General features: G+C 53.4%; 9 protein-coding genes and 1 pseudogene across 21 annotated transcripts; 7 read left to right on the forward strand and 3 right to left on the reverse strand.

The window, feature by feature from the left end:
* The first annotated feature begins 268 nt into the window (after positions 1 to 268).
* KCNN1 (potassium calcium-activated channel subfamily N member 1) lies at positions 269 to 48,316 on the forward strand. The gene is made up of 11 exons (XM_030936825.1): positions 269 to 377; positions 3,522 to 3,642; positions 22,316 to 22,798; positions 23,688 to 23,783; positions 29,549 to 29,967; positions 33,480 to 33,621; positions 36,794 to 36,904; positions 38,104 to 38,231; positions 41,592 to 41,600; positions 42,024 to 42,093; positions 47,342 to 48,316. Exons 3-11 carry the CDS (start codon positions 22,397 to 22,399, stop codon positions 47,594 to 47,596), a joined length of 1,632 nt encoding a protein of 543 aa, XP_030792685.1. The 5' UTR covers positions 269 to 377; positions 3,522 to 3,642; positions 22,316 to 22,396; the 3' UTR covers positions 47,597 to 48,316.
* Positions 48,317 to 50,221: 1,905 nt separating this feature from the next.
* On the forward strand, positions 50,222 to 62,408 carry ARRDC2 (arrestin domain containing 2). Of its 3 annotated transcripts, none has more exons than XM_030936264.1 (8): positions 50,222 to 50,724; positions 56,440 to 56,506; positions 56,700 to 56,847; positions 57,314 to 57,416; positions 57,505 to 57,761; positions 57,895 to 58,057; positions 58,271 to 58,428; positions 61,221 to 62,408. In XM_030936264.1, the coding sequence occupies exons 1-8, from the start codon at positions 50,466 to 50,468 to the stop codon at positions 61,272 to 61,274; spliced, it is 1,209 nt and encodes a 402-aa protein (XP_030792124.1). In that variant the 5' UTR covers positions 50,222 to 50,465; the 3' UTR covers positions 61,275 to 62,408. The 3 variants fall into 3 exon arrangements, with proteins under 3 accessions (XP_030792124.1, XP_010384931.1, XP_010384930.1); XM_010386629.2 differs by lacking the exon at positions 50,222 to 50,724 and adding an exon at positions 54,319 to 56,312 and having other exon boundaries at positions 61,197 to 61,328; XM_010386628.2 differs by lacking the exon at positions 50,222 to 50,724 and adding an exon at positions 54,323 to 56,312.
* A 32,780-nt stretch (positions 62,409 to 95,188) lies between these two features.
* Positions 95,189 to 95,740, forward strand: LOC104680669 (annotated as a pseudogene).
* Positions 95,741 to 106,085: 10,345 nt separating this feature from the next.
* Positions 106,086 to 138,674, reverse strand: IL12RB1 (interleukin 12 receptor subunit beta 1). 4 transcript variants are annotated; one of them, XM_030935545.1, is made up of 18 exons: positions 133,610 to 133,628; positions 133,316 to 133,471; positions 131,219 to 131,278; positions 129,607 to 129,721; positions 128,425 to 128,594; positions 124,783 to 124,922; positions 123,531 to 123,561; positions 122,985 to 123,104; positions 121,111 to 121,193; positions 119,723 to 119,960; positions 117,842 to 118,009; positions 116,678 to 116,815; positions 114,420 to 114,575; positions 111,298 to 111,432; positions 109,304 to 109,400; positions 108,220 to 108,295; positions 107,076 to 107,160; positions 106,086 to 106,688 (listed from the first exon to the last, which is right to left on the reverse strand). In XM_030935545.1, the coding sequence occupies exons 2-18, from the start codon at positions 133,464 to 133,466 to the stop codon at positions 106,657 to 106,659; spliced, it is 1,995 nt and encodes a 664-aa protein (XP_030791405.1). In that variant the 5' UTR covers positions 133,467 to 133,471; positions 133,610 to 133,628; the 3' UTR covers positions 106,086 to 106,656. The 4 variants fall into 4 exon arrangements, with proteins under 4 accessions (XP_030791405.1, XP_010384932.2, XP_030791404.1 ...); XM_010386630.2 differs by having other exon boundaries at positions 106,982 to 107,160; positions 133,610 to 133,627; XM_030935544.1 differs by having other exon boundaries at positions 106,969 to 107,160; positions 133,610 to 133,627.
* Positions 138,675 to 157,371: 18,697 nt separating this feature from the next.
* MAST3 (microtubule associated serine/threonine kinase 3) lies at positions 157,372 to 199,882 on the forward strand. The gene is given in 28 exon segments (XM_030935541.1): positions 157,372 to 157,970; positions 158,257 to 158,346; positions 169,351 to 169,439; positions 169,516 to 169,588; positions 170,345 to 170,423; positions 170,900 to 171,057; positions 171,240 to 171,315; positions 171,599 to 171,808; positions 171,925 to 172,026; positions 172,302 to 172,434; positions 176,165 to 176,223; positions 176,630 to 176,715; positions 178,307 to 178,443; positions 178,446 to 178,514; positions 179,769 to 179,907; positions 183,979 to 184,111; positions 184,205 to 184,370; positions 185,108 to 185,209; positions 186,635 to 186,757; positions 188,402 to 188,511; positions 192,056 to 192,189; positions 193,626 to 193,870; positions 194,328 to 194,555; positions 194,851 to 195,077; positions 195,592 to 195,714; positions 196,725 to 196,861; positions 197,271 to 197,452; positions 199,347 to 199,882. Coding segments are annotated over 28 exon segments (4,530 nt in total). The 5' UTR covers positions 157,372 to 157,386.
* Positions 199,883 to 203,587: 3,705 nt separating this feature from the next.
* Positions 203,588 to 225,119, forward strand: PIK3R2 (phosphoinositide-3-kinase regulatory subunit 2). 3 transcript variants are annotated; one of them, XR_004058748.1, is made up of 18 exons: positions 203,588 to 203,764; positions 205,929 to 206,673; positions 211,559 to 211,651; positions 212,008 to 212,058; positions 212,150 to 212,281; positions 212,375 to 212,588; positions 213,063 to 213,148; positions 213,299 to 213,407; positions 213,505 to 213,603; positions 214,067 to 214,247; positions 214,363 to 214,488; positions 217,866 to 218,008; positions 219,297 to 219,473; positions 220,654 to 220,725; positions 220,912 to 221,082; positions 221,273 to 222,705; positions 223,347 to 223,458; positions 225,001 to 225,119. XR_004058748.1 is itself a non-coding variant. In XM_030935757.1 (16 exons), exons 2-16 carry the CDS (start codon positions 206,352 to 206,354, stop codon positions 221,478 to 221,480), a joined length of 2,184 nt encoding a protein of 727 aa, XP_030791617.1. In that variant the 5' UTR covers positions 203,588 to 203,764; positions 205,929 to 206,351; the 3' UTR covers positions 221,481 to 222,744. The 3 variants fall into 3 exon arrangements, 1 of the variants encoding a protein (XP_030791617.1); XR_004058749.1 differs by lacking the exon at positions 223,347 to 223,458 and having other exon boundaries at positions 225,001 to 225,099; XM_030935757.1 differs by lacking the exons at positions 223,347 to 223,458; positions 225,001 to 225,119 and having other exon boundaries at positions 221,273 to 222,744.
* An 898-nt stretch (positions 225,120 to 226,017) lies between these two features.
* IFI30 (IFI30 lysosomal thiol reductase) lies at positions 226,018 to 231,242 on the forward strand. Its single transcript, XM_010386631.2, has 7 exons — positions 226,018 to 226,215; positions 227,860 to 228,042; positions 228,131 to 228,205; positions 228,413 to 228,505; positions 230,257 to 230,409; positions 230,830 to 230,883; positions 230,968 to 231,242. The coding sequence occupies exons 1-7, from the start codon at positions 226,084 to 226,086 to the stop codon at positions 231,028 to 231,030; spliced, it is 753 nt and encodes a 250-aa protein (XP_010384933.1). The 5' UTR covers positions 226,018 to 226,083; the 3' UTR covers positions 231,031 to 231,242.
* An 11,173-nt stretch (positions 231,243 to 242,415) lies between these two features.
* On the forward strand, positions 242,416 to 245,792 carry MPV17L2 (MPV17 mitochondrial inner membrane protein like 2). Its single transcript, XM_010386632.2, has 5 exons — positions 242,416 to 242,806; positions 243,185 to 243,355; positions 244,104 to 244,180; positions 244,285 to 244,413; positions 245,044 to 245,792. Exons 1-5 carry the CDS (start codon positions 242,620 to 242,622, stop codon positions 245,098 to 245,100), a joined length of 621 nt encoding a protein of 206 aa, XP_010384934.1. The 5' UTR covers positions 242,416 to 242,619; the 3' UTR covers positions 245,101 to 245,792.
* A 54-nt stretch (positions 245,793 to 245,846) lies between these two features.
* On the reverse strand, positions 245,847 to 253,305 carry RAB3A (RAB3A, member RAS oncogene family). The gene is made up of 5 exons (XM_010386633.1): positions 253,126 to 253,305; positions 251,767 to 251,994; positions 249,286 to 249,404; positions 247,726 to 247,850; positions 245,847 to 246,695 (listed from the first exon to the last, which is right to left on the reverse strand). Exons 2-5 carry the CDS (start codon positions 251,992 to 251,994, stop codon positions 246,505 to 246,507), a joined length of 663 nt encoding a protein of 220 aa, XP_010384935.1. The 5' UTR covers positions 253,126 to 253,305; the 3' UTR covers positions 245,847 to 246,504.
* Positions 253,306 to 259,593: 6,288 nt separating this feature from the next.
* PDE4C (phosphodiesterase 4C) lies at positions 259,594 to 274,663 on the reverse strand. Of its 6 annotated transcripts, none has more exons than XM_030936420.1 (16): positions 274,464 to 274,605; positions 273,714 to 274,222; positions 270,614 to 270,805; positions 269,445 to 269,481; positions 269,289 to 269,362; positions 269,012 to 269,064; positions 268,540 to 268,652; positions 268,363 to 268,456; positions 267,374 to 267,537; positions 267,096 to 267,194; positions 266,495 to 266,659; positions 266,311 to 266,410; positions 264,864 to 265,018; positions 261,795 to 261,917; positions 260,795 to 260,977; positions 259,594 to 260,311 (listed from the first exon to the last, which is right to left on the reverse strand). In XM_030936420.1, exons 3-16 carry the CDS (start codon positions 270,727 to 270,729, stop codon positions 259,964 to 259,966), a joined length of 1,824 nt encoding a protein of 607 aa, XP_030792280.1. In that variant the 5' UTR covers positions 270,730 to 270,805; positions 273,714 to 274,222; positions 274,464 to 274,605; the 3' UTR covers positions 259,594 to 259,963. The 6 variants fall into 6 exon arrangements, with proteins under 6 accessions (XP_030792280.1, XP_030792283.1, XP_030792279.1 ...); XM_030936423.1 differs by having other exon boundaries at positions 269,012 to 269,060; positions 273,714 to 274,278; positions 274,464 to 274,603; XM_030936419.1 differs by having other exon boundaries at positions 273,714 to 274,278; positions 274,464 to 274,603.
* Between the last annotated feature and the right edge of the window lie 3,163 nt (positions 274,664 to 277,826).

Consider the following 277,826-nt stretch of genomic DNA (forward strand, 5'->3'; position numbering starts at 1 on the left):
TCCCGGCCTCCAGACCCCGCCTGGGAAGCTCGTTACCTTTCCAGAGAGGCTCCCCGCCGGGGGGCTGGGGAGGGGGGAGGGCTATTTTTAGAATGAATGGAAGAAAAGAGAGGAAAAAAAACAAAAAACAAAAACCAGAATGGAGGTTTGTAGAAGCCTCCCTGCTTCCAAGAGGAACCCCCCTCCCCGTCCCCCACCCCAGACCAAGGCTGAAGGTGGGTGGGGGTTCAGAGACGGGGCGGGGCAGGGGGCTTCGAGGAGGAACACTGTGGTCTGAGCTGGAGCCACGCTTTCTGTTGGAGGGGCACAGCTGAAGGAGAACAGCAAGACATTATCCGGCGGCCCCACGGACTCGGAGAGCTGGAGGGACCCCGGAGGTGGGCACTTGTCCATTCGCTGGAGGGAAACTGAGGCTCAGAAAGGGGCTTGGCAGGGCCGAGGTCATGGGAGGTGCTTGCCCCTGGACTTCTCCCTCCCATCCCCTACCGAGCCAGACCCGGGGAGCCACATTGTTCTAAGGTGGCAGAGTGACCTTCACAACTCTGCCACCCAAGCCCTGGCCAGTCAGGCTCCAGGGGTCCCTAATCGCGCAGGTTGGGTGGAGGGTGTCACCAGCCCAACAATGAAATAGAGAAGTTTTCTGTGGTTTGGTTCTGGCCACCCAGGCTCCCCCTTCCTATCTGGGATCTTCCAGCCCAGTCAACGTTGCCAGCTGCCCGAAGCCTCTGGGTCCCCCGATCCTCCCCAGTCGCGTGGTGGGGAGGCTTTAATTGTCTGCCTTCCTCTCTCCCTGACTCTCTTCTTTCCTGGGTCTGGGAGAGCGGCCCCCCAGAGTGAGGGGAGCAGCCTCTGTTCCGTGCTGTTGGGACACTGGGCCCCGGCCAGGGGCTTCCGCTCTCTGGGCCTCAGTTTCCCCATCTGTAAGATGAGCACCTTGGGCCAGAGGCGGCAGAGGGTCCTCCCATCTCTTTGACCGTTTTCTAAGATTTGCTGTCACGCCCCTGGGTGGAGGGGGGAGAGTGGGCTTTGGCGAGAGACCTGGAGGGGGATTCCATCCCGGCTCTAGAGGAGACGCCTTGCGGGGGGAGGACCCAGGCTGCCTCCCTCGGCCTGCGGGGTCCGCACCCCCTCCCCGGGCGGCGGGGCGGGGCCCAGGTCGGCGGGGAGGGGGTCGGCTCTGCGGCGGCGCGCGCACACCCTCCCGGCTCACACGCCCTTGCCCGGCCGTGCACTTGTCTTCGCGCTCGGGCAGGGCGCAGGGACTCCGGCTGCGGCGGCCGACTCCGGCCGGTGAGTGGCAGTGGGGGGCACGGCGGGGAGCGTTCGGTCCCGGCGGCGGTCCCCTTCTCTTTGGTGGGCGGATCGGTCAAAGCTTGCCCGACTCTGGGAATTCAAAGGGGAGCTGCGGGAGGAGGGGGGCATCCCTTCTTCAACCCCCGCCCTCCAACACCGATCCCGGGAGTCAGCTCCTGACCCCACCCCCATGCCCTGTGAGGAGGGTGTTCCTGCTTCCAGGTCTGGGGATGCGCAGACATCCCCTTTCCTCCGCGAGGTGAAGGTGGGGACATGGGGACCCTCCACGCCTGCACCTCCTCAGTGGTAGGGGGAAAGGAGCGCTGGTTCGCGTTGCCCCCTCCTCCCTCTCTGTCCCCTCATGTTTCTCCCTTTCTCCTTGCGTGGTGGCGGGGATTCCCTGTGCTGGCCCGGCTGCACAGTGGCAGGGAACCCCCCAACCTGCCAGCCTACTGTGCGCTGGGCTCCGGGCTCCTGTTCTTTTCCCTAAGCTCTCTCCCTTCCCCCCTCCCCTCTCCCGGACAGGAGGAGGGGCTGAGGCCCAGAGAGGGTTACCACTAGCCCAAGGTCACCCAGCTGGGCTGGGGCAGAGCGAGTTTCTGGTCAGATCCACAAATCCCAGGACCCAGGTGGTGAGGTCAGCTCTGAGATCCTCTGCCCCCGCTGCCGTTTAACCCTGAGCGTGGGGTGCCAGGGCCTCAGAACTGGGGGGATTCCTTACTTTCTCCAAGTTTCTCCTCCGGCTAGAGACCCAGACAGGACTGAGCCAAGAAGCTCCGGCCTCGCTCTCTTCCGGGGCTCCCAGATCTCACCTCCTCTTGTCCCCGCTGTTCCCCCGCTCCCAGCCTCCTCAGGCTGCCCAAGATCTCATCAAAGGAAATCCCTGGGGGGAGGGGGCTTCTAGATGGGGAAGCCAAAGCTTCTGGAGCCATAGAGGAGAGAATTTTTACTCCGACGCAGCAACCCGCTGAGTGACCTTGGACAAGGCCCTGCCCTCCCAAGGCTAGGGTCAGCATCAAGGTCCCCCTGGCTGGAACAGGTGGTCCCTGAGCCATCCAAGGTGACTATTGCCCCGACCCAAGGTCCTGGTGAGAGAAAGGGCAGCTGAGTGTTCCCCTTCAGTCCTGTTCTGGGGTCTGGCATTGCCCCTGCCCACCATGGGATGTCCCTTTCTGCCCCCTTCTCCAGGATCGGACTTGGGTAACATGTGCTTCTATAAGCCCTCTGCAGACAGCACTATATAGATGAAGGGAGTACCCCAAGGGAGCTACAGGCCCCCAGGGCAGCTTCAGAGCTGGGAAGTAAGAGATCAGCTGGTCTGCCAAGCAAGGTGGTTCACAAGTGTAATCCCAACACTTTGGAAGGGCAAGACAGGCTCAGGAGTTTGAGACCAGCCTGGGCAACGTACTGAAATCCTGTCTCTACAAAAAATAAAAAAATTAGGCAGGTGTAGTGGTGCACACTTGTAGTCTCAGCTACTTGGGGGCCAAAGGTGGGAGGATCGCTTGAGCCCAGGAAGTGAAGGCTGCAGTGAGCTATGTTCATGCGGCTGCACTCCAGCCTGGGTGAGAAAATGTTACCTCCCTGAATGTTACCCACCTAGATCTCCCTGTGGCGAAGGAACTAGGGGCAATGTGGGGGGTGAGCAGGAACGGCATTGGAAAAGACAGATAAAGCATTCAGTGTCTAGTGTCCGGAACCCAGTGAAAGGAGGAGTGGCCTTAGGAAAGGGACATGGAAGAGGTGGGGCTTGCCCAGGGCCCCTTTGGAGCAATAAAGCCACTGTTCTTAAGCTTCCTGAAAGCTCAGGAGATGACCTAGCTCAGCAACACCAAGCCAGGATCACAGATCTCGCAGATCTGCTCTAAAGACCATTGTATGTAATAGGCTGAGGCAGGTGGATTGCCTCTGACCAGGAGTTCGAGTCCAGCCTGGCCAACACAGCAAAGCTCCATCTCTACTAAAAATACAAAAATTAGCCGGGCATGGTGGCAGGCACCTGTAATCCCAGATACTCGGGAGGCTGAGGCAGGAGAATTGTTTGAGCCCTGGAGGCGGTGGTTGCAGTGAGCTGAGATCACATCACTATACTCCAGCCTGGGTGACAGAGCAAGACTCTGTCTCAAAAAAATAAAAAATAAAAAAGACCATTGTAGTCCGGGAGCTGTCTGCACCCTACTCTTTTAGATCCCCGCCTCTACCCTGCACCCCCTGTCTGATCATTACAGATCTCAAAGGGACAGGAAAGGCAGCAGCAGCCACCCTCTCTCCCAGTCAAGTGGTCACCAGCAGGACTGAAGGGGACAGCCCCTTTGCAGTGGCTCAGCGAGGAGACTCCTGCACCCTAGGGTGAGTGAGTCCCAGACTTGGGTCACCTTTGGGGGTGGGGGTGGCTCAAGGGTTGGATAGAAAAATTGGTAACGGGGCAGGCTAGGTGGCTCACGCCTGTAATACCAGCACTTTGGGAGGCCAAGGCAGGTGGATCACTTGAGGTCATCCTGGCCAACATGGCGATACCCCATCTCTACTAAAAATACAAAATTTGCCCAGGCATGGTGGTGGGCACCTGTAATCCTAGCTACTTGGGAGGCTGAGGCAGGAGGACCACTTGAATCGGGAGGCAGAGGTTGCAGTGAGCCAAGATCGCGCCACTGCACTCCAGCCTTGGCGACACAGTAAGGCTCTGTTTCAAAATAAATAAATAAATAAATAAATAATAAATAAATAAATAAATAAATGGGTGACCTGAGGAAAACGTGCCAGCTTTTGAAATAATAACAAGCTGGGTGCAGTGGCGTGCACCTGTGGTCGTAGCTACTCGGAAGACTAAGGTGGGAGTATCAAGAGTCCAGGAGCTTGAGGCTGCAGTCAGCGATGATCATGCTTGTGAATGTCCACTGCACTCCAGCCTAGGCAACAGAGCGAGACTCCCATCTCTTTAATTTAAAAAAAAAAAAAAAAAAATAGGCCGGGCACGGTGGCTTACACTTGTAATCCCAGCAGTTTGGGAGGCCGAGGCGGGCAGATCACCTGAGGTCAGGAGTTCAAGACCAGCCTGGCCAACAGGGTGAAACCCCATCTCTACTAAAAATACAAAATTAGCCAGGCATAGTGCTGCATGCCTGTAACCCCAGCTACTTGGGAGGCTAAGGCAGGAGAATCGCTTGAACCCAGGAGGCGGAGGTTGCAAGCCAAGACTGTAGCTTGGGCAACAAGAGCGGGAAACTCCATCTCAAAAAAAAAGCAAGAAAAATAATACTAATATAGTAATTGTTATTATATCATGTATATCATGATGATGATAATAGCAAGGACTATGCTTTCTAGACCCTCCAGGGAGTTACTGTCCACTTTCTCTGATCGCTGGAGTTAGGGAACCTATTTAGAGAGACCAGATGACCTAGAAGTGGGGTGTTGAGCCAGGTTGGAAGAGCTCTGTCCCACCACTCCTGCCCCCACACACAGCCTCTACCCCCCAGCTCTCGTGGTCTCACTGGAGACAGTCCCCAGGGTAGGCCAGCTCTGTGGAAGGCAGCTCCTGTGCTCCTTTCTCCAGTGAACTTTTTTTTTTTTCAGTTTAGTTTAGTTTTGTTTTGTTTGTTTTGAGACGGAGTCTGACTGTGTCACCCAGGCTGAGTGCAGTGGCATGATCTTGGCTCATTGCAACCTCCGCCCCCAACCCCCCGGGTTCAAGCAATTATCCTGCCTCAGCCTCCCAAGTAGCTGGGATTACAGCCATGTGCCACCACGCCCAGCTAATTTTTGTATTTCCACTAGAGACGGGGTTTCACCATGTTGGCCATGTTGGCCTCGAACTCCTGTCCTCAGGTAATCCACCTGTCTCAGCCTCCCAAACTGCTGGGTTTATAGACGTGAGCCAACGAGCCAGGACTCCTTGGTGAACAATTGACTGACATCCAGGGTCAGCACTAAGCTGCCCATGGGGTTGTGGAGAAAGCAGAGGTGGTGGTCATTTAGTCAATCAACAAAGGCCAGCCCAGGTCAGCCCTTGTGGAATTTCATGGGGCATCAATTAAGCAAGTGTTATGTGCTGGATACAGGTGCTCACGCCTGTGATCCCAGAACTTTGGGAGGCCAAAACAGGAGGATAACTTGAGCTCAGGGGCTTGAGACTAGCCTGGGCAATGTAACAAGACCCCATCTCTACAATTTTTTTTTTTTTTAATTAACCAGATGGGGTGGTGTATACCTGTGGTCCCAGCTACTCTGGATGCTGAGATGGGGGGATCACTTGAGCCCAAGAGGTCGAGGATACAGTGGGCTATGATTGCACCACTGTACTGTAGTCTGGGTGACAGTGAGACTCTGTCTCAGAAAGAAAGCGAGAGAGAAAGGGGATCGGGTGTGGTGGCTCACACCTGTAATCCCAGCACTTTGGGAGGCCGAGGTGGGCGGATCACGAGGTCTGGAGATAGAGACCATCCTGCATGGTGAAACCTCATCTCTACTAAATACAAAAAATTAGCTGGGGTGGTGTCGGGAGTGCCTGTAATCCTAGCTACTTAGGAGGCTGAGGCAGGCAGGAGAATCCCTTGAACCAGGAAGTCGGAGGTTGCAGTGAGCCGAAATTGCGGCACTGCACTCTAGCCTGGTGACAGAGGGAGACTCCGATACTCTGTCTCAAAAAAAAAAGAAGAAAAAAACAGAGAAAGGGAGGGAGGGAGAGAAAAAAGAAAGGAGAAGCGAGGGGAGGGGAGGGGGAAGGGGAAAAGGAAAGGGGAAAGGGAAAGGTAGAAAAGAGAGGGAGGGTGGGAGGGAGACAGAAAAAAAAAGGAAGGAAGGAAGGAAGAAAGGAAGGAAGGAAGGAAAAAGAAGAAAGAGGAAGGGAGCGAGCGAAGGAAGGAAGAAAAGTGTTTTGTATTAGGAAGAAAATAGAATATGAGGATGTATTAGTGACCAGAGGAGCAGGGAAGCCTCTTGTAAAAGTCAGAGAGGCTTCTCTAGGGCAGTGAGCATGAGCTGAGACCTTAAGGAAGAGGAGGAACTGGCCCTCTGAGAGCTGGGGAACAGCATACCCAGCAGGAGGAACCACATGTGCGAAGGTCCTGAGGTGGGAATGAGCTTGGCATGTTTGAGGAACAGTGAGGCTGCTGTGGCTGGAACCAAGTGAGTGGGAGAGAGGAGCAAGATGAAGGCAAGGAGGTCGTCAGGCAGGAGCCAAGCTACAAGGAACTCAGGGGCTGTGGTGAGGGTGTGGACTTCAGAGCAATGGGGAACCGTGGCAGGTGTGGGAGCAGGGGAGAGGCATGGTCTCAGTTAGGATTTTCAGAAACCCTGTGGCTGCTATGGAGAGCAGGGCAGGAGTGGAGGTGGCAGGAGCCCAGAGTGGAGGCCCGGGAGATGTCTGGTGGTTTCAGCCGGGCTGGTACTAGGGTAGGGCCTCGGATGGAAAGAAGTGGGCACATTCTGGGACTGGGTTGGGGATGGAGGATGAAATGTGGCCAGGTTTCCATCTCATGCCAAGGAGCCACTGGGAGGGAAGGGAGCACTCATTGTGCCTGGGGAAACCTGGGAAGGCATCCTGGAGGAGGTGCTCATTGGGCTAAGTCTGGAAGATCAAGTAGGAGTTTGCCAGCAGCTAAGGCTGGGATCATGTGGGATCTAATTGCTCAGATGCCAGGGGATTGCTGAGCACCCGGAATCTGGGGTGACATGATCAGATTTGTAACCAAGAAAGATCCCTGTAATCCCAGCACTTTGGGAGGCCAAGGAAGGAGGATCACTTGAGGACAGGAGTTCAAGAATAGCCTCAGCAACATGGCAACACCCCATCTCTACAAAAGGAAAAAAATAGCCAGGCATGGTGGCACACGCATGTAGCCCCAGCTACTCGGGAGGGAGGATCACTTGAGGACAGGAGATCGAGGCTGCCAGTGAGCTATGACTGCACCACTGCACTTAAACCTGTTGCGAGACAAAGGGAGACCCTGTCTCGCTCATTTTTTTTTTTTTTTTTTTTTTTTTTTTTTGATGCAGGGTCTTGCTCTGTCACCCAGGCTAGAGTTCAGTGATGCGATCTCAGCTCACTGCAACCTCCACCTCCCAGGCTCAAGTGATTCTCATGCCTTAGCCTCCTGGGTAGCTTGGGACTGTAGATAGGTGCCTGCCACCATGCCCGGCTAATTTTTATTTTATTTATTTATTTTTTTAATTTTATGTATGTATGTATGTATGTATTTAGTTTCGAGACGGAGTCTTGCTCTGTCACCCAGGCTGGAGTATAGTGATGTGATCTCAGCTCACTGCAATCTCCACCTCCCGGGTTCAACCGATTCTCCTGCCTCAGCCTCCTGAGTAGCTGGGATTACACGTGTGTGCCACCATACCCAGCTAATTTTGTGTATTTTTAGTACAGACAGGGTTTCACTATGTTGGCCAGGCTGGTCTTGTTTCTTTTTCTTTTTCTTTTTCTTTTTTTTGAGACAGAGTCTCGCTCTGTCGCCCAGGCTGAAGTGTAGTGGTACAATCTCGGCTCACTGCAACCTCTGCCTCCCGGGTTCAAGTGATTCTCTGTCTCAGGCTCCTGAGTAGCTGGGATTACAGGCGCCCACCACCACGCCTGGCTATTTTGTATTTTTAGTAGAGACAGGGTTTCACCATGTTGGCCCGACTGGTCTTGAACTCCTGACCTCGTGATCCGCCTGCCTTGGCCTTCCAAAATACTGGGATTACAGGCGTGAGCCACCACACCCAGTTATATTTTTAAAATTTATTCTTTATTTTAGTAGAGACGGGGTTTCATCATGTTGCTCAGGCTGGTCTTGAACCCTTGAGCTCAGGCAATCAGCCCAACTTGGCTTCTCAAAGTGCTAGGATTACAGGCGTGAGCCATGGGACTCTGTCTCTTAAAAATAAAAAAAGATTCCCTCCGGGTGGGGGGCTCTGGGAGAGGTTAGACCTGAGTGAGAGAGTTCAAGAGGTGCTTTTGAAATAGTCCAGGTCAGCTGGACGCGGTGGCTCACGCCTATGATCCCAGCACTTTGGGATGCCGAGGCAGGCAGATCATGAGGTCAGGAGTTCGAGACCAGCCTGGCCAACATGGTGAAACCCCGTCTCTACTAAAAATATAACAATTAGCCGAGCATGGTGGTGGGCACCTGTAATCCCAGCTACTCAGGAGGCTAAGGCAGAAGAATCACTTGAACCCGGGAGGCGGAGCTTGCAGTAAGCTGAGAACTGTGCCACTGTACTCCAGCCTGGGCAACAGAGTGAGACTCCATCTCAAAAAAACAAAACAAAAGAAAAAGTAATAGTCCAGGTCATGGTCAGGCCCGTAGCAGCTGTAAGCATCCATGGAGTGCTAGGACATTTGATGGAAATTACCTTCTGAACCTCATGCCACTGGCCTCCAAAGAGGCCCTATCATTGCCTGCAGAGGAAATGGAGGCTCAGAGTTACCAGTCCCTTGTCCACAATCACTGCCTTCATTCCTGTGGCTACCGCCACAAATGACCATGAGCTGGATGACTTACAACCACAGAAAGTTGGCCGGGCGGTATGGCTCACACCTGTAATCCTAACACTTTGGGAGGCCGAGGTGGACAAATCACCTGAGGTCGGGAGTTCGAGACCAGCCTGGCCAACATGGTGAAACCCCGTCTTTACTAAAAATACAAAAATTAGCTGGGCGTGGTGGCGGGTGCCTGTAATCCCAGCTACTTGGGAGGCAGAGGTTGCAGAGAGCCAAGATCTCCCCACTGCACTCCAGCCTGGGTGACAGGAGCAAAACTCTGTCTCAAAAAAACACAAAAAACAAGCAAACAAACAAAAAAAAAAACACACAGAAAGTTGTGCTCTCACAGTTCCAGAGGCCAGATGTCCAAAATCAAGGTGTCAGTGGTGTCGCCTTCCCTCTGAAGGCTCTCAGGAAGATCCTTTCCTGCCTCTTCCAGCCTCTGGTGGCTCCTGGTGTTCTTTGGCTGTGTCACCCCCATCTCTGCCTCTATTTTCACATGACCTTCTCCCCGTTTGTCCATCTGTATCCTCACATAGCCTTCTTATAAAAAAACAAAAACAAAAACAAAAACAGTTGTTAGATCAGAGCCGGCCCTAATCTACCATGAGCCCCTCTTCATCGGGTGGGCCAAGGCGGGTAAGTAGATCACTTGAGGCCAGGAGTTCGAGACCAACCTGGTCAACATGGTGAAACCCCGTCTCTATTAAAAATATAAAATTTAGCCGGCTCTGTTGGTGCGTGTCTGTAATCTCAGCTACTCAGGAGGCTGAGGCAGGAGAATTGCGTGAACTCAGGAGGCGGAGGTTGCAGTGAGCTGAGATCGTACCACTGCACTCCAGCCTGGTCGACAGAGTGAGACTCTTGACTCAAAAAAAGAAAAAACCCAGAAACCAGTTATTAGATCAGAGCCAGACCTAACCCACTATGACACCCCTCTTCATTTAAGTACATCTTCAAAAACCTTATTTCCAGGCCAGGCACAGTGGCTCACGCCTATAATCCCAGCACTTTGGAAGGCCAAGGTGGGAGCCTCACTTGAGCCCAGGAATTCGAGAGCAGCCTGGGCAACATAATGAGACCTCGTCTCTACATTTAATAACAAAAAGAAAAGAAAAAGAAGCAGGAGAATGTCTTGAGCCCAAGAGACAGGCTGCAATGAGCATGATCGCACCACTGCACTCTGGGATGGGTGAGAGAGCGAGACCCAGCTTCAAAAACAAAAGAAAAGAAAACAAAACCCTATTTTCTTTCTTTTTTTTTTTTTGAGACGGAGTCTCGCTCTGTTGCCCATGTTGGAGTGCAATGGCACAATCTTGGCTCACTGTAACCTCTGCCCCCTGGGTTCAAGCAATTCACCTACCTCAGCACACCCTAGTAGCTGAGATTACAGGTACGTGCTACCATGCTCAGCTAATTTTTTTATTTTTCGTAGAAACAGGATTTTGCCATATCGGCTAGGCTGGTCCTGGTCTCAAATTCCTGACCTCAGGTGATCCACCTGCCTCAGCCTCCCAAAGTGCTGGGATTACAGGCATGCGCCATCGCGCCTGGCTGAAAACCCCTTATTTTCAAATAAGGTCTGAGGTTCTGGGGAGGACTCAAATTTTGGGGGGACACCATTCAAACCAGTCTGCCTGTGTAGCAAGACACTGGGCTTTGGAGTCAAACCTTTGCTCCTCTAGGGGGCTGCCACAGTCGGGAGAGAGGGGTGCCCTGGAGCAAATTCATGGGATTGGTTGAACCCACTGGATGAGCGTGGTAGAGGAAGGAGGCTAGAGCCTTCTAGCCTGAGAGTGAGTGAGGGAGGGGGCGCTCATGTCTGAATGGACAGGACAGGACAGTCCCAGGGTGGGGCCCCCGATGGGCATGACAGGGCCTCCCTGACAGCCTTGGATGCTTTTAGGGACTCTGCTACCCTGCCTGCCTGTCACCCCTGGACTCCCACCTCCTCCTCTAGGGCTGAGAACACAGCAGGCAGCCCATGGGGAGGACCTGGAAGGATCAGGCCCAGTCCCTCCCCTCCCATCCTGGGCCCCTTTTTCCTCCATGTTCGTCTGCAGGGCCCTTGTGTGTTTATCATATCAAAGCCGATCTTGTCTTCTGGCCTGAAACTGGGAGTTTGGGGGACTTTATGTGTCTTTATCACCACAGTGTCCCTGCCTTAGAGTACAACTCTTGCATACAGGAGGTGCTCCGTAGATGCTGATGGAAGGAATCCCAGGTCCCTGAATCCCGAGAGCTTAGGAACAAACCCTCTGCGACACCTGCCCCAGCTCCCACCCTGGTCTTCCCACTTCCCTTCCTGCCCCTGCAGTTCCCAGGAGCCTGAGGGAGCCAACACTCCAGATCTGGTTTTGTTTTGGTTTGGTTTTTATTGAGATGGTGTCGCCCAGGCTGGAGTTCAGTGGCATGATCTCGGCTCACTGCCACCTCCGCCTCCTGGGTTCAAGGGATCTCCTGCCTCAGCCTTCCGAATAGCTGGGATTACAGGCACCTGCCACCATGCCCGGCTAATTTTTTTGTGTTTTTAGTAGAGATGGGGTTTCACCATGTTAGTCAAGATGATCTCGATCTCCTGACCTCGTGATCCGCCCTCCTCGGCTTCCCAAAGTGCTGAGATTACAGGCATGAGCCACCGCGCCCGGCCTTTTTTTTTTTTTTTTTTTTTGAGCCAGAGTCTCTCTCTGTTGCCCAGGCTGGAGTGCAGTGGTGCCATCTCGGCTCACTGCAAGCTCTGCCTCCCGGGTTCATGCCATTCTCCTGCCTCAGCCTGCCGAGTAGCTGTGATTACAGGCGCCCGCCACCACGCCTGGCTAATTTTGTTGTGTTTTTAGTAGAGATGGGGTTTCACCATGTTAGCCAAGATGATCTCTATCTCCTGATCTCGTGATCCGCCCTCCTCGGCTTCCCAAAGTGCTGAGATTATAGGAGTGAGCCACTGCGCCCGGCCGCCTTTTTTTTTTGAGGCAAAGTCTCACTCTGTCACCCAGGCTGGAGTGCAGTGGCATGATCTTGGCTCACTGCAACCTCTACCTCCCAAGTTCAAGCGATTCTCCTGCCTCAGCCTCCCAAATAGCTGGGATTACAGGCGCCCATCACCATGTCCGGCTAATTTTTTGTATTTTTGGTAGAGACAGGGTTTTGCCATGTTGGCCAGGTTGGTCTCGAACTCCTGACTTCAGGAAATAGAGTCAGGATCTATTTGTCCTCACGAAGTGCTGAGATCATAGGCATGAGCCTATAATCTTTGTCCTCTTTGTCCTCCCAAAGTGCTGAGATTATAGGCATGAGCCAGCACACCCAACTCAAATGATTTCTATTCTAAGACGCCTCCCGACCACCCTAACTCAAGTCTCCCCGTCCTCATTCTTAGTTCTTTCAACTTTATTGAATCTAAAATTTTTGTAGAGATGGGGTCTCGCTATGTACCTAGGCTGAACAGTACTTTTGTGTATTTAAAATTCTCAGTTTTATTTCTCTTTTTAGAGAGGGTTGTCCCCCTCCTCTAGAAAGCCAGCTTCAAATGGGGCACAGTTTGTATCTCTCTAGGGCGCTGCATTCCCCAGCACCAGGCTCAGAGAAGGGGCTACGTGGATATGTGAATGAATGAATCAATTAGTGAATGAATGAATGAATCAGTGAATAAATAAATGGCTGAATGAGTGAATATCTTACTCACCCTTGCAATCCTTACACTCACTGGAGCCCAGGTTCCAGCCTCCATCCAGGCAGCCAGGGCTGGGTCCAAGATTTCAGTAGATGCACATGTGGAGGGGTGCTGGGGATGGAGGTGTAAGGAGATGCTTGTGTGCCCGGCCACTCCCTGCTCAGGCCACTACCTTTATGTCCCTCAGCTTCTGTAAACGTCTTCCAGTTCTCCTGCACCCAGACCCTCAGCCACTGCCCAGAGATGAGTTGCCCAGCCCTCAGGCCCCCCCACCCAGGTCCCCTGTGGAGGGGCTTGCTGTCCAGCCGCCTCCTCCATGCCTGACGTTTGCAGAGGACACAGCCTGTGCGCAAGGCAGTTTCCCAGGGCATGAGTCCCGGGGGCGTCTTGGCTGGCTGACAGGCTTACTTGCAGGCTTCTTGGGTCTCTTCCAGCCAACCATGGGCTGGTGAGAGGCTCTGCCTGGAACGGAGACCCAGACGGCCCCCACCAGAAGCCCCACCTCCATCCAACCTTGACTCCCATTCACGCTGCCCGCTGCCGACCTTGTCTCCGAGGGGTGGGATTCCAGCAGGTGGCAGGACTGACTCAGGTGGGAGGCAAGGCCGTTGATCACCAGATTAACTGTCCAAGTTCCACTTGATGGGGGCAGTCCCCAATCCCTCAGGGCAGGTAGATGCACAGGAGAACAAGCAGAGGTCTTTTCAGAGGGAGAAGGTGGGTACAGGGGCTTTAAGGCATGGGCAGGGATGCAGGGGATCGGAGGCAGTGGTGTGCTGTGGCTGATGCTTTTGTGAATTTCACGACAGTTACATGTTAGATTTGAATTCAAAAAGCATCAGGCTGATCGCGGTGGCTCACGCCTGTAATCCCAGCATTTTGGGAGGCCGAGGCGGGTGGATCGCTTGAGGCTAGGAGTTCGAGACCAGCCTGGCCAACAAGGTAAAACCCCGTCTCTACTAAAATTACAAAAATTAGCCAGGTGTGCTGGTGCACGCCTGTAATCCCAGTTTCGTAGGAAGGCTGAGGCATGAGAATTGCTTGAACCCTGGAGGTGGAGGTTTGGAGGCTGCGATGAGTGAAGATTGCACCACTGCATTCCAGCCTGGGTGACAGAGTGAGACTCTGTCTCAAAAAAAAGAGAAAAAGAATAAAAAAGCATCTGATGCTACAGCCTGTGCAAGCAGACCAGGGTCAGCCTGTGGGCATGGTATGCTTCTCATGGCTCAGGGACCTGTGTAGGGGCTGGGTTGAGCTGTCAGGGGCCAGGAGCATTGAATGTGGTACAAGGATGTGCCCGATCCTGAGGGAGCTGTGGGTGGCTCCAATGTTGTGCTGTAGAAAGGGCTCCCGGTGGTCCAGGCAGGGGAACAGCAAGTGCAAAGGCCTGGAGATGGGAACCGTGGCGAGGGGAGACTGAGGAGGCTTGACTAGAGGCTGGAGTGCTGGTGAGTCAGCAGAGAGATGCAAGAGGGGTGGCTGGTTCTCAGGCGTGGCTGAAAACCCACCCCTTCGGGGTCCCCATGACCCCTTTCTTGCTCTGCAGTGACTCTCAAAGCTGCTTGTGTCTGGTCAGGTCACTTGTAACAGCACCCTGTTACTGATCCTATCCGGCCCTGCCTGGTACCTCTGTGGATATGACTGGGACCACCCAGGCCTCTATTTCCTGATTGTCATAGCCCTGGGCATTGCCACCACGGCCAGGCCTTGTGCAGAGCAGTCTGGACAGGCTGGGATGAGGAACAGGCTCTCCAGGAGGGAACAAAGGTCTTGTCTGCAACTTTGAGCCATCACCTGGCCCCTCTGTGACTCACCGCCACCCCCAACCCATGCAGCTATCCCTCATTCATGCATTCCTTCCTTCCTTCATTCATTCGGTCCAACTGTTTTCTGAGCTCCGCAGAGGAAACACAGAAGACCAGCCTCCCTCAGGAATAAACACTCAGATGTTCCTGACCTGGGCCAAAGCTCTGGGCTGGGAAGAAAACAGATGGAGGGTGTGGGAGAGAGATAGGGGGGTGGGATCTGCTGGCTCCAGGAAACCCCCAGGCTGGTGGGGGACAGAACTGAACACAGTTACCTCAAGCCTGGTGGGAACAGGGTGAGGCAGAGGCAGTAAGGCTGTCTGGAAGAGGAGGAAGGAAGAGCTCCCTACCCACTGATCCCCAAGGCTCCCTGGAGCCGCCATTAACTTTAATGAATGAGTCGGCCAAGTTCAGCCTGGGTGCTGGGGGAAGGAGCACTGTTTTGGGGACCCCCAGCCCTGGTGATCCCAAACTCCCTGGGGCTCCGGCTTCCTGTCATCCTGGGCATGGGTGTTGGGGGTTAGGACTGGGTGGCCTGATCCAGACGGGCATCTCTCCTTCCAGAGAAGGTGGCCTCTGACCGAGTGCCCCAGCATGTACCCAGTCCCACCCCTGGAAGCCCCTGCACAGGGCTCCCAGGCACCGCCCGCACTTGCAATCACCCTAATCCCTCCAAGGCTCCCCTGTGCAGACCTAGACCCCGGAGGAGGTCGTTTGAGGGGCAGGCATTGAGTCGCTTTGCAAAGTTGTCTTCCAGCTGATGCTAACGGGGAGGACGGTCCCAGGCGTGCAAAGGTTGACAGAGCGCCTGAAGTTTGGGACCTAATTTTGGGGAGGGGGTATAGTTAGGAGGTCCGGAGGGCTGTTGGGGGCGGCGGTTGGAGATTCACCAAGGTCCTCTCCGTCGCACGGGGCAAGAGGGGGAGTTCGAGGTCCAGTCGCACGCTGGGGGGTTGCAGGGGGCGCCGGGGAATGTGGGATCTTTAAATATGGGCGGGGCTTGCGGGGTCGTCGAAGGCGGTACCAACCTGGGCTCGGCCAATCGGCGGCGGCTCCCGCGTCGCACCGCCCCCTTCTCTCCCGGCCCGGGCGGGCGCTCGCCCCCCGCCGGGCCCGTGGACTGGGCGGCGGGGGATGCGCCTGCTGCCGCCGCCCCTGGCCCCGCCGCCCCCGGGCCCCGCGCCCGCTCGCTGCTGCCCGCCCCGTCCGCGACCCCGGCTCCGGTCCCCGACCGGGGGTCCGCGGCCGCGCGGGACCCTCTCCCCTCCAGCCTTGTCCGCCCGCCCCGGCCGAGCCCAGCAGGTACTGGGTGGGATGGATGAGGGTGTGGGAGGATCCGGGGTCTGCAGCTCAGTGCGCCCAAGGAGGGAGGCACGTCCCGGAGGGGGACGCGGTTTGGGGCAGGGGCCAAGAGGGAGGGTCTCCGTGCGGTCCGGAGCCTAGGGAACAAGGAAAGGTGGGGGGAATGAATGCATATACATTGCCTGAGTGAGTGAGGATCCACGCACCCTCATCCTGGGAGGGGGAGGTTGCAGGGTTCACTTTGGGGGAGGGCAGAGCTGTGAGTCTCCAAACTCCATAGATAGGGTTGGAGGTCGGGGAGCTCTCAGGGATGGATAGTGACCCACAATGACTTAGGAATGGGAAGGAGGTGACCCACCACTGGCCCCTGGATCCAGGGGTTGGGGCACTCAGGGAGGGGTCAGAGAGCCGGGTCTTCCAGCTCTCCCCGGACAGAAGTCCCGGACCCAGCTCGGGGCACTGCCCCTGCTTTTCTGGAGGGCTGGCCAGCAGATGGGAGTTCCCGAGGCTGGGGTCTGAGCGGGGAGGCTGATGGAGATGCATCAGAATGGAGGGCCCCCGAGGGAGGCAGCCTCCGGGAGGGCAGGCTAATTGCACCCTGCTGGCTGCTGGCAGGCTCCTGGCGGGTGGTGATGGGGGGATCGGGCCGGCAGCCAGCGCCTTGCTGCACTGGCTCCTGGGCGGCCCATGGGACAGGAGGGCAGGCAGTGCCTGTCTGCCCTGCAGAGCTAGGGCCCTAGGAGTATTGGGGGAGGGGAGGGGTGGTGGTGATGAGGAGAAGGGGGATCCTCGGAGACCTTCCTCAACCTCAGCAGGGACACCCGGACTCTGGCAGCGCCCGCTGGGGACCCACAACAGGCCCACATGTCCCAGAAGTTTCTGTTGTGTACTGATCTGGTTGTGGTACCCGGAAACCCCTGGGTGTGCATCTGGGGGCCAGGGGCGGTCTGCCTTGGGGATTGAGGGGCAGGGGGCACCTTCTGTTGGTCCAGTTCTGAAGAACAGAAATCAATGGCACCGAGCTCTTACAGCCTGCAAAGCATTTGCCATGCAAGATCTCACTCTGTTCTGGATACCAACCCTCGTCGCGGGGGTGGGGGGTGGGGCACCATGGGGAACCTTTACAAAGCAGGTGGCCGAGGAGTGGGCAGTAACTTGCTCCCTGGCAGGGGTGCCTGAGGGCCCCTCCTCAGTGGCTGCCTCAACAAACCTGTCATTTGTAGAAATACTCACTGGAGGGCTCTGGAGGCTTGGCTGGGATTCTGTCTCTTCCCATGTCCTGTTGGGTGGGGAATCTAAGGAGCCATTAGCCCTGCTCCCTGCTACCCTCATCCTCTCCTGAAGAGCTCTCTTGGGTCCCCCCAGGCCCACCAGATTCCCCCGGAAGTGTGTGTCTCCAGGAGAGGGTGTGGAGGGGGGAATCTCTGCTCATCCCCCCTACCCCAGACTTCAGGGAAGGGAGATCTCATGACCAGACAGAGTAGTAAAAGTAAGGCAATACTTTCCAGTCCAAATACACCCTGTAGGGTGTTTTTTTTGTTGTTTGTTAGAGATGGGATATTCCTAGTTTTTCAGGCTGGTCTTGAGCTCCTGGGCTCAATCGATCTCCTGCCTCGGCCTCCCAAGTAGATGGAACTATAGGTGCATACCTGGCTAATAGGGTGGTATTCCTCACTTGGCAAACCCAGGACTGTTACCCAGAAGAATATACCCTTTCATGGACATCCAAACCTTGGCTGAGGGTTCCCAGGGGCTCCTGGGTCTCTGGGAATCCCTGAGGGTCCCAGGGACTCCAGTGTTAGGCCCAGATTGCAGTGGGGGAGGGGATGTGTACCCAAGAATGGGGAAGGCCCAGGCACTCATCAGTTCTGTGCTCCAAGCTCGTGGCTTCTCAAGGGCAGGACCACGCTGGTTCCCCTCCCAGAAAGCAGACCCTGCCACCTGCCACACCTGGATGGCACTAATTTAGTCCCTGCCTTTTCTGGCTGGATGACCTTGGGCAAAAGGTGCTAGGCTTCTCTGAGCTCTGTCTCCCGTCTGTAAAATGGGAACGGGAATGCCACCTTGCTCACCAGTGGTGATAGGGATTAAATGTGATCATCCTGATCTCAGGCTCAAAACACAGTAAGAGCCCTGTCCACGGTAACGTGCTAGATGCTGGGAAAGCCCTCCACCCCTCCACCCCTCCACCCTCTTGGAAGCCACCTGCCATTTCTCTCCTCCTCCCCACCCCCTCCCTGCCCAGGGCACCTTAGGACGCGGCTGCCAGGCAAGGAGGAACATGGCAGACACACGACTGAATTTGGCCCATGCATCGGGTGGCTGAGTCACATCCCCAAATTGCATCTTCATTGGTGCGTTTCAGAAGGTCGTTTGCAGAGGCCCTCAGAGGCCCATACCCCCTCTGGGTTCTGTCTGCCGGCCACCCGCTTCTCTTCCCTGTGCCCCCCGTCCCCAGCCGGGGAAGTTTTGCACCCTCAGGGGGATGGTGGAAGGGGTGCCTGGGTTTTCCTGGGCTCCCTGGATGAGGGCACGATCTGGGGTCCCTGTGTGCACCCTAGTGCAAGCTCCCAGCCCCACCTGGCAGCCAGCGGACATTCAGGCGGTAGGCAGGGGTTTGAGCCTCGGAACAGAAGCACCACCTAAGTATATGTGAGGTTAGGGAAAGATCAGGGCCAAGGTCAGCCTCGCAAACTGTCAAATGCTGGGCCCACAGGAGGCCAGGCCTTATAGGCTGTAAAATGCTGGGCCGGCAGGAGTTCAGGCCTGATAAACTATGAAGTACCAGGCCACATGAGGCTAGGCCTGATAAACTGGGAAGTGCTGGGCCTGCAGGAGGTCAGGCCTTATAAGCTGTGAAGTGCCTGGTTATAGGAAACCACAGCCTGATTGATGTGATGGGTGAGGGTGGGAAGGGGCGGGACAAGTTCTGAGACTCATGAGGTCACCTGACCATCAAAGGAATAACTTTTTTTTTTTTTTGGAGACAGGGTCTCACTCTGTCACCCAGGCTGGAATGCAGTGGCATGATCTCGGCTCACTGCAACCTCCACTTCCCGGGTTCAAGTGATTCTTGTGCCCCAGCCTCCCAAGTAGCTGGGATTATAGGCGTCCACCACCACGCCCAGCTAATTTTTGTATTTTTAGTAGAGACAGGGCTTCACTATGTTGGCCAGGCTGGTCTCGAACTCCTGACCTCAGTTGATCCACCTGCCTTGGCCTCCCAAAGTGTTGGGATTACAGGCGTGAGCCACTGTGCCCAGCAGTTTTTGCCATGTTGGCCAAGCTGGTCTTGAACTCCTGACCTCAAGTGATCCACCCGCCTCAGCCTCCCAAAGTGGTGAGATTACAGGCATGAACCACCATACCTGGCCACGAAGGAATGATTCTTGCACTCCTGTGTGCTGACACCAGTATCTGGAGACACATGGTGAGGGACAGACACAGTGTAGGGGGTGTGGGACAAAGGCACATGTGGTCCTGCAATGTGTGCGGTGACCAAAGTCACCCAGCAGTGTAGCTCCTTTTATTTTTTTTTCTTTGAGACAGAGTCTCACTCTGTCGCCCAGGCTCCAGGTTGGAGTGCAGTGGCATGATCTCAGCTCACTGCAGCCCCCACCTTCTAGGTTCAGGCGATTCTCCTGCCTTCCCCCCTGAGTAGCTGGGATTACAGGTGCCCGCCACCACATCTGGCTAATTTTTGTAGTTTGAGTAGAGACAGGGTTTCTCTATGTTGGCCAGGCTGATCTCAAAACTCCTGACCTCCAGTGATCTGTCCACCTCGGCCTCCCAAAGTGCTGGGATTATAGGTGTAAGCCACCGCGCCCGGCCATTGTGGCTCATCTTGCTGTGTCCTTGCTGTGTCTCTTAGTCTGTCACCCCCAGTGGGGGTGGGAAGTGTCCTGCCTGTGCACACAGCTGCCCCCCCAACCTCCTCCCAGGCCTGGCACACAGGGACCCCCCCCAGCACACGCTGTTGTGATCATTTCAAAGGGGATAACACTTGGCCTTCCACCCACCCCTGCCCAGCTTGTTGGGAAAATCTCACAAAGGAGTCGGGTCCAGAATCTTCCTTGCAGGAGAAAGTGTGTCTTCAGGCAGGTTATTTTATTTTACTTTCATTTTTATTTTATTTTATTTTATTTTTTGAGATAGTGTTTTGCTCTTGTCGCCTAGGCTGGAGTGCAGTGGCATGATCTCGGCTCACTGCAACCTCCACCTCCCGGGTTCAAGTGATTCTCCTGTCTCAGCCTCCTGAGTAGCTGGAATTACAGGCATGGGCTACCACACCTGGCTAATTTTTTGTCTTTTTGGTAGAGACGGGGTTTCACCATGTTGGTCAGGCTGGTCTCTAACCCCTGACCTCAGGTGATCTGCCCAGCGTGCTGTGATTCCAGGCGTGAGCCACCGTGCCCGGCCCAGGCAGGTTTTTTCTCTTTTTTTTTTCTCTTTTTTCTTTTCTTTTTTTCTTTTTCTTTTTTTTTTTTTTTTTTTTTTGTGACAAGAGTCTTGCACTGTCGCCCATGCTGGAGTGCAGTGGTGTAATCGCTACTCACTGCAAGCTCCGCCTCCTGGGTTCAAGTTATTCTCCTGCCTCAGCCTCATGAGTAGCTGGGACCACAGGTGCCTGCCACCACACCCGGCTAATTTTGTTTTTGTATTTTCAGTAGAGACGGAGTTTCACCGTGTTAGCCAGGATGGTCTCGATCTCCTGACCGCGTGATCCGCTCGCCTCGGCCTCCCAAAGTGCTGGGATTGCAGGCGTGAGCCACTGCGCTCGGCCCCCAGGCAGGTTCTTTCACAACATCGTGCCACAGTTTCCCCATCTGTAAAACTGGCCAAATCCCAGGACCCACTTCTTGGCAGTATTAGGATATAGGAGAACATTTACATAAAGAATGGAGCCTGGGACCAGGCGCAGTGGTCCATGCCTGTAATCTCAACACTTAAGGGAGGCCAAGGAGGGAGGATCACTGGAGCCCAGGAGTTCAAGACCAGCCTGGGCAATGTAGCAAGACCTGATCTCTACTAGAAATAAAAATAAATCATCTACAGCCATACTACCCTGAACACGCCTGATCTCATCTGATGTCGGAAAAATAAATCATTAGCTGGGTGGGGGGGATGGTGCATACCTGTAGTCCTGGCTACTTGGGAGGCTGAGGTGGGAGGATCCCTTGAGCCCAGGAGTCCGAGGCTGCAGTGAGTTAGGATCGCCTCACTGCACTCCAGCCTGGGCTACAGAGCAGGTAGGGAGTGCATTTGAGGGTCTGAGATACTGGGCTGGGCAGGGCAGGGGAGAATCTGGCAAGTTGGATCCAGAGACTCAGACAGCCTTATCAGTACCTTGGTGAGCATGACTGTGTCACCATCAATTGAGGTCCCTGCTCTCACACATGATGCCACAGGGCATTGCTCTGTCATCACACAGGATGCTCTTCAAATAGCCTGGCAGGGAAACTGAGGCTGGCCTGAGGTCATAGAACCCAGCCAAGCATGTCTTACATTTTACAAAGCCCTGCAGAATCGATTCCAGATCTTGGAGTTAAATCCTGCATTGCCACACTGGTCCTGGAATCTGTTTAGAGATTATGGATCCCCACCTGCCCAGGCAGGAGGGAGCCTCAGAATCGCTGTAGCCACAGCCGGGGTCCCTAATGTCCCATAGGCCACAATGCAGGAGCCTACAAATGCAGCAGGCACAGTGAGGTGAGGTTAACCCATCCAGGAGTCTGAAGGTTGGAAGAGGATAAGTGCAGATGAAAACCACCTTCTAAGCATACCATTGGCCACCCTATCCTCCCAGGCAAGCCCGTTGGTAGATTTCATCTTCCAGCATTCAGCAAGTATTTCCTGAGTGTCATCTGTTTGCTAGGCATTGTTCTAGGTACTTGGATACACATAAAGTCAGCAGGCAGGGGTCTGGTAGATAGTGGGGGGTGTTCCAGGCAGAGGGCACAGCCTGTGCAAAGGCTCAGACAAGGATGAACTTGTTGGAATCTGGTGATCGGGAGACCATTGTGGCTGGAGGGATTGGGTCTGGGAAGAGTAAGAAGGATAAGATAGGTGGGAACCAGATACAGAGGGCCCCTTGGCCATAGTGAAGAGTTTGGTGTTTTATTTTATTTGTTTTTGTTTTTGTTTTAGAGATAAGGTCTTAACTCCCAGGCTCAAGCAGTCCTCCAGTCTCAGTCTCTAAGTAGCTGTGATTACAAGTGTGCACCACCAGGCCCAGCTCTGGAGTTTCTTTGTTCTGTTTCTTTTTTTTTTGAGACATAGTCTCACTCTGCCACCCAGGCTAGAGTGGCATGGCATGATCTTGGCTCACTACAGCCTCTGCTTCCTGGATTCAAGCCATTCTTCTGCCTCAGCCTCCCAAGTAGCTGGGACTACAGGCGTGTACCATTACGCCTGGCTAATTTTTGTACTTTCAGTAGAGACTGGGTCTCACCATGTTGGCCAGGCTGGTTTCAAACTCCTGACCTCAAGCGATCCTTCTGCCTTGACCTCCTAAGTAGCTGCAATTACCAGAACTGCACCACCGTGCCCGGCTCTCTGGAGTTTATTTTTTCAATGAGACAGCACTGGGGAGCCATGGGAGGGCTTTGAGCAGGGGAGGGATTCAGGCTGACTCAGATGTTTCTGGGATGGTAAACCCACGTGCCAGCACTCTGGGCCACTCCCGAACTTCGAACGTTCTGGGATGGGTCCTTGCCTTTCTGGTCAGTAAGCTGGACCCTGCTGTGACCACGTCCCTCTGTCCCCTTGCAGGACAGTGCAGGAGCCCAGCCGCTGAGCCATGCCGGGCCCCGGGCGGCCTGCAGCGAGCCCAACCCCTGCACCCAGGTAGTCATGAACAGCCACAGCTACAATGGCAGCGTGGGGCGGCCGCTGGGCAGCGGGCCAGGCGCCCTGGGACGCGACCCTCCGGACCCCGAGGTCGGCCGCCCCCCGCAGCCCCCGCACAGCCCGGGCCTCCAGGTGGTAGTGGCCAAGAGTGAGCCAGCCCGGCCCTCACCTGGCAGCCCCCGGGGACAGCCCCAGGACCAGGACGATGACGAGGATGATGAGGAAGATGAGGCCGGCGGGCAGAGGGGCTCAGGGAAACCCTCAAATGTGGGCCACCGCCTGGGCCACCGGCGGGCGCTCTTCGAGAAGCGGAAGCGCCTCAGCGACTATGCCCTCATTTTTGGCATGTTTGGCATCGTCGTCATGGTGACGGAGACCGAGCTGTCCTGGGGGGTGTACACCAAGGTAGGTGCGGTCCTCCCCCAGGCGCTCCAGGGAGGTTCCACCGGGCCTGCCTGGCTTTCTTGACATGGGGTTGGGGGTGGCAGGGCCCCCCAGGAGGTAGGGAGTGTTAGGGGGCTCCTGGAGGTGAGGGCTCCCTGGCCTTCTGCATACCCACCTCCGGGAAGGTAGCAGGGAGGCTGCACGTGGGGAGGGAAGGTTCCAGCCCATTCCCTGGCCAGGTGGCTTAAGGCGGAGGGGGGCTTCCCCCCAGGACAGGGGGTCCCCAGAGTGGGCCTGCTCTGGAGAGCAACAGAACAACTTCCTCCCCTTACAAGAGTGAGTGCGTCCAGGTTACAAGCCTGGCTGTGGGCTCCCTCATGCCACCTGGAGAGAGATCAGGGCTGTGTCAACCTATAAACTGTGAAGTGCCGAGGCTGGATGAGGCCAGGCCTTGTGAACTGTGACATGCTGTGCCCGTGTGAAGCCAGGCCTTACAAACTGTGATGTGCTGTCCCCATGTGAGGGCAGGCCTTATACACTGTGAAGTGCGGTGACCATGTGAGGCCAGGCCTTGTGAACTGTGAAGTGCTCTGCCCATGGGAGGCCAGGCCTCATAAACTGTGAAGCGCTGGATACATTTTGCTGTCAGCCCGGTCCCTAGGAATAAGGACAGGAGAGCACCACTTCCTGAACAGAGCACCTGCTGCACGCCCAGCCCTGATAAGCTGTTTCACACACAGTGGCCCCAGGACTGGGGAACTAGCAGACATTCGGGGTACAGTGGGAGAAGCCACTGGGAAGAGCCCCATTTGGCTGACTCCCATGCCCAGGAGCCAGGGTAGGGGGATGGGAGGGCCGCCGGCCCGCGGCCTCCAGCATCCATCCGGTTGTGTCCTCTCTCTTTACCCAGGAGTCTCTGTACTCATTCGCACTCAAATGCCTCATCAGCCTCTCCACGGCGATCCTGCTAGGTCTCGTTGTCCTCTACCATGCCAGGGAGATCCAGGTCAGTGCTGAACGCTGCCAGGAAGCAGCTTCTCTCTTCAAACCCCCGACACCAGCCCACCTTTAATTTTCATTGATTATTTACAAAAAAGAAGAGGTAGTGAGAAAGTGAGGGGCCGAGGTGGGACTCTGGGAACACATGGCGCGATCTTGGCTCACTGCAACTTCTGCCTCCTGGGTTCAAGTGATTCTCCTGTCTCAGCCTCTCGAGTAGCTGGAATTACAGGCGTATGGCACCACATCTTGCTAATTTTTGTATTTCTAGTAGAGATGGGGTTTCACCATGTTGGCCAGGCTGGTCTCGAACTCCTGATCTCAAGTGATCCACCTGCCTCAGCCTCCCAAAGTGCTGGGATTGCAGGTGTGAGCCACTGCTCCTGACCTATTTGTTTAGTTTTTGAGACATGGTTTCACTTGTTGCCCAGACTGGAGTGCAGTGATGCGGTCATAGCTTTGACCTCCTGTGTTCAAGAGATTTTCCTGCCATAGCCTCCCGAGTAGCTAGGACTATAGCTGCACACCACCACACCTGGCTAATTTTTCTGTTGTCTTGTCGGTGTCTGGCCATATTGCCCAGACTGGCCTCAAACTTGTGGGCTCAAGTGATCGGCCCACCTTACCCTCCCAAAGTGCTAGGACTTTAGAGGCATGAGCCACCATGCCCAGCCGCACATGCATGTTGATAACAGCACTGTTCAAAATAGCCAAAAATCACACCTGTGATCCCAGCACTTTGGGAGGCCGAGGTGGGTGGATCACTTGAGGTCAGCAGTTCAAGACCAGCCTGGTCAACATGGTGAAACTCCGTCTCTACAAAAATACAAAAATTAGACAGGCATGATAGTGGGTGCATGTAATCCCAGCTACTTGGGAGGCTGAGGTGGGAGAATCACTTGAACCTGGGAGGTGGCAGTTGCAGTGAGCTGAGATCGAGCCATTGCACTCCAGCCTGGGCAACAGAGCAAGACTCTGTCTCAAAAAAAAAAAAAACAACAAAATAACCAAAAAGCAGAAACAACGTCCAAGTGACCATCCAGGCATGAATGGATAAATAAAATGTAGTGCATCTATACAATGGACAATTATTCAACCTTTTTTTTTTGAGACGGAGTCTCACTCTGTTGCCCAGGCTGGAGTGCAGTGGCGCGATCTTGGCTCACTGCAACCTCTGCCGCCTGAGTTCAAGTGATTGTCCCACCTCAGTCTCCTGAGTGGCTGGGATTACAGGTGCCTGCCACCATGCCTGGCTAATTTTTGTATTTTTAGTGGAGATGGGGTTTCACCATATTGGCCAGGCTGGTCTCGAACTCCTGACCTCAGGTGATCCGCCCACCTTGGCCTCCTGAAGTTACAAGCATGAGCCACCATTTGTAGCCTAGTCAACCTTAACGAAAGAATGAACCACCACAATAACAGAAATGTATTGTCTGAAAGTTCTGGAGTGTGGAAGTCTGAGATCAAGGTGTTAGCAGTGTTGGTTCCTTCTGAGAGCCATGAGACAGAATCCATTCCAGGCCTCTCTCCTAGCTTTTGGTTGCTGCTGGCAATTTGGGGGGTTCTCGGCTTAGGAGATGTGTCACTCCAATCTCTGCCTTGAGGATCACATGATGTTCTCCCTTTGAGAGTATCTGTGTCCAAATTTCCCCTTTTTTAGATAAGAACACCAGTCAGTATTGGATTAGGGCCCACTGTAATTAGATGATTCCACTTTTTTTTTTTTTTCCTTTGAGACAGAGTTTTGCTCTGTCACCCACACTGGAATGCAGTGGCTTGATCACGGATCACTGCAGCCTCGGCATCCCGGGCTTACACAGTCCTCCCACCTCAGTCCCCAAGTAGCTGGGATTACAAACACTTGCCACCATGCCCAGCTAAGTTTTAATTTTTTTGCTTTTTTTTTTTTTTTTTTTTGTAAAAAGGGGGTCTTCCCATGTTGGCCAGACTGGTCTTGAACTCCTGGGATCAAGCAATCCTCCCGCCTCAGCCTCCCAAAAGTGCTGGGATTTCAGGCGTGAGCCACTATGCCTGGCCTGATTCCAGCTTAACTTCATTTTAACTAGTCGACCTCGTTACAATGACCTCATTTAACGAGATGACTTCTATAAAGACCTTATCTCCATATAAGAGCACATTCCAAGGTACTAGAGGTCAGGATGCCAACATGTCTTTTTTAGCAGAACACGAATCAGCCCGTAACAATTTCTGATACTGAACATGGATGAACCTTAGAAATACGACGCTCAGTGGAAGAACTCAGGCATAAAAGGCCACAAATCTTATGCTTTCATTTATGTGAAATTTTCAGAAGATGCAAATCCGCAAAGACAGAAGGGAGATTAGTGGTTGCGAGGGAGTGGGAAAGGGAGCGACCGCTAATGGGGACAGGGCTCCCTTTTGGGGTGATGGAAGTGTTCTGAAATTAAATAGAAGTGGTGCTCTCACAACACTGAATGTACTAAATGCCACTGAATTGTGCACTTTAAATGGGAGCATTGTAGGGTTTGTGAATTTCATATATGTATACTTGTGGGTTTTTTGTTTTGTTTTGTTTTTTGAGGTGGCATCTTGCTCTGTCACCCAGGCTGGAGTGCAGTGGTGCAATCTCAGCTCAACACAACCTCTGCCTCCTGGATTCAAGTGATTCTCCTGCCTCAGCCTCCCGAGTAGCTGGGATTACAGGCACCTGTCACCACACCTGGCCAATTTTTGTATTTTTCATAGAGAAGGGGTTTCACTATGTTGGCCAGGCTGGTCTTGAACTCCTGACCTCATGATCCACCCGCCTTGGCCTTCCAAAGTGCTGGGATTACAGGTGTGAGCCACCGCCCAGCCTTTAAAAAAAAAAAAAAAACACACAGGATCTCGTTCTGTTGCCCAGACTGGAGTACAGTGGTGCAGTCAGAGCTCACTGCAGCTTCCACCTCCTGGGATCAAGCAGTCCTTCTGCCTCAGCCTTCCAAGTAGCTGGGACCACAGGCACAGACCACTATGCCCAGCTAAATGTAAAACCTTATATATATATATATATAGAGAGAGAGAGAGAGAGATAAAATCATATATCTATAAAGACAGGGTTTTCCTGTGTTGCCCAGGCTGGTCTCAAACTCCTGGGCTAGGGTGATCCTCCTGCCTCAGCCTCCCAAAGTGTTGGGATTATAGGTGTGAGCCACGGACCTGATTTTTTGGTTTTTGTTTTTGTTTTTAACTGTTAATTCAGGCTGGATACATTGGTTCATGCCTGTAATCCCAATACTTTGGAAGGCCTAGGCAGGAGGATCACTCGAGCCCAGGAGTTCGAGATCAGCCTGGGCAACATGGGGAAACACCGTCTCTGCACAAACATTTTTTAAACAATTGGCCAGGCATGGTGGTACACATCTGTAGTTCCAGCTACTTGAGAGGTTGAGGTGGGACAGGATCACCTGAGCCCAGAGAGGTCAAGGCTGCAGTAAGCCATGATCATGCCACTGCACACCAGCATGGGGGACAGAATGAGACTCCCTCTCAAAAACAAAAACAAACAAACAAAAACCAGAGGCAGTATGGACAGCAACATAGCAAGACCCCCTTCTCTTGAAAAAAAAAAAAAGGAACGAGTTAGAAGCTGCAGTAACCTGTGATCCTGCCAGAGCAGGACCACCGTGTCTCAAACAAAAGGGCCGGGGGCGGGGGAGGGGGCGTGGCCATATTCCTGATGATACCTTTTGCCTCCAGCTCCAATATGATTGGTCCCGGCTCCGTAACTGACAGATGTTATACACCTTGGCGCTCGCTCCGCTCACCTCTCCTAGGACTGGCCCTGGACATGGCCAGGGTACCCCATGGAGGGCCCGGGGGAGCAGTGGCGCTGCAGGGTGTCCTTTATGTCAACGCTTTGCGGATGTGCAAGCGGAGGAGGCCCCTAGAACGCGCGGCCGCCACATTTTAAGGAAGTGACTTTTTTTCTTTTTCTTATTTTAGAATGACTTTATTGCTTCTTATTTTTAAAATGACACGTGAAAAAGGAAAAAAATGATACTTAGGAGTTTTACACACGTTCAGAAGGAAGAGAAAAGTACAGTGAAGGGCTGGGTGCGCATACCTGGAATCTCAACACTTTGGGAGGCTGAGGTGGGAGGACTGCTGGAGCCCAGGAGTTCAAAACCAGCCTGGGCAACAGAGCGAGTCCCCATCTCTGCATACATTTTCTTTTTCTTTTCTTTTCTTTCTTTTCTCTGTTGCCCAGGCTGGTGTGCAGTGGCGCAATCTTGGCTCACTGCAACCTCTGCCTCCCAGGTTCAAATGATTCTTGTGCTTCAGCCTCCCAAGGCTGAGATTACAGGCATGCGCCACCACACCTGGCTAACTTTTTTGTATTTTTAGTAGAGATGAGGTTTTGCCACGTTGCCTAGGCTGGTCTCAAACTCCTGGTCTCAAGCAGTCCTCCTGCCTCGGCCTCCCAAAGCACTGGGATTACAGGCAGGAGCCATCATGCCCATCCTGTTTCCACTTTTGGAGGTTGTGAATAGTGCTGTTGTGAATGTGTCTGTCCAAGGGTTTGCTTAAACACTTGTTTTCATTTCTCTTGAGCCTGTCTAGGAGCGGGATTGCTGGGTCATTAGGAACTCTATGTTAAACTTTTTGGGGGAACACTCATCTGATATTTCGTTCGAATTGTGGCCAGTGCTGAGAACTACAGAGTTTTGCATATGAGGTCACACTTCTGACTTCTCTTGGAAAAATTTGAAGCTGGTGCGGTTGCTCACACCTGTGATCCCAGCACTCTGGGAGGCTGAGGCAGGAGGACACTTGAGGCCAGGAGTTTTAGACCAGCCTGGGCAAAATAGAGAGACCCCATCTCTGCAGGAAATTTTAAAAATTAGCCAGGCGTGGTGTTGCATGCCTGTAATCCCAGTTCCTCAGGAGGAGGCTGAGGTGGGAGGATCACTTGAGCCCAGGAGGTCAAGACTGCAGTGAGCTGTGATTGCGCCACCGCACTTCAGTCTAGGCACAGAGCAAGACCTTGTCTCCAAAAAAAGGAAAAAGAAAAGAAAAATCCTCGCCAGGCACAGTGGCTCACACCTGTAATCCCAGCACTTTAGGAGGCCAAGGTGGGTGGATCACTTGAGGTCAGGAGCTCAAGACCAGCCTGGCCAACATGCTGAAACCCCGTATCTATTAAAAATACAAAAATTAGCCAGGCATGATGGCAGGCGCCTGTAATCCCAGCTATTCGGGAGGCTGAGGCAGGTGAATTGCTTGAACCCGGGAGGCAGAGGTTGCCAAAATCATCTTCATGGCACCTGAGCCAAGTGAACCAAGATTGCGCCACTGCACTCCAGCCTGTGCAACAGAGCGAGACTGACTCAAGAAAAAGAAAAAGAAAGAAAAGAGGCCGGGCATGGTGGCTCACACCTGTAATCCCAGCACTTTGGGAGGGCAAGGCGGGCGGATCACGAGGTCAGGCGATAACGGTGAAACTCCGTCTCTACTAAAAATACAAAAAAATTAGCTGGGCATGGTGGCGGGCGCCTGTAGTCCCAGCTACTTGGGAGGCCGAGGCAGGAGAATGGCGTGAACCCGGGAGGCGGAGCTTGCAATGAGCAGAGATCGCGCCATTGCACTCTAGCCTGGGCGACGAGAGCAAAACTCCATCTCAAAAAAACAAAAGAAAGGAAAATCCGAGCCTGTGGGGTTTCAGGCCAGGCTGACGTCACTCTCTGGGGTTGGGTGGGGAGTGCGGCGCGTGTCTGACACCCATGGCTGGCTCCCTCCTGCCCTCCACAGCTGTTCATGGTGGACAACGGGGCTGATGACTGGCGCATCGCCATGACCTGCGAGCGCGTGTTCCTCATCTCACTGGAGCTGGCGGTGTGCGCCATTCACCCGGTGCCCGGCCACTACCGCTTCACGTGGACGGCGCGGCTGGCCTTCACCTACGCGCCCTCAGTGGCCGAGGCCGACGTGGACGTGCTGCTGTCCATCCCCATGTTCCTGCGCCTCTACCTGCTGGGCCGGGTGATGCTACTGCACAGCAAAATCTTCACGGACGCCTCGAGCCGCAGCATCGGGGCCCTCAACAAGATCACCTTCAACACGCGCTTTGTCATGAAGACGCTCATGACCATCTGCCCCGGCACGGTGCTGCTGGTCTTCAGCATCTCCTCCTGGATCATCGCAGCCTGGACAGTGCGCGTTTGCGAGAGGTGCGACCCCGCCCCCGGAGCCCCCCCATGCCCCCAGCCCCCGTCTCCCTGGACCTCCGTGCCCATTCATGATTTCACTGACCCTGGGCTCCTCCCGACCCTGGCCATTGCTTCCGTCTCCCCGACTGCAAGACACCCATGGTGCCTCCTGTCTCCCAGTTTGTGGCTTCAGTAATCATCCTCTCCGGGGTGCTAGTCCTGTGTCCCCAGCTGCCCTCAACCAGGGAGGGACCCCAGCTCCCTCTCCCTCATCCTCCCCGCCGGGGTCTCCCAGGCCGCCTTCTCCCAGCCCCTCGGGTCCCTGGGAGGCTGACTTCTGATCTCCGGCCCCAGGGGCGCAGGCAGCAGGCACAGGGATGCCTCCCCTTCCCCTCTGTCTCCCACCTCCCACGTTTAACCAGCTTTCATTTTCCCCTCTGCCCGCTCCACCGGACTTTAGGGAAAACATGTGAGTCCCACCCTTGGCTGAGCTGTGTGCGTAGAGCAGCCGCTGCCACCGCTGCTGCCATCCCCGACCCGCCAGGAATTTAAGATTAGCTGCCGCAAGGGGAGGGAGGCAGGGAGAACGGGCCAGCAGGGTGGGTCGGGGTCAGTCCCCCCATCTCGGGGGCAGGCCGCTCCACTGGGCTTCCTCCCCGAGCCTCAGGGCCCTTGTGTCCGAATGGAGGGGGTTAAGGAAGGGCTTGGCTCTGGTGTTGTGTTTGGGCAGCTGACCGCTGCAAGCTCCGATGTTTCCTCCCAAGACTTAAATGGATCTGGGGTGGTCTGGGCGTGGTGATGGTGCCTGTGATCCCAGCTACTCGGGAGGCTAAAGCAGGAGAATCGCGTGAACCTGGGATGGGGAGGTTGCAGTAAGCTGAGATTGCGCCACTGAACTCCAGTCGAAAAAAAAAAAAAAAGACAAGTAAATGGGTCTGGGGTGAAGGAAAACCGGCCGCGCCTTCGGGACCTCCAAACAGGAGGGAGTCTGTTGTGAATACCCCTAGGAGGTGGTAGGCCATCAACCCGATTTACAGAGAGGGAAACTGAGACTCTGGCAGGCAAAGGGACTTGCCCCGGAGCCTGAGTCTGGCGGTCTCAGAGGCAGGAGGGGCTCCGCCAGGCCTGGGGTGTGAGGGTGCCTTATCTGGGAGAGGGTCTCCCTGCCATGCGCCTAGCTGGTGGGGGCCCCGGAGGGGTCCCTGATTGGACCCCTGCTTGCCTCAGCACCCCATCCTCATCCCTTCACCCAGCCCCCACCCCCCTTGCCCCCACGGGCCCTGCCTGGGCCTGAGGCCTGGCTCTCAGGGATGAAGGGCCCAGTTTCTCCGGCTGTCAAGGCTTCCAGGGGTCTCCTTGGGCCCTTGATGTTCCCACATGCAGTTTCTACACACCCCTGATGGGTGGGGTCATAACTAGAGTCAGGGGTATGGGGTGCCCCTCATCAGGTATCCCTGAGGTCCAAGCTGGGTCCTTGCAGGACTCTGGGGGGGTGGGGCACGGGGCAGGGCCGGCAGGCAGCCAATCCTAAATTCTGAGCCTGGCGACCATGCTTGAAGCCCCCTTGCCTGCCTCGCTCTGACCCACCACCGCCTCCCGCATGTCCCTCAGCCCTGCTCCTGGGCGGTCCCACGGCACCCCCACCTTATTGCTCTGTCTGGATCTGGGGCTCACCCACCCACCTACTAGAGGGCCCCCCCGCCCCTCCTGCCCTCTGGGGGTCAGGCAGCTTGGGGCTCAGATGTTTTGGTGTAAGATGGAGGTCAGTGAGCTGGGTGCAGTGGCTCACGCCTGTAATCCCAGCACTTTGGGAGGCTGAGGCAGGTGGATCATGAGGTCAGGAGATTGAGACCATCCTGGCTAACATGGTGAAACCCTGTCTCTACTAAAAATACAAAAAAGAAAATATATATATGGCCGGGCGCGGTGGCTCAAGCCTGTAATCCCAGCACTTTGGGAGGCCGAGACTGGCGGATCACGAGGTCAGGAGATCGAGACCATCCTGGCTAACCCGGTGAAACCCCGTCTCTACTAAAAAAATAAAAAAAATTAGCCGGGCGAGGTGGCGGGCGCCTGTAGTCCCAGCTACTTGGGAGGCTGAGGCAGGAGAATGGCGTAAACCCGGGAGGCGGAGCTTGCAGTGAGCTGAGATCCGGCCACTGCACTCCAGCCTGGGCGACAGAGCGAGACTCCGTCTCAAAAAAAAAAAAAAAAAAAAATTAGCTGGGCGTGGCGGCAGGTGCCTGTAGTCTCAGCTACTTGGGAGGCTGAGGCAGGAGAATCACTTGAACCCAGGAGGTGGAGGTTGCAGTGAGCCAAGATCGTGCGGCTACACTCCAGCCTGGGCGACAGAGAGAGACACTGTTTCAAAAAAAAAAAAGAAAAGAAAAGATGGAGTCAGTCCCTGGGCCTTCACCCAGCAAGCATCCTAGAAGCCCAGACTGGAGGTACCTGGAGTAGCATTCAACCTCCGCAGGAGTGAAGACCCCAAAATGCCAATCTTTGAGGAGCCTCCATCTCCTTCCCTCTGGAGCCTCTGACTCCAGCCCTATCCTTGGGCTCTGTCACCCCGTGTGTCTGGCACAGGCCTCCCCTGAAGATCCTGCTCTGTCCAGGGCACTTCCTCGGTGCTACCCCAGTTGACCTCTGACCTTGAATCCCCCAGAGGCTGCCTTGGGGCTCAGATGATCTAAACCCTGCAAAGGAGTGGGTTAGCTGGAAGCCAGGTCAGAGGGGGCCCAGCCCCCAGAAAAAGGCCAAGGGGATTCGAGGACTCAGAGCTGAGCGGGGACAGATCCTAGAGCCACCCCCAGACCCAGAGAGCCAAGCCCTCGGCGCCCTGGCATGGCTACAGGCAGAACCTCTTTGCAGCCTCTTTGGCCGAAGTCCCAAGCCTGGCTGTGACCAGGACTAAGTTCTGTCAGTTTTAAGGCCTCGGGGCCTGTCTCCCTGGGTCCCAAAATATAGCCCCAGGCCTCTCCCCAGCGCCAAAGCCGATGCCCCTCTCCTCCCAACCCCCAGGTGCAACATGGGCCTGGAGTTGGGGGACTCATGCTGTCCTCCAGTCTATGTCCTTCATATATGGGCATCCCTTCTTGCTCCAGCCCCAGGTCGTGATCCTCCAGCCTCCCACCTCCTCCAGTCCTCCTACCTCCTTGGGGCCTCGCTGGCTGGGGAAGTTCTTCCTGGTGTCTGGCCCGAATCCTTGCCTCCACCTCCTGCCGCTTCTGGTGCTATGGTCACCCGTCCCCCTGTCTGTGTGTGTCTGTCGTTGGGAGGGGGATGGTATGTTCATACAACCTCACCTGGGCCCCTCTCTGCCCCATCCAGGGAAGCAGCTTGGGGGGCAGGTGAAGGGAATGTGGAAGGGCTGTAGGGGAGATGGTGCTCCTGTCCTGTACCCACAGGACACGGCCCCAACGCAGCCAGGTGGACTCAGGGCCCTGCAGCCCTGGCACTGCCCCAGGCAGTGTGATGGAGGCAGAGGGGATGGTGTAGACTGAGCCCTCCCTCTTCCCACTCTGGCTCCCCAGGTACCATGACAAGCAGGAAGTGACCAGCAACTTCCTGGGGGCCATGTGGCTGATTTCCATCACCTTCCTCTCCATCGGCTACGGCGACATGGTGCCCCACACCTACTGCGGGAAGGGCGTGTGCCTGCTCACTGGCATCATGGTAAGGGCGAGGCTCCATGTGCATGATCCTGGGAGGTCTAGCCAGCCGTCCATTCCACCAGCCCTTGCATACCCCTCGCTGACAGGGTGCTCACCCCATCACGAGCTGTGCCTGATCAGCATCCCTCCGTCTGTCAGTCCACCCCTCCTCTGCTCTGCTCTTTTCCTCTGACATCACGTGGAAGCCACACCCACAGGCTTCCTGGGACATCTCCCTGTGGTCCTTCCAGGCCTAGATATGCAGCTCCCACCATGCCTGCCCAGTAAGAAGCTGTGGTCCACTCTGACCAGAGAGTCATTGTCACCCCTTTATTCTCTACAGCCTGATTTATTCACAGCCTTTGGATCCAGGGCAAGGGGCTTGATGCTGAGGTGCCTTAGTTTCCTTGGCTGTGATCAATGCTACTTCCTCTGCTTTGCAAGGGCTAAGTCAGTTATTTATGTGAGAATCCCAGAACTGTGAATGCCGTGGACACGCTCTAAATACCTGCTGGGGGCCGGGCGCGGTGGCTCACGCCTGTAATCCCAGCACTTTGGGAGGCCAAGGTGGGCAGATCACCTGAGGTTGGGAGTTTGAGACCAGCCTGTGACCAACATGGAGAAACCCCATCTCTACAAAAAATACAAAAGTAGCCAGGCATGGTGGCAGGCGCCTGTAATCCCAGCTACTAGGGAGGCTGAAGCATGAGAATTGCTTGAACCCAGGAGGCAGAGGTTGCAGTGAGCCGAGATCACGCCATTGCACTCCAGCCTGGACAACCACAGCAAAACTTCATTTCTAAAAAAAAAAAAAAAAGAAACTTGCTGGGCTGTGTCCTCTGCAGCCCAAACCCCCTTCCTTGGGTGATTTTCATGGTGTTCTCTGAGTCCCCATAGTGCAAAGTTTGTCTTTCGTGACTCAGTGGGCGCAGGCAGCACCCCGTCTCCCCGAAGTATTCTCCAGTCTGCCATGGGTGCCTGTAAACATCCTTTCATGATCACTGCTTTCTCTTTTCCCTGATTCAATCATTGGGGTCCCTGTCCATCCCCTCTTTCCGGAACCTTCTTTCTCTCCAGATATGTTTTATGCCCATGCCAACAAATGCTTTTCCATGTTTTACTTTATTCAGTTTTATTTTTATGTTATTATAAAGATGGGGTCTCACTATGTTGCCCAGGCTGGTCATGAACTCCTGGGCTCAAGTGATCCTCCTGCTTGGGCCTCTCAAACTGCTGGAGTTACAGGCCTGAGCAATTGCACCTGGCCTATGTCCGACTTTTTTTTTTTTTTTTTTTTTTTTTTTTATTGAGATGGAGTCTCACTCTGTTGCCCAGGCTGCAGTGCAATGGCGTGATCTCGGCTTACTGCAACCTCTACCTCCTGAGTTCAAGCCATTCTCCTCTCTCAGCTTCCTGAGTAGCTGGAATTACAGGTGCCTGCCACCAGGCTCGGCTAATTTTTGTGTTTTTAGTAGAGATAGGGTTTCATCATGCTGGCCAGTCTGGTCTCGAACTCCTAACCTCAGGTAATCCACCTGCCTCGGCCTCCTAAAGTGCTGGGATTACAGGCGTGATGCCACCACGCTGTCCCCCCCCCCTTTTTTTTTTTTTTGAGACGGAGTCTTCGCTCTGTCGCCCAGGCTGGAGTGCAGTGGCCGGATCTCAGCTCACTGCAAGCTCCGCCTCCCGGGATTACGCCATTCTCCCACCTCAGCCTCCCGAGTAGCTGGGACTACAGGCGCCCTACCACCTCAGCCCGGCTAGTTTTTGTATTTTTTAGTAGAGACGAGGTTTCACCATGTTCGCCAGGATGGTCTCGATCTCCTGGCCTCGTGATCCACCCGTCTCGGCCTCCCAAAGTGCTGGGATTACAGGCTTGAGCCACCGCGCCCGGCCCCCTTTTTTTTTTTTTGAGATGGAGTCTCGCTCTGTCGCCCAGGCTGGAGTGCAGTGGCGTGATCTCAGCCTGGCTGAGGTTGCCTGGCTCACTGCAACCTTCCCCTCCCAGGTTCAAGCAGTTCTCCTGCCTCAGCCTCCCGAATAGCTGGGATGACAGGCACCCGCCACCAGGCCTGGATAATTTTTGTATTTTTAGTAGAGACGGGGTTTCACTATGTTGACCAGGCTGGTCTCGAACTCTTGACCTCAGGTGATATGCCCACCTCAGCCTCCCAAAGTGCTGGGATTACAGGTGCAAGCCACTGCAGCTGGTCCATGTCTGGCTTTTTACTGGCAGCCCAGCATGGGCCCCTCCCTGCAGCGTCTGTGCGGTACATCATGCTGTTGCAGAGCCTGTGTCCGTTCCTTCTCCTTGCTGTCTAGTATTCTAGGTGGAGGTTTCCAGCAGGTCGCTCTGTCCGAGTTGACAGGGCTTTTCCTGAGAACAGGCTTCTAGGTGCTCTCAAAACCTTTGTCCTGGCCTGGAAACTGAGACAGGGTTTTCTCCGGGAACCTGTGCTTGTGCTCTCTAGGCCAACCCTGCTCAGGCTTAGGGTGTTGGCATCTAAACTTGCCTGGAGCTGGGCATACTAATGGCTCATGCCTGTAATCCCAGCACTTTGGGAGGCTGAGGCAGGTGGATCATTTGAGGCCAGGTGTCCGAGACCAGAGTGGGTGACATAGTGAGACCCCATATCTCTACAAAAAAAAAAAAAAAAGGCGGGGGGAGGGGGCAGGCCCAGTGGCTTACACCTGTAATCCCAGCACTTTGGGAGGCCAAGGTGGGTGGATCACCTGTCTGGAGTTCGAGACCAGCCTGACCAACATGGTGAAAACCCCTCTCTAGTAAACACACACACACACACAATTAGCAGGACGTGGTGGTGCGCGCTTCTAGTTCCAGCTACTCAGGAGGCTGAGGCAGGAGAATCGCTTGAACCTGGGAGGTGGAGGTTGCAGTGAGCCAAGATTGTCCCACTGCACTCCAGCCTGGGCGACAGAGCGAGACTCCATCTCATAAAAAAAAAAAAAAAAAAAAGAACTGTCCTACCTCCTGGAGTTGCTGGGGGTCGAATGAGCTAATGTGTGGGACATGGTGGGAAACAAGTAGACCTGGAGTCAGTGAGCTCTGCAGATGGAATCCACGCACACTGCTGACTCAGGGAATGGGGAGGCTGCAATCTGGGCAGGCTCATGGAGGAGGAAGTGATCTCAAGACGGGACGCTGATGTGCCCCCCCTCTGCCCCGCACACAGGGAGCTGGCTGTACTGCGCTCGTGGTGGCTGTGGTAGCCCGGAAGCTGGAGCTCACCAAGGCTGAGAAGCACGTGCACAACTTCATGATGGACACTCAGCTCACCAAGCGGGTGAGGACCGCGGTTCCCATGGAGGCCGCCTCCTGGCCTTGTCAGCCAGCGTAGAACTTCCCTGCTTTCCTTCTGTATGTGCCGGGCACGAGCATGTGCCCATGGGTTACCATGCAGCCCCGTGTCAAGACTGTGCTGGATTTGGGAGGCCGAGACGGGCGGATCACGAGGTCAGGAGATCGAGACCATCCTGGCTAACACGGTGAAACCCCGTCTCTACTAAAAATACAAAAACTAGCCGGGCGCGGTGGCAGGCGCCTGTAGTCCCAGCTACTCAGGAGGCTGAGGCGGGAGAATGGCGTGAACCCAGGAGGCGGAGCTTGCAGTAAGTGGAGATCGCACTACTGCACTCCAGCCTGGGCGACAGAGCGAGACTCCGTCTCAAAAAAAAAAAAAAAAAAAAAAAAAATGACTGTGCTTGACTCTGCCACCACACACCCATCTGTGAATAGTGCACAGAGAGACGTCATGGCATCTACCCTTGTGCCCAGTCACATCCACCCATGGGCATTCAGCAAGAGACTTGGGCCAGACTGCAATATGCAATTTGAGAGTTGCCTGACCCTAGCAGGTTGACTGCTCTGTACCTCAGCTTCCCCATATATAAAATGAGAGAAATAAAAACACATGCCGATACACTGAGTTAACATCTGCATCATGGCTGGGCGCGGTGGCTCACGCCTATAATCCCAGCACTTTAGGAGGCCAAGGCAGGCGGATCACTTGAGGTCAAGAGTTCGAAACCAGCCTGGCCAACATGATGAAATCCCATCTCTAGTAAAAATACAAAAATTAGCTGGGCATGATGGCAGGCGCCTGTAATCCCAGCTACTAGGGAGAGTGAGGCGGGAGAATCACTTGAACCCGGGAGGTGCAGTGAGGCAAGATCGCGCCACGGCATTCCAGCCTGGGCCACAGAGCGAGACTCTGTCTCAAACAACAACAACAACAAAAACACCATAAAAAACATTTGCATGTTTGCAGAGAAGGGGCCTGGCCCATCGTGAGTGATGTGTGTTAGGTATACACACATTGCACAGACGTTGCTGTGCAAGCATGGCCCTGCCTTATAGCCCAGGGACGCTGAGAAGCATTTCCAGAAGTTTCTAGAGGTTTCTGGAAGATTCTAGACATTTCTGGAGCCTTTTGGAATTTCGTGCCAACCCTGAGGCATGAAATTGTTCTTTTTCTGGCCCCAGGTAAAAAACGCCGCTGCTAACGTTCTCAGGGAGACGTGGCTCATCTATAAACACACCAGGCTGGTGAAGAAGCCAGACCAAGCCCGGGTTCGGAAACACCAGCGTAAGTTCCTCCAAGCCATCCATCAGTAAGTCCAGCACCTTTCCAGCTCACGTTTCTGTGTCCACATGGCGCGGAGGCAGCCCTCGCAGCTCAGTGTGGCCTCTTCACAGCTCCCTGCCAGGGATGGGTGGTCAGTTGGTTGGGGCCTGTGTCTTCTGAGCTGGGTGGATGGGAGGATCTTCAGAGGGAAGCAGATTATGGGTTCTGATAAGTCATGGACACTACTCAGTAAGTGACAGGACATATATTTTATTCTCTGGAATAACCAGGATAATTCTTACCCTTTAGACTTTGAAGAGATTTCCTCTTTTTGCTTTGTCTGCCAGGAAGCTCATAATTAAATCCGTGGTCTGATCCATGGGATCATGTGGAGTAACTAGAAATGAATTGGGCCAGGTGTGGTGACTCATGCCTGTAATCCCAGCACTTTGGGAGGCTGGAAGATCGCTTGAGTCCAGGAGTTCAGCACCATCCTTGGCAATACAGGGATACCCCATCTCTACAAAAACTAATAACTTAGCTGGGTGTGCTTGTGTGGCTCTGTGGTCCCAGCTACTCAGGAGGCTGAGGTCGGAGGATCACTTGAGTCTGCAGGGTCAAGGCTGCAGTGAGCCATGATTGTGCCACTGCACTCAGCCGGGTTACAGAGTGAGATCTTGTCTCAAAAAAAAAAAAAAAAAAAAAAAAAAAAAAAAAAAAAAAAAAAAGAAAAAAGAGAGAAAGAAAGAAAAGAAAGGAAGAAAGAAATTAAGAAATTGCTTGATTTCCTGTGTTGCTTCTTTGCCGTGAGAATTTTTTAATAAAATAACTCTAAATCCTTGGCTGCTCATCGAAGTCACCAGGGGGCTTTTTAAAAATCCCAAGAGCCACATCCAACATCAATTACTTAGTAGAGTCTGGGTTGCAGCCTGGAATTACACTTAAATTCCTCAAATGGCTGCTTGGTTGGGCATGGTGGCTCACGCTTATAATCCCTGCACTTTGGGATGCCAAGGAGGGAAGACTGATTAAGGCCAAGATTTGGAAACCAGCCTGGGCGACATAGTGAGACCCCACTCTATGTAAAAATTAAAAAATAAACCTGGGCGTGGTGACTTACACCTTGTAATCCCAGCACTTTGGGAGGCTGAGCCAGGAGGATCGCTTGAGGCCAGGAGTTTGCAACCAGCCTGGGCAACAAAGTGAGACCCCGTCTCTACAAAAATAAAAAAATTAGCCCAGTGTGGTGGCACGTGTCTGTGGTCCCAGCTACCCAGGAGGCTGAGGTGGGAGGGTAACTTGAGCCCAGAAGGTCAAGGTTGCAGTGAGCTGTGATTGCGCCATTGCACTCCAGCCTGGGCCACAGAGCAAGACCTTGCCTTAAAAAAATATATATAGGCCGGGCGCGGTGGCTCAAGCCTGAAATCCCAGCACTTCGGGAGGCCGAGACGGGCAGATCACGAGGTCAGGAGATCAAGACCATCCTGGCTAACATGGTGAAACCCCGTCTCTACTGAAAAATACAAAAAACTAGCCAGGCGAGGTGGCGGGCGCTTGTAGTCCCAGCTACTCGGGAGGCTGAGGCAGGAGAATGGCGTAAACCCGGGAGGCGGAGCTTGCAGTGAGTTGAGATCCAGCCACTGCACTCCAGGCTGGGCGACAGAGCGAGACTCCGTCTCAAAAAAAAAAAAAAAAAAAAAAAAAAAAAAAATATATATATATATATATATGGATGGCTGGGCGCAGTGGCTTACACCTGTAATCCCAGCACTTTGGGAGGCCAAGGCAGGTGGATCACCTGATGTCAGGAGTTCGAGAGCAGCCTGGCCAACATGGTAAAAGCTTGTCTCTACTAAAAATATAAAAATTAGCCCGGCATGGTGGCACACACCTGTAGTCCCAGCTACAAGTGTGTAGCTGGGAGGCAGGAGAATCGCTTGAACCCGGGAGACGGAGGTTGCAGTGAGCTGAGATTGCACCACTGCACTCCAGCCTGGGCGACAGAGTCTCAAAAACTAAAAAATAAAATATATTACAATAAGTAAATAAATAAAATTTCCTCAGGTGAGTCCAATATGCAGCCAGTCAGTAAACTTTTTCTGTAAAGAGCCAGATGGTACATCTTTCAGGTTTTATGAGCCAGACAGTGTCTGTCCCACTCTTCAACTCTCTGCTGTTGCGGCAGGGAAGCAGTGAGGATAACCTGGTGTGGCCATGTTCCAAAGAAACCTGATTTTCCGAGACAAGCGGCCGGCTAGATTTGACCCACAGGCCATAATATGCTGACGACGATGCTGTCCACTAGAATATCATGTGAACAACATATATAATTTTAAATTTGCTAACAGCCACATTAGAAAAAAGTACAAAAGGCCAGGCACGATGGCTCACGCCTGTAATCCCAGCACTTTGGGTAGCTGAGATGGGCGGATCATTTGAGGTCAGGAGTTGAAGACCTACCTGACCAACATGGTGAAACCACATCTCTACTAAAAATACAAAAAAATTAGCCGGGCCTGGTGGCACATGCCTGTAGTCCCAGCTACTCGGGAGGCTGAGGCAGGAGAATCACATGAACCCGGGAAGCTGAGGTTGCAGTGAGCCAAGATCACGCTGAGACAGTCCCCTGGACTGGCTTAGGTACAGAAGGGATGGCCGGCGGGCATGGTGGCTCACGCCTATAATCCTTTGGGAGGCTGAGACGGGCGGATCAGCTGAGGTCAGGAGTTCGAGACCAGCCTGACCAACATGGTGAAACCCCATTTCTACAAAAAATGCAAAAATTAACCGGGTGTGCTGGTGAGCGCCTGTAATCCCAGCTACTCAGGAGGCTGAGCAAGGAGAATCGCTTGAACCGGGGAAGTGGAGGTTGCAGTGAGCTGAGATCGAGCTGAGATCACGCTGAGATCGCACCACTGCACTCCTGCCTAGGCGACAGAGTGAGACTCTGTCTCAAAAAAAACAAAGGGATGACCAAAAGGGGCAAGGGCATACACTAACCAACTCCCCATGTGGCCAGCTGTCCAGAGACCAGGGTCACCAGTGCCAACACCAACACCAAGTAGCAAGTGTGGGTTCAAATCCTGCCGGGGTGCGGATGGGCAGTGGCTTTACCCCTCTGAGCCTCAGTTTCCCCCCGGCAGATGGCGTGGGCATAGTTTTCTGAATGAAACACCACCTCTGGGACAGGAGAGAGGACAGGCGTGTCCCTGAGGGGCTGGCACAGAACCTTCAGAGGCTGGGCACTTCCCCAGAGCAAGGGCAGCCCCTTGGCCATCTGGGAACCCTGCGCGGGGCCCTGGGGTGGCACCCCTGGGAGTTGGGTAGGGTTGGGTACATGCCGCACAACTGTGCTGAGGTTAAAATTGCCTTGTGATTTTTCTCCTGCTCTGCCCGGTCCTGCCAGGGCTCAGAAGTAAGTCTTCTCCCAGGGGCTTGGTGGGGCTGGAAAATCGGGGGTGCATGGTGGTCACAGACAGGGGCACACCCGGGGCATGCCAACCCTAGCCTCAGAGGCAGGCAGGGTTCACATCTGCTCCATGGATTGGTGCAGGCTTCACCTTGGTCTGGGATCCAATGTCCTGAGGTCCTGAGTTGGGCTGGAGACAGGACCAGCCAATGGGTGGTGTGGGCGGTGGCCAGGCTGACTCCTGGCCCTGCCGCACCCGCTGTGTGCTGGGAGGGAATAGACCACAGGGAATCGGCCTCCCAGCTCCCACCTCATCCTCTGATGCATGTCCCATAGGTGACCCCAGGTGGATGCATGAAAGTCCCTGTCCCCACTGCAGCATCCATGAGAACCGCCTAACCCCCTCTCCCCAACCCCGTGTCCCCACAGGCTCCGGAGTGTGAAGATCGAGCAAGGGAAGCTGAACGACCAGGCTAACACGCTTACCGACCTGGCCAAGGTGAGTGAGTTGGGGCAGGGTGGGCCGGACAGGGCAGCTGGGGCCCTGGAGCAGACGGGATGGTGCTCAGCTCCTGCCGGAGGAGGGCACAAGGACCCACAGTGGCCTGAGTGCAGTGGCAGGCAGATCTCTTGAGCTCAGGAGTTTGAGACCAGCCTGGACAACATGGTGAAACCCCGTCTCTACAAAAAAATACAAAAATTAGCCAGGCGTGGTGGCAGGCGCCTTTAATCCCAGCTACTTGGGGGCTGAGGCGGGAGAATTGCTTGAACTTGGGAGGTTGAGGCTGCAGTAAGCCAAGATGGCACCGCTGCACTCCAGCCTGGGTGACAGGGTGACACCCTGTCTCAAAAAAATGATAATAATTTTTAAAATAATAAATTTAGAAAGTATATAGTTAGGGGGCTAAGTGGGTGAAGAGGTATTTCTAGATTTAGGCATACTACCTCAATTCAAGCTCTGAAATTGAAGAGAAAAAAATTCCTTTGCTGTGGGTATAAATTCAAATGATAGCCTTGGGAGAAAGCTTATTTGTATAGCAATTAAACATCTGTCAGGAAATTTAAATTGATTGCAAGAGAAATTGGGGCCAGGTGCCATGGATCCTGCCTGTAATCCCTGTACTTTGGGAGGCTGAAGCAGGCAGATCACTTGAGCCCAGGAGGTTGAGACCAGCCTGGGCAACACAGAGAGACCCCGTCTGTACAAAAAGAATAAAAAAATAAACTAGGCATGGTGGTGAGTGCCTGTAGTCCCAGCTATTAGGGAGGCTGAGGTGGGAGAATCACTTAAGCCCAGGAGGTCAAGGCTGCTGTGAGCTATGATCACTCTGCTACACTCTAGCTTGGGTAACAGAGCGAGACCCTGTCTCAAAAAAAAAAAAAAAAAAAAAAAGCAAGAAAGAAATCAGTTTGTGTTATACATGGATCTGTGTGTTGATTCTAATATCAAATCATTTCCCACTTTTTTTTTAGCTTTATTTATTTTTTGAGACAGAGTCTTGCTCTGTCACCCAGGCTGGAGTGCAGTGGTATGATCTTGGCTCACTGCAACTTCCGCCTCCTGGGTTCAAGCAATTCTCGTGCCTCAGCCTCCAGAGTAGTTGGGACTACAGGCATGCACCAGCACGCCTGGCTAATTTTTGTACTTTTAGTAGAGACGGGGTTTCACCATGTTGGCCAGACTGGTCTCGAACTCCTGACCTTAAGTGGTCCGTCCACCTCGGCCTCCCAAAGTGTTGGGATTACAGGTGTGGGCCACCGTGCCCAGTCCATTTCCTGCTTTTTGAATTCTTCCACTGGAAGATGTGTTATTGGACTAGTTGCAATTAATCAAGTGCTTGAGATCTTTGCAACACTGATTTGAATTCCCTCCTGACCAATGACATAGTTTCAGAAAATAGCTTTTGCTTAGTGGCTACATCCCCTGATCTACCAGTCAGCCTGAGGCTAATTTCATGTTATCTTTAGAAAATGTTAAGTCCCATTTCTATTTTATTTCTTGTCCCCAGTGCATTTTGGACTCACTTCCCCCATCACTAGGAAGAGAATGCAATCTAGCTTAATATTAACCTACAATAAATTTAATTTGGAAGGGAATTTTTTTTTTTTTGAGACAGAGTCTTGCTCTGTGGTACAGGCTGGAGTGCAGTGGTGAAATCATGGCTCACTGCAGCCTCAACTTCCTCAGGCTCAAGCAATCCTCCCACCTCATCTTCCCAAGTATCTGGGACTACAGGCGCACATCACCAGGTCCTGCTAATTTTTGTATTTTTTGTAGAGATGGGGTTTCACCATGTTGCCCAGGCTGGTCTCAAACTCCCGAGCTCAAGTGATCCTTCCGCCTTGGCCTCCCAAAGTGCTGGGATTACAGGCGTGAGCCACCGTGCTCAGAAAATAATCTTACAGAGAGAAAAACATATTCTAGACCCCTGAAGATATACAGTTAACTCTCGAACAACATCGGGGTTATGGGGTGCTGACCCCTTAAAAGTCAAATATTCCCATATAACCTTTTTTTCTTTTTTCTTTCTTTTTTTTTTTTTTTCGAGACGGAGTCTCGCTCTGTCGCCCAGGCTGGAGTGCAGTGGCCAGATCTCAGCTCACTGCAAGCTCCACCTTCCGGGTTTACGCCATTCTCCTGTCTCAGCCTCCCGAGTAGCTAGGACTACAGGCTCCGCCACCTCGCCCGGCTAGTTTTTTGTACTTTTTTTAGTAGGGACGGGGTTTCACCGTGTTAGCCAAGATGGTCTCAATCTCCTGACCTCGTGATCCGCCCGTCTCGGCCTCCCAAAGTGCTGGGATTACAGGCTTGAGCCACCGCGCCCAGCCCTTTTTTTCTTTTTGAGACAGAGTCTCACTCTATTGCGCAGGCTGGAGTGCAGAGGTGCGATCTCAGCTCACTGCAGCCTCTGCCTCCTGGGTTCAAGGTATTCTTCTGCCTCAGCCTCCTGAGTAGATAAGATTACAGGTGCATGCCACCACACCTAGCTAATTTTTTTTTTTTTTTTTTTTTTTTTTTTGAGACAGAGTCTCACTCTGTCGCCCAGGCTGGAGTGCAGTGATGCAATCTTCGCTCACTGCAAGCTCTGCCTCCCGGGCTCAAGTCATTCTCCTGCCTCAGCCTCCCGAATAGCTGGGACTACAGGCACCTGCCACCATGCCCGGCTAATTTTTTGTATTTTTGGTAGAGACAGGGTTTCACTGTGTTAGCCAGGATGGTCTCGATCTCCTGACCTCATGATCCACCCACCTTAGCCTCCCAAAGTGCTGGGATTACAGGCGTGAGCCACCGCGCCCGGACTAAGTTTTGTATTTTTAGTAGAGATGGGTTTTCACCATGTTGGCCAGGCTGGTCTCGAACTCCTGACCTCAAGCAATCCACCTGCCTTGGCCTTCCAAAGTGCTGGGATTACAGGCATAAGCTACTGTGTCCAGCCTCATATAACCTTTGACGCTCTCTCATCCCAAATTGAACTACTGATAGCCTACCATTGACCGAAAGCCTTATTGATAAACAGTTGATTCACATGTATTTTGAATATATATTATATACTGTATTTTTACAATAAGGTATGGTAGAGAAAGGAAAATATTAAGAAAATCAGGCCAGGTGCAGTGGCTCATGCCTGTAATCCTAGCACTTTGGGAGGTTAAGGAGGGAAGATCACTTGAGCTCAAGAATTCAAGACCAGCCTGGGCAACATGGCAAAACTCCATCTCTACAAAAAAAAAAAAAAAAAAAAAAAAAAAAAAATACAAAAAGTAGCAGGAGGCTGAGGCAGGAGGATGGCTTGAGCTCGGGGGTCAAGGCTGCAGTGAGCTGTGATTGTACCACCGCACTCCAGCCTGGGAGATAGAGCAAGACTCTGTATCTAAAAAATAAAATTTTATGGCTGGGTGTGGTGGCTCATCCCTATAATCCCAGCACTTTGGGAGGCTGAGGTGGGCGGATCACCTGAGGTCAGGAGTTCGAGGCCAGCCTGGCCAACATGGTGAAACTCTGTCTCCACTAAAAATACAAAAATTAGCCGGGCATGGTAGCGGGCACCTGTAATCTCAGCTACTCAGGAGGCTGAGGCAGGAGAATCGCTTGAACCCAGGAAGCGGAGGTTGCAGTGAGCCAAGATCATGCCTCTGCACTCCAGCCTAGACGACAAGAACGAGACTCCGTCTCAAAAATAAAAATAAAAATAAAAATTTTAAACCTCAGAAAAGGCTAAAAAGAACCACACGAAGGCTGGACACTGCTCTGGCCTCCAGGTGTCACTCTCTGGCCCTGGGGACTGTGGTGCCTGAGAGAGGCCAAGGTGAGGTCAGTGGTGCTAGGAGGGGCGTCCCCCATGAGATGTTTGCACTCGGAGCAGGGTCTGCCTTGCAGTGATGGAGGGAAAAGGGTAGGGGGCACAGTGGGGGAAGCTGGGAGGAAGAGGCTGGGGGTGAGAGGACAGAGGAGCTGGGGTGGGCACCTCTCTGTCCTGTCTTCCTTCCACCACTACCTCCATCCTCCCATGGAGGCCGCCGCCGCCAGGTGGCAAACCGGTGTCCTCACCCAGCTGCGCTCAGAGCCGTGGAGTGATGTTCTAGTGCCACCTGGTGGCCAGAGTAGCATCTGCACCCAGGGCTGTCCCTGCCTGGCTGGCCTCCCCTGCCCGCAGTGGGACAGCGCCAGAACCAGGCAGTGGAGGTGATGGGGACGCCCCACTGGCTGCTGTAACAGTAATTGTGGCTGTTGTGTTCCCAGTCTGTGATTGTGTCAGATTCTCAGGGCAGTCACCTTACTCATCAGACCCCTGTCCCCTCCCCAGCCTAATGGGAGGGTTGGCAGTTCACGACCCAACGGGGCTCCCCCTCCTCTTCCTCCTAGGCAGCCATGTCCCCAAGCTCCTGCTGTTCCCCAGCCTGGAGAAACATCAGCCCAAAACATCCCCCAGGTCTGTGGGTACCACTTGAGCACCGCCTCTGGCTGTGTGTGCCCTGTGGCCACTGGACCCCCCCAGGGCAGCTCTGGCTATGTGCCCCACACCCCAAGACCTCATTAGGCCTTTCCCAGGCCTGCCAGCCCTGAGCTTGGCTTTCTTTTCTTTTCTTTTCTTTTCTTTTTTGTTTTTTTTTTGTTTGTTTGTTTTGTTTTTGAGACAGAGTTTCTTGTCACTCAGGCTCACTGCAGCCTCCACCTCCTGGGTTAAAGCGATTCTCCTCCCTCAGCCTCCCGAGTAGCTGGGAGTACAGGCGCCCACCACCACAGCCTGGCTAAATTTTGTATTTTTAGTAGAGACAGGGTTTCACCATGTTGACCAAACTGGTCTCAAACTCCTGACCTCAGGCGATTCGCCCGCTTCGGCCTCCCAAAGTGCTGGGATTACAGGCGTGAGCCATCACGCCCAGCTGAGCTTGGCATTTAAGACCTGTCTTTTAGGTTGGGTGCCTCCCGCGAAGAGGAGGTTGTAGTGAGCCAAGATTGGGCCACTGCACTCCAGCGTGGGTGACAGAGGGAGACTCTGTCTCAAAGGAAAAAAAAAAAGGAAAAGACCAGTCTCTCCCCTCATCCACTCTCTAATCCTTCCCTGGGCCCAGCAAGGGACCTCTGGGGCTGGGGGTGTCCTCCCAGCCACCCCTCACGTGGGCCCCATTAGCAGCTGCCACCCACCTGGAGCATGTGAGCTGTCCCTCTGTGTCATTGTCGTGGTATCGTCCTTCTCTCTCTCACTCAGCGGCACCTCTCTCCTGCCCCTCTCTGTCTCCGGCAGACCCAGAGCGTTATGTATGACCTTGTATCGGAGTTGCACGCTCAGCACGAGGAGCTGGAGGCCCGCCTGGCCACCCTGGAAAGCCGCCTGGATGCGCTGGGTACCTCTCTGCAGGCCCTGCCCGGCCTCATCGCCCAAGCCATACGCCCGCCCCCACCGCCCCTGCCTCCCCGGCCCGGCCCCGGCCCCCAAGACCAGGCAGCCCGGAGCTCCCCCTGCCGGTGGACGCCCGTGGCCCCCTCGGACTGCGGGTGACGGCCCTGCCCGCCACCAGACCCCTAAATCTTGGCCATCGTGTGGCCGCCACCTCCGGGAAGCCTTGTACAGTGGCGCCTCTTGGAGTTCAAGAAGCCGACGCTGAGTCAGGCTGAGTGGACTGAGGCCTGCCCCGCCCAGACTGCCCGGGCAGAGGGCAGGGCTGGACCATGGGTGAGGGCAGGGGAGCCCGGAGCTTCCTCTGGTCACCTGGTCCCCTGACTCTCCCCAGGCCCCCAGCGGGCATGGAGCAGCCCCGGGAGGGGTCCGTGCTGGTTTTGAATAAAGCAGGACCCGCCTAGTGGCTGCCTGTGTGCGTGGCTGGGAGGCACTGGTGATGTCCCAGGAGGTAGAACCCCAGCCCCGGGTACCAAGATAAATATGGGAATCAAAAAACCTGTTCCCATCATCGGCCTAGTCTAGAACCCTAGCCTCGAAGCCCCCTCTCCCTCTGGGCTGAAGCTCAGTGAAGGACAACTCTCTAGGGACACCTGTGCCAGCGCCACCTGGCGCTGATAATGCGATCCCTCAGAGGGCGTGGCCCAGCCCTGGCCAGAAGCATCTCTCCCCTTCAACCAACCGCGCTGATGGACACCCACTGTGTGCCAGGCCCCAGCAGAGGCCATGGGGGAGGTGACCTGGGTGAGGAAGGTCTTTTGGGTTTTTGTGAGATTTGTATTGAGTACCTGCTGCCTACAGAGAATGTGATGATGTCAATTACCACACTGATTCCTCATCAGAGCTTGATCACGGTGGAATGAGGGGAAACTGAGGCCCAGAGAGGTGAATCTACCTGCCTGGGACCACACAGCGAGGAGGGATGGTGCCAGATTCGAACTGGAAATCCCCTAGGCCAAAGTAAAGAACCGGACTGGCTGGGTGAGGTGGCTCACACCTGTAATACCAGCACTTTGGGAGGATAAGGTGGGCGGATCACCTAAAGTCAGTTCAAGACCAGCCTGGGCAACATGGTGAAACCCTGTCTCTACTAAAAATACAAAAATTAGCTGGGTGTGGTGGTGCACACCTGTAATCCCAGCTACTCGGGAGGCTGAGGCAGGAGAATCGCTTGAACCCTGGAGGTGGAGGTTGCAGTGAGAAAAAAAAAAAAAGAACCTGGACTTGGTGGAAGGGACTCCATGGAGGAGCCATGGGGACAGCAGGAGGAGGGGGTATTTGGTGACATCCAGGGGTCAGAGAGACCCTTCAGGGGAGGGTTCTAGACACAAGTAGAATCAGAAAGGTCCCTGGAGGATGTGGGCTTGGGTGCTGGGAGCAGCAGGCACTTACTTGGCAGATGCTGAGCCCTGGGTGGGAGAGGGAGGCCTGGCTCCTGGGGAGACCATGCTGTGCCCAGCCGAGGAGCCCCAGGTCCTGGCAGCCTCTGATAAGGCCATCCATTGCCTGGCTCAACGAGATAACTAGGCCGTTGCTGGTGCATGAATGACCAGCTTGGGCCCAAGCACAAGAAGGGTATGAGGAGTGCTGGTCAGACCAGGGTTCGAGTCCTGACTCTGCCACTGCTGGGTGACTGTGGGCAGTGGCTGCCCCTCTGGGGCCTCCGTTGTTTCATCTGTAAAATGAGGGTGACAGTCTATTTAACCAGAACTCCCTAAAAAGGGCCAGGCAACTGGTAGGTGCTCAATAAATGCTCCTTCCCGCCTGAGGGATCACATCGGAGTCTTTGGCAGGACTCATCCTTTGTACCCTGTTGTCTGGCTGGGGAACCTAAGGCCTGAGAAGGAAGAGGGCTGTCTTTCAGGGTGAGAACCCAGGGTTCAGTTAAGGAACAGCCGTGGGTGTACCTTCCGAGCCCAGTGGTAGCTCCCAGGTCTGATGGCAGAGGCACAGTCAACCCATAGTAGTTTAAACAAAATAAAAATAAAAACACCAAAGCCATAAAGTTGTAAACAGGCCAGGCGTGGTAGCTTACGCCTGTAATGCCAGTACTTTGGGAGGCTGAGGTGGGAGGATCAGTTGAGGTTAGGAGTTGGAGACCAGCTGGCCAACATGGTGAAACCCCGTCTTTACTAAAAACACAAAAATTAGCTGGGTGTGGTGGTGCACGCCTGTCGTCCCAGGTACTCGGGAGGCTGAGGCAGGAGATTGCTTGAACCAGGGAGGTGGAGATTGCAGTGAGCCAGGATCACGCTACTGCGCCCCAGCCTGGGCGACAGAGCAAGACTCTGTCTCAAAAAAAAAAAAAGAAAAGTAAACAAGGTAAGAAAGAAAGAGAGAGAAAGAAAGAAAAAAAGAAAGAGAGAAAGAAGGAAAGAAAGAAAAGTAAACAAGGCCAGAGGTGGCAAGGGGACTCTGAGGAAATGGCATTTGGGCGTGGGCGGGATGGGTGGGAGAACGGATCTGGCAGCGAAACAGCGCAGTGCGGAGGCGAAGAGGGCTACTCGAGGTGGATTTTGTTTGGGGGACGGCCATGAAGTGACAGTGACGGGGAGACTGAGGCGGTGCCGAGTTCGGGGCGGGGGCGAATTAGACCTTAGGGCTGAGCTCTGCGGCCGCCTCGGTGCCTCCCCAGCCACCTCCGCCCCTGCCTGCCTCTGATTCAACAGCACCCACCCTACAAAAACAGGGCCCGCCCAACTCCGAGGATGGCAAAGTTAATAGCGCGGGCACGCGGGCGGCCCGTCCCCGGCGGCCCGCGAGCGTCACAGGGGCGGATGCAGAGGACCAGGAAGTTCGCCGACTACGCGCCCGCCCTGGGGCACCGGCGCCGGCCCAGGTTTGCCGGGGGGGGCCCGGAGGAAGCTCGGGGGACGCGACGGGGGAGCGCGCAGACCCCGGGGATCTGCAGGCGCGCCCCAGCCGTGCGCCTCCTCGCCGCGTGTCCAGGCCGTGTCCCCCGCCGCGCGCCATGCGCCCTGGGGGCGTGCGCAGCTTCGCGCTGGAGCTGGCGCGGGGCCCGGGCGGCGCCTACCGCGGCGGGGAGCGGCTGTGCGGCCGGGTGCTGCTGGAGGCGGCGGCGCCGCTGCGGGTGCGAGCGCTCGAGGTGAAGGCGCGCGGCGGGGCGGCCACCCACTGGCTGGAGGGTCGCAGCGTGGGTGTCAACGCCTTATCCAGCGACTACGCGGCCGCCGAGACCTACCTGCGGCGTCGGCAGCTGCTGCTCCGAGGTGAGACACTCGTCGCGCCGCCCCCACAGCAACCGGGACCCCCTCGGCCGGGACCCTCTTCGGGGCCGGAAGCCTCTCAACTTAGAACCTCTGCGGTCGGGTGATTCTTTTCAAGGAGCAGGAACCCCCTTCCCGGGGTCCTGACCCTCCCACAGGTCAGGAGTTCAAGACTAGCCTGGGCGACATGGCGACACCCCATGTCTCCAAAAACTACAAAAATTAGCCAGGCTTAGTGGCGCGCGCCTGGAGTTCCAGCTACAGGCTGAAGTGGGAAGATCGCTTGAGCCTGGGAGGTAGAGGTTGTAATGGGCTGAGATCGCACCACTGCACTCCAGCCTGGACACCCACCCGCCCTGGTCAGGACCCCCACTAACCGGGAACGTCTACCCAGGGTCTGGGCGTTCACTTCTGTGGAGTCAGATGCCCTCAACTTAGAGGCTGTGCGGTGGGGAGACCCCTTTCAAAGCAGGGGGACTCTCCTATTAGAGTTCAGGGAACCCCTGGGAAGTGGAGTGGGAGATCTCCCTGGTGGACCCCAGGGTCCCCGTTGATCCCAGGCCTGGAGTCCCTGATTCTCAAAGACCCCCAACTCGTGTTACCCAGGGCCCCACCTCAGTTTACCCCACAGGGTCTGCAGCGCTGAGTTCTTCCCTGGGGTAGGGTTGGGGGTCTAGTGCTATTTCCCGGTGAGGAGGTGGACATGTATCCCAGAGGGGAAGAGATGAAGTGGGGTCACATTCTCCTGGGAGTCTGGGTCTTGGGCAGGTCTCTACTCTTCCCCGAACCTCAGTCTTTCTCGCACCGCAAGCGTCCCCAGCATACACAGCTGGTCACCAGTGAGCCAGGGGCCACAGAAGGAGGCAGTCCATACCCTCACACCCTACTGTGTGGCTATGGGAGGGCATCATCCTCTCTGAGCTGCCCTGGCTATTCCTCCGGGCCAAGCCAGACCTCACTATATCCGTCTGTAAAATGGGCCAGGAGGGAGGCAGACCAGATTCCCGACAGCCCCACTTTTTCCCAGCGCTGTGGGCAATAGAAGCTTTGGGCATGCAAGAGCCACAGGTGCGGGGGACCCTTCCCTCCCCAGCAGTGGAAACATAGGAGCAAGTGCGGTGGGGCGGGGCAGGAAGGAGCCTAGGAGGCACTTCCCTTCCCTGGCAACTCGGAGAACTATCTGGGGCCGCTTTCATCTGAAGGCTGCCCCGGACACTAAACGGCGACTTCCTTAAAACACTGGAGAGGCAGCCTGGTGCGGTGGCTCATGCCTGTAATCCCAGCACTTTGGGAGGCCGAGACGGGCGGATCACGAGGTCAGGAGATCGAGACCATCCTGGCTAACACGGTGAAACCCTGTCTCTACTAAAAATACAAAAAAATGAGCCGGGCGTGATGGCGGCGCCTGTAGTCCCAGCTACTCGGTAGGCTGAGGCGGGAGAATGGCGTGAACCCGGGAGGCGGAGCTTGCAGTGAGCTGAGATCCGGCCACTGCACTCCAGCCTGGGCGACAGAGCAAGACTCCGTCTCAAAAAAAATAAAAATAAAAATACAAAAATTAGCCGGGCGTGTTGGTGGGATCCAGTAATCCCAGCTACTAAGACAGAAGAATTGTCTGAACCTGGCAGGTGGGCAGAGGTTGCAGTGAGCTGAGTTGGCACCACTATACTCCAGCCTCTGTGACAGAGCAAAACTCTGTCTCAAAAACAAAAAAACAAAAAACACTGGAGATGCGAGCCTGGTGGGCCTGCGTGCCTGTGGTTCCAGCTACTACAGAGGCTGAAGCAGAATGATCGCTTGAGCCCAGAAGTTCGAGGCCAGCCTGGGCAACATAGCGAGACCTCCCACCCCCTGCCCCATTTTTCTTTCTGTTTGTTTTTGTTTTTGAGACAGGGTCTTACTCTGTTGCTCAGGCTGTAGTGCAGTACCGCGATCTCGGCTCACTGCAACCTCTGCCTCCTGGGTTCAAGTGATTCTACCACCTCAGCCTCCTGAGTAGCTGTGACTACAGGTACCTGCCACCACACCCGGCTAACTTTTATTTGTTTGTTGGTTTGTTTGTGTTTTTTTTGAGACAGAGTCTCACTGTCACCCAGGCTGGAGTGCATTGGTGCCGGCGCAGTCTCGGCTCACTGCAACCTCTGCCTCCTGGGTTCCAGTGATTCTCCTGCCTCAGCCTCCTCCTGAGTAGCTGGGATTATAGGTGCCCGCCAACATGCTGGCTAATTTTTGTATTTTTGGTAGAGACGGGTTTCACCATGTTGGCCAGGCTGGTCACGAACTCCTGACCTCAGGTGATCCACACGCCTTGGCCTTCCAAAGTGCTTAGCTTACAGGCATGAGCCACCGTGCCGGCCCCCATCTCTTAAAATACATAAAAATTGGCCAGGCGCAGTACCTCTAATTAGTACCTCTAATCCCAGTACTTTGGCAGGCCAAGGCGGGAGGATCACCTGAGGTCAGGAGTTCAAGACCAGCCTGGCCAACATGGTGAAGCCCCCTCTCTACTAAAAATACAAAAATTAGCCGGGCTATTTTTTTTTTTTAGGCAGAATTTCGCTCTTGTTGCCCAGGCTGGAGTACAATGGCATGATCTCAGCTCACTGCAACCTCTGCCTCCCAGGTTCAAGTGATTTCCTGCCTCAGCCTCCCAAGTAGCTGGGATTACAGGCATGCGCCACCACACCCAGCTAATTTTGTTTTTTTTTTTTGTTTTTTTTTTTTGTTTTTGAGACGGAGTCTCCCTCTGTCGCCCAGGCTGGAGTGCAGTGGCGCGATCTCCGCTCACTGCAAGCTCCGCCGCCTCCCGGGTTCACGCCATTCTCCTGCCTCAGCGTCCCGAGTAGCTGGGACTACAGGCACCCGCCACCACGCACGGCTAATTTTTTTTTTTTTTGTATTTTCAGTGGAGACCGAGTTTCACCGTGTTCGCCAGGATGGTCTCGATCTCCTGACCTCGTGATCCGCTCGCCTCGGCCTCCCAAAGTGCTAGGATTACAGGTGTGAGCCACCGCGCCCGGCCAATTTTGTATTTTTAGTAGAGACAGGGTGTCTCCATGTTGGTCAGGCTGAATTTGAACTCCCGACCTCAGGTGATCTTCCTGCCTTGGCCTCTCAAAGTGCTGGGATTACAGGCATGAGCCACCTCGCCTGGCCAATTTAAATTTAAAAATTTAAATAAAAATTTAATTTAAAAATTAGCCCAGCTACTCAGGGGGCTAAGGCAGGAGAATCTATGGAACCCAGGAGGTGGAGGTTGCAGTGAGCCGAGATGGTGCCATGCACTACAGCCTGGGTGTCAGAGTGAAACCCTGTAAAAAAAAAAAAAAATTAAATTAAAATTTTGGCTGGGTGCAGTGGCTCATACCTGTAATCCCAGCACTTTGGGAGGCTGTGGTGGGCAGATGGCTTGAGCTCAAGAGTTCAAGACCAGTCTGGGCAACATGGTGAAACCCCATCTCTTCAAAAAATACAAAAATTAGCCGGGTGTGGTGGTGCACACCTGTAATCCCAGCTACTCTGGAGGCTGAGGTGGAAGGGAGGCAGAGGTTGCAGTGAACTGAGATTGTGCCACTGCACTCCAGAGATTGGGCGACAGAGTGAGATCCTGTCTCAAAAAATAAATAAATAAGTAAGTAAATAAATAAATAAATAAATAAATAAATTGTTAAACATTTAAGGAAAAAACAGTGACACTGGAGGCCAGTGGAGCTGCTGTGTGACCCTGGGCAGGGCTCTGCCCCTCTCTGGGCCTCTGGGGTCCATCTGTGAAATGAATTGAGGGAGGCGCTGGCTCAGTAGTCCCTTCAGGGTTACGTCATCCCGCTTCTCCTCCCGGACTTAACGGCCTACTGTCTACCCTCTAGTATCCACTGAAACCTGGCCTAAGGTCCCGGACCTTCCTTTCAACTCCAAAGACCCATCCTCCCAGGCAGCCTTCCAGGCTGATCACTGTGCCTCCAAGCCCTTCGTTCCTGTTCTGACCCCCGTGACGGACTGCGGGTGACCGTGTTTGTTTATGACCGCCCCCTCCACACCCACACACCTCACTGAGGTGGTGGAAGTCTCGTGGTCTCCTGAACCAGGCTCAGAGGCGGTCAGGGCAGGGGATGGGTTCAGCAGCAGCGCATTCCGCTGCCACGAGAGGGCGCCCGCGTCCCGCAGACGACGCAGAGGCAACTCCCGCTGGAGAAACTCCAAGCGACTTTTGTTTGGGGAAACTAAAGCCCAGAGAGGTGTCACGTGGTCCCGAAACCACACCGCAGCCGTGGACCTGGGGGTGCCCGAGCGTCCCCTGCATTCAGCTCTGTGGAGGGAAGGGGGCTGAGGATGACTGGAGCAGGCACAAGGGCTGCGGGGAAGGTAGAGTTTGCCAGAGGGTGAAAATTGGGAAAGGAACATCAGGTCGTAGGTACCGCTCCTGGGCGAATGCGCCAAGGCGCGACCGAGTGACGATAAGACGGTATGTCAGGAGCAGGTTGATGACCCGGGAGCGAGGCTCTTGGAGAAGTCCGGCTGGGGCTGCACGATGATCCATGCACAACTTTCTGAGGTCAGGACTGATTTTTATTTTCTCTCGGCTCTACAGAGGTGGAAACTGAGGCTCCAAGAGGTTGTCATTTGCCCAGAGCCACCAGCTGAACGGGACTTGAATCAGGGAAGGGGTGCAGCAGGCACCACTGTGGAGGGCGGTCCCACTCACCTCCTCCATTTCTCCCTTTGCATAGCGGGGGAAACTAGCCTGGAACAGTCATAGGCTCTCAGGCCCTCAACTGGGGCGAGAGCCCCCCGCCCCAAGTTGGGCTGGACATGCCTCGAGTCACGTCTACGAGTGGCGGCTGGTGAGCGATTAAGCCGAGAGGCTGAAAGCTCTGCTAGGTGACCTCAGGCCTGGGCCCTGCCTCTGGACCTCGTTTTCCCCTCTTTGCTCCCGGGGTCCGCGAGAGACCAGCTTTGGCGGTCTCAGGGCTTCAGTTTCTCCCCAGGGTCCGCGAGGGAGTGGGGCAGCTTTGGGCAGCCGGCGGTGAGCAGGGTCGTTTGTTATTTTGCTCCACGCTTGGGCAGAGCCACGCCCCTTGTCGCGCTATTGGTGGAGTCCCTTCAGGGGGCGGGGGAGAGACGGTGACCCCGCCCCCCCGCCCTGCCGTATAAAAGCGGCGCCGACGCACGGCGCGGGGATTTTCTGCTTGGGCTAGTGAGCGCGCCTGCGCGTTGAGGGCGATTTTGCGTTCTGAGGCTGCAGCGTCGGCACCTTGAGCTGCCGGTTCACGGGTTCGAGGCCAGGTTCCGCGTGTCGTGGGTTCGCACCCCGGACGCGATGCTATTCGACAAGGTGAAAGCGTTCTCGGTGCAGTTGGATGGTGCGACCGCGGGCGCCGAGCCCGTGTTCAGCGGCGGCCAGGCCGTGGCCGGCCGGGTGCTGCTGGAGCTGGCAAGCACTGTGCGCGTGGGTGCCCTGAGGCTGCGCGCGCGGGGCCGCGCCCATGTGCACTGGACCGAGTCGCGCAGCGCGGGCTCGAGCACGGCTTACACGCAGAGCTACAGTGAGCGCATGGAGGTCGTAAGCCACCGTGCCACGCTCCTGACGCCAGGTATGGATGGGTGACCCCTGCTCGGCGCACCGGTTGTGTGCCAGCCACCACCTGGATGGCGGTACCTTTGTCAGCCCTGGGACCCCAACGCAAGCGCTCAGTCACCTCCTTTTGCTCCTACCTGCAGATACTGGGGAGACCACGACGCTGCCTCCTGGGCGCCATGAGTTCCTGTTCAGCTTCCAGCTGCCCCCGTAAGTCCTCTGAGGTGCAGGGTTGCCCTAAGCCTGCAGCCCCTTCCAGATTTGTACCTCCAGTACTGGACATCAGGGCACCTCTGAGCCCCAAAACCCTCCCCCTCGGAGGCCCCTAGGGTGTCTGTGTCTCCTTCTCCCTGCCTGTGTGTCTCTGTATCTTGCCCCCTGAAGTCCCATCCCTCCACCCCAGGACCCTGGTGACATCCTTCGAGGGCAAACATGGTAGTGTCCGCTACTGTATCAAGGCAACCCTGCACCGGCCCTGGGTCCCAGCACGCCGGGCAAGGAAGGTGTTCACTGTCATTGAGCCTGTGGATATCAACACACCAGCCCTGCTGGTGAGTGGCCACCCTTGGGGGGGTAGGATGGGAGTATTATAGGAAGGGGCCTGGCTGCTGGGTGACACCAACCGATAAGATGGAGGTCACAGGTGGGCCCTGGCAGGGAGGGAGGCAGGTGTGGGAATGCGTGTGGAATCCACTGCTATCTGCACCCATTTGCCGTGTGACTCTGGGCAAGTGTCTTGCCCTCTCTGAGCCTCAGGTGCCTCTTCTGTGAAACAGACCAGAGCTAGGGCTTACTAACAGCGAATTACACACCAAACACTTGGCTTGTACATTTCATTTCTGGCTTTATAAGATGGGTTGTGTCCCTGGCTCTATTTAACAGATAGTTCCTGGATTGTTAAAAAGAAACCAAGCCCTGCCCAAAGTCCTCCCTCAGCTGGGGGTGGTTTGGAAGCTCCACAGTGACTGTGGTTTGCACAAAGTGACTCATCCACATCACTTTCCTCTACACCGACAGGCACCTCAAGCGGGGGCTCGGGAAAAGGTTGCCCGATCCTGGTACTGTAACCGTGGCCTCGTCTCCCTTTCGGCCAAGATCGACCGGAAGGGCTACACCCCAGGTAGCAGGCGGATGGGACTGGGTCGGGATGGGAGCTGGTGTCGGGGCTGCAGGAGGGGAAACTGAGGCCCCACTGCTTCTTGCTGCAGGAGAGGTCATCCCTGTCTTTGCCGAGATCGACAACAGCTCCACACGTCATGTGCTGCCTCGGGCAGCCGTGGTGCAGACACAGACGTTCATGGCCCGAGGCGCCCGAAAGCAGAAACGGGCGGTGGTGGCCAGCCTCGCAGGAGAGCCAGTGGGCCCCGGGCAGCGGGCGCTGTGGCAGGGCCGGGCACTGCGGATCCCCCCAGTAGGTCCTTCCATCCTGCACTGCCGTGTTCTGCATGTGGACTACGCACTCAAGGTAGGGCACCCTGCTGGCCCTGGGGGACAGCGGCCACATTCACCCTGTATTCCCTCAGACTCCCCAGGCATAGGAGGGAGGTGGGAGTCGGGGAGGTTGCCTGGGCACCCTCCCTCATGGTTCCTTCCTCCAGGTCTGTGTGGATATCCCGGGAACATCCAAGCTGCTGCTGGAGCTGCCACTGGTGATTGGCACCATTCCCTTGCACCCTTTTGGCAGCCGCTCTTCCAGCGTGGGCAGCCACGCCAGCTTCCTGCTGGACTGGAGGCTGGGGGCCTTGCCGGAGCGGCCTGAGGGTAAGCTCCCACCATGCTTGCATGCAGAGGGTGGGTGGATACACGGAGAGGTGGACGCCGGGTCAACTCTCTCACCACGAGTCCCCCGGAATCCCAACCAAAGGACACACAGCCTGGCAGCCCCCGAGCTGGCACAAGCCAGCTCCTGGCCCCTGGTCCCTTGGAGGAGGGCTCTCTCTTGCCAGACTCACCCGCCCTGTCTCTCACTTCCAGCTCCTCCTGAGTACTCAGAGGTGGTAGCCGACACTGAGGTGGCAGCCTTGGGGCAGAGCCCCTTCCCACTCCCGCAGGACCCCGAAATGAGCCTTGAAGGCCCGTTCTTCGCCTACATCCAAGAGTTCCGCTACCGCCCACCACCCCTGTACTCCGAGGTGAGCTCAGGGGTCTGAGAACCACCCACGCCTCTCTGGGCCCTGGGAGCCTCGATGGGGTGGCAGACATAGTAGATGGGTTTGTTTTTTGTTTTTTAGACAGGCTCTTGCTCTGTCACCCAGGCTGGAGTGCAGTGGCATAATCATAGCTCACTGCACCCTCAACCTCCTGGGCTCAAGCAATCCTCTCGCCTCAGCCTCTTGAGTAGCTGGGACTACAGGCGCATGCTGCCACATCCTGCATTTGTGTTTTGTTTTATTTTGCTTTGGTTTTTGAGATGGAGTTTCACTCTTGTCACCCAGGCTGAAGTGCAATGGTGCGATCTTGGCTCACTTCAACCTCTGCATCCCTGGTACAAGCGATTCTCCTGCCTCAGCCTCCTGGGATGACAGGTGTTAGCCACCAGCCCAGCTAATTTTTGTATTTTTAGTAGAGACAGGGTTTCACCATATTGGTCAGGTTGGTCTCGAACTCCTGACCTCAGGTTATTGCCTGCCTTAGCATCCCAAAGTGCTGGGATTATATGCGTGAGCCACCACACCCAGTCAATTTTTGCATTTTTTGTAGAAATGGGGTCTCACATGTTGCCCAGGCTGGTCTTGAACTCCTGGGCTCAAGTGAACTCCTGAACGCCTCCCACCTTGGCCTCCCCAAAGTGCTGGGATTACAGGCATCAGCCACTGCACCCAGTTGGCAGTGGATTTTAATTGTTGACAGAATTTCTTTTTTTTTTTTTTTTTTTTTTTTTTTGAGACGGAGTCTCGCTCTGTTGCCCAGGCTGGAGCGCAGTGGCCGGATCTCAGCTCACTGCAAGCTCCGCCTCCCGAGTTTACGCCATTCTCCTGCCTCAGCCTCCCGAGTAGCCGGGACCACAGGCGCCGGCCACCTCGCCCGGCTAGTTTTTTTTTTTTTTTGTATTTTTTAGTAGAGACAGGGTTTCACCGTGTTAGCCAGGATGTTCTCGATCTCCTGACCTTGTGATCTGCCCGTCTCGGCCTCCCAAAGTGCTGGGATTACAGGCTTGAGCAACCGCGCCTGGCCCAGAATTTCTATACATACAGTCGGCCCTCTGCGTTAGCTGGTTTGGAATCTACAGATTCAACCAAACATGGGTCAGAGACATTTGAAAAATAAATACATACATGGATAATACAGATTAAAAATATGATAGGCTGGGTGCAGGAGCTCACGCCTATAATGCCAGCACTTTGAGAAGCCAAGATGGGAGGACTGCTTGAGGCCAGGAGTATAAGACCAACCTGGGTACCATAGCAATACCCCCATGTTTACTGCAAATAATACAAAATTACCCAGGCGTGGTGGAGCCCCTCTATGGTCGGGAGGCTGAGGCAGGAGGATCACTTGAGCCCAGGAGTTTGAGGCTACAGTGAGCAATGATTGTGCTACTACACACTCCAGTCTGGGAGACAAAACAAGACCTCATCTCAATACTACTACTAATAGTAATAATGCAGCATAACAGTGATTAAACAGCATTTATATTGTGTGTGTGTGTGTGTGTGTATATATAAATATATATATTTTTTTGAGATGGAGTCTTGCTGTGTCACCCAGGCTGGAGTGCAGTGGCACAATCTTGGCTCACTGCAACCTCCACCTCCCAGATTCAAGCAATTTTCCCTGTCTCAGCCTCCCGAGTAGCTGGGATTACAGGCGTCCACCACCATGTCCGGCTAATTTTTGTATTTTTCAGTAGAGACAGGGTTTTGCCATGTTGGTCAGGCTGGTCTCGAACTCCTGACCTCAGGTGATCTCCCTGCCTTGGCCTCCCAGAATGCTGGGATTACAGGTGTGAGCCACCACACCCGGCCATAAAGTATTATAGGTAATCTACAAGAGATTTGAAGTACACAGGAGGGCTGGACACAGTGGTTTATGCCTGTAATCCCATCACTTTGGGAGGCTGAGGTGAGCAGATCACTTGAGGTTAGGAGTTTGAGACCAGCCTGGCCAAGCATGGCAAAACCAGGTCTCTACCAAAAACACAAAAATTAGCCGGGCGTGGTGGTGTCCACCTGTGATCCCAGCTACTCAGGAGGCTGAGGTGGGAGAATTGCTTGAACCCAAGAGGTAGAGGTTGCAGTGAGCCGAGATCGTGTCACTGCATTCCAGCCTGGGTGACAGAGCGAGACTCTGTCTTGAAAAATAAAATGAGACTGGGCGCGGTGGCTCACACCTGTAATCCCAGCACTTTGGGAGGCCGAGACGGGTGGATCACGAGGTCAGGAGATTGAGACCATCCTGGCGAACATGGTGAAACCCCGTTTCTACTGAAAATACAAAAAAATTAGCCGGGCGTGGTGGCGGGCACCTGTAATCCCAGCTTCTAGGGAGGCTGAGGCAGGAGAATGGTGTTAACCCAGGAGGCGGCGGAGCTTTCAGTGAGTGGCGATTGCGCCACTGCACTCTAGCCTGGGCGACAGAGTGAGACTCCATCTCAAAAAAAAAAAAAAAAAAAAAGAAAAATAAAGTACACAGGAGGATGGGCTTAGACTATCTGCAAATATTATGCCATTTTATATCAGGGATCTGAGTATCTGTGGATTTTGGTATCCACGGGGTTCCTGGAACCAATCCCCTGTGAATACCAAGGGACAGTATACGCTCCACTCCAGAACCCTCCTTGCACCCCAGTCTGCCCTAGACACCACCTCCGGATGGCCTCTTCCCTGGTCAAGGGTGGGAGTTGGGAGATGGCTGGATGGGGAGGGGTATTTCTGAATTTCTGTTTCCGGTGTCCTCTCAGGCTTAATGGTAACATTTCTCTCAGGAGGATCCAAACCCACCCTCTGGGGCCATGAGGCCGCGCTGCATGACTTGCTGAACATCACAGGGACCCCGTGAGGAACAAGGTTGCACACCGGCTTTCAGCCATCGTGACTGTGGGGAGCGGCTGGACCAAGGGCTGACCTCCCCGACTGCATTTAAGCTGGGAAACCAAGTCTCAGAGTGAGGCGGGGCCTTTCAGATATCACATGGGACAGAGGAAGAGCCCAGCTGGAGTCTGACTTATCTGGACCGCCACTGTCCTTGTGAGGCATGGAATGTCCAGTGCAGTATCCCAGAGACTGTTTAATAACCTGTCTTCCCAGCCTGTCGGCAGTGCTGGAGTCCACCAGGAGCCTTCAATCTGGGAGAAACAGAGCCAGACATAGACAGTTCCAGCATCACGAAACCAGAAGAGACCTGCAGCTGTGAGAATCCAGACAGGAAGCAGAGATGGCATCCTTGCAGAAAGGGCATTTTAGCTGAGGCTTTGGAGTACAAACAGGAGCTCAGCAGGCAGACGAATGAGGAAGAAAAGTCAGAGAAGGTCAGAGCTGAGTGACGCTTGGAATCCACCCCGTTTATTGTAGAACTGGGGGTTCAGAGGGCAGGTGCCTCAAAGTTGAGGCCACACAGTGAGGTCCGGTGGGTGAAAGGACCCAGGAACGAGGCGTTCAGGAAAGCAGGTTGTCAGAGCTATGTGAAGTCTGTGGGTGGCAGGGGCAGCCGCTCCAGCCTTTGAAGACTTTGAAAGCCAGAGGTTCCTGGCTCAGGCTTGGACTTCCTGGGAGCTCCTCCAAGTACCCAGGGGCATCAGAGCTGCCTGGGTGTGCCATGGCCCAGGGAGCCCAGGTTCAGGGTAGGACAGGCAAGACCGGATACCTAAAGTGCAAAGTGAAAGCACTGGGCTCCGCGTTAAATGATGAAGAATTCAAGACAGTGACAACATTACGTCAAACCTGGGGACAGAGGTCAGCCTAAGGTGACAGCCGGGGACTACTGTGCTTCCGGAGGCTCCTTGTGTCCTGGAGGAGAAGAGCACTAGAGGGGGCAGCTGGACAAGCTCCCAACTGCAGAGTGCCAGCGCTGGCTGGGGCAGGGCCCCTGCCTGGGACTCAGCATTTCTGATATGCCTTAAGAAATCATTATTTTGTACAGTTATTTTTTAAAAGTAAATGTGTGAAGAAAGAAACCAGGCTTCTTGGTTTATTTTCCGCCTCCATCCGGCTGCTGAGGGAACTGGGACTGCCATTCCTGGTCACTATCTTGGAGACTAAATTCCTGGCCACGGAAAGCGGAGGGGCCCATGATTCAGAAGGGGAAACTGAGGCCAAGGACTGGCCTCAGTTCTGGGGGTTGGCCCAAGGACACATGAGGAGGCTGAGCTTGGGTGGGAGCCGAGCCCTGGGCCCCTTACCTGCACTCCCTGTGGGAGTCTCAGAGGCTGGCGGGGGCTGAACAGTGGAAGCCAAGCAGAAAACTCCTCTGTCCTCAGAGAGTGGCGGGCTGGGGCTGGGAGGAGCCGCTTGAGTACAGGAACATCCTGTTACCTGAGTCTAGGTTTGGTTTTTGTAGGTTTTTTTTTTTTGGTGGTTGTTTTTTGTTTTTAGAGGGAGTCTTGCTGTGTCGCCCAGGCTGGAGTGCAGTGGTGTGATCTCAGCTCACTGCAACCTCTGCCTCCTAGGTTCAAGCGATTCTCCTGCCTCAGCCTCCCAAGTAACTGGGATTACAGGTGCCTGCCACCATACCTGGCTAATTTTTGAATTTTTAGTAGAGACGGGGTTTCTTTTTTTCTTTTCTTTTTTTTTTAAGACAGAGTTTCTTTCTGTCACCAGGCTGGAGTGCAATGGCTTGGTCTCGGCTCACTGCAACCTCCACCTCCCAGGTTCAAACTATTCTCCTGTTTCAGCCTCGAAAGTAGCTGGAATTACAGGCATGTGCCACCACACCTGGCTAATTTTTCTATTTTTTTAATAGAGACAGGGTTTCACCATGTTGGCTAGGCTGGTTTCAAACTCCTGACCTCAGGTGATCTGCCTCCCTCAGCCTCTGAAAGTGCTGGGATTACAGGCATGAGCCACCATGCCTAACCCTGGATTTGTTTTTATTGAGGTAAAATTAACATACTATAAAATTCACCATTTGAAAGTGTTCAATTTAGTACACTTTACAATGTAGCATTTAGTATATTCATAACGTTTCTTTTGTTTTGTTTTGAGACAGTCTCACTCTGTTGCCCAGGTTGGACTGCAATGACCCCATCACAGCAGCCTTAAACTCCTGGGCTCAAGAGATCCGCTTCTTTCCTTCCAACCTCAGCCCCCCAAGCAGTTGGGACCACAAGTGTGTACCAGCACACCCAGCTAATTATTTTTTTGTAGAGACATGATCTCCCTTTGTTTCCCAGGTGGGTCTCGAACTCCTGGGCTCAAGCAGTCCTCCTGCCTCAGCCTCCCAAAGTGCTGGGATTACAGGTATAAGCCACCACAACTGACCTGGCTATTTACAATGTTATGCAACCATCACCACCATCTATTTCCAGAACATTTCTATCCCTGCCAAAGGAAACCCCGTCCCCACTAGTGATTAATCCCCATTCCCCCTCCCCCACCTCTGGCAACCACTAATCCACTTTCTGTCTCTATGGATTTGCCTGTTTTGAACATTTCACATTGACGGAATCATGCAGCCTTTTGTGTCTGGCTTTTATCACTCAGCGTGTTTTCGGGGTTCATCCACATTGTACCATGTATCATTCCTTTTTCTGGTTGAGTAATATTCCATTGTCTGCATAGACCACATTGTGTTTAGCCATTCATCTGCAGATGGACATCTGGGCTGTTTCCATGGCTTCGCTATAGTGAATCTTGCTGCTAAGAACACGCGTGTTCAAGGATTTCTTTGAAAACCCACGGAGCTGTTAGGTGGCCCTAGTGGCATGCGGCTGTTATTCTTCTGGAGTTACAGGTGGGGATAGTGAGCTCAAGAGAAAGAGACTAGCCTGGCCGACATGGTGAAATCCTGTCTCTTCTAAAAAGAATACAAAAATTAGCCAGCTGTGGTGGCAGGCACTTGTAATCTCAGCTACTCGGGAGGCTGAGGCAGAAGAATCACTTGGACCTAGGAGGTAGAGGCTGCAGTGAGCCGAGATCATGACACTGCACTCCAGCCTGGGTGACAGAGTGAGACCCTTTCTCAAAAGAAAAAAAAAAAAAAAGGAAAGGAAGAAGGAAAGGAAAGGAAAGGGAAAGGAAGGGAAAAGAAAAGAAAGTGGGGGAGGGAGGCAGAGAGAAAGAGGGAGGAAAGAGGAAGGGAGGGAGGGAGGAAGGGAGGAAGGAAGGAAGGAAGGAAGGTTGGTTGGAAGGAAAGAAGGAAAGAAAGAAGGAAGGCGCCGGGCGCGGTGGCTCAAGCCTGTAATCCCAGCACTTTGGGAGGCCGAGACGGGCAGATCACGAGGTCAGGAGATCCAGACCATCCTGGCTAACACTGTGAAACCCCGTCTCTACCAAAAAATACAAAAAACTAGCCGGGCGAGGTGGCGGGCGCCTGTAGTCCAAGCTACTCGGGAGGCTGAGGCAGAAGAATGGCGTAAACCCGGGAGGCAGAGCTTGCAGTGAGCTGACATCCGGACACTGCACTCCAGCCTGGGCGACAGAGCGAGACTCCGTCTCAAAAAAAAAAAAAAAAAGAAGGAAGGAAGGAAAAGAGATGCCCTCCCCAGGGTCCCACAGTCAGGACTGAGACAGCCAGCACTCAAAACTGCCCCTTGGGCCAGGCACAGTGGCTCACACATGTAAATCCCAGTACTTTGGGAGGCCAAAGCAGGAGAATCGCTTGAGCTCATGAGTTTGAGACCAGCTTGGGCAACATAGCAAGGTCCTGACTCTACAAAAAATATTAAAAATTAACCAGGTGTGGCGGTGTGGACCTCTAATTCTAGCCACTCAGGAGGTTGAGGTTGGGAGTATCACTCGAGCCTGGGAAGTAAAGCCTGCAGCAAGCTATGATAGCACCACTGTACTCTAGCCTGGGTGACAGAGCAAGATCCTGTCTCAAAAAATATATATAAACACTGCCCCTTAGACTCCAGTGTCCTAGCCCCCCTCAGGCCACATGATACTATGCCCCTCAAGCTCCTGCTGAAGCTCCACCTGTCCCACCTAAGCCCTCATGCCCCTCCAAGTTTGGGCAAGGCCTTATTGAAACCCTGGTCTGGGCCGGGTGCGGTGGCTCACGCCTGTAATCCCAGCACTTTGGGAGGCTGAGGCTGGCGGATCATGAGGTCAGGAGATTGAGACCATCCTGGCTAACATGATGAAACCCCGTCTCTACTAAAAATACAAAAAATTAGCCGGGCATGGTGGCGGGCACCTGTAGTCCCAGCTACTGAGGAGGCCGAGGCAGGAGAATGGCGCGAACCTGGGAGGCGGAGCTTGCAGTGAGCTGAGATCATGCCACTGTACTCCAGCCTGGGCAACAGAGCGAGACTCCGTCTCAAAAAAAAAAAAAAATCCTAGTCTGATACCCCAGGATGTCCCAGTCAGCCTGCCCAAGGCAGCAGAAATTAACTGGCAGGCTGGAGTGGCCATTGTCAGGGCCAGGAGCCAGGGATGAGGACTGGGGGACCCAGGGACTGGACACAAGGAGATCTGCGTTAGGACTTGGCTCTGTGTGTGATTCCAGGCAGGTCACCTTGTGTCTGAGCCTGTTTTGTCATCTGAGACTCTGGGAGACAGCCCACCCCTCACACCCTGCCACAGTCCTCAATCACTTCCTTCCTCTGGCCTGAGGGTGAGCCCTCCTTTCCTGCTACCCCTGGTCCTAAGGTCCACCGAGACCTCCTTTGACCTGGCATCAAGCTTGGAGCATGCCATAGTGGGAGGTCCCGGGGGCCAGGCAGAGGGGAAGCGTTCCCACAACACAGTCACTAGAAGCCGAACTGACACTCTCAGTAGGAAATGAGTTCTTTGTCACGCGGGGGTGTGCAAGACATAAGATATCAGTTTCCAGATCCATGTTCCCAAACAGAGGAGAGTCTACGGTATTTATTCCAGCAAGGGATGTGGGTACAGTGCGACCAAAAGATTCCGCCCAGCGGGGGTGGGAGGACAAGACGCCCGGTGTCCTCAGGACTCCTGAGTCTGCAGCTATGGGGAACTTGATCCCAACAGAAGCAGAACTTTCCGGTTCACATGATCGACAACCAGGATAAAGCTGGCCCAGGTAGTCCCAATTCAGGAAACTTCCTGAACTTCCCGGGGAGGGGCCCAGGGAGCCCAAAGGCAGGTGGTCAATTTCTATCCAACATGAAATAAGGCTGGGCCCGGTGGCTCATGCCTGTAATCCCAGCACTTTGAAAGGCTGAGGTGGGAGGATCACGTGAGGCCAGGAGTTTGAGACCAACCTGGTCAACAGAGTGAGACCCCATCTCCACACACACACAAAAAAAGTAAACATTAGCCGGGCCTGATGGCATGTGGTCCCAGTTACTCAGGAGACTGAGGCAGGAAGATCCCTTGGCCCAGGAGGTCTAGCCTGCAGTGAGCTGTGATCAAACCACTGTACTCCAGCCTGAGTGACGTGGCAAGAATTTTTCTTAAATAATAATAATAATAATAACAACAACAACAAACCCCGCACCTCTATAGGCCCGTAAGACCCCTTGCCCACCTTTCCCTCCAGCTCCCCATCTCTCCCTGTCTGCTACTCAAACACTCCAAGCTGATTTTTATTTTTATTTTTATTTTTATTTTTTAGACAGAGCCTCGCTCTGTTGCCCAGACTGGAGTGCAGTGGCTCAATCTCGGCTCACTGCAACCTCCGCCTCCCAGGTTCAAGTGATTCTGCTGCCTCAGCCTCCCAAGTAGCTGCGACTACAGGTGCGCGCCACCACGCTCAGCTAATTTTTGTATTTTTAGTAGAGACTGGGTTTCACCATACTGGTCAAGCCGGTCTTGAACACCTGACCTCAAATGATCCACCTGCCTCGGCCTCCCAAAGTGCTGGGATTACAGGTGTGAGCCACCACGCCTGGCCCTCCAAGATGATTTTTACCTTGGGGACTTCTCATGTACTAGTTCCCCTGTGACAAGGCTCTTCCCCCATTGGTGGTTTCTCTTTACCCCTGGCCTCACCTTTTCAGAGCCACTCCAACCTCCTGGCCAAAGTTGCCACCCACTCCATCACCCCTTCTCCTATCTCTCTGTTCTGTAGTCTTCCTAGCCCTCATCACGCTCTGAAATTACTACCTTGATGTTCATTTGTTTGTCTGACGCTTTGTGGGCAGGGCCAGGTCCAGGCTCTGACCCCAGCCCCAGCGTTATACAGCAGGCATGAGGGTGGTTGACTAAGTGACGGGGGGACTGCTGCTCTGCCTACTCTGATGTGAAGACTCCTCCTATTTATTTATTTATTTATTTTTGTTTCGTTTTGTTTGAGATGGAGTCTCACTCCCTTGCCCAATCTGGAGTGGAGAGCCTCAATCTTGGCTCACTGCAAACTCTGCCAGCCGAGTTCAAGCAATTCTCATGCCTTGGCCTCCTGAGTAGCTGGGATTACAGGTATTGCGCCACCGCACCCAGCTAATTTTTCTATTTTTAGTAGAGTCAGGGTTTCACCATGTTGCCCAGGCTGGTCTTGAACTCCCGACCTCAGGTGATCTGCCCACCTTGGCCTTCCAAAGTGCTGGGATTACAGGCGTGAGCCACCATGCCCAGCTCGGGTGAAGATTCTGATGGGGGTGGAGGTGTCACCCCTTGCACTTGCTCCCAAGACCCCCTAGAGTCAGACGTGTCCCCCATGCAGAGAGTCAAATGCCAGGTCTCTATCTCTCAATGTCTCTGTCTGTCTCATTCTGACTCTGACCATCTTTTCTTTCCCATCTCTGTCTCTCTCTCAATGTCTCTCTTGCTTACTGTCTGTCTCTCAGTCTTGTTGCCTCTGTACTTCTGTCTCTATCTCCCTGTCTCTGTCTCCCTCTGTCTCTGACTCTGTCACTATCTCTCTTGGCCACCATCTCTATCTCTCTGGGTCCCTGACTCTCTCACCATCTCTGCCACCTGCCCTGGCCCAGCCAGTTGGGGGACAAGGGGTGACAAGCAGTCAGGGCGCCTGCCGCTTGTTTTCCCGCCCATGCTGGCAAGGAGCCCAGCCCTGCCGGGCCACTGTTCAGGAATCCACCAGCCTCCCCGCTCCAGCCACCAGGCGCGGCCACCGCCAGCCCTCCACCCAGCACATTCTGTCCCAAGCAAAGAGCGCCAGGGGTGGGGTGGGGGTAGGGGTGGGAGGGGGACGCATTCCTGCTGAGCTCTAGTTACAGGACAGCTTGTCCTGGTGGCCCCACCAGTACAGCCTCCTGATGGCTCCCCGTCCTGCTCTGGGGTTAGACCTTCCTGAATGAGGCCAAACCCCCTCTTCCAGTTCGTGCCCACCTCAGGGCCTTTGCACCAGCCGTGCCTTCCACCTGGCACTCTGTCTCCCTAGATCTCCCCAACACCTCCTCCGCCTGCACATCTGAGACCTCACATCACCTTCTCAGTAAGTCCCCTCTGTCCCTAGGCCAGGGCACCCTGAATTCCCCTCCTGCTGCCCCAGTGCATTTAACTTCCTGGTCCCCCCCACCTCCCCGGGGTTACATATTCACTCGTTTGTTGATGTGGTGTCTATTACACCAGGGCCCCACTGTGTCCAAGCACCCCGAACACACAGTAGGCAGCTCAGTGAAGGTTTTTACAATTGACATCTTTTCCTCCCAAAGCTCAGCCCGCCCAGGTTCACCCATGTGGCTCCCCAGTTCCTGACCTACCCCACCCCTGCCTCGCCCTGCCTCCACCACCCCTGCACCCCAATGCACCAGGATTTTCCAAGCCCCCCTGCCTTGGCCCAGGGAGTTCTCTCAGATGTACCTTTCTGAAAGAGGGGCTGGGTGCATTGAGGGGCAGGGGCAGCTGGAGTTCAGACGCACCTTTTGAGCGAGGGGCTGGGCCTCTCTGTCACTGGGCTCCAGGCACAGGGCAGTCATGATGTACACACACACGTGCAAACACACACGCACACTAAGCCTCTCAGCAACACAGACAAACCAGCCAGTGAACTCCGGCACAAGCAGCCGGGCATGTGGTGTTCATGGGGTCCTCACATGTGAGGTCCCCCAACTCTTAGGGTGATGTGGTTATGGCCTGGATCCTACAGGTGGGGCCCAGACGTGGGCTTTGAAACCACGCCAGGTATGCACAAACCTATCCAAACACACACGTATCTGCCCTCGCTTCCCCCACCCGGGAGTCATCCCCCACACCTTGTTTTTGATGTTCAGGAAAGTCCCCAGAAAGCATCGGGCCCGGGCAAAGGGCCAGGAGGAAATGGTGACTCAGCCGGTGGCCATCAGTGCCTGCCACGCTGGGCTGGGTGGCCTGATCTGGACTGGGCGGCCCTATCTGAGAGGATCCACAGAAAACAACAATAAGAGATGAGAACGTGGGTGCGGGGTAAAAAGGACTTGGCCCAAGAACGATCAGAGAGGGAATGGACCACCCTGTGCTCCAACACTTCAACCCTTCTGGGCCTGATTGACAAGTGGGGAAACTGAGACACAGGGAACACGTGACTTGGCCAAGGCCCCCCCCGCCAAGATGGTACAGGCAAGGGGATCCCTAAGTCCTTAGCACAGGGGTCTGGGGGAGTGTCTACCTGCCCTACTTTTTTTTTTTTTTTTTTTTTTTTTTTGAGACGGAGTCTTGCTCTGTCGCCCAGGCTGGAGTGCAGTGGCGGGATCTCAGCTCACTGCAAGCTCCGCCTCCCGGGTTCACGCCATTCTCCTGCCTCAGCCTCCCGAGTAGCTGGGACCACAGGCGCCCGCCACCTCGCCCGGCTAATTTTTTGTATTTTTAGTAGAGACGGGGTTTCACCGTGTTAGCCAGGATGGTCTTGATCTCCTGACCTCGTGATCCGCCCGTCTCGGCCTCCCAAAGTGCTGGGATTACAGGCTTGAGCCACCGCGCCCGGCCCTTTTTTTTTTTTGAGACAGGGTCTCACTCTATCCGTCAGGCTGGAATGCAGTGGCACGATCTCAGCTCACTGCAATCTCCACCTCCTGGGTTCAAGTGATTCTCCTGCCTCAGCCTCCAAGTAGCTGTGATTACAGGCACCTGCCCTCACGCCCACTAATTTTTGTATTTTTAGTAGAGACGAGGTTTCACCATGTTGGCCAGGCTGGTCTCAAACTCCTGACCTCAGGTGATCTGCCCACTTCGGCCTGCCAAAGTGCTCGGATTACAGGGATGAGCCATGGTGCCCGGCTCCCTGCCCTACTTTCTGAGGCTCAGAAAGACCCAGATCTACTTCCTGGTTTCCTGTGTGGTCATGTGACCAGGCCTGGCCAATTAGAGCCTTTTGTTATCACAGACACAGGGATTGGTTCAGGGATGGGCACGTGATCCTGGCTGGGCCAATCATGTTACGAGTTTGGAGACTCCCTGGAAGAAGGCCTAGAAGTAAGGAAAATCATCTTGGACGCATAATGAGGACAGTGGCTCAGAGAGTCGTAAGGACACTGGTGAAGAGCAGAGCAGGACTCACACAACCCCAGATCCCCGTGGAGTCAGGGTGGAGCCAGAGGGAAGGCTGAAGGCTGGAGGGTCCTCAGAGGCCTTGCAGAAAGAGAGGCCACTGGAGTTGGGGCTTTGATGGATGAAGAGGAACTAGGGAAAGGCATCCAGGCAGAAGGAACCACCTGTACAACCACAGCAGGCAGGTGGGAGCTAGGCGTGTCCTCAGCCACCCCAGTGGCCCCATGGGGCTGGAGCATAGAGAAGCATCTGCAAATGTGTTTACTTATTTAATATTTGAGATGGAGTTTTGCTCTGTTGCCCAGGCTGGAGTGCAGTGGCACGATCTTGGCTCACTGTAACCTCTGCCTCCTGGGTTCAAGCGATTCTCCTGTCTCAGCCTCCTGAGCAGCTGGGATTACAGGCGCACACCACCATGCGCAGCTAATTTTTTTGTATTTTTAGTAGAGACGGGGTTTCACCATGTTAGCCAAGCTGGTCTTGAACTCCTGACCTCAGGTGATCCACCCGCCTTGGCCTCCCAAAGTGCTGGGATTATAGGTGTGAGCCACTGTGCCCGGCTATTTATTTTTTGAGATGGAGTCTTGCTCTATTGCCCAGGCTAGAGTGCAGTGGTACGATCTTGGCTCACTACAAGCTCCGCCTCCCAGGTTCAAGCAATTCTGCTTCAGCCTCCCGAGTAGCTGGGATTACAGGCGCCCGCCGTCACGCCCAGCTAATTTTTGTATTTTAAAAGAGACGGGGTTTCACCATGTTGGCCAGGCTGGTCTTGAACTTCTGACCTCAAGTGAGCTGCCTGCCTCAGCCTCCCAAAGTGATGGGATTACAGGCGTGAGCCACCTGCCCGGCTTAGATGTGTTTATTTGTCTCTGTGCTCAATTCTCCCACCTACAAGCCCCCTAAGGGCAGGACCGGGTCTGTGTTGTTGGTGGCCAGCAGTTGTCCATTAATATTTGTGATACAGGTGAACCAGGCCACGTGAATCCTTGAACCGGGGCTGAGAGCCAGCGCTTTCTTTGAGGGACACAAACAGGCAGGATGGGCAGGGGGTGGTGAATAGGGAGGATTGGGTACATGAGGCAGAAGAGCCTGGGGCTTTATGACCCCTGAAGCCTGTGACCCAGGAGGGACCAGGCCCAGGCCACAGTCCAGGCAGGAAAGGGCGTGTCCGCATCTGTGAACCACCGGCCCCGCCCCCGTCCCTGGCCATGGTGCTTAGGAGGGATGCAGGGTGGAGCTCCCGGTCTGGGCTCTGGGACCACCTCTTCCTCCTTGTGTGACTGTGACCGTGGGCAAAGGACCGCGCCCCTCTGAGCTTCAGTTTCGTCATCTGGAGCTTGACTTCGCTGTATGTCAGGGTCAGGACTGGACACAGAGTGGGTGCAGCGTCTCGTGGGGCAGCATAGGGGTGCTGAGGCAGCGGGTGAGGGGTAGGCTTGTCTGGAACATGCCGTTAGCAGTTCCCAGCCTCTTTGAAAACAGGAAACCGGCTCTCGTGGGAGCCCCCTGCCGCGCTTCCTGAGTCTCTGCGCGCGTGCTGGGGCGGTGTGGGCAGGCACGTGTGTGTTTGCGTGTTTGCAGGCGGCCTGGAATATAGCTGGACCCGCCTGCGTGTGCGTGTGTGTGTGCGTGTGTGTGTGTGTGTTTGCGCGCGCGTGTGTGTGTGCGTGTGTGTGTGTGTGTGTGTTGGGCCACCCGTGGCGTTGCCCAGAGGCATGTGCACAGACACCCTTTACCTGTGCTAGAACATGGATCTGTGGATCTCAGCCAATGTGGGAAGCAGACAGTGGCTTGATTGGGGCACTTTTGAGTCTGGGTCTAAGTGTTAAGCCTGTGTGTCGGTCAGCAGCAGCGACTGGTGTGTGCTGGGACTGATTTGGGCCCTTAGGCCTCTGAAACCCCGGATCAGCCCTGATTCAGCTGCTGATGTTGGCTTTATTTATTTATTTATTTAGAGACAGGGTCTTGCTCTGTTGTCCAGGCTGGAGTGCAGTGGTGCCCTGATAGCTCACTGTGGTCTCGACCTCCAAGGCTCAAGCTATCCTTCCATCTCATCCTCCTGAATAGCTGGGTCTACCACCACACCCAGCTAATTTTTGTATTTTTTTTAGACACGGAATCTTTTTTTTTTTTTTTTTTTGAGACGGAGTCTCGCTCTGTGGCCCAGGCTGGAGTGCAGTGGCCGGATCTCAGCTCACTGCAAGCTCCACCTCCCGGGTTCACGCCATTCTCCTGCCTCAGCCTCCCAAGTAGCTGGGACTACAGGTGCCCGCCACCTCGCCCGGCTAGTTTTTTGTATTTTTTAGTAGAGACGGGGTTTCACTGTGTTAGCCAGGATGGTCTGGATCTCCTGACCTCGTGATCCGCCCGTCTCGGCCTCCCAAAGTGCTGGGATTACAGGCTTGAGCCACCGCGCCCGGCCAGACACGGAATCTTACTCTGTTGCCCAGGCTGGTCTCAAACTCCTGAACTCAAGCAGTCCTCCTGTCTCAGGCTCCAAAAGCGCTAAGATCACAGACGTAAGCAGCGGCCACTTTTTTTTTTTTTTTTTTTTTTTTTGAGACAGTCTCATTCTGTTGCCCAGACTGGAGTGCAGTGGTGCAATCATATCTCACTGCAGCCGCGACCTCCCAGGCTCAAGTGGTCCTCCTGCTTCAGCCTCCCAACCATATGGGACCACAGACACAAGCTACCATGCCCGGCTAACTTTTTTTTTTTTTTTTTTTTTTGAGATGGAGTCTCATTCTGTCACCCAGGCTGGAGTGCAGTGGCAAGATCTTGGCTCCCTGCAACCTCTGCCTCCCAGGTTCAAGTGATTCTCCTGCCTCAGCCTCCAGAGTAGCTGGGATTACAGGCATGCACCACCACATCTGGCCAATTTTTTATATTTTTGGTAGAGACAGGATTTCACCATGTTGGCCAGGCTGGCCTCAAACTCTGGAACTCAAGTGATCATCCTGCCTCAGTTTCCCAAAGTGCTGGGATTACATGCATAAGCCACCATGCCTGTAATTTTATTTTGTTATTATTTTTATTTTTGTAGAAACATAGGTTTCCCTGTGTTTCCAGGGCTGATCTCAAAATGTGATCCTCCTGCCTCAGCTTCCCAAAGTGCTGGGATTACAGGAATGAGCCACCACGACCGGTCTACAACAGGTTCATTGTCACCTCAGGGCCCTATTTTTTTTTTTTTTTTTTTGAGACAGAGTTTTGCTCTTGTTGCCCAGGCTGGAGTGCAATGGCGTGATCTCGGCCCACTGCAACCTCTGCCTCCAGGGTTCAAGTGATTCTCCTGCCTCAGCCTCCCAAGTAGCTGGGATTACAGGCGTGCGCCACCACGCGCAGCGAATTTTGTGTTTTTAGTAGAGATGGTCGTTCTCCATGTTGGTCAGGCTGGTCTCGATCTCCCGACCTCAGGTGATCTGCCCGCCTTGGCCTCCCAAAGTGCTGGGATTACAGGCATGAGCCACTGCGCCCGGCACCTCAGGGCCTTTCTATGTGTTGTTCTTTCTGCCCATATAGCTTCCCCTCGCTCATTACAAAGCTTGCACTTTCTCTTCCTGAAGATGTCAGTTTAATAATTCCCTCCTTTGAGACCTTTCCACCAGCACTACTACTACTTCTCCTTCTTCTTCTCCTTCTCCTTCCTCCTTCCTCTTCCTCTTCCTCCTCCTCCTCTTCCTCTTCCTCTTCCTCTTCCTCCTCCTCTTCCTCTTCCTCCTCCTCTTCCTCCTCCTCCTCCTCTTCTTCTTCTTCTCCTTCCTCCTTCCTCTTCCTCTTCCTCCTCTTCTTCTCCTTCTTCCTTCCTCCTTCCTCCTTCCTCCTTTCTTCTTCTTCTTCTTCTTCTTCTTCTTTCTTTTTTCTTCTTCTTTCTTCTTTCTTTTTTAAATTTTTTGACAGAGTCTTGCAGGCTGGAGTGCAGTGGCATGATCTTGGCTCACTGCAGTGTCTGCCTCCCAGGTTCAAGCAATTCTTCTGCCTCAGTCCCCCAAGTAGCTGGGACTACAGGCATGTGCCACCACACCCAGCTAATTTTTGTGTTTTTAGTAGAGACGGGGTTTCAACGTGTTGGCCAGGCTAGTCTCGAACTCCTGACCTCCAGTGATCCACCCACCTTGGCCTCCCAAAGTACTAGGATGACAGGCGTGAACCACCATGCTCAGCCCCTTTCACCTCTTTCACAAAAGCTGCCCTATTCTGTCTCTCAGTTCCTTTTAATTCCTTGCCTTGCCCTTCTCAGGGTTTGTAATTACAATGTATTGACAGAATCACAGCCTGTCTTCCACCTCCCCTCTGTACTGGGAGCTCCAAGTGGGTGGGTCATAGCTTGCGGTAGGTGCTCAATAAATTTCCTGGCTGGGTGTGGTGGCTGACGCCTGTATAAAGCGCTTTGGGAGGCTGAGATGGGAGGATCCCTTGAGGCCAGGACTTTGAGACCAGCCTGAGCAACATGGTAAAGCCCCATCTCTACTTAAAAAAAAAAAAAAAAAAAAATTAGCCAGGCATGGTGGCACATACCTGTATCCTAGCTACAGGGGAGACTGAGGTGGAAGGAATGCTTGAGCCCAGGATGTTGAGGCTGCAGTGAGCCGTGATTACACCACTGCACCCCAGCAGAATGGGACCCTATCTCTAAAATAAAGAAATAATATAAAAATAAATGCACTGTGATAAATGAGAGTGCGGAGCCTGCACAAGATGCAGAGAACCAGGAATGGGGAGGTGGAAGACAAGGGCCCTCCCTCAGTAACTGCTCAATTAGTATATGATGGATTAATGAAGCTTGAAGTGAGACCCTGAGCCACTAGTCCTGGCTTCCTAAAGAGGAGTCTTCTGGCCTCATCCCTAGCCTCCTGGCCCCAGGTCACACTGTGTGAGCAGCCCCTGGAGCCTGCTTGGCAGGGGAGGAACAGAAGTCCCTGCTCAGTTATTTGCACACTGGCTTCTCCCACGAAGTCCTAACATCACAACTCCAAGGGCCCTTTCCTTCCAGACCCCAGGCCTGGAAAAGTCTTTATTTTGGCCACCTCAGCCCATTGCATAGAAGTGATATCCAAGGTCAGAAGCAATCCCGTCCCTCTGTCTAGGTTGAGCATGTCCCTCCTCTGCTCACATACCCTCCATGGCTCCCTATTACCCTCAGGGGAAAGTCCAGCTCCTCAGCTCAGCAGTCACAGTCCAGCCTGTGTGTGGCAAGATGTTTTTTCCTTTGTCTAATTCTCAGTCACTCTTTGGGTCTCATCTTGGTTATGTTTCCCAGTGTTGACCATTGACACAGTCCCAGGACACATTAACTACTGTCCGAAACCAAATGTTTGTTGCATTAATTATGTGAGAACATCAGGCTGAATATGTCTTTTATTGCTGTTGGTAAGAGACAGTGCCTGGCTCTTTCACCCAGGCCGGAGTACAGTGGTGCGATCGGGGTTCACTGCAGCCTCAACCTCCGGGCTCAAGCGATCCTCCCACCTCAGCCCCCCAAGTAGCTGGGACTACACACACTACCACACTCAGCTAATTTATTTATTTTTTGTAGAGATGGGGTCTCACTCTGTCGCCCAAGTTGTTGTAGTGCAGTGGTACAATCATGGCTTACTGCAGCCTTGACCTCTGGGCTCATGCGATCCTCCCACCTCAGCCTCCCAAGTAGCTGGGACTACAGGCACACAGCACCACGCCTGGCTAAGGTTTTTTTTGTTTTTTTTTTTTAATTTTTTATAGAGACAAGTCTCATCATGTTGACCAGCCTGGTCTCGAACTCCTGGACTCAAACAATTCCTCCCACTCTGCTTCCCACCGTGCTGGATTATAGGCGTGAGCCGCCACACCCATTAGGATATGACTTTGTTTGTTTGTTTTGTTTTTTGAGATGGAGTTTCACTCTTGTTGCCCAGGCTGGCGTGCAATGGCGCAATCTCAGCTCACTGCAACCTCCACCTCCCGGGTTCAAGCGATTCTCCTGCTTCAGCCTCCCGAGTAGCTGGGATTACAGGCATGTGCCACCATGCCCGTCTAATTTTGTGTTTTTAGTAGAGACAGGGTTTCTCCATATTGGTCAGGCTGGTCTCGAACTCCCAACCTCAGGTGATCCACCCACCTCGGCCTCCCAAAGTGCTGGGATTACAGGTGTGAGCCACCGTGCCTGGCCTAGGATGTGACTTTCACAAAGTAAAAAGACTCACGGTTTGCATTGCATGTGAACACTGAAGACGATTGACTATTAACAGGGTATTAAATTCAATATAAAGAACAGTGACTGCCCAAGAGCTTAGATCAGGAATTGGCAAACATTTTCTATAAAAGGCCAGATAGGAAATATTTGAAGCTTTGCCGGCTACACAGTCTCTTTTGCAATTACTCTACTCTGCTGCTCTTTGAAAGCATTCATATACAGTACACAAGTAAGTGAGCATGGCCGTATCCCAGGAAAACTTTGTTCATGGACACTGAAGTGTGAATTTCATGTAATTTTCACATGTCATGACATAGTCTTCCTCCGGTAGTTTTTCAGTCATTTTAAAACGTAGGCCAGGCACGGTGGTTCTCGCCTGTAATCCCAGTGCTTGGAGAAGCTGAAGTGGGAGGACCGTTTGAGACCAGGAGTTCAAGACTAGCCTGGGCAACAAAGGGAGACCCCTATCCTTACAAAAAGTTTTAAAAATTAGCTGGGATGCCTGTAGTCTCAGCTATTCAGTAGACCGAGGTGGGAGGATCACTTAAGCCTGGGAATTCGAAGCTGCAGTGAGCTATGATCCCACCACTGCACTCTAGCTTGGGTGACTGAGAGAGATCTTGTCTCTAAAAAAAAGGAGGGAGCCAGGGCCAGCCATGGAGACCAGCCTGGCCAACATGGTGAAACCCTGTCTCCATTAAAAGTACAAAAAAAAAAAAAAAGAAAAACTAGCCAGGCGTGGTGGCAGGCACCTGTAATCCCAGCTACTCCGGAAGCTGAGGCAGGAAAGTCACTTGAACCCAGGAGGTGGAGGTTGCAATGAGCCGAGATCAAGACACTGCACTCCAGCCTAGGAGACAAAAGTGAAACCCATTTCAAAAAAAAAAAGGAACTGGGAATGGTAGCTCACACCTGTAATCCCAACAGCACTTTGGGAGGCTGGGGCAGGCAGATCACTTGAGGTCAGGAGTTCTAGACCAGCCTGGCCAACATGGTGAGAAACCCCATCTCTACTAAAAATACAGTAATTATCTGGGTGTGGTCCCAGCTACTCGGGAGGCTGAGGTGGGAGATTCGCTTGAACCTGGGAGGCAGAGGTTGCAGTGAGCCGAGATTACGCTGTTGCGCTCCAGCCTGGGTGACAGAGTGAGACTCTGTCTCAAAAAAAAAAAGGAAAAAAAAGTGAATACTGTTTTGGGTTCATGGTTAAAGCTGAAGTTTGCCAACCCCTGATTGATCATAACTGTCATGATTTGTGTTTACAGAGTATCAGAACTTTGTTTAAAGTCACCAGCTGATAAAATATGAGGACAGGTTTATGGCTAATAGCATTTGATCATTGACAGGTAGAAAGTATCAGGATTAGTCTTTTTTTTTACAAAGTATCAGAACACAGCAAGCGCTGATGGCTAATCAGGTGTCAGGACCTGGGTTTAAGTCCAACCCTGCCTGGGGGCCTTGGCACCGCACCGCTAACCACCAACTACTGTCCGCTCTCAGGACACTGTTTACTAAGTATCGAGTGACAGGCTGATGGCAAAGTATCGGGTCACGGAGAAGTCATGCTGCGAGTTGGGCACTGTGACAGTATCTCCAGATGCCAGCTGTTTACAGTGACAGAAGACTGGCTGTTTACAGGGGATGAGTCAGTCCCACTTCCAGATACCCAAATCCAGATGGCAGATGGGACTGGAACCTCTCCAGGTGTTTACAGGGTACTGAGGTCCTGGCAAACTGGACTTCTCTCCTGCAGCCACCTCTAGCCAGGGTGGGGAATGAGGCAACCCTGAAGGCTCTGGGACCCATGATCCTGGTTAGAGTCTCCTGCTTATCCCTGGCTGTGCTGCCTCAGGCACATTACTTAACCTCTTTGGGCCTCTGCTACCTCATCTATAAAATGGGCATGATGAGGAAGCTAGGTTGCCAGATAAAATATAGGCTACTTGGCTAAATGTGACGTTCAGATCAATATTGAATTTGGTTTTAGTATAAGTATATCCCATGTAACATTCAGGATATACTTACACTAAAAAAAAAATTATGGGTTGTTGCTATGGTTTGCATGGTCCCCCAAAGTTCGTATATTTGAAACTTAATCCTCAAAGCAATAGCGTTGAGAGGTGGGGCCTTTAAGAGGTGGTTCAATCTCTGGAGTGGGTTCGTCATTGTGGGAATGGATTTGTTAAAAAGTGAGATTGGAGGCCGGGCGCAGTGGCTCACACCTATAATCGTAGCACTTTGAGAGGCTGAGGCAGGCGGATCACTTGAGGTCAGGAGTTTGAGACCAGCTTGGCCAACATGGTGAAACCCCGACTCCACTAAAAATACAAAAATTAGCTGGGTGCAGTGGCAGATTCCTGTAATCCCAGCTACTTGGGAAGCTGAGGCAGGAGAATTGCTTGAACCTAGGAGGCAGAAGTTGCAGTGAGCCAAGATCGTGCCATTACACTCCAGCCTGGGGGATAGAGTGAGACTCTGTCTCAAAAAAAAAAGAAAGAAAAGAAAAAGTGAGATAGGAGGCGGGGCACGGTGGCTTATGCCTGTAATCCCAGCACTTTGGGAGGCCAAAGCAAGCAGATCACCTGAGGTCAGAAGTTCAAGACCAGCCTGGCCAACATGGTGAAACCCCACCTCTACTAAAAAAACAAAAATTGGCCGGGCGCGGTGGCTCGCACCTGTAATCCCAGCACTTTGGGAGGCCGAGGCGGGCAGATCACGAGGTCAGGAGATCGAGACCATCCTGGCTAACACAGTGAAACCCCGTCTCTACTATAAATGCAAAAACTTAGCCGGGTGTGGCGATGGGCGCCTGTAGTCCCAGCTACTTGGGAGGCTGAGGCAGGAGAATGGCGTGAACCCAGGAGGTGGAGCTTGCAGTGAGCCGAGATCGCGCCACTGCACTCCAGCCTGGGCGACTGAGCGAGACTCCGTCTCTAAAAAAAAAAAAAAAAAAAAAAAAATTACCGTGGCATGGTGGCACATGCCTTTAATCTTAGTTACTCAGGAAGCTGAGACAGGAAAATTGTCTGAGCCAGGGTGGTGGAGGTTGCAGTGAGCCGAGATCGTGCTACTGCACTCCAGCCTGGGTGACAGGACGAGACTCAGTCTCAAAAAAAAAAGTGAGATTGAGATGGACACAGTGGCTCACACCAGTAACCCCAGTGCAAGACAGGAGGCTCGCTTGAGCCCAGGGGTTTGAGAACAGCCTGGGCAACATAGAGTCCGTCTCTACAAAAAATTTAAAAATTAGCTTAGTTTGGTGGTATGCACCTGTAGTCCCAGCTACTCAGGAGGCTGAGGCAGGAGGATCACTTGAGCCCAGGAGTTCAAGTCTGCAGTGAGCTATGATTGCACCACTGCACCCCAGCCTGAGAGACAGAGCAAGAGCCTGTCTCTGTTTTGGAGACAAATACATATCTCTAAAATATATGTATAATATATGAAAATATATATCATATATATAGATACATACATATATATTATATATATATATATATATATGTATAGTGAGACCCCATCTCTACAAAAAAGAACAAAATTAGCTGGGTGTGGTGGTGTGGGCCTATGGTCCCAGCTACTCAAGAGGCTGAGGCAGGAGGATTGCTTGAGCCTGGGAGGAAATCAAAGCTGCAGTGAGCTGAGATTGCACCACTGCACTCCAGCCTGGGCAAGAGGATAATAACCTGTCTTTAAAATTTTTTAATGTAAAAATAAAAATGTAAAAGAAAAGGCTGGCCAAGTGCTGTGGCTCATGCCTGTAATCCCAGCGCTTTGGGAGACTGAGGCAGACAGATCACGAGGTCAGGAGATCGAGACCATCCTGGTTAACACGGTGAAACCCTGTCTCTACTAAAAATACAAAAAATTAGCCAGGCGTGGTGGCACACACCTGTAATCCCAGCTACTCAGGAGGCTGAGGCAGGAGAACCCAGGAGGCAGAGGTTGCAGTGAGCCAAGATCATACCACTGCACTCCAGCCTGAGCAACAGAGCGAGACTCCATCTGAAAAAAAAGGAAAGAAAAGAAAAGGCTGTTTGGGGCTTCCCTTGCTCTCTGACGTGTTTCTCTTACCACGTGATGCCTGCACCACGTCATAACACAGCAAGGAGGCCCTCGCTGGATATGGCCCAATCTTGGACTTCCCAGTCTCCAGAACCACAAGCCAAATAAACTTCAATTGTTTATAGATTACCCAGCCTGTGGTATTCTGTTATTGCAAAGCAGAAAGCTGACTAAGACAGTTGTTTCTCTGAAATTCAAAGTTAACGGGGTGCCTGGATGTGTATTTGCTAAGCCTGGTCCCCCTGTGATGAAGCCTCCCTCATCACAAATAAAAAACTTAGAAATTTAAAATTTAGCCAGGCATGGTGGTGCACGCCTATAGCCCCAAACTCGGGAGGCTGAGGCAGGAGAATCCCTTGAGCACAGGAGGTCAAGGCTGCATTGAGCCATGATCGCACCACTGTGCGACAAGACCTTGTCTCCGTCATTTTTTTTTTTTTTTTTTTTTAGACAGAGTCTTGTTCTGTTGCCCAGGCTGGAGCGCAGTGGTGCCATCTTGGCTCATTGCCACCTCTGCTTCCTGGGTTCAAATGATTCTCCTGCTTCAGCCTCCCGAGTGACTGGGATTATAGGCATGTGCCACCATACCTGGCTAATTTTTGTATTTTTAGTACAGATGGGGTTTTACCATGTTGGGCAGGCTGGTCTTGAACTTCTGACCTCAAGTGATCCGCCTGCCTCAGCCTCCCAAAGTGCTGGAATTACAGGTGTGTGAGCCACCACAACCAGCCAAGACCTTTTCTCTAAATATATATATAACCTAGACAAGACCTACCAAAGGGAGATGCTCATTACCAGGACCGTGTCCCCATTTATTCAAATGAATGAATTGTGGGATCAATCCAAGAGGGCTTCCTGGTGGAGGTGATTCCTTATTGAGTCCTGAAGGCAGAGGTTTTGTAGCTACAAGCAGGAGACAGAGCATCCCAGGCAGAGGGCACAGCAAGTGCTAAGGCCCTGGGTGGGAGGCATTGTGACGATTTCAGGAGCTGTCTTCATGCCACCTCCACCTGTCTTCACAATTTGCCAGCTCACAGTTGATGAGGCTGAAGGTAAGTTTGGGATGGCCTGGATCACTTGGCAAGTCAGGCGGATGTGGCATCATCACTGCCCACTCTGGGGGAAAGGACGCAAGGTCCCACTGCATTCACAGCCCAGGAAGAGGCAGGATGATCAGTGAGGCTGCAGAACCAGACACTACCTCTGCCCTGGAATTTCCTGAGCTGCTGGCCAGGTATATCCTCCTCTTCCACACTGCAGAGCAAGAGGAACGAGACTTGGCCTCGGGCTGCTGGGCGGGGCGGGGAAGCAGAAAACAGAGCTTCGGGTCACCTGGCTGAGCCCACTCAGGACCAAGAACCAGGACTGGGATGACAGTCGTAGCAACAAAAGCCCCACCAGGCTGGTTCTGTAAACATCCCCATTTTATAGACAGGGAAACGGAGGTCCAGAGGGACAAGACTGCTTGCTGAGGACTCCTGGTGACCCATGAACACCTCTTCCCTTTTATCTTTTCTTCTTCTTCTTCTTCTTCCTTCTTCTTTCTCCTTCTCCTCCTTTTTCCTCTTCTTCTTCTTCTTCTTCTTCTTCTTCTTATTATTATTATTATTATTATTATTATTTGAGACAGAGTCTCTCTCTATCGCCCAGGCTGGAGTGCAGTGGCGTGATCTTCGCTTGCTACAACCTTCACCTCCTGGATTCAAATGATTCTCCTGCCTCAGCCTCCTAAGTAGCTTGGATTACAGGCACACACCACCATGCCTGGCTAATTTTTGTGTTTTTAGTAGAGACAGGGTTTCACCATGTTGGCCAGGCTGGTCTTGAACTCCTGGCCTCAAGTGATCAGCCCACCTCAGCCTCCCAAAGTGCTGGGGTTACAGGCGTGAGCCACTGCGTCTGGTCTTCACCTTTCTCTTTTATTCTTACTTTGTTTTTGTTTTTTTCTTTTTAAGACCAGATCTTGCTGTGTCTCCCAGGCTGGAGTGCAGTGGTACAATCGCGGCTCACTGCAACCTAGACTTCCCAAGTGCAAGTGAAGGCTAAAACCATTTTTTTTTTTTTTTTTTTTTTTTTTTGAGACGGAGTCTTGCTCTGTCTCCCAGGCTGGAGTGCAGTGGCTGGATCTCAGCTCACTGCAAGCTCCGCCTCCCGGGTTTACGCCATTCTCCTGCCTCAGCCTCCTGAGTAGCTGGGACTACAGGCGCCCGCCACCTCGCCCAGCTAGTTTTTTGTATTTTTTAGTAGAGACGGGGTTTCACTATGTTAGCCAGGATGGTCTCGATCTCCCGACCTTGTGATCCACCCGTCTCGGCCTCCCAAAGTGCTGGGATTACAGGCTTGAGCCACCGCGCCCGGCCACTTTTTTTTTTTTTAAACAGATGGGATCTTGCCATGTTGCCCAGGCTGGTCTCAAATTCCTGGGCTCAAGTGATCCTCCTGCCTCGGCTTCTCAAATTGTTGAGATTACACGCGTGAGCCACTGTGCCTGGCCTTATTCTTGCTTTTGAGGTGAGAAGATGGAGGTCCAGCATCCAGGGCCAGATTTGAGCCCACTGGGTCATTTGTCTCTAGCCTCAGTAGCACTGGCCATGAAATGGGACTTTAGCCAACTGCAGGTGGCCAAGAGCCAACCTTGCATCTCAGGCTGCTGGGTCCCTCTGAGCTCAGCCCCGAGGGCTTCTTGCAGGAAGGCCCTTCACTTTTATTTATCCCCACACCCCCATTGTGTATGTAACTGTCTGAAACTCACTGTTATCCCCATAAGGAAAAATGTGCTTGGCTGGGCACCATGGCTCATGCCTGTAATCCCAGCACTTTGAGAGGCCGAGGTGGGAGGATCACTTGAGGTCAGGAATTCGAGACCAGCCTGGGCAACATGGTGAAATCCCGTCTCTACTGAAAATACCAAAATCAACTGTACATGGTGGCATGTGCCTGTAGTCCCAGCGTCTCGGGAGGCTAAGGCAGGAGAATTGCTTGAACCTGGGAGGCAGGGGTTGCAGTGAGCCGAGATCACATGACTGCACTCCAGCCTGGGTGACAGAGTGAGACCCTGTTTCAAAAAAACAAAACTCATTCAACTGTACTTTATTGGATATATTATACCTTAATACACTTGACTCAAGATTTATGTATTTAATATTTTATTTTGAGAATGTGAGGAAAAAAAGTAACATAAGAGTAAAATCCAGGCTGGGAGTAGTGGTTCACACCTCTAAACCCAGCACTTTGGGAGGCCGAGGCAGGTGGATCACCTAAGGTCAGAAGTTTGAGACCAGCCTGGGCAACATAGGGAGACCCCTCGTCTCTACAAAAGAAATTTTTTTTAATTAACCAGTCGTGGTGGTGGACACTCAAATGTTACAGAATGGTTCTTATGACTAGGCCTTTAGTCACAGCTACTTGGGAGGCTGAGGTGGAAGGATCACTTGAGCCCAGAAAGCTGAGCCTGCAGTGAGCCGTGATGGTGCCACTGCACTCCAGCCTGGGCAACGGACTGAGACTGTCTCAAGAAAAACAAAGAAAGCCGGGCGCGGTGGCTCACGCCCATAATCCCAGCACTTTGGGAGGCTGAGGCAGGTGGATCACCTAAAGTCAGGAGTTTGAGACCAGCCTGGCCGTCATGGTGAAACTCCGTCCCTACTAAAAATACAAAAATTAGCTGGGCATGGTGGTGGGCACCTGTCCTACCAGCTACTTGGGAGGCTGAGGCAGGAGGATCCCTTGAACCCAGGAGGTGGAGGTTGCAGTGAGCCAAGATCGCTCCGTTGCACTCCAGCCTGGGTGACAGAGCGAAACTCTGTCTCAAAAAAAAAAAAAAAAAAAGAAAGAAAGAAAGAAAGAAAAGAAAAAGAAAAAAAATTCAAATGCTTTATACAAAGTCGTCTGTTTTGGAAAACTCATGTTACTAGTTCCAGCTCTGGAAGGATGAAGAGTGGTCTCTTGCTACATACTCTAGCTATCCAGATGTGTCTGTTCATGTTCTTTTTCTTGCTTCAAAACAAAACACATCTGTGTTTTAAGTTATAAGTATTAACTTGCTAGATTCAAAGCATTCATGAAACATATGTGACCACACCATTAATACAGAAATACAGAAAAAAAGGAGAAAACAGTCCATTTATTTATTTATTATCAAGACAGGGTCTCAGTCTGTCACCCAGACTGGAGGGCAGTGGCACAATCATGGCTCACTGCAGCCTCCCAATTGTACAGATGAGGAAACTGAGGCACGCATCTGTATGTCTCAGACTGATGGGCAGCACGGCTCACACCTGTAATCCCAGCACTTTGGGAGGCTGAGGCAGGAGGATCGCTTGAGGATCTAGCCATAAAGCAGTCAGTTTAGAAGCGGAGATAGTATGGCGGTTACAGCCATACTGAGTCAGGCACCATGGCTCCGGTTCCATGCATAACAGCCCTAGAACTATCAATCTGGATAAAATGATTCTTTTTATTTATTTTTTGATAGAGATGGGATCTTGCTATGTTGCCCAGGCTGGTCTTGAACTCATGGGCTCATGCAATCCTCCTGCCTCAGCCTCCCAAAGTGCTGGGATTACAGGTGTGAGCCATGCTGCCCATCAGTCTGAGACACACACATGTGTGCCTCAGTTTCCTCATCTGTACAATTTTGTAGCGACGAGGTTTCACCATGTTGCCCAGGCTGGTCTCGAACTCCTGGGCTCAAGTGATCCTCCCACTCAAATGCAAGGTTCATCACCCCCTTGCGCATGGGGTCATTGTGAGGACAGGGTGGGTTGGGCCTGGTGCAGTGGGCATTGTCAGAGCATGAGAAATACGTCCCAGGTTGGATTTAGTGTCTTTTGTCTTCTCAGCTGCATTCACTTGTTTACGCTGGTGTGAGCCAACCTAAAGTCTCGCTCTGACACATTGTCATCATCCAAATGGCCAACTGCTAATTATCAAGCACTTCCCTGCCACCGCAGCGAGGCAGTAGCAGCAATGTCCCAGGATCTGCCAGTTCCTGGTCACATCTCATTGCACAGCTGCCCCTAAGCAGTCCTGGGGCTGCTTAGATTCTAGAAAAATCTTGGGAGCGAGGAGCCCAGGGTGGCATCCTGTGGTCTTGATCCCAATGCTATGCTCTCCCAGGGTCACTTGGAAGCTGGACTCAGTGTCCCAGTCGGGGAGCTGGTGGCTCAGGCAAAGCGACGCAGAGGAGCCCCGTTGGGGACTCAGCAATGTGGCCCTAAGGGAGCTGGGTGCAGTGCAGTGGCCCACACCTGTAATCTCAGCACTTTGGGAGGCCGAGTGGGAGGATCACTTGAGCTTAGGAGTTTGAGACCAGCCTGGGCAACATGGCAAAACCTCATCGCTACAAAAATACAAAATAGAGTCGGGCGCTGTGGCTCACCCCTGTAATTCCAGCACTTTGGGAGGCTGAGGCGGGTGGATCACCTGAGGTCAGGAGTTCGAGACCAGCCTGGCCAACATAGTGAAACCCCATCTCTACTAAAAATACAAAATATTAGCTGGGCTTGGTGGTGGGTGCCTGTACTTTCAGCTACTCCAGAGGCTGAGGCAGGAGAATCGCTTGAGCCCAGGAGGCGGAGGTTGCAGTGAGCTGAGATAGCACCACTGCACTCCAGTCTGGGTGACAAAGGGAGACTCCGTCTCAAAAAAAAAATTAGCCGGGCGTGGTGGCATGCACCTGTAATCCCAACTACTCAGGAGGCTGAGGCAGGAGAATAGCTTGAACCTAGGAGGTGGAGGCCATGATTGCGCCACTGCACTCCAGCCTGGGAGACAGAGTGAGACCTTGTCTCAAGAAAAAAAAAAAAAGCAGAAATACCAGGTGTGAGAAAATCGAGAAAATCTAGTGGAATCAGGAATATAGTGGAGAAGAAATCATCTGGTGCTGTGGAAGCTCAGGACAGAGCGCTACATCAAGAAAGAGGAGATTGTGCCGCTGCACTCCAGGCTGGGTGACAGAGTAAGACTCCATCTAAGAAAAAATAAATAAATAAATAAAGGCCAGGCGCAGTGGCTCACACCTGTAATCCCAGCACTCTGAGAGGCTGAGGCAGGCAGATCACGAGGTCAGGAGATCGAGACCACCCTGGCTAACACGGTGAAACCCGTCTCTACTAAACATATAAAAAATTAGCTGGGCGTGGTGGCGGGTACCTATAGTCCCAGCTACTCAGGAGGCTGAGGCAGGAGAATGTCATGAACCCAGGAGGCGGAGCTTGCAGTGAGCCGAGACTGTGCCACTGCACTCCAGCCTGGGCAACAGAGCGAGACTCCGTCTCAAAAAGAAAAAAAAAAGAAAGAAAGAAAAGAGGAATAAAGGAATCAAAAAGTGTTTTCAACCCTGTAGGGAAACAGACACAAACTGTATTAAGAGAGATTAATGATGCAAGATGGATGTCCAGGACCCATCTGCTGGGGGCCACAGTGGCTTAACTCCACTGGCTGTGGGGACTCGGAGGTCATGGCAAGCACAGCAGTGAAATTCCTGCATCAGGAGGGGGCCCAGGCCATGCATGAGGAGTTACTTCATGAGTACCAGCATGGCCCAACTTACAGAACTGGCTGGGCTCAGCTGTTCAACATCATTGCCAAGGCATATCCTCCCATATCCATGTCCAGGGCCCCTGCTGCTGTCCCAATCATCCGTGGCCCAGGGAATAATGGAGAAGGGAGCCTGCTCTGTGCTTGACATCCCAAACATTTTGGTCACCAGCCAATCATCTTTGACCCCAAAAGACCCAACAAGCCACTCTACACTATGCTGGTGACCCACCATCAGGAAAGGGTCATTCTTTTTCCTGGTGAAGTGCCCCTAGAGCCCACACTGATCAATGAGCTGTATGGGCTGGGGGTGGATGCCATCTTTGGCTTCAGCTTCAAGGGCAATGTTTGAAAGCCATTCTGTAACATTCTGAGTGTCCCGAATGGACTCACTGTGCCACTGCCAACGCTGACATTCCCTTGGAATGGAACATGGAGAAGGAAAACTCCAGAGATCTGCTTCTCTCCATGATAGCACCCAAAAAGTCTGAAACCTAGTTTACAGATTGCTACCACTACTTGAGGGATTGTTGACTGCCACCTGCTTTGGAAAAGAAGTACCAGCTAAAACCTGCCATTGTACCCTAACACTGAGTATGTCTCATCATCTACAGTGAGGGAAGGTGGATGGACATTCTTCCCAATAAAGACTTAGTGTCTCTGTCTCCCAGAAAACACATACACATGCACACACACACACACACACACACACACACACACACACACAAAACGCAGAGAGAGACTACTAAGGCTAAAGAGACGGTGGGCATACCATGTTCATGGACAGGAAGGCTGAGGCTCATACAGATGCAGATTAACTCATTTAATAGTCCCAACCCACCAGAAGGAACCAATCTTGCAGATACCTTGATTTCAGACTTCTAGCTTCCAAAGATGTGAGAGAATAAACACATTAAATTAATTTCCCCCTCTGTTGTTTCAACACAATCCCAATTAAAGTCATGTCACAGCTTTCCCTGTAACTCAATATGATAATTGAAACATTTAACTGGAGCAGCACAGGGTTGCAAATACTTGGGGCATTACTGCAGAAGAACAGGGCGGTCCTACCTGACATACCAGATATTGGAACCCATGGCAAAGCCTGTAATTAAGTCAGCAAAACACTGACACAGAAAGAAACACATTGACCAATGGATTAGAATTAAATGCCCAGAGACAGCCCTACGCAGGTCAGGAATTTTCCTTCAAGAAGGAGAGAGTCTGTCCCAGCAGTGGGGAGGGGAGGCTATCCCATGAAAGGATCTGGGGAATGGGAGACCATGTTGAAAACAATATTGGTTCTCTACTTCACACCATATGCAAAACAAAAATCCACATGGGTTAAGGAGTTACACACAAAAATATAACAAAATTAACCTTTTTATTTTATTTTTTTAGACAGGGTCTTGCTTTGTCACCCAGATTGGAGTACAGTGGCATGATCATAGCTCACTGCAGCCTCAAACTTACAGGTGCACATTACCATGCCTGACTATTCTTTTTAAATTTTTTTGTAGAGACAGGATCTTGCTATGTTGCACAGGCTAGTCTTGAACTCCTGGTCTCAAGTGATTCTCCTGCCTCAGCCTCCCAAAGTGCTGAGATTACAGGCATGAGCCACTGTGCCTGACCCAAAAGAAAACTTTAATGTCTTGGTAGAAAATAGAGGTGAACTTGAGGGCAAGCCTTGGTGCCTCATGCCTGTAATCCCAACATTTTGAGAGGCCAAGAGGGGAGGATCATTTGAGCCTAAGAGTTTGAGACCAGACTGGGCAACATAGGGAAACCCCATCTCTACAAATTAAAACATTAGCTAGGCATGGAAGTGTGTGCCTGTAATCTCAACTACTCAGGAGGCTGAGGCAGGAGAATTGCTTGAGCACAGGAGTTTGAGGCCGCAGTGAGCTGTGATCATGCCACTGCACTCCAGCCTGGGCCATAGAGTGAGACCCTGTCTCCAAAAAAAAGAAAAAGAAAAAGAAAGGCCAGGTGCCAGGGGCAGTGGCTTATGCCTGTAATCCCAGCACTTTGGCTGAGGCAGGCAGATCTCTTGAGGTCAGTAGTTCGAGACCAGCATGGCCAACATGGTGAAACCCCGTCTCTACTAAAAATACAAACATTAGCTGGGTGTGGTGGCGGGCACCTGTAATCCCAGTTACTCGGGAGGCTGAAGCAGGAGAATCTCTTGAATCTGGGAGGTGGAGGTTGCAGTGAGCCGAGATCATACCACTGCACTCCAGCCAGGCCACAGAGGGAGTTTTCACCTCAAAACAAAACAAAAAGACTAGTCACAAATTAGGGGAAGATATTTGCAATACACTCAACAGATGGAGGAATACTATCAAACCTACATAAAGAATTCCTATAATGACAGCTAGGCACAGTGACTCACCCCTGTAATCCCAGCACTTTGGGAGGCTAAGGTGGGTGAATCACCTGAGGTCAGCAGTTCAGGATCAGCCTGGCCAACATGGTGAAACTCCATCTCTACCAAAAATACAAAAATTAGCCAGGCAAGATGGCAGGCACCTGTAATCCCAGCTACTCAGGTGGCTGAGGCAGGAGAATCACTTGAACCCAGGAGGCGGAGATTGCAGTGAACTGAAATTATACCACTGCACTCCAGCCTGGATGACAGAGCAAGACTTGGTCTCAAAACAAAACAAAAAGATAAGTGACAAATTAGGGGAAGATATTTGCAATATACTCAACAGATGGAGGAATACTATCAAACATATATAAAGAATTCCTATAATGAACACCACAAAGAACACAGAGTAAGATTTCATGAAGGAGGAAATCTTCTTCATGTGGCAAGTGGCACATGAGATGGCAAGGAGATGATCATCTATTGGGGATCAGGAAGATGCAAATTAAAACACCAGGTAGATGCCATTTGATTGTCAAAAGCTACAAAATCCACCAATACCAAGTGTTTCCCAAGATATATTCATGAGAAACTCACAAATGGCTAGGGGAGGGTGAATAGTGCTGACACTTGGGAAAAACCTCTGGAGTTTCCAAGTGTCTCTGAGTCTACAACCCACATGCTCCAGAAATCCCCAAAGAGAAATACACACCTTCCTGCTCCTGGCCAGAGTGCAGGAGGTAGGCACTACCCTCTCAGACCTGGAGGACCTGCAGGAGGACAGGGGAGTTTTTACTTGGGGTTGGAGAGGGGACTGTGTAAGTTTTCTGGGGCTAATGTAACAAATTTGCACAACCTGGGCAGCTCCAGACAACAGAAATTTATTCTCTCCCAATTTTGGAGAGAAGTCTGAAATTAAGATAATTGCCAAGGTTGATTCTTCCCAGTGGTTTGAGGTGTTTAAATGAGCTAATATCTGGTACACACTAAACACTTAGTATATGCTTGCTGGGAGAAAAATAAAATGCAGGAATACAGCAAAGCATAAAATAAGCATCGGTTGTTGACTGGATGCGTGATTAAGACTAAGTGAAGGGCAGGGCACTGTGGCTGATGCCTATAATTCCAGTACTTTGGGGAGGCCGAGGAGGGTGGTTTGGCTGAGGTCAGGGGTTCGAGACCAGCCTGGCCAACATGGCAAAATCCTGTCACTACCAAAAATACAAAAATTAGCTGGGCATAGTGGTGCATGCCTGTAATCCCAGCTACTCAGGAGGCTGAGGCAGGAGAGTCACTTGAACCTGGGAGGCGGAGGTTGCAGTGAGCCGAGATTGTGCCACTGCACTCCAGCCTGGGCGATGGAGTGAGACTCTGTCTCAAAAAAAAAAAAAAAAAAAAAAGTGGTGGCCAGGCGCAGTGGCTGATGCCTGTAATCTTGGCACTTTGGGAGGCTGAGGCAGGCGGATCACTTGAGGCCAGGAATTTGATACCAGCCTGGGCAACATGGTGAAACCCTGTCTCTACTAAAAATGCAAAAAATAGCCAAGCATGGTGGTGTGTGCCTATAGCCCTAGCTACTTTGGAGGCTGAGACTGCAGTGAGCTTGAACCTGGGAGGCGGAGGTTGCAGTGAGCTGAGATCATGCCACTGTTCTCCAGCCTGGGCGACAGAGTGAGAATCTCTCTCAAAAAAAAAAAAGACAAGACTAAGTGGAGATGAGGGTTCAGTGCACCCCCCATCCCCTGGCCCTGCTGCCCACGAGCCAGACCCTGAGCTGACAGATTGCCCATTTCCTCTTATGGATTGATACGAGTCTCTTACCTCTGGGTTTGCTCAGCCCAGCAGCAGGCAGTCAGAGCCAGAAGCTGTTTGCAAACCGAAACCGGTCTGTGGCTTGGGCCACCTACTTGTGAAACCAGCTGTCGCTGTTTCCTCCCTGTGAGAAAGTCCCCCAGTAAAACTGCGCGGGGGAAGAGAGGGAGGGTGGAGGAGGGCAGAGTAGCTTCCCGGGAGACCTCGGGGCGTGGCAACGCTGCTCTGGGCTTTGGTTTGCCCATCTGCAACCGGGCACCATGCGGAAAGGGGATTGCAGGCTCCTGGCTGGGGAATTTGGATCTGGGGATGCTGGACAAGTGACTTCACCTCTCTGAGCCTCAGTTTCCTTATCTGTGAACTAGTGAGAAACACATGGCCACCAGAGCTGCTGCAAAGGGGCATGTCCCTCTCTTCATTCAGGCCTGGGCCCCAAATGTCGTCTATTCCAGGAAGCCCTCCAGGACTGCCTGATCAGGCAACGCGCTCCCCCTGCTGCATCTGGTCATGTATTCTACTTTATTCATCGCACTTTTCAACACCTGATTCCACATTATAGATGCATTGCTTCAGGTGCATAATGTCCTCTGGGTCCCACTTTTGTCCCCAGACCATGAGTCCTACAAGGGCGAGATTGCTCTCAATTTTCCCCAGCTGTGTCCCCAGACCATAGCCCAGGGCCTACAGCACAGCAGGCATCTGGTATTATCAGCGTATGATTATCTGTGAGCACACTCATTAAGCCCCAGCTGTGTAGAGGAGCCAGAGACACCACCATGAATGAGATACAAATTCTTTTTGTTGTTGTTGTTTTTAGATGGAGTCCCATTCTGTTGCCCAGGCTGGAGTGCAGTGGCACAATCTCGGCTCACTGCAACCTCCACCTCCCAGGCTGAAGTGATTCTCCTGCCTCAGCCTCCCAAGTAGCTGGGATTGGTAGCTGGGGCTACAGGCTCCCACCACCACGCAGTTAACTTTTGTACTTTCGGGAGAGATGAGGTTTCACCATGTTGGCCAGGCTGGTCTCGAGCTCCTGTGATTCGCCCACCTCAGCCTCCCAAAGTGCTGGGATTATAGGCATGAGCCACCGCGCCTGGCCAAGATACAAATTCTTAATGGCAGAGGAGGGAGAGAGAGTGTGATTGACGATGATATTTGAACCGAGACCCAAAGGAGGTGGGGGAGACATATGGGCGTCTCTGGGAAGATGGTCCCCTGGAAAGCACAGCCTTTGGACAGGCCCCGAGGCAGGACCCTGTCTGACTCACCGGAGGAGCTTAGAGGAGGCTGAAGTGGCCTAAGTCGATTAAGCAGGGTAGGGAGGGAAGAGGCAATGGTGCAGTGAGACCAAGCAGGGCTTTGAGGTCTGGGGGAGAACTTTGGCTTTTACTCTGAGGAAGGTAGGAGCCACGGAGGTTTCTAGAAGGACTAGTTGGACTCAGGATACCAGGGTGGGGTATCTCTGGGGGATAAAGGGAGAAGCGAGGAGACCACAGAGGGGTGCCTGTGCTGGTCCTAAGACACAAGGAGAGTCTGGACCAGGGAGAAGGACCTTCATGAGAAGGAATCGGATGTGGGAGCAATTTTGATGGTGGATGAGTGGAAGAAGAAGATTCAGGGGCGCCAGCGTGAGCCCATCTCAGAAGGGAGGAAACTGAGACTCTGGGGACAGAGGGATCTCAGTAAAGGAAAAACTGGAAGAAACCGCTGGGACGCTCAGAGGTGGCCAGGGTCCAGGAGGGAGCCCCCGCACCTCCCTGAGTCACAGGGGTTGCCAGCTTCCTCCTGATGCAACCTGACCTTCCATCTCTCTGTTTGTTTGTTTTTCCTTTTTTTTTTTTTTTTTTTTTTGAGACAGAATCTCACTCTGTCACCCAGGCTGAGGCGCAGTGGCACGATCCCGGCTCACTGCAACCTCCACCTCCCATGTTCAAGCAATTCTACTGCCTCAGCCTCCAGAGTAGCTGGGATTACAGACGCACACCAGCACGCCCGGTTAATTTTTGTATTTTTAGTTTCATGTTGGCCACTCTGATCTTGAACTCCTGACCTCAAGTGATCTGCCTGTCTTGGCCTCCCAAAGTGCTGGGATTACAGGCGTGAGCCACCGCACCCGGCCTGTCTTTGATTTTATCGCTATAATTCCCATCCCTGTCAGAGGGAAGAGGCTCTACCACCCACGGACGCCAATAGGCCTGACTCAGCTTCCCACAGATCCATTTACTAACCCCCAAACCCCAAGACATGGGTACCAACCCTGTTTTACAGATGGGGAAACTGAGGCTCATATAGGGGAAGTGGTTTTCCAGGTTGACTAGCGGCAGAGGCAGGATTAGAACCCCGAGCCTTGACTCTAGACCCTGCTCTTGAGATGGCACTCTGCTGGGGGTCATCAAACATTCCACCCCGAGATGCATTATTCAGTTCCCAGCTTCCGAGAACTTGGACTTGGGTGGGAGCCCCCTGCAACATGCTAAAAATCCAGGTTTAGGCATTTTTTTAATTAAAAAAAAAAAAAAAACTTATTTATCGTCCAGGCGCGGTGGCTCATGCCTGTAATCCCAGCACTTTGGGAGGCCGAGGTGGGCAGATCATTTGAGGTCAGGAGTTCAAGACCAGTCTAGACAACATGGCAAAACCTCGTCTCTACTAAAAATGCAAAAATTAGCCAGGTGTGGTGGCACATGCCTGTAATCTCAGCTACTACAGAGGCTGAGGCAGGAGAAATAACTTGAACCCAGGAGGCAGAGGTTACAGTGAGCCGAGATCTTGCCACTGCACTCCTGCCTGGGCAACAGAGCAAGACTTCATCACAAACAAACGAACAAACAAAACTTATTTATTTATTTTCTAGAAACAGGGTCTCACTATACCACCCAGACTGGAGTGCATTGGCATGATCATAGCTCATTGCAGTCTCAAGCTCCTGGACTCAAGCGATCCTCCCACCTCAGCCTCCCCAAGTAGCTGGGACTACAGGCATCTGCCACCATGCCCAGCTGTATTTTTTTCAATTTTTTGTAAAGAAAGGATCTCACTATGTTGCCCAGGCTAGTCTTGAACTCCTGGGCTCAAGCAATCCTACTGCCTTGGCCTCCGAAAGTTCTGGGATTACAGCCTTGAGCCACCAACCTTGGCCAGATTTAGATTTGTATGGCCTTACGTTTCTGAGTTTGTAAGATTATATACGATTCGTTTGTTCATTCGTGTTCATTCATTCCTGGCCACCTCCGGGTGCCTGCCTTATTTGGGGCGGTGCTCGAGGCCCCAGCTTGGGAAGGTCCAGGCTGGATAGAGATATTCTGGTTCCCAAAGGGTCAAGGCTAGGCTGGAGGGAGGTACCCAGGGCTGGGGGTCCCCAGCGATCCAGGTGGTGGGGGGCTTCCTGAAGAAGGGAACCTCATGCCAAGGGCCCGGACCCCTTCCTCTTAACGCCCCCCACCCCCATGATGAAAGCCAGAGAGGATGAGGGCAATGTGGGGCTTCCAGACCCCAAATCTGAGCCTGGTGCCTGGCGTGGAACCCCAGAGCCTGCCACCGTGTCTCTAGTGATCCCTGAAAAGTTCCAGCATATTTTGCGAGTACTCAACACCAACATCAATGGATGGCAGAAAATAGCCTTTGCTATCACTGCCATTGAGGGTATGGATGGAAGATACGCTCATGTGGTGTTGACCAAAGCAGACATTGACCTCACCAAGAGGGCGGCAGACTCACGGAGGATGACGTGGAATGGGTGATCACCACTATGCAGAATCCACAGCAGTACAAGATCCCAGACTGGCTCTTGAACAGACAGAAGGATGTAAAGGATGGAAAATATAGCCAGGTCCTAGCCAATGGTCTGGACAAAGCTCCGTGAAGACCTGGAGCAACTGAAGAAAATTCGGGCCCATAGAGGGCTGTGCCACTTTTGGGGCCTTCGTGTCTGAGGCCAGCACGCCAAGACCACTGGCTGCCGTGGCCACACCCATACCGTGGGTGTGTCTAAGAAGAAATAAGTCTGTAGGCCTTGTCAGTTAATAGTTTATGGCCGGGCGTGGTGGCTCACACCTGTAATCCCAGCACTTTCAAAGGCCGAGGTGGGCGGATCATGAGGTCAGGAGATTGAGACCATCCTGCTCACACGGTGAAACCCTGTCTCTACTAAAAATACAAATAATTAGCCAGGCGTGGTGGCACACGCCTGTAGACCCAGCTGCTCTGGAGGCTGAGGCAGGAGAATCTCTTGAACCCAGAAGGCAGACATTGCTGAGATCATGCCACTACACTCCAGCCTGGGCGACAGAGCAAGACTCCGTCTCAAAAAAACAAGTAGTTTATATACCAGAAAAAGAAAAGAAAAGAAAAAAAACCTGAGCCCAAAGCCTCGCCCTAAACATCACCTCCGGTGCCCATTCCTGGCTTGCACCAGGCAGCAGCCAACACCACGGGGACGTGGCCTGGGCTTCCCACCAGACTGCCTGCTGGAAAACCAGCTCTGGGAGGTGGGGGTGTCACTGTCCAGTATGTCGGGGTGGAACCTTCTGGGCTGACCATTTATAGGACAGGCCCCTAGAACGGGAGGCCCAGGATAGCCGCAGAGTCACAGAGCCCAGCAGCTGGACCAGGGTGACTGTGAAGCCACTGGGGCTGGGACACCTGCACGAGACTCTTCAGGAACAAGGCCCTATTTCCCCACCTAAAAATGGAAGTGGGGCCGGGCACAATGGCTCACGCCTGTAATCCCAGCACTTTGGGAGGCTGAGGCGGGTGGATCACTTGAGGTCAGGAGTTCGAGACCAGTCTTACCAACATGGTGAAACCCCATGTCTACAAAAATACAAAAATTAGCCAGGCATGATGGTGGGGGGCCTGTAATCCCAGTTACTTGGGAAGCTGAGGGAGGAGAATCACTTGAACTGGGAAACAGAGGTTGCAGTGAGCAAGGTTGCACCACTGCCCTCCAGCCTGGGCCACAGAGTGAGACTCTGTCTCCAAAAATAAAAAAAAGAGACAAAGAAACAGAGAAACAAGGAGAGACAGAGGCAGTGAGAGACAGAGACACAGAGAGATAGACAGGGAGAGACAGAGACAGGTGAAACAGAGACAGAGAGAGATGAGAGAGAGACACACAGAGAGACAGAGACACAGAGAAAAAGGCAAAGAGAGAAAGGGAGACACAGAAAAACAGGGAAAGAGAGACAGGGAGACAGAGATAGAGAGACAGAGACAAAAGTGAGACAGAGAGATGAGACAGAGACAGAGAGAGAGACAGGGAGAGAGACAGGGAGAGAGACAGGGAGAGAGATGAGAAATGAGATAGACAAAGATAGAAAGATGACACAAATATTTTGGGAAGCTGAGCGGGGAGGATTGCTGGGGGCCAGGAATTAGAGATCAGCCTGGGCAACATAATGAGACCCTTACCTCTACAAAAAGAAAAAGAAAAAAAAAAGATGGCATAGAAAGAGACAAGGAGAGAGACAGAGAGACAAGAGACAAAGAGAGAGAGAGAGGCACAGGGAGAGAGACAGAAAGAAGCAAAAGAAGCCAGGTGCGGTAGCTCACTCCTGTAATCCCAGCACTTTGGGAGGCTGAGGAGGGTGGATCACCTGAGGCCAGGAGTTCAAGATTAGCCTGACCAACGTGGTAAAACACCATCTCTACTAAAAATACAAAAATTAGCATAGTGGAGTGGCACACGCCTGTAATCTCAGCTACTTGGGAGGCTGAGGCAGGAGAATCACTTGAACCTGGGAGGTGGAGGTTGCAGTAAGCCGAGATTGCGCCATGGCACTCCAGCCTGGGCAATAGAGTGAGACTCTGTCTCAAAAAAAAAAAAAAAAAAAAAAAGGCAAGACAGAGAAATAGAGACAGACAGAGAAAGACAGGAAGATAAGACATGAGAGATAAGGAGAGACAGGGAGGGAGGAAGGAAATAGGAAGCTAGGGGGTGGGGCTGGGGCACAGTGTCTCATGCTTGTAATCCCAGCACTTTGGGAGGCAGAGATGGGAGGACTGCTTGAGGCCAGGAATTTGAGACCAGCCTGAGCAGCAGAGTGAGTGCTCTTTCTACAAAAAATTCAAAAATTAGCTGAGCTTGGTGGCACACACCTGCAGTCTCAGCTACTTGGGAGGCTGAGGTGGGAGGATTCCTTGAGCCCAGGAGGCTGCAGTGAACTATGATCATGCCACTGCACTCCAGCCTGGGTGACAGACAGAGACAGTGTCTCAAAATAAAACAAAATGAAAATTAGGGCCGGGCGCGGTGGCTCAAGCCTGTAATCCCAGCACTTTGGGAGGCAGAGACGGGCGGATCACGAAGTCAGGAGATCGAGACCATCCTGGCTAACACGGTGAAACCCCGTCTCTACTAAAAAAATACAAAAAGCTAGCCGGGCAAGGTGGCGGGCGCCTGTAGTCCCAGCTACTGGGGAGGCTGAGGCAGGAGAATGGCGTAAACCCAGGAGGGAGCTTGCAGTGAGCTGAGATCCGGCCACTGCACTCCAGCCCGGGCGACAGAGCCAGACTCCGTCTCAAAAAAACAAAAAAAAAAAAGAAAAGAAAATTAGCCAGGCATGGTGGTGTGCACCTGTAATCACAGCAACTTGGGATGCTGAGGCGGGAGAATCGCTTGAACCCGGGAGGCAGAGGTTGCAGTGAGCCGAGATTGCACCATTGCACTTCAGCCCGGGAAAGGAGAGCAAAACTCCATCTCAAAATAATAATAAAATAAAATAAAGATCACTGCTGTTCAGTTGGTTAAGAAAAAAAAAAAAAAAAAAGAGGTTAGGGGTACAGGACCAGCCACTGGGAGAAGAGGGCCCTCCTCCCCAGCCAGAGGAGCCCCTGGCTGGAGCTCCCGATCCCAGCACATAAGGTTTAATAGTATTGAAGGTGATGATATTTGGAGGGTTGGGCACCTCCTTCACCTAGCTCCGTCTCACCTCTCATAGGCCCCCCGGGGGGTTAACTACCCCCATTGCACCGATGGGGAAACTGAGGCTCGGAGAAGCCCTGGCTGCACAACTAGTTGGAGGCAGAGCCAGGACTCGGCTGGATCCTTGAGACATTTGTCGACTGTGTGATCCCTGGCCCCTTCAGTCTCCAACCCGGAGGAGAAACCCGCCCCTCTTCCCCTCCCCCACCCCCAGCCCGCCTGGCGGGTGTTTTTTTTCCCCTCCTGCTGGGTATTTTGGTTTCGGCAGGAACCGCACGGGGGAGCAGGCGGTTCCTGCTGGCAGGGTCAGCCCAGAGCGGGGACCGGAGCCAGGAGCAGCTCCAGGCCAGGGAAGATGGGGAGGACTCGGGGAGGGAGCCCGGCCGTGGCCCCGACCACTGGGACCGGGCAGGTCGCGTCCCCATCTCAATCTTCCGGTGCCTCAGTTTCCCCACCTGGAAAGCGGGGCCCTGCGTGATCGTGGCACGGCCCGTGGGGACGCGTAGCGCATAGTGCCGGGCGGGGTGTCTCCGTCTCCGCCAAGGTTCCGTCCGCTCAGTTATTAAACATTGATGGAGGCCTCCGATTCGGGGACGGAGCCACAGGCCACTGCCCCAAACCGGGGCGGGAGGTGGGGAGGGGAGGAGGGGGGAAGGACAGGCCAGAGGTGGGGGCTAGGGGCGGGGAGGATGGGAGAGGTGCCCGCAAGAGGGGTTTATCAAGATCAGGAGGATTCTTAAGTAACGCACCCAAAGCACAAGCCAGCAAAGGAAAATAGATCAACCCGACTCCATGCAATCTAAGACTTTTCTTCTGCAAAGGCTACTATTAAGAGAGGCCGGGCACAGTGGCTCACACCTGTAATCCCAGCACTTTGGGAGGTTGAGGCAGGAGGATCGCTTGAGCCCAGGAGTTCAGGATCAGCCTGGACAACATAGTGAAATGAGACCTTGTCTATACAAAAAATATCAAAAAATTAGCTAAGTGTGGTGGTGTGTGCTTGTATAGTCCCAGCTAATGGGGAGGCTGAGGTGGGAGGATGGCTTGAACCCAGGAATTTGAAGCTGCAGTGAGCTATGATTGCGTCGCTGCACTCCATCCTGGGCAACAGAGGGAGACTCTATCTAAAAATAAAAAAAGAAAAAAGATAAGATAAAAAAGAAAGAAAGACAGAAAAAAAAGAAAAAATGACAACCCACAGACTAGGAGAAAATATGCAAATTATGTATCTGATAAGGGTCAAAAAGATAAATAATCCAGCCAGACATGGTGGCTCATGCCTGTAATCCCAGCACTTTGGAAGGCTGAAGCGGGCAGATCACTCAAGGTCAGAAGTTCAAGACCAGCCTGGCCAACATGGTGAAACCTCGTTTCTACTAAAAATAAGAAAATTAGCCAGGCATGGTGGCTAACACCTGTAATCCCAGCTACCCAGGAGGCTGAGGCAGGAGAATCTTTTGAATCTGGGAGGCGGAGATTGTGGTGAGCCAAGATAGCGCCACTGCACTCCAGCCTTGGCAACAGAGCAAGACATCATCAAAAAAGGAGGAGGAGGAGGAAAAGGAGAAGGAGGAGAAGGAGAACGATAAGAAGAAAAAGGTGGCCAGGCACAGTGGCTCATACCTGTAATCCCAACACTTTGGGAGGCTGAGGTGGGCGGGTTACTTGAGCTCAGGAGTTCCAGAACAGCCTGGCCAACATGGTGAAACTCCATCTCTACTAAACATACAAAAATTAGCCAGGCTTGGTGGCAAGAGCTTGTAATCCCAGCTACTTGGGAAGCTGAGGCACGAGGATGATCGCTTGAACCCAGGAGGCAGAGGTTGCAGTGATCCGAGATCACGCCACTGCACTGCAGCCTGAGTGACAGAGCGAGATCCTGTCTCAAAAAGAAAAAATAAAAAGGAAAATAAAAGTGTTGATGAGGATGTGGAGAAATTTGAACCCTCATGCCTTGCTGGAGGGAATGTGAAATGGTACAGCTGACGTGTGGAAGTTTGGCAGATCCTCCAGAAGTTAAACACAGAATTACCACATGACCCTGTGATTCCACTCCTAGATATAGACGGAGAAAACTGAAAACAGGTGTTTATGCCAAAATTTGTACACAAACGCTCAGAGCTCCACTATCCACAATAGCCAGAAAATGGAAACCACCCAAATGTCCATTGATGGCTGAGTGGATAAATAAATAGTGACACATCCACACAATGGAATGCTATTCAGCCATCAAAAAGAATGAAACCCTGACACACACTATAACGAGGATGGGTTTCAAAAACATCTGAGTTTCTTTCACAAAAGAACAGACAAAAAGGCCACATATTGTATGATTTCATTGATATGAAATGCCCAGAACAGGCAAATCCATAGAGACGGGAAGCAGATTAGTGGCTGCCAGGGGCTAGGGGAGGGGAATGGGGAATGGTTACTATGGAACGAGGTTTTCTTTCTGGGGAGATGAAAATGTTCTAGAATTAGGTATGAGTGATGGTTGCACAACCTGTGATTGTACAAAAACCACTGAATTATACCGTTTTTGTTTTGTTTTGTTTTGTTTTGTTTGAGACAGGGTCTCACTCTGTCACCCAGGCTGGAGTGCAGTGGTACAATTATGGTTCACCACAGCCTCAACTTCTTGGGCTCAAGTGATCCTCCCGCCTCGGCTTCTCAAAATGCTGAGGATTGCAAGTGTGTAAACTGTACACTTTAAGAGGGTGAATTGTATGGTGTGTGAATGTATCTTAAAAAAGGAGGAATGGCTGGGCGCGGTGACTCACGACTGCAATCCCAGCACTTTGGGAGGCCGAGGTGGGCAGATCGCCTGAGGTCAGGAGTTTGAGACCAGCCTGGCCAACATGGTGAAACTCTGTCCCTAGCAAAAATACAAAAATTAGCCATACATGCGTGGTGGTGGGTGCCTCTGGTCCCAGCTACTCAGGAGGCTGAGGCAGAAGAATTGCTTGAACCCAGGAGGCGGGGTTGCAGTGAGCCGAGATTGCGCCACTGCACTCCAGCCTCCTGGGCGACAGAGTGAGATTTCGTCTAACAAAAAAAAAAAAAAAAAAAAAAAAGGAATAAGGCTGGGCTCAGTGGCTCGTGCCTGTAATCTCAGCACTTTGGGAGGCTGAGACAGGAGGATCACTTGAGCCCAGGAGTTCAAGACCAGTCTGGACAACATAGCAAGACTATCTCTACTTTAAATTTTTTTTTTTTTTTTTAAAGAAAGAAATGAGTTAAAAAGAGAGAGAGAAAGAAATGGGCAGAGGGCAGAGTTGGAAGAAGGGGCTTCCTGGGCAGAAGGCTTGGCATCTGGGGCACAGATAATAAAGTATCAGGGGCCAGGCCAGGAGCTACCCTGAGTCCAGGGGTCATCTCCTGCAGCCCATGGTCCCCAGAAACCTCTGACACCTCAGTCCCATCCTGGCTCAAGGGCAGAGGCAGAGACAACATCTGTTTCTGACCAAACCCAGAGGCTACTGGAGAGACAGAGAAGGAAGGTACCTGGGGAGGTAAACTGAGGCAGCCTATCTCCCTGATGGAGACAGGCTTCCCACCTATAGGTGGGAGCCATGGAGAAGGGAAAAGATGGATCAGGAAAGACAGAGACAGAGGAGGGGAGGTGGGAAGAGGGGCAGGGGCTCTGGAGAGACTGCCTGACCACATCCATTTTATGGACCAGAAAACTGAGGCTCACAAGATGAATCACTCACTTCCAGCTGAACTGCAGCCAGAATAAACTCTGAACATCTCACCAGTCAGGCCCTGACTCTCCAGCTCCAGGACCCCACAACCTAAGAATAAAACCCTAGCCCACGCGTGCAGTGGCTCATGCCTGTGATCCCAGCACATTGAGAGGCCAAGACAGGAGGATCACTTGAGCCTAGGAGTAAGAGACCAGCCTGGGAAATATGGTGAAACTCTGTCTCTACAAATAATCAAATAAACTAAGCTGAGCGTGGTGGCACATGCCTGTGGTTCTAGCTACACAGGAGGCTAAGGAAGGAGAAACAGTTGATCCTGAGAGGTCAAGGCAGCAGTGCGCTGTGGTCACGCCACTGCACTCCAGCCTGGGTGAGAGAACGAGACCCTATCTCAAAAGAAAAAAAACAACTCTGGCCCATATGTCCCCAGCCTCACGTGGGCTACAACCTCTTCCCCCATCCCTCACCATTCCCCACTAGCCACCTCAGGGCCTTTGCATTCCCTCTTCTGGTCCCTCTTTACCACCTTAGTCCAGCATTGCCTCCTCCAGGAAGCCTTCCCTCACTCCCTACTCCTCACATCCCCACTCGTCGCCCTTACGGTTTCTCATGACTCTCTGTGTGATAATTAGATTAGTGTCTGCCTTCCCACCCAGCTAAGACTCCCTCATGATCAAGAAGATCCTGACTTGTGCAAGATGGGGCCTGTTATACAGTAGGCACTGAATGCTGACTTTTTTTTTTTTTTTTGAGACAGGGTCTCACCTTGTCACCCAGGCTGGAGTCCAGTGGCATGATCTCAGCTCACTGCAACCTTGACCTCCCCAGGCTCAGATGATTCTCCCTCAGCCTCCCTCAGCCTCCCAAGTAGCTGAGACTATGGGCGTGTGCCACCAAACCTGGTTAATTTTTGTATTTTCAGTAGAGATGGGGTTTCACCAGGTTGGCCAGGCTGGCCTTGAACTCCTGAGCTTAAGCGATCAGCCCTCCTTGGCTTCCCAAAGTGCTGGGATTACAGGTGTAAGCCACCGCGCCCGACCCTGATTTCTTGAATGAATGAATGAAACTGAGCTGTGAAATGGGGGCTAACATCATCCTGACCCCTGGAGCTGCTGGGAGAAGCTGAGGCATGGCTGCTCTGAGGAGCCCTGGAGTAATAGTTGTATAGCAGCCCTTGCTCAATATTTACCAGGCCAGGGCCCTGCTAAGCAAACTTGCTGAACCCATTGAGAAAAGGACTCCAAACCCCTTCCTATTTTATAGATGGGCAAGCAGAGGCCCAGAAAGAACCTCCTGTTGGTCATTTTCTAGGGGCAGAAGGAGGACTCAAAGTGGCTTCATCAAAACAGGGATGAGGTGACTGAGGCCGGGTGTAGTGACTCATGCCTGTAATCCCAGCACTTTGGGAGGCCAAGGCAGGTGGATCATTTAAGCTCAGCAGTTCGAGACCAGCCTGGGCAACATGGCAAAACCCCATCTCCACAAAAAATACAAAAAACTTAGCTGGGCATGGTAGCTTGAGCCTGAGGTTGAGGCTGGATGATCACTCGATCCCAGGAGGTGGAGGCTGCAGTGAGCCAAGATGGCGCTCCTGCACTCCAGCCTGGGCAACAAGTGAGACCCTGTCTCAAAAAATAAATAATAAATAAAAAATAAAAATAAAATATTTATTTATTTATTTGTTTATTTTTGAGACCGAGTCTCGCTCTGTTACCCAGGCTGGAGTGCAGTGGCACAATCTTGGCCACTGCAACCACCACCTTCCAGGTTCAAGCGATTCTCCCGCTTCAGCCTCCCAAGTAGCTGGGATTATAGGTGCTTGCCACCATGCCCGGCTAATTTTTGTATTTTTAGTAGAGATGGGGTTTCGCCATGTTGGCCAGGCTGGTCTCAAACTCCTGCCTCAGGTGATCCACCTGCCTCGGCCTCCCAAAGTGCTGGGATTACAGGCATGAGCCACTGCACCCAGTCTAAAATATTTATTTATTTATTTATATTTATATATATTTTTGACATGGAGTCTCGCTCTGTCACCTAGGCTGGAGTGCAGTGGCGCCATCTCGGCTCACTGCAAGCTCCGCCTCCCGGGTTCACGCCATTCTCCTGCCTCAGTCTCCCAAGTAGCTGGGACTACAGGCGCCCACCACCACGCCCAGCTAATGTTTGCATTTTTAGTAGAGACGGGGTTTCACCATGTTAGCCAGGATGGGCTCAATCTGGTGACCTCGTGATCCGCCTGCTTCGGCCTCCCAAAGTGCTGGGATTACAGGCATGAGCCACTGTGCCCGGTAAATATTTTTTAAAAAAGAGGAACCAGATGGAAAATATTGCATTTCAGGTAAGGCTGGATCCAGGAACCAATGCTTCATCTCGGTGCTACTGTCCTCCCTGCAGTCTCCTCTCTCAGGCAGGCGTCCCCACGGTGGGAAGGAAAGAGGCTCCAAGCTCCAGGCTTCCCTCTGTCCAGCTCAGCCTCCCACTAGCGGAAGCAGGGTGCACATTTTCCCCATGCACTCTGGCAAAAGTCCCAGCTGCTGCACAATAAACATTGCCTGTCTCCTGCTTCTCGCATCCAAGAGACTGTGCATAGGGGTGGGTTTGCGGCCAACTCCAGGGGCCTCCAGGGCTCACACCTGCAATCCCAGCACTTTGGGAGGCCAAGGCGGGTGGATCTTGAGGTCTGCAGTTCGAGACGAGCCTAGCCAACATGGTGAAACCCCATTTCTACTAAAAACACAAAAAAATTTTAGCTGGTCATGGTGGCGGGCACCTGTAATCCCAGCTACTTGGAAGGCTGCGGCAGGAGAATCACTTGAACCCGGGAGGCGGAGGTTGCAGTGAACCAAGATCGTGCCATTGCACTCCAGCTTGGGCAACAAGAGCGAAACTCCATCTCAAAAAGAAAAAAAAAAAAAAGGAAGATAAACGCTCAAGGGAGGGCAAGCCTGGTGGAGGGAACGGTTTGAGCAGAAGCTGGGATGTGGCAGATCCGGAGCTGGGCGGGAGGCATCTGCAAAGCTCTGAGCACCCACTGTGGGGCTGGGACACGGGAGCCCAGGCCTCTGTTTCCCCATCTGGATGCATCCATGGGGAAACCGGGGTCCCCCCACCAAAGGGTCAGGGCCTGGGACTCTTGCCTCCTGGCCCTACTGGCTGCAAGAGGTCTCTCCCAGAGAGGTCTCACCCTTTTTTTGCCACAAAATTCAGTAGTTCTGGGTTTTAATTCCCCTCCTCTGAAACCGGAAAAGTCTGTTAGCAAACACGGTAGGAGGAGGCAGGGCGGCTCCGGCCGGGGAAACGCGCGCCGCTGTTGCCACCTGGTGGCCATGGGGGGAATCTGAGACTACCCGCTAATCGCCGGGACTGGGGTGGGATTTCAGGAGCCCCCCAACACCTCGGCTCAGACCGCAGTGGAGATCAGGGGGAGGCGGCTGCAGAGTGTGGGCAGAAAGAGGGAGGATTCAGGGTGTGTAAGGGGGGCAAGGATCCTGCTGTGAGTTGCTGGGCGTGAAGAGGAAGGAGCGTAGGGGCAAACCACGGTTCCTGTTACGGGAGTACCCGGCTGCTCCACTCCCCCTAGGCCGTCCCTTCCCCTGCTCAGTCCCAGCTTAGCAGGGTTCCCAGCTGTCATCCGGCTCTGTCTCCCCCAGATTAGGTGCTCCTGGAGGAGACCCAGAGGAAGAGATTAATAAATATATGTGGAATGAATGAATGAATGAATGAACTCAAAGTCTCGTGTTTTGAGATTTTGAGGACATTCAAGCTTCAAACGGGAAAAAATACCCAATAGGAGGCTCATTTACCATGATTTTGAACAGCTGTGTAAGGTCATTATCATCACCCCCATTTTATAGGGGGGTGGGGATGGGATGGGAGGACTATCATTTTTTCCACACTGTTTACAGTCCCCTTCCCCCATAGGCCTGGATCCTCCCAGCTACAAGACCCCACAATGCTGCAGGGAGCCCTTGAGTCCAGACTCCCCATCCAGTGCTCCTGGGGGTGGATGGCCAGCCCAGGGTCCGGGGATCCATCTGAGCCCCCTTTGCCCCCATTCCCAGTCTATTCTACTCCAGAACAGGTCAATGGCAGGGTCTGCTCCTGCTCCACGGATGCCAGGCCCAGCAGGGTGCAGCAGCTTCCATTTCATGGCGGCATCTAGGGTTCCCCCACAGGATGCGTGGCAACAGGTGCCGGGCAGAGAGGAGGCAGGTGCACTGGAGCCTGGAGGAGCTCTGGGTTATTTGGGTCCAAATTTGACTCCTGTGTGTGCTGCGTATCCTCAGGCGAGTCATCCCCCTCTCTGAGCCTCAGTGATCATATCTGTAAAATACAACAGTTATGGTTCCTTTCAGGGCGCGGTTGTGGAAATTTGGCAGGGAATCATGTGAGTGGATGGAATGGGCTGGGTATGCCATAAGTGCTTAATAACCAGCCGTTGTGATTGAGATAGTCGCTCTTCCTGTGTGTGTAAGACAAAGTGGATGTTCCCATTTCTCCCTCAAGCCTACAGGCCCTGATCTCCAGGAGCGATGGACATCTAGCCCCCCACCCCCGGGGCAGGGTTGCACCCCTGACCGTCTGGCCCATTGGGCCCCAGGACCTTGGCCTTGCACCTGTCTCCATCCTACAAGGACAGCTGTGTATCGAGGGCCAGCTCAGGGGCACCCTCAGGTAGCTGTGTCTTCTCAAGAGGCTCAGTCCTCTTGCCTTTGTCCCAGGACATCTCCACCACCAGAGCCTCCTGCAGGGATGCCTCTTCCTGGAAGTCCACTGGGTTGATCCACTGCCAAGTCTGCAGAGGGAGGGTAGGGCCACAGCTGTGAGCAGAGTTCTACTTCCTGTCCACAGCAGGATGGAACGGACCAGGTCTCTGCTGGCTAAATTCTCTAAAATCCTGAGACCTGGATGGGCACACTGGCTCACACCTGTCATCCCCGCACTTTGGGAGGTTGAGGCGGGTGGATCACTTGAGGTAAGCAGTTTGAGACCAGCCTGGCAAACATGGCCAAACCCCATCGCTACTAAAAATACAAAAATTAGCTGAGCTTGGTTGTGCACACCTGTAATCCCAGCTACTTGGGAGGCTGAGGCAGGAGAATCATTTGAACCCAGGAAGCAGAGGTGGCAGTGAGCCGAGATGGCGCCACTGCACTCCAGGCTGGGTGACATTGCAAGACTCCACAGAAAAAGAAATATATATATATAGATAGAGAGACCAATTTGAGGATGAACTCTGCCTCACTGACCCCCATTCAGCCCCTCTTAGGAAGAGCACTTCCCTCTCTCTTTGGGAAATTTCCCTCCCCTCTTTTCACAGATGGTGTGGCTGACAGTGCAGTGGCCCCACCTCAGCTCTAGCACTGGTCATGTGACCCTGGCCAGCCTACCCATCAGACCCTTCCCTAACCCTCTGGTTCCAGCCATAGGCTCAGGGAAGAGCCTGTGAACAAACCTGGACCAATCAGTGATGGCCCTGAGACTTTTGCCCCAGTTAATGGGGAGAATGGACACCTTGCTTCCAATCAGAGAAGGCTCGGCATGCCTGGTGGAGAACCCTGAATGGGCAGCTCCGAGATAGACCCCAGTCGCTGGATTCAGCCATATCTAGAAGCCCACTCCCTTAGGATTTTTCCATCAGGTGCCCTTTATAATAAAGCCACTTTGAGTTCTGTTTCTAGTGCCAGGAAATGGACCTCTGCTTGCCTGTCTTTAAAATGGGAAGGGGTTTGGAGCCCTGGTTTTGGAGTCCTTACCTTGACGGATTGGGGGAGAATAAAATGAGCTAATGCGTGACCCTTGTCCAGCGTGTGCACCCAATAAAAAGACTTAGGATTAGAAAAGGAGTCCTTACCTCCTTCCCTGCAGGGAACTGAATGGCGGAGCTGGCACAAGGTGTGGGCAGCGGCGGGCACAGGTGCCGTGTGGCCCTGAAGAAGAAAGGGGGATGGTGAGAGGAGCTGAACTTTTTTTTTTTTTTTTTTTTTTTGGAGATGGAGTCTCGCTCTGTTGCCCAGGCTAGAGTGCAGTGGCGCGATCTCAGCTCACTGCAACCTCTGCCTCCTAGGTTCAACTTATTCTCCTGCCTCAGCCTCCCGAGTAGCTGAGATTACAAATGCGTGCCACCACACCCGGCTAATTTTTGTATCTTTAGTAGAGACAGGTTTCGCCATGTTGGCCAGACTGGTGTCCAATCTGTGGCCTAAATCGATCTGCCAGCCTCAGCCCCACAAAGTGCTGGGATTACAGGCATGAGCCACTGCGCTCGGCTTGAAAGGAGCTTTCAATCAGACATGCCCACCAGTGTCACCGCCCCTTTCCATGGGAATGACCCAAGGACCCAAAACTTACTACCCTTCCCTAGAAATTTCTGCATAGGATCACTTGAGGTCAGGAGTTCAAGACCAGCCTGGCCAACATGGTGAAACCCTGTATCTACTAAAAATACAAAAGAAATAGCTGGGTGTGACAGCACGCACCTGTAGTCCCAGCTACTTGGAAGGCTGAGGCATGAGAAATGGCTTGAACCCGGGAAGAGGAGGTTGTAGTGAACCAAGATCGTGCCACTGCACTCTAGCCTGGGTGACAGAGTAAGACTCCACCTCAAAAAAGGAAGCAACAAAAGAAAAGAAAAAAGAAAAAGAAATTTTGCATAAACTGCCCTCTTAATCTGTATGCAATTAAAAGTAAGTATAAATCTGACTGCAAAACCGCTCTCAGTGGCTACTCTCCGCCTACAGGAAAGCCCTGCTCTGCAGAGGCAGTCACGGAGCTATAATTGCTTCTTCAGTAAAGCTGTTTTTTTCTACCTCTGGCTTGCCCTTGAATTCTTTCCTAGGCAGAGCCAAGAACCCAATCAGTGGGCTAAGCTCCACTTTGGGGCTCCCCTGCCTGGCATCATTACCATCACTATGGTAACAGTAAGAGGTGTCAGTTACCTGTTCAGGCCAAGGTAGCCAAGGACGCCCACGAGAAGGATGCTCAGGAAGCTCCCCAGGGAGGCGAAGAAGATGAACCAATCAGAAACCTGCACTTCTGGGGTGGGAGAGCGTGGGTTGGCAGAGGGCTACCTCCTGCCTCTTCCTCAGGGAAGGAGCTGGGAGGGCCCGGTTTCTTCATGAACTTGCTGCTGACCCTGGTGCGCATGCCACAGGCTTCTCACTGGGAGACCACAGAACCCACCTGCCCAGTAGCTGTCAAGGAATAAAGGCCTGGCATGCAGGAAGTGTTCAAGACTCTGTAATTCCAGGCCGGGCACAGTGGCTCATGCCTGTTACCCCAGCACTTTGGGAGGCCAAGGCGGGCAGATCACCTGAGGTCAGGAGTTCAAGACCAGCCTGACCAATATGGTGAAACCCATCTCTACTAAAAATACAAAAATTAGCTGGGCGTGGTGGCAGGCGCCTGTAATCCCAGCTACTTGGGAGGCTGAGACAGAAGAATCGCTTGAACCCGGGAGGCAGAGGTTTCAGTGAGCCGAGATCACATCATTGCACTCCAGCCTGGGCAACAAGAGAGAAAATCTGTCTCAAAAAAAAAAAAAAAAAAAAAAAAAAAAAAAAAAAAACTCTGTAATTCCAAGAGCCTACACATAGGGCACTGTGGCTGCCCCTGGACCCAGGCCTGCCTGCCCCATACCAACCCTGACTCTTTTGTTCTCTGGCTTCCAGTTGGTTCTCTTGGAACTGAAAGGACACCGTGGCAGGTACAGGGATCATTTGATCTCTGAATCTCTTATAACCATGCACCCCAGACAACAGAGCCTGTGTTGTTCTCTTCCTTCTCCTCCTTCTCCTCCTCCCTCTTCTTCTCTTCCTCTTCCTCTTCTTCTTCTTTCTCCTTCTTCTTCTTCTTCCTTTTTTTTTTTTTTTTTTTGAGACAGGGTCTTGCTCCATTGCCCAGGCCAAAGTGCAGTGGTGCGGTCACGGCTCACTGCAACCTTGAACTCCTGGGCTCAAGCCATCCTCCCACCTCAGCCTCCTGAGTAGCTGAGACTACAGGTGTGTACCACCACACCCCACTATTTTTAAAATATTTTTTTGTAGAGATGAGGTCTCACCATGTTGCCCAGGCTGGTCTTGAACTCCTGGGCTCAAGCAGTCCTCCAGCCTCAGCCTACCAAAGTGCTGGGATTACAGGCGTGAGCCACCGCACTGGGCTTCACCTGCGTCCTCCTTATTTTATTTTTATTTTTTGAGACGGAGTCTCACTCTGTCTCCCAAGCTGGAGTGCAGTGGCCAGATCTCAGCTCACTGCAAGCTCCGCCTCCCGGGTTCACGCCATTCTCCTGCCTCAGCCTCCCGAGTAGCTGGGACTACAGGCGCCCGCCACCTCGCCCGGCTAGTTTTTTGTATTTTTTAGTAGAGACGGGGTTTCACTATGTTAGCCAGGATGGTCTCAATCTCCTGACCTTGTGATCCGCCCGCCTCGGCCTCCCAAAGTGCTGGGATTACAGGCTTGAGCCACCGCGCCCGGCCTACCTCCTTATTTTTGCATTGATTTATGTCTCGCTCAATGAACAGATTCTTGCACCTCCCTCATCCCCAAGAGCCCCCAGATACTTTGACACATCTACCCCCAATCCACGGTGTCAGACCAGGGAGGAGGGACAGTTGTAGACAAGGGCATGGCCAGAAGGAGGCAGAGAAGGCTTGCTGGAGGAGGGAACTTTTGAGCTGAGTTTTGAAGGATGAATAGGAGTTGGACCATGGGGAAACAAACATTCCAGGCAGGAGGGAGGGAAGGGCCTGTACGGGCAAGGCTCCTGGAGTGTGAGAGAAAGCTACAAGAGAAGGCAGTGGGAGCAGGTTGAGCTGCTACTTTCTTCTGAGGGCGGTAGGGAGCCATGGAGGGAATGAGGGTGAGGGAAGGGCTGCTAAGATCATTATGGGAAGTGCAGTGCAAATAACTGGGTCCCACCCCCTCCACTCACTGATGCTGAAGCGCTGGGGCTGGCTCCAGGCACCCCTCAGCCACGCCGTGTCTGCTCGCACCTGCACTGTGTAGGCTACACCAGCCCGCAGGCCACTGAGGGTTACTTGGGTCTCTCTGGGCTGCACGGGATGCTCTGCAGTGGGAGAGGCAATCCTGAATCCTGGGACCCTTTTACTCCTCAGAGGCCAGGCTGGGCTACCACAGCCTGTGGGTGGGGTGGGGATTCATAGGCATTTTGCTAAAATCTCTTCTCTTAATGCACCCATTCAACTCAATATTTTTTTTTTTTTTTTTTTGAGATGGAGTCTCACTCTGCTGCCCAGGCTGGAGTGCAATGGTGTGATCTCGGCTCACTGCAACCTCCACCTCCCAGGTTCAAGCAATTCTTATGCCTCAGCCTCCTGAGTAGCTGGGATGACAGGTGTCCACCACCACACCCAGCTAATTTTTTGTTTTTTTTTGTTTTTTTTTTTTGAGACGGAGTCTCGCTCTGTCACCCAGGCTGGAGTGCAGTGGCCGGATCTCAGCTCACTGCAAGCTCCGCCTCCTGGGTTTATGCCATTCTCCTGCCTCAGCCTCCCGAGTAGCTGGGACTACAGGCGCCCGTCACCTCGCCCAGCTAGTTTTTTGTATTTTTTAGTAGAGACGGGGTTTCACCGTGTTAGCCAGGATGGTCTCGATCTCCCGACCTCATGATCCGCCCGTCTCGGCCTCCCAAAGTGCTGGGATTACAGGCTTGAGCCACCGCGCCCGGCAATTTTTTGTATTTTTAATACACATGAGGTTTCACCATGTTGGCCAGTCTGGTCTTGAACTCCTGGCCTCAAGTGATCCGCCCACTTCGGCCTCCCAAAGTGCTGGGATTACAGGCGTGAGCCACCGCGCCGATGACTTGTTGGATCCTTGGGCAGATGGATCTGAGGTTGGAGGCAGTATTGGACTCTGGAGGCAGGGCTTGGACACAGGACCAAATTGAGGACTAGGTAAAACAGGTCCTGGGCTTTCCATAAGACATACCCATCAGTGTGCCATGTCAGTTTACCATTACCATGGCAACACCCAGAAATTACCACCCTGTCCATGGCAATGATCCCACAACCCGGTAGTTACCACCCTCATCCTAGATATTTCTGCATAAACTGACCTTTCATTTGCATATAATTAAAAGCGGGTATAAATATGAGAGGTAACTACCCTGCCTGTGGGGTGTTCCCGCTCTGCAAGGAGCAGGACTTCTGCTGCTGCTGTACATGGCCACTTCAGTAAAAGTTTCTAACACTACCGACGTGCGCTTGAACTCTTTCCTGGGGAAAGCCAAGAACCCTCCCAGCTAAACCCCATTTTGTGGGCTTTCCTGTCCCTCATCAGATCCCCCCTCCAGGCCTCGGTTTCCTCATCTGTGGCATGGAGACAAGTCATCCCTGCTTGATGAGAGTCCAGCTGCTGTTACATGTGAAGGGCAGCCTCCCATGGATGAACCCAACACACCATAAGCACTTGGCTGGTGCCCACCCAGCTTTCTCCAGGGTCTGCAAGGGGTGATCAAGACCCTCAAGTTCAGCTGGGTGCAGTGGCTCACAACTAATCTCAGCACTTTGGGAGGCCAAGGTGGGAGGATAGTTTGAGGTCAGAAGTTTGAAACCAGCCTGGGCAAGGCCGGACATGGTGGCTCACACCTGTAATCCCAGTACTTTGGGAGGCCAAGGCGGGTGGTTCACCTGAGGTCAAGAGCTCGAGATCAGCCTGGTCAACACGGTGAAACCCCATCTCTGCTAAAAATACAAAAATTAGCCAGGCATGGTGGCAGGTGCCTGTAATCCCAGCTACTTGGGAGGCTGAGGCAGGAGAATTGCCTGAACCCAGGAGGCGGAGGTTGCAGTGAGCTGAGATTGCGCCACTGCACTCCAGCCTGGGTGACGGAGCCAGACTCCCTCTCGAAAAGAAAAAAAGAGAAAAAAACCCCAGCCTGGGCAATATAGCAAGACCTTGTTTCTACAAAAAATAAAATATTAACTGTGCACGGTGGTGTGTACCTCTGTTTCCAGCTACTAGGGAGGCTGAGGTGGGAGGATCGCTTGAGCCCAGGAGGTTGAGGCTGCAGTGAGCTATGATAGCACCACTGCACTCCAGCCTGGGCACAGAGTGAGTCCCTGGCTGTAAAATTAAAAAAAAAAAAAAAAAAAGGCCAGACGCAGTGGCTCACGCCTGTAATCCCAGCACTTTGGGAGGCCGAGACTGGTGGATCACGAGGTCAGGAGATCGAGACCATCCTGGCTAACATGGTGAAACCCTGTCTCTGGGAGGCTGAGGCAGGAGAATGGCGTGAACCCGGGAGGCGGAGCTTGCAGTGAGCTGAGATCCGGCCACTGCACTCCAGCCTGGGGGCAGAGCGAGACTCTGTCTCAAAAAAAAAAAAAAAAAGAAACCCTGTCTCTACTAAAAAATACAAAAAATTAGCCGGGCGCAGTGGCGGGCACCTGTAGTCCCAGTTACTCGGGAGCCTGAGGCAGGAGAATAGTGTAAACCTGGGAGGCGGAACTTGCAGTGAGCTGAGATCCAGCCACTGCACTCCAGCCTGGGCAACAGAGCGAGACTCTGTCTCAAAAAAATAAAAATTAAATTAAATTAAATTTAAAAAAAAAAAAACCCTGAAGTCTAATTCTCTTGTTTTTGTTTTTTGTTTGTTTTTGTTTTTGGTTTTTTGAGACAGAGTTCTCACTCTGTCACCCAGGCTGGAGTGCAGCAGTGCAATCTTGGCTCACTGCAATCTCCGCCTCCTGGGTTCAAGCGATTCTCCTGCCTCAGCCTCCCAAGTAGCTGGGATTACAGGCATGCGCCACCACACCCAGCTAATTTTATATTTTCAGGAGAGAGGGGGTTTCTCCAAGTTGGTCAGGCTGGTCTCCAACTCCTGACCTCAGCTGATCGACCCGCCTTGGCCTCCCAAAGTGCTGGGATTACAAGCACGAGCTACCGTGCCCGGCCAATTCTCTTGTTTTAAAGGTCTGATAACCAAGGCTCAGAGAGGGACAGCAAGGTGCCCAGGGTCACACAGCAAAGGAGATCTCAGGCGAGGATCCTCCCTTCTTACCTGAGCCACGTCTGCACTGCCTCACGTACCTGACACCTGGTTGCTGTCTTCATCTTGGCAGCGGACAACATACTCCTTTAGGACGCCGGGACAGGTGCTCAGCAGGGATGGTGCCCAATCCACAGACACTGAGTCCAAGCTATGATTCTTCACTGAGACATGGTGCGGTGTCCCAGCTGCTGAGGCTGCAACCAGTACCATTGTCATAGTAAACGCCAAGAGTGCTGGTCGAGGCCTGGCACAATGACTCGCTCCTATAATCCCAGTACTTTGGGAGGCCGAGGTGGGTGAGTCATTTGAGGCCAGGAGTTCGAGACCAGCCTGGCCAATACGGCAAAACCCCTTCTCTACTAAAAATACTAAAATTAGCCAGGCATGGTGGTGGGCACCTGTAATCCCAGCTATTTAGGAGACTGAGTCAGGAGAATCACTTGAGCCCAGGAGGTAGAGGTTGCAGTGAGCCTAGATGGTACCACTGCATTCCAGTCTGGGCGACAGAGCAAGACCCTGTCTTAAAAAAAAAAAAAAAAAAAAAAAAAAAAAAAAAAAAAAGCCCACCACGGCGACTCATGCCTGTAATCCCAGGACTTTGGGAGGCCAAGGAGGGCAGCTCATTTAAGGTTAGGAGTTCGAGACCAGCCTGAGCAACATGGTGAAAGCCTGTTTCTACTAAAACTACAAAAATTAGCCGGGCGTGGTGGTGGGCGCCTGTAATCCCAGCTATTCGGGAGGCTGATTCAGGAGAATTGCTTGAACCCAGGAGGCAGAGGTTTCAGTGAGCCAAGATCGTACCACTGCATTCCAGCCTGGGCCAGAGAGTGAGACTCTGTCTCAAAAAAAAAAAAAAGAAAAAAAAAAGGAGTGCTGGTTGAGCACTTCCTGAATGCTCAGCTTCTCACTGTCCAGAGACGGGGGTAGCATTGGCCACAGAGTCAGGTGGGCTGGGTTTTAATTCTGGTTCTGCCACTCAGTCACTGTCATTTTCCTTCCCTGGGCCTCAGTTTTCTTATCCATAAAATGGACAATGCTGTCCGGGCGCAGTGGCTCACACCTGTAATCCCAGCACTTTGGGAGGCCAAGGCAGGTGGATCACGAGATTAGGAGTTTGAGACCAGCCTGGCCAACATGCTGAAACCCTGTCTCTACTAAAGATACAAAAAATTAGCTGGGCATGGTAGCACACATCTGTAATCCCAACTACTCAGGAGGCTGAGGCAGGAGAATCGCTTGAACACGGGAGGCGGAGGTTGTAGTGAGCCAAGATTATGCCACCATTGCACTCCAGCCTGGGCAACATAGCAAGATGCTGTCTCAAAAAAAAAAAAAAAAAAAAAGGACAACGCTGTTAAGCCAGACAGAATGGCTCACACCTGTGATCTCAGCACTTTGGGAGGCTGAGGCTGGTGGATCTCTTGAACCCAGGAGTTCAAGACCAGAAGACCAGCCTGGGCAACATAGCGAGACCCTGTCTCTACAGAAAGAAAAAAATTTGCCATCCATGGTGGCATACGCCTGTAGTCCCAACTACGCAGGAGGCTGAGGTGGGAAGATCACTTGATCCCAGGAGTTTGAGGCTGCAGTGAGCTATGATTGTGCCACTGCATTCCAGCCTAGGAAATAGAGCAAGACTCTGTCTCCAAAAAAAGAAAAATATGAACAATGCCACTCAGAATGTCTTTGCTGTCCACTGAGCTGACCTCCATATGTCTGGCCTGACATGCTGCAGGTGCCTCTAAATGCTCGTTTTCTTCTCCTGACACTGAAAGTTCCTGCTGAATCCTCCATAGAGATAAACCTGCAGGTGGCTGAGTGCAGCGGCTCACACCTGTAATCCCAGCACTTCAGGAGACCAAGGTGGGAGGATTGCTTTAGTCCAGGAGTTTGAGACCAACTTGGGCAACACAGTGAGACCCTGTATCTATTTTATTTTATTTATTTATTTTGAGACAGGTTCTTGCTCTGTCGCCTAGGCTGGAGTACAGTGGCATGATTTCGGCTCACTGCAACCTCTGCCTCGTGGGTTCAAGCAACTCTCCTGCCTCAGCCTCCCGAGAAGCTGGGCTTACAGGCATCCACCACCACACCTGGCTAATTTTTGTATGTTTAGTAGAGATAGTGTTTCACCATGTTGGCCAGGCTGGTTTCAAACTCCTGACCTCAGGTGATCCACCCACCTTGGCCTCCCAAAGTGCTGGGATTACATGTGTGAGTCACCATGCCCAGCCTCTATTTTTTAAAATTATTTAAAAAGAAAAAATAACGTAAACCTGCAGGTTTGGGTACTTACCATTGCCCCCAAAGTGGTAGGTGGACAGGACCGTAGACCACAAGGTGAGCTTCTTTGGGTGCGCAGAGGCAAAGATGGTAATGTGATAACACTTTTCCTGCCCCATTGCCCCAGACTCTCGACTCCAGCTGTAGGTTGCTGGAAGGATAAGCAAAGGCCAGGCCATTCAGTAGATTGTGTTCCCACCTCTGCAGCTTTGCACTGGCTGTGCCATCTGCCGGGAACCCCCAGAAAACTCCTACTCATGCTTCAAAGCCCTTGCACCAATATCCCCTCCTCCAGGATCTCCTCTCTATGCAATGCACCCAACCCCATCCCCATCCTCCTCTAACCCAGCCCTTACTCCGTGGAACCAGGGCTTCTTTTTCTTTCTTTTTTTTTTTTGAGGCAGAGTTTTGCTCTGTTACCCAGGCTTGAGTACAATAGCGCGATCTTGACCCACTGCAATCTCCACCTCCCGGGTTCAAGGTATTCTCCTGCCTCAGCCTCCTGAGCAGCTGGGATTACAGATGTGCACCATCACGACTGCCTAATTTTTATATTTTTAGTAGAGACAGGGTTTCTCCATGTTGGCCAGGCTGGTCTTGAACTCCTGCCCTCAGGTGATCCACCTGCCTCAGCCTCCCAAAGTGCTGGGATTATAGGCGTGAGCCACCGCACCAGGCCAATGGGGTCAGGGGTTCCGTGTCCAGTTCTGTCTCCTCAGGCTGTGAATTCCTCAAGGAACAGGCTGAGGTTGGGGCTTTCTGGGGCTCTGGCAAGGCCCAGAGCAGGAAGCAGGAGAATGAGAGTCTACCTGAGCCTCGCAGTCCCCCCCTTTCCCTAAAGACTCCTCATTAATTTGCCACCAGCATCTCACGAACTGCCACCTTCTCTGGCGCAGTTGAATATTTAACAAACATCTTAGGATGTGAGATTCATTACCTACAGGTGTGTGATCTGCCTGGAACTGAGCTCAGGATGCCAGCAGGAGGTTCCAGACCCATATGGGTGAGAGGCTCCGAACCTCACCCTGTCCCTACCTCTGTATGACCTCGAGTAAGCAGCAACACCTCTCTGGGCCTTAGACACCCGCTATGTGCCTTCCCTGCAGGTTTGAACCCACCAGGAGCTAAAAGGGAGGGCACAGAGGAGGAGCAGAGGCAGGCCGTTCCAGGCCATTACCCATTCCAGCCGGATCTGGGTCTTGAGGCGCCGTCAGGTTGCAGGTGGCAAGGCTTCCGTCCTGGCCCACGGGCTGCCATTCAATGCAGTACGTCGTGCTCTGAGACCGGGCTGGCCAATACACAGTGGTTCCGTTGGTTCCGATGCTGATATTCAGAGCCACTGTTTCTGGAAGGAGAGGGGAGAGACCCATCAGACAGTTGCCGTCCCTCTCCCCAGCCCCCTTCTCTGGCTCCTGCAGCCTCTCTCCCACCCTTTCGTCTATACCTCTGACCCTACAGCCCAGGGGTGTCTGTGTTTGGCTGTTTCCCTGCACTGGAGGCTGCCTAGGGAGCCAGGCACAAAGTGGGTAGCAGATGGCATTTGTTTTTTTTTTTTTTTGTTTTTTTTCTTTGGAGACAGAGTCTTGCTCTGTCACCCAGGCTGGAGTGCAGTGGCATGATCTTGGCTCCCTGCAACCTCCTCCTCCCGGGTTCAAACGACTCTCCTGCCTCAGCCTCCCGAGTAGCTGGGACTACAGGCACGTGCCACCATGCCCGGCTAATTTTTTTTTTTTTTTTTTTGGTGGAGGCGAGGTTTCACCGTGTGCCCAGGCTGGTCTCAAACTCCTGACCTCCAGTGATCCACCTGCCTTGGCCTCCCAAAGTTCTGGGATACAGGCGTGATCCGCCGCATCCAGTCAGCAGATGGTGTTTGAATGAGCTGAGTCCTCCTCCAGCCTAACTGCTGTCTCCTTACCAGGATATTCACCATGAGGGCTTCCTGTACTGCCATTACACCCACCTCCAGCCTTGTAGGCGTCTCCGGCTGCGGCAGATACCTGGCCGCCCACTGCTTGCCTCGCCTGGGCGGAGAGTGAGATGCAAGACCAGGCCTCCCCGGCCTGACTGGCCCCACTGGTGATCTCATGCCAAACTCAGAAGCACGAGCACACACCCACTCAGTCCCTGGGCAAATCTCTCCCACTCCCTCCCGCCAGGGTGTCTGCACGAATGTCAGAGATGGATACTGCTTGCAATTCTGGGGATAGCAACAGCCATTTATTGAGTACCGACTGCATGTGCCAAGCCAATGCTGAGAATTTTACAGGCACCATTTCACTATGATACGGGATCAGGCTGGGTGTGGCGGCTCACACCTGTAATCCTAGCACTTTGGGAGGTGGAGATGGGTTGGATCACTTGAGCCCAAGAGTTCGAGACCAGCCTGGGCAACATAGGAAGACTCGTCTCTACAAAAAATAAAAATTAAAAATTAACCAGGTGTGGTGGTGCACGTCTATAGTCCCAGCTACTCCGGAGGCTGAGGCAGAAGGATCACTTGAGTCTGGGAGTTCAAGGCTGCAGTGAGCCATGATTGCACTCCAGTCTGCCAACAGACTGAGAACCTAGCTCAAAAATAATAATAGTAGGTCGGTCACGGTAGCTCACACCTGTAATCTCAGCACTTTGAGAGGCTGAGGCAGGTGGAACACCTGAGGGCAGGTGTTTGAGACCAGCCTGGGCAACATGGTGAAACTCCATCTCTACTTTTTAATACAAAAATTAGGCTGGCATGGTGGCTCACGCCTGTAGTCCCAATGCTTTGGGAGGCCAAGGCAGGTGGATCACCTGAGGTCAGGAGTTCGAGACCAGCCTGGCCAACGTGGTGAAACCCCATCTCTACTAAAAATGATCCACCTGCCTTGGCCTCCCAAAGCATGGGGATTACAGGCATGAGCCACTGCACTTGGCTGATTACTGAATTTTTGATATACCCCTAAATTAGGCACTGCTTTAAAATTTTCTGCTTCACTCCTCTCACCCTGGTCTAGCTGAGGCTCAGAGTAGGTGCTCAGCTCTGAGGGGCCCTCATACCGCCCTCCCCACCCAGAGGAGGCACCTGTGTGGGTGTCAGCAGGAATGTGCCACGTCTGGTTTGGGCCAGGACCGAATCGGTTCGAGGAGATGACAGCCACGTTGTAGGCAGCACCCGAGAGATAGGGCATTTTCTCCAGGGGCAAGGTCCTGGTGGCCTTGGCCTTACACGGGCAGGACAGCATGTGGAGCTGCAGTTGGTAGGTGACCTCCGCTCCATGCGCTGGCCCTTGACAGCCTTCTGGAAGCTCCAGCTGGGTTGGCTGTCAGGAGTATGAAAGACAGCTCGTGGGGACCTGATCACATTCATCATCCCATAGGGAGACAGCAGAACACAGCCTATGAGGACAGACTTGGCCAAAGGCCACAGTCGATAACATGCATCAAAAATTAAAAAAATAATAAACCTCAATGCTGGCAAAGTGGACAGCCATTCACCGCCAGCACACATCTAGTTTGGGGGAAGTGGGAAATTGACAAAACCCACTGACATTCAGGAAAAAAAATGTTTCCATCTTTAACCCAGTTACCTCAAGCAGAACATTTTTCCTTAGGAAAGGAATTTGAGTTAGAGGAACATAGGAAGTAAAGGATTTTTGCTACAGCTTTATAGTAACAGCCCATTAGGGACCTGGCTAAGACGACTATGGTAAAGTCAATGAGTGGAATATTTGCCAGTTTTGTCTCAACAGAAATAGTCCCTCTGTGCCTCAGTTTCCCTCTCTGTAAAATGGGGCTAATCAGACTGCACTTAATGGGTTGTTTTGGGACTTTTTTTTTTTTTTTTGAGACAGAGTCTCACTCTGTCGCCCAGGCTGGAGTGCAGTGGCGCAATCTCAGCTCACTGCAAGCTCCACCGCCTCCCGGGTTCACGCCATTCTCCTGCCTCAGCCTCCCGAAAAGCTGGGACTACGGGCGCCCGCCACCCCGCCCGGCTAATTTTTTTTTTTTTTTGTATTTTTAGTAGAGACGGGGTTTCACTGTGTAAGCCAGGATGGTCTCGATCTCCTGACCTCGTGATCCACCTGCCTCGGCCTCCCAAAATGCTGAGATTACAGGCATGAGCCACCACACCGGCCTGTTCTGGGACTTAAAGCAATAACCTGCTACCCAGGCAAATGCAGTCATCATTGTCTCCTTCCTGGCCTTCTGGCTTCTGTGCAACTCCCACACACTCTGTTTCTCACACAGGAGCCAGGGAAAGCCTGTGAACATCTGAGTCCAGTCATGTCCCTCCCCTGCTCACACACACTCCATGGCTCCCTATGACCTTTGGAGTTAAACCCACAATCTGCCCACTTACTGCCACCTCTACTCTCCTCCCTCCATCTCCCACTTGCTCATCGGCCTCCAGCCTTTTGCCTCCTGTTCCCCATCCCAGGCCACCCCACAGCCCTGTGACAGCCCCGTTACCTGCTCTTTCAGGGTCAGCCGCCTCCTCCCATCCCGGCCCAGCTGCTCCACTGAGAATCTCACCTGAGGCTGTGGGGGGTTTTCTGCAATCAGAACCAAACCAACCAGATGAATTGGGAGGAAAGACTGATGGATGTTTTCTTTGTAAATGATGGATTCTCCACATTCACAAAGTGAAAATCCCTTGCTGCCCCAAATTGCAGAAAAGAGAAAAAACTGAGGAAGAAAAATTAACACCGCTTGCATCCCCAGGGATAACTGCCACCTGTAATTTCATGTTGTCTAAGGTTTGTTGTTTGTTTGTTTGTTTTTTGTTTGTTTTCTACCGCCCAGGCTGGGGTGCAATGGTGCGATCCTGGCTCACTGCAACCTCTGCCTCCCGGTTTCAAGCGATTCTCCTGCTTCAGCCTTCCGAGTAACTGGGACTACAGGCGTGCACCATCACGCCTGGCTAATTTTTTATTTTTAGTAGAGATGGGGTTTCACCATGTTGGTCAGGCTGTTCTCGAACTCCTGACCTTGTGATCTGCTTGCCTCAGCCTCCCAAACTGCTGGAATTATAAGCATGAGCCACCTCGCCTGGCCTCTAAGTTTCTCTTTGAATGCAAATGTATTTCTCTGCAGGGTTTTGTTGTTGTTGCTGTTGTTTTATAGACTAGAGACAGGGTCTCGTTTTGATTCCCAGGCTTGTCTCAAACTCCTGGCCTCAAACAACCCTCAGGCCTCAACTTCCCAAAGTGCTAGGATTACAGGCATAAACCACAGCACTAGGTCTTTCTGCATGATTTGAAACCCTCTCACTCATTTCCCTGTTACCCAGGGTCAGGGCAGCAGCCATTTAGTACACCCTGCCACCTGTAGGTGACATTGTCCTTGAGACACTGTGAGGTTCAGCCTGATGATTCTCACTTGATAAAGCTCTGTAGTGGGCGGAGTGCAGTGGCTCATGCCTGGAATTCCAGCACTTTGTGAGACCAAGGCGGGACGATCACTTGAGGCCAGGAGTTCGAGACCAGCCGGGCCAACATGGTTAAACCCCATCTCTACTAAAAATAAAAAAAATTAGCTGGGTGAGGGTGTGGTCACCTGTAGTCCTACCTGGGAGGCTAAGGCAGGAGAATCACTTGAACCTGGGAGGCAGACGTTGCAGTGAACCAAGATTGCACCACTGCACTCCAGCCTGGGTGACAGAGCAAGACACTGTCTTAAAACAAAACAAAAAACCCTAAAGTGAGTGTAGCAAGACCAGATGCCACATTGTCAGGGTTTGAGCACCCATTTCTCCCTCTGCCTTATTTCTAACACTTACCACCTTGTTTCTAATACTTGCTGCCTTATTTCTTTTTCCATCTTATTTTATTATTATTATTATTATTATTATTATTATTATTATTATTTTACTTTTTGAGATAGTCTGGCCCTGTCGCCCAGGCTGGAGTACAGTGGCGTGATCTCCGATCAATGCAACTCCCACCTCCAGGGTTCAAGTGATTCTCCTGCCTCAGCCTCCCAAGTAGCTGGGATTACAGGCTCCCACCACCATCCCCAGCTAACTTTTGTATTTTTAGTAGAGAAGGGGTTTCACCGTGTTAGTCAGGCTGGTCTCGAACTCCTTACCTCAAGTGATCCGCCTGCCTCAGCCTCCCAAAGTGCTGGGATGACAGGCATCAGCCACCACGCCCGGCCCCATTTTATTTTATTTTTTAGAGATGGGGTCTCACTACGTTGCCCAGGCTGGTCTCAAATCACTGGCCTCAAGTGATCCTCCCGCCTCAGCCTTCTGAGCAGCTCGAACTACAGGGGTGCACCACCACCTCCAGCTGCTGCCTTATTTCTAACGCTTGCCCCTGTTCCTGTGCCCGGAGTGATCTTACCAGGGGGAACACACACAGGGCTGCTCCACTTGCTCCAGGAACTCCCCTGGCTCCCCAGCCGCCGTCGTCGGAGCTGGAATTCCTGGGCCACATTCATCTCCAGGGGACAGAGGCAGGACTCTGGGGAGAAGCAGGTCAAACATCAGGCTGTAAGAATTGGCCAGGACTTGGCACCAGTCACTTAGCCATCATGCACTTATCGAGCTCCAACTGTGTACAGAGCCATGTGCTGGGTCCTGGGGGCTCAGCAGAAGCAGGCCAGGCCCTGTCCTCTTAGGGCCTCCAGGATCACCCACATCCATCCCTGTCCTCAGTTCAAGTCCCGGCCATGGCCATCCCTTGGGTCATGACCTTGGCCAAAGGCTTCTTACCCCCTCCAAGTCTTGATTTGTTTCCCCACCTGGAATATGGAAATAATCCAATACTGAACTATGGGGCAGGGTAAGAGGCATACAAAAAATTCAGCATTGGACCTGGCATACAGTAGGCGCTCAATTAATGCCAACTTGCTGCAGCTGTTGTTGTCATTACTATAATTATTCTCACCAGTATCATCATCCTGAGGTCCGCAGTCACCCTAGAATAAGAACGTATTCATATATTGTTTTGCGTTTTAATGCTGAAAAATATTTGCTGTTTTACAATTATGTATTTATTTACTTATTTATCTGAGACACGGTCTCACTCTGTCATCTAGACTGGAGTGCAGTGGCATAATTATGGCTCACTGAAGCCTCCATCTCCCAGGGCTCAGTGATCCTCCTGCCTCAGCCTCCTGAGTAGTTGGGACTACAGGCACGCACCATCACACCTGGCTAATTTTTGCATTTTTGGTAGAGACAGGGTTTCACCATGTTGCCCAGGCTGGTCTCAAACTCCTGGCCTCAAGCAATCCCACCCCAACTCGGCCTCCCAAAGTGCTGGGATTACAGGTGTGAGCCACCGCACCTGGCTAAATTTTTTTAAATTAAAGACTATACCTTTAATTATTTATATAATCAAAGAAATAATCAGGGATTATTTCTATGGTTAATTACTAGAGAACCTTCTCTAGGTTCAAACCTTTTTTAGAAACATAAAGCAGTAAAAAATTATTATAACTAAATTTTAAAAATTAATAATTATTTTTACTAAACACAATGTGGGATCCTGTATTGAATCTGGGAACAGAAAAAAGACATTCCTGGAAAAATTGGTGACATTCAAATAATGCCTGGAGTTTATGTAAGACATTAACATTTAGAGGAGTTTGGGTAAGGGGTATTTGGGCGTTCTCTGCACTAGTTTATATAGTAACATTTCTGAAAATCGAAGATTATTCCAAAAGAAAAAAATTATTTTAAAACATTTTAGTGGGAGCCAGGCACGGTGGCTCGTGCCTGTAATCCCAGCACTTTGGAAGGCCAAGGTGGGCAGATGACCTGAGGTCAGGAGTTTGAAACCAGCCTGGCCCACATGGCGAAATCCTGTCTCTACTAAATATACAAAAATTAGCTGCGCGTGGTGGCAGGTGCTTGCCTGTAATCCCAGCTACTCGGGAGGCTGACGCAGGACAATCGTTTGAACCTGGGAGGTGGAGGTTGCAGTGAGCTGAGACCGTGCCACTGCACTCCAGCCTTAGCGACAGAGCAAGGCTCCATCTCAAAAAAAAAGAAAAAAGAAAAAGAAGAAACCACCTGAGGGGCTAGAGTGGGGTTGGTTGGGAGCAGGGACAGACGCAGTGATGGTGAGACTGATTTGGGGGTGAAGGTGCCCTGGAGAGGCCCGTGTCCACCCTGGACTTGGGAAATAAACTCACCAACTTCCATGAGCTGCTGGGCGTCCGGTGCCGGAACTGCACCTCAGCACCAACCTGGTTATCCGGAGTCTCCCACTCCATACGCAGCTGCCCAGCCAACTTGGACACCTTGATGTCTCCCAGAGGAGGCTCATATTTAACTGGAAGCAGAGGCAGGGATTGGCGAGGGGCAGCCCACACGTATGTCAGTTAATGGGCCCTGAAAATCCACCCGGTCCAGGGTAAGCAACTGAATCCCTAAATATGAATTAGCGGACACCTTTCAGGTCCCAGCTAAGCCTGGTATACTATGATTCAAAGAGTCAAGATTTATACACAAGCCACATATGGTGGTTCACCCTGTAATTTCAGCATTTTGGGAGGCTAAGGCAGGAAGATCACTTGAGTCCAGGAGTTCGAGACCAACCTGGGCAACATAGTGAGACCCCCCATCTCTACATAAAAATTAGCCAGACATGGTAGTTCATGACTGTGGTTCCAGCTACTTAGGAGAGTGAGATGGGAGGATCACTTGATCCTAGGAGGTTGAGGCTGAAGTGAGCCCTGATCGCACCACTGCACTCCAGTCTAGGAGACAGAGGGAGACTTTGTCTCTAAAAAATCAACAAATATGGCCAGGCGCAGTGGCTCATGGCTGTAATCCCAGCACTTTGGGAGGCCAAGGCGGGTGGATCATCTGAGGTCAGGAGTTTAAGACCAACCTGGCCAACATGGTGAAACACCGTCTCTACTAAAAATACAAAAATTAGCCAGGCATGGTGGTGGACGCCCATAATCCCAGCTACTTGAGAGAATGAGGCAAGAGAATCGCTTGAACTCGGGAGGCAGAGGTTGTAGTTAGACGAGATCACATCACTGCCCTCCAGCCTGGGTGACAGAGCCAGACTCCGTCTCAAAAAAAAAAAAAAATTACTTAAATTACAAAAAAATTAAATTAAATTAAATTAAATTAAATTAAAATTTAAAAATAAATAAGTAATTTTTTTTTTTTTTTGAGACGGAGTCTGGCTCTGTCACCCAGGCTGGAGTGCAGTGACCGGATCTTGGCTCACTGCAAGCTCCACCTCCCGGGTTTACGCCATTCTCCTGCCTCAGCCTCCCGAGTAGCTGGGACTACAGGCGCCCGCCTCGTCGCCCGGCTAGTTTTTTGTATTTTTTAGTAGAGACAGGGTTTCACCGTATTAGCCAGGATAGTCTTGATCTCCTGACCTCGTGATCCGCCCGTCTCGGCCTCCCAAAGTGCTGGGATTACAGGCTTGAGCCACCGTGCCCGGCCAAATAAGTAATTTTTAATAAAGATTGATACACAGGATCCTGCTAGTGAAGATATCTTTAAAATATTAACACCCGGCCGGGTGTTATCCTTGGCAGAGGATAATCAATTCTGACAAGCAATTCACAAAAGTGCCTGTCTTTTGAGGGTGATCCGCCTGCCTCGGCCTCCCAAAGTGATGGGATTACAGGCTTGAGCCACTGTGCCCAGCCAATTCTTTTTTTTTTTTTTTTTTTTTAGAACTCTCAGGGAAATTGTACTTAGTTTTTAGATCCGTTTCAAGGAACCTGACCTAAAGAGAGACATAAATTAGCATAAATTAGTCTTGCTGCACTGCGGCCATACCCTGCCTGATTCTTTTTTTTTTTTTTTTTTTTTGAGACATAGTCTCGCTCTGTCGGATGGCCGGATCTCAGCTCACTGCAAGCTCCGCCTCCCAGGTTTACACCATTCTCCTGCCTCAGCCTCCCGAGTAGCTGGGACTACAGGCGCCCGCCACCTCGCCCGGCTAGTTTTTTGTATTTTTTTTAGTAGAGACGGGGTTTCACCATGTTAGCCAGGATGGTCTCGATCTCCTGACCTCGTGATCCGCCCACCTCGGCCTCCCAAAGTGCTGGGATTACAGGCTTGAGCCACCGCGCCCGGCCCTGATTCTTTATTATATCATTGTATAAATTTAAGAGGTATGATGGTTTGATGTACATATCCATAGTGAAATGATTACTACAGTAAGCAATGTAACATATCCATGACCAGGCACAGGGGCCCACATCTATACTCCAAACACTTCAGGAGGCTAAGGCAGGAGGATCATTTGAGCCCAGGAGTTCAAAACCACCCTGGCCAGCATAGCAAGACCCCATCTCTTAAATATATATATATACATATCCATCACCGTCTATAATTACTTTTTTGGTGTATGATAAGAACACCTATTTTTTTTTTTTTTTTTTTTTTTTTTTTTTGAGACAGAGTCTCGCTCTGTCACCCAGGCTGGAGTGCAGTGGTGTGATCTTGGTTCACTGTAACCTCCATCCCCCAAGTTCAAGCGATTCTCCTGCCTCAGCCTCCCAAGTAGCTGGAATTACAGGTGCTTGCCACCACACCCTGGCTAATTTTTGTATTTTTAGTAGAGACGGGGTTTCACCATGTTGGTCAGGCTGGTCTTGAACTCCTGACTTCAGGTGATCCTCCCAACTTGGCCTCCTGAAGTGCTAGGATTACAGGCATGAACCACCGCACCCAGCCCTAAAATCTGTTATTTTAGCAAATTTTCAGTATACAATATGCTATTTTTAATTATAGTTCTGTACTGTACATTGGAACTCTAGACTTATTTATGCTGTGTAACAGCCAATTTTATTCCTTTGACCTACATCTCCCCCATTTCCTCCTTCTCCCCATCCCCGGTAACCACGGTTCTACTTTTGGTGTCTAGATACTCGCCTTTTTTTTTTTTTTTTAAAGATTATACATGTAAGTGAGATCATGCAATATTTTTGTTTCTGTGCCTGGCTAACTTCACGCAGCATAATGTCCTCCATCTCTGTCCATGTTGTGGCAAATGACATGATTTCCTTCACTCTTTTCTTTTCTTTTCTTTTTTCTTTGAGACAGCGTCTTGCTCTGTCACCCAGGCTGGAGTGCAGTGGTGTGATCTCGGCTCACTGCAACCTCTGCCTCCCAGGTTCAAGCCATTCTCCTGCCTCAGCCTCCTGGGTAGCTGGGATTGCAGGCACGCGCCACCACACCAGGCAAATGTTTTGCCTTTTGTGTGTGTGTTGCTGTTGTTTTTTACATGGAGTCCCACTGTGTCACCAGGCTGGCGTCCAGTGGCTCAATATCAGCTCACTGCAACCTCTGCCTCCTGGATTCAAATGATTCTCCTGCCTCAGCCTCCGCAGTAGCTGGGACTACAGGCGTGCGTGGCCTGCGCCTGACTAATTTTTGTATTGTTAGTAGAGGTGGAGTTTAACCATGTTGGCCAGGATGGTATCGATCTCTTGACCTCGTGATCCGCCCACCTCAGCCTCCCAAAGTGCTGGGATTACAGGTGAGAGCCACCGCGCCCGGACAAATACATGATTTAGAATCGTGAGAACAGGTATTAAGAACCCAAGTAGGTCCTGGCAGCATTATGGACAGCAGAGAGAAACCAGAAGCAGCCTAAGTGCCCAGGAATAGGGGATTAGTAAGAGGACCATGAAAGACTGCTTTGTCACAATAGTGTTTGTGTGACACTACATGAAGTGACAATGGCTAGTAGTATCAAGTCCCTTGCCAGGGGCCAGGAATCCCCCTCCAGCTCCAGCCTTGCAGCCTGATGGCCTCTGGGTATAAAAGGGACAGCGGGGAGAATAAGGTGCTACCTGACTTGTAGAGCTGCAGGGTCACCTCAGGAGACTTCTCTGTCTGGTTCCTGGCCCAGGATTCCACCCAGAGTGTGACAGTGTGCAGCACAGACACCCCGGCCTGGTCGGAGAACTGCAGCCTGGTGGCTGAGCCTGCGGCGAAGTAGCAACAGCGCCCGGAGCTAAGGCTGCAGCAGGAAGGAGGGTGTCAGTGCCGAGTCTGGGGTCCTGGTGGACCCCACAGCCGACTTTGTGCATCAAATCCCAGCATCATTTTATTGGTGTTTGTTTGTTTGTTTGTTTGGAGATGGAGTCTCGTTCTGTCGCCCAGGCTGGAGTGCAGGAGTTCAAGACCAGCTTGGCCAACATGGTGAGACCCTGTCTCTACTAAAAAATACAAAAATACAGGCCGGGCGCGGTGGCTCAAGCCTGTAATCCCAGCACGTTGGGAGGCCGAGACGGGTGGATCACGAGGTCAGGAGATCGAGACCATCCTGGCTAACACGGTGAAACCCCGTCTCTACTAAAAAAAATACAAAAAACTAGCCGGGCGAGGTGGCGGGCGCCTGTAGTCCCAGCTACTCGGGAGGCTGAGGCAGGAGAATGGCGTGAACCCGGGAGGCGGAGCTTGCAGTGAGCTGAGATCCGGCCACTGCACTCCAGCCCGGGAGACAGAGCGAGACTCCATCTCAAAAAAAAAAAAAAAAAAATACAAAAATACAAAAATTAGCAGGCGCGGTGGCGTGTGCCTATAGTCCCAGCTACTCAGGAGGCTGAGGCAGGAGAATCACTGTAACTCGGGAGGCAGAGTTTGCCATGAGCTGAGATCATGCCACTGCACTCCAGCCTGGGCAACAGAGCAAGACTCCGTCTCAAAAAAAGAAAAAAGAAACAAGTAAGTAGATGGATGGATGGATGGATGGAAGGATGGATGGATGGATGGATGGATAAGTGAAAGGGTGAAGAAAAAAGAAGGACTAGAGAGACCCTCATGGCCACCCACCCTGGGATGCCTACCCTCGCTGACCACCCCCTCCCCCCCACAATCCTCCAACCTTTTCTTCTTAGATGAGAAACAGAAGCCCAGGAAGGAGTGTTGACCCAGCCAAGATCACACATCCGAGAGTAGGGGCACCAGAGGGGGTTGGAGCAAGAGTGGGATGGTGGGTGAGGGTTTAGGAACGGTAGAGGGGTCCTCACCAGCACCGCAGGAAGTGGCTGACCCCAGCTGTGGGACCCTCATACTGCCAGGAACACTCGTAACCAGCACTGGATATCCGATAGCAGCTCAGGTCCCTAGGGCCCGAGGCTGAGCCTGGAAGAGATCCTGTAGGCTTGGGAACAGACCAGAGTCTGGAGGGGTCTTTGTGCCCAGGACAAATCTTTGTCATGCTTACATCTTTCAGTGTCACCTCAGCCTAAACCCTCCCTGCGTCCTTCCTACCTCATCTCCCGCCATCTCTCGCCTCAACCTATTCGGAATCCTCAGCCTTCTAACTCATCCTCAAAGAGGCCAGATGTCCTGCCACCTCCCTCTCTATTCCTCACCCTCCTTCTGGTGTTGTTTTTTTTTTGGGGGGGTGCCCTGGGCCCCAGCTTCCCTCCTCTGGTTCTTCAAAACACATCATCACATGCAGTATAGACATTTGTTTGCCTGTTGTCTATCTCTTCCACTAGGCTGTGGTCTTGGAAAGTCAGTTGAGCTCACAGCCCCCTATGTCTAGATCCATGTGCGCACATAGAAGGTGCTCAGTAAATCGTTATCAAACAAGAGAATGGACGGTGTGTCTGCTCAGTGTCAGACCCTTTGCAGGGTGCATTATGAGCATAAATGTTCCAACAACATGGCCGGGCACGATGGCTTATGTCTGGAATCCCAGCACTTTAGGAGGCTGGGGCGGGTGGATCACCTGAGGTCAGGAGATCGAGACCAGCCTGGGCAACATGGTGAAACCTCGTCTCTACTAAAAATACAAAAATTAGCCGGTTGTGGTGGCGGGCACCTGTATTCCCAGCTACTTGGGAGGCTGAGGCCGGAGAATGGCTTGAACCTGGGAGGTGGAGGTTGCAGTGAGCTGAAATCAGGCCACTGCACTCCAACCTGGGTAGCAAAACAAGACTCTGTCTCAAAAATAAATAAATAGGCCAGGCGAGGTGGCTCATGCCTGTGAGCACTCAGCACTTTGGGAGGCCGAGGCGGGTGGATCATGAGGTCAGGAGATCGAGACCATCCTGGCTAACACGGTGAAACCCCATCTCTACTAAAAACAATACAAAAAAATTAGCCGGGTGTGGTGGCGGGCGTCTGTAGTCCCAGCTACTCAGGAGGCTAAGGCAGGAGAATGGTGTGAACCCCGGAGGCAGAGCTTGCAGTGGATCCAGATCATGCCACTGCACTCCAGCCTGGGCGACAGAGCGAGACTCCGTCTCAAAAAGAAAAAACAACAAACAAATAAATAAATAAATAAACAAATAAATAAAATAAAATGTTCCAATAATTTATTGGGTGGGGGGCGGCTTCAAAATGCTTAAAAGGTACTTTCTCCCATGTACCGACCAATCTGAACGGACATAGACACCAGCCCTGAGACCATGCTAGGGAAGTGATGAGGTTCAGAGAGGCGGCTGGCTGTTCCAGGGCACCTTGAACCTGTTGAGAATGGGCCAGCAGGTGGTGGGGTGGGGTCTCCCAAGACCACAGACGGGGCTGGGTCTTCGGCTGGGTGGCAGAGGCCATAGGAGGGGCTGCTGTAGATGGGGTCAGGTAGAGCCCTACATAATTCTCAGCCAACAATGAGGAACTGCTCCGAACCTGAGTCTGCATCCGGATATGGTGGGTCCTGAAAACAGCACTCACTGGTTCTGCAGGCAGCTGCAAAGGCAATGAAGACATAATGACATCCCTGGCCTTGCACTGTGTGGGGAGAAGGGCTCAGCCTTGGGGTCTACACCCAAGTGATCATCAGCCCTCACATCCACCCACCTTCCCATGTATGCACCCACCTACCACCTCTCATCCATCCATCTGCCTATGTATTCATCCACCCATCTACCCATCCATCCATGTATTTATTCATCTGTCCGCCATCTACCCATCCATCCACCCATGAATTCATGCATTCATCTATCCATCCATCCATCCATCCACCCACCTACCTACCCATCCATCCATCCATGTACTCATCTATCCATTCACCCATCTACCCATCCATCTATCCAATCATCCATGTATTCATTCATCCATCTACCCATCTACCCATCCATCCATCCATCCACCCCACCATCCACCCATCCACCCATCTATCCATGTATTCATCCTTCCATGTATTCATCCATCCATCCACTCATCTACCCATCCATCTATCGATCAATCCATGTATTCATTCATCCATCTACCTATCTACCCATCCATCCATCCACCCCACCATCCATCCATCCATCCATCCACATATTAATCCATTCATTCATCCACCCCACCATCCACCCACCCATCCAGCCATCCATCCATCCATCCATCCATGTATTAATCCATCCATCCACCCCACCATCCACTCATTTATCCATCCGTTCATCCATCCCTCCATGTATTCACCCATCCATTCATCCATCCACCCCACCATCCATCCACCCCACCATCCACCCATTCACCCATCCATCTGTGTATTCATCCATGCATCCATGCATTCATCCAGTATCCATTCACCCAACCATCCATCTATCCATCTACTCACCAATCTATCCATCCATACATCCATATATTCATTCATCCATACACCCACCCATCCATCCATTCATCCATGTATTAATCCATCCATACACCCCACCATCCACCCATTTATCCATCCATTCATCCATCCCTCCATGTATTTATTAATTCATCCATCCATCATTTACCTACCCACCCATCCACCTGTCTATCCATTCATCCACCGCCCTTTAGTCCTCAGAGGTTGAGATGCATATTTGGGAGACACTCTCAGGAGGTCCCCCCAGCAGGAAAGAACAGTAAGACCAACAGTCTGGAGGGCAGAGAGAAGTGGGGGTGTGCCTGGGGTGGCACCAGTGTCTGAAGCCAGCATGGGGAGAGACAGTAGAGGGTGCATGGCAAGGAGAGGCCTGCCAGGGCTGGCCCAGGCAAGCACACTTGGCCCACTAGCAGTCGGGGCAATAATTAATAACATTTCCCCAGGAGGCAGCGACCTCCTTCAGCCACTGGGACCCTGTCTCTGTAAAAAGTACGCGCCAAAAAAATTAACCTGGCACGGTAGTGTGCGCCTGCAATTCCAGCTGCTCAAGGAGCTAAGGCAGGAGGATCACTTGAGCCCAGGTGGTCAAGGATACAGCGAGCTATGATCAGGTCACTGCACTCCAGCCTGGGCAACAGAGTGAAACCCTATCTCAATAAATAAATAAAAAGGGTATAGGGAAGGATGTGCATAGGTTATATGCAAATACTTCACCATTTTATATCAGGAACTTAAGCATCCTTGGATTTTGGTATCTGCAGAGGGTCCTGGAACCATTGCCCCATAAATACGGAGACAATTGTATACATTATATTATATATGTCTATCTATTGTAAACTACGTACATAAGATACTATACTATGTATACCTATTAGATACATACTTGCTTTTCATTCATTCCTTCCTTAGGTTTTTTTCTCACTGAACTCGGGGAAGTGGTGGAAAAGATTTAGTGCATTTCACAGAAGAGAAAAATCAAGACCGGAGGAAAGATGTCTAAATTCGATCCCAGAAGCCATGACTGCCCATCTCCCATTTGACAGCAGGAAAGACTGAGGCACAGAGAGATGAAACCAACCCACACAGCAGGCCCACAGCTCTCCACACATACACGTGCCTCCCCCCAGCAAGACGAGCCGCCATGCCAGGGTCAGGGGACTCACCACCCTGCCTGGACCGCAGGAAGAGGAGGAGGAGGGGGACCACCCACGTCACCAGCGGCCCCATTGGATCCACGCAGAGCCCCACAGCCCCAGGGGAGCCTCTCCACCACCTGCGAGGTTCAGCCACCCTGTCCCTCGCTCCGGAACACATTGAAGCTGAACAAGGGAAAAAAAACCAAAAAAAAAAAAAAAAAAAGTGAGTGTCACAGCCCATCCCTAGGGCAAGTCAAAGCGAAAGAGAAACCCAGGAAGTCAGCTCCGTGGTGGTGGTGATGGTGGTGGCCACAGACTCACCTTCGGAGCAAGTCAGGGTTCTAGGGGCTCTGCCCTGCTGGCCCCAGACCTGAACTGAACACCCAGATGCCAGCCCCATGGGCCACCTGTGGTTCCATGAACTTGATCAGGTCCCTGGCCCTCTCTAGCCGATTTTTTTTTTTTTTTTTTTTTTGAGATGGAGCCCCGCTCTGTCACCCAGGCTGGAGTGTGGTAGCATGATCTCCACTCACTGCAACTTCCACTTCCCGGGTTCAAGCGATTCTCCTGCCTCAGCCTCCCAAGTAGCTGAAATTACAGGCAACTGGCACAACACCCAGCTAATTTTTGTATTTTTGGTAGAGACGGGGTTTCACCATGCTGGCCAGGCTGGTCTCTAACTCCTGGCCCCAAGTGATCCACCTGCCTCAGCCTCCCAAAGTGCTGGGATGACAGGCGTGAGCTACCTTGCCCAGCTGCCAAATTCTTTTTTTCCTTCTTTTGGGACAGGGTCTTGATCTGTGACCCAGGCTGGAATGCAGTGGTCCAGTCACGGCTCACTGCAACATCAACCTCCCCAGGCTCAGGCCATCCTCCTACCTCAGCCTCCCCAGGAGCTGGGACTTACAGGCATGTACCACCATGCCCAGCTGATTTTTGCATTTTTTGTTTTTTAGAGAGGGGGTTTTTGCCATGTTGCCCAGGCTGGTCTCAAACTCCTGGGTTCAAATGATCCATCCGTCTTGGCCTCCCAAAGCGCTGGGATCACAGGCATGAGCCACCACACCGAGTGGCTCGCCAACTTCTGAGTCTGAGACTCAAGAGCTGAAGGAGGGCAGTGTTCTTGGATGGCCTGAGTTCATCCTTCCAACAAATTGTTACAAAGAGCTTGCAGCATGCTGGCTGCTGGCCCCCCAAAATGCCCACCTCCCCATATGCCAAGCTCCAGTCTTGTGTACCTGGGCTCACCCCTCTAATCCCAGCACTTCGAGAGGTCGAGGTGGGAGTATCACTTGAACCTAGGAGTTTGGGACTAGCTGGAGCAACATGGCAAGACCCCATCTCTATAAAAAATAAAAAGTTAGGCCGGGCGCGGTGGCTCAAGCCTGTAATCCCAGCACTTTGGGAGGCCGAGGCGGGCGGATCACGAGGTCAGGAGATCGAGACCATCCTGGCTAACACGGTGAAACCCCGTCTCTACTAAAAAAAATACAAAAAACTAGCCGGGCGAGGTGGCGGGCGCCTGTAGTCCCAGCTACTCGGGAGGCTGAGGCAGGAGAATGGCGTAAACCCGGGAGGCGGAGTTTGCAGTGAGCTGAGATCTGGCCACTGCACTCCAGCCTGGGTGACAGAGCGAGACTCCTTCTCAAAAAAAAAAAAAAAAAAAAAAAAAAAAATACAATAATTAGCTAGGTGTGGTGGCGGGCACCTGTAATCCCAGCTACTCGGAAAGCTGAGGCAGGAGAATCGCTTGAACACAGGAGGTGGAGGTTGCAGTGAGCTGAGATTGCACCACTGCATTCCAGCCTGGGCAACAGAGTGAGACTCTGTCTCAAAAAAAAAAATATATATATATATATATAGATATAGATATAGATATAGATATATATAGATATAATTAAAACTTAGCCGGGCATGGTGGCACGCATCTGTATTCTCAGCTACTCGGGAGGCTGAGGTGGGAGAATGGCTTGAACCCAGGAGGTTGAGGCTTCAGTGAATCATGATCACGCCATTGCAGTACAGCCTGGGTAACAGAGAAAGATCCTGCCTCTAAAAAAAAAAAAAAAAAATTAAGAGATTGCAACTTAGTTTTTCCCCCATGTTCCATTTCTTTTTTTTGTTTTCTTTGAGACGAAGTCTAGCTCTGTCCCCCAGGCTGGAGTGTAGTGGCACGATCTCGGCTCACTGCAAGCTCCGCCTCCCCAGTTCATGCCGTTCTCTTGCCTCAGCCTCCCAAGTAGCTGGGGCTACAGGCGCCTGCCACCGCGCCCGACTAATTTTTTTTTTTTTGTATTTTTAGTAGAGACCGGGTTTCACCTTGTTAGCCAGGATGGTCTCAATCTCCTGACCTCGTGATCTGCCCGCCTCAGCCTCCCAAAGTGCTGGGATGACAGGCGTGAGCCACCGCCCATGTTCCATTTCTTAGCCTCTGAGTATTTCATTTCCTGCCCCTCCCTCCCCACTGTCGGCAAAGCCTCTAAATGTCAGTGGAGAAGCTCTGATCCAAGCTACCGCGTGGATGAACCCTCAAAAACATTATGCTGGGCCGAGTGCGGTGGTTCGCGTCTGTAATCCCAACACTTTGAGAGGCCGGGATGGATGGATCACCTGAGGTCAGGAGTTCGAGACCAGCCTGGCCAACAAGGCGAAATCCTGTCTCTACGAAAAATACAGAAATTAGCTGGGCATGGTGGCATGTGCCTGTAATCCCAACTACTTGGGAGGCTGAGGCAGAGAGAAAAACTTGAACCTGGGAGGCAGAGGTTGCAGTGACCCGAGATCACGCCACTGCACTCCAGCCTGGGTGACAGAGTGAGACTCCATATCAAAAAAAACAAAAAAACAAAAAAAAGCCACACACAAAAAAAACCCATCATGCTGGGTGGACGAAGATGGACGGGAAAGGCACACATTGTACTGATTCCACTTATATAAAACATCCAAAATAGGCAAATGTACAGAGGCAGACAGTAGCTGAGCGGTTGTCAGGGGCTGGGGGGAGGCGGGAGTGAGAAGTGACTGGTGATGTATGCGGGGTTTCCTTTTGGGGTGATGCAAATGTTCTGGAACCAGATAGAGGTGGTGGTTGCACAACACTGTGAATGTGCTAAATGTCACTGAATCGTTTGCTTTAAAATGATGAATTTCCGGCCCGGGCGAGGTGGCTCACTCCTGCAATCCCAGCACTTTGGGAGGCCAAGCCAGGTGGATCATTTGAGGTCAGGAGTTCAAGACCAGCCTGGACAACATAGTGAAACTCAGTCTCTACTAAAAATACAAAAATTAGCCGGGCGTGATGGCAGGCGCCTGTAATCCCAGCTACTCGGGAGGCTGAGGCAGGAGAATTGCTTGAACCCAGGGGGCAGAGGTTGCAGTGAGCCAAGATCATGCCACTGCACTCCAGCCTGGGTGAGAGAGTGAGACTCTTTCTCAAAAACAAAAAAAGATCAATTTTAGGTTATGTGAGACGCATCTACAGAAAAAAGAAATATTATTAGAGTCCAGGGGCACTGAGGAGGGAGACGGGGAGGGTCTCTTCTGGGGGGTGAGCATCTGTGGAAACTGAGGCCCAAGCGGCCAGGGTCGCGCCATACAATTCAGCCTCCTGGGAGGAGGTCCCTCCTTCAAGAAGCCTGGCCCCTAGGGGCAGCTGAGCTGGCCAGGGTCAGGCGCCCAGCAGGCTATGAGGTCAGCGAGTTGGGGACAAAGACTCAGTGTCCTGGGCCTGGCACACTGGGGACGGGGACCCTATGACCCCATACAGAACAGCCTTCTCTGGCCCCGGGGCCCAGGCCAGGGTCTGCTGGGGGATGGATATGTGAGGCCTGGGGGAGGGGCAGAGACAGAGAAAGGACAGAGATAGAGAGATACATAAAGATGGAGGAAGCCAGGCAGGGTGGATTATGCCTATAATCCAGCACTTTGGGAGGCCAAGGCAGGAGGATCGCTGTAGGCTAGGAGTTCAAGAGCAGCCTGGGCAACATAATGAGACCTCATCTCTATAAAAAATAATTGGCTGGGCGTGGTGGCAGGCACCTGTAGTCCCAGCTACTTGGAAGACTGAGGCTTAAGCCAGGGAGGTCGAGAGTATAGTGAGCTCTAATTGCGCCACTGCACTCCAGCCTGGGCCACAGAGCCCAGGCTGGGCTCAAAAAATAAAAACAATTTTTGTTATTTTTTGTCTCAAAAAATAACAAGAAAGGTGGAGGAAACAGGTAGAGATCAGAGGAAAGTCATGGCCCCCTTCTGACCATCCTGAGACCCTCCCGACTCCACCAGTTCCCAGAGAGTCCCTCACTTGCCCCATTTCACAGATTGGGAAACTGAGTCCAGGGACACTCAGACCACCTGAAACCCCAGCTGGAGATGAAGAGATGGATTCAAACCAACCCTCGTGGAGTACACTTTTGCCCCTTCCAGAGTGGAGACCGTGCCTCAGGGCTACCCCCACCCCCGCAGAGCTTGGCCCTCCCAGGCCTCATCTTTTCCACCTGCAAAATGGGCTGTTGTGAGTATGCAGGAGGGCTTGGCTCACAGTGAGCGCTGTCCACCCGCTGGCCAGTGTGATTAGTCATTGTTGTTCCCCAGTGGCCTCTGCCTGGCGGCTGCTGGAAAAACATCAAGGGAGGGAGATACAGGGCCGGGGAGGTGAAAAGCTGGACACAGACGCCCCAGCCCCTTGGGATCAGGGACAGATGAAGGCCAGGTGCCCTGAAATAGAGCAGGGAGGGCTGCCTGGAGGAGGGACACTTGAGCTAGTATTTACAGAATTACAGGGCATCTCTAGTAGAGGCCACAGCAGAGCCAAAAGTCCAGAGGAGGTGCTTTGGGGACCACCAAGATGGACACAGTGGATCTGGGGTTCTGTGGGGTGATGGGCTGGGGCCTCGAGTGCCAAGCTAAAGGGCCTGCCTTTCTCCGAGGGCAGTAGGGAGCCATGGCAGGTGTGTGAGCTGGAGGGGTACCCCACACAAAGGTGAAGTGGTATTTCTCCCCTTATTGAAGTCACAACCTGACACTCCCTCTGAAGTTCGCCACATCCCACCTTCCCCTTGCCACATCTTGGCATGCCCACCTTCCCTTCCTCTCTAGGCCTGCCAGGAGGCCCTGTGGGACCCTTATGGCCCCACCCAGCTGCCCCAGAAGTTCATCTGAGATAAGCTCCCAGGGCTGCCCCACTTTCAGATGCCCCACAGACTCGGGGGAGGGTGAAACAGGAAGGATCGAGTCATGGGGGCCCCGGAAAACATGATGGGAGGAACCACAGCACTTCCCCACCTCCTCAGCTTCCGCCTTCTTCTCAGGGAGAGAGACCTTCAGCCCGAGGAGTAGGGCCAAGCGTCCCTCCATGTGGCCGAGATACCCTAATGCCGCTGAGGATCATCTAAAGAGGGTGTTGAAGGATACATAGGAGTTAGCCAGCAGAAAATACATTTGTTCATTTAAAAAACTTGTAGGCATCACTCATCAAGAACAATTTTCATCATTCAATCAGAACTTTCTAATGCCTCTGGGGGATCATTTGAAGATGTTTAATTATTATTTTTCTTTGAGACAGGGTCTTACTCTCTTACCCAGGCTGGAGTGCAGTGACACAATCATAGCTCACTGCAGCCTCAACCTCCCAAGTTCAAGCTATCCTGCCACCTCAGCCTCCGATATAGCGGAGACACAGGCCTATGCCACCATGCCCTGCTTTGATATCTTTTTCTTTTTTTTTTTTACTTTTGAGACAGAGTTTTGCTCTGTCACCCAGGCTAGAGTGCAGTGGTGCGATTTCAGCTCAAAGTAACCTCTGCCTCCTGGGTTTAAGTAATTCTCCTGCCTCAGCCTCCTAGTAGCTGGAATTATAGACGTGTACCACCATGCCCAGCTAATTTTTGTATTTGTAGTAGACACGGGGTTTCACCGTATTGGCCAGGCTGGTCTCAAATTCCTGACCTTAAGTGATCTGCCGGCTTAGGCCTCCCGAAGGGCTGGGATTACCGGTGTAAGCCACCACCCCCAACCATCCAGTTATTATTTAAAAAAATTTTTTTTTTTTGAGACGGAGTCTCACTGTGTCGCCGAGGCTGGAGTGCAGTGGCTGGATCTCAACTCACTGCAAGCTCCGCCTCCCGGGTTCATGCCATTCTCCTGCCTCAGCCTCCCGAGTAGCTGGGACTACAGGTGCCTGCCACCTTGCCCGACTAGTTTTTTGTATTTTTTAGTAGAGACGGTGTTTCACTGTGTTAGCCAGGATGGTCTCAATCTCCTGACCTTGTGATCCACCTGTCTCGGCCTCCCAAAGTGCTGGGATTACAGGCTTGAGCCACCACTCCCGGCCAAAATTTTTTAAAATATTTTTTAAGTTTTTGGTAGAAATGTGGTCTCACGGCCAGGCGCGGTGGCTCAAGCCTGTAATCCCAGCACTTTGGGAGGCTGAGATGGGCAGATCTCCTGAAGTCAGGAGATCGAGACCATCCTGGTAACACGGTGAAACCCCATCTCTACTAAAAAACACAAAAAACTATCCGGGCGAGGTGGCGGGCGCCTGTAGTCCCAGCTACTCGGGAGGCTGAGGCAGGAGAATGGCATCAACCCGGGTGGCGGAGTTTGCCGTTAGCTGAGATCCGGCCACTGCACTCCAGCCTGGGCGACAGAGCGAGACTCCGTCTCAAAAAAAATAAAAATAAAAAAAAAATAATGATAATAATAAAATAAAAATACAAAATTAGCCAGGCATGGTGGCATGCACCTGTAATCTCAGCTACTCAGGAGGTGGAGGCAGGAGAATCACTTGAACCCAGTAGGCAGAGGTTGCAGTGAGCTGAGATTGTGCCACTGAACTCCAGCCTGGGAGACAAGAGCAAAACTCTGTCTAAAAAAAAAAAGAAAGAAAGAAAAAAGAAAAAAAAAAATGTGGTCTCACTATGTTGCCTAGGCTGGTCTCAAACTCCTCGTCTCAAGTGATCCTCCCACCTCAGCCTCCCAAAGTGCCACGGCTCCTGAACAGATTAGGGGATGTTTTAATGAAGACACAGGAGGTTACCAAGAAAAAAATTCAACCACCACACTTCCAGATATACCTTACAGAGACATGTGAGGAGAGTTTTGATGGGTGCATAGAAACTCACAAGAATTGCCGCGCGCGGTGGCTCAAGCCTGTAATCCCAGCACTTTGGGAGGCCTGAAACGGGCGGATCACGAGGTCAGGAGATCGAGACCATCCTGGCTAACACGGTGAAACCCCGTCTCTACTAAAAACTACAAAAAACTAGCCGGGCGAGGTGGCGGCGCCTGTAGTCCCAGCTACCGGGGAGGCTGAGGCAGGAGAATGGCGTGAACCCGGGAGGCGGAGCTTGCAGTGAGCTGAGATCTGGCCACAGCACTCCAGCCTGGGTGACAGAGCGAGACTCCGTCTCAAAAAAAAAAAAAAAGAAAGAAACTCACAAGAATAAAATGTATTTGCTCATTCAATACAAGGTCCTCTGATGCTTCTCAAAGAGAATTTGAAGTGGGTTTTGAAGAATATATAGATGTTAGGCTGGGTACAGTGACTCAACCCTGTAATCCCAACATTTTGAGAGGCTGAGGTGGACCGATCGCCTGAGGTCAGGAGTTTGAGACCAGCCTGGCAATCGTGGTGAAACCCTGTCTCTACTGAAAATACAAAAATTAGCCGGGTGTGGTGGCAGGCACCTGTAATCCCAGCTACTTGGGAGGCTGAGGCAGGAGAATTGCTTGAATCCGGGAGGCGGAGGTTGCAGTGAGCCGAGATCGCACCACTGCACTCTAACCTGGGCAACAGAGCGAGACTCTGTCTCAAAATATGTGTGTGTGTGTGTGTGTGTGTGTGTGTATTGACCATAGAAAAACTGCATTCATTGATTCAGTCAGTCCAGTCAGTCAGTCACTAAGTAAGTGGTCCTTCTTGCCTATTAAGGGGTTGTTCGGGAGACAGTTCTGTGTAGGAGTTCTCCAGAAGGAGCAGCGGATTTGAGACCTCTCTGGTGGCTCTGTCCAGCAGGTTCCCACATGCCCAATCCAACCCTGGTTCAGGGAACCTCTCTTTCCCCAGGATTCCATTCAAAGCCCCAGAGAGGGCTCTGATAGGCTGAGCTTGGGTCACATGTCCACCTTGAACCTATCACAGTGGCTGAGGTGGACAAACGACTCTGGGTTACGTGTCCACCCCAGGCTGGACTAAGGGAGAACTTTGAGGCAGAGCTGACCAGAGTCAGAACATTGGCCATTGTAGGACATGAGTTTCCCATCACTTGAGGTGTGCAAGCTACAGCCTGAAGTTCACTTAGTGTAGGATTGTCAGATAAAACACAGGACTTCCCCACGCCCATTGGTTTCTGCCTTCTCAGGGACCTTCAGCTTGAGGAATGGGGAGCTTCCCTCTATGTGGCCAAGAGACCCTGATGCCCCTGAGGGGTCATCTAAAGAGGGTGTTGAAGGATGCATAGGAGTTTTCCAGGAGAAAATCTATTCATTCATTTAACAAACTCGCTTATAGTCATTATTCATTAAATAACATTTAAGTTAAATTCCCAGTTAAATTGGAATTTCAGACAACCAACATATTGGTTTGTGTTTTGTTTTGTTTTGTTTTGTTTTGTTTGAGACAGAGTCTCGCTCTGTCACCCAGGCTGGAGTACAGTGGCACTATCTCAGCTCACTGCAACCTCTGCCTCCCAGGTTCAAGTGATTCTCCTGCCTCAGCCTCCCGAGTAGCTGGGATTACAGGTGTGCCCCATTACTCCCAGTTAATTTTTGTAGTTTTAGTAGAGACACGGTTTCACCATGTTGCCCAGGCTGGTCTCAAACTCCTGACCTCAGATGATCCACCCACCTCAGCCTCCCAGAGTGCTGGGATTACAGACATGAGCCACCAAACCCAGCCAACACATTGTTTTTTAATATGGACTATGTCCCAAGTACTGAAGGGGGCATTCTGATACTGAAAAACATTCATTGTTTATGGAAATTTAAATTTAACTGGGTGTTTGCTTTGGAAAACAGCCTGGTTGTCTTTTACAAATTTAAAACATAGAGTTGCTGGGAGTGGTGGCTCATGCCTGTAATCCCAGCACTTCGGGAAGCCAAGGCAGGAGGATTGCTTGAGCCCAGGAGTTTGAGACATGGCGAAACCCTGTCTCTACAAAAATTTAGCTGGGCATGGTGGCGTGTGCCTCTAGTCTCAGCTACTCCACACTCCAGCCTAGGCGAAAGAGCAAGACCCTGTAATCCTAGCACTTTGGGAGGCCAACGTAGGTGGATCACTTGAAGGTCAGGAGTTCGAGACAAGCCTGGCCAACACGGTGAAACCCCGTCTCTACTAAAAATGCAAAAATTAGCTGTGAGTGGTGGCGGGTGTCTGTAATCCCAGTTACTCAGGAGGGTGAGGCAGGAGAATCAATTGAACCTGGGAGGCAGAGTTTGCAGTGAGCCAAGATCACGCCACTGCACTCCAGCCTGGGCATCAGAGCAACACTTCATATCAAAAAAAAAAAAAAAAAAAAAAAAAAATCTATGCAAAACATTGTATGCCAAAGTTCATAGCAGCTCTATTCAGAATAAGTACCAAAAAGTGAAAAAATCCAAGTGACCACCAACAAATGAGTGAATCAGCGAAATGTACGTGTACGTATACACAATGGAATATTATTTGGCCATGAAATGGAATAAAGTACTGATAATTGCCACAACGTGGGCACATCTTGAAAGCATGATGCTGAGAGAAGCCAGACACATAAGGCCACATGTTATATGTTTTCATTTTTCTGAACTATCCAGAACAGGAAAATTCATAGAACAGGAAGCAGATTGGTGGTTGCCAGGGACTGAGGGAGGGGGAATGAGGACTGGCTGCTAATAGGTACAGGGTTTCTTTCGGGGATGATACAAATGTCCTGGAATTAGATCGTGGTGATGGTTACACAACTCCGTGAATATGCTTAAAACACTGAATTGCACACTTTAAAAGCATGGATTTTATGGTATGTGAATTTTATGTCAATTTTTAAAACTATATGAGAAAAACAAGTTTTCCCTGGCATCCTGTATTTTTTTTTTTTTTTTTTTTTTTTTTTTTTTTTTTTGAGACGGAGTCCCGCTCTGTTGCCCGGGCTGGGGTGCAGTGGCCGGATCTCAGCTCACTGCAAGCTCCGCCTCCTGGGTTTACGCCATTCTCCTGCCTCAGCCTCCCGAGTAGCTGGGACTACAGGCGCCCGCCACCTTGCCCGGCTAGTTTTTTGTATTTTTTTTAGTAGAGACGGGGTTTCACCGTGTTAGCCAGGATGGTCTCGATCTCCTGACCTCGTGATCCGCCCATCTCGGCCTCCCAAAGTGCTGGGATTACAGGCTTGAGCCACCGCGCCCGGCCAACATCCTGTATTTTTATTTGCTCAATCTGGCCATCATAACTTGATGCAACTCTACAGTACCTCATGGACAATCGGGCCCAGTGATCCTTCCTAGGGTCTCTTCGAGCCTGAAAACATACTCCAGTGTCCAAACTGAACAATGGGGCAGCTGAAGACAACTGTGGCTGCAGAGAAAGTGCGAGTCGCAGGGAAATAAAAAATGCAGGTGCTAAACCAGGCACAGTGGCTGATGCCTGTAGTCCCAGCGCTTTGGGAGGCTGACGCAGGAGCATCACTTGAGGCCAGGAGTTCGAGACCAGCATGGGAAATATGGCAGTACTCCGTCTCTACAAAACACACACACACACACACACACACACACAAAACCAGGCATGGTGGCATGTGCCTGTGGTCCCACCTACTCTGGGAGCTGGGATATGGGGGCTGAGGCGGGAAGATCGCTTGAACCCTGGGAGGTAGAGGCTGCAGTGAGATAAGATTGTACCACAGGACTCCAGCCTGGGTGACAGAGCAAGACCCTGTCTCAAAAAAAAAAAATTTTTTTTAATGTGGGTGCTATTTTGGGACTTTGGGCTTTTCTCAGCCTCAGTTTCCCTTTCTGCAAAATGGAGTAGAGCAATTATCTTCAAATATCTGTGAGAGGTGGTGCTTATGAGACATTTAGGGTGGAAGGGCAATCATCCTCAAAAGGAAACTGACAACTGCAGCAGCTACCTGTTTTTGTAAGTAAAGTTTTATTGGCACCAGGGCCAGGATTAAAGGGAGGCAAACGAGGCTGAGTGGTGCAAGGACAAGGGTCTGATCATGTCTTAAGAGTTTTAGTGTTTGTTTTGGCCAGGCAAAACACTAAAACTCTTTGGCCTGTAATCCCAGCACTTTGGGAGGCTAAGGTGGGTGGATCACCTGAAGTCAGGAGTTCGAGACCAGCTTAACCAACATGGTGAGACTCCATCTCTACTAAAAATTAAAATAATAATAATAAAAAAAAAACCAGTCTGGTGTGGTAGTGGGCACCTGTAGTCCCAGCTACTAGGGAGGCTGAGGCACGAGAATAGCTCGAACCAAGGAGGCAGGGGTTGCCGAGATCATGTCACTGCACTCTAGTCTGGGCGGCACAGCGAGACTCGTCTCATAAATTAAAAAAAAAAAGTTTTGGTGTTTTGGCCATATGTGGTGGCTCACACCTATAATCCCAACACTTTGGGAGACCTAGGCGGAAGGATCATTTGAGGCCAGGAGTTCAAGACCAGCCTGGGCAACATAGTGAGATCCCCGTCTCCAAAAATAAGATAAAAAATAAAAGTTTTGATGTTTTGTTCATCATAAATGTTTTCATTAACTTTATGTTTTTAAAATATTATTTCTCTTGATGACTGAGTTTTTTGGGGCCCCCTTAAATTTTGCACAGGGGTGAGATCCTCACTTGCCTCACCCTAGAACCCGTTCTGTTGTGTGTACTGGGCACATTTCTTTGTTGTTGTCTTGTTTTTGTTTTTGAGATAGAGTCTTGCTCTGTCACCCAGGCTGGAGTGCAGCGGCGCTATCCCGGCTCACTGTAACCTCTGCCTCCTGGATTCAAAAGATTCTCCTGCCTCAGTCTTCTGAGTAGCTGGGATTACAGGCGCGCGTCATCACGCCCAAGCAATTTTTTTTTTTTTTTTTTTTTTTTAAGTAGAGACAGGGTTTCACCATGTTGGCCAAGGTGGTCTTGAACTCCTGACCTCAAGTGATCTGCCCACCTTGGCCTCTCAAAGTGCTGGGATACAGGCGTGACCCACTGTGCCCGGCCAATGCGCTGAGCACATTGATTAACCTCTCTTAGCCTCAGTTTCTTCATCTGCAAAATGGGGCTAAATGATGCTCCCTTACTTTTGAGAGGATTCATTGTAAAATATTTACTTCTGTGCTCTGCTGGAGGGGCGGGGCCAACTCGCCCAGTGGGGGCGGGGCCCTGCGGTCGGGGCCCCCCGGGAGGGGCGGGGCCAGGCCTCGTCAGCTGACCGGCCTGGCCAATGGCACCCGGCGGCGGGGCCTGGCAGGCCGAGGCGGGGCCGGGGGCGGGCCTGGCGGCGCGGACTCCTGGGCCATGGACGAGTCGAGCCTCCTGCGGCGCCGCGGGCTCCAGGTGAGGCCCCTGCGCGGGCGGGCGGGAGGCGGAGGGCGCGGCCAAGAGGACGCGGCCTGAAAGGTGCGGGGGGGGGGCCTTCGTGGGCTGTAGGGAAACTGAGGCAGAAGGCGGGGAACGCTCAGATCGCTTCTTTTTGACCACCCGCTTCTCAAAGTGCTTTTTCTCCTGGTGGGAAGGGGGAAGGTGTCCCCCTTGGACATCTAGGGAAACTGAGGCTCCAAGCGATGGCGTGGGAGGAAGAGGCTGAGGGCTCTGCCCCTCCCCACCAGCTGTTCTAATAATAATGCTAGCAACAGCAGCCAGAGAACTCACCATATGTTCATGGTTGTTTTAGTCCTGTTACTAGCGATGTATTAATATTAGTTCATATGTATTAATACCTCCTTGGGTCGTCGCTGCACCGCAGTACCCCCCTCAGTTCAGCCCTACGACGACCTGGGGAGGTTGGGGCTGTTAAGCACCCATTTGTCAGAATAAGGAAACTGAGGTTCTAGTCCTGAAAAGCCACTCTCCAGAGGTCGCCTAGCTGGGATTCGATCTTGCGCCCTCAACCAGCTGTCTTAGGGCACAAGGCGCTGCCAACCAGCGGTGTGACCTGGGGGGAGGGCACCCTTGCTTCTCCGGGCCTCAGTGTTCCGACGGGCCACAGGGTCCTCCTTTGACCGAGTTCATGTTTGGGAGGCTGTGTCATCAGGATGGCGTCGGGGACAGCAGAAGCCTAAGTTTGAAGCCACACACGGGCTACATGACCCCGGACAGCCACCCCTTTACTTCTCTGGGCCTCAGTTTCCCCGTCATAAGAAATGAAAAACGAGAATTAAGATTTGGCCATTTTCCTCTGAGACTTAGACCACACCCTTAAGAAGCCACCAAGTTTTCAGGTAGGGAACCTGGGATTCAGCACTTACCCAACGAACATTTATGGGGCGCCTGCTGTATGCCTAGCTCTGGACAGGCAGTAGAGTGTTCTGCAACCTCTGGAGCTGCCCTCCTAGAAACCCCAACCTGTTGGGGAAGGTAGACGCCGGAGCAGCGGTGACTCCATGGAGTGGTCAGTTGTGATAAGGGACTCACCGCAAGTGAAGGGGGCGCCTGACCCAGGCATTGCTGGGAGCCCTGTGTTAGAGGAGGCAGTCAAGGGTGGCGGGGCATTGCAGCGGTGGGCGGTATTTAGGGAAATGAAAGAGGTTGACAGAAGCTGGTGCCCAGGGAGGACTGAGCAGGTGTGGTGGGGGTCGTGGACTGAGGTTAGCTCCGGGCGGGTTGAGGGGGTGAGAGGAATGGGGCCGGCGGGTCTCCAACCTGGAGCCGCACCGGTAGCTGCAGGACTGCGAACTCAGCAGGTGATGGGAAGCCAGGTCTGGAGTGGTCAGGGAAGGCACGGGCTGAGCTGCAGATCAGAGACACCCGGTCTCTGGCCGCGCGGGGGTGGGGCAGAACTGGAAGCACTGAGGCCAGAGGCAAGAGTGGGGGACTTGGGCGGAAAGGAGGGGGCGGGGCGGGATTGGCGAGCAGCGTGGTGTTGGGGGGGGCAGCCCCGCCTCCAGCCCCAGTTAGATGCCAACCCGCCCGCAGCCTCTTAAAATAGAGAAACCGCCTCCGGGTAGGCGAATGGGGGTGCTGCTGACGTCAGGAAGTGGGGCCTGTTCCATGGGGGGGTCAAACATTTCCTGATGATAAGTTCTATGTTACAAAAGGGGAAACTGAGGTTGAGGTTCAGAGAAGCATAGACACTGTCCGGGTTTCACAAAGTGTAGGTGACAGAGTCAGACAGGATTTGAACCCAAGCAGTTCCGGCTTCCTCTCCAGACCAACCCAGAACAGGCGTCAATCCAGGAAGGTGGAGGGATGAGTACGGAGTCCAACGGAATGAGGGCATTCGGGCAGAGGCCACAGTACGTGCAAAGGCCCAGAGTCATGTAGCCTTTCTTACCTGTTTATATGGGGAAACAAGAACTTGAACCTATTTCTTAGCACTAGAGGCTGATGGCCAGGACTTAATGCTTCCAGGGCCTTCAGTGCTGATTTTGAAGCGGTTAGACTTTCCCCCTAGGGTGATGGGGAGCTATGTATGGAAAGTGCTGGAGCAGGAGAGGGCATGCCCATATTGAGGGGCTGGAAAAACTCCTTTGGAGGGCTAGGAACAGGAGCGGGGGAATCAAAAAGGTCAGGAAGTCAGGAAGGAGCATGGAATGAAAGTCTAAGTGTACCAGGTGTGGTGGCTCATGACTGTAGTCCCAGCTGCTCAGGAGGCTGAGGCAGAAGGATCCAAGGATCTCTCTCTTTCTTTCTTTCTTTTTTTTTTTTTTTTTTTTGAAGGAATCTTGCTCTGTTACCCAGGCTGGAGTCCAGTGGCTCAATCTCAGCTCACTGCAACCTCAACCTCCTGGGTTCAAGTAATTCTCCCTTCCTCAGCCTCCCGAGTAGCTGGGATTACAGGCACATGTCACCATGCCCTGCTAATTTTTGTATTTTTAGTAGAGACAGGGTTTCAACATGTTGACCAGGCTGGTCTCAAACTCCTGACCTCAGGTGATCCACCCACCTTGGCCACCCAAAGTGTGGAATTACAGGCGTGAGCCACCGCGCCCAGCCAAGAAGAGTCTCTTGAGCCCAGGAGTTTGAGGCTGTAGTGAGCCATGACTACGAGACCCTATCTCAAAAATAAAAATAAAGGTCCAAGTGGGAGAAGATGAAAATAATAATAAAATAATAGTAAAGTGGTAATAACTGTTCATATTAACATGCTAAGCCCTCTCCTGCATTCAATTCTCCTAACAGCCCGAGTGGTCTGTGCTTTTATTCGTTCTATTTTTCAGAGGAGGAAACTGAGGCCCAAAGAGGGAAGTACCCACCAGGAAGCCAGAGAAATTCTAAACAATCTGGCACATGAAAAGTGTTGTCTTCATCAGTTGCAGTTTGGGGTCTTTTTTGACTGGAAACCTTGTTAATGGTCCAGGAGCATCCCAGCCAATCAAGGGGCAGATCGCTGATGAGAGCCAATCAGATTTCCTGGAGGCCAAAGGCCAAAGAGTCCATTCACAGAAGGGTGCTGACTGGCCAATCCAGACGGATAGCCCAGGGCATCCTCTCCGGTGGTGACAATGTGGGGCGTGCTGTTGGCTGTGTGCAGGAGAGGTCTGAAAAAGGATCTGACCTGGCTCACAGGCGGCCAGTTTGCGACAGCCCTGCGTCCAGGGAGGAGGTGGAGACCTTCCCAGTTTGGGTTAAACTCAGCCTCACGCATAACGAGTGCAGGCACCGGATAACGTGAGCTGATATTACTACTACTACTATTACCTTATTACATTTATCCTCTCCCACTTGGACTTTTGCTTTACACATGACCGAATTTCAAAACACCAGGTCCCACAAACAGAGCACCCCCTGGCAGAGAAGGTGGCTAGAGCCTGTATCTGGACTTTGTCTCTGCCGCTACTGGGGTGGCTCCCCTAGGTTCAGCCCTCAAAGGTGATCCTGCTTTCTCATGGCCCGCTTCCACTTATTTTCCTCCTCCTCCTCCTCCTCTTCTTCCTCCTCCTCCTCCTCTTCCTCCTCCAGGAAGCCCTCGGGCTGGTGCCATGTGGTCCATGCTGACTTCTCTCCCATTTCACTCCAGGAGCATTGAACTTCCAACGGGGCTTGGTGCCCAGCAGGCTGAGTGCTCCCTTTGCACGTACTGTTCGCTGGGCATGGACTGGTGTTTTCCATGTGCCTGCTGGCTTTGTTCAGCTCCCTCTACTCCAGGAAGCCCCTTAGCTCTCCTCTCTGCGTGCCTCCAACCGCTCTTCTCCCTTCGAGTCTCTTTTTTTTTTAGACAGCATCTTGCCCTGTCGCCCAGGCTGGAATGCAGTGGTGCGATCTCAGCTCACTGCAGCCTCTGTCACGTGGATACAAGTGATTCTCCCTGCCTCAGCCTCCTGAGTAGATGGATTAGAGGCGAATGCCACCACACCTGACTAATTTAATTTTTGTATTTTTTAGTAGAGATGGTGTTTCACCATGTTGGCCAGGATAGCCTCAAACGTTTTTTTGTTGTTGTTGTTTTGTTTTGTTTTTTTGAGACGGCATCTCACTCTGTCACCCAGGTTGGAGTGCAATGGTATGGTCTTGGCTCACTGCAACCTCCGCCTCCCGGGTTCAAGCGATTCTCCTGCCTCAGCCTCCTGAGTAGCTGGGACTACAGGCGCATGCCACCACGCCCGGCTAATTTTTGTATTTTTAGTAGAGACGGGGTTTCACTATGTTGGCTAGGCTGATCTTGAACTCCTGACCTTGTGATCCGCCCACCTCAGCCTTCCAAAGTGTTAGGATTACAGGCGTGAGCCACTGCACCCGTCTCAAACTCTTGATCTTAAGTGATCCTCCCGCCTCAGCCTCTGGGATTACAGGCGTGAGCCACGGCACCCGGCCACTTCGGGTCTCTTTCTTAATCCCTCCAGTATGGAGGTGCTCCTGCTCTGCTATGTCTTCTCCAAACTGGAATTTCCTCAAGGTGGGGCTAAAGCTTGTGGGGGAGGCAGCATCCCCCAGCCTGGGCAAGCACAGACGGGGATACCATAAATATTACCTTTAATGGGCAGTTTCAGGGGGTCGGGGCCTCCCCAACCTCCACTCCTCTGGGTGGGAGCCACTCCCAGGGAAACAGCAGGCACAGAGGGGGCTGTGGGCGGAAGCAGATGGTGTGGGGACCGAAGGGTCCGGGAATGGTGCCAGGAGAGTTCCGTGTGGTCCAGCTTCCCCGGGAGCCTTTGCAGGGAGCTGCCGATTTTGCCTCACCTCTCTCTGCCACTTTCAAAAATAACATCTTCAAGCCAGGCACAGTGGCTCATGCCTGTAATCCAGCATTTTGGGAGGCCGAGGTGGGAGAACCATGTGAGGTCAGGAGGTCAAGACCAGCCTGGCCAACATGGTGAAATCCCATCTCTACTAAAAATATGAAATTCGCCAGGTGTGGTGGTGGGCACCTGCAATCCCAGCTACTTGGGAGGCTGAGGCAGGAGAATCGCTTGAACCCGGGAGGCGGAGGTTGCAGTGAGCCAAGATCGTGCCATTGGACTCTATGCTGGGCGACAGAGCAAGACTCCATCTCAAAAAAAAAAAAAAAAAAAAAAAAACAAGAAAAATCTTCACATCTTTTTGTCTTTTGGAAACAACTCTCAACTGGTGGTTATTATTCACCTCTTGATCACTGTCTTGACTCCCATCCACACCAGGCCCTGAGCTTGCTACTCATTGATTCCTCCAGGGACCCTATGTCACTGGGCCATTTTCCAAATGAGGAAACTGAGGCACGGAGGGGTTAAATCACTCATCGGGTCACACAGTGCAGGAGTGGGGGAGGCAGACTGGGAATCTAAGACTGTATGCTGGATGGGGTGCAAGTGGGACCCCCCACCAGGGTTCAAATCCCTCCCTGTTTCACGTGGGATAGTGGAGGAAGTGGTATAAGATCCCACAACTGGCTGGGTGCAGTGGCTCATGCCTGTAATCCCAGCACTTTGGGAGGCCAAGGCAGGTGGATCACTTGAGACCAGGAGTTCAAGACCAACCTGGGCAACGTGGTGAAACCTCATCTCTACAAAAAATACAAAAATTAGCTGGGTGTGGTGGCACATGCCCATAATCCCAGCTACTTGGGAGGCAGAGGTTGCAGTGAGCCAAGATTGCACCACTGCATTCCAGTCTGGGTGACACAGCGAGATGCTGTCTCAAAGAAAAAAAAAAAAAAAAAAAGTCCCACAGCTATTGGAAGGGCCAGAAGGAGACCCTAATGGCAACGATGATGGTGGTGATGGTTCCATCACCATGACTGCTTGAACTAAACGTAGTGAGTTATCCTCAGACGTATTCAAGCAGTCAGGGAGACCTCCGAGTGGTAGATTATTCTCCTCCCATCGTGACAGCTTGGTTTTCTGAGCGCAGAGCAGCTGAAGTCAGGCCTGGGGTGACGCCACACCCCTGCAACCCTTCCCCACCTCTCCCAGGAGACCTTGCCCTCCCAGCTGGGTCATCCGGCAGCCCAGCAGCTTCCGGCCCCCTCCAATTGGCTGTGGGGGCCGATGGCGTCACTGGTTGCCATGGCGAACACCCAGATCAGGACGTGGGCAGCCTGGAGCCCACCAAAGTAAAAATAGTCGTGTGTCCCCAGCGTGGCCACCCTGATGTGTGTGGAGGGAGAGTGTCCTGAGACCCAGTTTCCTGCCTCTCACTCCACTAAGAGATGTGGGCAGCCGGCTTTCCTCTGCACCTAAGTTTCTCTGCCAGTAAAACAGCCCCTGCCCGTGGTTCACAGTAGGTGGCTCAATAAATGCAAGGACATTTATCAGGTATTATGATAGCTTCCATAGTCCCTTGCTGAACTCAGCAATAGTACAACAGCTCACAAGAGCAGCAATAGTAATGGCTGATCATGATTAACCCAGAACCCTCCTGATGTCATCTCCAGATTACAGATGGGGAAACTGAGGCATGGGGCATACAAATAACTTGCATGGCCAGGAAGAAGCAGAGAATTGAACTGAACCCAGGTCTGGGTGTCCCCAGATTCTAAACTTGTGCCACATGGCATTTTGAGAATTTAAAAACCCTCTTGATTGGCCGGGTGCAATGACTCACGCTGTAATCCCAGCCCTTTGGGAGGCTAAGACGGGTGGATCACTTGAGGTCAGGAGTTCGAGACCAGCCTGGGCAAAATAGTGAAACCTCGTCTCTGCTAAATATACAAAAATTATCCGGGCATGCTGGCGCATACCTGTAACCCCAGCTATTCAAGAGGCTGAGTCAGGAGACTCGCTTGAACCCAAGAGGCAGAGGTTTCAGTGAGCCAAGATTGTACCACTGCACTCCAGCCTGGGTGACAGAGTGAGACGCCATCTAAAAAAACAACCACAAAAAAAACTTTTTTTTGGCCGGGCATGGTGGCTTACGCCTGTAATCCTAGCATTTTGTAATCCCAGCATTTTGGGAGGCCAAAGTGGGTGGATCACCTGAGGTCAGGAGTTCGAGACCAGCCTGAACAACATGGTGAAACCTTGTCTCTACTAAAAAAAAGAAAAAAAAAAGTGTCTAGCTACTCGGGAGGCTGAGGCAGGAGAATCGCTTGAACCCGGGAGACAGAGGTTGCAGCGAGCCGAGATTGCGTCATTGCGCTCTAGCCTGAGCAACAAGAGAAAAACTCTGTCTCAAAACAAAACAAAACAAAACAAAGCAAAACAAAACCCTCTTGGGCAGGCCATGTCTGAGGATGGACTATGAGGTCACAGTGGAACCCAAGCTCAAGGCTTTCTATCCTGCATGTGGTGAAGGCACCGAGAGTGCAGATCGGCTTGCTGAGCTCTAAAAGGGTCTTCAAAAGGGAGTCACTCGTCAGCCGTCCTCTCCACGCCCCCACTGGTACCCAGGGCTCAAACCTGCATAGACTTTGCAGCAAGTAAGGAGAGAATGGCGTTCAGACCTAGACCCAGGAGGAGAGGGACATCTGAGATGGGACAGGGATAGGACAACTCAGGAATCTCTATTTTCTCGACAGATTATTAGTTTTTAGCCACTACTGACATACTTCTTCATAAATAAAACTAATTTGTAATTTTTTTTTTTTTTTTTTTTTGAGGCGGAGTCTCGCTCTGTCGCCCGGGCTGGAGTGCAGTGGCCGGATCTCAGCTCACTGCAAGCTACGCCTCCCGGGTTTACGCCATTCTCCTGCCTCAGCCTCCCGAGTAGCCGGAACTACAGGCACCCACCACCTCGCCCGGCTAGTTTTTGTATTTTTAGTAGAGACGGGGTTTCACCGTATTAGCCAGGATGGTCTCAATCTCCTGACCTTGTGATCCGCCCGTCTCGGCCTCCCAAAGTGCTGGGATTACAGGCTTGAGCCACTGCACCCGGCCTCGCCCAGCTAATTTTTGTATTCTTAGTAGAGACAGGGTTTCACCATGTTGGCCAAGATGGTCCCGATCTCTCGACTTGGTGATCTGCCCGCCTTGGCCTCCGAAAGTACTGGGGTTACAGGCATGAGCCACCGCACTCGGCCCTTCTTATTTATTTATTTATTTATTTATTTATTTATTTATTTATTTTTGAGATGGAGTTTCACTCTTATTGCCCAGGCTGGAGTGCAATGGTGCAATCTCGGCTCACTGCAACCTCCTATCCAGGTTATCCATGCCTGGATAACCTCCCAGGTTCAAGTGATTCTCCTGCCTCAACCTCCCAAGTAGCTAGGATTACAGGCACCCACCACCATGCCTGGCTAATTTTGTATTTTTAGTAGAGATGGGGTTTCACCATGTTGGCCTGGCTGGTCTTGAACTCCCCACCTCAGGTGATCCGTCCACCTTGGCCTCCCAAAGCTCTGGGATTACAGGTGTGAGCCACTGCGCCTGGCTGGCCCAGCCTTTTTTTTTTTTCTGAGACGGGGCTCAAGCAATCCTCCCACCTCAGCCACCCAAGTAGCTGGGAGTACAGGCTCGAGCCACCATGACTAGCTAAATTTTCATTTTTTATTTTTTTATTTTTTGTAGAGACAGGGTTTCACTATGTTGCCCAGGCTAGTTTCAAACTCCTGAACTCAAGTGATCCATCCGCCTTGGCCTCCCAAAGTGCCAGAATTACAGGTGTGAGCCACCGCACCCAGCCTAGTCTGGCTAATTTTTAAAAAAATTTTTGTAGAAATGGAGTCTCGCTATGTTGCCCAGTCTAGCTTAAACTTCTGGACTCAAACAACCCTCCTGCTTTCACCTCCCAAAGCACTGAAATCACAGGTATGAGCCACCGTGCCCAGCCTAAAATAATTTTTTTTTTTTTGAGACGGAGTCTGGCTCTGTCGCCCAGGTTGGAGTGCAGTGGCCAGATCTCAGCTCACTGCAAGCTCCACCTCCTGGGTTTACGCCATTCTTCTGCCTCAGCCTCCCCAGTAGCTGGGACTACAGGCACCCGCCACCTCGCCCGGCTAGTTTTTTCTATTTTTTAGTAGAGACGGGGTTTCACAGTGTTAGCCAGGATGGTCTCGATCTCCTGACCTAGTGATCCGCCCGTCTCGGCCTCCCAAAGTGCTGGGATTACAGGCTTGAGCCACCGCGCCCGGCCCTAAAATAATTTTTAATGCAAGTATGGTAGGAGCTGGGTGGGGAATTAAATTGTGAATCTGGAGGGCTTCCAGGAAAAAGGGATGTTGAGTTCAGACCTGGAGTATGAGCTGTAGTTAATTAGGGCCGGAAGGGAGGGAAGGCCATTCTGAGAGAGTGTACAGCTAGCGCAAAGGCCCTGAGGCAGGGCTGAGCCCGGTGTGTAGAGTGAGCAGGAACGGCACATTGGTTGGGGCAGGGGATTGGGGATTGTGGGGGTACATCAAAGGCCAGGTGTTCCGAGGGCTAGTCTCTCTGAGAATGATCTCCATTTCTGTCTCATTGCAGAAGGAGCTGAGCCTGCCACGCCGGGGACGTGGGTGAGTTCACCTGGGGCTGGCGGGCTGGGTGGGCCCTAGTGGTCCTGGAAGTGGATATTTCAGCAACAGCCACTGAATTGTGAATGTATTTAATAATTACAGCAACACGTCTCATGTTCATTCTTGCCCTCAAGTTTGCAAAGTGCTTCACAAGCACCTGGCCTCTGGCCACACACATGGGAGGCCATGCCAGTTTGCAAATGAGGAAGCTGAGGTGCAAAGGGGTTTCATCACCAGCTTAAGGGCACTCAGCTGGGAAGGGGAGAAACTTGTCTGGAATCCAGAGTCTGGATGTTGAATTTCAACTGAAGTGTATTAGAACTGGCTTGAATGCCTCCCATGATGGGGAACTCACTTCCTTTTGGGGAACGCCAGCAGAAAATCATCTCTCAGCTGGGCACGGTGGCTCACGCCTGTAATCCCAGCACTTTGGAAGGCTGAGGCAGGCGGATCACTTGAGGCCAGAAGTTCGAGACCAGCCTGGCCAACATGGTGAAACCCCGTCTCTACTAAAACTACAAACAAAGTAGCCAGGCATGGTGGTGCACGCTTGTAATCCCAGCTACTCAGGAGGCTGAGGCAGGAGATTCGCTTGAACTCAGGAGGTGGAGTTTGCAGTGAAACGAGCAACCACCACCGCACTTCAACCTGGGCGACAGAGTGATACTCCATCTAAAAAAAGAAAAGAAAAGAAAAAAAATCATCTCTCTTGGGGTCACATCAGTGTTCCTGTAGGTTTTTTGTTTTGTTTTGTTTTTGAGATGGGGTCTCGCTCTGTCACCCAGGTTGGAGTACAGTAGTGTGATCTTGGCTCACTGCAACCACTGCCTCCTGGGTTCAAGAGAGTCTCCTGCCTCAGCTTTAAGAATAGCTGGGACTACAGATGCGAGCCTCCATACCCGATCTGTATGTTTAGTAGAGACAGGGTCTCACTATGTTGCCCAGGCTGGTCTCAAACTCCTGGACTCAAGCGATCTGCCTACCTCAGCCTTCCAAAGTGCTGGGATTATAGGCATGAGCCACCATGCCCAGTCTAGGTTACCATTTTTTATCCCCAAAGCTTAGAGAACATTTTTGTTCAATGCCTTCATTCATTTACAGATGAAAGAAACCAAAGCCCGGGGCGGGGAGGGGTTTACCTTGAGCTAGTGGTCTGGAAGTATGTGAGCGTGGACACCCCATCTTTGGGGGCTGCTTTTGCCTGAGTTGGGGGTGGGAATCACTCAATGAACATCTTTTTGAGCACCTACTGTACACTGGGCCCTGCTGAAGGCAGAGGGGATACAGACAATTCAATCTCAGAGTAAGGGTTGAAGTTTTGTATGCAGGAGAGAGATTAACCAGAGAAAGAGACAGAGGTGCTGGGGGTGGTTTTATGCTGAAGATTGGTGGCCTCTTGGAGGAAGTGACCTTCGAGCTTAGATCTGGAAGAAGAAGAGGACCTGGCAGCGGGGAAGTCTGGGGAGAATGGCATTCCAGGCAGCAGGAACAGCGTGGGCAAAGTTTCTGGGGTGCCAGCACACTTGGCATTAGAAGAACAGCATCAAGACCAGGGTAGCTGAGTGGAGTGAGTGGAGGTGAGGTGGAAGGACAGGAGAAGGAGGAGGTCCTGGGAATGGGGTCAGAGTGGTCCCCAAGCCCAGGTCATCTGCTTCGGTTCCAGTGGGAATGATGCAGTTGGTGGGGAGGTGCTTGAAGTCCCCAGTGGTTGCGGGTTGCCGGGGGACTCGGACATTGCCCCGAGAGCAGGCACTGTTTCCAACCTTGGCCCAAGCTGTGGGCAGTGTTGGACCGTCAATCAATGAGGACTGCAGAGGGCAAAGTCCTGAACCTTGGGGCAGGACAGAGCCAAAGACTCCACAAGGGATATCCACTCCCTGCCACCTTCCCTGTGCCCCACTGGGTCCACCGGGGCCTCTAGAGGGCCAGAGTGAGACATAGACACCCCCAGACCGTGGGGTTTCCGCTGAGAGGGAGGGAGGACAGGGCTGGCGGCGCCTGGTGCTGGTGGCGGTGCAGGGACAGCTTGGCGGAGGAGGGGCTGGTGGGGCTGGACTCGTATATGGGTGAGGGGACGACCTTCCTGGCAGAGGGAACAGCTAGAAGCCAGGGACTGGAGGTGTGGTCAGAGCCTCTAGTGTGCGCGGGGATGCGGAGACCCGAGCGGGTTAGGACCTCAGTGCTGAGCGGCTGGCCGGGATGCGGGGTTGGGGAGTTGGAGCGGACTGCGCTCAGATCCTGGCTCCCAGAGAGCCCCAGGGCTGGGGCAAGGGCTGAGGCCGGGCCAGGGCGGGGAGAGGCGGGGTCAGGCCGTGGAGCAATCGCGCCGACCGCGGAGCCAGTGACCGCCCTTCCCTTCCGGGACGCAGCTCGGGGGCTCTCGACCCGGCGGCCTCGGCGTCCCTGCAGCAGACGGGGCGGCACCCGCGGCTCCGCCATCCGGCTGCGCGACCCTCGCTGCGGGCCCCGGCCTGCGCGCAGGTGCGGAGCTCCGAGCCCCGCCCCGAGGCGGAGCCAGCCCGGCCCCCAGCGGCCCAACCCCCGCGTCGAGTCCGCCGCACCCGCCAGGCGTCTGTCCCTACGTCCGTGTGTCAGTCCATCGGTCCGATCGCGCCACGATTGGGCTTCCGGGGGCCACCAAGGGGGCGTCGATACCCGGCCGCACAGACGCGGCCTCGGCCTCGGCATGAAGTCCCGCAGGGACAAGCTGCACATCCCGGCGCTGACCCTCGAGTGAGTGTGGGGCAGGGCGGGGGTGTGGGGTGGTGCAGGGAGGACAGGATGACAACCACCCTCCCCCCACATCTCTGTTCGTGTCGCCCAGAAACGCACCGCCGCCTCCGGGGAGTCCTCCCGGGCCATCGGTCTGGCCCCGCCCTCACGGCCTGAGCTGAACCCAGAATCCCCGGTCTTGGGCCCCTACTCCCTGAGGGAACCACAGCCGCCATCCGGAGATCCGGATTCGGCCACGCGAAGGGGCGGCCACCAGGTTCACCGTCCCCGGCCTCTTTCTTTGCAGTCTGTCTCCGAGCAGCCAGATCCCGTCCCTGCTGGGTCCCAGCAGCCCCTGCAGCCCTTGTAGCCCCTCCTTGGGCCTGCACCCCTGGAGGTAAGTGACAGCGCGTGTGGGCGGGTCGCAGACATCGCCCTGGCACCCCAGAGCCTTGGAAACCCGCCAGAATCATCACTTTCCCTAAGGTACTGTAGGTTGGTGACCACCTCTCTGGACCTCAGTTTACCCCTCCGCATAATGGCACTGCGATCCGTTCTAGGGGGTTAATGGGAAAATTCCATTTTCAGCCAGGCCAGCATCTGACAGGTGGCCAAGCCAAGGGAAGAACTTAAGCTGTTACCCAAGGACTTTCCCAAGACAGGTGCCGGATTCCCAAGCTGCTCAGGGCACTCCCTGCTGAATCGGCCTGGACTCCTGGGTGGTGACCTCAGGGAGAAAGCTCCTCCCTCTAAACACACACGCACACCCAAGGCTGAGAGGCCACCAACGAGAGCACTGTGAATTGAGCTTAACCTAAGCGGCGCTGGGAGAAAAGAACCAGGGTGACTGAGCGCTCCATAACCCCTTCCTGATCCCCACTTCCCGATTAAGAAAACTGAGACTTAGAGAGGAGATGCCAGTTTTTCTGATTCAGTCCATCCTCTGGGAGCCAAGCGTCAGGGACAGCTTTGCCACCAGGTGTGTTGAGGGTTTGACTGGCCAGTTGGTTGACTCTGTGACTGGCCAGGTTTCAGGACAGGAGGGAGTTTTGTGAGCTCCTCTAATGGTTTGGAGGAGGGACATTTAGGGAGGGACAGATGTGAGGTCAATGGTGTCTATTAGAATTATGTAGCCCATCAACCATTTACACTTCAGTATGAATGAGCCGCTTAAATCTTTTCACAGCCCTTTTTTTTTTTTTTTTTTTGAGGCAGAGTCTTGTTCTGTCCCCTAGGCTGGAGTGCAGTGGCGCAATCTCAGCTTACTGCAACCTCCACCTCCCAGGTTCAAGCAATTTTCCTGCTGTAGCCTCCCAAGTAACTGGGACTACAAGCACCTACCACCACATCCAGCTAACATTTGTATTTTAGTAGAGATGGGGTTTCACCATGCTGGCCAGGCTGGTTGCGAACCCCTGATCTCAAGTGATCCACCTGCCTCAGCCTCCCAAAGTGCTGGGATTACAGGTATAAGCCACACGGCAGGCCATCCACAGACCTTTAATGGGGAGAAGAGAGAACAATATGGAGCCCACATTTGCATGCTGGGCAACAGGGAGGTAGCTTCATTCGGGCGCCAAGCACTATGAGATACCTACTGAGATCCAGTGCTAAAGGCATTGCTATAAAGAAAACATAGACCCTCCATCAATGGCTTCTCAGTCCCCTTGGGGAATTCAGTGATAAAACGAATGGATAGGGCCGGGCACGGTGGCTCAAGCCTGTAATCCCAGCACTTTGGGAGGCCGAGACGGGCGGATCACAAGGTCAGGAGATCGAGACCATCCTTGCTAACCCGGTGAAACCCCGTCTCTACTAAAAAAAAAAAAAAAGTCGAATGGATAAACAAGATACATTCAGACAGGGACCTCTTGGGGAGGTGATGTTTGAGCCAAGGCCTGGGCACAGCTAAAGGAAGATTGGCACCAGGCAGTGGGTACTGCATGTGCAAAGGTCCTGTGGCAGGACTGAAGTGGTGGGTTTTTTGTTTTTGTTTTTTGAGACAGAGTCTCACTTTGTTGCCCAGGTTGGACTGCAGTGGCACGATCTCGGCTCACTGCAACCGCAGCCTCCCAGGTTCAAGTGATTCTCCTGCTTCAGCCTCCGAGTAGCTGAGACTACCGGTGTGCCTCTATGCCCTGCTAATTTTTTGTTTGTTTGTTTATTTGTTTGTTTGAGAAGGGGTCTTGCTCTGTTGTCCAGGCTGGAGTCCAGTGGTGCCATCTCGGCTCACTGCAACCTCCGCCTCCTGGGTTCAAGTGATTCTCCTGCCTCAGCCTACCTAGTAGCTGGGATTATGGGCACATGCCAACACTTCCAGCTGATTTTTGTATTTTCAGTAGCGAATGGGTTTCACCATGTTGGCTAGGCTGGTCTCGAACTCCTGACCTCAAGTGATTCTCCCACCTTGGCCTCTCAAAGTGCTAGGATTACAAGCATGAACCACTGAGGCTGGCCTAATGTTTGTATTTTTAGTAGAGGTGGAGTTTCACTATATTGGCCAGGCTGATCTTGAACTCCTGACCTCAGGTGATCCACCTGCCTTGGCTTCGCAAAGTGCTAGGATTACAGGTATAAGCCACTCTGCACCCCCGCCCTGAGATATTTTTTAAGCCTCTGTGGCTGCCTTGAGGTGAGAAAGGTCTGCTGGGGCCAGGAATGGAGTGGTCAGAGAGAAGGAGGTGGCTAGGACCACATCCAGGACCAAGTTGAGGTATCCAATGGGAAGCAGAGACTGCCATCACCCCCATTTATGAAGAAAACGCGGGCGCAGGACCTCAGAATGTGTTATCAGGAGCATCCTAGGAAGGTTTCGGGCCAGATCTGACTCTGTCTAAATCCTTGGCTTCCACCCCGGTGAGGACGTGATGAAGGGAGGGACCCTTGTATTGGAGGCCGCTGAGCAGATTTGACCAGTTTTAACTGGGAGGGAAGGGGGGAAGTGTCTGGGGCTGAGAAAGCCCACCAGACTGCCTGACTCACCACCAGGGGGCAGCAGAGCCACATTGCCTTGGGCCTGCCCGGGAAATGGGTCCCTGCCTGCCATGTTCCAAGCATCCTAGGAATAAGCTCATAATTGTCCCAACAGGGTCCAGCCTCTGCAACTCCCCTGCCTTTTTTTTTTTTATGAGACAGTCTCACTTTGTTGCCCAGGCTGGGGTGCAGTGGTGTGATCTCTGCTCACTGCAACCTCTGCCTCCTGGGTTCAAGCAAGTCTCCTGCCTCACCCTCTCGAGTAGCTGGGATTACAGGCATGCACCACCACACCCAGCTAACATTTGGATGTTTTATTTGTTTGTTTGAGACAGAGTTTTCCTCTTGTTGCGCAGGCTGCAGTGAAGTGGCACGATCTTGGCTCACTGCAACCTCCGCCTCCTGGATTCAAGTGATTCTCCTGCCTCAGGCTCGTGAGTAGCTGGGATTACAGACATCTGCCACCACTCCCAGCTAATTTTTTTGTATTTTTAGTAGAGATGGGGTTTCACCATGTTGGCCAGGCTGGTCTCCAACTCCTGACTTCAGGTGATCCAACCGCCTTGGCTTCCCACAGTGCTGGGATTACAGGCGTGAGCCATCGTGCCTGGCCTTACAACTTCCCTGCCTCCATTCTATCCATCTCCCCATCACTCACTTGGCTCCAGCCACACGGCTTCCTGGGCTGATCCTCCAGAATGCAGGCTGGTCCAGCCTCAGGGTCTTTGCACTTGCTGTCCTCACTACCCAGAACTCCATTCCCTCCTTTTTTATTCCATCACATCCTCATCAAGGCCTCAGCCTCAGATGGGAAGCTTTCCCCAACCACCCCCTCCTTCCAGGCCCCACAAACATGGAGTATAACATGCATTATACCTATCCATTTCCCTATCCAGACCTCAGGGATTTGCTTTTTTCTTTGTTTCTTTTCTTTCTTTTTTTTTTTTTTTGAGACAGTCTTGCTCTGCCACCCAGGCTGGAGTGCAGTAGTGCGATATCTCAGCTTACTGCAACCTCCACCTCCTGGGTTCAAGCAGTTCTCCTGCCTCAGCCTCCCAAGTAGCTGGGATTACAGGCATGCGCCACCACACCTGGCTAATTTTGTATTTTTAGTAGAGACGGGGTTTCACCATGTTGGCCAGACTGGTCTCGAACTCCTGAGTTCAAACAATCTGCCCATCTCAGCCTCCCAAAGTGTTGGAATTACAGGCATGAGCCACGGCACCCAGCCAACCCCAGAGATTCAATTTCCACATTGTCTTGTGTGATTATCCAGTTATTTTTCTCATCCAGAGGTTTGACAGCCTCTCTGGGACCATACTTTATCTGTCCTGGTCATGTTGCAGCCTCAGGGCAGGCCCAGGGTGTACACAGCAGGTGCTCAGTTAATGCATGTGGCTTAGATGAATGGGCAGTATCTGGGAGGGCTGTCCTTGTGGTGGTGATGGCATTGGGGGTTGGGGGTGGTGTTGAAGAAGGCGATGAGTTGGGCGCTCATAGACAAAGTGGCTGTTCCAGGCAGGAACAGCATCGTTAGAGACACATTCCTTCTGGAGCCTCAAATGCCAAGGGCAGGAAGAATGTGGATTTTCTACCTAGGGCTCTAGGAGCCATAGAGTGTGGTGCTGGGAGGGGCACAGATATATGGGCAGGTGGGAAGCACTGGGGTAGTCCCACTAAAAAGGGGCCGGTGAAGAGGGGTGTCTGTATATCTACCTGAGACTTTGGCATTTACAGTCACAGCACAGGCAGGGAGAGTCAAATGCCAATGTCACAGAGTTTGTGAGGGACAGGGCTAGGATATGACCCCTGGGAGAGGGATTCACCCGGGAATGCGGTTTTGCTGTAAGAGCAATAGGGAGCCATGGGAGGGTTTGTGAGCAGGGCAAGGGCATGATCTGGGGAGCAGTGGACGGACACCAGCCTTTCATGGAAGGCCTTCACCGTGGCAGCAGGCCCTCTGGATTGTCAGCTGCAGCCCTGTTTTGCAGAGGGGGAAACTGAGGCCAAGTGAGCATGGGAGAAGGTTCTCTCCCTGCTACAGATGTCAGGGCAGTGGGTGTATGTAATAGGGGGTGTGTAAGTGTTACTGGGTATAGCTGTGGCTGGGGACGAGGGGGCAGCACCTTGTGTGTGTATGCAAAGGTGTGTCCCCATGCATATGGGGTGGCTCAGCACGTAGTGACAGCAAGTGGAGACTGTGGCCCCATCCCCACTTGGGTCCCCAGCCAGACTCAGGAGAATCTGTAGCCCACACGAGGCTTGGGCTGCATACCTGGGGGTCATAGGTGACCACTCCCATCCTCATTACCATCTCTGGTGGTCTCAAAACCACCATCTCCCCTGGTCTCAAAACTCCCAAACCCACCCATTTTTCCCCATAGCTTCAATATTCCCCTCCCAGACATTGTCCCAGCCCCTTACTGGCCTCCTGCTACCTTCATTCCTGTCCCCCAACAGTCTGCTCCCCATAGCAGACACAAGGGGGTTTACAAACATAGTCCAGATCACACCCCTTCTCTGCTCAAGCACCCTCCATGGCTCCCCATTGCTCCTACAATAAAATCGCACTCCTCCCTGCAGCCCACAAGGCTCATGTGGTCAGCCCCTCTGGCATTTTGCCCTCAGTGCTGCCTCAGAGAGCTGTGCCCTTTGCCTGGGATGTGCTTTCTGCATAGCCAGCTCCTTCCTCCTCCATTTCTGGCTGGCTGCAGTGTTACCTCCTCTGAGAGGCCTCATGGCTAAAGTCGCCCCTTGCAGTGTTCTGTCCTTTCTTTTCCCTTCTCAGCCTTGGTGTTTGAAATTATCTTTTTATTTATTTATTTTCTTTTTTTGAGACAGAGTCTCGCTCTGTCACCCAGGCTGGAGTGCACTGGTGCGATCTCGGTCCACTGCAACCACCACCTCCTGGGTACAAGTGATTCTCCTGCCTCAGCCTCCTGAGCAGCTGGGGATACAGGCATGCACCACTATGCCCAGCTATTTCTTTCATATTTTTATTTATTTTTTATTTATTTATTTTTTTGAGACAGAGTTTTGCTCTTGTTGCCCAGGCTGGAGTGCAATGGCGCTACCTCAGCTCACTACAACCTTCACCTCCTGGGTTCAAGCAATTCTCCTGCTTCAGCCTCCCAAGTAGTTGGGATTATAGGCACGTGCCGCCACACCCGGCTAATTTTGTATTTTTAGTAAAACTGGATTTCACCATGTTGGCCAGGCTGTTCTCAAACTCCTGACCTCAGGTGATCCACCCGCTTTGGCCTCCCAAAGTGCTGGGATTACAGGCATGAGCCACCACGCCCAGCCGAAATTATCTTGCTCATTGAATTGTTTCCTGTTGGCTGGGCACGGGGGCTCACACCTGTAATGCTGGCACTTTGGGAGGCCAAGGAGGGCGGATCACCTGAGGTCAGGAGTTTGAGTTGCCTGGCCAACATGGTGAAACTCTGTTTCTACTAAAAATACAAAAAATTAGCTGGGCGTGGTGGTGCACACCTGTAATGCCAGCTACTCAGAAGGCTGAGACAGGAGAATCGCTTGAACCCAGGAAGGCGGGGGTTGCAGTGAGCTGACATGGCGCCACTGCACTCCACCACACTTGGCCTCACCCAGGCTGGTTTTAAACCAAGGCTGGGAAAAGCCGGATGGAGGCTGGGTGTGGTGGCTCACGCCTGTGATCCCAGCTAATTGGGAGGCTGATGCAGGAGAATCGCTTGAACCCGGGAGGCGGAGGCTGCAGTGAGCTGAGATTGCACCATTGCATTCCAGCCTGGGCAACTAGAGCGAAACTCTGTCTCAAAAGAAAAAAAAAATCGTCTCTTTAGATATGAAGCCCGGGCTCCAGCACTGGGCCTGGACTGGGTCCCAAAGTGTCCTGGGGCCCAGGAAGGGGTACCCCTCATGGTGACACTGCCCCTGACTTGCCTGGGCTGTCATGACAGGAGGAAGCATTAATTCAGTCCCTACAGTGGGAGACACTTCTGCTTCCATAGTGGCTTCCATAGTGAACACATACTGTACCCTCAGCCCTGTACCAGGCTCTGTGTCTCAGATTTTCAATACGGGGGATGTTATGTATGGGGAAACAGAGGCCTGGAAGTTAGCCTGATGCTATCGTTTATAAATTATATATAGATATTGGAACATATACCAGGTGCCCTTGGAAGCGCCCCCTTACATCTGATTTGTGTAATCGTCACTGTCAGTCCAGTTTTCCTCCAATTTCACAGTTGAGGAGACTGAGGCTGGAGTTTAATCAGGTGGCTTATTCCTAACTGAGGCACGGCTGATGGCCTTTCCCGCCACACAGAGGCAGAGCATGTCAGACGCCCCGACTCCATTTGCCAAACACACCCTCTGTGCCATTCCGGTGCTGGGAGCTGCTGGGACCCCAAGGAGTCCCCAACCTGGGGAAAACAGAGCCAGACAGACACGAAAGCGGGTTTTTCGGAGGAGAGGACGCTGTCTTGCTAGGCTAGATTCCAAGCAGTGGGGCCAGGGTGGGCGTGGTAGCATGAGCCAGGCCAGGACGCTGGGTGGGTCTTGGGTGCCGCACTGAGAAGGGGTCAGTGCCCCGGGAGAGAGGAAAAGGAGGCAGTGATTAGATTTACATTTTAGCAGAAAGGAGCCAAAATGCCTGTGCCTGCCTCGAGGTTAAGGTGCTGCCAACTCCCCGCCCCCGCCGCCCGCGGTCGTAGCAACGCCCGGCCTCAGCCGCCCGCGGCCCTAGCAACGCTCCGCCTCTCCGCCCACGGCCATGGCAGCGCCCCGCCCACTCGCCGGCACGCGGGTCCCCGGGCCTCGCTTCCGCGTCGCTCGCTCCGCCTTCCGGCAGGCCCCGCCCCCAAGGCCCCGCCCCCGCACTCGCCTGGGCGGAGTTCCAGGCCGCGCTCGGGGGCGCGCGCTTCCTTCTCGCCGCCCCCCCAACCCCGCAGCCCTGTGCGCCCCCCTCCCTGTCCGGCTCCGCGGGACTCCCGGGGACGATCCCACCGCCGAGGTTCGCGCCCCGCCGCCGCCGGCTGCGCCCCCGCGCCTTCCCGGCCTCGGGCGGCGGCGGCGGCACAAAGGGAAGCAGCATGTCCGACCCCAGCTACTGGACGGCGGTGGCGGCTCCCGGCCATCGCAGCCGCCTGGCCAAAGGCGCGCTGCTGCAGCGCTCCAAGAGGTAGGGGGCACGGCGCCGGTGAAGGCTCGGCGGCCGGCCGAGCAAACAGGAGTTGCCAGAAGTGTGTCCTGGCCGCGTGGCGGGGACCACGGCGAGTGTCTGTCTGTGGCAGCAGTGGGAAGGGGGGAGGACGCCTGTGGATCGAGGTGTCCCCTGGGGTCCCTGGCACCCTCCTTTCGCCCCTCGTTCCCTGTACTGGGGTGTCTGTCCGCCAGCGTCGCAGCTGGGGTGGTGACAGACAGGAGTGAGTTGAGACTGAGCTAGGATTTGAACCCGGGTGTCCAGGGCTATGCAGAACCAGGGAGGAACTTCTTGGAAAAACTGAGGCTGATCTGTCCCTGGGGGCCCATTCAGCAGAAATGTTGGCTCAGAAGCAAATATTTACTGCAGGAGGCTGGCATTTGTGTGAGGTGTCAGGAGTCCGGATGATTGAGGTTAACCCCCTCCAAAGCCTCATCTCTCTTGGAGTTTCAGTTTCCCCTTTTGAAAAGCAGAGAGGATAAATGAGGGCTGTGGATTCTACCGGACCTGGGTTCAAATTTCGACTCAGCCGCTACCAGGCTGTGTGACCTCAATAGCTCCTTAACCTCTCTGTGCTTGGGTTTTTCATTGGTGCTGGACTGGGGCAAAGTCTGGGTCGTGGGACCAGCTACCAAAAGACCTTGAATGCTGAGTCCAGGGCTTAAACTTCCCTCCAAGATCGTGGGGAGCATTGGAGGGGGGATATGGGTACCAGAGGGATGAGGTGCAGGAGGCTGGCTTCAGGCCCCTGCTTTCTGCCACATTCTCTCTGTTGTGTCCTGGGTACCAAGAGAGGATGGTTCCCAAATGGCAACTTCTCGAGGTCCTGGATCTCCTCCAGGAAGAGTTGAACAAAGAGTCAGCCCTGCATAGATGCTTGGGAAGTGAACAGATGATGATGCTTGGTTCTCCTTTGAGGCCTCACACTTGGCCGTGTTTTCAAGAAGACCTCGCCCAAGAACAGGAGGGAGGGCAACTCAGTGTTTTTCCCAAATGCTTTTGGAAGCAGCAAGTGATACAGCGGGATCGGGGAGGGAGGGTGCTGGTGGTGCAGTGTGGGGGCGAGGAACCAGGTGAGGGGCTGGGAGAGGATGTGGAGACAGCCAGGTGAGCATGCATTGAGGGGTTGGCAGGAAGTTTTGCAGAAACCTGCAGGTTTCACTTTTGCTTCTGCAGCTCAGGCTGGGAGACAATCACTGTGACTATTGACATCTGTGGCTTCAGTTTCCCAGTCTGGGAAATGGGCTCAGCTGGTCGCTCCCAACTCTGGAGCTTGTTGGGACTGGCACATGTTGGGGATGTAATTCACTCAGGAAGCATTGCCTGCCCTCCCAGCGTGAGCGAGGCCCTGTGAGCCTTGTCTAGGCAAAGACAACAGCGTATGTACCCGAGTCCGGCCCAGAGCTGAGCACTGGATGTAGTAGGTTTCATCCTTCAAGGTAGAGATGGGGAAACTGAGGCTCAAGGGGCAGCCATACGTGGAGACGTAGACAGGCTGGGCCTCTTCTCCCTGTCCACCTTGTCACCTGTGTCCTTTGATGATCGTATGCTTGTTCTCCCATGCACCTCAGAGGCCCCGAGACTTCATCTCTCCCTCCCCGCGAGGTTCTCCCACCGCTGAGCTGTGTTGGCGGCTTGGGGTGTGTGGGCTGATGCTCTCGTGGAGCAGAGCTGTTGCCGGGCGACTGCTCCGGTGGGGCGGGAGATGGTGTCACTCCCAACTTGCTTCTGTCAAGGTGTGGGCTGAAGCCAGGGCTCAGGTGGGAGAAGAGGCAAGGCAGGGTGTGAGAGACCTGGGCCGGGGATCTGGTGGCCAGAAGGGAACTGGGATGGAAAGAGGAAAACATGTGGGCAAAAGTTCAGCAGAACAGGCAGGACTGTGAAAGAGATTGCATTTAGGGTTTCTAGTTGGTCGCATTGGCATTTTAGGGGCATCTTGGGAAGAAGGAGGGTTGTCAAGAGATGGGAGCAGGGGCTTCAGGAGGGGTGTATAGGATGGGGTGTCTCAGCCCGTATCTGGGCTCCAGGGTGTGGTTGGTCCACGTGATTTGCTGGTGCTGCTGGCAGTAGCCATGGTACAGGGAAAGGTGTGGGGGTGGGACTGTAACACAGAACCCTGAAAAGCTGGACCGGGGGCTCCTGGCCATATGTAGTATCCACCATCAGGCTAGAAGCACTTCATGCCATTGCTGTTAAGAACAACACTGCCAATAGTTTGTGTTTGTTTTTGTTACTGTTTTTGAGACGAAGTTTCACTCGTGTCGCCCAGGCTGGAGTGCAATGGCGCTATCTCAACTCACCGCAACCTCCGCCTCCTGGGTTCAAGCGATTCTCTGCCCCAACCTCCTGAGTAGCTGGGATTACAAGTGTGCACTACCACGCCTGCCTAATTTTTGGGTGTTTTGTTTTGTTTTGGTTTGTTTTGTTTTTTTGAGACGAAGTTTCACTCTTGTTGCCCAGGCTAGAGTGCAATGGCGCAATCTTGGCTCACCACAACCTCCACCTCTCGGGTTCAAGCGATTCTCCTGCCTCAGCCTCCCAAGTAGCTGGGATTACAGGCATGCATCACCATGCCGAGCTAATTTTGTATTTTTAGTAGAGACAGGGTTCCTCCGTGTTGGTCAGGCCAGTCTTGAACTCCTGATCTCAGGAGATCCACCCACCTTGGCCTCCCAAAGTACTGAGATTACAGGGATGAGCCACTGTGCCCAGCCTTGTTTTTGTTTTTTTAAGAGAGAGAGCCTTGTTCTGTCACCTAGGCTGGAGTGCTGTGGCACGATCATGGCTTACTGCAGCCTTGACCTCCTGAGGCTCAAGCGATCCTCTTGCCTCAGCCTCCTGAGTAGCTGGGACTACAGGCATGCACCACCACAGCCAGCTAATTTTTAAATTTTGTATAGAGACGGGGTCTCGCTATATTGCCCAGGCTGGTCTTGAACTCCTAGCTTCAGAGGATCCTCCCACCTTGGCCTCCCAAAGCACTGGGGTTATAGGCATGAGCCACCATGCCTGGCCAGCAGTAGTTTCAATAATAAGGAATGTTAATCAAGGGGTGACTACCTCCTGGGCCTTGAAGACCTGGCTAAGAGCCAGGGGGGAACCCATCTGGGGGCAGAGTGGGAGTGGCCATGTCCAACATCCCATCCTTCTCCAGAACGGGCTGCCTGTGTGATTTAGGCTGGGCAGGTGGCTTAGTGCAGGGCCCTGGGCAGCCACCTACCCTGTCCCCTTTTCCCCCCACAGCTGCCGCAGCGGGAACCGCAAGAGCTTGGTGGTAGGAACGCCCTCCCCGACCCTCTCCCGCCCCCTGTCGCCATTGTCAGTCCCAACGGGTGAGTGTGGGAGCAGCCAGCGGGTGCTGTGTCCTGCCTCTGCCCCGCTGACTCAGTTTCCCCGCCTCCTCCTCAGCAGGCAGCAGCCCCTTGGATAGTCCTCGGAATTTCTCGGCTGTCTCTGCCCTCAATTTCCCCTTTGCCCGGAGGTGAGTGATTGCCGGCTTTGGGAGACAGTGCGGGCACCACGGGCAGGGGTTGGGCAGGGGCACGTGCTCAGGGGCTAGACCTGGCCCCTCATTCATTTCGTTCACCTTTTCCCCTCCCCTGGCCCATCTGGTGGTGGTCTCCCCCTCTGGCTCCCATCCCTGACAAATGCATGCCATCTTGCAGCCACATCCCACGCACGGACAGGTAATTTCAACCAGCCCAGGGGGTGGGTGGTCGTGGGGGGGATATAGCCCTAAGAATCACTAACTCACTAAAGAAATCATTCATTCATTCATTTAACAAGAGCTGATTGAGTGCCTGTCATGTGCCAGACACTTGCATTTCATTTATTTATTCATACAACAACATTCATTAAGCACCTGCTGTGTGTATGCTCTGCGCTGCGGGCTGAGGGCATGGTTGCAAATGGGCGACTGGCCCTGAGCCCCTGGGGAGTCCTTCGTTTGGTGGGGGGTGACCAATGTGTGCCCCAGAAGCTACAGCTCAGAGGTTGAAGCTTTGACGGGACACAGTGGCAGTTGGAGTCACAGAGGGCTTCCTGGAAGAGGTAGGTACCTGAAGAGAGAGAGAGAGCATGCAGTGGACTTGGTCAGCCTGTGTCTCTGTTCTTGGTTATTTTCAGGAGATCCTTCCTATGACAGGGCCAGAATATGCTGGCCACAGTGTCTGCTCTTAGTCCCCACAAACCACAGGGGCCAGGCCTTCCTTCCATCTGTTCTTGTTCCTCTCTCCAGGGCAGACGGCAGAAGATGGTCCCTCGCGTCTCTCCCATCTTCCGGCTATGGAACCAACACACCCAGCTCCACCCTCTCGGTACCCATAGCCCCACCTTGGCAGATGGACAGGCAGATGCCGGGTTGGGGGGGGACACATCTTTGTGTGTTTTTTTCAAGGTGTTGGGTAGTTGTGCGGTCAGCAAACATACTAGCTACTTCCTCCATGCATGCCCCATTCTGGAAATTGCAGGGTCCCCTCAGAAGACCCAGCCTTGGCCCCAAAATAGCCCCCAGTCAGGGAGATACAGATATCCCCAGCCTATGGGGTTAGGGCCTGGCCAGAGGGGGACTTGGGGCTGCCCAGGGGTACAGACGGGGAGGACTTCCTGGAGGAGCGGGCATCAGAGCTAGGGTTTTGAGGGATGCATAGGAGCTAGACAGGAGAAAGAATGTTACCATCTGATGGCCATCTGATGACCTGCAGACAGCCTGGCCCTTGAGGGGTGGTGCTGGGGTCCTGGCCACACCACTGATGGTGAACTCATGATTCTAATCCCCACCACTCTCTACCAGTCAAGCTCATCATCCCGGGAACGTCTCCACCAGCTTCCCTTCCAGCCGACGCCGGACGAGCTGCACTTCCTGTCCAAGCACTTCCGCAGCTCAGAGAATGTGCTTGATGAGGAAGGCGGCCGGTCACCCCGCCTCCGCCCCCGCTCTCGCAGTCTCAGGTGGGCCTCGACCTCTGGCCCTAGCCCCGGCCCCTCCCTGGGCTGGTGTGGAGGCCTGAGTTGTGGCTCCTCCTCCACCCTAGCCTCTGATTCTTGTCCCTCAACCCTGGCTCAGAGCCCCGACATCCTCCCCTGGGCTTCGTCTGAGGTCCCATATCACAAGCCAGCTGTCTTCCTTTCAGCCCGGGCCGCGCAACGGGGACCTTCGACAATGAGATTGTCATGATGAACCATGTGTACCGGGAGAGGTTCCCCAAGGTGGGCAGCGCCTGGCGGCTGGACCAGCCCCTGCGCTTCTCTCCACATTGCTGTCCCTCCATGGAACTCTGTCTTCCTGGCTGTGTCCGCCTTGCCAGTCTGTTCATTTCTGTCTTTCCCTCCCCTTCCATTGAAATATGTTGTTCCTCCTGCCCCAGCCCTCACACCCCATCACCCCCATCGCCCCATCTCCTCTCTCCCCAACCATGCCTCTCTTGACCCCTTCTGTGCGTGTCACTCCAGCCCCACCCTTGACCAGGCCACCCCGTCTCACCCCACCCAGGCCACAGCACAGATGGAGGGCCGTCTGCAGGAGTTCCTGACGGCCTACGCACCTGGCGCCCGGCTGGCGCTGGCTGATGGCGTCTTGGGCTTCATCCACCACCAGATCGTCGAGCTGGCCCGAGACTGCCTGGCCAAGTCTGGCGAGAACCTCGTCACCTCCCGCTACTTCCTAGAGATGCAGGAGAAGCTGGAGCGGCTTCTGCAGGATGTGCGTGGTTTTTCGCATGTTGAGGTTTTGCATGCAGTGGGATGTGGAGCGAAGGGGGTCCCCAGGCCAGATGGTGCTGAGGACCTCTGGGTGATGCCACGACCCACCTCCCCCAGGCCCATGAGCGCTCAGACAGTGAGGAGGTCAGCTTCATTGTCCAGCTTGTCCGGAAACTGCTAATCATCATCTCACGGCCAGCTCGGCTGCTGGAGTGTCTGGTAAGTTTATTTTTGTACAGCCAACTTGGGATCCGGGCAGAACTGAGATTGGGACCACGACAGTCCTGCCGAGATACAAGTGACAGTTGCCATCGTGTAGGGCTTTGAGAAGAACGCAGGGTGCTGCCGGGCTAGCATGGGCTTCCCTGAGGAGGGATCGGGAGTGGAGACCCAGGGGGTGAGCTGGGAAGGGTGCTCCAGGCAGAGGCAACAGCATGTGCAGAGGCCTGCAGGCGGAACCAAGCCCCGGGTGACCAGCCCTCCTGTGCCCCTAGGAGTTTGACCCTGAGGAGTTTTACCACCTGCTGGAGGCGGCTGAGGGCCATGCGCGGGAGGGCCAAGGCATTAAGACTGATCTTCCACAGTACATCATTGGGCAGCTGGGCCTGGCCAAGGACCCCCTGGAGGGTAAGCCTGGATGGGAAGAGGAAACCAAGGCTGGGAAAGGCTGGATGGAGGCCAGGCACAGTGGCTCACACCTTTAATACCAGCACTTTGGGAGGCTGAGGCAGAGAGATCACTTGAGGCCAGGAGTTCGAGACCAGCCTGGTCAACATGGTGAAACCCCCCTCTCTACTAAAAATACAAAAATTAGCTAAGTGTGGTGGCGCATGCCTATAATCCCAGCTACTCGGGAGGCTGCGGCACAAGAATTGCTTGAACTTAGGAGATGGAGGTTGCGGTGAGCTGAGATCGCACCACTGCACTCCAACCTGGGCGACAGAGTGAGACCTGTCTCAAAAAAAAAAAAGGGCAGATGAAGCCAGGATGACAGTTGAGAGCTTGGCAATTTAAAGTGACAACTGGCTGACAGAAACATGGGAGGGGAAGTTCCCCAGGACTCTTAGAGGTGGGGAGAAACCCAGGCCCATCCGATTCCAGAACCATCACACTGTTCTTTGTCTCTCTGTGACCTTGCTCTTTGGTCACCTGTGGGAATTGCTGAGACCCACTGATCTTTTGGAGCCCAGGGGCCTCAGTGTCCTCAAATGCCACATTAAGATGGCCAGGAAGCCTGGGGACCAGTGTTAGCAGTGGCCTTCCCTTTGTCCTGCAAATTCACAAATGGCTTTACTAATTTCTGTGGCCTTTACTATGGTCCAGAAAGTGGACTTGGAGTCAAACAGGACAACCCGTAGGTAAGAAGAAGACAGTTGGGGCTGGGCGCGGTGGCTCACGCCTGTAATCCCAGCACTTTGGGAGGCCAAGGCGGGCGGATCACAAGGTCAGGAGATCGAGACCATCCTGGCTAACACGGTGAAACCCCATCTCTACTAAAAAAATACAAAAAGTTAGCCAGGCACAGTGGCGGGCACCTGTAGTCCCAGCTACTCGGGAGGCTGAGGCAGGAGAATGGCATGAACCCGGGAGGCGGAGCTTGCAGTGAGCTGCGATCGTGCTACTGCACTCCAGCCTGGGCAACAGAGCGCGACTCCATCTCAAAAAAAAAAAAAAAAAAAAAATGGCCGGGCACGGTGGCTCAAGCCTGTAATCCTAGCACTTTTGGGAGGCCAAGGTGGGTGGATCACAAGGTCAGGAGTTCAAGACCAGCCTGGACAACATGGTGAAACCCTGTCTCTACTAAAGATATAAAAATTAGCCAGGTGTGGTGGTGTGTGCCTGTAATCCCAGCTACTGGGGACGCTGAGGTAGGAGAAACATTTGAACCCTGGAGGTGGAGATTGCAGTGAGCCGAGATCACACCACTGCATTCCAGCCTAGGCGACAGGGCAGGACTCTGTCTCAAAACAAACAAACAAAAAAACTCCCACAGCCAGCCAGGTGCAGTGGCTCACGTCTGTAATCCCATAATCCCAGCACTTCATGAGACTGAAGTGGGCGGATTACTTGAGCTCAGGAGTTCAAGACTAGCCTGGCCAACATGGGGAAACTCCATCTCTACTAAAAACAAATATTAGCCAGGTGTGGTGGCAGGCGCCTGTAAATCCCAGCTACTTGTGAGGCTGAGGCAAGAGAATCGCTTGAATTCAGGAGGCAGAGGTTGCAGTGAGCTGACATCACACCACTACACTCCAGCCTGGGCGACAGAGTGAGCCTACATTTCAAAAAAAAAAAAAAAAAAAAAAAAAAAGATGTAGCTGGGTGTAGTAGTGCGTGCCTGTAGTCCCAGCTACTCAGGAGGCTAAGGTGGGACGATCGCTTGAGCTTGGCAGGTTGCGACTGCAGTGAGCTATGATCACACCACTGTCCTCCAGTCTGGGTGACAAAGCCAGACCCTGTCTCAAAAAGAGAAACAAAACAAAACGAAACAGCATTTCCACAAACAGCCAGGATAAGAGGAAGCGAAAGCTGTAGCATTGAACTTGGACCTAGCCCGGTCCAGCAGTAGCCAGGGGAGGCTCTGGGAGGAGGTTAGTGTTCAAACTGAGGCCTGGAGGGCAGGAGGTGACCAGGTTGCAGATCCAAGGGAAAGAGTGAAACAGGCAAGGGTAACAGCACAGGCAAAGACCCTGAGATTGGACCATACCTGGAGTGGGACTGAGCCGCCACTGTCCCCATTTAAAGCTGGGGAAGCCAGGCATGGTAGCTCACACTTGTAATCCCAGCACTTTGGGAGGCCAAGGCAGGAAGATCACTTGAAGCCAGGAGTTTGAGACCATCTTGGGCAACATAGTGAGACTCTGTCTCTATTTAAAAAACAAAACAATTAGCCAGGTGTGATGGCACATGTCTGTAGTCCTAGCTACTTGCGGGGCTGAAGTGGGAAGATTGCTTGAGCCCAGGGATTTGAGGCTGCAGTGAGCTATGATCGCACCACTGCACTCCAGCCTGGGCAACATAGCAAGACCCCAACTCTACAAAAAGTATTTTAAAAAATTAGCCAGGTGTAGTGGTGAATGCCTGTAGTCCCACCTACTTGAGAGGCTGAGGTGAGGGGATCGCTTGAGTTTAGGAGGCTGAGGCTGTAGTGAGCCGTGATGGCACCACTGCACTCCAGCCTGGGTGACAGACAAGCCTGTCTCTGAAATAATCATACTTGGCCGGGTGTGGTGGGTCACGCCTGTAATCCCAGCACTTTGGGAGGCCAAGGCGGGTGGAACACCTGAGGTCAGGAGTTTGAGACGAACCTGGCCAACATGATATAACCCTGTCTCTACTAAAAATACAAAAATTAGGCTGGGCACAGTGGCTCATACCTGTAATCCCAGCACTTTGGGAGGCCGAGGTGGGCGGATCACCTGAAGTTGCGAGTTCAAGACCAGTCTGACCAATGTGGAGAAACCCCGTCTCTACTAAAGATACAAAAATTAGCCCGGTGTGGTGGCGTGCGCCTGTAATCTCAGCTACTGGGGAGGCTGAGGCAGGAGAATCATTTGAACCCTGGAGGCAGAGGTTGCAGTGAGCCGAAATCGCGACATTGCATTCCAGCCTGGGTGACAGGGCGAGACTTTGTCTCAAAAAAATAAAAATATAAATATAAAATTAGTTGGGCGTGGTGGCACACACCTGTAATCCCAGCAACTTGGGAGGCTGAGACAGGAGAATCACTTGAACCCAAGAGGCGGAGGTTGCAGTGAGCCGAGATCACACCACTGCACTCCAGCCTGGGTGACAGAGTGAGACTCCATCTCTAATAAATAAATTAATTAAATTAAATAATCATACTAATAAAAAATAAAACTGGGGAAACTGAGGCTTCAGGCAGATAAGGCTGAGCAGGGAATAAAACCCAGGTGTACCTAAGGCCAGATCACATGTGGTCTGTGACTGGACCATGTTTGCCAGGCATTCGCTAGGGGCTGCCCCTCTGCCAAGGCCTGGGGCAAGAACTTATTGGACCCTCCACCTGGGCTGCATCCTGAGCTGAGGAAGATGTTAGGAGCTGACACCCATGGGGCCTGCGTCACATTCCGTGTTCACAGGCTCAAGGCTCAGAGCCTGAGTTTGATCATAACTGAGCACTTCAGAGCCAGGGCAGCCCACTGGCCCTTCTAGAAGGTTCCTCAGTCATTGCTTCATCCAGCCTCCCCGGTGTGGCTTCATGACAGTGTCATGGGAGCTGGTAAGAGGAGGCACCGCATCCCCAGCCTGGGGTGAGAAATCTAGAGGCCTCAGGAAATTGCTGGGTGATGCAGGGTGAGGAGGCTCCAGCTAAGGCTCCTCCCTCATCTTGCAGAGATGGTGCCACTGAGTCACCTTGAAGAAGAACAGCCCCCAGCACCTGAGTCCCCGGAGGTGAGTAGCAGAGGCTGGGGGCCCCCGCCCATCTTGTTCTTTCCAGAGTGGACCAGGCACCCGCAAAAAGGGCAGGGTTTGCCAAGGTCTTGCATGTAGCTTAATTAGCATCGGTGACTTTGGAGGCAAGGTGACAGCATGTGGGACTGCCATGCCTTGGAATTTGGGTGGGGGCAGTGCTGGAGGGGCACCGGAAAGGTGAGTTTTGCAGGACGTATAAGAGTTTTCCAGGAGGAGGGCACAGCTGTGAGCAAAAAAGTACAGAAAGTTAGAAGCTGAGTTGGAGAAGTTTGGACAGGGGAGGAGGTAGCATTGGGCACCAGGACCAGTGGTTTGGGATTGGGGCCGGGAGAAGCCTGGCCAGCTCTGCAGTAGGACGGGACCCTGAGCCCTTCCTGTCCCGCAGAGCCGCGCCCTGGTCGGCCAGTCACGGAGGAAGCCATGCGAAAGCGACTTCGAGACCATCAAACTCATTAGCAACGGAGCCTATGGGTGAGTCCCTGAGTCCTGCATAAACCCATTTCACAGATGCCTGAGGGGATGGTTGAGGCCCAGGCCGCTCCTGCGTCCCCCTCCCACCCTAGCAGGGCGCATACATTCACCCCTGAATTGGCAGAGAGGGCACCTGAGGCCTGGAGGGGGAAGTGGAGACATGCCATAGTGAGGTTACAGCCTCACGTGTGCTCTGTCTACGAGCCAGGCCTTAATCACGTGTGCTCTGTCCACGAGCCACGCCTTTACCTGCCCCAGGTGTAGGGCATTCTAGGAGCTTGGGGGCTGATCAAGGAAATAGATGCCCACCCAGTGGGAGTAGCACGCAGTGGGTTTTATTTAGGTGCTGCTTTGAATGGCAGGCTTGCATACAAGGGATGATCCGCAGAGCATAAGCCCTTTGGAGGCTGAGGTTCCAGGAATCACCATCGAGAGGGAGAGGCCGGCAAGGGAACTCCCCGGGGAGAGGGGAATCAGTGAGAGGGCTTACGTGTCTAAGTGATGTTGTTCAACAGCACAGGCATTGAATCTCTGGGTCAGAGTCCTGCAGGGCAGTAGCAGCTTAGGGTCTTAAAATCCATAAAGTTCATCTTATTCATGACTCAGAGATAGTGGGTGCAGTTTCATGAGTCTGCAAAGCAAGCAGGCTCTCAGTGGCTAAAATTTTGCTTATTTGGGCTATGTGTAAAACAAATGGATGTATAAAAATTTGAGCTTGGTGCTAGCAGGCTTTTAAAAGAGCTGGACTGGGTGCGGAGGCACTTTGGGAGGCCGAGGTAGGAGGATCGCTTGAGGCTAGGAGTTCGAGATCAGCCTGGGCAACATGGCAAAACCCCATCTCTACTAAAAATAAAATAATTAGCTGGGCATAATGGCACATGCCTGTAATTCTAGCTACTTGGGAGGCTGAAGTTGGAGGATCACCTGAACCCAGGAGGCAGAGGTTGCAGTGAGCCGAGATCGCCCCACTGCACTCCAGCCTGGGTGACAGAGTGAGACCGTCTAAAAAGAAAGAGAGAGAGAGAGAAAGAGAGAAAGAAAGAAAGACACAAGCAGCCAGGTGCAGTGGCTGTCACCTATAATCCCAGCACTTTGGGAGGCTGAAGTGGGAAGGTCACTTGAGGCCAGGAGTTTGAGACTAGCATCCGCAACATAGCGAGATACCATCTTTACAAAACATGTAAACATTAGCCAGGCTTCTGATGTGGGAGGATCATTTGAGCCTGGGCGGGGCGGATGGTCAAGACTATAGTGAGCCATGATCTCATGACTGCGCTCCAGCCTGGGCAACAGAGTGAGGCGCTATCTCTAAAAATGTAAAATAAGATAAACTAAAAATAAAAGAAACATACAGCCTAGAGGCCAATATACAAGGGCCATGTGCAGCCCATTTATATGACCCCCAGCAATGGCAGCTTAAACCCAAGGATGGCAGTATGGGAGAGAGACCAGGTAAGAAGAAAGGGTGGCCCAGGCAGAGGGCATAGCACAGGCAAAGGCCAGGCAGGTTGGGATCTGGGCTCAAGCTGAACTGCAGTGCCTGCTGGGGCCTCGATCTCTGGTCCCAGCAAGCCTGGCCCCCTGTCCCCAGGGCTGTCTACCTGGTGCGGCACCGTGACACGCGGCAGCGCTTTGCCATCAAGAAGATCAACAAACAGAACTTGATTCTGCGTAACCAGATCCAGCAGGTCTTTGTGGAACGTGACATTCTCACCTTTGCCGAGAATCCTTTGTGGTCAGCATGTTCTGCTCCTTTGAGACCCGGCGCCACCTGTGTATGGTCATGGAATACGTGGAAGGTATGGTCACTGGGGCTTGCATGCCTCCAGCGATGGGGAGCTCACCCCTCCATGCCTGGGAGAAAATTTTTAGACCAAGTTGAGGTCTGTTCTGTCCTCTATGAGGTCTCACTCTGCTTTGGGGGACCCTCAGGAACCCCAGTCTGGGGTAGGGAGCCCAGTGATGGGGGTTCAGGGCTGGGGGAGCCCAGACAGGAGTGTGTGAGGATGGGACCCTGGAGGCAAGAGGAGGGCGGCCATCCTAGGTTGGGGGAACTGATGGGCAGAGGCCTGGAGGCCAGAAGTGAAGGCAGGGAGATGCATGGTTCAGGCAGGTAAAGCACTATTACCAAAGTACTCCCAGGCGAGAGAGCAAACCTGCACTTAGGAAACACCAGCTGTGTACAGGGGAAGAGACCATGCAGTAATTGTTGCCCTGTTGGGGAGAATCAGAAGGCAGGGTCTCATGCTTGGCACGCTGGCTCACGCCTGTAGTCCCAGCACTTTGGGAGGCCGAAGTAAGCTGATCCCTTGGGGTCAGGACTTCGAGACCAGCCTGAGCAACATGGCGAAACCCCTGTTCACGCCTATAGTCCCAGCTACTCGGAAGGCTGAAACAGGAGATTCGCTTGAACTCTGGAGGCGGAGGTTGCAGTAAGCCGACACTGTGCCACTGCACTCTAGCCTGGGCTACAGAGTGAGACTCTGTCTCAATAAAATAAATAAAAATTTAAAAAATAGGCTGGGCGCGGTGGCTCACACCTGTAATCTCAGCACTTTGGGAGGCCAAGGCAAGTGGATCACGAGGTCGAGAGATCAAGACCATCCTGGCCAACGTAGTGAAACCCCGTCTCTACTAAGAATATAAAAATTAGCTGGGTGTGGTAGTGTGCGCCTGTAATCCCAGCTACTCTGGAGGCTGGGAGAGGAGAGTCGCTTGAAGCCCGGGAGACGGAGGTTGCAGTGAGCCGAGATCGCGCCACTGCACTCCAGCCTGGGCGACAGAGCGAGACTCCATCTCAAAAAATAAATAAAAAATAAATAAATAAATAAATAAATAAATAAATAAATAAATAATAAAAAAATAAATGAAGGTGGGGTCCGCCCCTTCCCACTTCCCCGACCCTCCCCGCTGAGACAGAACAAACTGGGACGCTTTGCAGGCGGTAAAGTGAGGAGGATGCGTAGCCACTGGGCATAATCTGGGGGCGGGGCGGGGGGGGCGGCGGCGAGGCGCTGACCCGGGCCTCATGGCTACATCCGCCCCTCTCCCAGGCGGCGACTGCGCCACGCTCTTGAAGAACATGGGCCCGCTGCCCGTGGACATGGCCCGCCTGTACTTCGCCGAGACGGTGTTGGCGCTTGAGTACCTGCACAACTACGGCATCGTGCACCGTGACCTCAAACCAGACAAGTGAGCTGAGCTAGCATGAGTGGGGCCTCGGGGAGGGCAGGGCCAGAGAGGATCTGGGCGGGGCCAGAGCAGAATCACGGCGGGGCCAGAGAGGATCAGGGGCGGAGCCACTGACGTGGATCCCGGGACCCTTTGGAAGCCCCATCCGCCTGAGCTCTTTTGGCACCTCCTGACAAGAAGGCAGGGAATGAGCGCATGATGAACATCTTGTGTGTACAGAGGAGAGGAGAGCAGACACTTAATAGGCGTCTGCTGTATGCAGGGGAAGGCCGGTGCACTTATGGAGGTGCTGCCAATCAAGGGGAGAGGATGTGCACTTAGGATGCACACACTGTATATAGGAGAAGGGGCTACGCACCCAGAGTTGCTGCAGCACAAGGGGAGAGAACATGCACTTATAAGACACCAGCTACATACACAGAACAGAATTATGCAATTTGCAAGACCTTAGATGTAAAAACAGTGACCATGCATGTCTTGAGCACCTGCTGTATATTAGTGCAGGAAAGCAAGGAAGAGAACGTGTTTACTGAGAGCCTTAGGATGTTTATTTTATTCTAGTATGTAGTAAGCACCTACTGCATGGCAGACCCTCTATGGGCAAGTGGGAGACACAGGGCCACCTGCTTTGAAACCCCTGTATGATTTTCTCCTCTGCATTTATTGAGTGCCTCCTGTGTACAGGGAAAAGGAATGCCCGTTTATCAAGTGTCCTCGAGATATGAGGCAAGAACTGACGTTTCTCACATACATATGTGGCATGTAGCCCAGGCTTAGCAGCTCATACCTGTAATCCCAGCACTTTGGGAGGCCGAGGCGGGACGATCACCTGAGGTCAGGAGTTCAAGACCAGCCTGGCCAACATAGTTAAACCTTGTCTCTACTAAAAATACGAAAATTAGCTGGGAATGGTAGTGCGCACCTGTAGTCCCAGCTGCTTGGGAGGCTGAGACAGGGGAATTGCTTGAACCCAGGAGGCGGAGGTTGCGATGAGCCAAGATTGTGCCACTGCACCCCAGCTTGGGCGACAGAGCGAGACTCCATCTGAAAAAAGCAGCGCCTTGCATGTTTTCAGGGCATTTTGCAGTTGGCAAGTGGCTTAGAAAACAGACATGTATTTGGCACCTGCTGTATACCTGGGCCTGTGCTCAATGCTCTAAGGAACTCAAGTATGAATAACTCCTTAGACACTAATGTTGGATTTCTATATCACATTTTCTTGGTTGGCAGGTACTTGTTAGACACCAGGTGTGTACAAAATAGGCAGAAGAACAGTTGTTAGGCAATGACTGTGTACCTGGCCCAGAACACTTTATCTTTTTTTTTTTTTTTTTGAGATGGGGTCAGTCTCTGTCGCCCAGACTGGAGTACGTTGGCACAATCTCGGCTCACCGCAACCTCCACCTTCCGGGTTCAAGCAGTATTCCTGCCTCAGCCTCCCGAGTAGCTGGGATTATAGGCATGTGCCACCACACCCACTAATTTTTTTTTTTTTTGAGACGGAGTCTTGCTCTGTCACTAGGTTGGAGTGCAGTGGTGCGATCTCGGCTCACTGCAACCTCAGACTCCCTGGTTCAAGCGATTCTCCTGCCTCAGCCTTCCAATTAGCTGGGATTACAGGCATGCGCCACCAGGCCCAGCTAATTTTTGCATTTTTAGTAGCGACAGGGTTTCACCATGTTGGCCAGGATGGTCTGGATCTCCTGACCTTGTGATCTGCCAGCCTTGGCCTCCCAAAGTGCTGGGGTTACAGTCGTGAGCCACCGTGCCTGGCCTAATTTTGTATTTCTAGTAGAGATGGGGTTTTGCCATGTTGGTCAGGCTGGTCTCGAACTCCTGGTCTCAGGTAATTCACCTGCCTCGGCCTTCCAAAGTGCTGGGATTACAGGCGTGAGCCAGCACCCCTGGCCCAGAATTGTTTCTTTACAGAGCTGGGGCAAACAGAAGGTACTGACTACATAGTTCATTAAATGATGGTTATACACAGTGAATTCTCTGGAATGTATTTTTAAGTGGCAGATGCACCCAGAAGGTGCACGGAAATGTGACTTCATACAGCTGGTGAATAAGACTCTGTGATGCAGTGAAACATTTATATATTTAAGTCCACAGGAAAACCTAAATAGCAGTGTATACTGTACATGCACAAGAGTTTTAAAAATGAGTTCCCTCGCCAGGCACGGTGGCTCACGCCTGTAATCCCAGCACTTTGAGAGGCCGAGGCAGGCGGATCACCTGAGGTCAGGAGTTCAAAATCAGCCTGACCAACATGGAGAAACCCTGCCTCGACTAAAAATACAAAATTAGCCAGGCATGGTGGTGCATGGCTGTAATCCCAGCTACTCGGGAGGCTGAGGCAGGTGAATTGCTTGAACCCGGGAGGCAGAGGTTGCGGTGAGCTGAAATTGCACCATTGCACTCCAGCCTGGGCAACAAGAGTGAAACTCTGTCTCAAAAAAAAAAAAAAAAAAAAAAAAAAAATCATTCAGGCTGAGTGCTGTGTCTCATGCCTGTAATCCCAACACTTTGGGAGGCTGAGGCAGCAGCACTGCTTGAGCCCAGGATTTTATTTATTTGTTATCTTTTTGAGATGGAGTCTCGCTTTGTCGCCCAGGCTGGAATGCAGTGGAGCAATCTCGGCTCACTGCAAGCTCCGCCTCCCGGGTTCACGCCATTCTCCCACCTCAGCCTCCAAATTAGCTGGGACTACAGGCGCCCGCCACCACACCTGGCTAATTTTTTGTATTTTTAGTAGAGACGGGATTTCACCGTGTTAGCTAGGATGATCTCGATCTCATGACCTCGTGATCCACCCGCCTTGGCCTCCCAAAGTGCTGGGATTACAGGCATGAGCCACTGTGCCCGGCCAAGCCCAGGATTTTGAGACAAGTCTAGGCAACATAGTGAGACCCCATCCGTACAAAAAAATTGTAAAAACTAACCTGGCAGCCGGGCCCGGTGGCTCATGCCTGTAATACCAACACTTCAGAAGGCTGAGGTGGGCGCATCACCTGAGGTCAGGAGTTCAAGACCAGCCTGGCCAATATGGTGAAACCCTGTCTCTACAAAAATACAAAAATTAGCCAGGCATGATGGCGGGTGCCTGTAATCCCAGCTACTCGGGAGGCTGAGACAGGAGAATCACTTGAACTTGGGAGGTGGAGGTTGCAGTGAGCCGAGGTCGTGCCATTGCACTCCTGTCTGGGTGACCGAGCAAGACTTGGAACAACTAGCCAGGCATAGTGGCATGTGCCTGTTGTCTCAGCTACTCAGGAGGCTGAGGCAGGAGAATTGATTGAGCTGGGAGGCTGAGGCTGCAGTGAGCTGCAATTGTGCCACTGCACTTCCAGCCTAGGTGACAGACCCTGTATCCAAAAAAGAAAATGCATTCATTCACAAAGTGCATGGAAATGCTTTTGTATACATCAGGAGCTCGAGATATGTTCATTTTTCAATAGGGGACATAAACAGTAGTTGCTTACAGAGTGTTTAGTTTGTTAAGATAATGGATGCATGAACAAAAATATATAGTAGCTAGCCGGGTGTGGTGGCGTGTGTCTGTAACCTTAGCTACTCAAGAGGCTGAGGCAGAAGAATCGCTTGTACCCAGGAGATGGAGGGTGCAGTGAGCCGAGATCGTGCCACTGCACTCCAGCCTGGGCGACAGCAAAATTATGTTTTTAAAAAAATAATATATACACACACACACACACACATACATATATACACATACACATATACACACACACAGTAGAGACCAGGCATGCTGGCTCACACCTGTCATGCCAGCACTTTCAAAGGTGAGAGAATTGCTTGAGGCCAGCAATTCAAGACTAGCCTGGGCAACATAGCAAGACCTCATATCTACAAAAAAAAAAAAAAAAAACAGCTGGGTGTGGTGGTGTGCATCTGTAGTTCCAGCTACTTGGGAGGCTAAGCAGGAGGATCCCTAGGGCCCAGGAGTTGGAGGCAGAGCTCCGCCCATCTCAGGTGGAGCCAAGGTCTAGGGCAGAAGGAGTGGCCAGGCACCCCGGCTCCCCAGCCCTGAGCACACCCCTTGCCTGCCCACAGCCTGCTCATCACCTCGCTTGGCCACATCAAGCTCACGGACTTTGGCCTGTCCAAGATCGGCCTCATGAGCATGGCCACCAACCTCTACGAGGGCCACATCGAGAAGGACGCCCGAGAGTTCATAGACAAGCAGGTGGGCGGGCAGGTGGGTGGGAAGCCCTGGGACGCCGCCTCCTCTCTCTTGGGCTGGGGGCTGGTCTCAGTTTCCCCATTCTGCCTGGCCTAGGTGTGTGGAACACCGGAGTACATAGCCCCCGAGGTGATCTTCCGCCAGGGCTATGGGAAGCCAGTGGACTGGTGGGCCATGGGCGTCGTCCTCTATGAGTTTCTGGTGGGCTGCGTGCCTTTCTTTGGAGACACCCCCGAGGAACTCTTCGGTCAGGTGGTCAGCGGTGCGTTTCCTCCACGGGCCTGGGTTTGAGCTGCAGCCCCACCAGAGCTCTGGGCAGTGGTCCTCCACCTGCATGTCAGGGACAGAAGCAGGAAGATGGGAGGGAGTTGGATGCCAGGTGGGGAGGCGGCAGGATGCTGAGTGAGACGGATGGCTGGATTAATTATGGGGTCATGGAGTCTTCACTGAAATGACATGTGAGGCTGGGCATGGTGGCTCACACCTGTAATTCCAGCACTTTGGGAGGCTGAGGCGGGAGGATCATATAAGGACAGGAGTTCAAGACCTGGACAACATGAAACCCCATCTCTACTAAAAATACAAAAATTAGCCGAGCGTGGTGGCGGGCACCTGTAATCCCAGCTACTCGGGAGGCTGAGGCAAGAGAATCACATGAACCCAGGAGGTGGAGGTTGCAGTGAGCTGAGATTGTGCCACTGCACTCCAGCCTGGGCGACAGAGCAAGACTCCATCTCAAAAAAAAAAAAAAAAAAAGAAGTGACATGTGAGCAGAGACCTGCAAGAACCTGAGAATGAGAGGAAGCCATAGAGACAGAAAAGGGAAAGGTGGCTCTGAGCACAGGGCACAGCCATGGCAAAGGCTGTCAGTGGGTACCGAGCCTGGCATGTTGAAGGGGCAGAGGAGGCCAGTGGCTTGGAGTACAGTGAAGTGAGGGGAAATGGTGGATGGTACTAGAAAGGGGTACCCCTGCCTTCTCCCTCCCTCCCTAATTTTAGATGAGATCATGTGGCCAGAGGGAGATGAGGCCCTTCCAGCGGACGCCCAGGACCTCATCACCAGGTTGCTCCGGCAGAGCCCACTGGACCGTCTGGGCACTGGTATGTAGTGTGGGGGAGAACCCAGGTGGGTGGCTCCTTCAGGCCCTGTGACCCAGGAAACAGGGGGAGGGATAGTGCCTGGGATAGACGAGAGTTCTACTTGGGAAGCTGCATGGAGGAGGGGGTTTGCAGCTGGGGTTTTGAAGGGTGCACAGGAGGTCTCCAGGAACTATCAAAAGACCTTGGAAAGAATAGAAAGTAGCTGAGTCTGGTGCCCACAAGGAGCACTGAGCCTGAATAAGTATGTGAGGCCGTGAAGTCATCAGGACCTGTGTCAAAGGCCCAACCCGGAAGATCCCACTGTCCCAGTTTTCCCAGCCACCTGGTTAATCATTAAGGGACCTTTTGAGACTCATGCAGCCACCCATCACGTGGCCACTGTGGCTCCTGTTCGCGACTGAAGCTTCGCTATGGGAGATGGTTGAGTCCAAGGTTGGGGATCATCACCTGCTCCGTGGAGCAGAAACAAGCGGGAGAAGCCCAGGAAGGAGGCCCTCGTAAGGCTCTGGGCTTTCTCTAGGTGGTGTGGTTCCAGATGGGGGCAGAGAGAAGTGCAGAATCTTTGGAACCTGGGCAGCCTGGGTGCTTTTTTATTTTTTTATTTTTCTGAGATTAGATCTCACTCTGTCACCCAGGCTGGAGTGGAGTTGCACAATCTTGGCTCACTGCAACCTCCGCCTCCCAGGCTCAAGTGATCCTCCTACCTCAGCCTCCCGAGTAGCTGGAACCATAGGCATGTGCCATCATGCCCGGCTAATTTTTGTACTTTTGGTAGAGACGAGATTTCACCATGTTTCCCGGGCTGATCTCAAACTCCTGACCTCAAGTGATCTGCCCGCCTCAGCCTCCCAAAGTACTGGCATCACAGGCATGAGCCACCATGCTTGGCTGCTGGCCTGAGTCTGAATTCCAACTTGGTCCCTCTCCAGGCTCCTAAATGACAGCGGATTTTTGTTCCCATTTTTCTGGTTCTTTTTTGTCTTTTCTTTTCTTTGTTTTTTTCTGTTGTTGTTGTTATTTTTTGAGATGGAGTCTCGCTTTGTTGCCCAGGTTGGAGTGCAGTGGTGCTATCTTGGCTCATTGCTGCAATCTCCACCTCCCAGGTTGAAGCGATTCTCTTGCCTCAGCCTCCCGAGTAGCTGGGAATACAGTCACCCTCCACCACACCCGGCTAATTTTTGTATTTTTAGTAGAGATGGGGTTTTGCCATGTTGGCCAGGCTGGTCTTGAACTCCTGACCTCAGGTGATCCTCCCTTCTTGGCCTCCCAAAGTGCTGGGATTATAGGCGTGAGCCACTGTGCCCAGCCCATTTTTCTGGTTCTGTGTTGTCCCCACCCTGTGTCCAGCATCGGCAGTGGGGGGTGGTGGGCATCCTGTGGCAGGTGAGGTGAGGACCCGCAGGGCTCAGCTGGGCATATCTGCAGGTGGCACCCATGAAGTGAAGCAGCACCCCTTTTTCCTGGCCCTGGACTGGGCAGGGCTTCTCCGACACAAAGCCGAGTTCGTGCCCCAGCTCGAAGCCGAGGACGATACCAGCTACTTTGACAGTAAGGAGGGGTCCCCCGGCGGGGGTGGGGGGCTCTGCCATCCCTCAATCCCTGGGTGCAGAGGGCTGTGTGCCAGGCGTTCCACCCGAGCTTGGCACCTCACCCTAGGCCTGGAGCTTCCGACTTCCTGAGCCTTCCAAGAATCTAGGGCGTGTGTCGGCCGCCCCCTGGGTGGATTTCTTGTGCGTCTGAGCTCAGGAGGCCACGGCATCCCTCAGGCTTCAGAAGAAGAAACCAAGGCACCAAGTGTGGCAGACCCTTGTCTGGGGTTCCCCAGCAAATTGGGCCTCCTGGGTGTCCGTCCCTGACCAGGCATGGGGCCCCATCTGTTACCCAGGAGGGTAGGGCGCCTAGTGCAGCTTTAGTGGAGGCGTCCCTGCAGGGGCACTGTAGGTGAGCTCTGAGGAATGACTGTCTCTCCCCACTTGGTGGTCCTGCCCTTCAGTGTCCAGCACCTCCTTCAGAACTTGCTTCATGTCAAAGGTCTTCTCTGAGCTTCTGTTTCCTCTTCTATAAAATGAGGAACATCCTTTATGTTTGAGATGCACAATTTTGGCCAGGTGTGGTGGCTCAAGCCTTTAATCCTAGCACTTTGGGAGGTCAAGGTGGGCAGATCACCTGAGGTCAGGAGTTCAAGACCAGCCTGACCAACATGGAGAAACTCCATCTCTACTAAAAATGCAAAAAATTAGGCAGGCATGGTGGCGGGCGCCTGTAATCCCAGCTATTTGGGAGGCTAAGGCATGAGAATTGCTTGAACCCGGGCAGTGGAGGTTGCAGTGAGCTGAGATGGTGCCATTGCACTCCAGCCTGGACAACAAGAGCAAAACTCTGCCTCAAAAAAGCAAAAAAAAAAGAGATGCACAATTTTACTTAATTCTGTGTGACCCATCTGAAGGAATCACTGAAGCTCAGAAATAGGAATTCCCACCCCTGGTCCCACAGCTTTTTTTTTTTTTTTTTTGAGACAGAGTCTCGCTCTGTCACCCAGGCTGGAGCACAGTGGTGCGATCTCAGCTCACTGAAACGTCTCCCTCCCGGGTTCAAGCAATTATCTGCCTCAGCCTCCCGAGTAGCTGGGATTACAGGTGCCTGCCACCACACTTGGCTAATTGGTCCCACAACTTTTTAATTATTTATTTTTTGAGACGGAGTCTCGCTCTGTCACCCAGGCTGGAGTGCAATGGTGCGATTTCGACTCACCACAACCTCTGCCTCCCAGGCTCAAGCGATTCTCCTGCCTCAGCCTCCCAAGTAGCTGGGTTTACAGGCGCGTACCACTACCGCCCAGCTAATATTTGTATTTTTAGTAGAGTTGGGGTTTCACCATGTTGGCCAGGCTGGTCTCAAACTCCTGACCTCAAGTGATCCACCCGCCCTGGCCTCCCAAAGTGCTGGGATTACAGTCGTAAGCCACCGCGCCCAGCCCCACAACTTTTTAGGGACACAGCTGGTGTTAATCCCCAGATATCTGCTCTGCCCCCCAAGCCTCCTGTGGTCCTTAAACACACCAGGCACTGTCCTACCTCAGAGCCTTTGCCCTGGCAGTGACCCTATCCTGAGATGCCCTCCCTACATCGCCACACTGCCCTCGAGATCATCTCTGGGCATCAGGCATGCTGCACGTGCCTCTCCCTCCCACAGCACGTTCGGAACGTTACCGCCACCTGGGCTCCGAGGACGACGAAACCAATGATGAAGAATCATCCACAGAGATCCCCCAGTTCTCCTCCTGCTCCCACCGGTTCAGCAAGGTGGGCCTGGGCCCTGGAGGGAGCCACTGCTCAGGAAACATTGCATGATGTCTGTTTGCTTTCTTTTTTTTTTTTTTTTTTTTTTTTTTTTTTTTTTTTTGAGATGGAGTCTCGCTCTGTCGCCCGGGCTGGAGTGCAGTGGCCGGTTCTCAGCTCACTGCAAGCTCCGCCTCCCGGGTTTATGCCATTCTCCTGCCTCAGCCTCCGAGTAGCTGGGACTACAGGCGCCCACCACCTCGCCTGGCTAGTTTTTTTTTTTTTTTTTTTTTGTATTTTTTAGTAGAGACGGGGTTTCACCGTGTTAGCCAGCATGGTCTCGATCTCCTGACCTCGTGATCCGCCCGTCTCGGCCTCCCAAAGTGCTGGGATTACAGGCTTGAGCCACCGCGCCCGGCCGTCTGTTTGCTTTCATATCTGTTTTTTTGGTTTTGCTTTGTTTTGTTCTGCAGAGATGGGGTCTCACTATGCTGCCCAGGCTGGTCTCAAACTCCTGGGCTTAAGTGTTACTCCCACCTCGGCCTCCCAAAGTGCTAGGAATTGTATTGCTTTTTTGTATTGTTTTGTTTCGTTTCAGACGGAGTCTCGCTGTGTTGCCCAGGCTGGAGTGCAATGGCGCAGTCTCGGCTCACTGCAACCTCTGCCTCCTGGGTTCAAGCGATTCTCCTGCCTCAGCCTCCCGAGTAGCTGGGATTACAGGCACCTGCCACCACGCCTGGCTAATTTTTCGTATTTTTAGTACAGACAGGGTTTCACCATGTTGGCCAGGCTGGTCTTGAATGCCTGACCTCATGACCGGCCTGCCTCAGCCTCCCGAAGTGCTGGGATTACAGGCATGAGCCACCGCACCTGGTAAATTTTTTGTATTTTTAGTAGAGATGGGGTTTCACCATGTTGGCCAGGCTGGTCTCAAACTCTTGACCTCATGATCTGCCCACCTTGGCCTCCTAAAGCACTGGGATTACAGGCATGACCCATCACACCCGATCTTGTTTTTTTTAATCTTTTTTTTAGTGTGGTAAAATATATATAACAAAATATACCATTTTAGCCATTTTGTTTCATTTTTTTCTTTCCTTTTTTTTTTTTTTTTTTTTTCTGAGACGGAGTCTCGCTCTGTCGCCCAGGCTGGAGTGCAGTGGCGCGATCTCGCCTCACTGCAAGCTCCGCCTCCCGGGTTCACCCCATTCTCCTGCCTCAGCCTCCTGAGTAGCTGGGACTACAGGCACCCGCCACCAGGCCTGCCTAATTTTTTTGTATTTTTAGTAGAGACGGGGTTTCACTGTGTTAGTCAGGATGGTCTCGATCTCCTGACCTTGTGATCCGCCCACCTCGGCCTCCCAAAGTGCTGGGATTACAGGCGTGAGCCACTGTGCCCGGCTTTTTTTTTTTTTTTCTTTTCCTTTTTTTATGCTTTTGTTTTAGCTATTTTAAAGCGTACAATTTCGGAGGTGGGTGGATCACTTGAGGTCAGGAGTTCGAGAGCAGCCTGACTAACATGGCGAAGCCCTGTCTCGGCTAAAAACACAAAAAGTAGCCAGGCGTGGTGGTGGGTGCCTGTAACCCTAGCTACTCGGGAGGCTGAGGGAAGAGAATTGCCTGAAGCCTGGAGGTGGAGGCTGCAGTAAGCTGAGATCACACTGCTGCACTCCAGCCTGGGCGACAGAGTGAGACTATGTCTCAAAAAATAATAAAGTAAAATAAAGTGTACAATTTCGTGGCATTCAGCACGTTCACAATGTTGTGCAACCATCACCTCTATCTAGCTCTCAAATATTTGATTCCCCCAAAAAAATAATTTGTAGCCGCTGGGCGTGGTGGCTCAAGCCTGTAATCCCAGCACTTTGGGAGGCCGAGGCGGGCGGATCACGAGGTCAGGAGATTGAGACCATCCTGGCTAACACGGTGAAACCCTGTCTCTACTAAAAAACACAAAAAACTAGCCGGGCGAGGTGGCGGGCGCCTGTAGTCCCAGCTACTAGGGAGGCTGAGGCAGGAGAATGGTGTAAACCTGGGAGGCGGAGCTTGCAGTGAGCTGAGATCCGGCCACTGCACTCCAGCCTGGGTGACAGAGCAAGACTCCGTCTCAAAAAAAAAAAAAAAAAAAAATTAATTTGTAGCCATTAGCAACCACTCCGCATTCATCCTTCTTCAGCTTCCGTCTTTATGGATTTGCCTGTTCTGGGCATTTCGTATCAATGGGATCTCATACTATGTAGCCTTTTGTGTCTGGCTTCTCTTACTCAGCATCATGTACTCAAGGCTCATCCCTGCTGCAGTGTGAACCAGTGCTTGCTTCCTTTTTATGGCTGTGTAATATTCCATCATATGGTTGGAACACATTGTTTTTTTTTTTTTTATCCACCCATCCTTTGATGCACGTTTGGGTCTATTCCACTTTGTGAAAACAGGTGCCATGCTGGGTGTTATTTTATTTTATTTACTTATTTATTTATTTATTGAGATGAAGTCTTTCTGTCTTGCCCAGGCTGGAGTGCAATGGTGCAATCTCAGCTCACTGCAACCTCCACCTTCTGGGTTCAAGCAATTCTCCTGCCTCAGCCTCCCAAGTAGCTGGGAATACAGGTGCACGCCACCACACCCGGCTAATTTTTGTATTTTTAGTAGCAACGGGGTTTCACCATGTTGGCCAGGCTGGTCTCAAACTCCTGTCCTCAAGCAACTGCCCACCTCAGCCTCCCCAAGCCCTGGGATTAAAGGCATGAACCACTGAGCCTGGCCCTGGGTGTTATTTTATAACCTCATGAGCTTAACTCACATTCCCTACTTTGTTTATGATTTGATCAAAAAACGCTCCACTCTGCTTTAGGCCTGGGCCCCAGGCAGGACTTTCTAGTCAGCAGCAAAAACGCAGCTTGGTAGCCTGGCCCCTGAGCCTCAGTTTTTCCATCTGTACAATGGGCTAAAGTCTGTGCTCTTTTAGGGATGTGGGGAGTGAGGATTTAGGGAAGTGACTCATACTGAAGCACCTGGCACATAGGAATCACTCAACTAAGCCAGCTTTCTTTCTTTTTTTTTTTTTTTAAACAGAGTCTCGTTCTATCTCCCAGGCTGGAGTGCAGTGGCACGATCTCGGCTCACTGCAATCTCTGCCTTCCAGGTTCAAGCCATTCTCCTGCCTCACCCTCCCAAGAGGCTGGGACTACAGGCATGCGCCACCACACCCAGCTAATTTTTTTATTTTTAGAACAGACGGGTTTTCACCATGTTGGCCAGGCTGGTCTTGAACGCCTGACCTCAAGTGATCCACCCACCTCAGCCTCCCAAAGTGCTAGGATTACAGGCATGAGCCACCACACCCAGTCTAAACCAGCTTTCTTGCCACCTTTGTTTTTACTGGTTTTTCTGTTTGGGTTTCTTTCTTTTTTTCTTTTTTCTTTTTTTGAGACAGGGTTTTGCTGTGTTGCCCAGGCTGGTCTCAAACTCCTGGGCTCAAGTGATCCTCCCGGCTGGGCCTCTGAAAGTGCTGGGATTATAGGCATGAGCCACTGCACCTGGCTTAACATTCTTTTGTCTTGCCTCCCAGGTCTACAGCAGCTCTGAGTTCCTGGCTGTCCAGCCTACTCCTACCTTCGCTGAAAGGAGCTTCAGTGAAGACCGGGAGGAGGGGTGGGAGCGCAGCGAGGTGGACTATGGCCGCCGGCTGAGTGCTGACATCCGGTAGGTGGCCTGGGGAAGTGTAGGCAGATCCAGCTTCCAAGCCTGCTGGGAGGTAGAGACACAAAAATCTGATGCAAAGGGAGCTTCCTAGTGGCCAAGTAGAAAAGGGTCAAACATATTGACCAACATATCAGGTCCCTGACAACCTTGCTCCCTTTGACTCTGTGTTCCTCACCACGCAAACATAAAACAGCTGTGCACCATCATGCTGATAGGCACACTTTTCCTTCTGTCCAGAATGCCCTTTGCTTAGTAACTCCTGTTCATCCTTCAAAGCTCAGACCCAACAGAAATAGTCAATGTCTGCCAGAGGATGGGTGTTGGAAGCTGGACTTGTTTTTTTCTTTTTTTGAGAGACTGGTTCTCACTCTGTCTCCCACACTGGAATGCAGTGGCATGATCATAGCTCACTGCAGCCTCAAACTCCTGGGCTCAAGAGATCCTCTCAAGTAACTGGGACTACAGGTGTGCACCATGGCACCCGGCTAATTTTTTAAACAATTTTTTGTATGCCAGGTGCAGTGGCTCACTCCTGTAATCCCAACACTTTGGGAGGCCGAGGTGGGTGGATCACCTGAGGTCAGGAGTTCAAGACCAATCTGGTCAACATGGTGAAACCCCGTCTCTACTAAAAATACAAAAAAATTAGCTGGGCTTAGTGGTACACGCCTGTAATCCCAGCTACTTGGGAGGCTGAGGCACGAGAATTGCTTGAACCTGGGAGACGGAGGTTACAGTGAGCCAAGATCATGCCACTGCACTCCAGCCTGGGCAACAGAGTGAGACTCTGTCTCAAAAAAAAAAAAATTATAGAGATAAAATCTCCTTATGTTGCCCGGCCTGTCTGAAACTCCTGGCCTCAAACAATCCTCCTGTCTCAGCCTCCCAAAGTGCTGGAATTACAGGTGTCAGCCACTGCACCCAGCCTGGAAGCTGGGTTTTAAAAGTTGAATAGGAGGCCAGGTACAGTGGCTCATACCTGTAATCCCAGCACTTTAGGAGCCCAAGGCAGGCGGGTCACTTGAGCTCAGGAATTCAAGACCAGTCTGGCCAATATGATGTAACCCTGTCTCTACTAAAAATACAAAAATTAGCCCAGTGTGGTGGCAGGCACCTGTAATCCCAGCTACTTGGGAGGCTGAGGCAGGAGAATCTCTTGAGCCCTGGAGGCAGTGGTTGTAATGAGCTGAGATTGCACCACTGCACTTCAGCCTGGGTGACAGAGCAAGACCCTGTCTTTAAAAAAAAAAAAAAAAAAAGGTGAATAAGAAGTCTCCAGGTGAACAGAGAGGACAGTGCAGACAGAGGGAACTCGTCTTGTCTGTGCAAACTGCCCCTCACTGCAGACTGAGAGTTAAGATGTGGCCATGAAAGGTGGCTGAGTATACAAGGTGCAGGTGCCTGGCAGGGGTGACCCAGGCTCTTCCTTCCTGCAGGCTGAGGTCCTGGACATCCTCTGGATCCTCCTGTCAGTCATCTTCGTCCCAGCCCGAGCGAGGTCCCAGCCCATCTCTCCTGAATACCATCAGCCTGGACACAATGCCCAAGTTTGCCTTCTCATCAGAGGATGAGGCGGCAGGCCCAGCCCCTGCAGGCCCCAAGAGGCCTGTCTTCATTCTAGGGGAGCCTGACCCACCCCCAGCAGCCACCCCAGTGATGCCCAAGCCCTCGAGCCTTTCTGGTAAGTGGGACCCTGAGTAAGAGGGATGATGTCATGGAAGTTTCCCAGAGGAGGGGCTATTTGAGATGGGTTTTCAAGGATGAGTAGGAGTTCTCCAGAGCCAACAAAGGCTTTAAGAGAGGAGAAGCCAGGGTCCCAAAGAGACCTCCAGCCTCCAAGGAACCCCAGTCTAGGGTAATGCCCCCAGCTTCATAGAGTCAGGATGGGACCCCTAGCTCCCAAGATGGGGGAACTAAGGGTCTAAATGGGTGTGGAAGAAGGCTTCCTGGAAGAGGGGACTTGAAGACTTTTGCATAGAGAATAATTTGGGAATGGTGTGTGGGACGCGGGAACTGCAGGAGCAAAGGCCAGGAGGCTGGACTGTGTAGATAGCAACCAGGGAGGAAGGGCCTTAAGGTCTCTTTAGGACCACGTGGTGAGTTTGAGGGGCTCCCGGCTGACCCTGCTGACCCTCTAGCCGACACAGCTGCCCTCAGCCACGCCCGCCTACGGAGCAATAGCATCGGCGCCCGACACTCCACACCGAGGCCTCTGGATGCCGGCCGGGGCCGCCGCCTTGGGGGCCCAAGAGACCCAGCCCCTGAGAAGTCCAGAGCCTCCTCCAGCGGTGGCAGTGGTGGCGGCGGTGGAGGCCGTGTGCCCAAGTCGGCCTCTGTCTCTGCCCTGTCCCTCATCATCACGGCAGGTAATGCCCAAGGCCCGCGCTCACCTTTGTCTGTCCGTACCCATTTTAACCTACAGAGTGGGAGCCCATCCTGAGTTGGGGAGGCTGGGGATGAGCCCCAGGAGAGGGGAGGAGGAGCAGGACACAGGGAGAGCTGGGGGGACGGTGTTCCCAGTAGAGAGCACTGCACGTGCAAAGGCCTGATGGGGCGGCCATGCTTGGGAAATTGAAGTAACAGCAAAGTGGCCAGGGTGGGAAAGGGGGGTCCCAGGGGAGACCTGCGAGGGAAAATGGTGGCCCTCCCTAACCCCTGCAGATGATGGCAGCGGCGGCCCCCTCATGAGCCCCCTGTCCCCGCGCTCTCTGTCCTCGAACCCGTCGTCCCGTGACTCCTCGCCGAGCCGAGACCCGTCCCCCGTGTGTGGCAACCTGCGGCCCCCCATCGTCATCCACAGCTCCGGCAAGAAGTACGGCTTCAGCCTGCGGGCAATCCGCGTCTACATGGGTGACAGCGACGTCTACACTGTGCACCACGTCGTCTGGGTGAGTGCCGAGTGGGAATGGCAGGGACCCGGGTTCTAGTTTGACTCTGCCCGGTCACGTCCCTTCTCAGAGCTGCATTTTGGACCCTGGCAGGATTAGGGAGACAGAGCTGGTGCCACCGAGTTCATCTTGGTCCCTGTCAGTTGGTAGGGAGGAGGTCGGATGAGAGAGACAGGGATGGATGGATGGAGGCTCACAGATCCCAAGTGACGTTAACCTCCCAGCTCCATATGGGGACGCACTGGGCATGTTATCCTCCCTCCCCCAGCCCAGGGGCGTCGGGGCATGCCCTCCTTATCGGTTGCTCCCTGAATAGACAGAGAAGGCTTTCTGGAGGAGGGGGCATAGGAGCTGGGGCTTTGATGGGTGAGTAGGAATTCCCCAGGATCAGGGAAACTGAGGCAACACAAGAGGCAGCAGCTTGCTGGGGTCCCACAGCAGACCCAGCCTGGGCTGGGGTCTCCAGATGTGGGGCCCAGGCCATTAACCCCACTGTTCCCCTGTCTGCCCCCAGAGTGTGGAGGATGGAAGCCCCGCCCAGGAGGCTGGCCTGCGGGCCGGGGACCTCATCACCCACATCAACGGGGAGTCAGTGCTGGGGCTGGTGCACATGGACGTCGTGGAGCTGCTGCTGAAGGTGCGGCGCCCCCACTGCCCACCCTCAGGGCTCCCCGGCACCCCTTGGCCACAGTTCCTGGTTCCCTGTGGTTCTCCCCACCCAGACACACAACCCTACATTCAATGTCAACTCCAGACCTGGCACACCCGCTTCCTTCTGCCCAGAATACATGTCCTTCTTCAGCCCCCAACATCACCCCTCAGAGCTCCTCCTCCAAGAAGCCCTCCCTTCTCCCTGGGTACCCTCACAGCTGTTCCTCCCTCTGGCCTGAGGCCTGGAGGTAGGAGATGGGCTCAAGACAGGAGGAAGGGCTGGGCGTGGTGGCACACGCCTGTAATCCCAGCACTTTGGGAGGCTGAGGTGGGAGGATCGCTTGAGCTCAGGACTTTGAGACCAGCCTGGGCAACAGAGCGAGACCCCATCTCTGCAAAAAATTAAAAAATAAAATGAGCTGGGCATGGTGGCATATGCCTGTAGTCCCAGACACTTGGGAGCCTGAGGTGGGAGCATCGCTTGGGCCCAGGAAGTCGAGGCCATAGTGAGCCGTGATCGTGCCACACTGCACTCTAGTCTGGGAGACAGTGAGACCCTGGTTCTAAAAAAAAAAAGAGGGCTCTCATGTGGGCAGCTGCATGGGTGGTTCATTGGATAGACGGACAGTGGGCAGGTGTCTTTGGCCTAATAACTCATGGGACATTAGGTGAGTGATTGGGGGATGGAGAGATGTTGGGGTGGTTAATAGGTGGATACCAGATAGGTGGGTGACAGACCCCGGGAGGGTGGAGAGTGAAGAGGGCAGGCTTCCATGGGCGTTGACTGCAGAGGGAAGGATCTTGGCAGGAGGGGTGGTGCTCCCTGGGTCATTGTCTGACCGGATATAATGGGTAGGTCACTGGTTGGCTGGATGAATGGATGTTAGGGTGGTGGGTCCTGTCTGGTGCCCAGAGTGAAGGGGACATAGCAGCTGCCTGGCAAGTGCTGGGCCCTGTGAGAGGCACAGAGGCAACCCTTCACCATCCCTCCCACAGAGCGGCAACAAGATATCCCTGCGGACCACGGCCCTGGAGAACACCTCCATCAAGGTGGGCCCCGCCCGGAAGAATGTGGCCAAGGGCCGCATGGCGCGCAGGAGCAAGCGGAGCCGTCGGCGGGAGACCCAGGACCGGTGCGCGGCAGTGGCCACCAGGGAGCGGTACATGGGGCAGGCCCTGGGGACAGGGGTTCTTTTTTTCTTTTCTTTTTTTTTTTTTTTTTTTTGAGATGGAGTCTTGCTCTGTTGCCCAGGCTGGAGTCCAGTGGTGTGATCTTGGCTCACTGCAACCTCCACCTCTCGGGGGTTCAAGCGACTCTCCTGCCTCAGTCCCCTGAGTAGCTCGGACGTGCACCACCACGCCCAGCTAATTTTTATATTTTCAGTAGAGACAAGGTTTCACCATGTTGGCCAAGCTGGCCTGGAACTGCTGACCTTAAATGATCCATCTGTCTCGACCTCTGAAAGTGCTAGGATTACAGGTGTGAGCCACCATGCCTGGCCAGGAGCAGGGGTTCTGAAGCCTCCAATTTTCTTACCCCAGGCGGAAGTCGCTCTTCAAGAAGATCTCCAAGCAGACCTCCGTGCTTCACACCAGCCGCAGCTTCTCCTCCGGACTCCACCACTCACTGTCATCCAGCGAGAGCCTCCCTGGCTCGCCCACCCACAGCCTCTCCCCCAGCCCCACCACTCCCTGCCGAAGCCCAGCCCCTGATGTCCCAGCAGGTGGGTACACCCCCCCACCCACCCCCTGCCGCCCCAGCTACCCTGGGGGCAAGGGCTGGTGGGCCCCAGGAGGGAGGAAGGGGTTTGGAGGATGGAATGGGGGATGGAATGACACGATGTAGAGAAAGATGTGACCGGAAGGAACATCTTCCAGGATCCTGGTGTCTAGAAGGGAACCTGGAAGTACTCAGAGATGAGTGCAGGTGCCAGGGAAGGATGTGCCCAGCAGAGGAAACATCATGGACAAATGGGACTAGACAGGAGGGTGGGAAAACTGAGAAGAGGCTGGGCGCGGAGGCTCACGCCTGTAATCCCAACACTTTGGGAGCCCAAGGCAGGAGGATCACTGAGCTCAGGAGTTTGAGACCAGCCTGGGCAACACAGGGAGACACCATCTGTATAAAACACTAAAAAATTAGGTGGGTGTGAGGCTGGGCGCGGTAGCTCACATCTGTAATCCCAGCACTTTGGGAGGCCGAGGCAGGTGGATCACCTGAGGTCGGGAGTTCGAGACCAGCCTGGCCAACATGGAGAAACCCTGTCTCTACTAAAAATACAAAATTAGCTGGGCGTGGTGGCACATGCCTGTAATCCCAGTGACTAGGGAGGCTGAGGCAGGAGAATCACTTGAACCCGGGAGGCAGAGGTTGCAGCAAGCTGAGATCGCACCATTGCACTCCAGCCTGGGCAACAAGAGCAAAACTCCGTCTCAAAAAAAAAAAAGGCTGGGCGCGGTGGCTCAAGCCTGTTATCCCAGCACTTTGGGAGGCCGAGACAGGCAGATCACAAGGTCAGGAGATCGAGACCATCCCGGCTAACACGGTGAAACCCCGTCTCTACTAAAAAAATACAAAAAACTAGCCGGGCAAGGTGGCGGGCACCTGTAGTCCCAGCTACTCGGGAGGCTGAGGCAGGAGAATGGCATAAACCCAGGAGGCGGAGCTTGCAGTGAGCTGAGATCCGGCCACTGCACTCCAGCCTGGGGAACAGAGCGAGACTCTCTCTCAGGAAAAAAAAAAAAAAAAATAGGTGGGTGTGGTGGTGCACACCTGTGGTCCCAGCTACTCTGGAGGCTGAGATGGGAGGATCACTTGAGCACAGGAGGTCAAGGCTGCAGTGAGCCATGATTGCACCACTGCACTCCAGCCTGGGCAACAGAGTGAGACCCCATCTCAAACAAAAGGGAAAAAAAAACCAGAAGGGATACAGAGAAGGCTTTCTGGAGGAGGGGGAGTAGGAGCTGGGGCTTTGATGGGTAAGTAGTTCACCAGAGCTAGGCCAAGGAAACAACCCTGAGCAGGAGGCAGAAAAGTCTGGCATGAACCAGCCATGATGGCTCATGCCTGTAATCCCAGCACTTTGGGAGGCCAAAGCAGGCGGATCACTTGAGGTCAGGAGTTTGAGACCAGCCTGGCCAACATGGTGAAACCCCAACTCTACTAAAAATACAAAAATTAGCCAGGCATGGTGGCACATACCTGTAGTCCCAGTTACTCAGGGGGCCGAGGGATGAGAATCACTTGAATCTGGGAGGTGAAGATTGCAGTGAGCCAAGATCACACCACTGCACTCTAGCCTGGGTTACAGAGCGAGACTCTATTAAAAAAAAAAAAAAAATTAGCCAGCCATGGTGGTGTGCACCTGTTGTCCCAGCTACGCAGGAGGCTGAGTTGTGAGGATCGCTTCAGCCCAGGAGGCTGAGGCTATGATTGAGCCAGTGCACTACAGCCTGGGCAACAGAGCAAGACCCTGTCTCAAAAACAAAAACAACCAGGCGTGATGGGTGGCCACATGGAAGGATGTGGGCTTTAGCAGTTTTCATCAGTCCCACAGCTCCACTTCCGGACTAGGGACATTGAGGCCAGCAGCCCTGACCTATACTTATCACCCACAGATACCACTGCATCCCCACCCAGCGCATCCCCGAGCTCCAGCAGCCCCGCCTCCCCAGCTGCTGCTGGCCACACCCGCCCCAGCTCCCTGCATGGCCTGGCTGCCAAGCTTGGGCCACCCCGCCCCAAGACTGGCCGTCGCAAGTCCACCAGCAGCATCCCGCCCTCCCCGCTGGCCTGCCCGCCCATCTCTGCGCCCCCACCCCGCTCGCCCTCACCCCTGCCCGGGCACCCACCCGCACCTGCCCGATCCCCGCGGCTGCGCCGAGGCCAGTCAGCTGACAAGCTGGGCACAGGGGAGCGGCTGGATGGGGAGGCGGGGCGGCGCAGTCGTGGGCCAGAAGCTGAGCTCGTGGTCATGCGGCGGCTGCACCTGTCCGAGCGCCGAGACTCCTTCAAGAAGCAGGAGGCCGTGCAGGAGGTTAGCTTCGATGAGCCGCAGGAGGAGGCCACTGGGCTGCCCGCCTCAGTGCCACAGATTGCCGTGGAGGGCGAGGAAGCCGTGCCAGTAGCTCTTGGGCCCACCGGGAGAGACTGATCCCCCTGCCACATCTCTCCCTGGCCTCAAAGTCACACGTTTCCTTGTGCAATGTTTTTCTGTAAAGTCACGCCTGGATGGGGACTGAGCCACCAGCCTGACACCCAGAAGGCAAGAAGCCATCTTGGTCCTTGCTGGAAGGTGGAGACATCACTTCCCTTGTGTTCTGGTGTCAATCAGGGGGCTGGATGGGGCAGGAATGGGGGATAAGGGTAGCTTTGTAAATAGCAGCAAATCCCTGCAACTAATTTATTACTTTTTTTTTTTTTTTTTTGAGATGGAATCTCACTCTGTTGCCTGGGCTGGAGTGCAGTGGCATGATCTCAGCACACTGCAACCTCCGCCTCCCGGGTTCAAGCGATTCCCCTGCCTCAGCCTCCAAATAGCTGGGATTACAGACGCCCACCACTATGCCCAGCTAATTTTTTGTATTTGTAGTACAGACAGGGTTTCACCATGTTGGTCAGGCTGGTCTCGAACTCCTGACCTCATGATTTGCCCATCTCGGCCTCCCAAAGTGCTGGGATTACAGGCATGAGCCACTGGGCCCAGCCTAATTTATTACTTTTTATAAGCGATAGCCGGACTGAGCCGCCCCCTGCAGACGGCTGCCAGGTCTTGCCCCAGGCACCTGGGACCCTGTTTGCAGGCCCTGCCCTCTGGGCTGAGAAGGAAGCACTTTGGACAAGTCGTCTGTGTTTGTGTTTTCTAGTTTTTCTGTACTTTTTAAGTGTTTTATGTTACCTGGTCTCATTCCCTTCCCCATACCCACCCATTTGAGGGGATTGAGTTGAAGTCACCTGTACTGGCCCAGTTTGGATACAACCTGGAGTGTCCGTAAACGATTCCCCTCACCCACAAAACAGTGTAATCCCAACGATGGACTGGATTCTGAAGGCCACTTCCCACCGTCATAGCTGCCATCCCCAGGCAGTGCCTACTCTATATATATAGAGTCTGCCTCCAATCCCCCTGGCTTCAGCCTGGAGAAGGGATGTGGGAGCTGGGGCTTTGATGGATGAATAGGTGTTCACCGGATCTGGGCAGAGGGGTCATCTGCTCCCAAGGTGGTCACTGATAAAGGAAGGCATAGGCCTCACCTGGCACTGCCAAGGCAGCCTCCGGAAATGCTCAGCTGTCTCAGGGCACACTCCAGTATGCCAGTCCTGCGGGATTATGTTCAGCTACTTCCGGAAACACTCGGTGTCCCCTCCCCTCAGGCTCTGCCTCGGCCTCACTTTGTCTAGTCTACCCTGGACAAGATGCCGTGTGTTTGAGGCCCCCAGCAGAGTGAGCCCTTGGCCGTGATGTGTCTGAAACACCTGTTAGGGGTTCCCTCCATATGTCAGAGCCTCTCTGGGATGAAGTTCAAGCAAGAAAACCCAGTTGAGGCTCGAGTTTGAATTTCAGCTTCACTGTGTGGCTCTGGGAAAATGGCTTTCCCACTCTGTGCCTCAGTTTCCTTGTGTTTACAAGACTAATCCCATTGACTGTTTATTAAGCACCTACTGTGTGCCAAGCGCTTTTACGTGGCTTCTCCCTCAGCCAGCCTTGAGAAGGCTGGAGGTGGTGTCATCACCTCCGTTTTACAGACAAAGCAGCTGAGACCCCAGCGAGGGGCGGAAACCTGTCCCATGATCACCCAGCAGGAGTCGTGGCAGAACAGAGCATCAGCCAGACCCTGTTGTGGGCATTGTCATCAAGGGAGCTTGAATGGAGGGTCTGGTGTCAGATACAGCCAACTCCAGCCCTAGCTCATCCCCCATGATGCTGTGTGACCCACTGGGCACTCTGGTGAGGGAGCTTTCCAGACATCAACAGCCCACTCTGCATCCCTTTCTGAGTCCCCTGCCCAGCACTGCCTAGTGTTGGAGGGTAGACCAAGGCTGTGCATGACTCACCCCCTCCTTCCATCCTGGAGCTGGCAGTGAATAAAAGCCCGTATTTACAAAGATGAGCTCCAACGTCTGGATTTGTGAGGGGCTGAGAAAGGAGGAAGGGAAGAGTGGGGAGGGGGGGCGGAGTGAAATAGACCCATGGCTTAAAGTCATTGCAAGTGGGTTTTGAGGGCTGCATAGGAGTTTGCTGTTGAGATTCTTCCTGATGCCATCACTGGTAGTGGCCTCCTGCTACCCTTTCCTTATGAGTACTCCATCATAGCTCTGCCCTTAAAAGCTTCCTCCAGACATCTGGGCCCTGAGCTATGTTTTTTTTGTTTTGTTTTGTTTTTTGAGACACAGTCTCCTCTGTCGCCCAGGCTGGAGTGCAGTGGCGCGATCTCTGCTCACTGCAAGCTCCGCCTCCCAAGTTCACGCCATTCTCCTGCCTCAGCCTCCCGAGTAGCTGGGACTACAGGCACCCGCCACCACGCCCGGCTAATTTTTTATATTTTCGGTAGAGATGGGGTTTCACCCTGTTAGCCAGGGTGGTCTCGATCTCCTGACCTCGTGATCCGCCCGCCTCGGCCTCCCAAAGTGCTGGGATTACAGGCGTGAGCCACCACGCCCAGCCTATGTTTTTTATTTTTATGTTTTTGAGACAAGGTCTCGCTCTGTAACCCAGGTTGGAGTATAGTGGCGCAATCACGGCACACTGAAGCCTCGACCTCCTGGACGCCCTGAGCTATGTTAATAAAATAAATAAGCGGCGGTGCGCGGTGGCACACGCCTGTAATCCCAGCACTTTGGAAGGCCGAGGCGGGCCGATCACCTGACGTCAGGAGTTCCAAACCAGCCTGACCAACATGGAGAAACCCCGTCTCTACTAAAAATACAAAATTAGCCGGGCGTGGTGGCGCATGCCTGTAATCCCAGCTACTAGGGAGGCTGAGGCAGGAGAATCGCTAGAACTCGGGAGGTGGAGGTTGCGGCAAGCCGAGATAGCGCCATCACACTCCAGCCTGGGCAACGAGAGCGAAACTCCGTCTCAAAAAATAATAATAATAAAATAAGCAATCGTCGCGTCCTTTCTATCCTGGTCTTAGCTTGCGCTCTGCCATAAAACTCCCTGTAGCCGAACGCAGCCCAGCCCCAGAGCAATCCGTTACTTCCGGGGCGCTCAGCCGGCTTGCAAACCTTCTTGGCTACACCCCCATCTCCGAGAGCGTTCGGCTATTTCCGGAAACAGTTGGTATCTGGGCTCAAGTCGGCTAAGTTCTAGTGCCCGTAGGGGTCGAGATCGTTGGCTGTTTCCGGACGCTCTGGGTTGCCATGGAAACTTCTTCAACCCTGGCTTTCTTGGACCTCTGCTTTTTGCGCGGCAGGCCCTTTCCCCACTCTAGTGCCTCCTGTTTGCTGAGCTTGAGAACGCCTCATTTGCCCCCGGAACCATCTATGCTTCAGCAATTTCCATAAGCTGGCGGTCGCCTCTGAGTCTAAACTCCCAAGGCCTCCATTGGGCATTGAGCACATTCGGTTATTTCCAGAAACGGTCGGCGGTCTCGGGGATCGGCCTCCGTTGTGCCAGTCCAGCCGGAGAGAATGTTCGGCCATTTCCGGAAGCGCTCGGGCGTCTCTAAGCCCAGGCGAGCTCAGCCGAGCCTAGCCTCGGAGCCTTCGCCTACCCGATTGCACTCGGCTACCTCCGGAAATGCTCGGCTGTCTCGGGGCACCCTCTAGTCCACCAGTCCCGCGGGATTACGTTCGGTTACTTCCGGAAACACTCGGGTGCCCCCTCCTCTCAGACTCCGCCTCGGCCTCCGTTCACCCGCCCGGCCCGAATACGCTCGGGCATTTCCGCCGGGGGCGGGCCAGGCCGCTCGGAACCGTGGCGGCGGCAGAGGCGGGGATCCCGCGGCTGCGGCGACGGTGGCCGCGGTGGAGCCGCGGGGCGGGCTCGGTTTGGTGTGACGGCGACTGCGGCGGCGGTGGCGACCGCGACCAGGTGAATCCTGACTGGCCCTCGTGGCGGGGGCGGCTGGGCGTATGCTCAAACGCGGGGCGCCTGGGGGCAGTGCGGGGCCCCGGTGGAAGCCAGAACGCAAGCGCCAGGCTGCGTCGGGCCCCGCGGGAACTGGGGGGGACGCAGGCAAGGGGGGGGGCCTCGGGCTCGGCTCCGCAGCGGTGCAGGCTCCCTGGGACGGTCGGGGCAGAATGGGGGTATTCCCCGCGTCCATGATATGGGACTGGAGCCGCGGCCCCAAATGAAGGGAGGCCCTGCCTGGAATGGGGCTTCGAATAGTACCGAGGGGCGCCCAGGCATTGTGCGGGGCGGAATAGGGTGCAGGAGGGCCAGGGGGGAGGTCGATCCCACTTCAGGTCCCCTAGCAGGGTAGTCGGGTCCATGCAGACCCAAGTGCGCGTCTGTGTGAGCGCGCAGGCCCTGCCTTCACCCGCGGAGCCCCCAGCCCTGCCTGCCCCGCCCCTCCCGCCTCCCGGATTCGAGGAGCGCTGCTCCCGGGGCGCGCACACCGGGGCGTGGGGGCGGGCTGGCAGGCAGATCTAGGCGGTTCCCTGGGCATCCCCTCTCGGGGCCTCAGTTTCCCCACCTGTAGATCGAGGGTAATAGAGACCTGGGAGTGGGTAAGTTGGGCACCCGAGAATGTGGCGCCCCTCCGCCCTGCTCGGACACCTCTTGGGGCTCCCCATGACTGAAGGATGCTCAGAGCCTCCACCTGACACTCGGGCCCCTTGGTGGATAGCACCTATCCTTATAGCCACCCTGAATCCTTGACAAGCAGCTTACCCGCTGCCAAGCCTTTGCATGTGCCGTTCCCTATGCCTAGCGCGCCTTCCTATCCACTGTGATGATCCATTCTCTAGAACAGCACATCCATCCGTCACCCTAGCCCTGTCCATCACAGGAGGTCTGAACCTGCAGGGCTAGGCTGGGAATTTGTGCCCATCTCTGCCTCCCCAGACTGGGGCTCCTGGGGAAATGATCAATGCCCTGCGGCTGGCAGCCTCCCCTCCTCCTCAGCTGCAGTACCCCCACCTTCTCCTGGCTCCCTGTCCCTCCCTGGGGCTAAGGTTCCTCTAAGCAGCTCCCCATCTGCATTTTGCACCTACTCTGGGCCCCAGGCTGTAGCTACCTGCCAGCCCACTCACTCCTCCTCTGCAGAGACTGGCGGTCCATTTGCTTGGACTCACCTCTAGGCCTTTGCTTGTGCAGGGGCCTCTTCCTGGACTTCCTTCCCTACCTCTTAGTTCAGCTGGCCTGACCCCTCCATGGAGCTCCCAAAGCAACCGGAGTGGCCCCCATTGTGTCCTCCCTACCCTGGGTATCTGGTCACCTGGCTGCTGCCCCCTCATGTCCAACTGGGTCTTGAAGTCGGCAGATCTAGGTATAAGTCCTGGCTTCCTCCTGGCCTACCGCATGGCCCTAGACACCTCCCTGCTCTGAGCCTCAGTTTCCCCTTCTGTAACAGGGGCGATGAAAAGCTTGTTTACTGGCCGGGTGCAGTGGCTCACGCCTGTAATCCCAACACTTTGGAAGGCAAAGGCGGGAGGATTGCTTCAGCCCAGGAGTTTGGGACCAACTTGGGCAACATAGCAAGACCCCACCTCTGTTGAAAAAAAACAGGCTGGGCAAGGTGGCTCATGCCTGTAACCCCAGCACTTTGGGAGGCCAAGGCGAGCGGATCACTTGAGGTCAGGAGTTCGAGACAAGCCTGGCCAACATGGTGAAACCTCATCTTTACTAAAAATACAAAAATTAGCTGGGCGTGGTGGCATGCTACTTGGGAGGCTGAGGCAGGAGAATCACTTGAACCTGGGAGACACGTTGCAGTGAGCTGAGATCACGCCACTGCACTCCAGCCTGGGTGACAGGGCAAGACTTTGTCTCAAAAAAGAAAAAAAAAGAAAAACTGATTTACTGAGCATGTAGTATACCTGGGGCAGTTTCTTGGGAGCTCTGCTCCCAGCAGCTCCAAGGGAAGGCTGTCAGTAGACCCATTTTACAGATGGAGAAGCTGAGGCCCTGAGAGGGACTGACCCCAGGGTCCCCCAGTGATTCGGGGAATTCCAAATCAGGATTTGGGCCCATTTCCATGTTGGGGGTGAGAGGAGTTGGCCTGGCTAACACTGCCCTATCCCTGTCTCCCTAGGTCGGCGTCCTCGGCTGGCCGAGCATGGTGGCAGCCTGCACCCTTGGCTCCCTCATCTGGTGCAGCCAGCAGAGCCGCCACCCTTGGGCGCCCATGGCCCTCCATGTGAGGGCGTGAGCGGCCTGCCCCAGCCTCACCTGCTGATGGAGGACTCAGTGGCCCAGTGACCTGACACCACGCCACTAACCCCCTCCCACCAGTTGACGAATGGTGGAGCCAGCGACGAGTGGCCCTTGTAAGGGTCATGGAATAATTTGAAGCGAGGCATGAGCGGCCCCCGTGGTCGCCTGTGACTGCTGGAGATAGAGGTCCCAGCACCCCAAGCCAACCCAGCGGACCCTCCCAACCCTGCTCCAGCCAATGGGGCCAGTGGGACTCCAAGCAGCCACCTAACCATCCAGACCCCACCCCACCCACGCGGCCATGGCGGGCCCTGAGGGTTTCCAGTACCGTGCTCTGTACCCGTTCCGCCGGGAGCGGCCAGAGGACCTGGAGCTGCTGCCTGGCGACGTGCTGGTAGTGAGCCGGGCGGCCTTGCAGGCACTGGGTGTGGCCGAGGGTGGCGAGCGCTGCCCACAGAGCGTGGGCTGGATGCCCGGCCTCAACGAGCGCACACGGCAGCGAGGTGACTTTCCTGGCACCTATGTCGAGTTCCTGGGGCCCGTGGCCCTGGCCCGGCCCGGCCCTCGCCCACGGGGCCCCCGCCCACTGCCCGCCAGGCCCCGTGATGGGGCCCCTGAGCCAGGTGAGCAGCAATCAGGGGCACTGGAGAAGGGGGGTGGTCCCCTCAGACCCTTGGTCTCCTCTTCCGTCCAGTGAGGCAATGGGATCTCCAAGGAAGGAGGAAAAGGGACATTTGGTCATTTGACAAATGTCTTCGCTACTGTCAAGTACTAGGCTCAGCAGTGGACACAAGGCCTGGTCCTGCCCTCATGAGCTTCTGGTTCAAGAAAGGATGAGAGTGTGTTAGGAGGTGACATATACCATGAGGAAGGGGGCTTGCATGGAAAGATGCAAGAGTGGAGACTCCAGGCAGTGAGGGCAGCGAGGGCAGAGGCTGTGGAGTAGAACTCTTAATGGCCGGAACGGCCAGCAGGAGGACCGGAGGGAGGAAGGGGAGGGCAATGTGCGCCGGCCTCAAGGGGTTGGTGGGATTTATTTTGAGGACAATGGAGAGTGTTCAGTAGGATTCAGAGGCTCAGCCTAGCTTCATCCTGCATTTTACAGACAGGGTCCCTTGAAGAACCCCTTTGGAGACCCTGATTTCCAAAATGAAGCCACAAGGAGAGTGGGATGTGGGCTGTTCAGCTGAGGCCACATAGCACAGTGGAGTATGAGGACCCCACATCCCTCCCCAAAGACCCTTGGCCCATTGCCACTTGCCAGGAGTGTGGCAGATGTGGAGACTCGAGGGCACCAAGGCCACTCAGTGATTGCTGTTTGATGGGCAGGGAGTGTGGGCACTGGCTGGGGAAACTGAGGCTCGGGTTGCAAGAAGGAGGCCGAGGGGTACTGCATGCCCCGCAGGGTCTGCTCCGACCCCAGCAGCCCAGCAAAAGGCCCTATGTGCAGACTGGGAGGCCTGAGCGCAAGGCCGGCCATCAAATGCCGCACTTGGAACCAGTTGGTCACCCAGGGAGGCCAAAGCCCCGGGAGGTGCCAGGCCTGCTTTGTGCCAGGGTGACATTGCCCAAAGGCAAATCACAGTCCCTCAGCGCAGGGCGGAATAGGGGGTGCCGAGGTGGTGTGACACTGGCCCTGGCCTCCGGCATCTGGTATCTCCAGGGTCCAGATCTGCGTCCTGCCTCGGCCTGAAGGAGCAGGAGGTGGCCCCGTCTGGGCTCCCAGCCAGAATCTGCCTCTCCCCCTGGTAACAGCCACCTCCCTCCTCTGCCTGGCCTCTGTCCAGCCACCATACACGGCCCCACCCTCTGAATCTTCCAGGGTTATGTGACCTCGGCCAGAACCCTCCCCCTCGAGGCCTCAGTTTCCTCAGCTGGAAACAGCAGGGCTGGTCCCTGGGGATGCTGGGACCCAACCCCTCGGAAATGTGCTGAAGTCACCTGAGCCCCACCTGGCTGTGCACCTACGGGGGAGGTTGCAGCCCCTCTGAGCCACAATTCCTCACCTGTGAAGTCGGGCTGATGTGGTTCTGATGCGAACCCCCTCCCCATTCTGCAAACTGATCCCAGGCCACTCTCAGGGTTGTTTCCCAACCCACCGGCCAGAATGTCACCCACCTCCTCTCCCCTTGTCCTTTTTCTTTTTTTTTTTTTTTTTTTTTTTTTTTGGCGTTTTCACTGCAGCTGGGCCTTTCTCCAGCTTGAGGCGCCACCTGGCCCATCACTCAGGGAGGGCTCGCAGGCCCCAGCTTGCCCCTGCTGTGTGCCAGGGCGTCCCTGCTGAGGGCCAGAGCAGCGTCCAATGGTGGCAGACAGCAGTGCTGCTAAGGCGGGGATGCTGCACACAAAAGGCCCTGTAGAGCTGGGAAGCCAGGGCTGGGAGGGGGCTGGGCCCAGGATGCCGCCGGCACCCGCGGGGAGGAGTTTCGGCTTTTCCAAAAGGGGAGCAAGAATTTTCTTTCTTTTCTAAATTTTAACCTGGGGAGAAAATAATTTTTTAGAAGCAAAATGATTAAGAAAACGGGTCATGGTCCTTGGAAGGAAGCTGTTCTGACCCAGGCTGGGATATTTTCCTTTTCTTTCCCTTCATCCACTTTTTTGTTTGCATCAAGCAGGGAGAAGCGGGCTGGGCACAGTGGCTCACGCCCGTAATCCCAACACTTTGGGAGGCCAAGGCGAGAGGATCACTTGAGGTCAGGAGTTCCAGACCAGCCTGGCCAACATGGTGAAACCCCGTCTCTACTAAAACAACACGAAAATTAGCCAGGCATGGTGGCACCCACCTATAATTCCAGCTACTTGGGAGGGTAAGGCACAAGAATCGCTTGAACCCGGGAGATGGAGCTTGCAGTGATCCAAGATCATGCCACTACACACCAGCCTGGGCGACAGAGCAAGACTCCATCTCAAAACAAAACAAAACAAAAAAATATATTAATTAATACATACATTTCCCTTGTTTGAAGCCACCTAGTTGGTAATTTTTTTGCGGCAGCCACAGAAAGTCATATAGCAGGTTTGGGCTCTGCCACAACCTGCTGTGCAATCTTGGCCACAGGACCTGCCCTCTCTGGGCCTCAGTTCCTTCAAATGAAAAGTGGGGCCGGGCGCAGTGGCTCAAGCCTGTAATCCCAGCACTTTGGGAGGCCAAGACGGGCGGATTACGAGGTCAGGAGATCGAGACCATCTTGGCTAACACAGTGAAACCCCGTCTCTACTAAAAAATACAAAAAACTAGCCGGGCGAGGTGGCGGGCGCCTGTAGTCCCAGCTACTCGGGAGGCTGAGGCAGGAGAATGGCGTAAACCCGGGAGGCGGAGCTTGCATTGCAGTGAGCTGAGATCCGGCCACTGCACTCCAGCCTGGGCGACAGAGCGAGACTCCGTCTCAAAAAAAAAAAAGAAAGAAAAGAAAAGTGGGGCCGGGTGCGGTGGCTCAAGCCTGTAATCCCAGCACTTTGGGAGGCCGAGACGGGCGGATCACGAGGTCAGGAGATCAATACCATCCTGGCTAACACGGTGAAACCCCGTCTCTACTAAAAAATACAAAAAACTAGCCGGGCGAGGTGGTGGGTGCCTGTGGTCTCAGCTACTCGGGAGGCTGAGGCAGGAGAATGGCGTAAACCCGGGAGGCGGAGCTTGCAGTGAGCTGAGATCCGGCCACTGTACTCCAGCCTGGGCCACAGAGCGAGACTCCTCAAAAAAAAAAAAAGAAAAGTGGGCCAATGACATTGCCTCTCATTTTTTTTGAGACTGGTTCTTGCTCTGTCACCCAGGTTGGAGTGCAGTGGCGCACTCCTAGCTCACTGCAGCCTTGAACTCCTGGCCCCAAGCGATCCTCTTGCCTCAGCCTCCTCATTTTTTTGGTGGTGGTGGTGGTTGTTTTTGAGATGGAGTTTTGCTCTTGTTGCCCAGACTGGAGTGCAATGGCGCAATCTCCGCTCACTGCAACCTCCACCTCCCGGATTCTGATTATCCTGCCTCAGCCTCCCAAGTAGCTGGGATTACAGGCACGTGCCACCACGCCTGGCTAATTTTTGTATTTCTAGTAGAGACAGGGTTTCACCATGTTGGTCAGGCTGGTCTCAAACTCCTGACCACAAGTGATATGCTCACCTCGGCCTCCCAAAGTGCTGGGATTACAGGAGTGAGCCACCGCTCCTGGCCTCTTTTTTTTTTTATTTAAGAGATGGGGTCTCACTCTATTGCCCAGGCTGGTCTTGAACTCCTGGACTCAAACGATCCTCCCGCCTTGGCCTCCCAAAGTGTTGAGATTACAGACATGAGCCACTGCACCCTGCCACAACAGAAACTTATTCTGTCAGGTTTCTGGAGGCTGGAAGTCCAAAATCAGGGTCATGTCCCCTCTGAAGTTTCCTTCCTTCCAGCTACTGGTGCCTCCAGGCATTCATTCATCTCATGCATGGGTTGATTATTCCAATCTCTGCCTTGGCTTTCTCTTTTTCTTTTCTTTTTTTTTTTTTTGAGACAGAATCTCACTCTGTCACCCAGACTGGAGTGCTGTGATGTGATCTCGGCTCACTGCAACCTCCGCCTCCTGGGTTCAAGTAATTCACCTGCTTCAGCCTCCTGAGTGGCTGGAATTACAGGCGTGCACCACCACACCTGGCTCTTTTTTTTTTTTTTTTTTTTTTTTTTTTTGTATTTTTAGTAGAGATGGGGTTTCACCATGTTGGCCAGACTGGTCTTGAACTCTTAACCTCAAGTGAGTGACCTGCTGGTCTCAGCCTCCCAAAATACTAGGATTACAGGCGTGAGCCACCACGCCCGGCCTATTGATTTATTTTTGAAACAGAGTCTTGCTCTGTCGCCCAGGCTGGAGTGCAGTGGTGCAATCTTGGTTCACTGTAACCCCCACCTCCCGGGTTCAAGTGATTCTCCTGCCTCAACCTCCTGAGTAGCTGGGATTACAGGCACCCACCACCACGCCCAGCTAATTTTTCTGATTTTAGTAGAGACGGGTTCGCCATGTTGGTCAGGCTGGTTCGAACTCCTGGCCTCAGGTGCTCCAGGACCACCTCGGCCTCCCAAAGTGCTGGGATTACAGGCATGAGCCACCATCCTGGCCGGCTTTCTGTGGTTACAAGGACATCAGCCAGTGGGTTTAGTGCCCACCCTAATGCCAGGCTGGTCTCATGTACAGATCCTTGCTTTCCTTACGCCTGCAAAGACCTATTTCCAAATAAGGTCACAGGTACCAGGGATGAGGACTTGGACGTATCTTTTTGGGGACATTATTCAGCGTACTCCACCTGTTCTGTGAAGCTGTGTGAACTCCTGGTATTTTAACCCAGAAAATTGTGTCCCATCAATTCTGCCCTCTCCTAGCCCCTCTACCCAAGGTCTTACAGCCTCCTGTGGATGGCAGTCAAGCTGCCAGGCACTTGCCTGAGCTGGGCCCTGCCGCAAACTGCCCTAGCTGAGGTCCAGCCGGCAAAGTTCCTTCCAGGAACCCCACCAACAGGCCACCCCCATTCTTCCCCCACCAGGCCTCACACTCCCCGACTTGCCTGAGCAGTTCTCCCCACCTGATGTGGCGCCCCCTCTTCTGGTGAAGCTTGTGGAGGCCATTGAAAGGACAGGTGAGTTCCAGCCTGGCTGCAGCCCCTGGATTCTGCTTGCTTACCTCTAGTGACAGGCGACTCATCCCCTCACAGGGCCTCCAAGCTCATGCTGCATGGAAACAGGCTGAGCCTGGATGCCCTGGGCCTCTGTGTTGACTAGGGCACAGAGTGACTCCTAAGGGAAGATGGGAAGGTGAACACGACCAGGCCACTGCATGTGCTGTGCCCTCTCCCAGCTCTCCCTCCCCACCCCTCCCATGCCCTTATCTCTGGGCGGCAAAGCGAGACTGCAGGGGATTTGAGCGGTCAGCCCAGGCCTCAAGGGGGTTGGGGCAGCATTTGAGAGCTGACTCGCCTGTTCCCCTCACCCTCAGGGCTGGACAGCGAATCTCACTACCGGCCGGAGCTGCCCACACCGCGTACAGGTGAAGGGGAGCCTCGGTGGGGTGGGGGGGGGGGAGCCTGGGGGCCCCAGTATACATGAGTTGGACATGTCCCCCCCCACTGCACCCGCAGACTGGACCCTGAGCGATGTGGACCAGTGGGACGTGACAGCCTTGGCTGACGGCATTAAGAGCTTCCTTCTGGCACTGCCTGCACCGCTCGTGACCCCCGAGGCCTCGGCCGAGGCGCGCAGGGCCCTGCGGGGTGAGCCTGGCGGTGAGCCCAGGGGAAGGAGGGACCTGTAGCCGGCGGGAGGGCCCAGGCCCGGCTCACCCTGCCCTGGCCATCTGTCCGCAGAGGCCGCGGGGCCCGTGGGGCCGGCGCTGGAGCCACCGACGCTGCCGCTGCACCGCGCGCTCACGCTGCGCTTCCTGCTCCAGCACCTGGGCCGCGTGGCCCGCCGCGCCCCGGCCCTGGGTCCCGCGGTCCGGGCCCTGGGCGCCACCTTTGGGCCGCTGCTGCTGCGCGCGCCGCCGCCGTCCTCGCCGCCGCCAGGGGGCGCTCCCGACGGGTGAGGGGCGGGGCGCAGCCGGAGCGAGCAGGGGTGGAGTTTGGGATGGGGTGGGCGGGGCATGGCCAGAGTGAGCGGCGTCTGGACCCTAAGAAGGGAGGGGAGGGGGTCCAGAGTGAGTGAGAAGCTGCGTTCTTGTGATGACGGAGAGGGGACCTGAGTTCCTGAGTCATGGGACAGAAGGTGAAGGGGCCTAGTCCCGAAGCATGTGGGTGGAGCCTGCACCTTCCCTTCTGCTCATCGTAGCTCCACTACGACTCTCTTGCTCGCCTTTGTGTGAGGATTTATGGAGCACTTACTGCATACAGCTATGAGGGAGCTGGCCTCGCACTTGTGCCTGTATCATCTCCTCCTCCCCCCTGCACATACCTGCACATACCGTCTCGTATATACCCCCAGGCGTGCAAACGCCTGTGCACACGTGTGGGCAGACAGGCCCCACCCAGCCCTCACCGCACTCCCCTTCCCCCTAAGGAGTGAGCCCAGTTCTGACTTCCCGGCGCTGCTGGTGGAGAAGCTGCTTCAGGAGCACTTGGAAGAGCAGGAGGTTGCACCCCCAGGTGAGTCCCCTATATTGCTGTCATTTCTTCCCGTTGGGGGCCGTGGTTGCTGATTCCTGGATGCTGCCGGCATCAGCAGGCCGGTTGCAGTGGGAGGCAGCCACAGTATCCAGTCAGTGCTCAGGATGCATTTGTTTTCCTGTCCCTCAGCGCTGCCGCCTAAACCCCCCAAGGCAAAGCTGGCCCCTGCAGGCCTGGCGAATGGAGGGAGCCCACCCTCCCTGCAGGATGCCGAGTGGTACTGGGGAGACATTTCAAGGTAGGTTGCTGGCAGGGGGTCAGGGACCAAGGAGGTGTCACAGGTCAATAGGGGTCTCCAGGTGGCTCAGCAATCCGAATGTTGGATGTCCCCACAGGGAGGAGGTGAATGAGAAACTCCGGGACACTCCCGATGGCACCTTCCTAGTCCGAGATGCTTCCAGCAAGATCCAGGGCGAGTACACGCTGACCCTCAGGTGGGGGCCTGTCCCTGCAAGGATGGCCGGGGGTTACAGGTCATGGAGATTGGGAGTTCAGAGGGATGATGGGACATGTGTGGTTTCAAGGATGGGGAGCTGGATGTGGTGGCTTACACCTGTAATCCCAGCACTTTGGGAGGCTGAGGCTGGCAGATCACCAGAGGTCAGGAGTTTAAGACCAGCCTGGCCAACATAGTGAAACCCTGTCTCTACTAAAAAATAAAAAAATTAGCCGGGCATGGTGGTGGACGCCTGTAATCCCAGCTACTTGGGAGGCTGAGGCAGGAGAATCGCTTGAACCCGGGAGGCGGAGGTTGCAGTGAGCCGAGATTGCACCACTGCACTGCGGCCTGGACAACAGAGGAAGACTCTGTCTCAAAAAAAAAAAAGGCGGGGGGACGGGGATTGAGGGTCAGGTGCTGGGTCCCACTGGGTGCCGACACCCCCTCTCCTACACCAGGAAAGGCGGGAACAATAAACTGATCAAGGTCTTCCACCGAGATGGGCACTACGGCTTCTCAGAGCCACTCACCTTCTGCTCTGTCGTGGACCTCATCAATCACTACCGCCACGAGTCGCTGGCCCAGTACAACGCCAAGCTGGACACACGGCTTCTCTACCCTGTGTCCAAATACCAGCAGGTCCGTGCTGACCTGGGAGCCAGGGAGGGTAGCACCTGGCCGGCCCCAGGCCTCAGTTTCCTAGAAAGACCCAACCAGGCCATGCATCTCCCCTGATTCCCCCATGTATCTCCAGGACCAGATTGTCAAGGAGGACAGTGTGGAGGCGGTGGGCGCCCAGCTCAAGGTCTATCACCAGCAGTACCAGGACAAGAGCCGCGAGTATGACCAGCTCTATGAAGAGTACACACGGACCTCCCAGGTACTCCAGGCCTCGCACATGAGGAAAATCAAGGCATAGAGGGGCAGTGGCAAGACCGAGAGCAGGACGACCAACCCCAGAGGACTTGAGGATGAACATCCGGTTGCAGGTCACAGAGCAGGCACTTAGCACCAAGGGCTGTTCTAAAAACATAGAAATAAGGCCAGGCACTGTGGCTCACATGTGTGCACTTGGGAGGCTGAGACAGGAAGATCACTTGAGCCCAGGAGTTCAAGATCATTCTAGGCAACATAGGGAGACCCCTCTACAAAATATTTAAAAATTAACTGGGTGTGGTGATGCACGCTACTACTCCCAGCTACTCAGGAGGCTGAGGTGGTAGGATCCGTTGAGCCTGGGAGTTTGAGGCTGCAGTGAGCTGTGATCACACCACTGCAGTCCACCCTGGGTGACAGGGGAAGACCTTGTCTCTAAAAACAAATAAAAACAGAATTAAGTGTACAAGGCTGGGCAGGGTGGCTCACACCTGTAATCCCAGCACTCTGGGAGACCGAGATGGATACCTGAGGTCAGGCGTTCGAGACCAACTTGGCCAACATGTTGAAACCCTGTCTCTACTAAAAATACAAAAATTAGCTGGGCGTGGTGGCGAACACCTGTAATCCCAGCTACTCAGGAGGCCGAGGCAGGAAAAATTGCTTGAGCCTGGGAGGCAGAGATTGCAGTGAGCCAAGATCATGCCACTATACTCCAGCCTGGGTGACAAGAGCAAAACTCCGTCTAAAATAATAGACTGGGTGCGGTTGCTCACGCCTGTAATCCCAGCACTTTGGGATGTTGAGACGGGCGGATCACAAGGTCAGGAGATCGAGACCATCCTGGCTAACACGGTGAAACCCCGTCTCTACTAAAAAATACAAAAAATTAGCCGGGCGTGGTGGCGGGCGCCTGTAGTCCCAGCTACTCAGGAGGCTGAGGCAGGAGAATGGCGTGAACCCAGGAGGTGGAGCTTGCAGTGAGCCGAGATCGCGCCACTGCACTCCAGCCTGGACCACAGAGCCGGACTCCATCTCAAAAATAATAATAATAATAATAAATAAATAAATAAGTGTACGAGCTTTTACAAAACCAAAAAAGGACAGATGAGAAGGGCCCAACCAGCCTCACAAGAGTTGCTGAGCAAGGACCTGGGGAGTGTCCAGGATGAGCCTATCTCTGGCTGGGCCTCAGTTTTCCTATCTGCAGAATGGAACCATGGATCTTGATTACTTCCGTTCCCTTCAACCAAGATGTTATTCAAGATGAAATCATGCCAGGTGCAGGGCGTGCACCTCTAATCCCAGCTACTCGGGAAGCTGAGGCGGGAGGATCGCTCGAGCTTGAGCCTAGGAGTTCAAGACCAGCCTGGGTAACATAGCAAGACTTTGTCTCTTAAAAAAATTAAAATAAAATAAAAATTAAGTAAGAGGTTTTGTCATTCCAGGACTGTGCTAATAAGCTTCTTTTGCAACTTAAGAGGGAATAGATTTAGATGGAACAGCTAGGAATTCCTCAGTCCTCCCTAGTACCCTAGGGGTTTTCTTTTTTTTTTTTTTTTTTTTTTTGAGACGGAGTCTCACTCTGTCGCCCAGGCTGGAGTGCAGTGGCCGGATCTCAGCTCACTGCAAGCTCCGCCTCCCGGGTTCACGCCATTCTCCTGCCTCAGCCTCCGGAGTAGCTGGGACTACAGGCGCCCGCCACCTCGCCCGGCTAGTTTTTTGTATTTTTTTTAGTAGAGACGGGGTTTCACCGTGTTAGCCAGGATGGTCTCCATCTCCTGACCTCGTGATCTGCCCGTCTCGGCCTCCCAAAGTGCTGGGATTACAGGCTTGAGCCACCGCGCCCGGCCTACCCTAGGGGTTTTCTTTCTGTCCTCTTTTTTATTTATTTTTTTGAAACAGGGTCTTGCTCTATCATCCAGGCTAGAGTGCCGTGGCATGATCTTGGCTCACTGCAACCTCCGCCTCCCTAGTTCAAGCGATTCTCCTGCCTCAGCCTCCCGAGTATCTGGGACTACAGGCACATGCCACCGTGCCTGGCTAATTTTTATATTTTTAGTAGAGATGGGGTTTCGCTGTGTTGACCAGGCTGGTCTTGAACTGGTGACCTCAAGTAATCTGGCTGCCTCAGCCTCCCAAAGTAAAAAAAAAAAAAAATTAATAAAAGATGGGCCAGGCACAGTGGCTCATGCCTGTAATCCCAGCACTTTGGGAGGCTGAGGCAGGGAGATCATCTGAGGTCAGGAGTTTGAGACCAGCCTGGGCAACATGGTGAAACCCCATCTCTGCCAAAAATACAAAAAAATTAGCCGGGCCAGGTACAGTGGCTCACATCTGTAATCCCAGCACTTTGGGAGGCTGAGGCAGGTGGATCATGAGGTAAGGAGTTCAAGACCAGGCTGGCCAACATGGTGAATCCCCATCTCTACTAAAAATACAAAAAATTAGTCAGGCATCATGGCATGCACCTGTAATCCCAGCTACTCGAGAGGCTGAGGCAGGAGAATAGCTTGAACCCAGGAGGTGGAGGTTGCAGTGAGCCGAGATCACACCATTGCACTCCAACCTGGGACAGAGTGAGACTCCATCTCAAAAAAAAAAAAAATTAGCCAGGCATGGTGGCGCACACCTGTAATACCAGCTACTTGGAAGGCTGAGGCAGGAGAATCACTTGAACCCAAGAGGCAGAGGTTGCAGTGGGCCAAGATCACACCACTGCTCCAGCCTGGGTGACAAGAGCGAGACTCCATCTCAAACAAAAAAGAATTTTGAGGTACGGTCTCACCATGTTGCCCAGACTGGCCTCAGACTCCTCAGGGTTCAAGAGATCCTCCCACTTTAGCTTCCCAAGTAGCTGGGATTACAGGCAATCGCCACCAGCCCTGGCCTCTGTCCACTTTTTACTGATGTGTTAGCTGAGGCTCTAAATGGACAAGACAGCTGTCCAGGATCAGTTAGGAACACTGTAACTTCAGAATTGACTTTGGCCCTGAGCCTCAGTTTCCTTGTTAATAGTTGTTACTTTGTTGGGGGTTGCTGGAAGGGTCCATGGGACAATGTAAGGAAAGTCCTAGTGCAGCGTCTCCCCCAAGAAGCACTGTGAGCTGTAGCAACCAGATCTCTCATTCATTCCCAGCAATGTTAACAGGTCCAGGTGTTTGTGGATACCTATAGGAGGATGTAAAGAAGAGGGTTTGGGGGGTGGGGCTTTGAAGGCTGAATAGGAGTTCATTTGGTATAGCAGGAGTTGGAAGAATGACACTCTGATAGAGGGACCAACTTGAGCAGTCTCCCTATCAGAGTTGAGATGTGCCTTTACCCCTCACGAGAGCCTTTTGGGGAGTCCCAGGAGGTGCTGAGCTGCGCCCCCTCCTCCAGGAGCTGCAGATGAAGCGTACCGCGATTGAGGCCTTCAATGAGACTATCAAGATCTTTGAAGAGCAGGGCCAGACTCAAGAGAAGTGCAGCAAGGAATACCTGGAGCGCTTCCGGCGTGAGGGCAACGAGAAAGAGATGCAGAGGTGAGTCTGGCATCTCTGCCCTGCCCCACCCTACCCTGGATCTGGTGCGGTACAAGCGGGGAAGGGAAGGAAGTAGAAGGAGACCAGCCACCTGGAGGCGAAGAGTAGTCTGTTGAAATGGGCTTTGGGCCTGGTGCAATGGCTCAGGCCCGTAATCCCAGCACTTTAGGAGGCTGAGGTGGGTGGATCTCCTGAAGTTAGGAGTTTGAGGCCAGTCTGGCCAACATGGTGAAATCCTATCTCTATTAAAAATACAAAAATTAGGCCGGGCGCGGTGGCTCACGCCTGTAATCCCAGCACTTTGGGAGGCCGAGGCAGGTGGATCATGAGGTCAGGAGATCGAGACCATTCTGGCTAACACAGTGAAACCCCAACTCTACTAAAATACAAAAAAAAAAAAATTAGCCAGGCATGGTGGTGGGTGCCTGTAGTCCCAGCTACTCAGGATGCTGAGGCAGGAGAATGTCGTGAACCCGGGAGGTGGAGCTTGCAGTGAGCGAGATCATGCCACTGCACTGCAGCCTGGGCAACAGAGCGAGACTCCGTCTCTAAAAAAAAAAAAAAAAAAAAGAAGGCTGGGCGCGGTGGCTCAAGCCTGTAATCCCAACACTTTGGGAGGCCGAGACGGGCGGATCACGAGGTCAGGAGATCGAGACCATCCTGGCTAACACGGTGAAACCCCGTCTCTACTAAAAATACAAAAAACTAGCCGGACAAGGTGGCGGTCGCCTGCAGTCCCAGCTACTCGGGAGGCTGAGGCAGGAGAATGGCTAAACCCGGGAGGCGGAGCTTGCAGTGAGCTGAGATCCTGCCACTGCACTCCAGCCTGGGCGACAGAGCGAGACTCCGTCTCAAAAAAAAAAAGAAAAGAAAAGAAAAAAGGAAATGGGTTTTGAAGGATGAATAGGACTTTGTCAGAAAGAGAAATCAGAGGAAACAGCATATGCTTAGGCTCAGAGACTGGAAGCACGTAGTCTGGTGCAAAGTAGGTCCTTGAGAAAATCCTGGAGGCCAGGTGCAGTGGCTCATTCCTGCAACTCCAGGCACTTTGGAAGGCCAAGGTGGGAGGATTGCTTGAGCCCAGGAGTTTGAGACCAGCCTGGGCAACATGGCAAAACCTATCTCTACAAAAAAATATTAAAATATTAGCCGAACATGGTGGTGCACACCTGTGGTCCCAGCTACTCGGGAGGCTGAGGTGGGAGGGTCACCTGAGCCCAGGAGTTTGAAGGTGCAGTGAGCTGAGATAAAACCCTGAGGCCTCTGCGCCACCCCACCCCTCCCACAGGATCCTGCTTAACTCTGAGAGGCTCAAGTCCCGCATTGCCGAGATCCACGAGAGCCGCACGAAGCTGGAGCAGCAGCTGCGGGCCCAGGCCTCGGACAACCGGGAGATCGACAAGCGCATGAACAGCCTCAAGCCAGACCTCATGCAGCTGCGTAAGATCCGAGACCAGTACCTTGTGTAAGTGGCGGCTCCCCCATGACTGCTGCGGCACCTGGAGATCTCTCCAGGCGTCTCAGTCTCTCTCTCTCCACCAAGTGGCCCTTCCTGGGCCCCAAGACACCTTATCTGTCCACAAGTCCTCTTCCTCTCAACCAGGCCCAAAACTCGGTTCCTCCTGGGCCCCTTGAAAGTTTTCCCATAGGTCAGTCTCAGCTTAGACATGTGTGCAATGGGAGCGTCACTCCTATCCCATTCCATTTTGTGGAAAGCTGGGGAGCTTTCTACAAAAATTCCTGCTGGGCTGGGCGCGATGGCTCACACCTGTAATCCCAGCACTTTGGGTGGCCAAGGTGGGCGGATGGATCACTTGAGGCCAGGAGTTTGAGGCCAGCCTGGCCAACATGGTGAAACCCCATCTCTACTGAAATAAAAAATACAAAAACCAGCCAGGCATGGCGGGGTGCACCTATAATCCCAGTTACTCAAGAGGCTGAGGCAGGAGAATCGCTTGAACCGGGAGGCAGAGTTTGCAGTGAGCGGAGATTACGCCAGTACAGTTCAGCCTGGGCAACAGAGCAACACTCTGCCTCAAAAAAAAAAAAAAAAGAATTTGCCTGCTGTGCATCCTACCATGCTGGGTGACTGCGGCAGCCCTGTCCTGGGTTCAAATCAGTTCAAATTCTGCCTCCACCCACCAACCTCCTGAAGACCTCAGCCAGAGTGTCCACCTCCTTCCTGAGCCTCAGGGAAGGCACTGTCGCATGCCAGGTGACATGCTAAGCACCGTGCTTGTTATGAGTTCATTTGATCCTTTCCAAGCCCTTTGTAAAGTTTGCCTTTTACAGCCGGGGAGACTGAGACACAGAACCTACATCTGCCCTGTGCAAAGGCCAGCAGTGCTGGAGTGAGCCTCTGGTGACGATGAGGTGCCTGGGCTGGCATCTTCTGGGGGGGTCCACAAGCATTAACAGAAACAGAAAAATGAGGGGTATGGGTGAGGGTTCCCCAGCAGAGCTGGGGGAGCCACCCTGGGCTCAGGCTGCCCTGAGCCAGGTCAGCGCTGCCCTCTTGTGGCAACCGGAGATATTGTACCCAGAACCCTCTCTTCTCAGCCAGACCCTGCCTCCCACTGGACAGGCCCACTGTGGGCTCAGCACCCACACAACTGCACAAGCCCACCTTTCCTGTTGCTTCTCAGGTGGCTCACCCAGAAAGGCGCCCGGCAGAAGAAAATCAACGAGTGGCTGGGGATCAAAAATGAGACTGAGGAGTGAGTGACCACCTGGAGGGAGGCAGGGAGGGTTTCCCAGAGGAGGGGGCCATTGGGGTGGGTTTTGAAGAATGAGTAGGAGTTCACCAGGGAGAAAGAGTTGTCCAGGCAGCTGGGGAGCCTCGGAGGCTGGCAGATGAGTGACCAGGGCCCTCCCCGCCATCCCCCGCCGCGCCCCGACCCCAGCCAGTACGCGCTGATGGAGGACGAGGACGATCTCCCGCACCACGAGGAACGCACTTGGTACGTGGGCAAGATCAACCGCACGCAGGCAGAGGAGATGCTGAGTGGCAAGCGGGATGGCACCTTCCTCATCCGCGAGAGCAGCCAGCGGGGCTGCTACGCCTGCTCCGTGGTGTGAGTGGACCGTAGCGCTGGGGATCCCCGCGTCCCTCCCAGAGCTTTCATTTAATGCCTGACACGTGCCAGGCCTTGAGAAGGAGTCCCTGGTGGGGTCATCAGGCACAGGGGAGCACGCGGCCCTGGAGCGGGGAAAGCTTGGCCGGGAGGCCAGCCTCCCGACCCGCCCTCTCCTCTGCCCCTACAGGGTGGACGGAGACACCAAGCACTGCGTCATCTACCGCACGGCCACCGGCTTCGGCTTCGCGGAGCCCTACAACCTGTACGGGTCGCTGAAGGAGCTGGTGCTGCACTACCAGCACGCCTCGCTCGTGCAGCACAACGACGCGCTCACCGTCACCCTGGCGCACCCAGTACGCGCCCCGGGCCCCGGCCCGCCGCCTGCCGCCCGCTGAGCGCCGAGGACCCCCCCCAAGCGGAGCTGCCCCTGGGCCCGTCTGCACCGGAGGCTGCGGCGGCAGGAGCCACGGACCAGACCAGCCACATCCAGGGGTCCTCATTTCTACGGCTCTGGCTTTTGTTTGGGGTTCTCTCACCCTCTTTCTCTTTCCTTCTCTCCTTCCCTCCCTCCCTCTTTCCCTCCCCATTCTCCAGATCTCCTGTCTCCTTTTCTCTCTCTCTCTCTCTTTCTTGGCCCTTGTCTTTCTCCATGTTGGGGGTCCTGCCTCCCCGACCCCATATCTCCCTGTTCCCCGGGCAATGCCCTCTCCATGGCTCTGGTCACCCTGACCCTCTGCCCTGCCCACCGCAGGTCCCCTGGGGCCCTGGAAGCCCCTTCTGGCTGCACCTGCCATGTTTACAGAGGGCCCCTGGGCTGCGCGGCCCCAGCCTGGGCACCCTGATTTTTAAGCCATAGACCTGGGGTCAGGGCAGGAAGGAACTTCACTCCGCTGCTTCCGAGAACCTCGGCCGTGACGTTCGGGGCCGGGCGGGACCCGCCCCACAGACTCCAACTTCCCCTCCAAACCCCGAAGTGAAACCCGACACCGGGTTACCCCACAAATGGGGCCGCTGCGAGAAGGTCCACCACCCCTAAAAAAATAATTAAACTCGCAGGCCGGGCGCTTTGGCTCACGCCTGTAATCCCAGCACTTTGGGAGGCCAAGGCGGGCGGATCTTTTGAGGTCAGGAGTTGGAGACCAGCCCGGCCAAAATGGCGAAACCCCGTCTCTACTAAAATACAAAAATTAGTTGGGTGTGGTGGCGGGCGCCTGTAATCCCAGCTACTTGGGAGGCTGAGGCGCGAGAATCTCTTGAACCTGGGAGATGGAGGCTGCAACGAGCAGAGATTGTGCCACTGCACTCCAGCCTGGGCAACAGAGGGAGACTCCTCCGTCTCAAAAAAAATAAATAAACTCGTGAGCTGGTCCCAACCCCCCCTAGGAATCACAGCTCCCCGTACTGGTGCCGCCGCAGTGGCCAAGTTGCGACACTGCCCACGGCCCTTCCGCCTGATGCAGATTCAGGGCTTCTCTTCGATCATGTTGGGTTTTGACTCTGTTTTTCCTTGACTGCAAAACCCTCTTTCCTCTCCTCTTTTGGGACAAGAGCCCTGGTTTTCTACGCTGCCCTTGGCCACCACACTGCCTGCCCGGCGAGCTGGGAGGCAGGTTTTGTACGGTACGTTGTTATTGATAAGATATAAAACATCAAACGTCGTGGGTGATTCTGTTGTCAGTGACTGGGCTTCAGTACCATCTCTGCGTGTCGGGGACCATGGTGTTTACGGGGTCACAGCAGGTTGGGCCCATGAGTTTAACTCCAAGCCACCTCTGAGACCCGACAACCCCTCCCTCCCCCAGTTTAGCTGCTCAAGCCCGGAGAAGTTGAGGCAGTACCCAAGGTCATACAGGAGAGAGACTCAAATCCTGAGCTCCCGACTGCTCAGGGTACCCCAGACCCCATCCAGCCACTCAAGTGCTTCCAAGCTGCTCCCCTCCACCACCCCCAAACTTGAATCCTGTCGCAGCCATCAGCTGTGTCGTTGGAAAAGTCATATCCCGCTCCCTGATCCACAGCTTCCTCATTCATTGCCAAGTGGTGTCAAAATCACAACCCTCCCATGCCACAGGGAGGGGTCTCCCGTGTCTTTGATGTTCTCAAGGCGTCAGCACCTCCATCCAGCACTGGAGGCTCTTCTCTGATCTCTTCTCAACCCCTCCCGTGCACAGACCGCCAGGTCCCAGGAGACGCTGAGCAGAAGCCCTGTGGGGTTTTTTGTGTTTCTTTTTAAAGAGTCAAGGTCTCGCTCTGTCACCCAGGCTGGAACGCAGTTGTGTGAACACGGCTCGCTCATGGCTCACGGCCTCAAACTCCTGGTTTCCAGCCTCAAGCAGTCCTCCCATCTCAGCCTTCTGAGTCACTGGATTACAGGTGCGTGTCACCATGTCCAGCTAATTGTTTTTAAATCTTTTTAAAAACAAGATCTTGCCGAGTACGGTGGCTGACACCTGTAATTCCAGCACTTGGGAAAGCCGAGGTAGGCAGATCACTTGAGGTCAGGAGTTTGAGACCAACCTGGCCAACATGGCAAAACCTGGTCTCTACTAAAAATCCAAAAAAAAAAAAAAAAAAAAAAATTAGCCAGGCTTGATGGCACGTGCCTGTAATCCCAGCTACTTGGGAGGCTGAGACAGGAGAATCGGTTGAACCTGGGAGGTCGACGCTGCACCAAGCCCTGCACCAAGGTTGTGCCACTGCACTCCAGCCTGGGTGACAGAGTGAGACTCTGTCTCAAAAAAAAAAAAAAAAAGATCTTGCCCTTTTCCAGGTAGGTTTCAAACTCCTGGCCTCCAGCGATCCTCCTGCCTCAGCCTCCCCAAGTCACATGGGCCACCATGTGTGGCCTCATGGCATCTTTGACCTGGACTCCTGTTTACCACCTCCCAGTCAGACCCAGAATCCACAGCACCGCTGCCATGTCCTTGTCGCTTCAGCCCTCCCCAACCCTGGGGCCTTGCTGTTCTTGTCTGTTCTGTACAGCCACCTCTCAAGGCCCAACAAGGCTGAACCTGGGGCAAGTGCATAAACAAACCTCCCCTCTGACCCAGTCTACTGCTGGGACCTTGGGACAGGAGCTACCTCCCTTAGTCTCAGAGCCCCCCAACCTTGCCAGGCACTGTCCCTGCCATGTGTCCTGTCTGGAGACACCCCATAAATAACTCCAGCCCAGATAGTGCGTCTCACTACTTAGGTTCTCACAGGAGAAAGGTTGCCGTCTTCATGGCCCCAGCTATGTTGAGCTGGGGGTGGAAGAGAATAGCCCGTGTGGACCTCTAAAAACACTCAACCACTGGCTGTGTGGCCTTGGCAAAATAGCCTTCCCTCTCTGATCAGCCATTTATTTGTTACCAACTGGAGTCAGCAGCCCCTACCCCCAGCCCCAACTGGATGCTTCTGAGGGTTCAATGATAAAATGGGTTGCGGGCCCACTCTATGCCTGGCAGCAAGCCAGAGAACAATACATTGTGGGGTTACATTTACGATTTCTTCCAATAGGGCTGGGCTGGTAACTACTGGAAAAATTGTAGCAATTATATTTATGGTTATTTCTTCAATCCCACCCGGCATAGGGTAAGCACCAAACTTGAGGCGATGAGTCTTGGGGAGGCTTTGAGAAGGAAAAGGGCTTTGCCAACGGTTTGGTTGTCTGAGGGATGGGTTCGGGGACCATCCAGCCCCTGGGACTTCAGGGAAACTCCGGCTCCCAAACCAGCTGCTGTGTATGTGGTCGGGGTCTTCCACACAGCTAGAAGGGGGCACAGCTGAGGACTCAGCTGTATCTTCCAGCCGTCTTTGGGACATTTTCTTCCTTAGGATCCGGTGTGTCTTGCCCTGAATGTGAGGGCCTGCAGGGTCGGAATGTCTCAATTATTTCCCCAACACTCCAACCTCCATCTGCGCCTTTTTTTCCAGGCTATTCTCTCTGCCTTCACTGCTGGGGCCACTGTCCTGTGTAGGCACCAAGGCCTGACCATGCCACCCGGAAGCCCCAACCTGGGACAACTCTCCCCCACCTGCCTCTGAGCCCTCCATGGTGACTCTTGTCCCCCAAACCTTATCCTTCTCCCCATTACACAGAAGGGAAAGCTAAGGCTCCGTCACTCAAATCCAAAGCCAGGTGGACTCCAAGCCGCCCCCCCCATCCCAGACAGCACAGGCCCCCGCTCTCCCCACTGGGTGCCCCTTGAAGGCCAGGTTGCCCCCCGCCCCCCACAAGCCTTAGATGGTGAAAAGAAGGAAGGCCAGTTCTCTTCACCCGAAGTCGGAAGTGGGGCTGGGGGGGTACCCTAGAAAAAAGACACACCACTCCCCGTGCCAGCTTCTGCTTTCTGGCATGGCTGTGGTCAAGCCTGAGTCAGTCCCACGGGACCACGGAGCGGAGTCTGGAGCATCGCGGTCAGGAGCTTGAGGGGGAAGGGTCAAGGGGCAGGACGTGGGGGTTGGGCGTGAGGGAGGTCACGGGCCAGGCTGGAGGGAGGGGACCTGGCCACACAGGCCTTGCCCACTCTCAGGGGGCTGAACATTTCAGTTACTCCCCCACACCCCAGCCTCCATCCCATCCCCAGCCTCCATCCGACGTCACCCCGTTAGATCACAGGCCCACTCTGAGAGTGGGTCCCAGGCCTCAAGTCCCCTAGCCGCCCCCAGAAAGTCTAGGAGTACATGGACACACCACCGTTCCTCTCAGCCTCTCTGTGTCTGTCTCAAAGGCCCCACCTCACCTCCCCTAAAGGTACTCTTGCGCCAGGGCTCACATGCCTGGGCAGGGCTGATTGCCAAGCGGCCCAGTGACCTCGTGACTGGGGACCCAGCACCTGGCAGGGGTGGGGGTGGGACACCCAGAGGGAGGAGTGGAGGAGGGAGAGACGCTGGCCCAGGGCTGAGGGGCGTGGGCACCGGGAGGCGGGCCCGGGTTAGGGGCGGGACCACCCCCTGGTTAAAGGCGCTGATTTCCCAGGCAGCCGCTCCAGCCGCCACACTTTTGCCCCCGCAACGATGTCCCTGTCGCCACTTCTGCTGTTCCTGCTACCACTGCTGCTGCTGCTGGACGACCCCACGGCAGCGGTGCAGGCGTCCCCTCTGCAAGCGTTAGACATCTTTGGGAATGGGCCGCCAGTTAACTACAAGGTAGGGACGGCGACAGGGCGGGCAGGCTGGAGGGGACAGGCGCCCTGTCGGGGCAGGTGGCTCCTTCTTTCCCCCGAGACTTCACAGGGGAAGACCAGGGCCCCGACTGGAAAAACCCCGTTCATTTCCCAGCACTGCGGCCAGACTCCCTCCGTGCCGTTTCGCTTTCGCATCCCGCATCTGAGATGGGGCAGTTGCTTCCACCCGCCTCCTCCCACCCAAAGGTTCATTGAGCGCCTACTGTGAACTTTTGGGGCAGGAGCTGGGGTCTCCTTTTATGGTCCAGAGCACAAGTTCAGCAGCTGGCCGAGGGCCATCGGCATGCGTTCTTGCTGCTACCCTTGGTGCATTCATTCCATCCAGGGCAGGGCTTGCATGTCTCTGGGACCTATTAGGCAGATGCCCTAGAAGCTGAGCGACTTGCTCAGGGCTCCAGTGACACGGGCCGCCCGCCACCCCTCAGCTGAAGCCGGAAGTCAGCACCTATTAGGTGCCGCCTCTATTTGGTCAGACTTGGAAAGGGTTCACGTGGGTCCCTTGCTCAGCTCAGAGTCAAGGTCCTCCTGGTGAAGTGGCAAGAAATAGGCATGGGCCAAGGCCGGAGGCAGTGGCTCACGCCTGTAATCCCAGCACTTTGGGAGGCCGAAGTGTGTGGATCACCTGAGGTCAGGAGTTCGAGCCTGGCTAGCCTGGCCAACATGGTGAAACCGTGTCTCTACTAAAAATACAAAAATTAGCTGAGTGTGGTGGTGGGCGCCTGTAGTTCCAGATACTTGGCAGGCTGAGGCAGGAGAATCACTTGAACTCAAGATGTGGAAGTTGCAGTGAGCCGAGATCACGCCACTGCATTCCAGCCTGGGCAACAGAGCAAGACTCCCTCTCAAAAAAAAAAAAAAAAAGGGTCAGGCTGGGCGCGGTGGCTCATGCCTGTAATCCCAGCACTTTGGAAGGCTGAGGCAGGCAGATCACGAGGTCAGGAGTTCGAGACAACTCTGGCCAACATGGAGAAACCCTGTCTCTACTAAAAATACAAAAATTAGCCGGGCGTGGTGGTGCGCGCCTATAATCCCAGCTACTCTGGAGGCTGAGGCAGGAGAATCGCTTGAACCAGGGAGTCGGAGGTCACAGTGAGCTGAGATCGCACCACAGCACACAGAGTGAGACTCCATCTCAAAAAAAAAGTCTCGGCTGGGCGCGGTGGCTCACGCCTGTAATCTCAGCACTTTGGGAGGCCAAGGCAGGCGGATCACGAGGTCAGGAGATGGAGACAATCCTGGCTAGGCTTACACGGTGAAACCCCATCTCTACTAAAAATACAAAAAAATTAACCGGGTGTGGTGGCGGGCGCCTGTAGTCCCAGCTACTCGGGAGGCTGAGGCAGGAGAATGGCGTGAACTCGGGAGGCGGAGCTTGCAGTGAGCCGAGATGGTGCCACTGCACTCCAGCCTGGGCGACAGAGCAAGACTCCGTCTCAAAAAAAAAAAAAAAAGTCTCAAAGTCAAGATTCCACCTGGCAAGCTCTGGAAGGCGTGCAAGATGAATTGCCTATTACAGCCCCCTTTCTACAAGAATACCAAGTGGGGTTCAGAGAAGTGGGGAACTGCCCAGGGCTACACCTGCCTCACATCCCTTCCTAATCCACAGATGGGCAATCTATACCTGCGGGGACCCGTCAAGAAGTCCAATGCACCACTTGTCAACGTGACCCTCTACTATGAAGCACTGTGCAGTGGCTGCCGCTTCTTCCTGATCCGGGAGCTTTTCCCAACATGGCTGATGGTCATGGAGATCCTCAATGTCACGCTGGTGCCCTACGGAAACGCACAGGTGCATGGGCGCTGGGGAAACTGAGGCACGTGGGCAGGGGAGCAGGGGACCCAGCCTGCCAGCCAGCTCTCACCCTGCTGCCTTGCAGGAACAAAATGTCAGCGGCAGATGGGAGTTCAAGTGCCAGCATGGAGAAGAGGAGTGCAAACTCAACAAGGTGGAGGTGAGCGTCCCCAGGGCCCCAGACCAGGGTGGGGGAAAACAGGAGGTAAATATGAGGATGCCAACTCTGTCTTCTGCCTCGTGTGCTCCCATTTAATCACATCTTTATTCCCTATCTCCTGGGTGGGTACTGGTGATTATTACGAGAGGGTATCAGGGTACCCTGGGCCCTCTTCATGCCCTCTTCTGCCCCCTCTCCAAACCCCAGGCCTGCTTGTTGGATGTCCTTGACATGGATCTAGCCTTCCTGACCATTGTCTGCATGGAAGAGTTTGACGACATGGAGAAAAGTCTGCCACTAGTGAGTGATGCCCCTCACTCCTCACGAGGAGGGGACAAGGGTGGTAACCTTCCCTACACCCAGGCAGACTCAAATTCAAGTCTTAGCCCTGACCGCTGCTGTCTGTGCAGCCCAAGAAAACAACTACCCTTCTTTATTTTATTTATTTATTTATTTATTTTTTCTTGAGACGGAGTCTCGCTCTGTCACCCAGGCTGGAGTGCAGTGGCACAATCCCGGCTCACTGCAACCTCCACCTCCCGGGTTCAAGTGATTCTCCTGCCTCAGCCTCCTGAATAGCTGGGATTACAGTTCTGTGCCACCATGCCAGGCTAATTTTTGTATTTTTAGTAGAGACAAGGATTCACCATGTTGGTCAGGCTTGTCTTGAACTCTTGACCTCGTGATCCACCTGCCTAGGCCTCCCAAAGTGCTGGGATTACAGGCATGAGCTACTGGCTACTGTGCCTGGCCCTTTTTTTTTTTTTTTTTTTTTTTTTTTTGAAACAGGGTCTTGCTTTGTCACCCAGGCTGGAGTGCAGTTGTGCGATCTTGGCTGACTGCAACCACTGTCTCCTCAGTTTAAGTGATCCTCCCACCTCAGCTTCCCCAGTAGCTGGGACTACAGGCGTGCACCACCATGCCCGGCTGACTTTTGTATTTTTAGTAGAGACAGCGTTCACAATGTTGGCCAGGCTGGTCTCAAACTCCTGACCTCAAGTGATCCTCCTGTCCCAGCCTCTCAAAGGATTACAGGTGTGAGCCACCATGCCTGGCCCCAGCCTCCCCTCTTGAAACTTCCATCTCTGAATCAGGGGAATGAATGCAGGTCTCTTAGGAGCATGAGTGATCACGGAGGACTTACTGGAGGAGGCATTTCTGAGCTGGTCATGGAAGGATGAGCAGGAATGTGCAGAGAGACAAAGATGATAGGATGTGGAGAGGATAGGACAGACCCCACCTACTTCCTCAGGGGATTGTGAAGAATGACTTCCAGAGAAGTGACTCATTGGCTCCAATCATTTATTCATTCATCAAACATCGGGGTCACCCGGCCAGACGCGGTGGCTCACGTCTGTAACCCCAGCACTTTGGGAGGCCGAGGTGGGTGGACCACAAGGTCAGGAGATCGAGACCATCCTGGCTAACACGGTGAAACCCCGTCTCTACTAAAAATACAAAAAATTAGCCGAGTGTGGTGGCAGACACCTGTGGTCCCAGCTACTCAGGAGGCTGAGGCAGAAGAATGCCGTCAACCCGGGAGGCGGAGCTTGCAGTGAGCCGAGATCGCACCACTGCACTCCAGCTTGGGCGACAGAGCGAGACTCCGTCTCAAAAAAAAAAAAAAAAAAAAAATCCAGGTCACCTAGCGACACCCTAGTCCTGCAGGGTTAGATCAGGGCTGAGAGAGTGGCAAGGAGGAGAGGGCACTGAGGAGACACAGTGGAAGGAGGAGGAAGGGTGTTCCTGGCAGAGGGATCAGCCTGTGTGGAGGCCCTGAGTAAAGTGAGATACCAAGGGGGGTCAGAGACAGTGGGGTCTGGTCTTAGGGATGAAACCAAGGGAGCTAGGAGGCAGGAGCAGCCTCAGCCCTGCCTCAGGGGCCTCCACTCAAGCATGTATTGAGCGTCTGCTGTTTGTGGGCATTGTCGCATCGCTGTGAAGCCAACCCTCTTCTCAGTGACGAAACAGGCTTGACTCAGGGCTGGTGGGGGGACCGTTGAGATAACGGGGAGGAAGCTGAGGCAACCCCCTGCTCCCCACCCACCCAGTGCCTGCAGCTCTACGCCCCAGGGCTGTCGCCAGACACTATCATGGAGTGTGCAACGGGGGACCGCGGCATGCAGCTCATGCACGCCAATGCCCAGCGGACAGATGCTCTTCAGCCACCGCACGAATATGTGCCCTGGGTCACCGTCAATGGGGTAAGAATCTTTTTAGCCCTCAGCTTGACACTCATAGTCCCATGGAGTCAGGGATGGACCAGACAGAGGGACCAGGGATAAAGGAGCCCAGACAGAGGTTGCAGTGAGCCGAGATCGCGCCACTGCACTCCAGCCTGGGCGACAAGAGCAAAACATGATGGCTTTGCATAGGGAAAAAGGGCATTGGAGCTGGAGTTTTGAAAAGTGAGCAGGAGTCCATCAGGCAAAAAAATGTATGTATTAATTGGAAGTAGTAAACACCGATAGCCACCCCCCCGGGACAGGTGTGCCACTGATTTGCGAGGCGGGAGGCGGGGGCCAGACTTGGAAACATGTGCAGCCTGGTTTCTGGGCTGAAACCAGGGTGCATGGGTTGGGGCAGCTGCTGGGAGTGTGTGATCTCTGTCTTGCTTTGTGCAGAAACCATTGGAAGATCAGAGCCAGCTCCTGACCCTCGTCTGCCAGTTGTACCAGGTAAGCTGGGAGGGGAGCAGTGGGATTCGGGTGGTGGGGGTAGGGTCTGCTTCCAGGACTCCAACTCGTGGCCTTCCCCTCCAGGGCAAGAAGCCGAATATCTGCCCTCCCTCAGCCCGCTCCCTCAGGGGTGTCTGCTTCAAGTGATGGCCGGTGCGCTGTGGAGAGCTGATGGAAGGCAAGCGGGAACCCGGCTTCCTGCCTTTTTTTTCTAATCCAGACCCTCAGCACCTGCTTCTCACCAACCGGAAAATTTCTATGCATCCCATGAAGACCAGATACACAAAATTCCACCCCATAATCACGAATCTTGCTCCACTAAGAATGGTGCTAAAGTAAAACTAGTTTAATAAACCTTTCTGGATGGTGTAATTAATTTGCTAAGTCAGCCATTCCCCCTTCCCCAGGCCTGGCGAAACCCCCTCTCTACTAAAAATAGAAAAATTAGCTGGGCATGGTGGCGGGTGCCTGTAATCCCAGCTACTCGGGAGGCTGAAGCAGGAGAATTGCTTGAACCCAGCAGGCAGGGGTTGCAGTGAGCCGAGATTGCACCACTGCACGCCAGCCTGGGTGACAAGAGCAAAACTCCGTCTCAAAAAAAAAAAAAAAGTGACTGGTTGTAGCCAGGTGAGGTGGCTCATGTCTATAATTGCAGTGCTTTGGGAGGTCGAGGTAGGAGGATTGCTTGAGGACAGGACTTTGAGACCAGCCTTGGTTGTCATCATAGCAAGACCCTGTCTTTACAAAACATGAAAATAGAAGGAATTAGCGGGACATGGCAGTGAGCAACTGTGGTACTCGGGAGGCTGAGGCAGGAGGATCACTTGAGCACAGGAGGTCAAGGCTGCAGTGAGCCATAATTACCCTACTGCACTGCAGCCTGGGCCAGAGAGCAAGACTCTGCCTCTTTTTTTTTTTTTTTTTTTTTTTTTTTTTTTTTTGAGATGGAGTTTCGCTCTTGTTGCCCAGGCTGAAGGGAAATGCATGATTTCAGCTCCCCACAACCTCTGCCTCTCCGGTTCAAGCGATTCTCCTGCCTCAGCCTCCTGAGTAGCTGGGATTACAGACACATGCCACCACGCCCAGCTAATTTTCTATTTTTAGTAAAGACGGGGTTTCTCCATGCTGGTCAGGTTAGTCTCGAACTCCTGACCTCATGATCCATCCGTCTCGGCCTCCCAAAGTGCTGGGATTACAGGCGTGAGCCACCGCACTGCGCCAAGACTCTACCTCTTAAAAGAAAAAGAAAGGAAAGAGCATGTTCAGTGTTGTATTTTTTCCTGCTGATGGACTGGTCAAATCATAGATGTATATATTCTTCCTTCAAAGAGGTAAGGCTTAATTCCACTCCCTACAAATACCTTTGTTTCTCTTTATTTTGAGATGGGGTCTAGCTGTGTTGCCCAGGCTCGTCTCAAACTCCTCAGCTCAAGGATCCTTCTTGAGGATCCTGAAGTGCTGCGATTATAGACGTGAGTCAGTGTGCCCGGCCCTACAACCACCTTGATAGTGAACTGGATTTAGTAACTTGATTCCAAAGAGTAGAACAGGGAAAGTGAAAAAGAATACAGTGGCTCACACCTGTAATCCCAGCACTTTGGGAGGCTGAGGTGGGTGGATCACTTGAAGTCAGGAGTTCAAGACCAGCCTGGCCAACATGGTGAAACCCCGTCTCCACTAAAAATACAAAAATTAGGCTGGACGCGGTGGCTCACCTATAATCCCAGCACTTTGGGAGGCCCAGGCAGGCAGATCACCTAAGGTCAGAAGTTCAAGACCAGCCTGGCGAATATGGCGAAACCCCATCTGTACTAAAAAATGCAAAAGTTAGCCAGGCGTGGTGGTGCACACCTGTAATGCCAGCTACTACAGAGGCTGAGATGGGAGAATGGCTTGAACCCAGGTGGCAGGGGTTGCAGTGAGCCGAGATCACGCCACTGCTCTCCAGCCTGGGCAACAGAGTGAGACCCTCGTCTCTAAATAAATAAATAAATAAATATCATCAAGTAGCAAAGATGGCATGTTTTGAGGTGACACATCCTGAACTTCCTCATTCGCTGGCTGAATTGGTGGTGGACAGAAATTCAGGGTAGAAGTTCTGAAGTAGATATCCATAAAAGGGGTAGAAAAAGACAGATGAGAACAAATAGAAAGGAATAAATGTAAGCACACTATGCCAAATCTTGTCGAATCAGTATCTTTGTCCCGAGAATAGGTTAGCTTGGTTACACACTTGTGTCTTATTTTATTTTATTTATTTTTTTGAGACAGAGTTTTGCTGTTCTTGCCCAGGCTGGAGTGCAATGGTGCAACTGTGGTCTCGGCTCACCACAACCTCCACCTCCAGAGTTCAAGCAATTCTCTTGCCTCAGCCTCCTGAGTAGCTGGGATTACAGGCATGCGCCACCACGCCCGGCTAATTTTGTATTTTTAGTAGAGACGGGGTTTCACCATGTTGGCCAGGCTGGTCTTTTTTTTTTTTTTTTTTTTTTTTTTTTTTTTTTTTTTTTTGAGACGGAGTCTTGCTCTGTCGCCCAGGCTGGAGTGCAGTGGCCGGATCTCGGCTCACTGCAAGCTCCGCCTCCCGGGTTTACGCCATTCTCCTGCCTCAGCCTCCGGAGTAGCTGGGACTACAGGCGCCCGCCACCTCGCCCGGCTAACTTTTTGTATTTTTTAGTAGAGACGGGGTTTCACGGTGTTAGCCAGGATGGTCTCGATCTCCTGACCTCGTGATCCGCCCGTCTCGGCCTCCCAAAGTGCTGGGATTACAGGCTTGAGCCACCGCGCCCGGCCCAGGCTGGTCTTGAACTCCCAACCTCAAGTGATCTACCTTGGCCTCCCAAAGTGCTGGGATTACAAGCATGAGCCAGTGTGCCCGCCCTTGTGTCTCATTTTAGAAGGGGGTGGCTTAGGAGGGAGTTGGGAACCTATCTAAGTCAGGTCTCTAAATGGTGCGAGCCATCAGGCATTTAATGAGCATTTCTTCTTTCTTTCTCTGTCTCCCCACCCTCACTTTCCTTCCTTCCTTTTTTTTTTTTTTTTTTCTTTTTGGAGACAGAGTCTTGCTCTGTCACTCATGCTGGAAAGCAGTGGTGCGATCTCAGCTCACTGCAGCCTCCGCCTTCTGGGCTCAACCAGAGTAGCTGGGACTACAGGCGGGTGCTACCACATCCGGCTAATTTTTTGTATTTTTAGTAGAGATGGAGTTTCACCATGTTATCCAGGATGGTCTTGATCTCCTGACCTCATGATCCACCCGCCTCAGCCTCCTAAAGTGCTGGGATTACAGGCGTGAGCCACCGCGCCCAGCCACACCTGACTAATTTTTGTATTGGTAGTGGAGACGGGGTTTTGCCATGTTGCTCAAACTAGTCTCAAAGTCCTGGGGTCAAGCGATCTGCCCACGTTGGCCTCCAAAAGTGCTGGGATTACAGGCGTGAGCCACTGCGCCCAGCTCTTCCTTTCCTACTCGACAGGATCTGGCTCTGTTGCCCAGGCTGCAGTGCAGTGGCACAATCACAGCTTACCGCAGCCATGACCTCCTGGACTCAAGCAGTCCACCTGCCTCAGCCTCTTAAGTCAATGGGACTACAGGCTGGAGTGCAGTGGCACGATCTTGGCTCACTGCAACCTCCACCTCCCAGGTTCAAGTATTACTCTTGCCTCAGCCTCCCGAATATCTGGGATTATAGGCACATGCCACCACACCCAGGTGATGTTTATATTTTTAGTAGAGACAGGGTTTCACCATTTTGGCCAGGCTGGTCTTGAACTCCTGACCTTGTGATCCACCCACCTTGGCCTCTCAAAGTGCTGGGATTACAGGCGTGAGCCACTGCACCCCACCCCAAAGTACACATTTACAAAAAGGTTTTGAAAACAATATTTAAGCCTCGCGGATCACGAGGTCAGGAGATCGAGACCATCCTGGCTAACACGGTGAAACCCTGTCTCTACTAAAAAATACAAAAAACTAGCCGGGCGAGGTGGCGGGCGCCTGTAGTCCCAGCTACCCGGGAGGCTGAGGCAGGAGAATGGCGTGAACCCGGGAGGTGGAGCTTGCAGTGAGCTGAGATCCGGCCACAGCACTCCAGCCTGGGTGACAGAGCGAGACTCCTTCTCAAAAAAAAGAAAAAAGAAAAGAAAACAATATTTAAGCAGGCATATTATAAAACATAATTATTGTTGAAAAGCTTATTTATAAGCTTTCATCTCACTTTCATTTAACTTACTTGTGTTCAACAATTATGCTTAATTACTCAGGAACATTTCATGAAACACTGAAAAAATCACCATCATCTTAAGTTACTTTTCTTGTTGACAAATCAAGTATCAAAAATCAAAGAAACAAAGAACCAAAAAAATTAAACATAGGGGGCCCAGCACCATGGCTCACACCTGTAATCCCAGTACCTTGGGAGGCCATGCTGGGGGAATCACTGGAGGCCAGGAGTTCAAGACCAGCCTGGCCAACATAGTGAGATCCCATCTCTATAAAAAATACAAAAAGTGTCCAGGCATGGTGGCTCATGCTTGTAATCCCAGGACTTTGGAGGCTGAGGCAGGCGGATCACCTGAGGTCAGGAGTTAAAGACCAGCCTGACCAACATGGAGAAACCCCATCTCCATTAAAAATACAACATTCGCCAGATGTGGTGGCAAGTGCCTCTAATCCCAGCTACTCGGGAGGCTGAGGCAGCAGAATCGCTTGAATTTGGGAGGCAGAGGTTGCGGTGAGCCGAGATCATGCCAGTGCACTTGAGCCTGGGCAACAAGAGCAAAACTCCATCTCCAAAAAAAAAAAAAAATTAGCCGAGCATGGTGGCTCACACCTGTAATCCTAGCTACTTGGGAGACTGAGGCATGAGAACCACTTGAACCTGGGAGGCTGCAGTGAGCTGAGATCATGCCACTGCACTCCAGCCTGGGCAACAGAGTAAAACCTTGTCTCAAAAAATAACCATCCAAGCAACCAAAAAAGAAGAAGAAAAAAAAAAAACACATATAGGTCTCTCCTTTACTTTTTAAAATTAATTTACTGTCAGGCTTGACATCCATTAAGCAAGTCACCTTTTTTTTTTTTTTTTTTTTTTCAGACAGGGTCTCACTCTGTCACCCAGACTGGAGTGCAGTGGGGTAACATCACAGCTCACTGCAACCTCTGCCTCCATGGCTCAAGCGATCCTCCCACCTCAGCCTCCCGAGTAGGTGGAACAACAGGTGCGAGCCACAACACTCAGCTAATTTTCTATATTTTTAGTAGAGACAGGTTTTCAGTGTGTTACCCAGGCTGGTCTCAAACTCCTGGACTCAAGCAATCCGCCCGCCTTGGCCTCCCAGAGTGCTGGGATTACAGGCATGAGCCACCGTGCCCACCCTCAATTCACTTTGTAAAAATTTATTTATTTTTTGAGACAGGGTCTTGTTCTGTCACCCAGACTGGAGTGCAGTAATGTGATCACGGCTCATTGCAACCTCCACCTCCAAGGCTCAGGCGATCCTCCCGCCTCAGCCTCCCGAATAGCTGGGACTACAGGCGAGAGCCATGAGCCAGCGCGCACGGTAAATTTTTGTTTTTGTTTTTGTTTTTGTTTTTTTGCAGAGATGGAGTTTTGCCATGTTGCCCAGGCTGTTCCTGAACTCCTGGCTTCAAATGACCCACCTCCATCAGCCTCCCAAAGTGCTGGGATGACATATCTGAGCCACCATCTGGCCAAGCAATTCACTTTTATTGCATGTATTGTTCTTATGTTTAATTTACAGTTTTATAGTTTACACTTTTATAATCTTCAACATCTAAAAATAACATAAGCCTGTTTGACTAGTCTTAATTTACATAAGCGAATGTGGTTTTCTAAAGTCAATGAAATAGAGCTCCTTCACAAGTTAATCTTTAGGAATTCCATCAAGAGGGAGAAAGTGTTACATACCTACAACATATACGTATAAACATAAATAGACAGGTGCAGTCAGAGATCTTAGAGCTTTCATTTTAAAACTATAGCTGTGAGACAGGTGTGATAATACACAACTCACTAGTTTAAAAAAAAATGGTGGAGCCGGGCACGGTGGCTCACGCCTGTAATCCTAGCACTTTGAGACGCTGAGGCGGGCAGATCATTTGAGGCTAGGGAGTTTGAGAGCAGCCTTGGCAACAAGGAGAAGCCCCATCTCTACTAAAAATACAAAAATTAGCCAGGCACATTGGTTCATGCCCATAATCCCAGTACTTTGGGAGGTCGAGGAGGGCTGATCACCTGAGGTTGGGAGTTCGAGGCCAGCCTGACCAACATGGAGAAAACTTGTCGCTACCAAAAACACAAAATTAGCCAGGTGTTGTGGCACATGCCTGTAAACCCAGCTACTCAGGAGGCTGAGGCAGGAGAATCACTTGAACCCGGGAGGCAGAGGTTGCAGGGAGCCGAGAGTGTGCCACTGCACTCAGTCTGGGTGACCGAGCGAGACTCAATCTCAAAAAATATAAATAAATAAATAAATAAATAAATAAGGGGCCGGGCACGGTGGCTCACGCCTGTAATCCCAGCACTTTGGGAGGCCGAGACGGGCGGATCACGAGGTCAGGAGATCGAGACCATCCTGGCTAACACGGTGAAACCCCGTCTCTACTAAAAATACAAAAACTAGCCGGGCGAAGTGGCGGGCGCCTGTAGTCCCAGCTACTCCGGAGGCTGAGGCAGGAGAATGGCGTAAACCCGGGAGGCGGAGCTTGCAGTGAGCTGAGACCCGGCCACTGCACTCCAGCCTGGGCGGCAGAGCGAGACTTCGCCTCAAAAAAAAAAAAAAAAAAAAAAAAGCTGTTTTTCCTGGAAAGCAATAAAGTCTCTTTTGTTTGTTTTTGAGACGGAGCCTGGCTCTATCACCCAGGCTGGAGTGTAACAGCAAGATCTTGGTGTAAAGGTAAACTGAGGCTGGAGCTGAACCGGGAACAAAGACACAAGGCAAATGGCAGTGAGAATAGCCTTGTATTAGGACTCGCGGGCAAGTTTCCTCGGTCCAAAGGCGTGGGCCGAGGAAGTCGCGCTGAGGGAGGAGGGTAGCGGCTTTTTTATAGCCCAAGAGGTAGGGAAGCTGGTTGTACAAACAGAGCCTGGGGGTCTTGAAACTACTAGGGCAGGAGTCAAGTAAGGGTCATGAGGAAGGGGTCTTGGGAAACTGTTAACCGAAACTGCTGTTTACGAACTTGTGAAATGCAGGTGAGCTGCAGGTCATGGGGGAATATAGTTGCCCAGCCGGACCCTCTGACGTATGCAGGTCTGCGGGTGTGTTCAAAGAGGAAGGGAAGTCTCGAACAAAGGGCCTGCTACGCCAGGTGGTGCCGCCATGTCGGGTCTAGATCCCTGCCTAACATTCCGACCTCTTTCTAATAAGAAAAAAGGGGCGACATGTTCATCTGGCTGCTTCCTGCTGGTATGGGTAGTCGAGGGGTTCTTCAGAGGTCGGAACTCGGGTATAGGGGTGGAGCAGCATCTGATTGAAAGTGACCCGGGAGACTTCTTTCATGCGGTCCTGGATGAAGCGGAGGATACAGGGAGCTATGAGTAGTAAGAAGCCAATGATTAGTAAGGGGCTTAAGAAAGGTAGGACCCAGCCAGCCATGGACGACTCCCACCACCCGAGTGGGGACTCTAATCCTGACATTTTTCTGTGGAGTCCTTCTTGGACTTTTTCTAGAGTGAGGAGGTTGGTTTCTACTAGTCCTGACTCATTGATGTAGTAGCAGCATTCTTCATTAAGGAACATACAGGTCCCGCCTTTGTCAGCCATAAGGTCGAGTGCCCTGCGATTCTGGGCTGCCACCTGGGAAACTGAGGTGATCTGTCGTTGGAGGGAAGCCAGGGATTCTGCTGAAGCTTCAATTGCTACTTGTAATCGGGCCATAAGGTCTTGAGAGGATCGGACAGGATGAGTTAAGGCTCCAGTTCCAAGGCCAGAGGCCATGAGGAATGCGGCTAAAGAGACTCCAATCATTAGCGGAAGGAATACTGCCCTTCCCTGGCGGGGGCAGGCAAGGGACAGAAGAGAGGATAGCTCGGCTTCACTGTACAGGGTGAGGCTGGGGACTAGGGAAATGGGAACGTCTACCTTATCAGACGACTGTGGATGGTGGGGAATGCGGAGCTTCCAGGTTATCTGCAGTGCGGCTGCCACCGGCTGGGTGAGTTTGGAAATGAAAGCCGGACCATTGTCTGATTGGATGGTTTGGGGGAGACCGAACCTGGGGACGATGTGCTCTAGGGAATAGTTGCCGTGACTTCTGCAGTCTCTCGAGTGGTGGGGAAAGCCTCAATCCATCCTGAGAAGGTGTCAACTAAGGTCAGCAGGTAGCGAAATTTTTATGTCGGGGCATGTGGGTAAAATCAAGTTGCCAATCTTCTCCTGGCTGGTGGCCTCTTAGTTGATGAGTAGGCCCTGAGTGTCTGAGCCTACCTTGGGGGTTCGTAGCCGAACAGGTGGCACATTGCTGATGTACTTTCTTAATTTGGGCCTGCAGTGAGGGAAGGTGAGAGATGGGTTCTAGGAAGTTATACATAGCCTTGGGTCCTATGTGGAGAGAGCGGTGTATGTCGGTTAGTGTATGTATTGCCTGAGTCTCAGGGAGCGCTATTCAGCTGTCAATGAACACCCAGCCATCCTTGTTTTGGGTAACACTGGGGTGGGCCATCAGGGTTTCAATTTCCTGGGAAGAGTAGTGGGGGAAAGAAAGAGTAAAGGCGCTCGGGGAGGGGAGGAAGTGAGGGCAGTGGCCCGTGCGGTGGAGTCAGCTAGGCTGTTACCGTGCAACACAGGGTCCTTAGAATGCTGGTGGCTTTTGCAGTGGATGATGGCTACCTCTTCGGGGGCCTGGAGAGCATCAAGCAACCTCTTTATATGTGGTCCATTGACTACTGGCGTCCCTTTGGTGGTAAGAAACCCGCGCTCTTGCCAGAGAATAGAGTGAGTAAGTGCAATAAGGTAAGCATATTTAGAGTCTGTATAGATATTAAGCGTCTGCCTTTCGGAGAGAAGTAAGGCACGGGTAAGGGCAGTGAGTTCAGCCTTCTGGGAGGTGGTGCCTAGAGGCAAGGGCCTGGTTTCAACCGTTTGGATTGCTGTTACAACAGCGTATGCTGCCTGTCGGCGTCCATTGGGGGTTAAGACAGAACTCCCGTCTACGAACAGGGTACGGTCTGGGTGTTCTAATGGCTGTTCGGAAAGACCAAGGCGGGCGGGTGGCAGGGTGGTGAGAACTTTTGGGCAGGAATGTGTGGGGGCGGAATCGTATCCTAGAGTGGGCAAGAGGGTAGCAGGATTTAGAGGAGGTGAGGTGGTGAGAGTGATGTGAGGGTTTTCAATGAATAGCAGGTGGAACTGTTGAAGCCGGGATGGGGTGAGATGGCTGAGACACTTGTGTGTGATGAGATCTGACAGCCGGTGAGAAGAGTAGACTGTGAGAGGATGCCCTAAGGTAAGCTTGAGGGCCTCTTGGGTAAGTTCTGTGGCAGCCGCCAGGGCTCCCAGACAAGGTTACCAGCCCTGGACTGTGGGGTCTAACTGCTTGGAGAAATAGGCCACAGCCTGGTATGTGGATCCAACCGGCTGGGCTAGGAGGCCAGTAGCTACCTTCTGGCGCTCCTGGGTGAATAGAAGAAAGGGCCGAAGGGGGTTGGGGAGAGAGAGAGCAGGGGCAGAAAGGAGACAGTCCTGAAGCTTCTTGAAAGAGTTGGCAACCAAGGAGGGGTCGGACAGCGGTCCAGTGGGTGTCTCCTTGGCAGCCTGGTAGAGGGGCTTGGCTAAGACCCCGAAGTTGGGAATCCAATGCCTGAAATACTCTACCAGTCCTAGGAAAGACAAGATCTCTTCCGCATCCTGAGGAGGCTGGAGAGTTTTGATGAGGCTAATTCTATCTGCCGTGAGGCTTTTCGTAGTGGGTGTGAGGAGTACACCCAGGTAGGTGACAGTAGGGGTGCAAAGTTGAGCCCCTGTTTGTTGTTTGTGCACTTTGTTCAATTCTTTGTTCAAGATGCCAAGAACCTGGACACCTTCAACAGGTAACAACCCACAAGCAGTAGTTTGCTACTCTAGTAGAGAATGCATAGGGGTTTCCATTGAAAATCACTTTTCAAGCCAGTTGTGGTGGCTTACGCCTGTCATCCCAGCACTTTGGGAGGCTGAGGTGGGTGGATCACTTGAGGTCAGGAGTTCGAGACCAGCCTGGCTAACATGGCAAAACCGCTGTCTAGACCAAAAATACAAACTTAGCTGGTCATGGTGGCCGGTGCCTGTTGTCAGGCCTCTGAGCCCAAGCCAAGCCATCACATCCCCTGTGACTTGCACGTCTATGCCCAGATGGCCTGAAGTAACTGAAGAATCACAAAAGAAGTGCAAATGCCCTGCCTCATCTTAACTGATAACATTCCACCACAAAAGAAGTGAAAATGGCCAGTCCTTGCCTTAAGCGATGATATTATCTTATGAAATTCCTTTTCCTGGCTCATCCTGGCTCAAAAAGCTCCCCCACTGAGCACCTTGTGACCCCCACTCCTGCCCACCAGAGAACAACCCCCCTTTGACTGTAATTTTCCTTTACCTACCCAAATCCTATAAAACAGCCCCACCCTTATCTCCCTTCACTGACTCTCTTTTCAGACTCAGCCCGCCTGCACCCAGGTGAAATAAACACGCATGTTGCTCACACAAAGCCTGTTTGGTGGTCTCTTCACACGGACGCGCATGACACCTGTAATCTCAGCTGCTTGGGAGGCTGAGACACGAGAATCGCTTGAACCCGGGAGGCGGAGGTTGCAGTGAGCCGAGATCGCGCCACTGCACTCCAGCCTGGGTGACAGAGCGAGACTCCATTTCAAAAAAAGAAGAAAAGAAAAAAATCATTTTTCCCTACGGGAAGGGTATAATTAGGATACAATTGTTTCTGTAAGAGCACAAATTCGCTTGGAAGGAGTCAACGCGAATCGTATGCCGAGAACAGTGACTAACACTTCAATTACTATCATTATTCGAAACCTGAGATAAGAGAACCAGTCAAGGTCAGGCCCAAGGTCATTTTCTGGACCGGGCTCCAACTGGGCTGAGCCGCAGCAGAACTGTACCCCACCCCAAGTTCCATGAACGTGTTTTACAGGATTGGAGTCCACCTCGGTAGCTGTCGTGGTCACAGATCACATCCCTTCTGGTTAAGTCCAGGAAAATCTGGAAATACGGAAGGCAACCAACCAGGCCAGAAGGGGTTGTAACTTCCTAAGATTGTCACACCTCAAAGCGGGAGGCGGGACGACGGTCACTGATTTGCCCGCGTGACACCGGTCTACGATTGGCCAGTGCCGTACTGGGCGGTTCGGTAGCTGCGACGGTTTCCCATAGGCTGGCACGGAAGGGGGCGGGGCAACAAGAGTGCAGTTTTACCAATCGGCATGCGGGACGTAACGCAATTCTTTTTTCCGATTGGTCTGTGAAGCTCGGGCGGTCACTGGGAGATCGACCTTGGGATAGAACGCCTGCCTTTTATTCGTCAATACGCTTCGGGCCGGGCAATGTGGCGCTCCGAGGCTGCCTGCGATTGGTGGACGCGGCGCGGCTCAGGGCGGACCTGCGGACTGAAGCTCCCTATGCATTGGTCGGGACGCCGGAGGGGCGGGCAATTTGGGATCGACTGTGACTCGCGACTGGTCGGCGCGGCGGTAGCAGAGCGGGGCGCGAATTCCTTGGCTCCTGAGGGCTATGGCGCGGGGTGGCTGGCGCCGGCTGCGCCGCCTGTTATCCGCGGGGCAGCTTCTATTCCAGGGCCGCGCGCTGCTCGTCACCAACACGCTGGGCTGCGGCGCGCTCATGGCGGTCGGTGATGGCATACGCCAGTCATGGGAGATCCGTGCCCGGCCCGGCCAGGTTTTCGACCCGCGGCGCTCCGGTGAGGACGCCACGCTACTTAGCCCTTCACCCCGGGCGACCTTTGATCCCGATACCCGACTGCTGGCCGTGACCCCTGACCCGTGGCCTCAGTCCCCCGCAGGACCGCGCCTCTTCCCGGGTGTCTGTCTGCCGCAGCCCTGGGTCTTCATCACCTCCCAACCCCCGGGGGTCTCTGCCCACTACCTAGGAGCCTCTGGAGCCGCGCCTGCTGGTGGGGCTTGTAGTGGAAGAATGCACGGGTGGGCTCTTCCGGTTTTCCCGGTGAGGCTGAGGCTCCGGGATGGCATTGGACTTACCCAGGCCTTAGCCAGGGAGGGAGGGAGTGGACTGGAGAATTTGCCGGCCCAACCCAGCCCCCTGACTTACACTCTTATAGCGAGCATGTTTGCGGTGGGCTGCAGCATGGGTCCCTTCCTGCACTACTGGTACCTGTCGCTGGACCGTCTATTCCCTGCGTCTGGCCTCCGAGGCTTCCCAAATGTCCTCAAGAAGGTCCTCGTGGATCAGCTGGTAGCCTCTCCCTTGCTGGGCGTCTGGTACTTCTTGGGTAAGGAACCTCCTAAGCCTAGGCTTTGCCTCTCATAGGTGGCGAGGGGTGGAGCCAGCTTTGTGTTAAGAAGGATGCAGAGGTGCATTTCCAATGTGCCACCTGTTTGCGTGGTCCCGGACTAGGAGTCAGATCACAGCGGGGACGGGACAGACTCGGCCGATGTGAACGCTGGCGAGTGTAGGAGGGACCTCGTCCCTCCTACAATATCTGCTGGGGCCCTCCTGGGCGGGAGGTTGAGAGCATTTCCCAAAGAAGGGGATGACACTCAGTTGAGACGTGAAGAGGGAACCAGAGGGCAGAGGGAACAGCTAATGCAAAGACTCTGAGACCTGAAGGAAGAGAAATTGAGGCTGGCCTTCATGAGGTGCAACCGTGCCAGCCCTAGGCTCGGTAAAGACAGCAGTATTAATAGAGGAGTCTCTCATTCTCCACCTCCCAGGCCGGCTTCCTGGTCTGTGATGGAAAAGTAATACAACTGCCTCAACTACAGGGTGTGTCTCTTGGGGCACGTGTTTATATGTTTATGACCTCTGTCGCTCACTGGGACTGACTTGCTCTGTTTTGTCCCTACACCAGCTACCCTAATTCTCTGTCCATCCCATCTGAAAGTCCCTGTCCCTCTGCTCGGGGTGGGGGGCGCGGGCTCTCAGGGACCCAACCCCGCACCCTCCATCGTCAGCCCATCTTGTCATCTCAACAGTACTTCCTGACCTCTAACACTCTGATTTCTTGGTTTCCTTCCCAGGCCTTGGCTGCCTGGAGGGTCAGACAGTGGGTGAGAGCTGCCAGGAGCTGCGGGAGAAGTTCTGGGAATTCTACAAGGTGGGAGCACCCTCCCCTTGCCCATGTCCAGCCTCGCCCCTTCATGGACGCTCCGCCCCCACCCAGCTCCGGCCCCGCCCATCATGCCCCGCCTCTCCCCGCAGGCAGACTGGTGCGTGTGGCCTGCTGCACAGCTCGTGAACTTCCTCTTCGTGCCCCCCCAATTTCGAGTCACTTACATCAACGGCCTGACGCTGGGCTGGGACACGTACCTGTCGTACTTGAAGTACCGGGTGAGTGTGGAGGGCTTACCAGGCACCCAGGGGACTCCCCAGGGGGCTACACGTGTGAGCGCCAAGTGGCAGTGTAGCCAGCCACCCTGGAGGGTGGGAGTCTCCTGTGCTCCAGACAACCCTTACCCAACAGTGGGCTGGCAGAGAGCTCCTCACTAGCCGTTAAGACCCAGCCCTGGCTGGGCACCATGGCTCATGCCTGTAATCCCAGCACTTTGGGAGGCCCAAGCGGGTGGATTGCCTGAGATTGGGAGTTCGATAGCAGCCTGGGCAATCTGGTGAAACCCCTTCTCTACTAAAAATACAAAAAATTAGTGGTACCCACCTGTAATCCCAGTTACTTGAGAGGCTGAGGCAGGAGAATCCCTTGAACCCAGGAGGCAGAGGCTGCAGTGAGCCGAGATCATACCACTGCACTCCAGCCTAGGTGACAGAGCAAGACTCCTCCGTCTCAAAAAAAAAAAGACCCAGCCCTTCTGTACTGTCTGATGCAACCTCAGCCAGGTCCCTGCCATGTCTGTTGAGCAGGGCTGATGTCTGGCCCAAGGGCAGGTAGGATAGGGCTCAGTTAGGAGGGACCAGGAGGGATGAGCCAGGCTTCTGACCAGATGCCTTGTCTTGTGTGGACAGAGCCCAGTTCCTCTGACACCCCCAGGCTGTGTGGCCCTGGACACCCGAACAGACTGAACTGTCCACCTCCGGGACCAGATGCAAGACTGACTCCTGGCAGACCACCCCCTCTACCAGAAGGGGAATGGGCTCCTGCAGCGAGCTCGGGTCTGGGGCCACGTCCCAGCGCCACTCCAGCTCCCGGGCATTGGGCTGAGCCACCCTTTCCAAGCTCACTTCTGGGACTCAGTTTCCCCAACTGGAACACACCCATGAAGATGGATGATCATCCCCTAGCCCTTCTCAGCAGGAACCTCATACGACCTGTGACCAAGATGTCCCACTTGGGACTCAGCACGGGGCTCACCCTGCCAACCAGTCCCAAGCCCCAACCCCTCAACACGGCCATCCACCTGGCTCTGGGCCAAGCCACCAATCCAGAGCTCCCTCAGGTCCTGGGGCTAAGGCGGGGATGTGGCCAATCCCCTCAGAGCAGGCTCAGGCCTGGAGTCGGCCCCCAAAAGTTTCAGGCAGGGCCGGGCAGCCTCTGTGTTTCCTTCCCTGGTCGTGAACTGTGGAAATGCCATTAAATTATCTCTGTAATGTAATTGAAAGTGCTCGCTGGGCGCAGTGGCTCACACCTGTAATCTCAGCCCTTCGTGAGGCTGAGGTGGAAGGATTGCTTGAGGCCAGGTGTTCGAGACCAGCCTGGGCAACACAGCAAGAGCCTGTCTCTATTTATATTGAAAAATAAAAATAACAAAAGAAAATGCTGTGGATGATCAAAACCAGGGTGGGCAGGGCCCGGTGCTCACAGGAACACACGTGGTCCATTCGCTTTATTGGGTGTGTGTAGTGTTGACATCTCCTAAGGAACTAGGGGGCACGTTTGACACTCATGAGGTCAGAACAGGTCTGGTGGGTAGGAGGAGGGGTCCCAGGGTGGTGAATACCCACAGCACACCCCCCCACCAAAAGAGAAAACTGGGGGAGAGGAGCCCGGCAGGCCAGACTCTGACCCCCATGGTCCGCACAGGGGAAACCCCCAACAGCGGCCTCGGCCCACTGCGGCAGAGCCGAGGGGCTGGCAGGCCTGGCCACCTCCCATTGCCCGATCAGCCTGCTCTAGGGTGTCATCTGGCCCCCTCTTCACAACTGACAACTGTGGTTGGGGGTGAATTTAAAAAAAAGGCAAGGGGGTTTAGGAGGGTGAGCGGTGAGTTCACGGGGCCACGAGACACCACGGCTGAGTGGGAAAAGGGCTATATGTACAGGACGGGCAGGGCTTGGGGTGGGCAGGGGAGCCCGGGCCCCTGGGGGACATCTTCGATAAATAAATAAATAGCTACAATAATAAATAAGGGTGACGGGCTAAGTCAGGAGCAGGGGTCTTGTGCCCATGGCTGGTAGGGGCCAGGTCAGGCCCGGGTAGTTGGGGGAAGGTGGGGAAGACGGGGAAGAGGGGAAAGGGTGGGGTGGCTCTCAGCAGGCACAGTCCTGGTGAGGTGGCACCTGCTGGTCACTGAGCTGTGGGCCCTGCTTGGCGCCTGTGACCGCAGGGTCTGCCGTGTCCAACGACTCGGACATCTTCTCGCAGATGACGTCCACCAGGCGCTCAAAGGTCTGCTTGACGTTGATGTTGTCCTTGGCGCTGGCCTCAAAGAACTCGAACCCTGTGGTCAGGGAAGGCAGAGATGAGGACCCTGGCCACGCCCTATGCCAACTCCTAGAGATGCTTCTCTGAGGAAAGGAAACACCTGGAGATTCCCAGTGCCGAGCAGCTTATTGAAGGTACTGACAAATCCCACAGAGAAGCAACGTTGAACTGGGTCAGCGCTGCATTTCCTGCTTTTCTTTTTTCTTTTTTTTTTTTTTTTTGAGACAGGGCCTTGCTCTGTTGCCCAGGATGGAGTACGGTGGCGTGATCATAGCTCACTGCAGTTTCGACCTCCTGGGCTCAAGTAATCCTCCACCTCCACCTCTCAAAGTGCTGGGATTATAGGTGTGAGCCAGCGCACCTGGCCTCCTGCCCTTCCTTCCTAAAACTGTGTCTCGTTGTCCTTAGGGACCTGGCAAGACATGCCCTGCAGCGTCTAGCACCATATACTGGCCCTGGAAGCCTCTGACACTCAAATCCAGCCATGACCTCCCCCCTGCTCACACACCCTCTGTGGCTCCCTATTGCCCTCCAAAGAGTCCCAGCCTCTCAGCATATGGTTGAGGCCCTCTCTGATCGGCTACATTTCCTCCAGCTGACCCTCATGTTTCAGTCTTGTGAAATTATCACCAAAACACACAGGATCTTTCTCACCACAAGCCTTTGCCCAAGCTACTTCCTTTGCCTGAAAGACCCTTCTTCCAAGTTCTAGAGTCCACTGCCCACCACTCCAGGAAGCCTGGCTCCTCTCATCCAGGCCCCTCCCTCCACCTCAGGGATCACTTGAGGCCTCCCTAGATGCCTCTCGAGCCCAGCAACACCCAACAAAGCATTGGACAATGAGTGTCAGAATAAATCCTTAAACTTTCTGCATGGTGAACTCCTACACATCCCTCAGGTTCCAACACAAATGGCTCCTGGATGAAGGCTAGTTTGCAGAAAGTGTGAATTACCTGGCTTAGCTGTAAGACCTTGGGTGTGAGCCCTCCCCTCTCTTAGTGTCCTTTTTCTGGCCTTGTGGGTCTCTGGCCCAGCTGGGCACTCACCAAGGTGGTCAGCTAGCTGCCGGCCACGTTCTGATGACACCACCCGCTCATCCTCCATATCACACTTGTTTCCTACCAGCAGCACCTGGGCATTGTCCCACGAGTAGGTCTTGATCTGGGTGGACCTATAGGATGCAGCGAGAGGGGGACAGGTTATTGCTTGGAGGATCCCAGCTCCACCCTGACGGGCTGGTGTGGAGCCCGTGTCCTTGTCTGAGGGAGAAAGACCCTGAAGCTTGGCCCTCCATCCTCCCCACCATCCTTTCCCCCCGTGTGCCCCTCGTTCACCCCACTCCACCCCCTGATTGACCCATTATTGCTTTTGTGTTTTTTTTTAGATAGAGTCTGGCTCTGTTGCCCAGGCTGGAGTATCTGTCTGCCTTGACTTCTCAAGTGTTGGAATTACAGGCATGAGCCACCCAGCCCAGAAATTTTCTTTTTTTGAGATAGAGTCTTGCTCTGTTGCCCAGGCTGGAGTGCAGTGGCGCGATCTAGGCTCACTGCAACCTCTTCCTCCCAGGTTCAAGTGATTCTCCTGCCTCAGTCTCCCAAATAGCTGGGACTACAGGCATGAGCCACCACCCTTGGGTAATTTTTTGTGCTTTTAGTAGAGACAGGGTTTCACTATCTTGGCCAGGATGGTCTAGAACTCCTGAGCTCAAGATCCACCCACCTCGGCCTCCCAAGGTGCTGGGATTACAGGTGTGAGCCACTGTGCCCAGCCCAGAAATTTTTTTTTAAGTTATTATTTCTAGAAAAAAAAAAGTTATTACTTCTGAGCAGAAAATTGAAATGTTTGCAACCTCTAACCTATGCCAACTCTCCTTTTTTTTTTTTTTTTTTTTTTTGAGACAGAGTTTTGCTCTTGTTACCCAGACTGGAGTGCAATGGTGCAATCTTGGCGATTCTCCTGCCTCAGGCTCCCAAGTAGCTGGGATTACAGGCATGCGCTACCATGTCTGACTAATTTTTGCATTTTTAGTAGAGATGGGGTTTCTCCATTTTGGTCAGGCTGGCCTTGAACTCCTGACCTCAGGTGATCCACCTGCCTTAGCCTCCCAAAGTGCTGGGTTTACAGGTGTGAGCCACCGCGCCCGACCATGCCAACTCTCCTTATAGTCTCTATATTCTCCACCCTATGCTTGCAGATATTTTTTTCTACATGGTTATAGTTTTACTTTTCCATCTGAAATCCTTCCCAGACCCCTACCTTTTATTTGTTATTTTTTGAAGAAAGTTTGGCTCAGAGACAATGGCCCCAGAATGAGTGTGGAAGGCCAGAAGCGATCACTTGAGCCGAGGAGTTCAAGACCAGCCTGGGCAACATGATGAAATCTCATCTCAACTAAAAATACAAAAAATTAGCCAGGTGTGGTGGTATGTACCTATAGTCCCAGCTACTTGGGAGGCTGAGACAGGAGGATCACTTGAGCCGAGGAGGTCGAGGCTGCAATGAGCCCTGATAGTGCCACTGCACTCCAGCCTGGGTGACAGAATAAAACCCTCTCTCAAAGGAAAGAAAAAAAAAAAAAAAAAAAAGAGCAAGTGGGATGCACTCACCAGTCCTGCACTGCATTGAAGGACTCCTCATTGGTGATGTCATACATGAGAATGAAGCCCATAGCGCCCCGGTAGTAAGCGGTGGTGATGGTCCGGTACCGCTCTTGCCCTGCTGTGTCCTAGGGAGGAAGAGATGAAGGTCAGAGAGGACCCACACATAAGGCCCTGGGAGAGAAAATAAGCTCTGATATCATCCAGTTCAACCCCCCTGGGAGGAGTAGGAGCTTGTCCAGGGGCACAAAGTGTCAGGAAGAGCAGGTTGGGTCACCAGTGCTCGGAATATTTGATTGCTCCATTATTCTACAGAGTCATTCAACAAACATGTACTGTGCCAGGTGCTGTGGCTCACACCTGTAATCCCAGCACTGTGGTAGGCTGAGGTGGGCAGATGGCTTGAACCCAGGAGTTCCAGACCAGCCTGGGCAACATAGTGAGACCCCAACTCTACAGAAAATACAAAAATTAACAGGGTGTGGTGACACCTGTAGTCCCAACTACTCAGGAGGCTCAGGTGAGAGGGTTGCTTGAGCCTAGGAGGGTTGCTCAGAGGTTGCAGTAAGGTGAGATTGCACCCCTGCAGTTCAGCCTGGTGACAGAGTGAAACTCTGTCTCAAAAAAACAAACAGGGGGCCAGGTGGAGCGGTGGCTCACACCTGTAATCCCAGCACTTTGGGAGGCCAAGGTGGGTGGATCACCTGAGGTCAGGGGTTGAGACCAGCCTGGCCAACATGGTGAAACCCTGTCTCTACTGAAAAAAATAAAAATAAAAAAAAATTAGCTGGGCGTGGTGGTGAGACCCTGTAATCCCAGCTGCTCAGGAGGCTGAGGCAGGAGAATCGCTTGAACCCGGAAGGCGGAGGTTTCAGTGAGCCAAGATTGCACTACTGCACTCCAGCCTGGGTGACAGAGCGAAAACTCTGTCTCAAAAAACAAACAAACAAACAAACATGGACTGGGCACTGATCTTTGCCATACCCTGAACTGGACACTGGGGACACAGTTGTTAACAAGATGGGCAGAAATCCCTGCCCTTGCTAAGTGACACCCAGTGTGGGAAATAGAAAATAATGGTGTAAACTGGGCGCAGTGGCTCACACCTGTAATCCCGGCACTCTGGGAGTCCGAGGCAGGTGGATCACAAGGTCAGGGGTTCGAGACCAGCCTGACCAACACGGTGAAACCCGGTCTCTACTAAAAAGACAAAAATTAGTTGGGCATGGTAGCAGGCGCCTGTAATCCCAGCTACTCAGGAGGCTGAGGCAGGAGAATTGCTTGAACCCGGGAGGCGGAAGTTGCAGTGAGCAGAGATTGTGCCATTGCACTCCAGCCTGGACAACAGAGCGAGACTCAGTTTAAAAAAAAAAAAAGAGGCCAGGCGCGGTGGCTCAAGCCTGTAATCCCAGCACTTTGGGAGGCCGAGACGGGCGGATCACGAGGTCAGGAGATCGAGACCATCCTGGCTAACACGGTGAAACCCCGTCTCTACTAAAAATACAAAAAATTAGCCGGGCGTGGTGGTGCGCGCCTGTAGTCCCAGCTACTTGGAGGCTGAGGCAGGAGAATGGCGTGAACCTGGGAGGCGGAGCTTGCAGTGAGCCAAGATCGCGCCACTGCACTCCAACCTGGGTAACACAGCGAGACTCCGTCTCAAAAAAAAAAAAAAAAAAAGAAAAGAAAAGAAAAGAACAGTATAAATGTATCCTATATTGGAAAGTGACAAGCACCAAGGAGAAAAATCAAGCCAAACGAAGATGGAGAGATTATAACTGTAGGTTTTAAAACTAAAGGAAGCCGGACTCAGTGACACTCGCCTGTACTCCCAGCTACTAGGGAAGCTGAGGCAGGAGGATTGCTTGAGCCCAGGAGTTCAAATCCAGCCTGGGCAACAGAGTGAGGCTCTGTCTCTTAAAACTAACAAGGCCAGGTGGGGTGGCTAATGCCTGTAATCCTAGTACTTTGAGAGGCTGAGGTGGGAGGATTGCTTGAGCCCAGGAGTTCAAGACCAGCCTGGGCAGACATAGCCAAACCCTGTCTCTACAAAAAAGAAAAAAATTAGCAGGCGTGGTGGTAGGTGCCTGTGGTCCTAGCTCCTTAAGAGGCTTAGGTGGAAGAATGGCTTGAGCCTGGAAAGTTGAGGCTGCAGAAAGCCGTGATCACTTAACTGCATTCCAGCTTAGGTGACAGAGTAAGACCACCCTGTCTCAAAAAACAAACAAAAAAAGAGAATGGGGACCAAGATCCAGCTGAAACCTCATACATGGAAGAACTTGAAGATGGGGAAACTGAGGGACTGGGATTAGGCGCTTATGGGAGAACCCAGTTGCTGTCTGTTTCTGCCCCTGGTATACAGTGGGCACCTGATAAATGCCCAGTGTGTAAGTGAATGACTCCAGTCAGGAAAGAGACAGACAAGGCTGGGGCTGCTTTTCCAAGAACAGGAATCCAACCCAGCCAGGCAGGAGCCCTCCAGCTAGGACCCACCCAGATCTGCAGCTTGATCCTCTTGTCGTTGCGATAGATGGTCTTGACCTTGAAGTCGATGCCCACGGTGCTGACGAAGGCAGGCGTGAACGAGTCGTCAGCATAGCGGAAGAGGAAGGACGTCTTGCCCACACTGCTGTTGCCGATGATGAGAATCTTGAACATGTAGTCGAAGTTCTGATCCGAGGACTCCTTCTGCCCATAGCGTGAGTCTGTGGCGGATGCCATCTGGGGATACCGGGTGTAGGAGAGCCGTGAGGGGGGCTCTCTCCATCCTCATGTGCCCAAGCCCAGGCAGAGGATGGCGAGGGCTCCAGAATACGGCCGGTGTATGGAGAACACCCTTATCCCATCAGGAACCCCAGTATTAATTGGTGGTGCCCCCAGCAGAGGGCAGCCTGTGACCTTGAAATCCTGGACGTTTCGGAGGAGGCGCTCAGAGAGTAGCCGATGGGGACACTCCAGCAGCCCCCTCCAAAGGCCTGTGCCCCAGGTGGGGCTGTAACCCTAAACCCAGGCCTGAGCCCAGAGGGGATGACTGCAGCTGGCTCCGCCCCCCATCAATCTTTCATGGTCCTCAGAACCCGGCCGCACTGCCCCACGTGCACCGCGTGCATGGTCCCTCGAGGACGCGCATCTGCAGCCCCTGCTTCCCCCAAACCTCCAGGCCGGAGAGCTCCGGCCAAGGCCGCTGCATCACATGATACAGGCGGGGCAAGCACACGCTCACGTGCACACAGCCTCAAACACGCTCATCCGTACATACAGGAGTGTGTGAACGCACTGGGGTGCACAGGACAAAGACATAGACACCTGTTTGCACACCGACTCGCCTATAGAAATGTCCAAACCACCCGTGCGCACAGGCCCCTCCACCCATGCAGGGTGTGCACATCACCCACACGGACACGGATCCCCGTGCTTGTATGCACGGGCCATGCATGCACAGGCGGTCCACACGTCTTTCTCCACGCGCGTGCAACACGCACACACTTAGGCCCAGACCCCCACGGGGTCACACGAGCATATCCAGGTACACACGCAAGGGTACACACAGACCTGCTGACACAGGCAGGCGCGCACACGCGTGTGCACACCACGCGCACGCGCACGCAAAAGCCTCCCGCGCGCACAGCTTCCCGCAAGGAGCTTGCCTCCCCTCCCCCTCCGCCGCAGAGCAGAGGGGTTGGGGGGGTTAGTGGTGAGGATCAGACAGGAGTGAGGCGCCCAGGCCCTACCCATTCCTAGCCTCGCGACCGCCGCATCCTTCCCCTCATTCAACCCTAGTCAACCCATCAGTCAAATGAAGGTTATGCAGGTGCTTGGAGTCTGAGCACACCCGGCAGCCCAGGAGCTCACCTTGCCCTGAACCGATGCAACGGCGACCCTAGCGGCAGTGACTTTTTTGGCGGTGGCGGTGGCGGTGACGGGGCCCCCTGTGCGTTGATGTGGGGCTGTGCGGTGGCGGCGGCGGCAGCGGCTCAGGCCCCTGCAGTCCTCGGTGACGTCCTGCAAAGGGAGGGGCGGGGCCTCACATGTAGATAAGTCCGTGACGCCATCCGGAGGCGGAGCCGCGCGTAGAGATGTGGCCCATTGACGCACGCGGAGCCAGATGGGGCGGGGCTCCTACGAAGATTGACGCGCAAATGGGGCGGGGCCTAGAGTTTGCATCCAGTAGGGGCGGGAGCGGCGCGGGGGCCGACTCCGCCTCTCGTCCGCCTCGGGGAGGCGGGGCCCCTCAGCGTTCTCTCACTGGCTTAAGCCCTCGAGCGACGGGCGGAGTAGCCAATCAACGATTGTCTACTCCCTCCTCCTGTCCAATGGTGGCATCTGGGCGATTGAAGGGTCGAGAGTCTGAGGCCTTGGCTGAGCCCAGGTCTTCGAGGGGCGGTTCCCTTATCCGCCCGCGCCCACCCCAGGTAGGGACTCTTGAGGCCACCGTCTAGTCCAAGGTGCTGTGACCCCTGGTAAATGCCCCTGACTCCCAATTGCAGTAAAGAAAAACCGAGGCCCAAGAGATGTTTTATGCCCTCACACAAATGGGGTTCAAAATAAAAACAAAAGAATAAACAAGGGTCAAGAAGGACCCCTGTCCCATTCCCGAGGCGTAAGACCCCCACTGAGGGAGGAGCTAGTAAAGACTCCACCCTTCTCCCCGTTTCTGAGGTTTGAAAAGAAAGAAGTAGAGGTCAAGACAGCCACCTCTCCCCACCGTTCCCAGAAAAGGAGGAAGGGGCTGACGGACTCTCTGGGAACCCCTCCCCTCCCTGCGCCCCGTCATCAAGAGGAAAATTCGAAGAAAAGGTTTAGCAGGAACAGAGAAGCGACCTGTCCTGGAAACCCCTTAAAGCCTGCGGTAAATGTCCCGGGAAACAGGGAGGGCACCAGCCGAAGCCTCCAGTCCTTCAATGCTCGGGTTCAAAGACCCGGGGGCTGGGAGACGCCCCTCCCTCCATCCTGGGAAAGCAAATGGAGCCTTTTGGGAGCTAAGATGGTCCATCGTTTATTCCTCCAAATCTTCAGGGAAAGAAGTCAGAATTTGGGGAGGGGGGAGGAGCCCGAAACCCCAGCCCCCACTTTGGGTCTCCTGCGCCCTCTACGCCAGCTTTCAAACCCTCCAGGGGTGTGTGGCCCCCAGGAGAGTCCTAATCCCCTAGATTCTCCCCCCACACCTCCCAGTAGGCGGGGCTGGAGTGTGTGTGTGTGTTGGGGGTGACTCGTCCTGTTTATAAAAAGCTCGCCAGCTGCAGAGGCGCCGAGAGACCAGAATAACTTAGCGCCTCGAGGCCCAGCCGCCGCCAACCCCGTCCCCAGCCCGCCCCCAACGCCCTGGAAGTACTGGGACGCCCAACCCCATGTCTCCGCACCGTTTGCATTTGGGAAATTTATTTTTTCTTTTTAGGGTAACATGTTTGCTCCCTCCTCCCCCACTCGGGCTATAAAAGTATCACGAATCCACTGCGGAGAAATTGGGAAAATTCAGAAAAACAAAAAATAAAATAAAAAGAAATCCACCTCCCATTCTCCCCGCCCTCCGCGCCCACGCGGTAGTCCGTGCTCTGTGGGGGCTCCAGGGCAGCTGGTCCAAGCCCTTGCCTGCGGCCCCGTTGGAGGGGAGGAGGTTTTAGGCTGCTCAGCTCCCTGATCGCCCAAAGGCACGCTTCCTACATGGATGGTTCTCGGAAATACCTCCTGCCTTTTTTCCCCAGGAAGAGAAAAGTGAGCCACGAGAATGTGCAAAACCTTCTGTCACTGACGTAGTATTTTAAAGTAAAAATAGCCAGGTGAGGCGGCTCACTCCTGTAATCCCACCACTTTGGGAGACCAAGGCGGGAGGATCGCTTGAGCCCAGGAATTGGAAACCAGCCTGGGTAACATAGGGAGGCCCCGTCTCTACAAAAAATTTAAAAATCAGCTGGGTGTGGTGTCGCGTGCTTGTGGTCCCAGCTACTCCCGAGGCTGAAGTAGGAGGATCACTTGAGCCCAGGAGGTCGAGGCTGTAGGAAACGGTATCGTGCCACTGCACTCCAGCCTGGACGACAGAGTGAGACCGTGTCTCAAAAAATTAATTACTTAATTTAAATGTAAAAAGAATGCAAGCCCTTGATTATCCAGAGCAGCACTGGGCTCTGCAATTAGAAATGGTTGAGCTGGGGGAGGGGCTGCGGGCTTGGAGCATTTTCTGTGTGGCAGGGGAGACAGAGCTGGTGGGAGAAGGGGCTGGGCTTCCAGGCCGGCCCCACTCAGAGGAAAGTCCAGAGGCCTCCCCATGGCCCCACCCTATCGTCTACACTAGACAAATAAAAATAAAAATTTGGCCAGGCACGGTGGCTTATGCCTGTAATACCAGCACCTTGGGAGGCCGAGGCAGGAGGATCACTTCTTGACCTTGAGGTCAGGAGTTCGAGACCAGCCTGGCCAACATGGTGAAACCCCATCTCTGCTAAAAATACAAAAATTAGCCTGGTGTGGTGGTGCCTGTCCCAGGAGGCTGCTTGGGAGATTCAGGTATGAAAATCGCATGAACCAGGGAGGCGGAGGTTGCAGTGAGCTGAGATCGCACTACCACTGCACACCAGCCTGGGTGGTAACAGGGAGACTCTGTCTCAAGAAAAAAAAAAAAAATTAAAAAAAAAAAAGTATCCCAGATATGGGTCCAGGGATGACTTCTTGGGGAAGAAGACACTAACTTAAAACCCAATAGGGGGCCAGGCATGGTGGCTCACGCCTGTAATCCCAGCACTTTGGGAGGCTGAGGTGGGTGGATCACCTGAGGTCAGAAGTTCAAGACCAGCCTGGTCAACGTGCTGAAACCCCGTTTCTACTAAATATACTCCATCTCAAAAAAAAAAAAAAAGAGAGAGAGAGAGTAAGAAAGAAAATAAATATGAATATCTTATAACAGATGGAGAAAAAATGGAGGGAAATAAGGCAAAATACTGCAGATAATCTATGGGTGGAGATACAGCAGAATTTTATTTCCTTCTTTATACATTTCCATTATTCCCAAATTTTCTACAATGAACACGTATTACTTCGGTTTTTTGTTTTGTTTTGTTTTTGTTTTTTTGAGACGGAGTCTCGCTCTGTCGCCCGGGCTGGAGTACAGTGGCCGGATCTCAGCTCACTGCAAGCTCCGCCTCCCGGGTTCACGCCATTCTCCTGCCTCAGCCTCCCGAGTAGCTGGGACTACAGGCGCCCGCCACCTCACCCGGCTAGATTTTTGTATTTTTTAGTTGAGACGGAGTTTCACCGTGTTAGCCAGGATGGTCTCGATCTCCTGACCTCGTAATCCGCCCGTCTCGGCCTCCCAAAGTGCTGGGATTACAGGCTTGAGCCACGGCGCCCGGCCCACGTATTACTTTGTAAGGGGACTGGGGGAAAAATCTTGGGGAAAAAAATTCCCTAAATCTCTGCCTTTTAAAAGTCTGGAAGGAAATGCACCAAGTTCGTGAACCCGGATGACTTTTAGTTCTGGCACTGTGGGATTTTATCATTAACTGTGATGATGATGAATTCTGAGTGGTTATAATATTTACGAACGAAGCCAGCTGCTCTGGAAGCCGAGGGCGGCTGTGATGACGCCTGTATCTTGTATAAATATTCAGGAACGCGAAGAGGGAGGCAGAGGGTAGGGATGGATACTGAGGCTTCCGGAGGCGGGGATTGAACCCTAGGCTTGAGCATGGTGCTCTCAGTCCACTCGGAGTCCCGACCAGCAGGAGGAGCTCCTCCCGGCGAGGTGCGGTAAGTGAGACCATCAGGGCGGGAGGATGCCACCCCTCCAACCCACCCGCCAACCCCCGAGAAGCGCGCGCCACCAGGGGGCGCCGCTGGCTAATATTGGGCGCCCAGATGCTTGACTTTGTGCTGGCAAGAGGACGGCTCTGTGCCTGTTTCCCCATCAGTGAAATGGCCAGGACGCTCAATTTGGTCAATCGAATGTCTTAAGATGTAAAGATTTTATTTAACCCCAGATAAATGCTCAGTACCCCAAATGTCTAGGATATTTCAGGGAGGTAACAGACAACAACTCCCCACCCCCAATCGGAGTTTATCCAAGTACTAGGATCAGGTTACAGAGGGGAAACTGAGGCCCAGAAGGGGCTATGATGGCAAGAAAGCTTCAGGGGCCTCCCTCTAGGGGGAGTCTGAGGCAGTTTCAGGAATCAGGAGACTTAGAGACCCGCTAGGGAGGGGAAAATTGTGTGTTTTTATTGCTGTCCTAGGGAAAGAGCAACATGTTGGGGACCCAGCATGGAGTTCTGAGGACAGAGAAAGCAGGGGGCTCCTACATCCAGAGACACCGAAGACAGAAAATACAGCGACTTAAAGCAACAACTGGTGCATAAGTTAAATCAGTCTTCAGAGACATGTCGGGCACAGAGCCCCTTCTTTTTGTTGTTGTCGCCCAGGCTGGAGTGCAATGGCATGACCTCGGCTCACCGGAACCTCCACCTCCCAGATTCAAGTGATTCTCCTGCCTCAGCCTCTCAAGTAGCTGGGATTACAGGCGCCCACCACCACACCCAGCTAATTTTTGTATTTTTAGTAGAGGTGGGGTTTCACCATGTTGGCTAGGCTGGTCTTGAACTCCTGACCTCGTGATCCGCCTGCCTCGGCCTCCCAAAGTTCTGGGATTACAGGCGTGAGCCACCGCGCCCGGTCTCTAATTTTGTGTATTTTTAGTAGAGACAGAGTTTCACTATGTTGGCCAGGCTGATCTCAAACTCCTGACCTCAGGCGATCCACCCCCACTCCGCCTCCCAAAGTGCTAGGATTACAGGCAGGTGTGAGCCACCTGGCCTGGCAATTTTTTCTTTTCTTTTTTTTTTCTTTTTGAGACAGAGTCTTGCTCTGTTGCCCAGGCTGGAGTGCAGTGGCACGATCTCGGCTCACTTCAACCACCACCGTCTGAGTTCAAGTGATTCTCCTGCCTCAGCCTCCCAAGTAGCTGGGATTACAGGTGCCCATCACCACACCCAGCTAATTTTCGTTTTTTTTTTTTTTTTTTTTTTTTTTTTTTTGAGACGGATTCTCGCTCTATCGCCCAGGCTGGAGTGCAGTGGCCGGATCTCAGCTCACTGCAAGCTCCGCCTCCCGGGTTTACGCCATTCTCCTGCCTCAGCCTCCCGAGTAGCTGGGACTACAGGCGCCCGCCACCTCGCCCGGCTAGTTTTTTGTATTTTTTAGTAGAGACGGGGTTTCACGGTGTTAGCCAGGATGGTCTCGATCTCCTGACCTCGTGATCCAACCGTCTCGGCCTCCCAAAGTGCTGGGATTACAGGCTTGAGCCACCGCGCCCGGCCTAATTTTTGTATTTTTAGTAGAGATGGGGTTTCACCATGTTGGCCAGACTGGTCTCGAACTTCTAACCTCAGGCGATCCACCCACCTCAGCCTCCCAAAGTGCTGGGGTTACAGGCATGGGCCACCGTGCTCAGCCTCAGAGCCCCCCTCTCTTTCCTTTCCTTCTCTTTTCTTTTTTTATTTTTATTTTTATTTATATATTTATTTTTTGAGACAGCGTGTTGCTCTGTCGCCCAGGCTGGAGTGCAGTGGTGCGATCTCAGCTCACTGCAAGCTCCGCCTCTGGGGTTCATGCCATTCTACTGCCTCAGCCTCCCCAGTAGCTGGGACTACAGGCGCCCACCACGATGCCCGGCTAATTTTTTGTATTTTTAGTAGAAACAGCGTTTCACCATGTTAGCCAGGATGGTCTTGATCTCCCAACCATGTGATCCACCCTCCTCGGCCTCCCAAGGTGCTGGGACTACAGGCGTGAACCACTGCGCCCGGTCTTTTTTTTTCTTTTAGACAGGATCTTGCTGTGCTGCCCAGGCTGGAGTGCAGTGATACAATCATAGCTCTCTTCAGCCTCCAACTCCTGGGCTCAAGTGATCCTCTTTGTCTCAACCTTCTGAGTAGCTGGGACTACAGGTGCACACCGCCATACCTGGCTAATTTTTTTTTCAGAGATGGGGGTCTTGCTATGTTGCCCAGGCTGGTCTCAAACTCCTGAGCTCAAGTGATCCTCCCACCTCAGCTTCCCAAAGTGCCGGGATTACAGGCATGAGCCACCATGCCTTGCCCAGCCCCTTTTCTGCTCCTCTTCCTGCCCCCTACCACAGTTTCAGAAACAAAATTGGGTATGAATGAAGCTTTGGTGCTGAAAATTTCCCCACTCACATTTCCATGCTCTTGCAGAGAGCTGCTTGGTAGAGGAAGACGGTGAGATGCCTTTGGGATGGTCTCCTGACTCCCCCACCCCTTGTGCAGGACTACTACAGAGGCATAAAGCTGGTATGAAGTAGATGGGCAATACATATTTGACAAAGAAGGAAATAATTAAGTGACAGATGTGGCTCAAGAGTGACCACTGGAGAGGGTGGGCTAGAGGCTCTAGCAGACAGCACCTCTCCTCGCAGGGATAGAAGCCCAGGAGAAAGATCCCAAGGGCATTCTAAGAGGCTGCCCCTTGGAGAGCTCTTTTAGGCAAGTCTGGGGTCAGAGTGGACCCCAGCCAGGTGCCTCCAATTAGACCCTGAGAGCCACCTATGACTAAGAACTTGATTGTCTCCCTCAGTGGGTGGGAAAGTGAAGCAGAAGCCACATGGAGCCATTTCCTGGAAAGTCTGCCTGCCAAGAGCCAAAGAGATTAACCATGCATTGCCCCTGCAGTTCACGCAGGGCTGGCCCTAAGTCCTCTGGTTGTCGAGGGGTAAGTCCCTAGGGTCTGGGCCAGCTTCCGGGGACAGGAGTTCAGTGTCAGGCAACTCCAAGGCCTCTTTGTCTAAAGCTGTCTCTTCCCCATCCTCTTCCTCCTCCTCATCCTCTTCCTCTGCCTCCTCCAGAGTCAGCTCAAACTGGAATCTGTCAGGCCCGCCCCACTCAGGGTTGGTGAGGTCTGAGGGACTTCGGGGGATCTTGCTCTGGTACCACTCTCGATTGTCCTCCAGCGTGTCCAGCAGGTCCTGTGCGTCTGGGTGGACCAGGTCAGCCCAAGTCTCCCACAGTGGGTGGGCAATGTAGTCAATGAAACCCACCTGTGGCGGGGGGTTGGGCAGATAGGCATTTGGTGAGTCACAGTGAACCCTAGACTCAATCCAACCTCCAGATCTTTAGCTAAGTTGTTCCCTCTGCCTGGAATGCCGCTTCCCAGCTCCTACTCATCCTTCAAAACCATTTTCAAATAACTCACTGTCTAGAATGCCTCCTTTAAGCCTTCTGGCCTCCTCCAACCCCAATTCTGACCCCACAGGGGTGAATGTACATGTCCCCCAGACTGGAAGCCCCTCCAGGGTCCCGCATGTTACCCAGAATAGATGTTTCCAAACCCCAGAAGTGCATGTCCCTCTCCCTGAAGCCCAGAGAGAATGGATCCCAGGTCTAACTCGGCCCAGACAGCACCCTTAGGACACACTCCCTGGCTAGCCAGCCAGGGCCAAGCCAGGGCTCATGGGGTTGGCTCAGCCCCTCCCTTTTACTCTCTCCCAGTGTCTACCAGCTCAGCCCAGTCCCCTGCCAACCTGGGACTTCTCCACGGAGGCCGTGTGCTTGTCACACATGGGACTGATGTCCAGGCCCGACTCACGCTCGCGGTCTCCCTGATGGAAGAACTCGGCCATGATGCGGTCTGTCCACTGGCGGTACAGGGGCAGCGGCTTGGTAGGGTTGCTCAGGTCAGCGCAGTGCACCAGATTCTGCAAAACCTACAGACAGCGAGGCTCGGGAGGGCACTGGAGGGGCCCAGCCACATCTGGACCTGGCACCCCCACAGACAGGCTTGGTGCCATGGACACATTCATCTTACAGGTGGGGAAACTGAGGCTTGAGACCTGAAGAAGTGGTTAAGGCATAGGCATGCGACTCTTGACATTTCTTCAAGTTTGGCATACAGTCGGCACTTCATAAATGAAGCTAAATGAGAATTGCAAAAATGGAGGTCCTCTCCAATTTTTTTTTTTTTTAAATGAGATGGGGTCTCACTCTGTGACCCTGGCTGGAGTGCAGTGGCAAGATCTTGGCTCACTGCAACCTCTGCCTCCCAGGCTCAAATGATCCTCCTACCCCAGCCTCCCGAGTAACTGGAACCATAGGCATGTGCCACCATGCCCGGCTAATTTTTGTATTTTTGTAGAGACAAGGTGTTGCCCAGGCTAGTCTTGAACTCCTGAGCTCAAGCGATCCGCCCATCTCAGCCTTTCAAAGTGCCAGGATTACAGGTGTGAGCCTCTGAGCCAGGCTTCTTTTTTTAATTTCTTTTTTTTTTTTTTTCTTTTAAGAGACAGGGTCTCACTCTGTTGCCCAGACCAGAGTGCAATGGTGCAATCACACCTCACTGCAGCCTCTAACTCCTGACCTCAAGCGATCCTCACGCCTTAACCTCCCAAAGTGTTGGGATTACAGGTGTGAGCCACTGCCCCCAGCCTTCACTCACACTAAATGTGTAAGAGGCCTAGCTAAAATTGTTTTTAAAGTAAAACCAAAATATAAAAAGGAGGCCCCGGGGCCCGACCAGCTACACACCTGGATTCGGTCGGAATAGTTGTCCAGGAGGAGGACACCGAGGCTTGTCACCTTCTTGGTCTCCACCATGGTCTTGAGGTCAGCCAGGAGGTTCATGTGTTTGGACATGTCTGTGGCCAGCACCTGGGGGCAGGCAAGGGAAGGTGACAGGTGCAAGGACCCTGCCCACCCTGACCCTCACTCCCAACTCCTAGATGCCACTCCAGCTCAGAATCAGCCTTCTGGGCCTCAGCATACTCATCTGTGAAATGGGAGGATGCAACGGCATTCACTGCAAACCCTGCTCACAAGAGGGGCTCAGTCAGGAGCCCCTTTTGGGAGGTTGTTTGGGTTGGCCATGAATTCTACATGTGTGACAAGGTGGGGGGGGAGGTGACCAAACCTGTGCATCTGGGACTTGTGAGCCCAAGTCTCCCACAGTGGGTGGGCAATGTAATCAGTGAAATCCACCTGTGGGGTAGGTGGGGCAGGTAGGCATTCGGTGAGTCACAGCAAACCCTAGAACCTCCAGATCTTTAGCCAGGTTTTTCCCTCTGCCTGGAATGCCACTTCCCAACTCCCACTCATTCCTCAAAACCCTTTTCAAATAATCCATCCTCTAGGATGCCTCTGTTGACCCTTCCGGCCTCCTCCAACCCCAATTCTGATCCCACAGGGCTGCTTACGTGCTAAGGTGAGTTGTACCTGAGGACAGCGTGGAGGATGAGGTGTGTGCAAAGGGACTGGAAGAGTTGGGTACATAAGAGGAACCTAGAAGAGGTGGTTGTGGCTGGAAGAAGTGAGCTCAAGAGAGATGGAGGTGAGACGGAGGAGGTTGAGGGCCTCTGGCAGCTGGAGGACCTTGTCCAAAGCTGCAAGGGAGTTTGCAGCTCACTGTGGGGAGGGATGTGACTTCATACCCCTCAAACTTCCATGTGGCTGCCATGTGCCCTGGAGAGCTGTTTCTTTCTTTTTTCTTTTTTCTTTTTTTTTTTTAATTTATTTTATTTTATTTTATTTTTGTGAGACGGAGTCTTGCTCTGTCACCCAGGTTGAAGTGTAGTGGTGTGATCTCGGCTCACTGCAACCTCTGCCTCCCGGGTTCAAGTGATTCTCCTGCTTCAGCCTCCCGAGTAGCTGTGATTACAGGTGCGTGCCACTGCGCCCAGCTAATTTTTTGTATTTTTAGTAGAGACGGGGTTTCACCATGTTAGCCAGGATGGTATCGATCTCCTGACCTCGTGATTCACCTGCCTTGGCCTCCCAAAGTGCTGGGATTACAGGTGTGATCCACCATGCCCAGCCTTGGAGGGCTGTTTTTAACTCTGGGCACAGATGTTTAAAAACCAGAATGACCACCAGGCGTGGTGGCTCACGCCTGTAATCCCAGAACTTTGGGAGGCCAAGGCGGGTGGATCATGAGGTCAGGAGTTCGAGACCAGCCTGGCCAACATGGTGAAACCTCATGTCTACTAAAAATACAAAAATTAGCTGGGCATGGAGGCGCGCCTGTAGTCCTCACATGTGGTTCCCACTGCTGGGAACACAGTTCCCCGTCCCGTAGTCTTCCTCATTCTGCACATCCTGGCTTTAATGTTCCCTCTCCAGGAACCCCTCTCTGATCTCTTTGGCTGGTCTGGGCTCTGAAAGCACCTTGAACCTCCTTCCTCACCGCTCTGCCTGCAGGTCCCCAGTCACAGCTACCACCTCTGTGGCCGTCTGCCCTACAGATCATGAATTTCATAAAGGCCGGAACTGTCTTTGCACAGATCAAGCACATAGTAGGTGCTCAATAAATGCTTGTTAAGTGCATTAATGAGGCATGAGACCCCAAAACCTACTGATGTGCCCCTACTTAAAAAAAAATCAAATGGACAGATGTGCTTAATTTTTTTTTTCTTTTTTTTTTTCTGAGACAGAGTCTTGCTCTGTCGCCAGGCTGGAATGCAGTGGCGCTATCTCCACTCACTGCAACCTCGACCTCCCAGGTTCAGGCGATTCTTCTGACTCAGCCTCCTGAGTATCTGGGATTACAGGCGCGTGCCACCACGCCTGGCTAATTTTTGTATTTTTAGTAGAGATGGGGTTTCACCATGTTGGCCAGGATGGTCTTGATCTCTTGACCTCATGATCCACCTGCCTCACCCTCCCAAAGTGCTGCGATTACAGGCCTGAGCCACCGTGCCTGGCTGCTTAATTATTTTTATTTTTTTTGAGACAGAGTCTCATTCTGTTGCTGAGGCTGGCGTGCCGTGGTGCAATCTCAGCTCACCGCGACCTCCACCTCCCAGGTTCAAGCGACTCTCCTGCCTTAGCCTCCCAAGTAACTGGGATCACAGGTGCCCACCACCACGCCTGGCTAATTTTGGTATTTTTAGTAGAGACGGGGGTTTCACCATGTTTGTCAGGCTGGTCTCGAACTCTTGACCTCAAGTGATCTGCCTGCTTCAGCCTCCCAAAATGCTGGGATTACAGGTGTGAGCCTGTGCCCAACCCAGATGTGCCAAATTTAAGGCTCAGCAAAAGTTGCACTTGAGACCCCAGAAACAGTTTCCATATCACCTGCATACAGCCAGGATCTGCTGAGCCCAGCAGAGGGCTTGCGGTTTGGACAGTTACTGTCCCTTTTTTTTTTTTTTTGAGATGGAATCTCACTCTGTTGCTGACACTGAAGTGTAGTGACATGATCTCAGCTCACTGCACCCTCTGCCTCCTGGGTTCTAGCAATTTTCCTGCCTCAGTCTCCCGAGTAGCTGGGATTACAGGTGCGCACCACCACGCCCAGCTAATTTTTGTATTTTTAGTAGAGACGAGGTTTCACTATGTTGGCCAGGCTGGTCTTGAACTTGTGACCTCAGGTGATCTGCCTGCCTCTGCTTCCCAAAGTGCTAGGATTACAGGCATGAGCCACCGCTCCTGGCCCCACTGTTCCATTTCACAGACGAGGAAGCTCAGACTCAGAGTGAGGACATGCCTGGGTCTGGATGAACCACCGGCCATGCTAATATTGCCCCACCCTGCTGTTGGCAGATGAGAAGGATGCCCCCCTCCCCTCTGCCCCTCCCTCCCCTATTACTGCCCTAGCCTCACCATGTCAATGACCATCTTGCGCAGACTCAGTCGCTGCTTGGTGCTGAGGTTCTGGAAGATATCGCAGTTCTTTGCCTGCAGCAGCTTGAAGCCCACAGCCAGGTGGTGGTTCTCCAGCACGGAGGCATCATTGTACATAAGCGCCAGCTCTGAGTCTGCGGGGATATGGGACTGAGAGCCCCAAGATCCACCCTCCCCACCCACTCTACCCAAAAGCAGCTTTCGGAAATCCTTAGCAAACTCCTACTATGCATTGAAGGCCCAACTCTAGCATGCCCTCCTGTAAGAAACCATCCATGTCCCTGGCCCTTCCCTGACTGCAGGGCCAGGGGTATCTGTGTTTGACTCTGCCTACCCAAGACTGGGAAGGCTCCTCACAGACCCACTATGGCCAGAGACAGTGAGTACTCAGTAATGTTTTTTGTTTGTTTGTTTCTTTTTTAGAGACAGGGTCTTGCTGTCACCCAGGCTGGAGCACAGTGGTGCAATCATGGCTCCCTGCAGCCTCAACCTCCCGGCCTCAAGTGATCCTCCCATCTCAGCCTCCTGAGTAATTGGGATTACGGTGTGTGCCACCACACTTGGCTAATTTTTTTTTATTTTTTGGAGAGACAAGGTCTCACTGTATTGCCCAGGCTGGTCTCGAACTCCTGAACTCAAGCAATCCTCCCACCACGGCCTCCCACAGTGTTGGGATTACAGGTGCGAGCCATGATGCCCAGTCTCTCAGTGCTGGTTAAATAAACAACTGAGTTTTTGTCTTATTGGACTCTAGGCCCTTTGAGTGAGGGGCCTCCACTCTCACCCCCAGCACTCCAGGGCTTATACACAGAAGGTGCCCAATAATTGCCTGTCAACCGAGTTTTTCAGATTCCTCATATGATCCTAAACGTTAAGATCTTGGTGGAAGTGGCCAGGCGTGGTGACTTATGACTGTAATGCCAGCACTTTGGGAGGCCGAGGCAGGCAGATCGCTTGAGGCCAGGAGTTTGAGACCAGCCTGGGCAACATAGTGAAACCCTGTATCTATGAAAAATACAAAACTTAGCCGGGCATGGTAGCATGCACCTGTAATCCCAGCTACTCCGGGAGTCTGAGGCTAGAGAATCGCTTGAACCTGGGATGTAGAGGTTGCAGAGAGCCGAAATCGCACCACTGCACTCCAGCCTGGGTGACAAAGCAAGACCCTGTCTTAAAAAATAAATAAATAAAGACCTTGGTGGAACCAGATCAGCTCTGCCACAGCTCATTATTCTGTCATTTATTGAGCACCTACTGTGCACCCAGACCTGCTCCAAGCCCCTGAAGGGAGGGAAGACTGTCATAGTCATTTCATAGACAGGGAGACTGGGCTCAGGACAGATGGGAACTCCCTGAGATCACCTGGTAGACAGGGTAGAGGCGGGGTCTGCCTCACCTCCTGCACCCACTTCCCACTCCTACTTACTGGTGTTAATCAGAAACTGGTTAGAGACCCCAGGATGGTCCACATCATGGATGGCGCTTGCAAAGAGGGCAGCCAGGATTTCCAAGTCTGTGAACACAGCCTGAGCAGGCAGAGAGCACAGGTGAGAGGGGCGGGTTCTCTGGGCCCTGCACCCACCCGCCTGCCTGCAATCATAGCGCAGTACCTCGAGGGCAGGTGTAGCCAGCAACACATGCGTGGACTGGGTCACATCGGCAGCATGTAGGCTGTTGTGATAGGCCACATCGGCATGGTAGTGACCCTCCAGCATCAGCAGATAGGTGGCCAGTGTGTCTGCTGGGATCTGGAATGTCTTCAGCAGGTCCCGCTCCTGGTCCATCACAGATCCTGGCTCAGGGCCTTGGTCTTGGGGCTGCAGCACACGCTGTTCCTACTCCTCTCTTCTGAACTCCTATCCATGCCTCGAGCACCCACTCCTCTGAGACGCCCTCCCTGCTCTCCTGGACTCCTCCACTCTGTGTTCTTTGGTGGTCCATCCCTGACCCTACAGGACTGGGGATGTCTGTGTCCAGCTCTTCTCTCCAGATTTCTCTCCTCTTCAGGGCCAGGGGCCAGGGCTGAGGTTTCTGGACAATGAACTGTTCATCTGTGTGAACTCCTATTGATCCTTCAATACCCTGCTCAAATTATCCCCTTCAGAAATGTCAGAAAGGATTTGAAAAATGAGTGTCCCTGAGGTCTAGGGTAGGAAGTGGTGAAGGAAACCCCAGGAGTTTTTCCTTGGAAGCCAAGGGCAGGGTAGGTACCTGAAAAATGCTGAATATGATAGCTGTAAGGGGCCGGTTCCCACTTAGCTCCGCCACCTTGAACACGTCAAGTCCCCACCTGTTGGTGTCTTCTAGCTCCTAAGATGTGAAGAACTGGAGCTTAATTAACCCCAGCCCAACTTCCCCACACTCTAGAGCCTCCATCCTCCCACCCCAGGTTCCACAGTGAGCCCCAACTGCCTAGTATATAGGTGGGCAAACAGGCAGACAGAGCCAAGGGCCAAACCTTGATCTTGGCATTGTGGTTGAGGACCCACCTTGGCCAGCTGTTCCTCCTGGTCAGTCTGGACCCCAAAGCGTGGGACAGTGGCTGAGGAGAGGCTGGCACCATGGCAGAACCCATGTAGGCCACTGATCCGGGACATAGGCTGCGGGGCCTCCTCAGTGGTCACCTTGGGCAGCTCCACCTCAGTCTGCTGGTCTGCAGATGGGCCAGGGTGAGGCTTACAGAAGCTGATTTCACCTGTTGGGGCCTGGCCTCAGGACCTGAACTTTGCCAAACCCCGGGATCAACCTATTTCCCTTTCTACAGGAACCAAAGTAAGTTCGGGGTAAAGACCCTGTCGGCCGGATGCGGTGGCTCATGCCTGTAATCTCAGTGCTTTGGGAGGTCGAGGTGGGTGGATCACTTGAGGTCAGGAGTTCAAGACCAGTCTGAGCAATATGGTGAAACCCCATCACTACTAAAAATACAAAAATTAGCCAGGTATGGTGGCGGGCACCTGTAACCCCAGCTACTCGGGAGGCTGAGGCGGGAGAATTGCTTGAACCCAGAAGGCGGAGGTTGCAGTGGCTGAGATTGCACCACTGCACTCCTGCCTGGGCAACAAAGTGAAACTGTATCAAAAAAAAAAAAAAAAAAAAATCCTGTCTTGCCTATAGCTACCTACCCCTCTCCTCTGTTCACAGCTGATTTCAGTAAACCCTTCTGCTAGGCATGGCCCTGGGGCTCCGCATTTCCCCCCAAACAGCCTAGTGTCCTTTCCATCTCCCAAGCTGGTGTCTGGTTCCCTCTATCTCCTCCTAGGCAAATTTCTACTCATGCTTCAAAACCCTAGCTTTAATGTCCCCTGCTCCTGGAAGTTCCCCTTGTTCCTCCCTCTGATCCAGCCCTAACTCATGGGGCTGAAGGTGTCTGTGTCAGGCTGTATCTCCCCTGGACTGAGGTCTATAATAGAAATATTTATTTCTCTTGCTTCTTAGTGCTCCTATAATATCGTCCAGGCAGTGACTCAACAAAGCTCACCCAGGAAGGTCCGGGAGATGTACTCGGACACCTGGTTCCCGGAGCGGCTGGTTTCAGACAGGTGGGTCAACTCCCGGTTTAGGATCCGCTTGAACTGGGGCGGAGGGAAGGTGAAGACAGTGATGATGGGGTACCGTGGGCCGAGGCAGGTGAGCTCAGCGATCTGCCCCACCTCACCTTGTTGGAGGCCATCTCCCCCACCGAGTGCCGGGTCTGCAGCGTCTCCAACTGATCCAGGCACCAGTCCAGCTCGTCTAGCGTCTCCAATGCCAGCTTCTGCCCCGTGTCCTCTGGGAGCCGAGGCAGTCAGGGGCCTGCCCCACCCCTGCTCAGGGACCCCACGCCTCTCACGCTTTCGTCTCTGCATCTGGACGCTGAAACTGTTCCCACGGGGGCCACCCAGGACTCCTGGACCCAAGTTCCAGATCTGTCCCCCGAGTGGCTGTGTGACCATGAGATCTCTGGGCCTCAGCCTCCTCATCTGTAATATGGGTGTGGTGGGGTCTATCCCCGAGGGCGTTATTGTTTGTTTTTGCAGGGGTGGGGCTACAATTAGCCCCAGTCTAAGGGCTCATGGACTGGGGAGGTCACTATGGAAAGGAAGCTCCCAGCTGTCCTCAGCAGGGTAGGGAAGGAACAGGTACTTTACCTGCAGGCGGAGGGGGCTGATTGCTGGATGAAGGGTTTCCGACGGGTCCCTGCCTGCGGTACAGCAGCCTCAGGCGTGGCTGCTCCGCCCATCTCGCACCGCCCCCAAGTCCTCCAGGCCCCGCCCCTCAAGCCCACCCTTAGGCGCTGGAGTCCCAGCCTCAATTTGCAGCCCGCTTTCCGCCAGGCCCCGCCTCCGTCGTCTGCCGGTCCCGCCCCTCCCCGCCCACCTTGTCTCTGCCGGCCCCGCCCCCGCCCCCGCCCCGCCCTCTACCTACTTGGCCGCTCCTAGGCATTGCAGGCGGGCAAGGGCCGCCACGTTGCTCCGAACCGTCCGCAGACTGGCCAGGACCTGTTGGGAGGAGGTGGTAGGCAGTGGGAAGGAAAGGCCGGATCCGGAGGGGGTCAGGGCAGGGAGGGCGGGGGACACCCACCTGGGCAAAGGGCGTCACAATCATGTCCTCTCCATGTCTGCGAGGAGACGTGCCATCAGGAAGAGTTCTCTCCCATCTTCCAGCTTTTACCCACACCATATACCCTCAGCTGAGGGGTTCCTGTTCTCAGGACTTCTCCTCCGGGCGCCTTCTTAGTCCCTGGGCTCCCTTCATGCGACTCTCCCTGAGACCCACCACAGCCCCTCCACAGCCCCTCCAACCATTCACTCACTTTATCGGCATCTCATAAATGGGGAAACTGAGTCCCAGGGGCAAGGAGGTATTTCCCTTTTCTTTTTTTTTTTTGAGACGGAGTCTCGCTCTGTCGCCCAGGCTGGAGTGCAGTGGCCGGATCTCAGCTCACTGCAAGCTCTGCCTCCCGGGTTTACGCCATTCTCCTGCCTCAGCCTCCCAAGTAGCTGGGACTACAGGCGCCCGCCATCTCGCCCGGCTAGTTTTTTGTATTTCTTTTTAGTAGAGACGGGGTTTCACCGTGTTAGCCAGGGTGGTCTCGATCTCCTGACCTCGTGATCCGCCCGTCTCGGCCTCCCAAAGTGCTGGGATTACAGGCTTGAGCAACCGCGCCCGGCCGGTATTTCCCTTTTCATTATGCCCACTAGGAAGGTCAAATCAAAGTATTTCTTCATTTGCCGCTAATTAGCCTTAATGTGTTTGTTTTTTGGGCATAGTCTTGCTCTGTCGCCCAGGCTGGAGTGCAGTGGTACCATCTCGGCTCACTGCAACCTCCACCTCCTGGATTCAAGCGATTCTTGTGCCTCAGCCTCCTGAGTAGCTGTGACTACAGGCGCCCGCCACCACACCTGGCTAATTTTTGTATTTTTTAGTAGTGACGGGGTTTCACCATGTTGGCCAGGCTGGTCCTGAACTCCTGACCTCAAGTGATTGGCCGATCTCAGCCTCCCAAAGTGCTGGGATTACAGGCGTGAGCCACCATGCCCGGCCGACCTTAATGTTTTTGGATTACCACCCCCACCCCAGCAAAAGGCCAAGTTCTCTACACACTTGATTGAATAAATGAGCTGCCTGGCAAACTCCTACCTGAACTTCAAAACCTTCCTCAAATGGCTACTTGAAGGAACTTGCTGAATAGAGGAACAAAGGAAGGAGGGAGCGTAGAGGAGGTGTCATTCCACCAGCCCCAGACTCACAGGTCACTGGCCACAGAGGAGTTCCGAGACATGGCCTTGGGTGAGAGTTCATAGTCACTATCTGAGCGGTACAGGAAGGACTCGCGCCGCTGGCTGTGCGGGACTGGAGCCTGCATGACCCGGCCCAGCCCAGTGCTGGACTGAGGGTCCAGGGCCCTCCTCCCGCATGAGAGCCCATTTTCCAGGTCAAAGCTGAAAGGAGAGAAGACATGGTCAGAGATGAGGGTCATGACAATTGGGTGCCGGGTTGTGGCCACCTTGTCTGGTGCATCCTCCCTGGGGCTGCTTGGCAGTCAGGCAAGTGTGGTTTCCAGCTTGTTCACCTGACCCCAGCTGCACCCTCAGGAAACTGCACCCCTCACACTTTGGTCTTTGAGTCTACACTGGACTCTCCAGGACCTCATTTCCAGATCTTCCTCAAAGTGGCTGTGTGGCCATAGACAGGTACTGACTTTCTCTGGACCTCCACCACCCTGTGTCTTTTATTTTTCTCTCTTTCTTTCTTTTTTCTCTTTCTCATTCTTTCTTTCTCTCTCTCTCTCTCGCTCGCTCTTTCTTTCTTTTCTTTTCTTTTTTTTTGACAGGGCCCCACTCTGTCACCCAGGCTGCAGTGCAATGGTATGATCCTAGCTCACTGCAGCCTCAATCTGCTAAGCTTAAGCCATCCTCCAGCCTCAGCCTCCTGAGTAGCTGAGACTACAGAAGCACTCCCCAACACCCAGGTAATTTTTAAATTTTTTTGTAGAGACCAGGTCTCACTATTTTGCCCAGGCTGGTCTTGAACTTCTGGCCTCAAATAATCCTGCCACCTCCGCCTCCCAAACTGCTGGGATTACAGGAGTGAGCCACCGCACCAGGCCTCCCCTGTTTCTTTTCATTCTGTTTTTTGGGGGGGTTTTGAGATGAAGTATCGCTCTGTTGCCGGAGCTGGAGTGCAGTTGTCCACACTGGAGTGCAGTGGGGCCACAATCGCAGCTCACTGCAACCTCCGCCTCCTGGGTTCACGCAATTCTCTTGCCTCAGCCTCCCAAGTAGCTGGGATTACAGGTGCGCACCACCACGCCCGGCTGATTTTTGTATTTTTACTAGACACGGGGTTTCACCGTGTTGGCCAGGCTGCTCTTGAACTCCTGACCTCCTGATCTGCCTGCCTGGGCCTTCCAAAGTACTGAGATTACAGGCATGAGCCACAGCACCCGGCCTCCCCTGCTGCTAACATGTGCGTGATGTAGCCCATCCCCAAGAGCTCTTTGAGGGAGTTACAACCGAACATCCAAGGACTGCGACAGGATGACCATATTGCAAAGGGACAAACTGAGATCTAGCTCACGTGGTGGACACGTGGACTGGAAACAGCTTCTTGGATTCTTCTACCTGGAGAAGGCCCGGGTTCTGCCTAGCTCCTGCGTGTGCCTTAGTCTAGAGAGACCCCACTCCCAGCCAACTTGACCACACCCTTGGCCACTGCCACGCCCCCAGCGTTCCAGGCTCCACCCTCAGCCCATAAGGCTCCGCCCCATGGCCGTCGACCACGCCCCCAGCTAACCAGGTCCTGCCCTAGGCTCCCCCACTCCTCCACTTCATCTTCAGCCTGAACTTTCCGCCTGTTCTCTCCCACCTCCGGGTCTTTGCACAGGCCGTGTCCTCTGCCCGGAGCACTCTCCTCCTTCTCCACACTACTTGTCCCGTTCTATCCTCAAACCCTGTCTTTCCCTCTGGCCACACCCTCTAGCCCCTCCTCTTTGGGGTCACAGGTCAGAGAAAGGGCATAGGGCAAGTACTGAGGCCCAAGAGAAGGTGGTGATCTGGGGGTGGGGTTTTCAAGAAGGGCAGGCGGAAGCAGCACCGACAGGAAGACAACGGGGACGGCCCGAGACTCGCAGCTCCCGGCCGAGGGCCAGTGTCCAGCTGGTCCCGGCCATGACTTTTGGGTCAAAGGTCACCCTATCCCCGTCCACGGGCTGGGTCGGCACCCCCGCGTAGGCTCAGATCTGGGTAGAGGTGAGGGATTCGGCAGCATTTGGTCAAGTATGACCGGGTCTGAATTGGGTCTGATCACATCGAATTGGACTTCGTCCCGAAGAGTTTGTTTGATGAGTTCGGGAGAATTCGGCTACGTCCGATTAAGCTCGGGAGAGTTCGGATAAGTTCGATCTTGTTCGTCTAAGTCCGGTTACGCTCGGCCTGCTTCGAACAAGTCCGGGTGACGCTCGGGCCGGGTCGGGCATGTTCGGTCACGTCCGGCTACACGGGGGCTAGTTCGGGCATCTCCGACTAAGACCGGCTGCGCTCGGCCAGTTCCGTCCGACTCCAGCGGGTTTAGCGGGACTGGGATGATCCCCCCGCCAGCCGAGGCGGGGGGGCTTCTTAACCCTTCCCTGGCCAGTCTGGGGTGCGCCGTGGGCTTTGTGGCGCAATGGGAGACGCTCTTAGGGGAGGGCTGGAGGCGGCGGATACCCCAAATCTGCCCCTCGAGGGGCAGGCATGCGGGTCGCGACCCCCTACCCCTCTCTCGCCTCTCCCCAAGGGTTCCAGAAAAGCGCGTCTATGGACAAATAGGGAAACTGAGGCCAGGAGCGGCCACAGGGTGTGCAAATCCGGATCCCGGGTGCAGAGGGTTAAGGGCTGGGCCCGGGTTTTCTTGGGGCGGGGGAGGCTGTTTTTCTTTCTGCTCTAAACTTAGCCGGGAGCGGCGGGGTCAGGCTGTGGTTCCATGACGCGGGCGGCGCGGGGGTAGGGCCCCCTGGCTGTGGGAACGGCGCGGCTGCCCATTGGCCAGGGAGGTAAACTGAGCCAGAGAGGCTCGGACTTGGGTTCGGGTCCGGCCTGCGCGGGGCCCGCCCTCGTTCATCCTCACTTCTGGGTACCCGCGACGTGCCCTCGACGTCCTTGCGCTCTCTCCAGCGCCTTCAGAAGTGACCGTGCTTCGCTTGTGTTCGGTGCCCCGAGGTCGCTCTCCAGGACACAGAACCCCCAGTCCCCCACTTCCTGGCTGAAATGAAACCACCAGGAACCACGATCATGCCTTCTCCCTCCAACCCCAGCTATGACCTTGCAGAGGGACCTCCCTCCCCTCTCAGCCTTTGGATGCCAGACTTACCAAGTGGGTGCCAATTCGGCGCGGACCGAGCGCAGGATGCCAGTCACAGTCGGCGCCCACAAGCCCCACTCCGGACCCCTGTCTCGCCCCCACCCCTCCCCACGAGGTCACAGTCGTTTCTGGAAAGGCAGGGATTCGAACCCAGAGGGGTGGAGGATGCAGAACCCGAGTGCTTAGAGGATGCAGCGTAAGCAGCTGCGGGGCGCGGGCGCGCGCTCATCCTGGGACTCCCGAACGCCCTGCCTCGAAAACCCCCTCAATTCAGGTCTTCCTCCGTGGACACCCAGAGTTCATTGTGAGGCCCCCAGGGCATCTCTTTGCTGGCACTGGGACGGAATGGCGGTGGGAGGGGGCGCCAAGGGGAGAAGTGCCCCTTCCCCTTCCTCCCATTGCCAGGACGCACAGCCTGCCTGCCCTAGGCCGGCGAGGGTCAGGAGGAGACGTGAGCCTCAGCCCGTCCCACTCTGGGCCTCACAGCTGGAAGGAGACAGACGGCTGGTCCCCTGGGCCTATATCCAGGCGGCGGGTGGAGACAGACAGAGACAGAGAGAGACAGAGTCACCAACTACGAGACAAAAGTAGAGTAGGGTAGGGGGAGAGAGATACAGAGAAAGCGAGGGAGAGGCAGAGCGTCCATGCCCTGACTCCGGCCCTGGCCCCAGCTGTCCCTGCCCTTGTCCCTGTCCCTGCCCTTCCCACCTCCACACCGGGCGTCCCGGTGACCCCGCCAGGCCCTCTGTCCCGCCTCACCACAGCGGATGGGCCACCGTGAAGCGCCGCTGCAGGCGGATGCTCTGATTCACCAAAAGCTTCCTGAAGAGCCCGGGGGAGCCGCGCGGGGATCCCCGAGGGGAGCTGGGCCCGGGGGCCGGGGCGGGCGCGGGGAGGCCCTGCATCGCCAGGACCGCGTGGAGGCTGGACTGATCGCCGGCTGCGCGGGACCTTTTCTGGACAGCTGCGGGGGCGGGGCCCAGCGGGGGAGGGGGCAAAGGGCGCATCGGCCCCGCCTCGCGACTGGCGGCTCCCTGACGACCCCCGAGACAAACGGAGAAACTGAGGCACAGAGTCAGACGCAACTCTCCACTGCTTTTTTTCTTTTTTTTTTGAGACAGGATCTCACTGTGTTGCCCAAGTTGGAGTGCAGTGGCACAGTCCTAGCTCATTGCAGCCTCAACCTCCTGGGCTCAAGGGATCCTCCTACCTCAGCCTCCCGAGTAGCTGAGACTACAGATGCACACCACCACGCCTGGGCTAATGTATTTTCTGGAGAGATGGTGGGTGGGGGGGGGGGGGTCTCCTTATGTTGCCCAGGCTGGTCTCGAACTCCCGGACTCAAGTGATCCTGCTGCCTCAGCCTGGCAAAGTGCTGGGCTTACAGGTGTGAGCCATTGCGCCTGGCCCAACTGCACTTTAGGGGGCTGCCCCTAAGATCTCAGAGCCGCCAGTCGCGGTGGCTCAAGCCTGTAATCCCGGCACTTTGGGAGGCCGGGAGGGGTGGATCACGAGGTCAGGAGATCGAGACCATCCTGGCTAACATGGTGAAACCCCTTCTCTACTAAAAAATACAAAAAACTAGCTGGGCGAGGTGGTGGGCGCCTGTAGTCCCAGCTACTCCGGAGGCTGAGGCAGGAGAATGGTGTAAACCCGGGAGGCGGAGCTTGCAGTGAGCTGAGATCCGGCCACTGCACTCCAGCCCGGGCGACAGAGCGAGACTCCGTCTCAAAAAAAAAAAAAAAAAAAAAAAGATCTCAGAGCCTGGATCTTACTCAGCCTTCCTCTGCACGCCCCTGGTTAGTGCAGTTTGCTGGGCCGATAACTGCTAAAAAGTGTAGAATGAGGGAGTCAGAAAGCAAGGTGCCCAGAGAAACAGCTGTCCTACCTTCCATTATGAGGTCGTCACCAAGGTATAGAGTTTGCCAATGTCCGATCCCACTCAATGTTTCTAATCCTCCTCTACCCATTTTCCAGATGGAGACTGAGGCCCAGTGCCACCAAACAGCCCACCAGAAACTACAAACCCTTAATCCTTTGCCAAGTGGGGAAACTGAGGCTTCCATGGAAGTGGTCACAGGCATGAGTCTTTGTTGCAGGGCAGCGAGACTCAAACTCAGGTCCCCTCTCCCAGCACCCCTCCACACAAGTCCCCACGTAATCCCCCACCTGCTCTGACATTCCCCAGGCCCTGTCTCTGGATGCCTTCGCCTCTCCTGCTGTCTCCTCCTAGACAAACATCCGCACACCACCTCTGCCAAGTATTCCGTCCTGTGAAGCCTCAGCCGCCCACCCCTGCCCTCGGAGGACCTCACTGTCGTAGGACTTGGGGTGGCCTCTGGTCAGTGTCTGGGAGGATTCCCAGAGTCTGTACCAGGTGCTCTACCCTTGGAATGCTGGAGTCAAGCTGGCCCTGTTCCACTCTACAGAAAAGGAAACCAAGGCTTAGCATGTGTCACACAAGGAGGAGGGACCTAGAAACAACCATGTCACGGGCAGAGGCCCAGGGGACCTCCCAGCAACTGAGGTCTGACCATGCCCCTTGCTGTGGAATGACCTCTGGCTCTCAGCCTGGGCCTTTCCCCTGGGGGGGCTGCCTCAGTCTTGGTGTCCCCAGACATGGTACCCATGTTTCTGGCAGTCCTGGAGAAGCCCATTGATCAGGGCTCCTATAGGAGATCCTGAGGCAACCATGCTAAGGCCAGATACATGAGATTCTCCCCATTCTACAGATGAGAAAACAGAGGCTCAGAGGAGGAGTCACACAGCCCAGAAAGACAGAGAGCCTCAGGTATCTGGCCAGGAAGCCCCCCTAACCCCCGCAGCCTTGCAACCAGACACCTGGTGGGAACCGGACCTCGCTGTCCCCAAGACAAAAATACCATCGTGGCTGCTGGGGCCAGACCTAATTATAGCCATCCCTAGGGGACAGAGGCTGCTAGGATTGTCCTAGTGGGGACACTGGAGCCAAGGTCTGAGCAGTCTTGACACCACGTCCCCGCCACTGTGAGAGAAGTGACAAGAGTTACATGTCCCCAAGGAGAAATCAAGGCACAGAGATTCAGCCTGTCCCCCAAAGTCACAGACATAAAATAGGAGGTTAAGATTAAACAAAATGATATAAACTGAGCGCCTCAAAAACATGCAGCACTCAGCCAACAGTAGTGAAGGGAAAAATCATTGGATTTTCAGACGAAACCTGCAAAATGTGGACTACTATTCCCATTTCGAGGATGGGGCTACTGAGGCACAGAGAGGCACAGTCATTTGCCCAAGGACACACAGCCATAAGGTGCAAGACTGGGGTCAGTTGAACCTGGACAGGCTGTGTTCTTCCCAGCCTGGGTTCTCTCGCACTGGATGTGTTAACTCACTTCATCCTCTCTGTAGTCGCAGGGGCGACTCCCACATTAATATTTTATCAATAGTTTTACTATCATTCATAGATTTAATTTTAAATATTTTATTAACAGTTCTAACAAGAAGGTGTTAATTTATAGCTGTTTGGATGGAGAAAGAGTCACAGCAAGGGGTGGCCACAGAGCCAGGACTCAGCATTCAGAGTCTGGCTCGTACCTGACCCTGGGAGGCTCTCCAAGCCCCACTGGGTAAGGGACAAAAGCTGAAAGAGGTTTGGACAGAAGCACCCCCACCCTGACTCCGTCCCTGCATTACTGCATGACCTGTAGAGGTGCCCAGTAGTCTCTGGTGCCTTTATTTTTATTTTTAACTTAATTTTATTTATTATTATTATTATTTTTGAGACAGTTTTACTCCTGTTGCCCAGGCTGGAGTGCAATGGCGCAATCTTGGCTCACTGAAGCCTCCACTTCCTGGGCTCAAGCAATTCTCCTGCCTCAGCCTCCCAAGTAGCTGGGATTACAGGCATGTGCCACCATGCCCAGCTAATTTTTTTTTTTTTTTTTTTTTTTTTTTTTTTTTTTTTTTTGGTATTTAGTAGAGATGGGGTTTCACCATGTTGGTCATGCTGGTCTTGAACTCCTGACTTCAAGTGATCCACCTGCCTCGGACTCCCAAAATGCTGGGATTACAGGTGTGAGCCACTGTCCCTGGCCTTACTTTTTTGAGACACAGTTTCACTCTGTCACCCAGGGTGGAGTT

Source organism: Rhinopithecus roxellana, chromosome 8 (assembly GCF_007565055.1).
Source record: "Rhinopithecus roxellana isolate Shanxi Qingling chromosome 8, ASM756505v1, whole genome shotgun sequence".
Classification (NCBI taxonomy): Eukaryota; Metazoa; Chordata; class Mammalia; order Primates; family Cercopithecidae; genus Rhinopithecus; species Rhinopithecus roxellana.

Excerpts from the sequence above, each read along its gene's own strand:
- KCNN1 (XM_030936825.1), top strand. The coding sequence starts at position 22,397 with ATGAACAGCCACAGCTACAATGGCAGCGTGGGGCGGCCGCTGGGCAGC. Across the intron at positions 22,799-23,687 it reads CCTGGGGGGTGTACACCAAG|GAGTCTCTGTACTCATTCGC; the intron begins GTAGGTGCGGTC and ends CTCTTTACCCAG. Across the intron at positions 36,905-38,103 it reads ACACTCAGCTCACCAAGCGG|GTAAAAAACGCCGCTGCTAA; the intron begins GTGAGGACCGCG and ends TTCTGGCCCCAG.
- ARRDC2 (XM_010386628.2), top strand. The coding sequence starts at position 56,039 with ATGCTATTCGACAAGGTGAAAGCGTTCTCGGTGCAGTTGGATGGTGCG. Across the intron at positions 56,313-56,439 it reads TGCCACGCTCCTGACGCCAG|ATACTGGGGAGACCACGACG; the intron begins GTATGGATGGGT and ends TCCTACCTGCAG. Across the intron at positions 57,762-57,894 it reads ATGTGGACTACGCACTCAAG|GTCTGTGTGGATATCCCGGG; the intron begins GTAGGGCACCCT and ends TCCTTCCTCCAG.
- IL12RB1 (XM_030935543.1), bottom strand. The coding sequence starts at position 133,466 with ATGTGTTCCGGAGCGAGGGACAGGGTGGCTGAACCTCGCAGGTGGTGG. Across the intron at positions 124,923-128,424 it reads CCTGCAGCTCTACAAGTCAG|TTAAATATGAGCCTCCTCTG; the intron begins GTAGCACCTTAT and ends CTCTGCTTCCAG. Across the intron at positions 108,296-111,297 it reads GCCCCAGCGCTTCAGCATCA|GGCCACACGGCACCTGTGCC; the intron begins GTGAGTGGAGGG and ends TTTCTTCTTCAG.
- PIK3R2 (XM_030935757.1), top strand. The coding sequence starts at position 206,352 with ATGGCGGGCCCTGAGGGTTTCCAGTACCGTGCTCTGTACCCGTTCCGC. Across the intron at positions 218,009-219,296 it reads AACGAGAAAGAGATGCAGAG|GATCCTGCTTAACTCTGAGA; the intron begins GTGAGTCTGGCA and ends CCCCTCCCACAG. Across the intron at positions 221,083-221,272 it reads TGCTACGCCTGCTCCGTGGT|GGTGGACGGAGACACCAAGC; the intron begins GTGAGTGGACCG and ends CTGCCCCTACAG.
- IFI30 (XM_010386631.2), top strand. The coding sequence starts at position 226,084 with ATGTCCCTGTCGCCACTTCTGCTGTTCCTGCTACCACTGCTGCTGCTG. Across the intron at positions 228,506-230,256 it reads TGGAGAAAAGTCTGCCACTA|TGCCTGCAGCTCTACGCCCC; the intron begins GTGAGTGATGCC and ends CCACCCACCCAG. Across the intron at positions 230,410-230,829 it reads CCTGGGTCACCGTCAATGGG|AAACCATTGGAAGATCAGAG; the intron begins GTAAGAATCTTT and ends TGCTTTGTGCAG.
- MPV17L2 (XM_010386632.2), top strand. The coding sequence starts at position 242,620 with ATGGCGCGGGGTGGCTGGCGCCGGCTGCGCCGCCTGTTATCCGCGGGG. Across the intron at positions 243,356-244,103 it reads GGGCGTCTGGTACTTCTTGG|GCCTTGGCTGCCTGGAGGGT; the intron begins GTAAGGAACCTC and ends TTTCCTTCCCAG. Across the intron at positions 244,414-245,043 it reads TGTCGTACTTGAAGTACCGG|AGCCCAGTTCCTCTGACACC; the intron begins GTGAGTGTGGAG and ends TTGTGTGGACAG.
- RAB3A (XM_010386633.1), bottom strand. The coding sequence starts at position 251,994 with ATGGCATCCGCCACAGACTCACGCTATGGGCAGAAGGAGTCCTCGGAT. Across the intron at positions 247,851-249,285 it reads TTCAATGCAGTGCAGGACTG|GTCCACCCAGATCAAGACCT; the intron begins GTGAGTGCATCC and ends TGCATCCTATAG. Across the intron at positions 246,696-247,725 it reads GCAGCTAGCTGACCACCTTG|GGTTCGAGTTCTTTGAGGCC; the intron begins GTGAGTGCCCAG and ends CCCTGACCACAG.
- PDE4C (XM_010386635.2), bottom strand. The coding sequence starts at position 274,609 with ATGCAGGGCCTCCCCGCGCCCGCCCCGGCCCCCGGGCCCAGCTCCCCT. Across the intron at positions 270,806-274,463 it reads ACGGTGGCCCATCCGCTGTG|CTTTGACCTGGAAAATGGGC; the intron begins GTGAGGCGGGAC and ends CTCTCCTTTCAG. Across the intron at positions 260,312-260,794 it reads CCTCCGTGGAGAAGTCCCAG|GTGGGTTTCATTGACTACAT; the intron begins GTTGGCAGGGGA and ends CCCCCGCCACAG.